At 40.8% G+C, this 285167-nt stretch overlaps 20 protein-coding genes across 39 annotated transcripts in view; 9 read left to right on the forward strand and 11 right to left on the reverse strand.

Moving 5' to 3' along the window:
• LOC148426946 (carbohydrate sulfotransferase 10-like) overlaps positions 1–1339 on the forward strand; it is a 5641-nt gene extending 4302 nt beyond the window's left edge. Inside the window, exon 6 of the mRNA XM_088404065.1 lies at positions 305–1339. Within this exon, the coding sequence (XP_088260191.1) occupies positions 305–851 (547 nt within the window). The 3' untranslated portion in view covers positions 852–1339. The remainder of the gene's footprint in view (positions 1–304) is intronic.
• A 1902-nt stretch (positions 1340–3241) lies between these two features.
• rpl31 (ribosomal protein L31) lies at positions 3242–4530 on the reverse strand. Its single transcript, XM_088404077.1, has 5 exons — positions 4455–4530; positions 3953–4056; positions 3712–3837; positions 3397–3509; positions 3242–3319 (listed from the first exon to the last, which is right to left on the reverse strand). Exons 2-5 carry the CDS (start codon positions 4054–4056, stop codon positions 3288–3290), a joined length of 375 nt encoding a protein of 124 aa, XP_088260203.1. The 5' UTR covers positions 4455–4530; the 3' UTR covers positions 3242–3287.
• A 1599-nt stretch (positions 4531–6129) lies between these two features.
• On the reverse strand, positions 6130–25031 carry zc3h13 (zinc finger CCCH-type containing 13). 6 transcript variants are annotated; one of them, XM_088404023.1, is made up of 20 exons: positions 24933–25031; positions 23025–23195; positions 22836–22939; positions 22228–22342; positions 20658–20769; positions 20382–20548; positions 19079–19221; positions 16983–17183; positions 16767–16919; positions 16350–16690; positions 14812–15255; positions 14526–14735; positions 12745–13213; positions 11485–11681; positions 10174–11373; positions 9490–10098; positions 9024–9167; positions 8734–8934; positions 6566–6729; positions 6130–6457 (listed from the first exon to the last, which is right to left on the reverse strand). In XM_088404023.1, the coding sequence occupies exons 2-20, from the start codon at positions 23184–23186 to the stop codon at positions 6254–6256; spliced, it is 5340 nt and encodes a 1779-aa protein (XP_088260149.1). In that variant the 5' UTR covers positions 23187–23195; positions 24933–25031; the 3' UTR covers positions 6130–6253. The 6 variants fall into 6 exon arrangements, with proteins under 6 accessions (XP_088260149.1, XP_088260157.1, XP_088260182.1 ...); XM_088404031.1 differs by having other exon boundaries at positions 20658–20766; positions 23025–23198; positions 24933–25024; XM_088404056.1 differs by having other exon boundaries at positions 11569–11678; positions 23025–23198; positions 24933–25024.
• A 1310-nt stretch (positions 25032–26341) lies between these two features.
• On the reverse strand, positions 26342–31793 carry cpb2 (carboxypeptidase B2 (plasma)). Its single transcript, XM_088407653.1, has 11 exons — positions 31623–31793; positions 31434–31509; positions 31234–31358; positions 28997–29105; positions 28816–28917; positions 28493–28594; positions 28307–28417; positions 28137–28227; positions 26847–27049; positions 26666–26750; positions 26342–26590 (listed from the first exon to the last, which is right to left on the reverse strand). Exons 1-11 carry the CDS (start codon positions 31691–31693, stop codon positions 26376–26378), a joined length of 1290 nt encoding a protein of 429 aa, XP_088263779.1. The 5' UTR covers positions 31694–31793; the 3' UTR covers positions 26342–26375.
• A 2234-nt stretch (positions 31794–34027) lies between these two features.
• On the forward strand, positions 34028–38539 carry alg11 (ALG11 alpha-1,2-mannosyltransferase). The gene is made up of 5 exons (XM_088409261.1): positions 34028–34087; positions 35599–35820; positions 35896–36267; positions 36336–36904; positions 36984–38539. The coding sequence occupies exons 1-5, from the start codon at positions 34053–34055 to the stop codon at positions 37265–37267; spliced, it is 1482 nt and encodes a 493-aa protein (XP_088265387.1). The 5' UTR covers positions 34028–34052; the 3' UTR covers positions 37268–38539.
• Positions 38540–39748: 1209 nt separating this feature from the next.
• On the reverse strand, positions 39749–87998 carry raph1b (Ras association (RalGDS/AF-6) and pleckstrin homology domains 1b). Of its 6 annotated transcripts, none has more exons than XM_088404676.1 (18): positions 87663–87998; positions 69258–69336; positions 56973–57092; positions 56625–56730; positions 56368–56547; positions 55145–55569; positions 54667–54753; positions 53204–53278; positions 50293–50370; positions 48023–48182; positions 47729–47850; positions 47386–47451; positions 47173–47316; positions 46228–46338; positions 46035–46133; positions 45837–45948; positions 45608–45744; positions 39749–43719 (listed from the first exon to the last, which is right to left on the reverse strand). In XM_088404676.1, exons 3-18 carry the CDS (start codon positions 57090–57092, stop codon positions 41161–41163), a joined length of 4581 nt encoding a protein of 1526 aa, XP_088260802.1. In that variant the 5' UTR covers positions 69258–69336; positions 87663–87998; the 3' UTR covers positions 39749–41160. The 6 variants fall into 6 exon arrangements, with proteins under 6 accessions (XP_088260802.1, XP_088260789.1, XP_088260811.1 ...); XM_088404663.1 differs by having other exon boundaries at positions 45828–45948; positions 87663–87948; XM_088404685.1 differs by lacking the exon at positions 54667–54753 and having other exon boundaries at positions 45828–45948; positions 87663–87946.
• On the forward strand, positions 68862–92624 carry LOC148426952 (uncharacterized). Of its 3 annotated transcripts, none has more exons than XM_088404725.1 (6): positions 87661–87815; positions 87909–87995; positions 89375–89533; positions 89647–89973; positions 90669–90790; positions 91029–92624. In XM_088404725.1, the coding sequence occupies exons 3-6, from the start codon at positions 89452–89454 to the stop codon at positions 91095–91097; spliced, it is 600 nt and encodes a 199-aa protein (XP_088260851.1). In that variant the 5' UTR covers positions 87661–87815; positions 87909–87995; positions 89375–89451; the 3' UTR covers positions 91098–92624. The 3 variants fall into 3 exon arrangements, with proteins under 3 accessions (XP_088260857.1, XP_088260851.1, XP_088260867.1); XM_088404741.1 differs by having other exon boundaries at positions 89501–89533; XM_088404731.1 differs by lacking the exons at positions 87661–87815; positions 87909–87995 and adding an exon at positions 68862–69296.
• On the reverse strand, positions 92331–100635 carry fastkd2 (FASTK mitochondrial RNA regulator 2). Its single transcript, XM_088404712.1, has 11 exons — positions 99732–100635; positions 99539–99642; positions 99326–99434; positions 98025–98148; positions 97773–97912; positions 94700–94872; positions 94406–94569; positions 94088–94321; positions 93324–93375; positions 93034–93148; positions 92331–92937 (listed from the first exon to the last, which is right to left on the reverse strand). Exons 1-11 carry the CDS (start codon positions 100323–100325, stop codon positions 92851–92853), a joined length of 1896 nt encoding a protein of 631 aa, XP_088260838.1. The 5' UTR covers positions 100326–100635; the 3' UTR covers positions 92331–92850.
• Positions 100636–100866: 231 nt separating this feature from the next.
• On the forward strand, positions 100867–107119 carry mdh1b (malate dehydrogenase 1B, NAD (soluble)). 2 transcript variants are annotated; one of them, XM_088408169.1, is made up of 10 exons: positions 100867–101008; positions 101997–102109; positions 102181–102315; positions 102400–102542; positions 102622–102790; positions 102883–103222; positions 103294–103435; positions 106286–106458; positions 106662–106797; positions 106890–107119. In XM_088408169.1, exons 1-10 carry the CDS (start codon positions 100987–100989, stop codon positions 107077–107079), a joined length of 1563 nt encoding a protein of 520 aa, XP_088264295.1. In that variant the 5' UTR covers positions 100867–100986; the 3' UTR covers positions 107080–107119. The 2 variants fall into 2 exon arrangements, with proteins under 2 accessions (XP_088264295.1, XP_088264296.1); XM_088408170.1 differs by having other exon boundaries at positions 102658–102790.
• Positions 107120–108503: 1384 nt separating this feature from the next.
• On the reverse strand, positions 108504–117231 carry retreg2 (reticulophagy regulator family member 2). Its single transcript, XM_088408168.1, has 9 exons — positions 116902–117231; positions 116388–116491; positions 114576–114606; positions 114322–114451; positions 114074–114158; positions 113817–113954; positions 113633–113721; positions 111487–111622; positions 108504–110240 (listed from the first exon to the last, which is right to left on the reverse strand). The coding sequence occupies exons 1-9, from the start codon at positions 117153–117155 to the stop codon at positions 109486–109488; spliced, it is 1722 nt and encodes a 573-aa protein (XP_088264294.1). The 5' UTR covers positions 117156–117231; the 3' UTR covers positions 108504–109485.
• A 2848-nt stretch (positions 117232–120079) lies between these two features.
• On the reverse strand, positions 120080–124830 carry prkag3a (protein kinase, AMP-activated, gamma 3a non-catalytic subunit). 4 transcript variants are annotated; one of them, XM_088408452.1, is made up of 12 exons: positions 124688–124830; positions 124562–124598; positions 124356–124456; positions 123140–123221; positions 123010–123068; positions 122833–122878; positions 122097–122151; positions 121875–122001; positions 121624–121789; positions 120814–120851; positions 120535–120711; positions 120080–120242 (listed from the first exon to the last, which is right to left on the reverse strand). In XM_088408452.1, the coding sequence occupies exons 1-12, from the start codon at positions 124703–124705 to the stop codon at positions 120225–120227; spliced, it is 924 nt and encodes a 307-aa protein (XP_088264578.1). In that variant the 5' UTR covers positions 124706–124830; the 3' UTR covers positions 120080–120224. The 4 variants fall into 4 exon arrangements, with proteins under 4 accessions (XP_088264578.1, XP_088264577.1, XP_088264579.1 ...); XM_088408451.1 differs by having other exon boundaries at positions 120128–120480; positions 120565–120711; XM_088408453.1 differs by lacking the exon at positions 124356–124456 and having other exon boundaries at positions 120128–120480; positions 120565–120711; positions 124688–124824.
• Positions 124831–125247: 417 nt separating this feature from the next.
• On the reverse strand, positions 125248–133127 carry cnppd1 (cyclin Pas1/PHO80 domain containing 1). The gene is made up of 8 exons (XM_088408993.1): positions 132951–133127; positions 132445–132547; positions 130426–130507; positions 130220–130340; positions 128930–129058; positions 128803–128864; positions 128620–128737; positions 125248–127802 (listed from the first exon to the last, which is right to left on the reverse strand). The coding sequence occupies exons 1-8, from the start codon at positions 133011–133013 to the stop codon at positions 127230–127232; spliced, it is 1251 nt and encodes a 416-aa protein (XP_088265119.1). The 5' UTR covers positions 133014–133127; the 3' UTR covers positions 125248–127229.
• A 1577-nt stretch (positions 133128–134704) lies between these two features.
• On the reverse strand, positions 134705–146580 carry abcb6a (ATP binding cassette subfamily B member 6 (LAN blood group) a). The gene is made up of 19 exons (XM_088408865.1): positions 146367–146580; positions 145737–146257; positions 144065–144205; positions 143421–143610; positions 143243–143335; positions 141878–142070; positions 140327–140448; positions 139343–139518; positions 138245–138370; positions 138089–138165; positions 137940–138003; positions 137784–137869; positions 137649–137706; positions 137455–137559; positions 137201–137375; positions 135973–136085; positions 135783–135877; positions 135635–135703; positions 134705–135559 (listed from the first exon to the last, which is right to left on the reverse strand). Exons 2-19 carry the CDS (start codon positions 146250–146252, stop codon positions 135400–135402), a joined length of 2559 nt encoding a protein of 852 aa, XP_088264991.1. The 5' UTR covers positions 146253–146257; positions 146367–146580; the 3' UTR covers positions 134705–135399.
• A 1712-nt stretch (positions 146581–148292) lies between these two features.
• LOC148426959 (coagulation factor VII-like) lies at positions 148293–159367 on the forward strand. Of its 2 annotated transcripts, XM_088409048.1 has the most exons (9): positions 148293–148421; positions 148542–148705; positions 148813–148837; positions 151619–151732; positions 151794–151832; positions 151896–151940; positions 154595–154713; positions 154864–154984; positions 158159–159367. In XM_088409048.1, exons 1-9 carry the CDS (start codon positions 148349–148351, stop codon positions 158749–158751), a joined length of 1293 nt encoding a protein of 430 aa, XP_088265174.1. In that variant the 5' UTR covers positions 148293–148348; the 3' UTR covers positions 158752–159367. The 2 variants fall into 2 exon arrangements, with proteins under 2 accessions (XP_088265174.1, XP_088265173.1); XM_088409047.1 differs by having other exon boundaries at positions 151794–151940; positions 158159–159366.
• A 4191-nt stretch (positions 159368–163558) lies between these two features.
• Positions 163559–171113, forward strand: LOC148426960 (coagulation factor VII-like). The gene is made up of 8 exons (XM_088408527.1): positions 163559–163718; positions 163897–164060; positions 166249–166273; positions 166361–166474; positions 166558–166695; positions 166848–166951; positions 167955–168075; positions 170422–171113. The coding sequence occupies exons 1-8, from the start codon at positions 163661–163663 to the stop codon at positions 171024–171026; spliced, it is 1329 nt and encodes a 442-aa protein (XP_088264653.1). The 5' UTR covers positions 163559–163660; the 3' UTR covers positions 171027–171113.
• A 3025-nt stretch (positions 171114–174138) lies between these two features.
• LOC148426961 (coagulation factor VII-like) lies at positions 174139–179537 on the forward strand. 2 transcript variants are annotated; one of them, XM_088408706.1, is made up of 8 exons: positions 174146–174271; positions 174368–174531; positions 175516–175540; positions 175619–175732; positions 175810–175947; positions 176169–176266; positions 178566–178686; positions 178936–179537. In XM_088408706.1, exons 1-8 carry the CDS (start codon positions 174217–174219, stop codon positions 179517–179519), a joined length of 1299 nt encoding a protein of 432 aa, XP_088264832.1. In that variant the 5' UTR covers positions 174146–174216; the 3' UTR covers positions 179520–179537. The 2 variants fall into 2 exon arrangements, with proteins under 2 accessions (XP_088264833.1, XP_088264832.1); XM_088408707.1 differs by lacking the exon at positions 175810–175947 and having other exon boundaries at positions 174139–174271.
• A 72209-nt stretch (positions 179538–251746) lies between these two features.
• Positions 251747–258393, forward strand: f10 (coagulation factor X). Its single transcript, XM_088402985.1, has 9 exons — positions 251747–251893; positions 253560–253720; positions 255242–255266; positions 255345–255458; positions 255550–255681; positions 255767–256050; positions 256191–256308; positions 256385–256572; positions 257836–258393. Exons 1-9 carry the CDS (start codon positions 251833–251835, stop codon positions 258256–258258), a joined length of 1506 nt encoding a protein of 501 aa, XP_088259111.1. The 5' UTR covers positions 251747–251832; the 3' UTR covers positions 258259–258393.
• A 201-nt stretch (positions 258394–258594) lies between these two features.
• Positions 258595–265363, forward strand: prozb (protein Z, vitamin K-dependent plasma glycoprotein b). Its single transcript, XM_088403000.1, has 8 exons — positions 258595–258762; positions 260915–261078; positions 261153–261177; positions 261806–261988; positions 262056–262187; positions 262258–262334; positions 264030–264162; positions 264662–265363. The coding sequence occupies exons 1-8, from the start codon at positions 258621–258623 to the stop codon at positions 265258–265260; spliced, it is 1455 nt and encodes a 484-aa protein (XP_088259126.1). The 5' UTR covers positions 258595–258620; the 3' UTR covers positions 265261–265363.
• Positions 265364–267476: 2113 nt separating this feature from the next.
• Positions 267477–276424, reverse strand: pcid2 (PCI domain containing 2). The gene is made up of 15 exons (XM_088403013.1): positions 276341–276424; positions 275701–275776; positions 275518–275607; positions 274231–274304; positions 274077–274144; positions 273942–273981; positions 273047–273101; positions 272813–272916; positions 271336–271411; positions 271070–271211; positions 270887–270987; positions 270719–270792; positions 268038–268163; positions 267832–267955; positions 267477–267764 (listed from the first exon to the last, which is right to left on the reverse strand). Exons 2-15 carry the CDS (start codon positions 275734–275736, stop codon positions 267675–267677), a joined length of 1200 nt encoding a protein of 399 aa, XP_088259139.1. The 5' UTR covers positions 275737–275776; positions 276341–276424; the 3' UTR covers positions 267477–267674.
• A 2147-nt stretch (positions 276425–278571) lies between these two features.
• Positions 278572–285167, reverse strand: part of LOC148426965 (T-box transcription factor TBX19-like) — a 13129-nt gene continuing 6533 nt past the window's right edge. Inside the window, exons 7-9 of one of the 2 annotated variants that reach the window (XM_088408184.1) lie at positions 281600–281752; positions 279433–279520; positions 278572–279346 (exon numbers count right to left, since the gene is read on the reverse strand). In XM_088408184.1, the coding sequence (XP_088264310.1) occupies positions 279328–279346; positions 279433–279520; positions 281600–281752 (260 nt within the window). In that variant the 3' untranslated portion in view covers positions 278572–279327. Of the gene's footprint in view, positions 279369–279432; positions 279521–281599; positions 281753–285167 lie in introns of both variants that reach the window. The other variant, XM_088408183.1, reaches the window with a different exon arrangement.

The following is a 285167-nucleotide window of genomic DNA, read 5'->3' on the forward strand; positions in this document are numbered from 1 at the left end:
CTTTCAACGACTTTATATATATATATATATATATATATATATATATATATATATATATATATATATATATATATATATATTATATATATATATATATATGCAATTGGACATTTTGAGGGGTTGAAAGTAAATATACATTTGACAATGTTGGGTGTTAATAAATCCAGGCTAGTGAAAAATCCCTAGACACACAGGGGTTAGAGAAGAGAACACAGACGCACATCCGTGCGGTGTGACGGTACGTACGAAGAGCCCTTGAGTCATTTTAAACATTGCATTCACAATTTTGTGTTGTGCTCAACAGACTGAAACACTACTTCAAGTTTTTAATTGTGAGAGATCCCTTTGAGCGTCTCGTTTCCACATTTGAGGACAAGTTCCTATTCAACAAACCGTCTGAGCCGTGGTACAAGTACACAATCGGACCTGCCATCATCCGCCAATACCGCATCACCTTTACGCAGCTCGCCGATACATCTTTACTATTTGATGAATTTGTTCGTTACCTGGGAGATGCGGCGGGACGGAAGGCCTTGGACTGGCAGTTTGGCCGGCACATCATGCACTGGGAAACCTATGTGGAATTGTGCGCGCCGTGTGACATCCACTACGATGTCATAGGTCATCTCGAGACATTGGAGCAAGATGCCGCGCATATTCTTGGGGCAGCGGGCGTACAGCAGCAGGAGTCCTACGCGGCCATCTCTGCTGGTATCGAACACTTCAACAAGACTAAGGTGGAGCACTACTTCTCGGACATCAGCAAAACGGACATCAGACGCCTGTATGCACGCTATCAAGGGGACTTTCACTTATTTGGATACCCCACACCTGACTTTCTACTCAATTGATATGCTAAGAAGTGGACAGATGATGTCAATTAATTTCGAAAGGCTCCTTTACAAATATTTTTTCTGAAAAGCCTGTGAAGTACCGTAATCGGTCAAATACAAGACACACTTAAAAAAGTTACTCACTAAAAAACACAGAGAACCATGTAAAAGTTAAGATGTCCCCATACCTTGCCACTCTTAATTGAAACAGTCAGAGAAAATGCATCGGAAAGTTATCCCGTTTGACTCGCTTATTGTGTTTGTTGTTGTGTTTTTTGCATATACATACAATCATAAACTTAATGGAACACGGACGGCTCGCAAAATATTTATGGCAAAATGAACTGCGTCGTGAGGAAAAGGACAGCAACTTGGACCCCGTTACATTGGCGCTGCGTTCACTGACCGCTCACAATGTGGGAAATCTGTAACACACCCAATTTCAGAAGCGAAAAATATATAATTTATGGATATGAACACAATAAAAGATGAAGGATTTACAAACATTAGATTTATTTAGTTTACTATAGTTTTTACATTGTTGCCAAACTGTTGGTCTTTTACACGGGTGTCTTATATTTGTGGAATTTGTTTTTTTTCTTAAATTCACAACAAATTCTTCTGCCCATGACATCAGCAGTGTTGCCTGTTATCTATAAAAAGTAACTTTTACTCGGTAGTCATTTGACTGATTTCAACTTGCCTTTCGAGTTTTATTCAGCAGCTGGCAACAGCACGAATAATGTAATAATAATAATAATGGCAGGCTTTCTTAATTTTATGCAAGAAAAAGACTTTTTGATACATATCTCAACTAGATACATAACTGGCCTTGTCCAGTTGGAAAGACCCAGCCGCTTTGGAACTGAATCTTACATGATACCACCAATGTTTACATACACTTAACACACAATATTCTGTCAGCCTTGAAACATGAGTGAAAATGCTAAATACACTAGGCACTCTGGAGGTGGCCTTTTCCGATAATGCTCAGCACCGAAAGAGGTAATATTTTAATCAGGTCTGTATTTCAATGGGGAACCGTTGGACGTGCAACTTTTTTAATTCAAATAGATAAATAACATATACAGCGGGCCCCCATGTTACGAGATTAATCCGTTCCACAATTGGGCTCGTAAAGCGAATTCACCGTATGGCAGGCAATCCAAACCTAAATAACTAATGCGTTTAGAATACCAGGTGAAAACATCCAAATTGTACATACATATTAAAAATTGGTACCAAAATAGTATAGTAAGTGCTACATATATATTAATATATGATATACAGTGGCTTACGTTTTTTTTCACGTTGCGATGTGGACGGAGTGTTTTCGCCCCCTCTTTATGGTCTTTTCCCGGTTTTGCGACAAAAACAACTGTCATGACCTTAGGGGCTTGGCTGTAATTGTGTTGTTTTGACTATCTGCAGGCGTTTTTAGGTAATTGCACTTATTTTGAGTTGCCATCCCTGCAACACATCACTACAGTTTTGCTATTGGTTGCCGTCTTCTCACAGAGATGGTGGTCTGCAACTGGTCGGCCTCACTCGTTTCAAAATGGAGGATCGGTAAAGCTTTGTTCTTTTGCGAGTGGTTACAAAAACGTATTTATGGTGCATTTCACTGCTTAATTCAAACTTGAATGGGTTAGCCATGGGTCCCAAGATTGCTAGTGATGTCAAAGAGAGAAGTAGGAAAATGATTTATATGGAAACGAAGCTGGTGATAATCAAGAAATACGAAGCTAGCCTAGCCTTGCCGGGGGTACCCTTAGTAGGGAATATGGGCATAAGTGCCACTCAAACGTTAAATCTTGTCTATATTTTTTATTTGTGTTTTCTGATTGTATAAATGTACAGCATCTCCGTCATGTGGCGGTAAACAGAAAATAAGTGGAATTACCTAAAAACGCCTGCAGATGGAGACAAAACACAAATACAGCCAAACCCCTAGGGTCATGACAGTTGTTTGAGTCGCAAAGCGAGGAAAATGTCGTACAGGGGGGACAAAAAAATAGCTCAATATTCCATATCACAACAGGGAAAAAAACGCAAGCCAGGGTCACTGTAACCCAGGGGTTATATCCCAATAACTATTAAAATGTTTAAAATATTTTATGAAGACTAACATTAACTTTGATGGTAGCAAGAAATGTTTTAATACATTTATTCACAGTTAAAAATTGTGTTTGTTCCGCACAACGTTGGCATTCAATGTGCCGCAGTACATAAGCAATAAACAGCAATCAACCAAAAGTGAAAATGAGCAATTTCCTGATCTCCGCAAACAGATAATAGATAAATAAATAAATTCTTACTTCACAGCTCTGGGTAGTAAGTTAAGGAATATCTTGCCTTTCAAAATGGTGATCAGCTTTAGGACTAAAGCGCAAAAGAAAACAATGGCCTTGAGGAACAACTCCTTTTATTGAGGTTTATTCCATTCGCAAATGTTTAGTTTTCGTCAACATTGACTGTCTGCAGACCTGCAGGACACAAAAAGCAGAGGTTAAACCAACCGTTGAGCCGAATTACGGGCGAACAAGAAAACTTGTGTGCTCACCTTTGCAAGTTGTGACTGGAACATATGTAACCAGAGTGTACAGTTTGTTGGGGGAGTCTTCATCTTCATTACGTTTCCTGGACAGTCGAACGCGTATTCTGTATGGAACGTTCCTGCACAAACAAATAACAGTTACCAATACGTTCTCCGCTGGAAACTATTTCTATAAAACATTAAACGCAAGGCAAAAACTATACCATATTGTGACAGGAAAGCAGACAATTACAATCATGCCATCCCTTGTCCATATTACTCTTTAATCATTCTTCTTAATGTAAACGACTGCTGTTGGCTAAACACTCAAATACGTCTTACCTGACCCCCTTGCTCCACACCGCCTTGTTAAGGCGAGTGTCGATCCGGACATCCGGGGTGCCCATCTCTTTCACCGCAAACTTGCGGATTTCCTTGATGGCACGGGGAGCCCTCTTCTTGAAACCCCTGTAAACCATGACTTCATCAGCTTCAACGGTTTGAAAATAGAAAGTCTTTAAAGCTTAAATACATATGTGGCATGCGTCTATGCAAACGTTGGAAATTTTCACGTTCCACTCACACTCCATGGATACGCTTGTGGATGTTGATGGTGTACTCTCTGGTCACCACCTCGTTGATGGCCGAGCGTCCTTTCTTCTTTTCACCTTTCTTAGTTGGTGCCATCTAGTAATAATTAAATGGGAACTCATTTAAGTTGACACGACATTTGCATTTACATTTAAAGGCGGAACGGAAACCGCGTTTAGAAAAGTCGAACATTGCGAGGTAAAACGACAAGCCGAAGTAACATTTTAAAAGGAATCACCAATGCTTAAGATCGGCAAAACGAAGAAATCCCACAGCTTAACGGTAAATAGCGCACAAGCCCTCGGGTTAATGCACAGCTACCGTTTATCATTTTAAATGTCCTTGTAGCGTCAAGTATATGCAACCAAAACCATCCCGAAAAGTACTGCGCGTACTTGTGTACACAGGTTTTAGCTGTGTATCCACATTCTAGTGTTTAATACCGCAGGATGGCAATAGATTATTAAAATCTTGTTCGAGAAATACACACTCACAGTAGCAGGCTGCTGAGCCGGAAGTCGGAAGGACTGAATGGAAGGCGTGCATTGTGGGTAAAGGAAACAAGTCCGTCTGTAAAAATGTTTGTAAGGAAACAAGCATAGAAGGTAAACATCCGCGTAAAAGGAGCAAAAATGAGCGTCCTTTATTTTCTCACATCCCGAAGCCATGTACAGTATACAGTATTACTTTGACAATGAACTCATATCCATTGGAGTAGAATAAATCATCGCTCTTCCTCTCAATTCGAAAGATTAAACTCAAGGTCGGAACAATCTGACGTCATCAGTATTAAGACTTAAATGTACTATTATTTAAAAAGTGACTATAGACTCATTTCCGGTCAACTTTTTAATATATAAATCAGCGAGGGGGTCGAATGGGGGTCGAGAGATTTTAGTTGTGACTTTTTGTTTTGTGGACTCCAGTACACATTTCTAAAATTATACAAATACTAATAGAAAATTGAATAGAAGTCATTTTGATAAATGAATATGTACATATGTAATATGAATTGTTAGCTTGCAAAAAGGCCAAAAGATGAAGTTTAAAGAAGTTTTAAGAAGTTTAAAGCAACAACCGTTCTACCAATGTTCCACATCATTGGAAGGGGTTTAGCCGGAAATTCGGGAGTGGGATGGCCAGTCACAACACCTTAAGCCACCGCATAGCTCTGCTTAAAGGTGAATTAGGTGAACAAAGTGTAATGCAGAGAGTAGTGCTTATGGCCACAGACAAACCATGCAATCATAATGTGACTTGTAGAGAGCCCCCCCACCCCCGTTCAGTCCTGTGACACTGGCAAATTGAGCCTTTACTATTTTTGACCGAAAGTAGCTGTCCTTTCTTTGAAGCTTTTAACTATATTGGTGCAAAAACCGAAAATGACCAAGGTCAGCCTAGGAGCACATAACCAACCCGAAACATTTCATGAGACAATGTACACCTAGCCTAAATAATTTCAGCCAACTTGTTTTTTCAGAGGTGTGTATTAAACTGTTAGCACCCCACATTACACAGTACCAAGAGAAAGCACTAAGTTGCTATTATGTTGGTGAGCCAGTCGAGATCAAGGGTGTCAAAGCCAATTTAATCGTGAGCCAAATAGTACCTCTAGTTTCTGATGGAGGGCCATTATGACTGTGAAGTCAAATCATTTTTAAATATGATCGTCACATACTTACCTAGTTTTGAGATCAGGGGCCAGTAAAAACTCTTCCAAAGAGGTATTGGTAACAAAGAATGCTTGTTTCCCCAAAAGTGTTCTCAAAAACTGTTTTGAAGGTAACGACAACTTGCAAATGTGATGTTTTAGTTAGAACCTTGAACCCGAATTTAGCATTTTGCGGGCCACATAAAATGATGTGGCAGGCCAGACATGGCCCCTGGGCCTTGAGTGTGGTCTAGATAGCTTTTAAACTGAGATATGTTGCAACTTGCAAGTTGTGACTAATGTTTCCACTAAGTGTGGCTTGGAGCGCTAGTCAGTGTAAATATTGTTTTGCACCAAGTAATGAACAATGTCTGACAATATGAAAAGTTAAAACAGACAAATCTCAGAACAGTTTTTTTTTTTGGTTTTGAACATTTCCAAAATCAGGACACAAGTATTCATTTGGACACGACATGCGCGTAATGCAACACAGTTTGGATGTAAATAACGAGTCCCAATTTTGCAACATAGTTTTATTTCCAACTAAAAGGTTACGTCTATGACCAAGTGGAATAGGTAAAAGTCAAGGCTTCCAAGCCATTAGGTTCACAAACTCGCTGACAAAAGGCCACCTTGTGCATCTCATGACACACAAACCTCTGGCTGTCCCACAGCGAGCTTGCTGATGCCGCTGGCCGGAGCATCTTCGGGAGTTGGATCCGAGCCACTGTCAGATCTTTCAGGGACAGAAGTCTGACCGGTCACTGTTCTCCTAAAAAGACGCACGCTCATTTGCAGCAGCTCGCTGTCCACCACGGGATTCATGGGATATTGTTTGGTGAGGCCCTGAAGGAAAGAAAGAAGGTCACAAGCCGACAGCCTTAAACACTTACATTACACGGACAATGAAACGTCTTGATTTAAAAGCCCTTCTAACGACAGCACGAAGCTTACCTTCTCATTTTTCAAGAGCTGCCTGCGGATGCTAAAGTCTCTGCGGGCACACAGAGCCTTGCAGCAGGGCCCCAGGTTGCTGAGTAAACCTGCTCGCTCCACTCGTCTGTTGAGGGCAGCCATGTTTAAGGCCCCAAGGTCATGTTCAAACAGCTTGTCAGCATCTGGAAAGGATGCACAACTACCGTTTGTATTCTAGTCCTGGTAAACTTAAGCCTTTCGGCCCCAAAGAAGCAAAAATCACACCAAGAAACTTTTACAGGTATCCCTTCATCACTAACCATTTTCAAAACACAACCTTTTGAAATAGTGATACGAAAACTAAATACTGTATGTTATTGAAAACGCTTAAGGTGTCAAGGAGATTTTCAATTAACTGTTTATCTAAGACACAATTAAAACAAAAGCTACCACTGAACATTTTTAAGTAGACTTTACATAGTGTGCTCAACTAATTTCAACGCAAGATTCCACACATAGATGACGATACACCAACGCAAATCTAGAATGGAGTCCACCCAAACTGCAGTCCACAGAGAACCATAAGAGGTGGTTTCTGGAAGTTGCGTTCAAATGTGATTTTTTTCTTTTTGTTTTTGCAGCTAAGGAAGGCTTGTGGCTTGGCCGTATGCAATGCATTTCCATATAAAATCAAGTCAGTTGCAGTCAGGCATGTGGCGCGTGCTTTGGTCAGTTGTCAGCGTAATGCAGTGCTCAATTATATTTTGCACCCCCCCCCTCCCCAGGAAAGAGAAAACTTTTTATGCTTTCATTCAACGCGCTGACTATAAATCTGATTATCATCTATAAAAATTGTATGAATTTACCTGAAAAGCAATCTAAATTAAATTTCAACAACTGTTATTTTTGTTACAGCGTTTATACGGGTTACAGCTTAGTCTAAAACAGAAAGTGCATCAAAGTGCCTGAAACTAGAAAAAAAAAAAAAAAATCGTATTTTATTGCAATTAAACTTCACATGACAAAAACCAAAGCCTTTTGCCACTATTTGAGAAGCACTGGCGTTACGGGAGTCCGCCAGGGATGGACAAAAACACCAAACCATCAAACTCTGGTCCTGGAGGGCCATCATCCTGCATGTTTCAGATGTTTCCCTCTTCCATCACATCTGACTAAAATGAGCAATCAAAGTTTACAGTTGCCTGATGAGTGGCATGATCAGCGATGATTACCGTTAGTGTAACATTTGGAAAAGCGTCAACAAGGCCTAAGATGAAACCATCCCTACTGTGTAGCATGAGGGTTGATTGCTGATGATTTGGGAGCGAGTGAGCTACAAAGACACGGGCAAATACTGGAAGACAATTTGCACTCATCAGCCCAGAAGCTGCACATGGGACGTAATTGGATACTCCCCACATGATAACGGTACAAAACACAAAGCCGAGCCCACCCGGCATTGGCTGGAGCGAAATAAAGTGACGCTTGAAGGTTCTGTTGTGGCCATCTCAGCCTTCTTATCTCAATTATCATTGAGGCACTCGGGAGACCTCAAGCATGCAGTCCATACCAGACAGTCCAAGTATTTACTTGAGCCATGGTCAAGAAGAATGGACAGCTTAACCATCAGGGATAATAAAGAGCCACAATCAACTACTATCACAAATGACAAATGAGAGTATGTTAATTTTTGTTTAAAAATGTTTAAAAAATTTTATTTAAAATTTTTATTCAATTTTGATCAAAGTCATTTTCGTCATTTTGATTTAAAAATAAAGGTTTTTGTTATTAAAAACTGCTTGATACAAACCCAAACAATGGATGAAAGGAAAAAAAAAATGTATGTAAATGTATGGTATGTAAATTTGTGAGTACAACTTGTACATGTGTGTAAAATACATGCTTCTTTGATCATGTTTTCTGAAACTGCAATTTCACTCATAAAATTTGCACCAAGGTTGAACCATACTTTTTTTTTTTTTTTTAACACCCTGCCCGGGGCGTCCCGGTGTTTTATACAAATAAGTGAAAATATACGGTTTTCGTCACTGGACCGATTAGTGTGTTTTGAAAATGATTGATCCTTAGAACCCTATGGCACTGAACTGCTTGTGATTCGCCCGCTTTGTCAGCCTTAACGTTTGTACCCTTAATTCATATTCACTGATAGCACATTTGAAAAAGAATGCTCAGATGCAAACTCTCACCTTTGGGGTCATCCAGCTCTGACTCGCACACCTCTCTGACCTTCTCCAGAAGCGCGGTCCCAGCAAGGCGCTTTGAGACACCAGCCCTGAGGAGAACAGCCCCTGGGGTGAACCGTAGGAGAGCTGCGCCGGCCGCCCGGGGCTCTGGCTTTTGTTTGGGCATCAGACTGGACCAGTCCACATCAATGACATCCAGAGGGCCTGGCGACACATGGATGGGCAAGGTCAACAGTCGCGAGAGCTCTGGCGTGAGCCGTAACAAACAGTAAGAAAAAGGGATGAGCCGAGACCTGTAATTTTCTCCTCATCGTGCTGGTCCTCTTTTTTCTGGCTGTCGGCCAAAATTTCATCAAGCTCATCATCACTGATTGGTTCATAATCCTCTCCGGCGGATGCCACTGACTGGCTGTCATCTTCCTTCCTCTCATCCTCTCCTGACAACACAGCAGCCCATATCATCCGCATCAACGCTCAATCACACACCTCAACGTTCCAGCAATATCGTGGAATCCAACCCCAAAGACATCTTATGTCTTTTAGGAGTCTGGACATCCTATCCCAGGTATTTAACGGAATTGATGAAACCAATCCAAAACAAATCGTACTAATAAATGTAACAAAAGCTACAGCCGTACCACGTCAAATTCAATCACTGAATCGTCCCTGAGTCATTTTGTTTCACTTGTACTGTCGTTCAGTCGACCTTTTAGACCTATTAGCGAGTTGCACACCGCCCAAACGCCTTTATATTTTTACCGTCATTGCTGTCCACCCTCTCCGTCTCGGCCTGCTCATCGGCAGTATGGTGGCTGTTGCTTGGTTTGTCAGCTTCCGGCGGGCTAAAGGCTTCTCTTGGCAGGAGGGGCTCATAGTCTTGCCGCATGAGGTCACCTCGTCCCGCGGCTCTCGAGTCAGAGTGGGGCGGCAGGTCCAGCATCATCACTCTCTCCTTCTCTCTATCGCTGCCTCTTTCACCCCTGCTGTCCCTGTCCCGTTCTCTCTCGCGCTCGCGTTCCCGCTCATGCTGCTGGATGAGCCCCTCGGGCAGTAAGCGTTCCCTGTCCCGGATGTCCCTCTCCCTAAGGAGAGGTTCACGGCCAGAACGCATGGGGGGAGGCTCCCGTCCCCTGCCAGGCCAATCCCTGGATTCAGGATCCCAGTCCCTCTGCTGTTGAAGAGGCTGTTGGAGAAGCAGGCCCGGCTGCTGTTGCCGGAGCTCCTTTCGGTCCCTCTCCCGATCAAACTGTTCCCTGTCACGCTCCCGTTCTCTGCTGTCGTAGGAGCCGGCACGGGACTGGGACTTGGCCTGCCTCTCCGAATCAGGGGAGCTACGCCTGGAGCTATGGCTGCGGGAATCCTGGCGGTCTACAAGACAAGCACAATCGGTGTTAGTGGGACATGGGACTTTCTGTGTCATGTTCAGTCCATCTGATTGCAAACCTGAAGACGTGCTGCGGCTCGGCTCGCCTCTCCTTAACTGGTCTATTCGCGACTTCCTCTCTGTTCCGGGTGGGTCACTCACGCCAAGTCTCTCTCTTTCTCTCTCCCTGTCCCGGTCATGTGTGCCAGTGCCCTGTAGGCGCCCCCTATGGGCGCGCGATCCCGGCAGGTCATCTCGGTGGGCCGACTCGTTGGAGGGTGAGCGCGGGCGCCTAGATGATGTGCGGCTTTGGTTACTTCCCATACTGCTACTGCGCGTCGGCTCTGCGGGAGGCTTGCGGAGAAGGGGCTGGGACATCAGGGGCTGTGGAGTCAAAGTCTGCAGCAGCATCGGAGGATCCTGCAGAAGCAGAGGGGCAATGGGAGGGGGATTGCACCGGTCTCTGTCCCGACCCACCCTTGGGGCACCGCCTCTTCGAAGAGGCTCAGGTGGAGCGGAAGCGAAATCCAGTTGTCCGGCTCGATCGGAGACCTCCTCATCCGACCAGTCACTGAAGTTGTCCATTTTTGACAGTTGGGTGGGCTCGGCGCTGCCTCCAACGCCACGATGCCCTGGCCTCACGGCGGGAGGTGGTGTCCGGGGACCTCTCTTCCTCTTATTAAGGGGTTGATGCACAGAAGAATCCTCCTCGGATGCTTCGGAATCTCTTCCGCGTTTTCTCTTGCGCTCAAGCATTTTCCTCTTAGTTCCTTTCCTTGGTGAAAGGAGAGATGGAGGACCATCTGTCACAGCAGAAGTTGGCGGGAGATCAGGGATGAGTCGGTCTCCAGTTAGACTTTTGCCACCAGCCGTGTCTTCATCCTTGCGCCCTTTCTTTATGCCTTTCCTCAGTGATTTGGTTTTCTTTTTGCTTTCCTCTTGAGGCAGCGACACAGTGACATCTCTGTCTTCGCGATCAGCACCGGGAACGACAGAAACAGGAGGCGGTGTGGAATCTCGGGGGTCCCTGCCGCGGCTACGGGACTCAGAGTGCGTATCTGACAGCTGATCGGCCCGCCGGTCACTTCCTCTGCTGCGGTCATTTCGGGGTTCTTGTTCCTCATGCCGGCTGCGTGCTTCCCTCTTTTCTCCAGCTCCTCTGCGCTCCTCGTCCTTCCAGTGGGTGGGTTTGTCATCGGATAGTGAAGCCTTAGATGGTGAACGCAACAGGGGCTCCAGGGGCCGCACCACCTGGCTGAGTACACGATGATTATCGGCGCCTGCACATGAACATGTCACAACACATCGGACTTAGTAAATAGCTATATATTTGCTGGCTGTTAAACCCTCATTCCCAAAAAGGATGTGTCCTCTCTAAAAGAATTTCCTACTGTCACTTGGAGGTGGACACACAGGGCTGGGGAGAAGGGGCTGTGGGTGGAGCTTGGCCAGCCCTCGGCCAATGGGACGCTCACTTTTCTCATCTGTACTGTTGTAGCCATCACTGTCCACAGGACTGCGGTCACGCGTGCCTCGTTTGGGTGAAGGTCTGGGGCTCGGGCTGGTCTCCAACCTGGGTCGCTTCCTGCTGGAGGGCATAAAGAAAGAGTATTTGAAAAATATATTTTAGCATAACAACATAGACCGTCGCACCAAACTTCAGAAATTTACAGAGTATTGAGTGCAAATACTACAGATACTACACCCACTTCATGTAAAAAAAAAAAAAAAAAAAGAAAACATATATTTGTACATACAGTACTTGTGCAGCACAGGTCAAAAGTTTCAAGAAAGATGTATAACAAATTTGCAATTACCCTAATATCTCACGCTAATAAAAACCAACCCTACACCCTTCCTTCCAAGTAAGGTATTCTATGGTCAAGGTGTGATTGTGAGTGTGAAGCGTCGTTTGTCTCATGTGGCCTGCAAATTGGCTGGCGACCAGTTCAGGGTGTCCCCCGCCTACTACCAAAAGACAGCTGGGATAGGCACCAGCAAGCCAACGACTCGAGTGAGGATAAGAAACGGCTATAGAAAACAGATGAATGAACCGATGGTATTTATTGAGGTCAGGGACCAAATTTAACGTAAAGAGAAGTTCTCTTACCTTACTGTTTCAGCTATCATAGTATTTTCTGCTCACCAAAAATCACGGTGGCCCACAGGTAGACTTGTCAAGAAACGGGTCGGGGAGACAATCTTTTTTCGTCTTCTCTTTTCAGCTTTTTCCTTCATGGATGATCACACAAATGCCTGTCTCCTGCAACGTCTTTTTGCATACCAACTAACTTCATGTTCTCTTTGACTACATCTATAAACCTCTTCTTTGGTTTTCCTCTATACTGTATTAAATATCTCACCATTGTCACTATGTTGCAGTTTAGACCTGAGAGCTTACTGATGTGAGAAGAAGCCCTATGAGGACAGTGATAAACCCTCATTCTCCTGAACAAACACAGTCGAGAGATATGGGATGAAACAAAGGGCTAGGGGGTACAATTAGGATAGGCCTCACACAAATTAATAACTCGAAGCCCGTAAAACTCCATAAATTAGCCACATCATTGTTTACTTTGCAGGGTTCAAGGTGCGTGAAAAAAGTAACAGCCACTAGTCCGGAAATTATTGTCACATAATGCAGTACATACCTTGTTTTGCGGTTGTCTCTTGTCTCTCGAATGGGACGGTCATCTCGGGCGTCCTCCCTCCTCTCCCGCCTTTCCCGGTCTCGCTCCTCCCATTCCCGCTGCCTCTCTCGCTCCCGCTGCTCTCGTTCCCGTTCGCGCTCCTTTCTCTCCCTCTCCCGCTCCCGCTCTTCACGCTCTCTTTCCCGCTCCCGTTCTTCACGCTCTCTCTCCCGTTCACGTTCTCGCTCTCTCTCTCGTTCACGTTCTCGCTCCCTGGTGCGTTCCCTCTCAGCCTCTCTTTCCTTCTCTCTTTCTCGTTCCCGCTCCCTGTCTTTCTCGCGTTCCCTCTCTCGCTCCCTCTCTCTGTCGCGGTCTCTGGTCCGGTCCTCCCGTCTTTCCTCTCGGTCTGACCTGCGCTCGTCCCTACGTTCCTCCCTCTCGGACTCCTCTGATCTTCTCTGATGTCGGTTCGGAGAGGTTGCCCTTTGATCTAGGAAAACAAAAGTTGCCATTACAGAGTTCAACAAATGTTTTTGTTGCTGATTTCAGAACAACTAGTTTTCATACAACTCTGTACAATACATTTTAAAAACTGATTTGTTAAATATACAGGTGATCAAGGGATTGCACAAGGCACTAATGAGGTCTCATTAAAAACAACATTTTTTTTCTTGGTTTTATTTGAAATTTTACTAGGCTATTTTTTTTCTGTACTTTGTTCTAAAATGTGTAGTGTTTTTTAATGCTCTTTGAATTATGAAATGCACATTGAGTTCCTCTGTGTATGAAATTCCTTATAGATATGCGCATTAGTAGAGTGCAGTGAAAATATGAACAATGCAACCGATTGTTTGTGCTTCAGGCCGTGTTAGATGGGCGTGTGCCACAGTTTGATACTTGTAGTTAAAGGAATGTAATGACAGACCCACTGATAATGTATGCGTTTACAAAAGATACTTACACCAAATATTGCAGATGATGAATATCAATGATTTTGGATATTGTGTGCACAATGAGGGCAGAGGACCCTTGCCACCAAGTCACACTAGCCAACATTTTTATCATTACAATTGAAAAAATTCAAAGTTGAAGGCTGTTTACTTGTGAGGCCATTTATTCCAATTAAGTCTTTAAATGTGCCACTACAGTTAATCAGTGCAGCCAATTTACTAACGTGAAAGACGCACAGGTCAACAGTATCTTAGTAGCAATACATGATATATGTATTGCTACTAATATACCGCTACTAATATATTTGCAGCTGTGCAAGACTTCAAAGGAAAGAGGTTCACTATGTTCTTCTTCGGGCAGCCGGCAATCCACAGTGCTAAAGCATCTTCCCTACGGACGATCGTTTTACTATGAGCCCTAACAACTGGCTTCGCTGAATTGCCAAAGGTGATGGCAGACGTCTTCCTAATGATTGCTTCATCCTTAATGGAGCAAACGGTGAATTTGTTCACTCCCAAATGGCGGACCACGGGCACAGCTACGGGTCACTGAAGCGATATAGTTCTCTTATTATACACATACGTAATGAAGTAAAAAATAAATAAAAAAAATCGGCGAAGTCGTGAATCCACATAATGGAAAAAAATCCGCAAAGTGGCGAATCCGCGACAGTGGAACCGCGAAGTAGGTAACTCTAGTTACCATTCTTGAGACAGATCATAAAAATTTGTGGTTATCTTTTCAAAATTTTTGTACCAAGGTTCATTAAAAGCTGTTTATAAAATGACAATGTGGTCAGCAAAACATTACTGGGTAGTAAATATGAAGTCACTTTTTTTTTCTTAACTCACCTCTCTCGCGATTATCTCTGCGGTCTCTTTCACTATGGCCACCTCTCCTATCGTAAGAAGAGTCTCGGATGTGCTCTGCTCTTCTGTCTCGGTCTGAAACCCTTTCAGCGGCAATGCGTTCTGTGCTGCGTTCACGTGCGCCACTGCTTCGAGACTCCCAGTTGTCATGACTACTGTCCAACTCGCTCCTTCTGGAGTTCCGGTTTGAACCTGATGGAAAAAGCCAGTTAACACTGTACAACATACACAGGCTCTTGTATTTCCCACTGAGATATTCATGTCTTGCCTTTGTCAGGGAAATCACGTCCCCTCCCACGACCGTTTCGCTCTGCTCTGGTCTCCGTCCTTCCTTCTCTTCCTCCTTCGTCACGCCCATGATTTCTTCCGTAACTCCTGTCTTCCTGAGTCAACTCCTCCTTTCTGAGGTTGTCTATCCTTTCCCTTTCTTTCTCTTTTTCACGCTCTCGCTCCCTTTCCCTCTCTTTTTCACGCTCTCTATCTCGTCGTTCCAGTGACTCTCGACCGGAGCGGGGTTCTGTCCTGCTTTCTCGAGTTTCTTTCACATCTCTACGGTCACGAGGCTCTCGTGTCATTTCGCGTCCTCTATCTCGACCATCCCGTCGCTCTCGGACATCCCTGGTCTCTCTGTCATCGCGGCTGTCTCTTGGCAAAACCTGCTCTGAGTCAAAATCCCAGTCATCACGGTTATTGTCTCCTTTCCTGCGGCTTTCTGTTTGGGGGAAAAAAAAAAAAAAAGGCTTACTTGCATATTTTCCTTGACACAGCAGTAGAATTCTAAAATGATGCACAGCACAGTAAGGTTCTACAACTGTTTGTCCAAAACTCGTGACTGTGGTGGAACAGAGGTGGACAACTTACATTATTTTGCTGGTCTGACATTCGTAATTTGTCAGTGAAGATATATCTTTAGAACATATAATCTTTTGTGAAGATACAAGGAGAAGAGATAAAGAAGGTGGAGGGTTTTAAGTATTTGGGGTCAACAGTCCAGAGCAGTGGAGAGTGTAGAAAAGAGGAAAGAAATGTTTGCAGGGAGGCTGGAAAGTGTCAGGTGTGATGTGTGACAGAAATTTTTCAGCTAAAATGAGATTAAAGATGTACGAGGCTATGGTGAGGCTAGCAATCTTGTTTGGCCTGAAGCCAGCGATGCTGAGGTTCTCTTTGCGAGTGACCAAGATAGATAGGGCCAGCAATTAATCAGAAAGACAGCACACACATTAAGAGTTTTGAGAGAAAAATCAACGAGGCCAAACTGAGATGGTTTTGACATGTCCAAAAACGAAGACAGTGACTATAAAGGTAGAAGGATGCTGAATAAAACCAAAGAGGAGGTTCATAAATGTAGTTAGAGAGGACATGAAGGCAGGTGGAGTGAGATAATAGGATGCGGCGGACAAGCTTAGATGGAGGCAATTGATTCAAAGTGGCGACCCCTAAAGCGAAAAGCCGAATTGAGAAGACTATATTTTACTGTATATGATAATTAACAATAGTGTCTGTATATGATGAGAGTAACAAGGGGTCGGACTCCATACGTTTTTGAACTTGCTCTTACTCCTTTTGAGCATGTAAACGCTGTTAAACTGTCATATCTATTAATGATGATTTACATCTTTAATTTTCCTTATTTTATTTATCAATTCCATTTTGTCATGTGTTTATATGTTCTATAAATCTAATCAAATCTTTGGCTGTGTTTGTCACATTCAAAAACAAGCACGCACGCACACACAAACCAACACACAAAATCTCTATTTCTATGTGACAACTGAAATAAGAAAAAAAGACTGGAAAGACTTGTACCATCTCTGCGCTCATGTCTGCGCTCCTGAGTGTGCGGACTCCTCTCGCGATCACCACGGCTTCTGTCACGGCCTCTGGAGTGGTGAAGAGCAGGGCTGGATTTGTCCAATCGACGGTGGGGCGAAGACGCATCTTGGGAGGTGGCAGGAGAACGAGAGCGTTGGGACCGCGGCGGAGAAGAGGCAGCGACTGTGGAGCTACGGTGGTAGGTGGGAGAAGATGAGCGACGGCGGCGGCGAGGAGAGGGCGAATGTCGATGAGGAGAGGAGTCGGAGCGAGAAGAAGGAGAGTGGCGATGGGGTGGTGTGGGAGTGCGCTGGTGCCGTGGAGGTGTTGGCGACCTACAAAGAGAAGCAAAGTTAACGCATCATAGCCTTAGTCCTGAGCGATCCAAATGCAGACAACACATGTGCTGACCTGCGCGGAGGAGACTGTGGTCGAGCGGCCTTATGTGAGGAAGCTTTAGGAGAGGTGGACTTTTTCCTCACTGAGGAGGAAGGTGACCTACTACCAGAATGGTCCTCTGAGGTCACTGAGCGCTTTGCCTTATGAGAACTGTCAGAACGGTCCCTATGAAAGAGCAAAAGTATGAATAGCCATTTACGGTGGCGAATTGATGAACGCATTTCTTACCTTCGTTTCTCCTTTTTCTCTTTGTGCTTTTCTGCATCGCGTCCTCTGTCTTTCCCTTCTTTCTGCTTCTCTTCGCACTTCTCTTTGTTTTTGTGCTTGCCCTTGTGCTTTTTCACAACCACAGGAATGTCCAAGGGCACTGGAGGTGGAGGACTGGGGGTACGAGGCCCTTTCTTCTTACCGTGGGATCCTTTCTGTGGTCTGGTAAAAAGGCATCAATGATGAGCGCGAAAAATGTCATCATGTACGCTTCTTAGCTAATGCTTTTCTTAGGACTGAAACTTAAAGGGACACTGTGTAGGATTTAGACCGTTTTTCATTTAAAAGGAAAAAACAAATGATTACAAAGTTCAAAAACTTGCAAATAGATGTGTTCTTAACGACCAACAGCATGTTGTAAATATAATCGTAGGTCTAGTTATCATTAAATTATATTACTACATGGTGGGTGGCACTCCTCCAGAGGCTGCCAAGTCCTTTATAGCTATGGAAAATGGTAAATACCGCACCTCCTGCTGTCCGTCGTGAAAAACAGTCTAAATCTTACACAATGTCCCTTTAAGAGGGCTTTCATTGCATTTGTTAAAGCTATGTCGTGTAAACATTAGCTCTGTTTCCAGTTTAGTTCATCCTAGTAAAGTTTAAAAATGAAGTTGAAACACTGATATTGTAATGTGTTGCTAATGTGGTTGCACAAATAGGTAAATGTTCCACCCATCTGAGCTACAATAAAGAACATATATACAGCCACAACCACATTGGGAATATAAGTCATAAATTTCGGAAGAAAAAAAAAAAAAGCTAAACATCTAATAGTTAGCAAAACAAAAACAAGAAACAAAAGAATGTTGAGAGTTCAAGTAGAAACCCAGCATTTGGAAGTCCAGCTTTTTTCTCTATTATTACAGACATGAATGATAAGAAAAGGATGTAAATGTTTTTTCTTATTGTGAAATGTTGAGCCATTTTTTTCAACTTACGACACCTCAAACATGCTGTTCAGTTCGCGCGTGTGTCGGCAGATGGGGTCACAAAGATGTCTGCCTAAGGATTTGAGAGTGATTTCAATATGGTATGTATTGTGTATTTTAGTGCATAATTCAAACTTTAATTGGTTAGCCATTGGTCCCAAGATTGCTTGTGATGTTAAAGAGAGAAGTAGGAAGATGATTTAAAAGGAAACAAAGCTGGAGATAAATACGAAATACAAAGAAGGCTAAGATAGCCTAGCCTAGGCTATCCTCACTTGGGAATATGGCCATAACATGCTCGTCACTTCATTTAAAGGTAAATAAATCCATCATATATTTTTTTTTATTTATGAAGTTATTTCATTGTATACATGTATATTATAAGTAGCACTTACTATGCAGTTTTGATGCAAATTTTAATTATGTATGTACAATTTTTTGTGGGGTTTTACAAGCATTAGCTAATTACCATATATTTGGATTGCCCGGCCTCCGGCAAATTTGCGTTACGATCCCAGCTGAGGAACGGATTAATCTCGTAAACCGGGGGTCCACTGTATTTTTATAATACTGAAAGGCTAAATTGGTAGCATACTCTATTTTACATGCATAATCACAGTAACCAAATCAAGTGCTAAATTTTGAAGTTTGCAACAATTTCCTCTTGATTTTTTTTTTTATCAGTTATCCACTTCTGTTTTGAACAACACGAAAACATAATAATGCAATAATAAAAACAAGAATACTGGGGCAGGCTGACAAAGCCTGCCATATTGTATCTATGGCATGTCTAACCAACCGCTGGAGGCAAGTGTTTTGTTTCAAGGACACAGCGACCCAGATTACATGATTTTATCAGATTTCAGAATCTTCCTTTCCCTTTTGAGCTGTCCATTTTCAAAACCTTTTCCAATCTAGATAAACAGAATGCTGTCAAGGTTCCCTTTGAACAAATGACCTGTGGCTGTTTAGGATTAGCTAAACACATTTAAAGTTAAGCATGTGCACACAAATACCATTCACTATTTAAACAAGCTCCTGCTTTGTGGGGAAAAAACAAAGACCATTTACAGTTTGATAACAATATTTAAACTGAATAGTACTACTTGGTTTAAAGAAACCTACTTTGTAGGCTCTGCGACAGGAGAGGATCCAGAAATCTTCTTCTCTTTCTTTCCCGACCCTTTGAGTCCGCTTTTTTGTTTTGGGGAGCTACCGGTCTTCTTGGGTGGTGGAGTGTCTTGTGAGCGTATCGGCTCAGGGGAGGCCTGAGGATCAGATTCACCTTTATTGTCAAAGTACATTGATAAGAACTGATACTGATCAACAATTAGGGCAATCTATCGGATTGCCTGACAGTCTGTTGGTTCGTCACTGGTGGACGGCTGTTTTGCCGAAGAACGGCACGAAGCTTTCCTTCTAAAGAAGTGACAGATTGCCGATGATGACCAGGTACACAGGGTGATGACAAAAACAAAACAACTCAACATCTACACCAAATCTAGTAAGTGTTACATATCAGTGTGTATATTTTGGGGCACTTCACACTCGATCCCTGTGAGATCTTAAGTGTTGTACATCAGACTGTTGATTTGGGATTTAACCGAGTCACTCCCATTAGGCCAAAGCAACTTTTCAAAAAATGGCAGGGGCTATAGGAATGGTCGCAATAACATGAAATGGCATCCCTGACTGAAAGGTTATTCAAATAGTACTTCCAAATGAAATTTAAAAAAATAGCTCAACACATAAATGTACACTGTGTGCACTTAGGAAATATAAGGGAAAGCAAATAGTCATGTGATACACACTTTTGAAAGGATTGGAAGAATGACTGACTCAGATGTGTCACACTGAACAAAAAAAATGATGCATATTGAATGGGAGATGAATGGCAGCCAGACTGGCTCTCAATGTGGCCATGTCATGTCTCCGTCCCCTGCTGGCAAGTATGGGAGCATGCATGTTGTCTCGACAAACAGCTTTCCACTGTTTTTACAACCTTGCTTTAATATAACTAGTGAGATCAAAATTGCATATGGAGGTAGTTTTTCTTGATAAACCACATATATTTTTCGTTCTCAGTATACAGGTGCACTTTAATTAAAGAAACACTTGACTTGAGACGTGGCTGTTGTGATTTTGGTGCGACAGTGCCACAGATCTGGGCAATAAATTATTACAGGTTACAAAAACAACCCTGCAAGGTACCCCGAGAGGTATGCATAACTCTGCTTTAGCCAGGCAGAATAGATGTTGGAAAATGAATGTGGGGATGTCAGTATGAGTCAATTACAGCCACGTATTGTAAACAACGCTTAGAATGACAAAAAGAAGCAAATCTGTATCGGCCGATCTTTGAGGCTGCAGCAACTGTATCAGATGGACAGTAAAGCTGTGAAAAGACTACGAAACTCTTGCTTCTTACTTTTTGCATGCCCGCGGCTCGCGTTTTGGTGGGCGTCTCGTCTTTCTTGATGACAATTTCCTCTCTTTTCTCTAAATTTTCTTGCTCCAGTTTCATCAGCTCACGTTGAATCTTCTGCCGTTTCATCTCGAGGGATAACTCGTAATCGTAATCCCCAATATCAGAATCTAAAAATCCAACAAAAATAAACTTAAAAAAAAAAACAAAACCTGAGAACCTTCAAGAAATAATATACACGTTACAGGCTAGGAAGGTAAATGTAAAAATCTGGCAAACCTTCACGGTTTGTTTCCCACTCTATGGGCTCTTCTTCGCTGGCAGGTGTGCGCTCCTTAGTAATTTTAATATCCTCTTTCTCTCTCTGTCGGACCCTAGAGGAGTCTTTCTGCTTTGATTCGAGACAGGCACACAGATACACAACACATTTCTATTATGATTATTTCCATTTTGATAACACTCTTTAGTCATCATCTGATCATGGTGGAGGGGTTAGTTTTTCTCCCTTAGAACAGTGGTCCCCAACCACCGGTCCACAGCCCGGTACCAATCCATGGATCAACTGATACTGGGCCGCATGGGCCGCACCTGATATGATGATGTTTTGGAATTGTTTTCGTTTATCCTTTAACAGTTCATTCATTTGTGGGTTTTTTTGGCGCCACCTTTGGCCATTGTTGATATTACAGTTTGTAGTGAGAAGGATGGCGCTGCTTCAATTGAGAGTAGTCAGTCAGTCAGTGACCCACACGTTGTTCTTTGGAAAAGAAAACTACTTTTGGTTTGTGTTGTGGGGTCTATTTTAAAAAAAAAATGTGGTGCAACCCCTCTGAAGGCATGGCTGCGTTATCCTAGAGCATTACATCGATACCCTAAACCTCTGCCTAGACACTTCAGAAGCCTGCGCTATTAGTGGGTGCCATTAACAGTTTGCGTTTACATTGACAGGTCAAATGTAGTGGTCAAATTTCGTGTTCTTGTGTGTATGCAAAAAAAAAACAAAAAAACAAAAAAAACAAAAAACAACTTTATCTTTAAGGCATGATCTCCAACTCTCACTGGAGCCTTACAGAAAAGCTTGAAGTGGTCGAAATCAGCATTTCAAACTAGTCCTCACAGTCAAAAAAAAAAAAAAAAAAAAAAAAAAGTGTGATGACCGCTACTGGTCGGGTTATTGTGGGGAATCTACGTTATCTTGGAATCTTGCGAATGAGCGAGTGAGTGTGATACAGACTGTAACTGTCAAGCCAAAGAGTAAAGTTCACAGTTTAATGTAAACCCTATGTTTTTAGCTTCACATTTTGTCTTCAGCATCAGCTCATGACCAAAAGAACGTGATAGTTGATCAAATTTGACAAAATGAGTTTTCTTTTCAGGGTGTCCAAGAGTCCAGTGTTCTCCCTTAAGAGATAGGGTGTGATGCTGTGTCCTCTGGGAGGGGATGCACTGCATTGCGAGCAGGCAGTTGAGGTGGCAATGGCATCTACTTGGGAGGTCTTCTCTACGCCACTCTGGTGAGGTGTTACAAGCAAGTCCCACAAGGGATAAGCATCAAGACATGCTTGCGAGACAATGGGGATTTCAATCTCATAATTGCAAAGTCCATAGCTCCTAACTCCATAAAACATTTAATGTAATCCAGAAGTTGTTCTCTCATCATAAAGGAGCATTTCAATTCTCCTAATTTGCGCAAATAGGAGTGGGCTCAAGGGGCTTCCATAGACGATCTTAAATTGAGTGATACCTCAAGTATTCTGGATCCTCAATGGTAATGTATAAAATGAGCCAACATTTTTGAACAACTGGTTATCTGTGTAAAATCAAAAATAGACTGTGGATGTGCACTTACTCTTCCTGAAGGAGATACTGACTCATCCAAATCACGCTTCACACTGTCTGGTTCATTATCCTGTCTCTTATTTTTCATCCTCTCCCGCAAGTCACCAGTGGGTCTCTCTGCTGACCTGCTCCAAAATCAAAGGGAGACGGACACAAACACTGAGGTCATGTATTCCGCCGTAATCCCACAGTGAGGTGAACATTGGTGACTGTCTCCAACAGTTGAGGCTCTTTTGATCTTCTCAGGGTTCGTTTAAAGTTGCAAATGTTCGGCAAACAGCCACCAGATGTTCGCGTGTACTGTTCGTCGCAAGGCAATTTTGAACATGTTTGCGAATTTGAACGAACCCTGACACGGTCAAAAGAGTCCCTGGTTTCAATGACACGCCAACTATTGTTTCATTGTATGATTGACCTTCCTGTGCCAATACATTTGAAGGGGACTTTTGTTCTCGTAGTGAACATGTACTCGTAATTCTAACAGATAAACTGACTTTCATTATCACAAATGGTTAATCGTCCATCTTAGTATCTATCATAATATCGAGGAAAAAAAAAACAACACAATTATATTACTTTTGAAATTCATTTAACCTACTTAGAAACAAGCCAACATACCGGCTGAAATTAAATCCTTTGCCTCGTGGTTGACTTCCATGTGTGTAGCGACAAGTGTTCCCGTAACTGCAGTTTCCTGTCTTCAGCCAATTTCTACAGTGACTCTGAAAGACACAAATGAGTTTTAAAATGCCTCATGATAGGGAAGAGCACTGAATGCTAACACACTAAAATCCATACTGTACATACATCAGCAGCATTACTCGCAGTGCTCGGACCGAGCCTTTCAAACACACTGGGCCGTCGCGATGGGGCGGCAGGGTTGCTGGTGCTGCTGGAAGTAGCGGTGCTGCTGCTATCGGATATTGTTTTAGTATTCTCAACTGTAACCTTCCGCCTGATCTTGGACATTCTGCAGGACTGCTGGAAATCACACAAAAATTACATGCAAATAATAATGATAAATAAAAGGTAAAAGCAACAATTGCATCTCAATGTAACCACTTAACTTCCTTAGAGAACACTGTTGACCAGAGCAGCACTAAGTAGGGAAGTAACAAATTAGTCCAATAAAACGACTTTGTTTGGTGACCAATAAGGTAATGCGTTACGATTTTCAGTCCAGTAGCAAGATTAAAACTTACTTATCCAAGCCACTGTCATTTTCCAAGTAAAAGAATATATAGACACTTTTTCTGTCTCGTGTGTGTGTGTGTGTGTGTGTGTGTGTGTGTGTGTGTGTGAGAGAGAGAGCATTTTGCAACGTTTATAAAGTATTTTACAGGTATGAGAGCTTTAAAAACTGTCATAAATATTAATATAAAACACTGTATATATTTATGTGAATTTTATTAAATAATTATGGATTTCTTCTTGTTAGTCAACTCTTTCCCAAAGTATAATATTTGATACTTGCATTTCCCCATCTCGTTATTCATTACCAATCATTGAGTGTCAACTTTAATTTGCCTCATGCATTCAAATCAGGGGTGGACAGTCCAGTCCTCAAGAGTCACAATCCAGCTTGTTTTCAATGTTTCCCTTCAACCAACACACTTAATTCAAATGATAAGGGTCGGTATCAGGATTCCGTGTAGCATGCTGATGAGCATAGTGTTTGAAGGGAAACATTACAAAAAAGCTGGCTTGAATGTAAAATGACTGTAATGATTCACTCCCGTGTTTTGTAGAGTCTGCTTTGAGCTGTGTAGCATACGTATAAGTGAAAGCCACACGCTAGGGAAAGTAACAAACAACCACAGACGATAGGAAAAAAGTGATTCATATAGATTGCAACCTATCTATCGCCTAGTTCATTTCATTAATAGTAGGTATTAATTTTAAAACGTTTAGTGCCCATTAATATTGACAATTATAGAAGCCAGAGTTACAAACAGTAATAACGACGCATGTTCTCATCTTCTGAGCCCGGCAACTGTTGACCGATAATTAAATTTACTATTCACTTCCAGTGAAGTATTGTCAGTGGTTTAATGTAACTAATAAATCAATCATAGAGTAATCAGGCTTTGTTTATAACCAATTAATTAGTAATTAATTACCATCGTTATAAAGTAATACAGTCACCTTGAAAGACTGTGGCAAACAATAGTGGCATGTGTCAAAAGAAAAACATATTACAAAACAATTAAACCGAGGTGAGAAGTTTGACTTTGACCGTTAGATGAAAAGCTCAAGATTGCACACATTATCGTAGGGCAGATACACCATTACTGATATTTTAAACAACATACACAAATGAATTGGGAGTTAAAAAGTGCTGTACTTGTCCAAACACAAAAAAAACATGCAAGTGGGGCTACCTCCATTGCATGCACTCCAGCGTGTGAGCATTTGGAAGCAAAATGCCTACAACATGACTTAAATTGCGACGCGAAAAGGCTGAGGCTGGCCCTGAAAGTAAACTGTCATCTACGACAGAAAAGTGTAGTGGGTCATTAGCAAAGCACATTCACCTCAGCCTGCTTAACGTCAAACAAAAACAGCTAAGCTAACATGATGCGCTTCGTGTTTCCATTGAGAGCAAGGCCTTCGTGGTTCTTGAGTCCGACCGCGTGTAATGCACGACGAATAGACCACTCACCCAGGATGTTGAAGCGGTCTTGCATCTAGTTACGTACAAAAAAAAGTACTTACTGAATATGTTGCCTTTATTCTTTCGAGGCAAATTCTAACACTTCAAGGATAGCCCACATATTGGCGGAAGTTGTGCGTCAATGACTGCAGACTTCCTTGGTGGTGGTGAATGTGGGGAGAGTTTTTGTAGCGCCACCCAACGGCCAAGATATATGTGTTTTGACTTTGATTGGCACAAATCACTACAAATTACATGCATCAAATCATGTCGTACTACTGTAGAAATAAAAAAGTGGTGGTTCAAAATATTGGCTGCACGGTAGCAGACTGGTCAGCAAGTTAATCAGTACGGAAGTCGTTGGGGTCCAGTCCCGGATTTATAATGTTAATTTGTTTCATCTTTTGTTAAAATGTTTTGTCAAATGTTCAGTGTTTCATTGTTTTGTTGGTTTGTTTTGCACTCCATGGCGACCGCAGTAAAATGACTACTTGGAAATTAAACGAAACTAAAAAATAAATAATTTAAATATAAAGATTTGTGTACTGTACATAAAAATATTTAGCAACTTAGCACATTCAATATTGGTTTTTTTTTCAGACAAAAATATACTTATGACATATATTACTTGTTTATAAATCTAGGATGCTCATAATATTAGTTAAAAAAATTCCCGCTATTTCATTCCCATTCCGTTTCGACCAACAAATACCACTGGGATTGTATGGTCCCAGACCACGATACTTGTACAAAAAACATGGCATAGAAGTGAAAATGATCACCGCAAGCCTACAATACATAGTAATCAGTGTAATCTATATTAACACACATATATATAGCACATATTATCAATATAATTCTGGAGCACTAGATGGTGAATTGACAACGTAAGCTACCTTGTTGACAGTGGGCCCAGAGCTGGCTTGTTCTGTGTGAAGTTGCTAAATGCCACTAGAATCTGTAGGTAGGTGTGCAATAAACCGCTGGGATGCCATTTCATGTTATTGCTACGATTCGTATACTCATTAACATTTTTTTTTTTCAAAAGCTGTGGGACGCATTGTCCCAATGGGAGTGAAAGGGTTAAAGTGTTGGAGCAAGCGAAAGAAACACTCATTGCTTTTCAAATAGACATCTCCCTCCTTCGCAGCTGATGATACATTGGCACCCCAAGCTCAGTGCCACTTAAGTAGAACTTTCTGTTTCAAGCCTCGCATTTAAAGGTACTGCTAGTGAATTGCTAGGTGTGGTCTTTTCTCATGACATTAAAATATGAACAGAAAGATAAAAAGGGCTATTAAAAAATCTTAACGTTTAGTTTTGTTCCTATGCAAAAACTTTGCATTCAAACATCTGTCTTTATTGTGAAAAGAAATGGTTTGATGATTTTCACATGAGCACTTCTCAACCTCTGAAAAAGTTTGAGACCTTTTAAGGAGGAGAAAACATAAATTGAGCACAACAACAGTCGTTTCCAGATTTTTCCCTATTTTTTTTTAATACTGCTACTTAGTGGAAAAAGGACTTCTTGACGATTGCGTTTTATCTATGACCTTTTGAGCAATGGTCTTAACGGCAAGAAGGGCTTCATTGCATGCCTTGGAAATGTGAGAGGGAGGCAGAAGAAAGCCATAGCGTCCACGGTCTTGGAGCTCAAACGTGAATGAGTACTTTATGCCAAGGTTGTACGCCCAATCATCAGATCCCCCAGGAGCGAGGTCTGCAGAACAGTTACAGCTATGCATCAGCACTTTGAAGCAGTCAAATGAGCTTGAATGTAAAAGAGCACACTCACATATTGTCCGTGCTCCTGCACCAAATTTGTAAGTGTTCCTATAGTATCGTCTGATATTCTGTGAAGCTTCTTGGGCCATCTCAAGCTTGAATAAGATATTGAAGTTTGACATCCACGAGAAAAATAAATATTTCCATGTGTGTTTTGTCTAACTGAGCCACTGTCAGGCAGAAATTCTCACCAGCTCATTGTGGTTCTGCGCCTCTTCCAAAGTGCAAGAGTATGGGAACAGTAGCATCTGAGAGTAGGCATGGATGCTGAGGTAAAGCTGGATTAAGTCCTTTTTACTGCGCAGGAAGGTGGCGACTGCTTCGGATTCAGGTTCTGATTCAGGGAAGGCACCGCAGTAGATCTCACTGCAGGGATCATTGGAGGCTCCTTCCGCTAGTGCGCAACACAGACTTCAAGTTGCAGCAAATCCAAATACACATATACTCACACAGGCAACATTTTCAGAACCCTTACATTCAGCAAAGATAAAACCCACAATGGAAGAGCTGTTTTAAAAATCAAACAAAACTGATCTGGGCAGAAAGATATGGTACCGTTAACATTTGTCACATTCCTTTTTGAGGGTCAAACTTTCCCTCTAATTCTCAAAGTGAGTTGTTTGCCCCAGAAGCTCGGTGGCTAAAGTTGTCAATCTTGATATAAGCCCTATTAAACATTTGTAGAAAAAGCCTGAACGTGCAGTTTTGAGCAGCGGTCTTCAAACACTGGTCCGCGGCCCGGTACCAGTCCGCGGATCAACTGGTACTGGGCCTCATGGGCCACACCCGAAATAATGATGTTTTGGAAGATTTTTGGCGCCACCTCTGGCCACCGTTGATATTACAGTTTGTAGTGAGGAAGGAAGGCGTGGGTTGAGTTGAGAGCTGTCACTGTCAATGACACACCGATTTAGTCAATGTAATTGGTGTAGATGTGAACATTGTGTACATTGCACATTTCCGCGATAAAGATTTCAAGCGTTGACTGGTCCGTAGTGATAAAGACGTTGGGGGCAACTGGTCTGGAGAACGCACACATCAAATCTGAAAGAGTGGGAGTTGCTCAGTCTTGTAAAACGAAACATTAGTTAAGAAGAGGAATATTTTGTTTCTCCAGGCCCGTTGTGTTAGTATGTTTTTCAAATAATAGAATTAAACTCCTCAGAAGGTATAACTCCAGTCAGTTTCATGTTATTTCAGATTTTCTTTCTTGACTTGCAAGGCTGACCAAACCCGGTCCTTGAGGCTCGGTATCATGCCGATTTTTGATATTCCTGCCCTCTTAAGACCCCTAATTCAAATCATCAAGATCACTATCAGGCTTCTGCTGAGCTTGCCGATGAGCTGAACATTTGAATCAGGTGTGTTGAGAAGGAAACCTGGAAAACATGTAGCCTACTGTCCCTCGAGGACTGGGTTTGGACATCTGTTTGGGCGGTTACCAACAATTTTGTTCACATGAATGTTAGTGCCAGACTTACTGCACCAGTTTGCATCAAAGTTCCTGTTCAGGTCAACACCAACACAGTGGCTACTCGAGCCGACTGAGCGGTTCTTCCTCCACATTCGGTTCTGAGTCACAAAATAAATCCGCAAAGGTAAATCTATCATCCTCTATCAATGACTTCACATCAGTCAGATGCACTTTTACCGTAGTCCACGTGTATAGGTACCCATCAGGATTCATCACAGGCAGGACGTAAACATCCATGTTGTCTAAAATGTCAGTTATGTCTTGGTTTTGCTTGTAAAAAGCTAAGGACTGCAGAGAGGAAACAAGTCTTACCTAAGTGATTTGCGCACCCACCCACAAAACATGCAAACCAGATCTACTCACATATTGTACAAACCACATGCAGAAAGCAGGAGAGATCCACTCTCTGGCGTGAATCCCACAGTCAATCCACAAGGCTTTCTTATTCTCACTGTTAAACGACAACTGAGAGCAGAAAAAAAACCATCCTAATCATATTCAGGGAATGAAAAACGATGTCCTTTAATGTTGGGGAAAATCCACACATTAATCATGTCAAAAATTAGCAATGCATTTCCAGACGGATCGAGTTTCAATTTGATCCGATCCAGCAACATGTTCAGCTGCCTATCGCTGTCTTATCAGATCAGAATAATTGTATTTGATAAAAGGATAAACCTGTGCACCTTCAAGGCATAGAGAGGTCGCTTCTCAAATGAGGAACCCAGAAGAATGATTTTTATGGTGTTTGGGTTGTCCTGAGCGGTCCGATTGATCCAGTAATAGATCTGAAAAGGGGGCAACAAAAAAGAAGTAGCTCAATATTGTCTAATGAAGGAACCGCAAAGTATAACGAACGTCATATACATCTTCCAGGCTGTGATATCGCTCATAGAAACTCGTGGTGCTTCTCGGGTCGGTGGAGTCGTTCCTCGTCTGCATTTCAATCAGTTGATTTGTGTTGTCCAGTAAAACTCTAATAAAAGAAACAATGACAAGACAATTTTGCTCTTCTGAAAAATGCAAATCAAATACATATACAGTATACTGTAAATACATGACTGTACAGACACTTGACAGATTGCCTGGAAAGTAAGTTGAGAGTGGTACTATTTTTTTTTTTGCGGAGGAAGCCTTTGAGTCAATCACACACGAGTGGCTGAAAGAAATCGCAAGAAGGAAAGAAAGCTTCGGTATCCTCTTACCTTTTGTAATAAGTTGGAATTTCAAGCGTAAACTACTTTTTAATCATGTTCAGTCTGAATGCCTACTCGTAGGGCAACTGCGGCTCACCGTGATCCCGACTACGTACAGCCAAGACATGGATATAACATTACGGTTACTGTATAAAGTTTAATAATTTAAGATTGAGGTAAATATGTGTACTGCAGTAACATCTGTCTTAAATATGTACAGTTGAAATTCTTTTCACATTTAAAAAAATTCAGGTACCCACATACACATGCATAAAAACTGGGGTGCAGGGGGTTCAGTCCCAATTAACCGCAAAAAATGTGTCTTTTTCTTTCATTACTGGCAAATTGGCAATTTAACCAAGGTACTGTAAATTTAGATCAGTGTAGGATATAAATTTTGTGTGTACACTGAAAAAAAAACATGGTAAGTATTAGTCTTGTTAAGTATTTTATATGTTTGGAGCCATGTTACTTGAAATGTTTTCGAGTTGACAATCATGCGTTCATAGTTTGGGTTAAATTTCATATTATTATAATCATATGTACTTATGTGGAATACTTCCAACCATTACCTCCCCATACGTTCATAACAATATTGGCGGGCTCATGATTGGTTCACTAATTGATTACGTGTACATCAATTAGTGTACCAAAGCCAAATATCTATCTGAACGAGACAGATGGGCGATCAAACAGTTTTTCAACTGCTTACACAAGTACGAAGCTATCCTTTCTTAGCCACGCACAGCACTCAAGCTCGTATTATAGACTATTACTTTGTCGTTTGGAATTGTGAATCCATTTGAAAGTTGTTTGGATCACAGTTAACAGAAGTTGGGCTTTTTTTCCTACCATCAATTTAATTTATTGATCTGCTGGAAAGTGCGTTTGAAAGCTTAGGCCTCAATTTTACCAGCATGTGGAATGGACATCAAAATGTTATATATTACATTTTATCATTTAATCATGCAATTTTCATGAATATTTTTAATTAGATTACTTACATTATAAGGAATTTTGAAATTCACTTATTATAAATCCTATAATCTGTTCATTTCAAAACTGCAGGACTGTAGTTTCATTTCCTTGCATTTCATGGAATTCCTAACTGCATTAGTGAACGGTCTCACAGCCTTCTAAAAATGTTTGTCATAGCTAATTACAGTATATACTCTGTTGTTAATGTTTGTGCTCACTCAGCTGTTGTGTAATAGTAGTTGCGCGTGTTTTAATTCTTGTGCATTGTTTTTTTGGCACTCTAAGTTAATTTGGTCTTCATGAATCCCCTGATTATTAACGTATTTACATACATACTTGAAGGGGATGCTTTGGATACTGTTGGCTCAAATAATGAGCCCTATTTTTAACCCTGCACATGTCCCATGGGTGCTGGGACACCTCCATTTTTTTAAAATGCTGTATTACGATTTTTGTCTCTCTACCTTTTCAGGTACTTTCCTGATTCAAATAACCAGTTGTATATTCAACCCTATAAAGTTGTTTTATACGGGGTGTGCAAACACCCCACATGACCAACCATGTTTGATAACCTCATTTGACCAATGCTGGGTTATTAAATATGTCAAAATGTTTCTGGCAACTTCAGATATGGCAAATCTTTGCAGTACAGGTCCAAGATAAAAACTATAAATGTTTTAATTAGGTTATATAAATACTTTAATTAGGTTGAAGTGCACGAATCTTAAGTACGTCAAATACATTGGCAATTTAAAAAAAAATATGCATACACTTAAGTATTCATCGAAGCACATTGGCTGTATTAGATCTTATGCATAACTGTTTTGATAGTTTTATTTACACCTGACTGGCAAAAATACAACATTGGAAATTTTACACATGTAATTGAAACACATAAATCGTGTGCGTGTGTTTAGACAGACAACCTACTCATGTGCAATATCATATCGCTGCAACAACTCCTTGACTGTGGCTGAGCTGTTTGCAGGGACAAAGATGTGAACTTGAGTTTCTTCTTGGATGTACTGGGAGTGGACAGGCTGCCACAATGCAGTCTGTGGACATGTTGTATAGACACAATATTGGAGCGGAAGATAACCAAAGCAAAAACAGTTGCTAGTGTATTCTACCTCATCTTGGCTGGAGATGTTCTTTACAATGCCCACTTGTTCTGACGTTGTTGGTGTTATTGACAGAATTTGGTCACTGTCAGAAAAAATAATGCAATAGAAATATGTCTACTTAGGTGGGTTGATATTATTGTTTAAATGCTCGCTCTTACTTTCATCCGTAATCATACATACAAAACTCTGACTTACTGTGTTTCAGAGCAGTGCCCCATCTTGAGAAGTTGGCCTAATAAAACTAACCAAATCACAAGTGTCCTCATGATGGAAAACGGTGAAAATGACGGATGTTCGTTCAAACTGGTGTTTGGAAGTTGGTATTGATTTAAGTGTTTATCTAGAAGTTAAACTTTGGCTTTGTCAGAGAGTGGGGGCATAGATCAATCCGTATGGCAATGAGGGAGCAGATTGGTAACATGGTGCTCTTAAAGCACATATGGTATTCCACCCTGTATACTAGTCAAAGATTAATTAGACATGACTTTACCTTCAAACTGTTAGGTATGCAAGGATAGGAATGACAACACTCATTCATCAATTCATCCATTTACTTCCATTTGGTTATGCAAGGTCAGCTAGCTTTAGCAGTAAATCCCAGAATGTCCTCGCCCTCAGACACTTCATCCTGCTCTACTGAAGTAATCTCAAGCCATTCCCAGATGAGTCAGATGATATAGCGTCATCAGTATATCCTGGGCAATCCCCAGGGACTCCTCTCTGCCTGGAACACAGGCAACCAGAGGGCATGCTGATAAGATTCTCTAGCCACACCATCTGAATCCTCTCAATGCTGAGGAGCAGTGGCTCTGTGGTGAGGCTCTCTCGGTTCTGACCTTCTCATCCTATCGCTAAGGTAGAGCCTGCACACCCTGCAGAAGAAACTCACGTCACCTACTTGCATCCGAGGTCTTGTCCTTTCAGTTTATGGTCATAAGAGAAGGTCAGGACATACTGTAGATCAGTCAGTGAATTGAGAGCTTCTCCTTTCAACTCAGATCCTTCTTCGCCACAACAGGCACAAACGTCTATAGACGCTGCACCAACTGGTTTGTCAATCCTCGACTCATTTGTGAAGAAGACTCAGAGATACTTGAACACCTATACTATACTTGATGATCTCATCTCTGGAGATCTGTAGCGGGAACACTACCATTTTCCCTTTCAGGACCATCATCACAGGTTTGGAGGTGCCGATTTTCATCCTGCTTTCAAGCTGTGAATCGCTCCAATTAGACCTGGAGATAATAATTTGATGGAGCTAGCGGTACCACATTATCTTCAAAAAGCAAAGCTGCAATGCTGAGCCCACCAAACCAGACCAACGACTTGGTGGTGCCTGGAAATTCTCTCCACAAGGCTTATGAATAGAATCTGTGACAAACAACAGCCCTCACTGGAAATGAGTCTGACTTATTGCCTTCAATTAGGCACTGAGAGACGCTGACATGGGTCATACAAGGATCCAACAGCCCATATCAAAGGGTTTGTTACCCTATACTCACAAAGCATCCCCTACAGAATCCCCCAAAGTACTCTGTAAATTGCCTTCTCCAAGTCCACAAAACACATCAACTTGGCAGCACCTCAAAGGGCCATGAGCCTTATGATTGAGGAGCTCTTTAACCACTTCAGGGACTTCAACCATAAATGGTAAACAGAGTGGAATTACAGTAAACACTAATTGGTGATCAAAGCACTTTACAAAGGTTCATATTCACCCACGCATTTCATATGCTACGATGCGGCACTGCCAGGTCCACTGTGAGGAAATTAGCTCTCAGTGTCTTGCTCAGTCACTTCGACCTGGTCAGGTGGAGAGGCGAATGCTAGGACATGGGCCTAGGGATAGAACATACCATTTCAGAGTCCTCTCACTCTGATTCCTTGAAGGGACACTGTGTAAGATTTAGATCGTTTTTCTGTAAAAAGGAATAAATTAATTGATTATACATTTAAAAAAATTGCCAATAAATGTGTGCTTAATGACCAACAGTATGTTTTACATATAATCATAGGTCTAATTATCATTAAATTATATGACATGGGGGGGTTACTTCTCCGGAGGATGCCATGTTTGTTAACAACAGACAATGGTAAATGCAGCACTTCCTGCTGTCAGTAATAAAAAACTGTCAAAAAGTGAATAATGAAAAGCCGTGAATGAATAATGAATAATGAAAAAGCCAGTGGAATTAAGGAGCTCTACAAAAAATTCCCCACTGACTCACAGCATCACACCTTGAGGTGCCCCAATCTATCTACCTATCCATCCATATATATATATATATATATATATATATATATATATATATATATATATATATATATATATATATATATATATATATATATATATATATATATATATATATATATATATATATATATATATATATATATATATATATATATATCATTAGCCACAAAAACTAACTAACCGAAATTGATTGATACTCTTAAAAGAATACGTCTTTTGAATTCTAACGCCAAACAATCATCGTAATTATGCACCAGTTGTGGTGTAATAATACATCCTCACCTTTAGATGGCACTAACTGAATGAAGCAACAACAAAAAGTGACAAGTTGAACGGTGACGCGTGCTGTATCGTCTGCTGGCAAAATGTCGGCACACGACGAACTCGTTCTATGTTTGAGGTAGGTACCATTCACACTCTATAAACAGTACTTAATTTTTTTCCCATCTAAGATTCTTAGTCGAGTTTCAAGTTCCTTGCCTTTTCCTTTCATGTAATTTTCTCGCCGCATTTCTATTATTTTTTGAGTTCGTCTACTTTAGATTTAGAAGCTAATCGGCGTACAGGGGTCCTCGATTTACGACGAAGGTGCGTTCGTAACGCAGATGTGGTCATCATTTTGATTGGTTGATTCGATTTATTGAACGCTACTAAATGTTTGAATTAAAATACATGTTTAGGTTACGTTTAGCGTTTCTCCATATTTTCATTTTGTTTGTTGCCCCTTTCCAGTGTTTTTGCGCTTATTCAAATACTTCCTTCCTTTACAGTACATAATTTAGAACTTAAATGATAGATAAGTAGATATATAGTTATCTAAATTTTAGATGTTTATGGTGCTGTACAAAAGCTCTGCTTCATACTGAGAGATGTTTCCAATATATTTGACACTTTGTTTTGTGAGGATCATCTCATTTAATACTGTAACTAATAGCGGTGAGTGTGATGCACTGTGTTCCAACACCACTGTATCGTACTACCACAATGACATAATTGTCATATGACATAATTGTTTAAAGGGTCTATAACATATTTTATTCTTTTCACAGTGTAATATGTGACTATAAATTACATTTGCCACATTGGCGATTTAATTTCTGATTAAATATGAGTTTATTGGTGTCGCTATTTCTAACCAGGAAGTAAAATGCCTTGTGAAGACCACGCCTCTTACCGTGTGACTGCCTTGTACCCTTTGAGATGTAGCTCAATGGCGGAGGGCCACGCAATATGCATCCATCCATCATCTTGGGCGCTCGCCCTCACGAGGCTCGTGGCTGATGGAGGCCATTCCACCAGCTTGTTGGCGTTAATACGGGGCCAAAAAGCATTTTACTGACATTGAAATGCAAAACAGCGCCACAATACACCGCTCTCACTAACATGTGTTGCTCTTATCAAATCATCCCCGTGGGAACCCCATATTCATAACAATAGTTCCACTCACAGGTCAATGTCAATTATTTACTGCTGATGCTAGTTGTCCAGCTGTGTACTCCCAAACACACATTTTGGCCACTTCAGCATTTCTACAGTAAAACGTTGTTGCTGATAAATGAAACGTTGCTGTTTACTTGGCCGACTCGGTACAATATCTGTTCTCCTCAGCCAGAACCAAAACAAAAGTAAAAGACGGCGTGTATTTTCTCTTACGCGAGCGGTACGAGGAGGGGTAGGGGAGTTGCAAATTCCTCTTGTCTTGTTCCTGTCGTCATATGCACACTGTAAGCCCTTTTCATCTGCACGGTGAGGCTGATGCCAACGCGCAGAATAAGAAATGCTTTGAAATGCATCAGTGAAGGAAAATTACACTTTGAGAGTGTTTGGAATGAAAGATCAACATTGGAACATGTTACGACAACTTTAAGCAATCCATTACGTGTGTGGTTACGTTGGGCTGTTGTGTTGTAGCTTCCTGTGGAAGGTGCTGTTCCACCTGCTGTTTGTATGTCTGTTACTGCTTGCCATGCTGGTTCTGCTAATGCTGGCAGTGCGTCTGTGGCTGAAAGGCAAAAGGAACACTCGATTTGCAAGGAGCGGACGTCCGGCACTGGCCTTCTTCCACCCTTACTGCAATGCTGGCGGGGGGGGAGAAAGGGTGTTGTGGTGTGCCATCAGGGCTCTACAGCGAAGGTACGATTGATGGATCGTGCTGAATTCATTTCGAGTTAAATGTTCATGAGAGTTCATGTTCCACTTTCTACGCAGGTACCCAGACATCGACATAGTGGTCTACACGGGCGACCTGGGCGTTTCCACCCATGAGATTGTGGATGGAGCGCGGCGCCGATTTAACATCGTGCTTCCTCGGCCAATTCGCTTTGTGTTCCTGAGGATGAGATTTCTTGTGGAGCCCGGTTTATTCCCTCACTTCACCCTACTAGGACAAAGCATGGGCTCCATCTTCTTGGGATGGGAGGCGCTCACAGAATTTGTCCCTGACATTTACTTGGACTCAATGGGATACACTTTCACACTGCCTCTTTTCCGCTATCTGGGAGGATGCAGCGTGTGCGCTTACGTCCACTACCCCACCATCAGCACTGACATGCTGTCGGTGGTGAGGGAAAGGAACCCCAGGTATTCTTTTACTCGCATAATACGGATGAAGCCGCCGTGACCCTAATTCTGAACTATTTTCGTCTCAGGTTCAACAACCAAGATTACATTTCTGACAGTCTGTTCCTGAGCGCCTTCAAGGTGCTCTACTACTGTCTGTTTGCGGTGCTCTATGGCTTGGCTGGCTCTTGCAGCGACCTAGTCCTGGTTAACTCCTCCTGGACACTTGAGCACATCCTGTCACTGTGGCATGCCTCCAATCGCACCAGTGTGGTCTACCCACCCTGTGACGTAAGCGCGTTCCTGGACATCCCGCTAGAGGAGGAGGACGACGACAAAGCGTGCCGGTCGATCGTCTCCATCGGCCAATTCCGGCCTGAGAAGGACCACCAGTTGCAGATCAAAGCTTTCAAGAAAGTGTTGGATCGGTGGAAGGAGGCTGCCGGGGGAAGGGAGAGTCTGAAGCTAATCATGATTGGCGGATGCAGGAATCAGGAGGACGAGGATCGGGTACTGATGCTGCGGGGGCTGTGCCAGGAGCTGGGCGTGGCTGACAGGGTGGAGTTTAAACTGAATATACCCTTTGAAGAGCTAAAAAGAGAGTTGGCTGGTGCCACAATTGGTCTGCACACCATGTGGAATGAACACTTTGGCATTGGTAACTGAGCATCACACCGACCCGTTTGTTTGGTAAATGTGTTAATTGTTCTAACGCCCCCACCCTCCTTCCCCATCAGGTGTTGTGGAGTGCATGGCGGCAGGCAAAGTGATCCTTGCCCACAAATCCGGAGGGCCCAAGCTGGACATCGTGGTGCCTTTCGAGGGAAGCCAGACGGGCTTCCTTGCCGATGACGAGGACAGCTATGCCGAGGCCATCGTGGAGATCCTAAAGTTGGCACCTGCTTGCCGCCTGCAGATAAAACGCAACGCCCGCCAGTCAGTGGCTCGCTTCTCCGATCAGGAATTTGAAACGTCTCTCCTGGCCGCTTTGGAACCTTTGATGAGTACACTTGAACGATGAAATGGACCGCGTGTGCAATATATACACGCTTTGCCGTTTATGACTGGAACCTAGGACATTTTGCACTTGAGGGACATTTACAGTACATTCCAAAAGTCTTGTTTTGCTCCAACTATCATGGGTTCTCTGTTTAAAACTTTTTTTATTCCCGCAGTTGCGACAACCCAAATGAGTAGCTGGAATGCGCTATGGTCTAGCAGTAAATGCCAATGGATGTGTGAATTCATGATTAAAGTATCTATTTAGAAAAGACTATTGGACATAAACGTCCATCCGTTATCTTCATCGCTTATCCTCAAAAGGGTCATGTGCGTGCCGGAGCCTATCCCAGCTGTCTTCGGGCAGTAGACGAGGTACACGCTGAACTGGTTGCCAGCCAATTGCGGGGCACATGAAAACGGACAACCATTCACACACCAAAACACACCTAAGAACAATTCATAGTGTCCAATTTACGGGGAGAATATGCAAGCGCCTCACGCAAAATCCAGAGGCGGTAGCGAGTCTGCGATGCCTACATGTGAGGTGGACGTGCTAACCAGTGAGCCACGGTGCTACCCGGAGATAAACATAATAAAGAAAATAAAGGTTTAAAAAAACAGCTGACCTTCAGAACCTCAAAACCATATATTGGACCATCTTAAACAGAGGACTGTAGAATTACGCTTCAATGCATGTTTACAACTTGACACATAAGGAATAAATCAAAGGAAGTCTACATAAATACTGTACTCTCCGAATGCACTCTATACTATTGCACTAAATCCTTTGCCTGGCATACATTTCTTGAAACAAAACAATTTGGGAGCTGTCGTGCAAAGTGAATTTAGGTCAACCAATGATAACAGTTTTGAAAATACTTTGCATGCATAGGTGAATTGGCGCAATCAGAAATGCAGGACTTGTGAAAGTTCAGCGGGCACATATTGAAGTCACACACATGGCTCTGCGACAGGCGGCGTTGGGCAAGCGACTTCAAAACTAATGCATTATTATTACTGTCGTACCAAACTAATTAGTTACATTACTGTATTTGAAATGTAAGGCATTACACTATAACTGCATGTCTTTTACATTACTCTCAGCAACATAGCTGGAAATATGGATTTGGCATTCTATATGGAGCTCATTATACATCCAGTGGAAATGACCTTAATCTAAAGTGAACTTTGATGCTCAGAAATATCACAGAAAACATATTATTGCCCCTTTGGACTTGTAATTGATGACCAGATCTCTGGAGATGTAAAATAAAAACGTTTAAATAAGCGACCTAAACAGAGTCGTGTGTATAGCAATAACACACCAGCGCCCTCTCAAGGCAAACAAATGAACTGCATTTACGTGAACTAGGAGCGTTTATTATAATGCATTGCAACGCGCGTTGCTGTCATTTGTACCTAGTAAAATATCAATAGTTTTAGGTGTGTTTTAGAATGCATTACACTACCGCATTATAGCAAAAAAATAATGCATTACAGTAATTACATTACTTTTGTTATGTATTACTCCCAACATTGGCTACAGGTGCTCAGGGGCCTCCTCTGCACAGCACTTGAATGGTCGTGTGTGTCGTTACCTCAGATTTTTTCATGGGGGTGCCACTGTTCGACTGCATGCTGCTGTTGGCGGCAGACCACGTGGCTTGGTGCACTGAACTCTGTATGGTATCTGCTATCTTATCAGTGTGACCTCAGCTTCTACAGTTGGCCACATGCCGGCCAACTATAAGAACAAATGTAATGAGACGGACCTTTTTCATAGGCTTGCATTGGCTTGAGTGCCGCACTCCATTGTGGAAGGAAACGGCAAATATATGAACAATTGAAGAGAACTTTCATTTGGTCTATTCAAGGTCAGAGCTTGGTGAGTCACGTAGCTGATTTTGTTTTCACTTTCTCTACACCGAGAGGTTTTAGGAACGGGGTTGGGTGTACGTTGAGAGCGCAGAAAATGGTCTCCAATTCTGGAATGACATTTGAGAATAAAAGGTTGAGACCAATGAAGTGATTGAGCTCATCACACACTAATGCATCAGTATAATGTGACTTTACTGAAGATACTTTGAAGGACGTCTTTTTCCATATGTGTTCTTGCTCTGGCTTTATGATGCACATCCAGCAAAAAACAAGAACACACCAGAAGTTGCCAGCAGTACAAAAACATCAGAAATTAATTTGATTAATCTTCAAGCCAGCCATCTTTTTACCTACATTGGTAAGTATTTGTAATAATTCCTGACTAAAACTTCAATGTGCATAGAATATTCAACAGTACGTCGCAGGAACAAAGTTCCCACAGGGTACATTAGAAATGATTTGGTGTGAAATTAGAAGAGTGGGTGGGCTTGTCCAGGGAGAAAGGATCGACTGAAACATGGATACCCAGTAGGCGGCGATGAAACACTTCTATAAGAAATGGGAAATCACTTGACTACTGAGCCACCTTGCATTACTGGCTGAACAAATAACTCAGGAGAAATTCTGGTTTGAACATTTATATTGTGAATTTCTGTTTATACGGAAGGAAGGATACAGTCAATTTTAAATCATTTCGGCCCCACATGAGTACATCAATAACTTACACACAGAACTGTAGCAAACATCCTGGTAAGGACTGAGATTTAAAAAAAAAAAAAAAACAAGTTTGTAGCATGTTGAACTGTACGGAATCGATACTTTTTTTGTTTGTTTTTTTTTTTTTAGAATAAGGCCATGTGAATTTTCACAGTCTCCACTGGCCCCTATCATCCCTTAAACAAATTCCAATCTGCTGCATCCTTACTAGTAATGGAAACAAATGTCATCCGGACACATGTTGAAATGAAGGCATTGCTGCAAGCAGTTAGGCTGAAGAATTTCATGGCACCACAAAGAATACAGATAGAACAGACCCACTGATCTGAGAACAACATTCAAGCCTTAAGTCCACCTCACATGAATTTAGGCATAATATGATGTGATGTACTGTACAGTATCCTTCATGTGGATAAATCCAGCCTACTTTCTGGATTATTGGGATGAGACATGGTGTGTGGTTTGGGGAGGAGGGAGAGAAGGGGCAGCAAGGAAGCTAATTTACAAATGGCCTTAAAAAATTCATGAAAAAAAAAAAATCCCCTCCAATTGGCTTAACACGTCCAAGAAAAGTTTTGAATGAATCATTTTTCCCCATCGGAGCCCCCACCCCCCAAACTGTGCAAGACTTAAAGATTAAGGCCTCCTTCTTTGCTTTTGTCATGGGATACCATTTTGAAAGACACTCCATTGGAACCTTTTAGCAGATTTTAAGCTCTGTCACACTACGTCGATGTAATCCATTCATTTTTGACTTCTGATACATTCCATAACATCTGACCCGACGTTTATTCATCCTCAAAAAAAACACTTCAATTGATCATTTAAATAATTTCACACAAAAGCAAACAAGCCCTATTCCACTTTGGCCTCTTAACTCACATACTGTACATGCATGGGCTCATTGCATGTTTGTAGGAGTCCCACGCAGAAATCACACATGCGCTTGCATTGACAACCTGAACAAGGTCCTTTTTGTCTTTGCAATAGGCAGCAACGGAAGATGGTTGTTAGTTTGGGTTGAGCCTGAACTTGACCGTTACTTCCCAAATTTATTTCAAATTTAGTCCAATTGTCGCACAAGACTTCTCCTTATGACTTTGAGGAACGCTAATACTCAATGTTTTACTTGGCGGTTGGATCAAAATGACATGCGAAGAGTCCAAATGTTAAGAGGTCAAATCCTGAGCACTGATAAAAATGTGAACCATTGCTGACCAAATTCAAATTGAGCTTTTGGTATATACAACAGCAACTTTTTACCGTGAACTCAAGCAGATAGAGGAATATCCTCGCATTCCAAACCCTATTTCACGACTACCCAGTAAGTTTGGTGGCATCCCCCCGTTTCGGCGGTGCAGGTGGCGGTCCTCGTCGCAGCGTCGCATAGCCTGAGATGTAGCCATCATTTGCTCCGTTGCTCTGCTTCGCCTGTTCAAGAAGCAGCTCGGGGGGAGGTGGCGGCAGCGCCATGTCATCCATTGTCCCGGCTGGGTCCGTGTTGCCTTGCCTACCTACTGACTTTCGCTTGAGGGTCCGGTTCAGATCTGCAAGGAAGTTGGGCTGACCGGAGCTGCCTTTAGGTGAAGTGGGCGGAGGTAGCTGCGATGGTGGCGAAAGTGGCGGCGGCTCGGGCGTCGTGTTGCTGCGGCGCACAAGTGTCGGCGGAGGAGTCTTTTTCAGGGAGCTCTTACCCCAAGTAGAGTTGTTAAGAACAGAGACTGGTGGAGGGGGAGGAGGAGGAGGAGCTTGAGGCTGGGGGTTCACCACAGCTACTTTTGGAGGTCCACTACACTGAGAATCGTTCCCAGGAGGAGGCGGGAATAGCTCGGACGGCGGCGGCGGAGGAGGGAAGTAGGCACACTCGGCTGGCGGGGAGGGGAATTCTCCGCCACATTGCTTTGCCTGGCTCACTTTGGCCTGAAGACCCAAAGGCAGGTTGGCCAGATTCAACTTTCCTGGTTTGGGGGGCGCACGGGGTCCTCCTGAGGAGTCCTTTGACGGAGACTCAGTTGGGGCAGAGGCGAGGGATTGGGAGGATGACGGGGTGTTGTTCTGCGGGGCAAACTTACTGAGAAGGTTCCTCCTGGATTCTTCATATGATGCAGAAGAGTTGGACTTGATGCTGGAGTTCCTCTGGGGGGTTGGAGGAGGTTTTTTACCCCCTAGGCTGGAGGGTGACGTTCTCATAGGGGATCCCGTATTTCCAAGAGGAAGGGGAGGCGGCGGTGGTGTCGGACAAGATGCGGGGGTCTTTGGAGCCGGCGGCGGTAACGGCGGAGCAGGAAAACCAGCGCTGTTGACTTGAACACTGTCCGGAGGGGGCGGGAACTCTGAAGACTGTAACTGCTGGCTGCCAACTGGCTGCCATTTGGGTTTGGACTTGACTGCAGGTGGGGAGAGAGGAACTTTAGTGCTCTCGGCCTGACTTGATGTCCCTGGAAACTGACTTGCTAGCTGTTTCACCAAAGATGAGACGGGGGGCGTTCCTGTGGAAACCAGCGGGGGCTTAGAAAGACTGTGCTGCTTGGGAAGAGTCGGCGGAGGCTGGCTGAAGGTGTAGCCTGTCTGGAGACTGAACTGCTTCTTGAGGGGTGCAGATGGAGGAAGGGGCGGCGGGGGTGGCAGCCCACCCATAGTAGCTGGTGGTGGGGCAGGTGGGAAAGGGGAGACAGGTGACATGGGTTTGGGAGCAGTATGAGGAGCAAATCCTGGGGTAAAGGATTTGGGCGGCGCTGGTGGAGGAGGTGGGAGCTGGGATGGCCCTGGGTGCTGCTGAGGAGCTGGTGGGGGCGGCGGTGGAGGAGGGGGCGGCGGCGGAGGCGGAGGTGGCGGCGACGGAGTAGGAACGGGAAGCGGGGAATCTTCAACGTCCCCGTTTGCAGACAGAATTTCCCGCGGTGGACTGGGAAACCTTTCTTTTAGGGCATGCTTCAGCCCAACTGGATAAGTTGACTGAGTGAAGGGACACGTCGCCGCTGGGGGCGGAGGAGGCGGGGGTGGAAATACTACTCCGTTGGCTTGCGGAGCCAGAGGCGGCGGGATGAAGCCGGCGAGGGCGTTTGGACTCGGAGGGCCGAACTTCAGTGCAGCCATGGCAGACCCGGGGGTTGGCATAGATGGTGGCGGTGGAGGAGGAGGTGGAGGCGGGACATTAGTCCTTGCTGCAATGTGATTGACATTTGGTCTGATGGGCACCTTTGCGGTGGGCGCTGTCTGGGATGGGGGAGGTTGCTGGGCATGCACCCTGTGCTGACTGCCAGCCTGGTTCTGCAGCCTGGTTATCGTACTGAATTTGTACATGTTGAGAGCTGGAGAGTAGTGTGACACGGTTTGGGCTGGGGGTGGTAGAGGCGGCGGCGGCGGTGGAGGAGGAGGTGGTGGTGGTGGTGGTGGTGGAGGAGCTGGCTGTTGCGGCGGGGACACATGGCTCTCGCTGTGTGGCGGCTGTTGGAACGGCGCAACGTTGTAGTTGCTTGCTTTGTGGGGCGGCTGATGGTAGTTTGCGTGCGTCTGCTGCAGTTGCGATGGCGCAGGAGGCATTTGGCTGTAGCTGTTCACAGCGTGTGGCAGCTGTTGGGGGGGCATGTGGCTGTAGTTGCTTCTCATGTGTGACTCCTGTTCCTGAAGCGGTTGCTGCGGAGGCTGCTGCAAACGCTGAGGTGACTGTCGCTGGGGCTGCGGGAACTGTTGGGGTGACTGAGGCTTTGGGGGCAGGTGCTGCTCAGTTGTGTGCGGTTGAGGCTGTTGCTGGGGTTGAGCCTGAGGCTGAGAAGGGATCATCAGGCCTGGGTGGTCAACTGAATGCTGGCTGTGATGGCGGTGACTGTGGGAAGCATGTGGCAACGTGGCTCCTCTGGAAGCCTCCATTCGCATCTGTTTTAAGCAGAATGTGTGTAAGTGTGGAGAACAGACAAGTCACACAAGCGGTCTTACAGATTTTAGACCCCTACACAATAGCCATCTATTTTGCTTTCCTATATTAGAGGTGGGAGAGGGTCAGGTGCGGGTGTCAGGTGTCGGGTGTGAGTATTAAATTCACAGGTTAACCCCCCCCCCATGTGATGAAAGCAATTCCTGTCACATTGACCCTGCAATCCATCTACTGTAATCCTGTAATTGAGAATAACATGTACTGGCCTGTCCAGTTGCCAAAGGGTTGTGAAAAAAGTATACTTCATTCCAATAGCTTACATAATGTCTAGAGTTAAAATTTATATTGTACATCGCAGGCATTGGGCCAAAACCTCATTCACCACTTTTTGGTTTATCACACACACAAACACACACATAGACTACACACATAAACACATATAATACATACTGTATTTTTATCAAATAGTCGGGTGGGCCCCCTGGGGGGGGCACGAGGCGATGCCAGGTAGGGTGCAGATGACCCAAAGGAAAAGTCTTTGTTTTTGCCAAGTGAAGTGTAATTGCAATAAAATAAGGATTACTGTATTTTTGGGACTATAAGCCGCGACTTTTTCATCATGATTTGAGCCCTGTGGCTTATAGTCCAGTATGGCTTATCTGCTGGTTTTTCCCACCGGTCAAGCAAATGTGTGTTCAAGTAGTCAGTTTATGGAACAACTATGAAATAGAATTGAAAAGATGTGAATCAATGGCTTTGCTCCAAAAGAGTTTTAAAATATATTATATTATTATTATTATTATATTATATACGGTATCAAAAAAAAAAAAGGTCTAAATTGAATAAGAGCTTGTATAAAAGTACGGTACGGTATACAGATTATATGTTTGAACTGCTATTTAACTGCAGTATTCTGTTGGTAATATCGATCCATCCATCCATTTTCTATAAATATAATGTTGGGGCTAAATATGCAGGCATGTTCAGTCTGTTAAAGAGAGGATGTTGCAGTTGGTAGACAATAAAAAAAAAAAAAAAAAATCTATATAAAGAAAAGTTTTTTAAGTTATATAGTTTAATATATAGTTTTTTAAGGCATATACCTGTGTCTTATAGTCCAGTGCGGCTTATCCGTGGCAAAGGAGTTTTTTTCTGCTCAATTTTTGCTGCTGCGGCTTATATACAGGTGCGCCTTACAGTCAGGAAAATACGGTACATTTTTATGATCATCGTTCTTTAAAGCACTTTGATGCCCTTGGTTATTTTTTTCAGTTTTAGACTAACCTGTATAAACACTGTAAAAAGTATTTAACAGCTTTTGCTTTTTTTTCTTTTTGTTAATGTCAAAAAGGATACAATTTTATACTATACAATTGTTGTAGATAATAATCTTATTTTTGTTCGGCGCGGAGAATGGAGGGGGGCGCGCTGTACTTTTTCATTAGTTTTTGTGACGTAAATGGTTTTGGTCTCGCATCATGAAGCGGCAACAGCTCTCCGATATGGCCCCCAAACTAGAGAGATGCAGCACAAGCATCAAGGTGCAGAGCGACTGCACACACAACCGACTCACTCGAGCGTTGACAGCCGAAACTGTTAGCAAGATAGGATCCATGCCAATAATTCCTTACTTTTTGAATGTGGATATTATCAAATTGTAACACATGAGTTTGATGTGTAATATAAATTGGTTCATGTTTATCTTGCAAATTGACAGTGATATTCCAAATGAGGAAACAGCTGATTGAAAATGCACGTCAGACACATCATCAAAGCGTTCTATTCTTAAGGGACAGGGACAGGAGAATGAATCCCGTCTTTCGTCATATACACTAGTGAGGCCTAATTAAAGAGCAACGCTGTGTAAAAGAAGCTTGGGAGCAGTCACACCTTGGTGTTTTCCTCTAATTGAGTGCCTCGCTTCCATGCCTCTGAGAAAATGGAGCTCACAACGCTCTGGGATCGACCATGAGAGGACCCCGTATCCACGCCACTGTCTGAATGGCCCGAATGATTCGATTGTGATTCTGGAGGCACAGATAAGGTTGGGAAAAAGTTTCAGAACTTGAAGTGGATAGCATATAATTTAGTCATACTGAAAATCAACTACCGGGTATACTTGCAGAACTGGATGCCGATCGAATGCTGGAGGTAGATAGAGAGGACCAATCGTAGGCTGCTTCGGTTCTTTTCATGGCCTCCTGGTAATTCATATAGAGCTGCTTCCCATACTGGACACAGAGGACAACACCCCCTCCACATTATCATTTTGACACCGACATGTTTTGTGTTGAAAAGGTTGATCTTAGGGGCTTACCTTAGCAATCCTAATACCATTCACCCATTGGTGCAAAGTCCTAACATCGTCACAGCACAGGTACTTAATATATTGGGATTTCTTCTGGATCTGTGGGTGCTGTAAGATAGTAGTGTTTATTGGGGCATGAAGAACAAAAAACACACAAAATCCCTGTCCCCTGCATAGCGAGAGGTACAATTATTCGGTTTACCTTCAAAGCCAGGCAGTAATCAGTTGGAGCTTTGTATTTGCTGCGATAGTCTTGACCATAATAGACGTGAACATGGTCCAGTTGCAAGAAGCACACAAGATCTCTGGATGCCTGCAGATAAAGGAGATGTGATGTACAGGACTTGATTTGAGAAAGATAAGACAGGATGGTTATGACACCCCTATATGAACAGGCCTTGAAAATATTGGACAGAAAACCAAGACAGTACAACCACTGCGAGATTCTCTCGAATACAATCCATTCAGTTTTGATCGTTTAATTACCTTTTTATATGTCTAATTTGCAAATTCTTAATAATGCCGCCCCCTCCCTTCATGGAAAACATATTTGACGATCTGTTCTGAGCAGAGAACTGGAGCCTTAAGATCTGCAGCTAGAGGGAACTGTAAAAATGGACATGAAAACCAATGTACGACACAAAACCTTTGCTTCATTGCAAAAATTTTTTTTAAAAAAAAATGGCTCGAGCAACCAATGTTCATTGCTGATTTCACTTTGTTGATCAGAATATATGAGGAACATTTTGAAGTTATGTCTACAAAATAAAACTAAATAGCACTTTCTTAATAGCACTTTATTTCAGGAACATGTTTTTAGACTATTTATATACAGTGATCTCTTGTTTTTCACTGTTTTCCCCTGCATTTTATATTTATGATGTGTATGTGATGGATGTTTCGTGGGACTACAGATGGAAATTAGCGACTTGCTGAATCTGGTGAAGCCAAAATTTCCCCTGTGATCAATGTCACCGCATGCTGTCTATTAAAAATAAATAAAAACTGCTGGTTGTAAAAATGACGCAAATTCGTACAAATAAATCGCAATGAGTTCCCAAACAGGAAATACTAAAGAACGGCCTTCATGAACGTGGTTATTCTAAACTAAATTTACAAGAGAGTCATTTGTTTAAAATTCACTGACCTTGGGTTTGCCTTTGGGGACATAGTAAATTCCAGAAGCCCTGAGAAGGAAATAACGCTTTTTCCATGACTTCTTCCCATCATCCTTTAGCCACAGCACACCTTCTATCTCCGGCACTGACACGGAACCACCGCAGAAGCACTCCTAAAAATGGATGATTTGAACACTCTTTTTTTCCCCTTTAAAGAAAAACGCGGTGGTTCATCATGTTACCTCTAATAAAGCCTCCTTATTCCTGTCAGCCATTTCTGAAGTCTCCTTACGACCCAACAAGTAGTTCTGGATGGAGAAGATTAGTCGAGGGGGCGGAAGGAGGAGACAGCGTTAAGTCAGTGGCTCCCTACTTCTTACATGAAATAAATTATTCACATTTACTTGCTTTGGAGGCTCGACCTACTTCTAACGCTCCGACACAAACACGCTCTCTTGTTTGCTCTCGAAGCAATGCGCGCGCCACAGAGTATGCATATACTATGTGTTTGTGTCTTTCGCATGACAAGAGCATTCAGCACATAACGGATCTCCTCCCAGCTTGCGCGCATGTGTGGCAAAGCACCTGCGGGTTCTTGAAGAGAGCATATTTCTCAATGCGCTCAATGAACATGAGCTTGTTGTGACTGTCCCGCGTCCAGTTCAACAGATTCTCCACCAAGTTTTCGTGATCCTCGAAAATACGTTCTGATGAAGAGGGGGAAAAAAAAGGAGATACAAATCAAACAGTTTTCTTTTTAGGAGGTTTGGTTTTAGCAGTCGAGATCACGCACAAACGATAACCACTGGCCATTGACCAATGAAGCAGCGAATACATTACATTAGAGATTAACACTGCGAGGGAAGAGGCACCTCTTACCCATTTGCAGCTCAGTAATGGTTTCCACCAGCGACCAGTCTGGGCTGTAGCCACAGTGTGATTTGTCCAGCAGGCTATCCAGCACTTGCCTGACCGTCTGCCTCTCATCCACCATCATGGTCTTGGAACTCTCGTCTGACATGTGCACCCTGATCACCAGCTGGGAAGATTGCAAAAGTGATGGTTCATTGCCATCGGTTCAATTTTATGCGACCTAGTTATTCTCCGCGATCCGGTGGGGTGAAGTGGATCAACGGGTTATGAGGTTTGTTGCAAATACTGTATACAGAGGTATTAACGGGAGGGTCGCAGTGTGACCGTTAAAGACCAACTTCCAGTAATCTGGTTTTGCATCTAAATCGCGCCACACGTCGAGGAAGATTAAACTCAAGTGAATGTGACGAGCACGTGCGTGTGCCAAATCCAGCCTTGCGCAGACTGTCCTGGTGTGAAACTGGGTAAACCCCCTCAATTGCTTGACCTCTCCATCTCCTCTCACTGACCCCGGCATCCAATCAGTGTGAGGGTGCAAGAGAAGGTTGGATGAATGGCAGTGCTAAGAAAACTGCAGACATGGTGTCCCACACATACGGCCCGGATCTCTGTCCAGCTGCTAATCCAGAAATAACGGGAATTCTCACCACTTCTCTGAAAGGTTTCATGTTAAAAGGATGCATCCAATTGTGAGATGCAGTAGCACCTCTACCTACGAAATGACTTTGTTCCGGAAGTCATTTCGTATGTGAATCTTTTATAAGTAGAGCAGTTTTTTCATGTATATTGCCTATGCCAGGCATGTCCAGACCCGGTCCTCGAGGGCCACCTATCCTGCATGTTTTTGATGTTTCCGTCATCCAATGCAGCTGATTCAAATGATCAGGTTTCCGCTGAGCTTGCTGATGAGCTGATCATGTGAATCGGGTGTGGTAGGAGGACAGAAACCTCCAAAACATGCCGGATAGGCGGCCCTCGAGGACTGGGTTTGGACAGCCTAAGCTGTTCTAAGCACCCCTAAATGCTCCTCAACCTTTTAAATCAATATTAATACATCTTTAAAATGCATCAAATTCAGCAACAAATGCATGTTAGAATGACATTAATGCATTATCAAAATACATCATTTAAAGAAGGATAAAAAACGCTCCTAAACCCTTTAAATTAATCATATGAATTGTGGCAGTCGACAATAAGAATGCAGTTCACTGGAGATGGTGCCGGTGTGTTGGCGATGAGTGCAGAAAGAGAGGCTTTTTTAGGTCGTTTAATTGATATGTTTTTATTTTACATTTCCAGTGACAAGTCCACAGAAGCCGTTGATACTTGTTTTTGGATTATTGTGAGCATGTAAGTTTACTTAAGTTTAGTTTGGGGTCATGCGAACTACTTTCTGTGTGACGTCATTCTAAAGTGCTAAAGTGCTAAGGACGGGCTGACAACGCTAATGTCATTTGCAACAGCTCAAAATGGTATGTTACATATTTGTTTTTACGTGAATATGTACAATATCAATTTTATGTTTTTTAGTTCTACGATGTAAACTGCGGGTGGGAAGTGTGGATGAAATGAGTAAAGATAAAGTGCAAAACTGCGACAAAAATCAACTTTGTCTCGTTTGTGGGCAAGCTGGCTGTAGACAAAAAAATGAATCACAAACTGTAACAAATATGGTGGACATCACAGTTGGTGTTAACGTATTACGTTACAGTGCTGTTGGAGCAAGCGCTGGTGTCTTGTGTCTAATCATATGCCAACAACGTCGCCTTTCGTATCCGGAATTTTTTCTCATAGCCAGAGAGAATATTTTTCCACGGAGGTGTTTTTTAACCAGAGTTTTCCTAATAAGAGGCATTTGTAAGTAGAGGTACCACTGTATATGGTAAAATGCAAACGGCGCAGAACTAGTAATTACGTTTCCAGGCTTTTTACTTCTGCACTGCATACAAGGACGCTTTTGTAATAATATTACGGCCTTACGTCGAAGCAGCTTGTTCACTGAAGAAACAAGGGAAGAAAATCCGATTCAAGAATCCGATTCAAATAGATGGCGTCTCTATACGGAGGCGCGCAGCTTATATCTCTTTGCAACCTCCTGCAGATGCACGCTCACAATCAAATGCTGCAATGACCTACTTTCAAGGCTGTGAATGAAGTTCACAAAGGAATGCAGCACACGGGGAATCTGACAAGACAGCCATATCGGCACGAGTCACAGAAGCTTCTGATGATGGGACTTGGCCAGGACATGGCACACAAAGAAAGGAGGCCCTTACCTTTTTGACCTGAGCCTCTTTGATTTTCTCCAGGGCCACTCGGATCTTCTCTGCCTTCAGCTTGGCGGCGTGCTCCTCCTGAAAGGTTCAAACAGGAGCGTGGTTATGACACACAATGGACCGTTTGTGTCCTCGTCACCTTGCACCTTCCCCATTGCGATTATTCATTTGTATAAAGAGGAAGACAGTAGAACCTTAACTTTGTCAAAAAGTTCACCGTCTCCCACTTAAATGCAACAAGCCTTGAAGCGTCACGGCGCAAAGAAAATGTGCGGATGCAATTATTGTTTGATACGTTCCTTTGTTTCACTCACCTGCCCTCTCCAACAAGATGCCATCACCTGCATTCTGTAGGTTGCAAATAAAATGCCCCCTCGTGTTTCGAGTGAACACATAGACTTATCGATCGCAACGTCGTTCCATTGCTCCCTCAAATCAGCCGCTTCGATTGCTGCCTATGGTTCCTCTAGACTCTGATGGAGCAGCTCCCTTTGATCCCTTTCATGAAGAATACGAGACAATGCGAGAAAATCCCTGGAGAGAGCTGCGAGCTTCTGACGAGCGTGGGATCAATTCGGAAAGCCTCCGTGCCCCCCAATCGGGGATGATACAGGGACAGAAATATCAACCTTCCAAATCAGCTACAAAGCGAGATCATCCATGATGTGACATGAGCAAACATGCTTCATGACAAGCGCTCAGGAAATGAACCCAACTTGACTGCTAACATAAGTAAAGAAGGAGGCCCCTCCCCCTTCTACCCTTCAGCTCTGTCTCACTCCCTGGGTTAAGACTGTGCCCAATTGAGGGACACCCACAAAAGACAGTAGCAGAACGGCTAGTCTGCCAACCCATTTTCATGACCCTCTCTCTTTGAGCCAATCAGACCGTGGGGGTGGGGGACCGTGACCAGGATTGACCCCGGCACGAACACACAAAGACAAGGGTAGAGAATTTGGGTGAAGTGTTGAATATTTGAAGTAGTGTATGTGTGGGGCCAGACCGCGCCTCAAGCCTCTTACCTCCTTGATCCAGACTGCCATTTACACGTGACTGGCTCCAGGACTGTCGCACTGACAGGTACTAGTGCGGCAGCAGGCTTTTAGTCAGCCTTCAGCGTGTGAAACAAGGTCACACTGCGGCTATCGTTGTTCCTTCGGTCCATCACACGACCCATAAAAAACCAATCACTCTCGGCACACTTGTCAATTCTGGTGCGAACGCCTCAGCGACGATAATGATGGACAATATCCCTGTCTGTATTGACTTAACTCATATACCCAATACAAGGTTTGCAGACCAAGCCGATAAAGAGGTTACTTACTTCCCAAGAAAGAACCTTTGAAACAAGGCAATGACCGTATCAAATTCAAGGCTGGTCCAGTCAACCGTGTCATACATCTGTCTGTGGAAACTCACAAATGTACCATACAAATATATATTCAAAAAATGTTCCAAAATTCAACTTTGCTCAGTACCCTCTTCCAATAGTTTGTTGCAAAACCATGGCTTCTGATAATTGCTTTGCGTCTGTGATGCATGGAGTTGGCCAACTTCGGGCAACGGTCAACAGTTGTCTCTGAGATTAAGGTCCAGGGATTGTGCTGGCCACTCCATTAAATGGATATCGTTTGTCTTGAACCATCATTTTGCTCTCTTGATGAGTGTGCATGGGTCATTGTCTTGTTGAAACATCGACATTAAAGGAATTTCCTCTTCAGCGTTGGCAACATGACTTCTTCCAGTCTCCGAAACGGATCCACGATCCCCGGTATCTGGTAAATAGGACCAACGCCATAGTCCAAAAAACATCCCCATATCATGATGCTTCCACCACCATTCTTAGCGGCCTTCACTGTGTACTTGTATTCTGTATTTATTTGCAGGACGTCTGACAAACTGTCTGCGACTCTTACATCTATAACAATCTTACTTTCATCAGTCCACACAATATTACACCATTTCTTTTCAGGCCAGTCAGTCTGTTCTTAGGCAAATTTGTAAAGGCTATATAGCACGTCTTTTTTAACAATGGGACTTTGTGGGGGCTTCTCGCTGGTAGATTGGTTTCACATTGATGTCGTCTAGTTGTAGCAGTACTCGCAGGCAAGTTTAGATCTTCTTTGATCCTCTTGGAGCCCATTGGGTGGGCCATTGCCAGTTTGATTCATCTCCGATCCATTCGAGAAGGTGTTTTTCTTTCTTCTTTGTCGTTTTGGTTTTGCTGCCATCTTAAAGCATTTGACATCAGTTTCGCTGAACAGCCTGTGATTTTCTGCACTTTGTAGGTATCTTTTAACCATTTTTTTTTTTAATTAAAAATGCTCTTCATCAAAACAGTGTCTTGAACAACCTAACCTTCAATTGATTTTTCAGGGCAAATGTACAGCCAGCATATGCAATGTCAGTTACCTTCATCCTTCAATAAGAACCATTTGTTTTCACACTTTCCCAATTAATTTCATTGAGCACACCCCTTTCAGTTAATCATTCAATTTCACAGAATCAAAAGAATGCATAGCAGGCCTGTTGGGAATGTTGGCTTTCTATACCTTCATAAAACCCTCCAGAAACTTACTTGCAGGGTAGAAGTTGAAATTTGAACAAAAACAGCGATTCATCTTATCTTTGACGGATGCTATTATTTTGAACATGGCACACAAGTGTGGCATTTGCAACGCAAGTGACTAAAGGTTATAGCTTAAATCCCCTTCATAATGTATCACAAAACTCTGTGAATCAATGAGTGATTGTTGCATCCCTACTGCATATTAGTACAGTAATTGTGATGTAGGTCTCATTGTGGAAACCACAGGCCACATCTGTGACATGCAGAGGAGCAGAGAGGGTGAGCGTCAACTTATTAAGCCTAGACAAAAAAAAAAAAAGGCATGTACTTGAGGAAATTCACCTTAGTCAGGAGGTGAGAAGGCTTTCCAGCTATGCTTTTCAGAATAAGCGAGGTTTCTTGGTCCAGATAGGAGTGCTTGGGGTAAGAAGAACAAAACAGCAGGGAATGGAAAAAGTAAAGAAGTCAGTGTCTTGCTTTTCTTGGAGGGATATTCAGCTTTGGATGAAAATTCTATATGAACCTCAGAGGCACTGAAACTTTTCCAGTGAACCTAATTTGTCTTCTAAACTTTTGAATGCACTTGTCCATCTATTCCGTGTGTCAGTAGTTTTTGCGCAACTTGTGGATCTCTGACAAGTGGTTAACTAGTGGACATGAAACAGCTGTTGGAAATGTGCGTGGCAAAATACAGTGTAGAGACGGTTCAAACTGGGTGAATTCAACTACAAAGTTTAATCACTGTTAGGTTCATGCTGAAATTTGACCCTAAAGCAGATTATCCTTCACTTTCCGTGAGCAGCGTAAAGTACTGCTGTAAAGCGTGGAAGTGAGCGCAGAGATCAATAAATGAAAAAGATGGAGCTTCTTCTAGATATTAGATGCAGAAAAGAAGCACAGAATGTGAAGAGATACAACAGAAGTGCTGTACTGCCCTTAACAAATTTATTAGACCATCCGGATATACGGATGACTCCCACTACATTTGTAGCAGATCAATTACAGTAAAAAAAATTTTCGAACCCCTCAAAACTTATTAAATAGGCAGGACATATATTGCCAATTAAAAAAGAAAAAAAACCCAATTGGCTCCGCCCAATTTTGAAACTTTAGAAAAAGAAACTCCAAGGTGAACACGAAACCAAATTGTCTTTTTCAGAAATGCAAGTACAGTATATAACCATACTTAAGGAATTTTACATCTTAAAAAATTGTTAAATTAATTACATTTTACGAGTGGTTCTTCCACCTTTTAGCCTTAAATTTCCACTTTGGTTAATAGGATGCAACATAATACTTTTTTTTTGCATATTCCAAGTCTATTTATTTAACCATCAGCCCAATTACTAATTACTAACGCTGTTCATTTAGCATAACCCTGACATTTGGTGATGGTATAGTGAATTTGAGAAGCAAGGTATTTGTAGAAAAGCCTTACAATACATGCAACATTAGGTGCTGAAAAAAACATAACACACAACTGCTGCAGAAAATGTCCGAAAGTGTCACTGCCAGAGACATTCATTTAGAAATACAGTATTGTTATGGTTATTGTAGTTTGTAGTGACGCTATGACGCTATCGGCGTTTCTCATACTTTGTTCACTTTGAAATGCCTCTCGGTATGATGTAAATGCAGGTTTACAACACAACCATATTAAAAATAATATAATATTGTGGCCTGTGCACGTGTCTTCCGGCTCAAGGAAAAATATTAGGCAGTTATATAGAACAAAGTTGACATGCAAGCTCACACACACAAATGCACGTTCACACATATGTATACAAACACACACGTGCACTTACAGTGGCCCGATCCACTTCACCCTCTTGCGAGGTGAAGTCAAGGTGCCGTCTAGCAGTTTTACCATTGGCCCAGCGCAGTGTCACATGCTGGAAACGTGCATGTGTGTAGATGAAGATAGAGGAAAAGGCGCAAACATAAAATGTAAACACATGCAAGGTCGGCTGGGAGATCACAGTACATGCCAAACATGACAAAATGAACAGAAAGACGTATTGTTTTTCACGTTCTTATACCCTCAACGATTGTTAAGAAACGTACAAGAGAGTGAAAGGAGTCATTCAGGAGCAATCACGCTTACAAGATTACAATGTCCTTATTAGCAATAACAATAGTGCTGTATTGCAAACGCATGCAGTGTTTCACATGCTTTGTAAAACATACACAATAACAACCCGATTGAGGCCAATGAGTCAACTTTTTTCTCTGATTGTTATTGTAAATGCACACAGAAGCTGACGCTAAAATTTCATGCTGTACCTCTGTGCTGGTTTGGTTTTGTCTCTGTAAGGTCGGACTGTTCCTTCCGTCCACCTCCCCAGCCACCGTCCCTCTATCAATGTCCAGGGAGTCCATACTGGACGCCGATGCGCACGCTGAGTTCACGCTGGACCGCTGGGACGGAGCCTCCTGCTCGCTGATGGCGCCCACGGAGCCCGTCCGCCGATGGTGCTGCCCGCCGCCGGAGGAACCAGACGACGGACGTCTCAAGGTGGTGGAGGAAAAGGAGGACGAAGACGATGACGAGGATGTCTGACGGGCGGCTTCGTCCATGCTGAGAGAGGCCTTCTCCAGTTGAGAGGTGATGTCATCCAGGGAGATGTTGGAGGCCACGGGGCGTGCACTGACACCGCCGCCTCGCACCGTGTTGGCCGGCGATGCCCGAGTGCTGCTATTAGCACTTCCTGTTTGAGGAATTGTGCATTTAAACAATGCAAAGATTGGCAAACAGTCTTTCAGCATTGCTACTGTGCCTTATGTCCTCTTGAGATCAAGCCTATTCATGTGTCCACTGTTGTGTCCATTTTGTCCCAGCAAGATAGCAACGGTGGTAAAATGCACAATAAATACGATATTGTAAGCACTCGTGCGAGATCAACTTGTTATCACGTCGGCATCTTAGTGACACCGTGCTGCCGACCAATAGCAGACCAGCTCTTAGTGAAGCCCACCAATAGCCGACCAGCATCGTAGGGAGCTGCGATGCCGACCAATTGCAGACCAGCGTTGTAGTGCTGTACGCAGTGACGTATGAGTACAGTGTGACTCGCAGCATCATACGCACGCATACTGACTGCCAAGTTTGAATTTTGTAATTGTTGTTAAAGCCGTAAAGCGGGAAAAATGCGGTAAAGAGGAAATGCAAAAACTTAGCGTTCCACTTTGTAACATGCGAAAAACGTAAGCCAGGGACGCCGTAACCCCGGGGTCTACTGTACATCATTAATTTAATCATCATCTTCGGTCCACAATAAAAAAAACTCAAGCGTGGTGATAAAAAGGTTAGGGACTCTTAATGTAGTGAGGTTGCTGGAACGAGTCAAACGAATTCGACACGAATGAATAGGCCCAGTCTCGGTTTTAGAAGGATATCGTATACATCCATGTTACAAGGTTATTTGACTGTGAATTTGGCATTGTGAGGAACTGACCAAAATGTTTCTAAATTCTGACTCCCAACACTTGAACGTCAACAAGACTACCTCCACTGCTTCCCCCTCCACTGGTGCCCGGGGGCTTGGAGCTGGCACCCCGCCCTCCTGGGGCACGCTTGCTCTGACTCCGAGAGTTTGGTTTGGAAATGGTACTAAGCTCCTGTTCAATGGTACACAAGTCAGCCATCAGAGCATCCAAGTCTACTGTGTCGCCCTGGTTCAGAGCCTCTGCATGAAGAAGCGATAAAAGGCATTAGTGGTTATTTCTTTCACTACCTATGAGATGATGCAGTATGAAGGCCCACCGTTTATGTTATACATTGAGAACCGGTAGGAGAAGTTGGCAATGTTTGTCTCTTGCCTGAGAGGGGGCTTCTGCAGCACCTTCTGGGGCTTGCCGTCATCTATATTCTATACAGAGGACAAACACATGTGGTGTTTGGTAAAAACACAAAACAAACTATAAATGTCAATACTCAGGACAGACATTGAGTGGCGTCCGTCCGCTTTGTAAACGCAGGCAAGATTGCTGCTACTACATAACACAATGGAGGTGGCAATAGTCGAGTTGCTAGGATACAGTGTGGCAACAGGAATAGCAAGTTGCTATGGTGACAGCCTCATTTTTTAAGCATGCTGGTGTAACTGTTGACCTGTGTGATTTTATCCAACTCCCCCAGCCAGGCTCCAAACATTTTGTCCAGGTCTTGGTCCTCCTTATCGCTGTCCTCCTCCGCGCCATGATCCAGCTCGTCGTCTGATACTTGATCCATCTAGCGGACGCACATACAAAAGGCACATCAATCACAAGTACCGAATGCCCATTCTAATGTTCTGGATAAAAACACTCGCGTGAGCTCGGCTCAACTTCAAGGACAACCGCTTGTGTATGTTCGAACGAGCAGGAATATTGCTTTAGAGAAACTTTCTGTGGGCAGCGTTCAAATGATTGTTGGCGGTTGAACCCGCAAGAATCAGATATTGCTGCATCACCATGGAAACAAAGCCATGCAAAGCAGCAATCTGGCACAGTGTTGCAGCTGTAGATGGGAGCAAAGCCAACGGCAGGGTGCTCTTTCAAAAGGTGATGAACGAGCTCCCCCTTATGGACTCAGAGGGAAATGGTGAAACTGCAGCTAAGTGCCACTTCATCCGATTCGGTATGTCCATTTATTTAAAAAGTTTGTTTCATCCGTCCCATCCACTCATCCATAAAATTAGCTCATTTGGCTTTGACGCCTCTGGATTAAAGGATTTATTGAACATGATGAAATAGTTATGCGACAAACATGAATTCACCCATTATCCTGTCACAATGAATATCATGGTTACAACGGTAACAACAATACACGGCCAGGGTTCGTCACCTACTGATTCATGCAAACAGATACTAATTTAATACACACTTCTCAAATAAATATGTGTAGAAGACACGTGGTATGTGATTTCATATATATACAACTACAAATTCAGTATTCTTCTAAAATACTATCCAAAATAGTACAAGCACAACATCACAATTAATTCATTCAATGCCAGGGACGTATTTTCACATTTTTTTGTTAAGAGTCCGGACATGAAATCCCAGAAACTTAAGTATTAAATTGATGCTTAAGTACATTAAACACATTCATTTGCAGATACTTAAATATTAAATTGATACTTAAAGGTAAATATCTGGGATTGAATGCCTGGAGTCTTTAAAACAAAGAAACAAACAAAAAATGGCAAATTACATCCGTGGCATTGAATGAGTTAATCATAAAATATTAACATTACTATTAATCATACAACATTCCAAGTTACAGAGTTGTGCCTTGTTTGGCTTAGTCTTTGTATTTTGGGGCTGCCTCTGTCCGCTGTTGTGTGCATTTTGTGACGAGGAAGAACAGTGTGGCTTCAGTTGGGAGCAGTTGCTGTGAATGCACACGCGCTATTTCTTTTCTTTGTGGGATCTGGACCACGAGTGGATGGGAGTTGTGTTTTCTTCATTGGAATGTTGTCATATCTGCTGAAATGCCCCAAATGAATCATTTGTTGGTCCAAATTGTGACTGTAACGGACCCGTAAGAAGGTTCGTGACAGCATCTAACCATTTTCTCCTCTACTTTGCAAGTTAAAGTAAAGAGAAAGCAATAAAGAGTGCTCAACCAACATGCCAAAAATGTAGAGTAAAACAAGCCAAGCAATCATGAAAGTGTGTGGAAGTGGGTGTGTGTTGGACCACTTTACACACGAGCCCTGGTTGTGGGAGGACCAGGAGAGCAGGATGGCTAGAATCCAAATGTTTGCCGATATTCTCTGTGGTGCCTATCTATGTGCAAATACTCACTTTTAACAGCTGTATTTAAACAGCAATCAGCCTGCAGTTAATCAAGAGACTTTTGCTGGAAGACATACACTAGGACCCATGAATATGCAATTTTTTTTCAACTGAAAGAAACGTGGAAAGATGTCAAACTAAACTCTGACACACACACCCGCACACGCACGCACACACACACACACGCGCACACAAAGTAAAACCAAAAGCAAAAGCATTTTAAAAGAATTGTACTCTCAATGGTGTGCACCAGTGCAGTTTTAAGTGAATTACCACCTGAGCCAGTGCTTTTAAGATTATGGAGTATGACCCAAGGGAGGTGCAGGGATGAGTGGAGAGCGCTTGCGTGCGTGTGCGTGTGTGTGTGTGTGTGTGTGTGTGAGACCTAAGGCATCATTTTGAGCCAGCCGGCTTTGGCCTTTCATCTGCTGATACTGCAGGGGTCCTGCTCTCCAGTCTGAGCATGACCGGCACTCATCTGTCTCCTGTGACTCAGGGTGGCTCAGAGGTCAGAGGGTGGGGAAAGGTTCACAGCGCAAGTGTATTTGCTGCTGAAGTTTTGCTGCTTTGGATGAGGGGAGATGACAAAAAAGTGTAACACTCAAACAGCCATATAGAACGCACAGGCACAAGAACATGATGAAAAAGAGGGAGCAGAAAGGACGATTGCTATCTTTAGACACTCATCAGAGCGTTGGGACGTTTGAAAAGCAGAGCGGTGTGCGTAGCTTTTCACTCGGTCTTTTTAAGAACACCGACTCTTTTAAGTATTCCGTTTTCAACATTCAGAGCACTGGGAGAAGCTTAACTACTTTAAATGTTCCAAATCCATCTCATACCATTTTTCTACCTAGAAAAAAAAAAACAAAACAAAAACGAACTTGCTGACTCGGCTCATTTCAGTCACATGTCATGGAATAACTGATACTGGCTTAAGCTGACTTTGGCACCAAACAGAATGTGGACGCTTCCAACAGCAAGTAGGCTTTGCGTTATTTTCCATTCAGTAGTGCTGAAAGTATTCATTCTTGCCTGGATCACAGATGGAGACGAGTATTTCGACATGCTGTAGTAACCTGCCAATCAGACCTGCTGACATGGCACCCGTGTCAGAAGAAACAACCAGAGGTGGGCAACTTCTATTTTTTTGCTGGTTCGACCTTGGCCAGTGCCCCGTCCCCCTTACGTCATCGTCAGTCCGCCGGTTTTTTCACACTGAAAATAGTCAGTGTCGGTCCCCCACCAACTTCCGCCCCCCCTCCAAGATTCCTTCGCCCCCTCATGGCCGTCACCTTCCGTCGTCAACGCCAACTTCAGCCAACCATGTAAGTCGCATGCACTCAAACTAATTTTTATTTCTATTTTTGAACTTAACACTTCAAGTACGATGATATACTTTTATTGACTCTCTTGGGGAAATTTGTCTTGGACTCAGCAGCTGCAGCAAACTTGAAAAAACAAACACAATAAGACAGCAAGCGATATAAACAAACAACAATTTGCACCTCAGTGTTGCACATATCCCATGGACATAAATATTGCACAAGCAGGCTACCCTGACACATAATAAAGACAAATGCTACAAACATGCTAAAAGCAAGTAAAATGATTGCATGTATGCTAAAAGCATGTAAAAAAAACACATGCTAAAAGCCACCGGAATAAATAGAAACGATTGCACACTGTCTATGGCCTGAACCAGCATTATTCAGTAGCTTCACAGAGACGGGGACGAAAGAGTTTTTAAAACGGTTGAGTTTGCAGTTGGGGACTCTATATCGTCTACCAGACGGCAACAGTTGGTACTCTGTGAAGAGGATATGGGATGGCTCGCTTACTATTCTTCGGGCTTGCCTGAGGAGAGTCTGCTCACAGACGGACCGAGGATTCTGATGGCCATTCAGTCCTATCACCTTCATGGCAGTGTGCACCAGACGAGTGAGTTTATTTTTTTGGTTAACGTCGAGGTTGCCGTACCAAGCCGATATCCGACCAGGCAGGCTCTCCAGCACCACAGCAGTCTACGCAGAAAATACAGTCTTTGCTGTAGTCAACATGGGTGTTCAAGCGGAATGTATTATCAAATGGACTCCGAAATATATTTGTATGAGCTGACCCGCTGTATTCTATAGTTATGGATGATCACAGGATTAATTTCATGATTTATCTTTGTGAACAAATCTCTACTGTAATCCAAAAGAGGACACTTTATGTTGAAAATGTGTCTGTGGACAAATATTTATTTACTGTATAACCATTTAGTTTGAGAGCAGGTCTGGCACTTTACAATGAACATTTTTCTGTGGGCAAATATTGTTTATAATTATTTCTTCAGGTCTGACACTTTTGTTGGTTATTTTTTGCAGACAAAGATTTATTAATAATTAAGTTCATTAATATTATTTTTTTTAACAGATCTCTACTGGAATCCCAAAAGAGGCCACTTGATGTTGGATATGTTTCTGTGGACAAATATTTATTTATAACGATTTATTTTGAGAGCAGGTCTGGCACTTTACAATGAATATTTTTCTGTAGGCAAATATTGTTTATAATTATTTCTTCAGGTCTGACACTTTTGTTGGTTATTTTTTGCAGACAAAGATTTATCAATAATTAAGTTCATTAATATTATTTTTTTAACAGATCTCTACTGGAATCCCAAAAGAGGCCACTTGATGTTGAATATGTTTCTGTGGACAAATATTTATTTATAACGATTTATTTTGAGAGCAGGTCTGGCACTTTACAATGAATATTTTTCTGTGGGCAAATATTTATAATAATTTCTTCAGGTCTGACACTTTTGTTGGTTATTTTTTGCAGACAAACTTGATTATTAATAAATGTTTATTAATATTTTTTTTTAACAGATCTCTACTAGAATTCCAAAAGAGGACGCTTTATGTTTAATATTTTTCTGTGCAGCGATATTTATTCAATAATACCAGAAATTTCTTTTTGAGAACGAGTCCGGCACATTTTTAAAAAATATTTTTTGTGGACAATTATTGATTAATAATTGTGGGTTTTTTTCCTTTTTGATAAATCTCTTCAAGGATCCACAAGAAGACACTTTATATTGATAATTTTTTAGTGGACCAATACAAATGAAGTGTTAAAGGTTCTTAAGTTAAATAAATCAGACAGCGATTGCTTGGCAGGAGAATGAGCATCAGTATAGCTACTGTAAGTACAGACTATTGTGAAATCCCCCTGTGACGATGACGATTTTTGGACAACCCTTCAACAGAACAGAGCAAGACTGAGGTACTTTTTCTCAGCTCAATAACTGCAAACAAGGCTAATGCCAGACTAATACGCCCAATAATTCCTTTGATGCCCAACAAAGCACGAGAAGAATGCAGCTGTGCCTGACAGGCTATGACTCATCCCCTGGTGGTCAACATGTGCTGAGTAGGAGACAATATGTCCGCAAAACACATTTTCCTTGGTGGTCAAGACGAGGCACTTTTTCTTGCATGCCAATTAATGCTACCTTATGGATGAAGAAGGAAAGCATTTTAAAGCAAGAAGAAAGAGAATTTATAGATATTAAAAAATAAATAAATAAAAAAGTGGGTGTACAATGTAAATAGGGCATTGTGTTGCAGTGCTCTACAAAAAAGAAAAACAAAAAACCTCACGTGCCGAATTGGGATTTTTATTTTTTTAATATATTACTGCCGAATGCGTTGTCAAGATTTGGTATAACGCTTGAATGGGGCTCTCGTTATGGGTTAGGGTTAGGGTTAGTTTTCGGGTAGAGTAGGGTAGGGTTAATATTTTCAATTCTATTATTCTATCAATCATTCCGTCGATTAAGAGGTAAATTCAATTTAAAATAGAAAAAAAAAGTGGATGGAGGTTTGAGGTGCTCGTGGAGTGATTCGGAGCACGCACACACAAAAAAACAAACACGTCTTAACGGGGCCTTTTATTTTCTATTAAAATGTATTAACCCTTTCCCACATTACAGCTTACTGACAAGTTATTGTTATTTAGTTGGTATTTTTCAGCAATAAAATAAATCAATTAGACAATATTTCACAATTGACTTTGATGTACCAATTTTTTGAAAGGGATTCAGTAACAGGTTTAGTCATTGTTTTAAGGAGTAAAAGTAGATGGTATCAAAGTTTTAGTCTGATTAAATGCAAACTAAAAATCAATCATTCATAACAGACAAGAGAAATTTGAGAATGACTCCTGTTAAGAGGCTGACATTTGGAACTTAAACACCGATTATTAAAATAGTGGTCGTTAATTTGACAAAAGAATAGTTGCCAATTCATTGATATAACAGGGAAGGTAAATATCCAAGCAGTGCTGGTTATATCTGACTTCAGCCCTCAAGTAGCCACTTATATTTTTCGTCACCGATTTTTCAGATTATTCAGGAATTATTTAATAGATGTTTTATTTTATTCTATTTGATTTGAAATGGAACCCCAGATGCCAAACCAAAAATTAACACGAATGAAGAGATCTTCTCTGGCTATTAAACAAAAACAAATTGGTTCTATTAAAAATGACTCACACCAAATGTGACAGCTGCCATAAATAAAGAGCGACTACAACGGAAGAGTGCAACCGATGGCAGATGAGATAGATATCAGAGGGAATGATGGATTTGCTCAATGAGTGCGCCGCCTCGGATGTGAATAGAGTGAGAGTTCAATGAGGCCAACAGCTCCAGTGTCATCAGTCAACTGTGACTGACAGTGTGCAAGCGGAGGAGCCGACACACGTTTACAGAGCCACGCGCTCTTCAACAAGTGCACTGAAGGGGAGCGTGACACGGTCAACTGCTCGGGCTTAAACACCCAATTATGGAAGAGGGGCACAGAAAGAATGGGGGTTGGAATGAGCACAGAGAGGGGAAGGTGGAGATAAGGCCAGGAGATGGACAGTGAGAGAGCGAGACAGTGACAGAGAGGAGAAAGAGTAAAAAGGAAATTAGGCAGCACAAACAATATACAAGAGCTCCCCAGTATCAGACAGAATGAGCAGGATAACATTCTTGTCCATATATGTACGGTATATATATATATCATAGGTGTCAAACTCCAGGCCTCGAAGGCCGATATCCTGCATGTTTTACGTTTTTTCTCCCCAACACACCTGATTCAAATGATTAGCTTATTAGCAAGTTCTGCAGGAGCTTGAAAAGGATCCTTATCATTTTAACCCTTAGATGCATAAGTCATCACATTGGAAGACAATTCACATACGTTTTTTTTTTCTTTTTTGTGGCTGTAGATAACATGCTAGCTAATGTTAGTTTTTATCTTGGCACGTAATATAGTGTTGCCACATCATCAGAAGGAGGTGTCAGATCTGCCCAAGTAACAACAATCGTAAAGTCAGCAATAGGTGTGGGAAATGCTGTGTGCAATGATCTGAGCCAGAAACAGGTCATTTGTCTGAATTGCATACAGTGATGAGACAAGAAGACAAAAATGGGAAAAGAGAGAGGAACTGTCAATGACTGGACAGTTACACACACACACACACACACACAAAAGGGATGTTCACATTTTTCTATTGCTATTCTGGGTCATTTTCTTTTTCAAAAATGTTAAAAAGTTAGAAATAAAGATACTTCAAACATGAAATTATTCTTGCGTGGTATAATATAATACTAAATATTATACAAGTGATTATTCTTAACCAAAATGACAACAATGGCATAAAATTGCACTGATTCTAATATGGGTCATTTTTGACCCACTTAGAAGATCTAAGAATATCTAAGGGTTAATCAGGTGTGTTTGAGTGAGAGAGGGATCGAAAACATGCAGGATACCGGCCCTCCAGGACACCTGCGTTTTATATAATGAAACCTGGCAGTACTAATCTCACTGACATCAAAGCATGGCAATTGAAGAAATGAATATCGATGCTTCAAAGAATAAATCAATCACAAAGGTTACTGTGACAGTAGAACATTGCACACTGCACACACGTACACATTTTGATCCTACCGGCAATATTCCTGTGAAGATATAATTTCGGGGACCAAAACAAAAAACGAATGATTGTAATTATCTGTCACCATCAGCTACACCTTACGCTAGAGATAGCTACACAAACCGTGGCTGTTTGCATTCCCAAAAGTGTTTGTAATGTTGCCTGATAATATCCATGATCAGATTTGTCCTTCTGATTACTCTACTACATCGAGATGATGGAATAGTTAGTAGCATAATTGTTTCAAAAAGCTTTGAGTGAGAGCCATGTCCATATATGTTGAAGTCCTGTTTGAAGCTCGGGGTAATAATGTCACATGCAGTGACGGGTTGATAATGATCGCGTGGCACTCTTGACCACTTTGGTAAAAATCGAACCAAAGCGAATGAAATCATCGAGTACAATCTCTGTAAATTCAAGTCCATCTGCTCCATACTGACCACATTTAGAGAAGCACTAAGCTAATTCCCTGCTATTATTCGTGCTTGCTAGAAAGCAAAAAATGGCCTCGGTACCAAATAGTACTGTATCAGGTTTCCTATTTTAGTGCATTGTCAACTTGAGAAGGAGCTGTATGTCTGCTACTTGTTTGACAATGACAATGTGACGGACACGACAAATGTGCGACGCAGTCCTCCTTGAGCTCTGCAATACACACTAACGGATGCAGAGCCCATGTATCCAAGCTCTCCACCTGCTGTAGATGCAGGATAAAGAATGCGGATCGAAAAATATCCAGTTGCCTCGATCCATGTTGAAAACACACACTGCATCAAACGCGACACGCGAGCAGTCCCGCAGACGAGCAACATCACGTCTTGAATTAAACGAAGGCTTTGTCTCAGGGTTAGGTGTATTGAGATACATATTGCCATATATATTGGGCAATTTTTGTTTAAAAAAAAAAATCCATGGCATATATATTACCAATGACTGAAAAACAAAACAGGAGGAAATGATTAAAATAGTCAGATTCTATTTATTCTTTTTCAGAAACCACACATCATGAACATCTTTGAGCTAGGGCTGCACGATTATGGCCAATATAATAATCCCGATCATTTTGGTCAATATTGAAATCATGGTTATTACTCACGATTATTCATCATGTTAATCATCATCATGCCTATTTATTGTCCTTTTTTAAACAAGCAGTATATCAACAAGGCTTCAAGGCTTGATACTTACAAGTAATAAGAATAAACTAAAATAAGCAAAGTAAATAAATAAAACAAATTCTCAAAACATGGAAAAAAATTGTCATACAGGCCAAACACAGCTAACTTACTTGCTGAGTGCAAATCAATGAAAAAAAAACAAGCCTACATATAACCAAGCACATTATTTACTTTTAAGCTCATTTTAATCAATTAGCAGTCAAAATATCATTTCCCATCATTTCAAACCAAATGTATTCCAATTGACAGTCGGATGTTTCAAAATGGGTCTCAATTGAAAGTTGGGAAAAAATGCCCCCTGGTGGTAGGATGGAAAAGCCCTTGATTTGACTTGTAATTAAAAAAAAAAAAAAAAAGTGCTTGACTTTTTAAAAGTTGATATCGCCGAGGATCAGCTTAATTAATTGTGGCAGCCAATATCGTGTTCGCAATTAAAATTGGATTAATTGTGCAGTCCTATTATGAGCACACATTAAACATTCTTTTTGTCCATATTTTTTTATTTCAAGCATGTCCTTGACTGTATTGATGTGTCCCCAGCAATTGAGATGTGATGTGGCAGGAATACAGAGGTAGCACTTTGCCAAACGCGCCTCTTATTCCGTGCCACTTAGTACTCCTCTTTTTCCGCCATTTTTGCTCTTCAACCATCAACTTAACAGAAATGTGACGTCACTCGAGTTGGTGAAAAGAAATACGGGAAAAACCAAGGAGAAATCTAATGCTATAATTTATCAAATACATCGGTGGTTGGCGTAGTAAGTCGAATTTGTCGTATGACGGGCAATCCAAACCTATGTTAAATAGCTAATGCGTTTAGAACCCCAGGTAAAAACATCAAAATTGTACATACATATTAAAAATTGGTACCAAAATAGTATAGTAAGTGTCACGTAAATATAATACAGTCGGCCCCCGGTTTACGAACACCCTCTTTTACGAACATTTCGACTTACGAGCGTGGACCGCGGAATTTTTTGTCCCCCACTTATGCACAAACCTTTCGTCTTACGAACAATCCGACATGCCGGCCATTGTATTCGTTCATATATTCTCGCTTTGCTACGTCATCAAAATCAATAGTTGATGCTTGTCACAGCCCCGTTGAACGCCATTGCTCTTACAATGTCACAGTCACTGTCTCAGTCACGGTGTCAGTCACGGAGTCAGTCACAGAGATGCCGATATGCTATTGGTCGATTAAGGTCACAGTCTCGGTCTCACTCACGGAGATGCTATTGGCCGGCGACACGTCAATCACAGAAATGCCGATATGCTATTGGCCGAACGCTAGCTTGATGGCACAGCTGGTCGGGACTGAAGGAAGGAGAGAAAATCAGTCAAAAACGGAAGGAAGGAATGTTGTGAAGACTTTGCAAACTTTATCTGTTAGACATGGCTTCTAAAATTGCAAGTGGCGGTAAAGGAAGAAGTAAAAGGATGATGACAATAGAAACCAAGCAGGAGACAAAAAAAAATAAAAAATACGAAGGAGGCGCAAGCATGGCTCGTGAGTATGGACGGAACCGCTCGGCAATCTTCTAAGGGCAAGACTTTTCTTGCCGGCGGACGGACCTCGATCGACAACAAAATGGAGAGGCTTCTTCTATTATGGATTAAAGAGAAGGAAATCGCTGGTGATAAGTTCTAGTTTGAGAAAAGTTCCCGTTTAAGAAAATAAATCAATAAATTCTGCGGGTTGGTCTCTGCTCCCCTCTGCCTCCACCCAGCTCAAGTCACGTCGCCCCAAAGGTAAATGTCATTTTTCCTTTGTATATTTATGTTATTTAATTTAACTGTACAGTAGGTTATGTTACTCATTTTTAATATGTGTATAAAGTCGTGATGTTTTTACCTAAGGTTTTTGCACGCATTCGCGAATTAACATAGGTTTGGATTGCCCGTCATACGAGCAGTTCGAGTTACGAGCGTAGCCGCTGAACGGATTAAGTTCGTAACACAGGGGCCCACTGTATACATGTATACAATCAGAAAACATAAATACATTATTTACCTTTGAGTGGCGCTTGTTATGCCCATATTCCCTAGTAAGGGTAGCCAAGGCAAGGCTAGGCTAGCTTCGTATTTCTTGATTATCTCTCTCTTGGGACCCATGGCTAACCCTTTCAACGTTGAATCAAGCAGTAAAATGCGCTATAAATACGGTTTTGTAACCACTCACAATCGAACAAAGCTTTACCGTTCCGCTATTTTGAAAGAAGTGAGGCCGACCAATACCAGACCAGCATCTCCGTGAGGAGACGCCGACAAATAGCAGCCCAGAATTGTAGTGACGCGTTGCAGGGACGGCAACTGAAAATAAGTGTAATTACCTAAAAACGCCTGCAGATGGAGACGAAACAACACAAATACAGCCTAGCCCCTAATTAATTACCTAAAAACGCCTGCAGATGGAGACGAAACAACACAAATACAGCCAAGCCCCTAGGGAGAGGGGATGACAAAACTCAATGTTCCATGTCGCAACATGAAAATAACGTAAGTCAGGGACGTTGTAACACGGGGTCCACTACATATAGATAACATCAGCCAGCACTACCATGCAACGCACGTTCATCTTCCCTGTTGTCAGCAAAGAGTAAAAGCTTGCAAACCAGTGCTGCCTCTTGCGTCAAATTCTGTCAAAGTTGATGCTCACATGTTTTCACTTAAAATGGGAATTATCTCCTGAGGCTTGGCTCCTTTTTCATTTGGCTTTTTGTTTTACAGGACTTATTGAGTGCAAACGACAAGCAAATGCGCCCGTGCTCAAATATGCAATAAGTTCAGCTACAGTCACATAACTGAATTACAAACGGTATTCCTTTCAATACAAGAGGTTATTTAGATGCAAACGAGTAAGATTATCAATGCAAAATATTTGCATATGCTAACATTTACCAAAAGGAAATACCTAGCACAAACGAAAATGCTAAGCTAAACGAGCTAAGCGCATACATGGCAACACTATGTAACATGCCAAAGATAAAAACTAACATTAGCTAGCATGTTCTCTACAGCCACAGGTTGGACCAACAAATTTTAGGCATATTAACATAAATGACAACATTCCTACAAAGAAAGCACAAGTTGGACCATAAAAATGTGGGCATATTAGCATAAATGACAACATTCCAACAAAGAAAACACAACTCACAGACACTCGTGCACCAGACCTCACAAAGAGAAGGAACAACACGTGAGATTGTCTTTTTCGTCAAGGGGGCTTTGCAAAAAATGACTGAAAAACTGGTTTAAAACAACCCTACATTGTGTTTTGCTTTCTTTGAGTTGTTCATTTATTATAGTTTATTTTTGGCTTGGATAAATAACCATGAAAGTTGCATTGGTCCCTTTTTGACCCATGTCATGTTAGTTTTGATCCAACAGTTTTTAGAACGTAGCTTCACTGCTGACAGCACATAGCCAATAGCCAGCCCAGCGTACAGTACAGGAACCCTTACCTCTGAAGTTGCTTGGCTCGTTTCCTACTGAGGTTACAGGTCAGTCGAAACCACCGCTTCACTCTGACGGGCCTTTAATCTATTGAGAAAGAGACAAAAGGACAAGCGAAGACGTCGTTCAGAATTGATGTTCGACTGTAGCAGAGGAACAAGGCAAGATAGAGCAGGATGACCATTTTCTTACAAGAATGTAGCAGTTTAACTGCTGATGGAACTGACACGCACTGGGGCAAAAAAATGTTATACATTAGATTTGGAAGCCTACAGTTCATCACCGAACACAACCTGACCATTCTAATTTTTAAACACGTAACTTCCCAACTATAAGATGCACCTTTGTATAAGGCACACCGTTAAATTTAGGATCAAATTTTGGTATTTTCTATGTTACCGTGTATAAGACACACCGACACTTGGGCCACAATATAAAAACTATAGCTAAACAGAACAAATCTCATCTTTGTATATAGCTCATATGTTCTTCTGTTCGTATCCTTATTTTGTTATATATTTAATTTAGCATATTTGTTACGCGTTAAGTTGAACCTGTTTCAGATTTTCCACATTGTGAGCAGTCAGTGAACGCCTCACCAGTGTACCGTTGAATTCGCTCAAAGCAGGTGTTTTTAAAAGTAAAAGCGTTATCTTTCGCCTTCTTCAGATGAAGATTTTAAACTTTTAATTTTTAAATTTTTAAAATTGTAAGTCTTTAAAGAGGAAAACAACAGTTGATGACAAAAAGCAACTAAAAATACAAATAAAATGTAGTATCCGTACAGTGCCTCAAAATAAAATCCATTTTTCTTTCTTTTTTTTCCTAAAGAAGACTTCAGTGGCTCTGTTGAGCAATTTTTCTCTGCATTTAAGGTCCATCAGCAAGTCTTTTGCTCCAGACATGGAGGCAACTGCTGAAAGTTGCATTGGTCCTCTCATGTTTCTGACATAAGCTTTAAGACGGTTCAATGTCGAGCCTGAGCGTTCAACAGGTGTCCCCTAACGTTTTTCAAAATACCGTAGTGTTGAAGAGCCCAGCCGATATTTGATGGCACATTGCTGCAATTAAAGCTGACAATGCCAGCATGGCTCAATCAGATGCAAACAACAGGCATTACCGCCAATATAATTTGCAGTGTTTTCCAGAAGCCCCCTCAGATCGTATTACTCCGATACTAGCTGACCTGTATGTGCTTCCAATACACCTGAGATGTGATTTTAAGGTGTTGTTAATTACTTAAAAATTTTACGCGGTTTAGCTCCTTTCTATCTCGTCGACCTAGCATCACTTTGGTGATGCCGGTTTGTTATCGATCCCACAGGCCACAAAACAAGTCCATGGGATCAAGAGCTTTTTCCATTTGCGTGCCAGTACTCTTGAATGCCCTACCTATGGAATTTTGCGAAGCCACCTCAGTAGAAATCTTTCAATCCCGCCGAAAAACACATTTTTACACACAAGCATTTAGTTAAAGGGCCTGTCTGCAGCTTTCTTCTTCTTTTTCCTGCCCCCTTCCCCCGGCTTGGACAGGGGGCTAGCTAGATGGTGAAGGATGATTTGAAGGCCCTCATTTGGCCCTGTGCTGATCAACCGTCACGGGTTATGAAATTGACCACCTGCGGTCCACTTGGCTGGACTGTGGGACTGTGTGCCCAATGGCTTTGTCTGCGGTCAAGACATCATTGCACTATATGGCACAATATGTTTTCTGTAATCTGTATTATGTATCTGCATTTGTCTGTATTGTGTGTATCTGTATTTGCCTGTATTTGGTACATGCAGCATCCACTTAAAGCTGTGAGCCTGGAAGGGGGATCCTCCCACCTGTGGTCACTTCTGAAGGTTTCGGATTTTCCCCAAATTGCGGTTTTTGAGTTTTTCCTTCCCCTTCCGGGAGCTTTGACTGGGAATGCTGTTGTGTACCTACACCGAAAAGATGTCTCTGTAAAGTCCCGACATGACTTCTTTTCACCCGTGAAGCCCTTTGAGACTTCGGTGATTAAGGGACTATACAAATAAAATTTGATTGATTGATTGATTTAGAAGCTGTTGGCCACTTGATAAACTTCCTAGTTGCCTTTATGAAAATGACAGACAAAACCTCATATCCATCATGAAAATGGTGTGTCAAGTATATCTGTGACCAGAGCCACCTTTTCTCCTCCTCCTGCCATCGTGGATTTAAAAAAAAAAAAAAACAAGAACAAAACAAAACTATGTGTTGGTGGCTAATGACTCTCTTAGTTCAAATGTTTTATATGATTTGATTTATACGTAGGCTTTGTCCTGATTCGCCAGACAATTGGTCTGAGCGCTGTAAACTAAATGAGCTGAAGTTCTGGCGGATTTCAGGGAACCAGACAAAAAAAAAAGCTAGCTAAAATATGATTGGATAAAAAGTTAGTAGTATGTTTTTTATGTGAATATGTACAATGGTAGGTGTAGCTAAGGTCAATTTTATGTTTGTTAGTTCTACGGTGTAAATTGTTGGTGGATGAAATGAGTAAAGAGGAAAAGTGGAAGACCAGAATAAACACTGGTACAAAAAACTAGTGTCTCATTTGTGGGCAAGCTGGCATATTATTCAAATGTAAAAATGCATTACAAACTGTCACAAATATGGTAGACATCATGGATTATGGTAACGTATTACATTCTAGTCTGGTTGGCACGAGCGTTTGTATCTCAGTACTCATATTATATGCCAACAATGTTGCCTTTCGTATCTTGAATATTCGCTTGTTACTAGAAACAATATTTTTCCGCCGAGGCGTTTCATAGGGCTGAATTTTTCGTAAGAAGCGGTGCCACTGTAAGGTTAGAGAAAGCCTTGCTGGCCATTAGGGACCACCGCTGGAATCCACAAACAGTTTTGGATGATTGAAAAGCTGCAGGAAACAAATCAGCGGCTGAGAAGTATAAGGAAGCAGTTCCCATTGGCCTCAGCTGTTGGGTTTTTCTGTGCACCAACTGTTATTCGCGCCACAGCATGCGGCCTGTCTCCTAGCACAATAAGAAACACTGTGACTGCATATTTCCATAGAACACAAGCAGCAGGCACACTTTGCATGTTTGTTAGCACACACGTCATCAACACTCTAGTCCACGCCCCACCTCCCGTCCAGCTGCTTGCTGCAAACTGTGCCCAGTCCAATGTGTAATAACACTCCATCAGAATGGGGGAGGCAAGCAGGTGTGGCAATGACACATGGACCAGTGCAGCTGCAGGGGAAAACAGTTGCTCAAGTCACAACACGGCCGGGGTCAATGGGCAGCTGCTCACAGGCAGAACACAAAGAGACCATGACATGAAAAGAAAACCAGAACAAGATTAAAAAAAAAAAAAAAAGTCATTTTCCATGCCTAGATTCAAAACATGTCATTATTTCAGATGATACCATTTACTGGTTTGGTTTGTAAGGTCAGAAATCAGCCATAAATGTTGATCACTGTTTCAATATTTTTAATTAAATCACTCTATCACTAAAAACTACAGAAATCGTATGACATTCACTTTTGAGAAGCTGAAATTCTGAGCATTTTAATTGCATCTAAACGACTCATCGATGATCAAAAATATTTCTAAATTAATTTTATAATCAAGTAGTTAGCAGTCATTGCATCTCTTTGCTCTGAAAACATTCAAGTATAGCCCCATAGACAAAAAAACATCTGGAGTTTGCAAGCCAAAAACAACAAAGTGCAGACAGGCAAGGCTTTTTAGAGCTGGGGGAGCCCTTGAGTGGAGGGTAAATAGAAACAATAATATACTGCCACCTTAACCCTTTCACTACCAATTCTTTTATTTTTTGACAAAAAAATCCCAAAACAACAACAAAAACACATAATGGCATATATTACTTGTTTATAAGTCGAGCATACTTGGAAAATAGGTTGAATAAAATTCCCACTTCCATTTCCACCAATACAATTGAGATTGTGTATCCCATAGACCAGTGGTTTTCAAAGTGTGGGCCACAGACCCCCAGGGGTCTGTGAAATAATTTGGGTGTTTTGGAACTGATGTAGTTTATCTTTTAAGAGTTACATATTTGTGCATTGTTTGACTTGGTCTTTGTTTTTTGGCGCCACCTCTGGCTGTTGTTGGTAGTGCATTGAGAGTGCACTGTCTGTCTACCTAGCTCAGGGTTCTGCAACCTGTGGCTCTGGAGCCGCATGAGGCCCTTTCATCCTTATTGTTGCGACTCACCATGATTTGGGAAAACAAATAATGTTTGGTTCAGGACGACTAGCGTAACAAGCGACGCAGTTGAAATGCAGTCAATGAAATTTGTGACATAGGGCGATATCTATAGGACGTGTTTGGTGTTACGGGACACGAAACGTGACACGAGACAGCCAATCGGTGTCAGAAAGGTAAAAACAGGAAAGAGAAATAGAGCAAGGCCTTCCAGATTAAAAGCATACATTGTCAAAGTAAGATGTAAATGATCATTAAAGCGTCAAGCACATGAAGAATTCTTAACACAAAATAAATGTCATCTTAATGGCCTTCCATGTGAACAAGGATGGATTAAAACGTTGGGTCAGTCTGCTAGTTCTTTTCTTGAAACCAAGAAGGTAACTATGGCGTTATATTTGTGCCACAATTGCGAGCGCGCAAAAAAACATTTTGAGCACAGGAAAAAAAAACTATTGAGCACGTAATGATAAGAGTTTGAGCGAGCGCTGATGGATTTTGAACACTGAAAAAGAAGTTGCTCGCTCAAAATTCCTTTTTGCTTGCTCGCGATAGCCCTCTCTCGCTCAACATCTCGCTCTCGATACTCCTCACTCCCTCGCTCAACAACATGTTTGCGTGCGCTCAGTTCTGCACACACGTTATGTTTGTGCCACAAAACCAGCCAATCAGAGCTTGTAAAAGCACATTGATTGACAGCTTGATATCCAATGAGATGCTTGTACGTGAATTTGTTGACGCACTCTCGTTTGCCCTGTGTTCACCCGGAAAGGGCAAACGAGAGTGCGTCAACACGGACTTGGGTGGGAGAATTACTTTTAAGATCATGATTATTCCTGTATCGTATGATTTGACTGAACTACCTTGGTAGTTTTTGTACTTTAATAATAAGCCCACCTCCTCCCGCCCAGGTCGATGTGACGCACTCTCGTTTGCTCTTTCCGGGTGAACACAACAAGCAATCTCACTTGATCCCAATCTGTCAATCAATGTGTGTGTGTATATATATATATATATATATATATATATATATATATACATACATACACACACACACACACACACACACACACACATATATGAGTTCATTTCATTTTTTCTTACATTAAATTGTGAAAGTATTCTTGACTATTTAAAAAAAAAATGTCAAAATGTGTTTTGTGTCTACGATTGCTTGCTAACGATACGATGAAGCCAGCCAAGCTAATGCTGTTGTTCACTAAATAATTGGCAGCAACCTTTCTGGGCGAGAATTACCCGGTTTGTTATGAGACATGCAATTTGCCATTTTTATTTTTTAAACTTGAGTATAGCTTAAGAGTAACAAATATACTGTACTTGTTGTCAAATTGAATATGTTGCTGAAATAAAAAGGGCGCTAATGTTTGGCTTAAATATTTTTTTTCAATGGGGATCCTTGGACAATGCACTTTCTAAAAAGGGGTCCCTGACTCCAAAAAGTTTCAGAACCCCTGCCATAGACCACGACACTTGTACAAAAAATGCGGCAGAGAAGTGAAAACGATCAGCAAACACCTACGATACATAGTAATCAGTGTAATGTGTAGTAACACACATATATAGCACAAATTGTCAATATATTTCTGCAATACTAGAAGGTTAATTAAGGTTAATTGTTGACAGTGGGCCCAGCACTGGCCTGTTGTGTATGGAAAAATCTCTAAATTCCACTGTGTGTGAACGTTTAGATGTGTGTGTAATGAAGCGCTGGGATGCCATGTCATCTTATTCCTACCATTCCTATACCCACGGCCATTTTTTCAAAAGCACAGGGACACATTGTCCCAACGGGAGTGGAAGGCTTACAGAGTAGCCCTGCATCCAGCCATTAGGGCCCCACTTCAACAACAAAACAAGGGGAAACACAGTAGTCGCAAGTACAGGTGCGTCCTTGTTCGCCCACGTTTCACAACCATCAGCCATCCCCTTCAGAGGTAGCTCATTTCCTGTTGGAGCAGGAAGTTAGAAAAAAAAAGGGAAGGACATCGGCCCAGCAAAGGTGATGATGTCATAGGAAAAGAGAAAGAAGGAAAGCAGAGTGAATGACCACACCGTCTTCAATGCACTGAGTAACACTCAGAAGGACTTCCTGTGAGAAGAAATGAGCGTCGGCATAAACCAATGCTGTACCGCGGTTTCCCTGACCATGACCACTCTTTTCAGTCAACTGAGCCGGGTTGAGAGGGTGCATTAGTATTGATCAGTGCATTGCTTTTAGTACGCATAACATGTCAGACAAGTCTAGGCTCTTTCTCAGCCTACACATTAAAACTGGTTTGAAAGCAGTTGTGGAGAACAAATAATATTGAGTTAGCGTACACCTGTTCAACAGTACAGTTTTATTGCTATGCCAATTTTTCTATACAAACAAAGCTGAGACTAACTGCCTCTAGCACACATCACAAGGCTAGCTTGTATTGTAAAGGAGGTCAGGTCTGGTTGCGATTACAAGGGACTGATCCCCCTTCCTCAGCGGGACGCTCCACGCTCCGTGCAGAGAGTGCTCTGCGAGGGAGGGAACAACACACATGGGGAGAATTATGGAATAATGCAGCGTCAGGAATGTTCCCACGGTGGCCCAAGGGGTCTGGAGGAGCGTCCCATTGGCTGGCTTGCTGCCAGCGTGGGCTTTATGGACATATAAAGTTAAGTGATGAATTGGCTCTTGATTTGGTCTGCATCGTGGCCTGCCAGTGGCTTTGAAACATAGATCTCACGCTAATTTGAATAATCTTTGCATCATCACCAGAAAGGAGTGTCGGTACTCGACATAATGTGATTCAAGCATAAAAGGAAAATACAATGTTCTCATAAAGGTTGTGTCGAAAGGTTAAACGTTAAATCAATAATTAACCAGTAATCAAATTTAATCAATAATTATCTTCTAGGAACAGTCATTTGGAAACCTAAAATTGCCCAAATCCTCATAATTTTAACATCGACAATTTATAATCTTTCAATACTGTTGTATTGAATCAAAATAAAACATCTAACAACATCTGCATGTATTTTGGAAAACTACGGTTAATAGTTTTGCCTATTTTGGACATGTTACAGACCAAACAAGTCACGGAATCATAAAAAAACACATGTTAGAACATTTTCTCGAATCTTCAATTGAAAAAAGTACTATCGATTACAGCAATCGACAAACTAATTAACAGATTAATAGATTATTAAAATCATAGTTTGCAGCCTGAAATGATGAATGTGGAATACTTCACCCATTCATTTTCTCTAGCCGCTTATCTTCACAAGGGACGCAGGCTTGCCGGTGCCTATCCAAGCTGCCTTGGGGCAGTAGGCCGGGGACACCCTGAACTGGTTGCCAGCGAATCGCATCACACAGACACAAACAACCATTCATAGTCACACCTAAGGACGATTTACCATGCCCGCATGCAATACTCTTATTTGAATTTGGGGCTGAACTGTCACAGTGGGTGCTGGTAGATTTTCCTGTGTGAACCAGGAATCATGACAGAGAGATCAGCCGAGCAGCCAGATTAACAAGCTACTCAGTGAAAGAGTATAAATCTTACTCTCAGAGTATTAGTCAATGACATCCACCTACTGAAATTTGCTTGAATTACTATACACCTAAACAGAGCTGGGACACTTACATTTTTTTGCTGGTACGACATTCGTCATTTGTCAGAGCCTCGCCCCCTTTCCATCAACGTCGGTCTGTCGTTTTTTTCAAGACATGCGAAATTGTAATCGTCAGTCCGTCGGTGTATTTTTGCACAACCTTCCGTCACCACAATTTTTTTTCTGGTCCATCATTGGTCAGACGCTGCTCCACCTCTGTCCGCACCCATACTAATTATTTTTTCTGTTTTTGTCCTTACACTTAAAGTTGACACCATGTCTGCGTTTCTACAATTACACTGCAATTGAAGCACAACACAGTAGTGTAAGTGTAACACGTAAACAAAGCAAACTCAGCGGTTTAAACCTAGGCTATAATACACCATCATGTTTATTACCAACCATGTCCGCTCGACGGCATATCACGCGTTGCATGATACTCAAATGATGGCTGTCAATTCTCGTTTATAACTGCCTGCCTTATGTACAACTATCGAAGACGGTTTCATTAACATTTGTCTAAATTTAATCGGTCACACGACAAGTAAAACAAAGTATTGCTGAAGTAGAATTTCCTAAAAAACGTCTTTAATTAGGGAATAAAAAAAAAAACTTTATCTTGCATTTCCTGGCCAATCAGAGAAAGAATGCAATTGTGAGTGCAGATCCCATTGGTTGCTTGAAAGAGTGACTGCCTGCAGTGGAAAACCCATTCTAGAATGCTCTTATTAGCAATTTCTTTATGTAAAAGATATTTAAAAAGCAGAATAACACAAAAAATCTCTTAACACTTAATCCTAAACATTATTTTTAACTTTTGGTCAGCGAAATTGTGCACAATATAAGTTTTGGTTTGGGAGCAACTACAATTAAATCTCCAGTAAAGTTAGCTATGGTATAGCTGTGAATGAAAAGCCACTTTATTCACAACACTGAACATGTTTCTCCATCGCTTGATGATGCTGTAATTTCACTCTCGTCACATTGACTGCAGATCGATTGCAGGTTGTACTATTAAGATGCTGTAACATAGCAGAAAATCATGCAATATAGTTGAATTATATTTGTGTGTGGTGTACTAACAGACGTCTGATGTAACGTCTAGGTCTATGTCAAGAATCTTTTCTTTTGCACCAAAATGTGTCGGTCTGATGCTGCTCTTTGTTCTTTAGTTTGTAGGTCAGTCAGTGCTATTACAAGGCAGAGTCCTACACCGTCCTAAATGAACTGTGACATAAAAAAAAGTGAAAAGCGGCATGCCCGCTTGCATCCATAAAGTCAATTATGTGAATGACTTCTGCAAGATGGCAGGCAAAACCACACATGACTTAAGTGTCCTAAATCGCTTTAGACCCACTAGCTTGCAGATGTGTTGAGGGCAATGTTGTATGGCAGTGATCACTTTCAAACATTAGCTCGGCTGATTGCAGGCAAGAGACCCGGTTGGGGAAAGGTAGGCTTAAGTGAAAATTTAATGGAAAAACAAATCACAGTTAATCAGATTTCTAAGTCATGAATCTTAATGTCCAAGAGCTATTATGTCCGATGTATTTTCTATGAAGTAGGACCAATTTAAATAACCGTGACTTTCAGAATCGCAATATATTGCCCATTACGCTTATCGACCCATGCCTAATTCCAATATACCCTAACCATTGAAAGCGCAGATTCATGACCTCTTAGGAGGTTACTTATCTTATTTAGCTATTTTCAGCAGTTAACTCTTTCACTCCCAATACCGTATAAACACGGGATATATTTTCTGTATACTTAAAAGTTTTTTTGCATTACAGTCATCTCTGGGTGATATCTCCTTCAAAGCACAAGGCTCAAAAGCATTTTTAAAGCAATAAAACCAGCCACTGGGTGGCAGAAGTACATTTGGTATGAGACCAGCAGAGCTCCAAGCAAATACAAAGAAGAGAATTAACAAGAAGAACAGATCAAATTGAGAAAACTTGACAAATAACACTAAAAGCAAGAATGTAACCATAACCTTAAAGAAAACGTCCAAGAAGGAATCAAACGAGTCAAGGATGATGAGATGCGGCCAAACTAGCGTAAACCAGGCATGTCCAAACCCGGTCCTCGAGGGCCACCTATCCTGCATGTTTTTGATTTTTCCGTCATCCAATGCAGCTGATTCAAATGATCAGGTTTGTTGTCAGGCTTCCGCCGAGCTTGCTGATGAGCTGATCATTTGAATCGGGTGCGGTAGGAGGACAGAAACCTCCAAAACGTGCCGGATAGGCGGCCCTCGGGGACTGGGTTTGGACATGTGTGGCGTAAACCAATAGCCGCCACTGCAGCGAAAGCTTCCCAGGACTGATTATGAAAAACAGATCAAATGGAGGAAAACGTCCAAATAACACCAAAGGAATGTAACCATAACCCAAAGGAAAATGTCCAAGAAGGAATCGGAAGAGCCTAGGATGACGAGATGCAGTGAAAAAAGCGTAAATCAACAGTTTTCTCAGATATGACAGTGTCATCCCAGTTAGCTATGCATTGTGCGGATTGCTGAGAGTTCCGCGGATCTCACGTCATCTCTGTCAAGAGATAGATGCTGATGACAACGATAAGGACAACAAAGTTAAGATAAATCCTTATCCGGACACATCTAATTATTGGGAACAATCTAGCAGGGCTACAACAGCAGCCTAGAGATGTCTCTAGCCTCCCCCACAAAGAAGAAGAAGCAAGCTCTGCAGGATCTTGAAAAAGATTCTAATCATCTGATTCAGGTGTGTTTGAGAGAGAGGGTTAGAAAACATGCAGGACACCAGCCCTCGAGGTCTGGCGTTCGACCTGTGAATTTAAGGCTCATCTGGAGGAAGAAAACTTTTACCAATCACATTTTTATCATTATATATATATATATATATATATATATATATATATATATATATATATATATATATATATATATTAGTGTTTTTTGATGCTTTTCCTTTGAAATCACACATCAAAAACATCAAAAAGCCCGAGTTGGGTCAAAATTTCCCCCAGGGGTTTAAGGAGGGAGAATCAGCATCCTCCCACCTTTTGCAGTTAGTTCATTTATTTTCTGTACGATGAAAAGTCAAATAATTTGAAAGTGAAAACAGCATAATAATGGCAGTATTTGGCAAAACAACAACTTTGTAAACGATACCCAAAACCCCAACGGTCTGCTTGTTTTTCATCTACGAGGGAAAGTCACTAAGCAAACACTGCTGGCCAACACAACGGAGCAGGTTGAACTCTGATCACACACAGAATGTTTATTCCTCTGGCATAGAGCAACTGCGCAGCACGGGCCATTTAATTAAGGCAATCGGATGATGAAGAAATAAATCCCGATCCCATATCTGCTTATGTGACACATCACCCGCAGTGTGCTTGCAGTGTGCCTTTGCTGTCCTCTGAAGTAGCCCAATAAGCCTCAAGCACTCCTTACGCTCTCCACGTCACAGAACCGCGATCCAATAGCACTTACACACCGGCATATACAGTACATACATACAGTAAACCCGTTTTGTTTGATGTGGTAGCCATAGCACGACCATGTCAGGAAGATGAAGAAACCACCCAAATGAATCAGTCGCCTCATGGTTGAAATCTGATGCGGTGGATGGAATGTCCCCCCTTTACAGGACTTTATGGCAGTCACAAACATTTCTCAGCTGTGTGACAGTACAATGACCAGAGCAGCACTTCCTGTCACATGCATCATTGGGTTGAATGACTGACTGTAGATATTATTGCAGAAGGGGAGGATGAAGGGGGGTTGTTTGAAAGAGCAGCAGCCCCGCAGTAAGAAAAAAGCCACCTGCTGTTACCACATTTAAAGAGATAAACACAGTTACGAAATTCATTTGTTCTGGGCGTCATTTCGTAATGTGAATTTTTTGTAAGTGGAGAGGCTTTCATATGTAAATAGCCTAATCCATTCCAAGCCCCAAAAATGCTCTTGAACCCTTCAAATAAATATTACGTTATCAAAATACATCAACAACTAACAAACACATACTAGAATTACTTTCCCGCACAATAATCATGGAATTCAAAATGCATAAAGTAAAGAAATGACAAAAACGTTCCTAACCCCTTTAAATTTAAATCATAAATAATATTAATTCAAAGGTGAACTCAAGGCCCACGGGCCAGATCTGGCCCGCCACATAATTTATGTGGCCCATCAAATGCTAAATATGACTTCAAGTTATACTAAAATAAACACTAAATTTGCAAGTTGTCTTCAATTTCTACACATTACTTTGTTACCAAACCCCTTTTGAACAGTTTTTAGGAGCATCTGATTTCAAAATGTGTAAAATGCGTGACAATCATATTTAAAATGTATTTGACTTCGCAGTCACAACGGCCCTTCGACAAAAATTAGAACTACAATGTGGCCCATGAAAATAATTAGTTTGACACCCCTGTATGAAATGAAGCAGTTGACAATATGAACGCAGTTCTTTTGTTTGCCTTGAGATGGTACTGGTGAAGAGTGCAGCAGACAGACACCTTTTCAGGATGTTTAATTTGTTGATGTTTTTATTTTACACTTCTAGGTATCATCTACAAGTCCACAGGTGCAATAAAATCTTTTTTTTTTTTTAGTCATTTTTAGCCTGTAAATTTACTTAAGTTTAGTTTGCCGTCATGCGAAGTGCTTCCTGTGTGGCGTCATTTACCCCACTAGCTAAAGTGCTAATGACGCTAACGTCAGACGTGAAAGCCCAAAGTGGTAAAAGTATGTGTTTTTAGGTGAATATGTAGAATGTTAGCCATAGCTAATGTTTTATTTTATGTTTGCTAGTTCTACGGTGTGAACTGTTGGTGGCAAAGTGTGGATGAAGTGTGTAAAGATGAAAAATTCAAGACAGTAAAAATCGGTGCACAAAACTAGTGTCTTGTTAGTGGACAAGCTCAGCTAGCATATTAATAAATGACAAAAAAATGCATCAAAAATGTAACAAATAGACATTGCAGGTTGTCATCACATATTACATGACAGTCTTGTTCGAGCAAGCGCTGGTGTCTCGTCTGTCATTATTATATGCCAACAATGTCGCCTTTCACATGCTGAATTTTCTCTTGTAAGGGAGAATATTTTTGTTTTGTAACTTGAATTTTTTGTAACATTAGGCGTTTGTAGGCAGCGGTACCACTGTAACTGATTAAGCTGCTTAAATGAAGTGGTGAAAGAAGACACTTTCACAAGTGTCACTTTACACCATACTCGAAGTATTGTCGCAACAAAAAGAAAAAAAATAGGTCACAGAAGGTTTGGAGGTTTGGAGGTTTGGAGGCTTGGAGGCTTTTATCGTACTCTGTTGCAGGTAAAGGTTTACTGCTGAGGTAATTTCAAAAGTGTTTGATTTAGTAAGGGAGCGTATCCAATTTGCCATCAGGAAATCTGAGTTACCTTCAAAAATCCAAGAAACACTTTCGAGGACTGGATTTTAAATGTTCTTACCATGTTTGTGAATTTCCGCCAAATGTCTTCACCCCAACATGTCAAAAGCCTGATTTTTTGCGTGATATGAGTTGTGAATATGAATGTGAATGGTTATTGTGTATGTGCTCTTTGATTGACTGACAACCAGTCTGGGTGTACCATTCAGTATCACGGAAAATAAATTGTTTTGTGGCCCGTTGTCAAAATTTAACTTATGATTGGGTCCCTGGAAAAAAAAATATAAAAAAAAATAATTCATTGCTTGCGTGTAGACGGGTTATTTTTTTCCCTCTGGTAAAATAGCAGGAGACAATTGTGGGTCAATGCCAACCCTTGGCCCGAGTGTGCCTGCTTCAAAGGGACATGAATGAGTGGAGACGCGAGTTGCGTTGTCCTCCTTTTGTCTGCTCCTATCACCAGTGTAGCTGGTGATGGGAGTACAGTGATCCCTTTTTTTTTCACGGTTCATGGGGACCAGAATCCTCCTGCGATAAGTAGCACACCCACTTTTCACATTTAAAATAATTATTTTTCTCATTTTTTGAGGGGATTTTTTTTTTATGTGTAGACTATGCTTGCTATACATATTATTTAAGACAAATATTACTGCAGTACACATATTTACTTAATTCTTAAATGATTAAACCTTATACACTGTACAATAAGTGAACAGTTCCCCGTTTCCTTTGAAGTCTGCTGCAGTTGTATTAGCAGTGTCCCGGGCGTTGAATTAATGTCAAATCTGTACATGATCAAACATGATTACAATGGAGAGTTTACACTTGAAATACCATTTTATTATAAAAGAAACCTAGAGGAGAGAATTCCAACGGTCTGGTGAACGTCTGCTCCTCACTCTGCTTCTTCCCCAACTATGTGTGTGCCTTTGCTGTGGGTGCATTTCATAAATGACATACCTACCTACCAACCTATATATATATATATATATATATATATATATATATATATATATATATATATGTTGATGTTCGAGCAAGCGCTGGTGTGTATGTGTATATATATATATATATATATATATATATATATATATATATATATATATACACACACATATATACATATATACATATACATATATATACATATATATATATATATATATATATATATATATATATATATATATATATATATATATATATATACACACACACACACATATACATATATATATATATATATATATATATATATATATATATATATATACATATATATATATATATATATATATATATATGTATATATATATGTGTGTATATATATATACACACCAGCGCTTGCTCAAACAAGACTGGTATAGATCGGCGTCACAGCATCACTAGGATGCTGGTTTCCTGTTGGTCAGCATCACGACGGAAAATATTGTCTCTAGTACCGAGAGAAAATTCAAGATACGAATAGCGACATTGTTGGCATATGAAGCACGAGACAGCAGCGCTCGCTCCTAAGCCGAGGGACCACTGTTGTACCAAAACTTAGTGCTTCTCTGCCATCTTTCTCCACCATTCTCACTCGCTGGAAGCTAAATCGATCAGCACAAGCTTCGAAGGGAGGGATTTCATGCCATTTTGGACTGTGCATGAAAAGGCCAACAGGAAGAGCAACAATTTCTGAACAAGGAGAGATTTTAGGCCACAGTCAAGCCAACTAAACATTGCCTTTGTTTCCAAAAGCTACGGACGGCTGTTGGCAAAGGTCAGCAAAATGTTAACAGAACAAGGGCCTATACAGGCTGGTGAAAGTGTACGTGTCAAGAGAAGGGACACACCTAGCCAACACACGTCAGTTCCTTTGCCGAAACACGTCGATAACAAGGAGCTGAATTTTGCCGCAGCTGATAATACTCTCCATCCTAAATGTCCTTCTATCTGGGGGGCTGGATCAGGTTTCACTTTAGCCAGCGGTGCGCCATCAGAGTGTGTGCTGAAGCTGACGTGGGAAGCCGCATCCTTCGGTGGAAACACAACCTGGGGACATGTACGATGCTATCAACCACTGCCCTGTCTTTTGTGTAGGGGAATTTTCTGCCCAAGGACACGGGTGGGTTGCGGTTTGCTTGGATGGGTGGGAGGAAGTCACGCACGGCCCTCACGCGACAGAGCTCAAGCGGTGACCGGCAGACAAGCAAGCGCACGAAAAACACTAGCAAGAACACGCGATCAACTATGCCACCCCCCCAGCCCCAAATTAAAAAAAAAAAAAACACATCATGAGAAAAACATTGGCGATGTCTAATTTCTCTTCTCGATGACGTGGGGAGGAAAAAGGGATGACAAAGCATTCATTTGCTTATAAACACAAGCCGTGAAATGACTAACTCCCTTCCAACATATTTTACCTCTGTGCCTGGAAATCTAATCCGTGTCTGCGCTTTTTATGGCTGAGCTGTACAGCAACAGCCCCAACGTTGCGCCTTGGGGTGTTTAAGTCTGCTGACAAAATGTTTTGCACAATCCTGTTACATATCACGCATGTGTAGAGCTCCCTTTTAAATTTACCGTATGTGTGTTTATTAATGCTGCAACTGGGGTTACAAATCCAAACATAAGGCATATAAACAAATAAAAAAATTTAGCAACACGATCAAGCTGTACACATATGTCAGCACATAAGGCAACGCCACATGACCAGAGGAACAAAAAATAAAATAAAACATTTTCATTTAGTGCCAATGAAAAATTGGGAAAACTTTTCAAATTTAATGTTTTTTTTTTCCCCTCTACATTCAAGTCATGATTTTCCGTACACAGCTGTGCATTCTGAAGCGTTAATAACTGGAATTTCTCAATGTGTTTTAGACAATTTATATTTGAAGGCATCATCAATGTAAAGAGCAACATAAATCCTGCGAAAGGATAAGTACAGTGGTACCTCGACTTACAAACGCTCGTGTTATGAAAAATTCAGGTTACAAAACACCTCTGCTGGAAGAATACTGTCTCGAAAGAAAATTCAGGATACGAAAAGGCGACATTGTTGGTGTATAACAATGAAGCACTAGCTCAGACAAAACTGTAATGTAATATGTCATCACAACTCTCATTGTCTTTTTGTTACAGTTTTGATATATTTTTATATTTTATCAATATGCCAACTCGTCTGCTAATGAGACACTAGTTTTTTACACTGACTTTTACTGTGGTCTTGCACTTTTTGCACACTTCCCACCAAACAGTTCACACTGTAGAACTAACTAAAAACATTAGCTATGGCTAACATTGTACATATTCACATAAAATCACATTACGTAACATACCATTTTGGGCTTCGCGTCTGACGTTAGCGTCGTTAGCACTGGGCTGAATGACGTCACACAGGAAACACTTCACATCACCGCAAACTAAACTTGAATAAACTAGCATGCTCAAAATTATCCAAAAATACATATGATTGCTCCCATGGATTTGTAAATGACGCCTGGATCCCTGGAAATGTAGAATAAAATCATACAAATAAAATGACCTGTTAAGGTCTCTGTTTGCACTCTTCACCAGTATACCAGCACCATCAAGGCAAACAAAAGAACTGCATTCCTTCTTGTCGACAGCTACAATTAATGTGATACTTGTGAAGGGTTTAGGGGTGCTTTTTTGGTTTGTTTTTTGTTTAGTTATTATTTAACCGATTGTATATTGAATTCCATGATTATTATGCAATAATGTAACTCTTATACGTATTTGTTACCATTTTTAATGCTTTTTTTATTATTTATTAAGATTATAAAAAGGGTTTAGAAGCATTTTGGGGGGCTTGGAACAGATTAGCCTATTTACATGTAAAAAGCTTCCCTAATAACAAAAAAATTCACTTAGGAAATGATTTCCGAACGAAAAAAATTCATAAGTAGAGATAGTAGTGTAGATAAAAAGTGAATTGAATCACACTTGTACAGGGGCCCAACCAGACCTCAAAGCTGCATAAATGCACAATGTTGCCAGTGCAACCACATTGCAAATACAAATCATAAAGGCTTTAGGACACAAAATGGGAACAGGGTACAAGCCTGGGCCAAGAGCGTTGTCCGAGCGTCATACGGTTTTGGTGGACACGAGAAGGGTGTTAGGGGAGACCATCTAACAGTGCATCACTATTGGGGCATCACCACTGGGGTAGAAACGACACGTTTACAGTCTTGGGGGCCGGCCAGACGTTGCCACGAAATTCCGCTAACCGTTGATGTGGGTTCACTGGTACTGGACTTTGCAGCATGGCATGTGTGCGTGCGTGTGTTCATTAATGGGGGTGTCATTGCAACCCGTCCATCCATCCGTCATCTTGGCCGCTTGTGCATTCAAAGCTTTTACCTCTAGCTCGGCTGATACTTGACACTTCAGACAGCAGTTCGTAAGCTCGTTAGCTTTGAATGGATGCTAACTAATGTGCACATAACCGCCGGTCAAGACACCCAATCCCGGGGGTGACGTCACCAAACCAAAAGGATTAAACCGGCGTTATTACTTCATTGTGATGGACGGCAAAAAGGAGACATCCTACATGTTTCGTTTGATCGCTAAAAATCACGAAACTGTCATTTTCGTGAGGCCAAACACGCGACAACACTATCGGCCGGCAGCTTCTGGCCTCCCCTCGCTCGCCAGGGTGGAGACTGTCTGCTGCTACGCTTCCACCGCGACAAGTCCTACGAAACACCGTAAAAAAAAACAAAAAAAAAACAAAAGAACAACAACAACAAAAAAACAGTTTTATTCATTTGTCACCCCCCTCAAAAAAAAAAAAGAAACAACAACAAAAAAACCGCTAGTGCCTTTTCCCAGGCGTCCCAACACCACGCACGCCCTTGCTCCCCCAAGGAAAGACTCATTCAATGGCCGCATTTGGGGGCTCCCACAATTCGGCTTGACATCCCTTTCTTCGGGCCAGATGATTTACGGGTGACTTCTTTTGGAATCAGAATGGCGTTTGAGAATGAACTGAAGAAAATGCGGCAGGCTGCTGCTTCTCTTTACACTGTCAACGGCGTGCGGCATAGCGATTAAAACACGGACAAATTAAATAGCGGGGTTTTTACCTATAAAGGGCGTTCCCGAACACCAAAGAAAGTTAAAGAGGAGATGAGGAAAAAAACACATATGTCCCGGGCAGTAAAAAAATAAAACTACTTACAGTGTAATGGGACTCACAAAGGGGGTCTTCTCCTCCTGTTCTTTCCTTCCCCTGGGGGGGAATGTAGCAGTCGTATAAGGAAAGATGTGTCGGACTTCTTGGTTCTCTGCGGTGAGCCGTTTTGAAAATACTATTAAGAAAGAAAAACTACTTGTAAGTATCCACCATCCTTATGTTTTCACGTGCGGCGTCGTGTGCGTGTATCCTGACTTAACCGCTACCCATTCTTCTCCCTGACCGCGCAAGGGGAACACGCTGCGCGTCTCCGTGGTTTCCTGTCCAACCCAGAACATGCGTTGCCTTCATGACCAACTCATATAATCGGACATTAAGGTGTCGTTTTTAATTGTGATTTCGTTCTACGGATACCGGTTTGATAAATATTTGGTCAATTTTATAATCTTGCAACAATCCTATTAATCCATCACCCCCATTGAACGTGCAATGTAAATACTGTAATCTAACCAGTCAACATTTTCTACCGCGTTAAGGCCTGTTTTCTTCGCCCGCCAGATTAATGCTCATGTGATGACAATCGGTGTAGATTGAGGCCACTTAAATTATGATTTTATGTCAAATTGGCCTTTTTCCGGTCTGCGGCAATATGAACGTCAACAGGTTTGTCAGAACGGAACTGCGTTGCCATCTAGTGGCTAAACCAAGCACAACTAGTTGCGGAAGTTTGTGTGTGTTTTTTTTTAAATTTTTAAATGATATTACGTCAATGTCCATCTAACCATCCATCCAGGTTCTAGAACCGCTTATCCTCAGAAGCTTGCTGGTGCCTATCCCAGTAGGTGGGGGACACCCTGAACTGGTTGCCAGCCAATTGCAGGGCACACAAGAGATGAGCACCCAATCACACCTAAGGACAATTTAGTATGTCCTACTTCTCTGTCAAAAGTTCAAATATAGAGATAAACATCAAACAAGACACACAAACAACAAATGAAATACATGAGCAAGAAACAAAGCAACAATCAAATGCAAAATAGACTGGGGGTCAAAAGTAGGTATTAAACTATAAAACTTCTAATGAAATGGAAGCACATTTTCAATTTGAGAACATTCATATTTAATACAGTAGCTATTGAAAATACAGCTTCGGTTCTTTCAGAGAGACACAAAGAACACGTTTTCATCTTTACAAAATATGACTATTGCTTTGGGAACATGCGCTAATTAGACCACGTGTCAAACTCGAGGCCCAGGTGCCAGATACGGCCGCCACATAATTTAATGTACCCGCAGGTGACAGCATTCAAAATTGTTTTGAAAATATTGTATATCACAGCGTTGAGCGCAGGTGTCAAACTCAAGGTCTGGGGCCAGATCCAGCCCGTGAAATGCTAATTAGGACTTCAAATGTCTTGCTAATACCAAATTTGCACGACTTCTTCAACTTTTACACAATCAGCCTCTGATTTCAAAATGTGTCAATACGTGACGATCACTTACTGTAGAATTTATTTGACCACAATCTCAATGGCCTTCTGACAGAAACTATAACTGGGATGCGGCCCATGATTAAAAATAGGTTTGACACCCCTGAATTAGACAGTACGATTTCCAGTAAGGCGCCAGACTTTCATAAAAACAAAAACATTGTATGCCCGCGAAGTCCTCTACCTTACATGCTTGCGCGTGCTCATGACGTCGGTCACAGGTCACAGACGTAGAGAGGAAACTTAAGGAGGTGTTTGCGCTCACAGGATGTCTTGAAGTCAAACTGTCATTGCTAGTTGAGGGAACGATACAAGGCAAACTATCCCCACTGCTTGAGTTGAAAATGAGGGCCTGCGTGATTCTGATCCTCTTGGCGTACCGGTTTTCTCTAGCCTGCCCAACGCAGAACAAGGGTGCCTGCAAATGTAAGTATTGCGCTGGCTCTCATGTTAACAAAGAAATATACATAATGGAAATACTCTTTCCAATCATGCAATGTACGAGGTTGCAAATCTCAGAATGGCATTTTCCTCATCAGATGAACTAGAGGCCGTGTGCATGCACGGCCCGGCCGCAGTCTCTATCCCGTGTCCGACGATGGATGGTGAGGACCTGACATTTACGCTTCTAAAAGATAATCGAGAGATTCACAACCTAGAGTGCAACTACACCAAAGGCAAGTTGGACTGTGAATCAAATCCCAGCACTGACTTGGTGCTGCATGAGCTCAACAAATCTGTCAGCTTTGTTCTCACTGGAGAGATGGCCAAAAATGGGGGCTTCTACAGGTGTGAGGGCATGGTCACCTTCCCGCCCCCCTTCAAGACAGAAACCAGTCCTGTGGGGATACTCGTGCATGTCGAGGGTAAGCTAAGCGGCATCAAGAAGACATCTGCAGTGGTTCTCAAAGTAGGGTCCGTGAAAGAATTTTTGCTAAATTTCATATTAGATTGTGAAAGTATTCATGACGCTTCAATAAAGCAATCAATTCGACCAGGTTTAATATATTGTTAAAAAGGCAATCATTTGTCAAAATGCGTTATGTGTCTACAATTGCTCGCTAACAAGGAGGCAAACCCAGAAAAGCTAAAGCAGCATTTTATTTTCTATGCCTTTCTTGACAAAATAATTGACGGCCACCTGTTAGGGGGAAATTCAACGGGTTTGCTGCAAGGAGAGTCCACATTCAAGAGTTTTATTGTTATATGCATAGTAACACTAACACAATGAAATTCTTATTCTGTTCACTTCCCAAAGCAGATTCACATTCCACACAAGACATAATAATAAAGTAGGCAAAAAAACAACTAATAGGGCAATAAGGGCAGTGATAATGAAGCACTAATAAATAACTTCTAAACTTCAATTTCGCTGACAAGTAAGAAATCTGCATGTTGTCAAATTGAATCTGTTGGTGAATAAAAAGGCCACTTGAGGGTTTAGATGATTTGTTTTTCTGCAAACATTTGCAATGGCGGTCCTTGGAAAATTTGCTTTCTAAAAGGTATCCCTGACTCTGAGAACCCTTGCCCCTTACTCATATTCAAAATGTTTTCTTAGGTGACAAATGCAGCAGGGGGAAAACCAAAGAAGGCAATGGTCACCTGTGGATTTGGATCCCTGTGCTTAGCATTCTCTGCATCTACAGCATCACCGTCACCATTATTGCGGTGATCAACAGGGTAAGACACATGTAAACGAGAATATGTACAATTTTAAGACAAGCTACAACACTTTAGAGATAGAAAGAGCGACTGAGAGACAGCGTCTGGATCCGAATGAAAAACAAAAGCAAAAAAGCAGAACGGAATCTATTTTCTTGTCTAATGGCCACATCCCATTATTGTTTTGTCCCCAACAGTATCTAGCATGTGAGCCTTGGATGCAGTTGAATGCATTTCTCTTTTGACGTGATTGCAGGTCAATGCAAGGCAGGCAAATTTCCAGAATGACTACATTAACACAAAACCCAGTCGCCAGCCAGCGTGAGAGAGCTCGACAGCAGTACTTGCTCTGAAGTCGACTCAAGTTTTATCGTTTCACTCATTCATTTCTTTTGAGTTGCAGAAGCTCCAACTGATTGTGCGAAACCTTAAAAAAAAACAAAAACAAAAAACTTACTGCTTACACCCATTCATACATCTGTAGTAGAAAGACCCCTGTGGTTGAAACAGGTGGTATTAAAAACACACACACACACACACACACATTTTGGAGATGTCTTTAGGGTTTGTGACCGCAATTTCACAGGCCCACCATTCCTCTCACCACAAAATGTTTTTACAAACCTTTAAAAATGAATTGATCTCAAGTCCTACTTTAAATTACACGTGACCATATTTTGAGCATTTTTGTTTCTTTTGAAACCAAATGAGCAATTAGGCTTTCTGAGTACAGAGTAAGAAGGAATATGTTTTATGTACCAAAATCAGTTCAAGAGAACACAGCATGCAAAGTTTCCTCTTTGAACCACAAGTTTCCTGGATTTATGCAAAGGTGGCTGCCTCAAAACTGTTGCCTCGCACGCCATTTGTTGAAACGTACTGCGGGACCATGTTTTACTGGCTCTAGTGCAAACAATAACCGTCAGCATATATCACATACGTATTTGGTTTATTAACTCACTAAAACGTACTCCATAAACTGGTACACAAATCAGCAAAATGTTCGTTGACAGCTTATTATTTTTGATCGACAGTAAAACTCCTCTACAACGGAATCGTTTGCAGCCAGAAATTTTTCACAATAGGGGACTTTTCAACGTAGCAAATTCAAGTCTCGAACGTAAACATAGAAAACGTGTTGTGGAATCTACAATCTGACTGAAGTTAAAAACAAAACCATCCAACATTGAAAAAAAGGAAGAAATTGCCAGATCTACAATAAGCATTCATTTTCATACTTAAATCAATTTCTTGCATAATGTCTTTCACTTTGCTTCATCCATCTTTCATTTTTATGATTTTTTACCATTATTATCACTATTTACCATTTACTGCCACTTATAGTATGGGAGAATATCATCTGGGGAAAGACGACGTAAGTATAAAGTGCTGCAAAACGCATGCCGGCGTGTCAACTATAAACCAAGCTAGACTTTTGCCACAGACTTCTTTTCGCTGTAGTGAAATTCAGTGTGACGCAAACGCGGAAAAAAACATTTCGTATTATGCAACAAAGCGGATTTTTCCTTGTATGAGGAAGTAAGAAACAGGGAGAGTCTTTAATGCATGGATTTTATTTCACACTGGTGGGTATTTTTTGCGCATGCAGGTTTTGCTGTAGAGGAGTTTTTCTGCATTTCATGGATTCATTACCAAACACAAATCTAAGGAATTATTTGCTAATCCCTTTCAACCAATGTTCAATTCAATCAAGTTAACAAACAAGGACATGTTCAAAGTGATTATTGTTGACAATATTTACTCATTTTGATTTTGATTTCCGCACCACATTCAAAAAACCTGTTTGTTATATCACATTTTTTCCTAAAACAACAACCAATAAACATTTAGTAACTGAGTACATCAATTGTTGATGCTTTGTTGGTGGAATTCTTTCCAATTCTTGTTCGATGCACAACTTCAGTTGCTCCGTAGCGTAGACCAAGGTCTGCATTGTATTTTGTTAGCATTCCAACTTGGAATTGGTCTTCGTACAAATGCTGTACAACACTCGGGAGCATATTGGGAGCCAATCATCCGCTTTGACGTTTCAAACCTTCATTTTTTGCGAGATGGCACTAATCCTCATATGCTGATTCCGGAAAGATTTGGGCTGTAAGGAGTTGTGCTGCCTTCTCTTTGGACTTCAGCTCTTGTTCTGTTATCTGGGGAGTGAAGAGGATGGTGAAGGTGTTTCTAAGCAAAAAAAAAAAAAAAAACTCTCTTCTCATTATGACTACAGAAGAAGAAAAGAATCTTACCAAAATTGGAATATACCCCAACAGTTTTAGATGGCGAAGCTTGAGAGCCAGCGGACCTCGGGGGTGAGATGTACCAAAGCAGAAAGAAGAAGAAGGTGCACAAAGAACTGCCATTCTAGAAAACAGACAAACGCTTTTAATTGATAATCAATAATCAATTCTAAAAAGATTTGTTGGAACAGCAAGTGGCAAATAGGGGGACATCTGGGCCTCGCTATTGAATCTCCTGCCCCAGCCACCCAAGCCAGAATAAGCAAAAGATAAATGGATGATTGCTCACAGTGTCTTACCTTTGTGTTTCTTTAGTGGTTTGGTTTGCCACGGGTTTGCTTATCACGCCATCTAACAGTTAAATGAAAGAAAAAAAAGTCATTGTTTTTCAAGACGGAATGATGTTTCTAAGTACTGTATTTCTCAGAGTACAAGTCGACCGCCCCTTTTTACTGCAATTTGGGTGAATTTTACAAAAATTTGAATATGCAGTAAAAGTCTGCACCTGACTTTGGTGGTTACATAGACCATGGCTGTCCAACTAAAACATGCGGCGTGTGTTATTAAAATGACTAAATTACAGTACTTTTAGAGGGATCTTTAAATTGTATATTGAGTAACATACTGTTGTGGCTATGGAGGGGTGGGGGCGGAAACACGACAAGATTGTGAGGCAGTGTACGCATGCGCGTAGACGCAAATGCTGAAACTAATGTTGCAACAACAAAATGATTTGACGTTTCAATGCTTTATTTCTGACGCTGCTGAAGATGAATTTGTCTAACGGCCCTAAAAGTCATCATCACTACCTGACACCCACGCAGCCTCGTTGTTGACAACAAAGAGGCAATTACGCGGCTATGATTGATGAGTGCATTTTTGCTGTGTTCGTACGCACATCCTAACGGATGCATACTATATCGAATGAGGGTAATATTTAATCACTTTAAGCCTTGTAAATGACATATTACTTAGTTCGCATTGAATTAATGTTAGTCAAAAACACATATACGTGGAGAAAATTGGACTGTTTCGAGATCTGCGGTGATAACTCTTTTCTTGCCTATGAAGTAGAAGTTTGCCACCACCACCCTTTCCTGTAGCGCTACATCTTCATGGGCAGACAACACCCTTTCCAGGAGTTGCGAGAGGAGCTGATTGACCGGCGGACCACTGGATGGCATTTCTCCCAACATATATGCAGGAACACTTAGTGGCTGAGGGAGGACAGGCTGGTCTAGCTGGAGGCACAGGTGCACCGTTTGAAACATTTGCTCCTGTCTCCTGAGATGCTTCACTGCAGTCAAAGAAAGTCGGATGTTTTATTTACTTATTTTTATGATTATATTTATTATTTCTTCTTAACAACTGTATCCCAAACCTCTCCCGCTCCCATTCTCCAGGGTTGTACAATGTAGGAGTTTCTCCAGTGGCAGGGATTGAAAGTGGCCAAGAAGGCACAGGCAATAACAGGCCTTCAACAGTTCATAACTACACATCCTGGGCAGGTAGAAGTCCAGAGTCTTGCTGAGACTCTGCAGAAACCTGGGGCAACATATGGGCAGAAACCAGAACACCAACTTTGTTAAACCAGTAAACAGATTTTTTTTTCACATGTTGTCGTGTAATGTCATGTTAATCTAGGTGAAAAATCAAAATGCATTGAAGAACATACTGCTCTCTGTCCTGCTGCAAACAATGGTTGAGCGACGAGTACACATTGAGGACACAGAGGAGGTCTTGAAGCGTCAGAGTGTCCGGGTTGATGATGACTCTTTTGGCAAATGCCGCCAACAATGCAGTAGGACAAAACGCAAGGCTTTCAAACGCAGACAGGAACAGGAGAACCTGGAGCAAAGTGAAACAAGTGAAGGAAAATGAGACTGTTTTGAAAACGACCTTGAAAATTGTTACTATTATTATTTTTTACGGAGTAATCAAATGAGCCAAACCTAACTGACAATTTAGGTTTATGTTCAAAACAATGGCAATCCCTCAACAGTCGCAAGATAAATCACTCTTCTGTGTTTTTTACAATGATGCCTGCCTGCATCACAATCACTTTTCACCTGCATGGGTGTACTATAGGGTACTAATATTCTGCAGCGATACAATTGATTCGCTGGAGGATTTTTGTGATACGTTATGAATTTAAGCTTTAACCTTTGCTCGCTTGCACTTCAACTGTCACACTTGTGGTGTTGTGTTCAAAAGTAAAAGCAGTCACAAGATAAATCAGTGTTTTTGTTCAAATTTCAACCTCTATACGGAAAGTACTTTCTGGAGGGTTTAGCGAAGGTAGAGAAAACCAACAGACCTGCCGTGCATGCTTTTGATTCTGTGAACTTCAATGATTAACTAAAAGGAGTGAGTTCAATAAAGTAGCAGTGGTGAGTTCAATTAGGAAAGGCGTTGACACTGTGAATTAAAAAGGTGTTACATCAAGTGCTTCTTATTTGAGGACGAAGGCAACTGACGTTGCATATGCCGGCTGTGCATTTGTCTTGAAAAAACAAGGAAAATGGGTCATTCCGGGGACTGTTTTGATAAAGAGCATTTTTCTTAAGAAATGGATAGGAGGGGACAATCTACAAAGAAGTGCCGAAAATCTTAGGCCGTTAAGCTAAAATGATATCAAATGCTTTAAGATGGCAGCAAAACCAGAACGACAAAGAAGAAGAAAAATACCTTCTCAAATGGATCGGACACTAACCAAACTGGCAATGGCTCAGTCAATGAGCTCCAAGAGGATCAAAGAAGATCTAAACTTGCCTGTGAGCACAGTTACAACGAGAAGACGTCTATGTGAAGCCAATCTATCAGCAAAGTCCCTTTGTTAAAAAAAGACATGTGCTTTAGCCTTGACAAATTTGCCAAAGAACACACTGACTGGCCTGAAAAGAAACGGTGTAATATTTTGGGGACTGATCTGTTTGGGCCCAAGAGTCACAAACAGGTAGTCAGGCGTCCAGCAAACACAGAATTCAAGCCCCAGGACCCAGTGAAAACCATTGAGAATGGTGGTGGAAGCATCATGATTTGGGGATGTTTTCGGACTACAATGTTGGTCCTATTTACCGTGGACTAAGAGATCTTGGATCAGTTTGAGCACATCGGGACATTGGAAGACGTCTTGTTGCCAATGCTGTAGAAGGAAATGCCGTTGATGTGGATGTTTCAACAAGACAATGACGACGAACACACCCCAGCAAGTGAGCAAAATCGTGGTTCAAGACAAATAGAATCCATCTAATGGTGTGGCCAGCACAATGCCCAGAACATGATTTCATAGACCCAAAGACAAATCAATAAACTTTTCATCTGGCAAAACCAAGAAACGCCGAGTAATTGTGGGACGTAGTATAATTGACCAGCAATTGGCAGCAATACCTGTTGAGTGTTGACCATTACCAGAAGTTGGTCAACTCTCAGCACCACAGATGGATGCAAAGCAATTATAAGAAACCATGGTTAGACAGGGTAGTCAGCAAAGTTGAATTTTTTTAGAATTTCTTAGTATGGTATACTTTTGAGTTTGCAAAAACATACTGCATGTCAACGCTGCTATTTTTTTGACATTACATCTCTTGATTTTCTGTGAAATATTAAATGCCATTACTGATTGCAATGTTCTTGTTTTGAAATAAAATGTGCAGAGTCCCTGAGTTGTTTGTGTTCAAGTGGCAAGAGGATCCAAAAGCTTGCTTTCGTCTCTCCTGTGTCTCTCCTGGAGCCGCCCGTGCGCGTTCAGCTCAGCACACACGCACACGATACGAACGTGCCAGTAAGCACATTGATTGACAGCTTGGTCTCTAGGAGCCGATCACGTGACTAGTAGGCATGCCGATAGCAAACGCACACACCCGTCTGTGTGCCTACATGGACAGCATGGAAGAAATGCACAGCTTTGGAAATCTGACTTTTACCCAGATTTCTTTTGTAATAAATTGAAATTTCAAGTGTATTGTTATGATATAAGAGGCTTCACTTTAATTCCATGTCTGGGCAGCAGTTTGCGAGAGTTCAAAAGATGGAAAGTGGTAGCTACTGTTCAGTTAGTGTATAAGGTTTAATCATTTAAGATTTAAGTAAATATATGTACAGTACTGCAGTAATATTTGTCTTAAATAATATGCATGGAATAAAGATTTTTACAAAATAAAAAAAATACATATATATTCTGTGTGTGTGTGTGTGTGTGTGTGTGTGTGTGTGCGTGGTTTCTAAAAAGTTACATTATATACTTTGTGTCAAATTGAATATGTTGGTGAATGAAAAGGCTACTTATGTTTGACTTGAATGAGATTTTGTTTTGTTCTGTTTCTGCAAACATTTGCAATGAGGGTCCTTAGAAAATTTGGGGCACCCCTTTTTGGAAAGCAAATTCCCACTCCAAAAAGTTTGAGAACCCCTGCATTAAAGTATCACTTATTTGAGAACTGTTGACATTTATTCACATTTGTAAAGACTATTATCTTGAACACAACTGTATTTAACTTTGTGAGTTTCACTACAAGCTGAATGAGAATTACAAACGGTGGGTGACCTCACAGTTCATAAAGATTTTTTTTTTTTTTTTTTTAGCAAGTCCTTCTTAACAGACTTTCCCCACAAAGTCTACTCAAGCGGTCGAAAAACACTGAAACGAGTCGGTGTACGACACCTAACTCAAAAGACAAAAATAAATGAACCTCGTGCAGTAACAGTACAAACTTGATAATGTCACAAATCATCCAAAGTGGCATTACCTCCTTTTGGCTCCATATGTCTAATGTGGAAGCAATGTAGTCGGAGATGCCAGTGAGCAGAGTCAAGTCTCTGTAGTGCAGCTCCCGACATGAATGGAGCACCGTTAACAGTCGGTTGAACGGGATCTCATGAAGGTGTTCTGCGTAGATCGTGTGTGAGGACAGCAGGTCGGTCAAAAGTGACAAGTTCAATGTTGTCTTAATAACATGTGTTCCTTTGAATTCTAAAGTCATGTTCACACTTCATCGTACCTGTGATTCTCTGACTGCAGATATCCAGCAGTGGTTTGGAATAGAAGCCCATCTTGACCATGGTGGAGATCATGGACTGTGTGCTGGGAAGGGTCAATTTTTCTGTCATTGACAAGACCTTTCGCTGAAAGTTCAATTGAATACAGTTAATGTTTGCTGCTAAAAATAGAAGGGAGACAAAGGTACAGTACCGTGAAAGAGTCAACCCCACCTTTTTCACTCCAATTCGAGCGAATTATACAAACGGCGAGTATAAGTCTACCTCTGGCTTTAGTGCTTACAGGGCTGTCCAATTATAATACATGGTGTGTGTTATTAAAACGATGAAATTATGATACTTTTAGACTCATTTCTTCATTGTATATCGAATAACATCGTGTTGGGGGGTGGAAACCAGACGAGCAAATGCTGAAACGAATGGTGCAACAGTAAAATGGTTTGAAAGTTCAATGCTTTGTTTTTTGACACATGAAAGTTAATTTCACACATTTGCCTTTTGCCGTTGAATGAAAATAATATTATTAGTAATAATAGAATATAATAATGTTAGTAATTATGATTTTAATAATTATATTAATAGTTGTATGAATGAATGTGATGAAAGAAGTTACTGGCACACTTACTGCACTAAAAAATAAATAAATAAATAAATCTGATCAAACTCACAATCCCTGTTTGTTTGGAGTATGGCAAAGATTGCTAAATCTAACCAAAATGCTTCAGAATACTTTTGTTGATTCAGTACAACCCTGCTATTAGCAGAGGATAGGGACTGAGCTGGATTACGAATTGCGAAAGCCTTCATATAAGTAGCACCAATTCAAATGCATGAGGAACACAAAAAAAAAAAAAAAACTCAAAATAATATATATCATTTTTTTTAACTGATAAAATTCCATATGCATGTTCCATAAAAAAAAAAAAAAAAAAAAAAAAAACAGTGAATATGAGAAAGTGTGGGTGTCAAACTGGGAGTATATGGGGAGTCAATGTATTACATAAACAGGCCATAAATAATACACTATGCAATACTACACAAGTTAAGCAAATACTGTAGATATTTGCGCCATCTTATGATTAGATTGTGATCGTTTTTTTAAACTCCATTGGTACTCAGGCGCAAAAAATTCATTTGTATACGGTCCTATTTCGCCTCATCGTAAAGACAAACAAATCACAATGAAAACCTCTTTTGGAGGTAATTGATTAAAAACTGAAAGAAACCAATGTATTTCATAAGTCAATGACAAAAAAATGTACGTTTGGTTTTTGATCTCAAGGTAGCAGCAGAGTGACTGTACCTCAAGTTTCCGTTTGAGATCAAGTGACATTTCTTTTCCCAAGAAACGCATCATGATCTGGAGTGCAACGACATTCTTTATCCTTGGAATATGCGCCTCTAGAACCAGTCTGGAGCAGGAAAAAAAAGAACATACAAAAATGAGACATGACCTTGAAAAGAAGAGCTGAAACTGCAAAATAATGTTTAAACTCAAACCACACTCACACCCTACCTCAAGCCGTGTTTTAGTGCATCAACATTAGGGGTGCTCTCCATACGTTCTAGACAGGAGGCCAAAACGGACAGACTCTTCTCATCAAAGTCATTCAACTTCTCCTGTCGGTAAGCAACAACAAGTCAATTATGAAAGGGAATAAAGGAGAATTTGAAAAAAAGTGAGCATGTTTGTGAGCAGGTTTGTCTACCTGGCAGGCACGGAGATACAGCTGGACAACACGGCTCCTTTGGGACACACCTAGATTCACCATAGCCAGCAGAGTGGATGCCAAGTTTTCATTTTGCATGGACCCTACATTGGTCATGACCTTTGCCAGTAGCTTATCAAATACAGGATGCTCGGACATAAGCTTCAGTTCATAAAGCCTCTGCTCATCCGACATCTTCTTAATGCTGGCCCACATGTGTGTGAGGGAGTTGGTCATTTGTCGAGGGGTGGGCGGATACTGTCGGTTCAGGTCAAGCACATCTGATGGAGAGGTGCAGTGTTGCAGGTGCTCATCAAAAAGGGACCTCTTCTGTCTCTGGCCCGAATGGTGCTGGATCCCATCCTGAATTAAGGACCCCGCCACAGGGGTAGAAACTATCCTGATTTCCTCTGGTCCCAAACTAGAAAACTGCGAATGGGACCTCATAGAACTCGTTCCTCTTGTAACTCGCCATGGATTGATTTGCCAACAAATGCCTGACAATTTTTGTTTGGAGGAACGTGAGTTCTTCCCTGAAAGCGCCGCTATGGACGTGCAGTGTTTGACTAAGGAAGAGCACATAGACCGCCTCATCACGATCTCTTATGTAACCAAGTGACAATCTCCACTAAGAAGGTGAGTGCGTTCAAATAAATAAGACACTGTGTAATTGCCGATCAAACATATTTTGCCTGGCTATGTGATTCAGAGTTCGTGTCGGATGGTTCTAAAAAGTGAGGCAACGAACAAAAACCTTGCAACTAATCACACGTTTGCGATAAATAATCCAACCGCGACACTGCCTTTATCTTTCAGTTACGTCGTTCAGTGATTTTTTTTTAATATATAAATACTATGGTTTATTAACTCACGTTATAATATTCTGCACCGAGGTAATGTGTGCGCCGTTTTATTAGTCCCTCTGGAAACACGACCACGTCCTCGTCTTGACGTAATAAAAAATAAAAAGATAGAACCTTGTCGAAAAAGCCATTCTTTTATCAAAAAATAAAATATTAAGCTTATTGGATAATTCTAATTCATTTTATAGCTACTCTCACGATCCAAGCGTAAACGTATTTTTTATCACCCGCTGTATGGTGTTTCTTCCAGACTCAAACACTGTTGAACATTCCGTCACATAGCAACTGACAACAAAAGGACGGGATTAAAATTCTACAGATGTTATTGACCATGGGAGAACGCCATTTCGTTGTACGTTGTGTTGCGGTGCAGTCTTTGCAGCTCTGACAAAATGGCCAAGTTTGTGCTGGCTGGTAAATTGATTAATGTTGTTTACCACACACGTTCATTTATTCTAGTGGTTTTTTATCTAATTGACTATGGGTCATCAAATGCATTTGTTAAAATAGAAGCCTATCGTTAAGGGACACTAACATTATTTCTGCAGTTAAAAGTCAATATATTAGAAATGTTCTAACTACATTATGTTCATGTGCTATTATCAGTGTTGGAAGTAATGCATTACAAAAGTAATGTGATTAATGGAATTCATTACAAAAGTAATGTATTTACTGTAATGCATTACCTTTTGCTTTAACGCGGTAGTGTAAGGCATTACACAAAAAATAGTAGTGTTTTACTCGGTACAAATGACAGTAACACAGGTTACAATACATTATATATAGTGTACCCCCCCCCAAAAAAAAAAAAAAAAAAAAAAAAAACAACTGCTAACCCCTTTAAATGTATCATATTAATTGAAGCAGTTAATAACATAACTAAGTTGGCGCTGATGTATTGTTGGCATGGAGAGAACTTTGTTTAGGTCGTTTATTTGGACCTTTCAAATTTTCAAGCAATCTGGGCATCATTTACAAGTTCAAGGGATCAATAATATTTATTTTGGGGTCATTTTGAGCATGTACATTTACTTAAGTTTAGTTTATGGTCATTCAACTGGATGCGTAATGAGCATGAGCTACATTTAGAATGTCAAATCCACATTTCCAGGTATGTTGGTGAGAGTAATGTATAAGTAAAGCAATAGTAGCATAATACCTTACATTTCAAATACAGTAATATTATAATGTAATTAATTACTTTGCAATGACAATAATAAGTAATAAATAATGCATTACAGTTCTGAAGTAACTTGCTCGACACTTTTCACTCGTTGTCGACAGAAAATAACATCATGAAAATGTGGTCTCTGAAAGTATACTCACTTCTTCTTTGATACCACTAGATATAATCCCGTGCAATCTAACGTACGTATAATCACACTCTTACGTATTTTCACAGGCAGAACAGACTGTCCGTATTACGCCAAAGCAGAACTTTTGGCCGACAGACTACAGTGTTCTTTGCCAAATTTTTACATTCACAAGATCTCAATCCTCCCAGATGAATGGAAGGTAAACTTGACTGCTTTTCGATGTTGAATATTACGTCGTTGGCATCTCGTTGACAACATGCTGGGCACTAGGATTGGCTACAAAACACATGCACGAGAAATGGCTGGAATCATGAAGATTCTCCTCTGGTGTGGAGAGAATTGGTGCATCAAGGAGGCAAAGGGGTGTACTTAGGGGGCGTTGATGACTTTTTAGAGCACTGTCAGGTTGGTCATTTAATCCATTCATTAACTATGTTGTGTAGCACATTGTTTGCAATATACGTGTCATGTTCTGTACCTAAATACCAGAACTACTACAACATCACCTCAGACATGTCTGAAGAACTGATGCAGAGTGTTGCAGAAGAAAACCTAGAGACCAAGATCACCCTTATCAAAGAGGCACAGCATCGTGCCAGTCTCATCCAACCCCTTCATATATGGATCAGCAGGTAAAAATAGACTGGAAAAGAACTTACAAAACTTGGTGAACTTGGGTACAAGTAAGTAGCTTGATTTGTTCTTGCCCAGCGCTCTAAACCCAACTTGCAACATGCTGATCCCCAGTCTGCTTTGTGCTGAGGGGTTGTCCCAAGCCTCTCCCATCAGCCTCCATCTCCTGGATCTGGAAGGCAATGAGGAGGAACTGCAGTCGCTGAAGATGGAGACAGAAGATCTCGCTCTGCCTCTTCTTCATCAGGTAGATTCTGCTTTCCTTGCCTTTCCTATTACTTTGCATATATACGGTGTAATAAAGTATATATCATTATAACCGACTTCATGTTCGGACAGGTGACCATTCACACAGATCTGGAAGAAGCTTTCCAGAAAGCTGAGATCATCCTTCTGCTGGAGGACAGCATGCCCGAAGGCAGTGATACGAAGGATGTGCAGCAACAGCCGCAGATAAAAGCAGTGGCAGACCTGTATACTGAATATGGACGCTTGATTGAGACGAGGGCCAATAGGGATGTGAAGGTGATAGTGGCCGGCGGCTCACTCGTGAACCTCAGATGCTCCTTTCTATTGAAAGCGTGCTCAATCGACAGCCGTCACATTGTTGCTGTTGCAACTCAGCTGGAGAATGAAGCAAAGGCTGCCATTGCCAATAGGCTTAAAGTGAGGACTTCTGGTAGGTATCCATGTCATTTTTTCGCGTGCTCTCGCCAACATTCCAAACAGCTGTGTTATGCTTTGCTTCAGAGGTGACAGATGTCATAGTGTGGGGAGATGTTGGAGACAGCTTCTATGTAGATCTGCAGAGGGCACATGTTTTTAATTATGACGGACCAATCAAAGGACCGCCCTTCTTTTCCCTGCCAGTGCTTGAGATTATATATGACAGGTCAGTAAGCAAATGAGCAATAAACTCCCTGCCGCAGATATTTATGCAAGAAGACGTTTAGGCCGTCACGAATAACCGCGGGACACGAGTGGAATAAAGGCCTCAATCAGACACTCGACCAGAGTTCAGGAGCAAAAGGTTTATTAAACAAAAGGCGCACGACAAGTGTGGACCAAAGAAAATCCAAAGTGCTAATCAAAGTGGGGCCAAAAGTGTCTACTTCAGTCCAATAAAATGCGAGACGATGAGGGAGCGGACTCAGCAGGAGAACGACTAGAACACAAAGTAACAACAAAAATGGTCAAACGTGGAGAAAAGGTTAAAAGACAAAAGTACAAACAAGAATTGAATCTAAAGAGATCAACTCAGGATTTGACCGCTGGGAGGGAACTTCACAGAGGCTTCTTAGAGAGTGGCGAAGGAATAACCTGACGTCGTTCTCCTGCTCCGACCGCGCTTAAAAAGCCCTTGATGACAAAATGCTGTCAGGTATGCGGCCGGTGACTCCGCCCCCTCGTGGCAGTAGAAGAACCCCGCCCGAAAGGCGAAGCACAGTGAGCGGGAATGTGGGAATGTGACAAAATTGTGGATTTTCATTAATGGCTGGTGTATTTCCAGGCCAACATCATCTAAAAGGATTATAATATTCAACATCTTACTTATAAATGAACTGGGTTATAGGTCAGATGGTGGAAAGAAAGTTTTGCAATGATATTGGTCTTATATTTTTTTTTAACATCACAAAACCTGCACGCGATTCTGATATGAGTAACGTTGAATTGGTGTGAATAACACACTTGATTACAACAAAAAACACAGAAAAAAGGACTTACCTCAGGTCTAAACATATTTAATGTTACCATTTCTGCTTAGTATTTTTTATTTACTTATTTTTTTAATCTTTCTCAAGCTCTGTCTTCAACTTAATGGGTGGCAAAGTCCAGATGTGTCTGGAGCATCATGTATTCCCTAAAAAATCACGACAAATACAAACTTCTTAATTCATATTAACAATATTTCAGAACGTAGACGCTTTTCAGAATGTTGACAAGATAGGTGAGCCAGCCCATTGTCTCCACAGTACTTTGCATACTCTTCAGCTTGTCCTCTTGAGGAATGACATCAGATTTTTTGAGGACCTCAACTTTCTCTGCAAATTCAAGACATGTTACGGAGTCCCTGTGCTTGACAGAAAAACCTGTGCCAATTACTTTTTCCGGATTTTCTCGCAGTAGTATTTTTTCTTCCTTCTAATTGGTGTTATACTTCAGAATACTTTTTGCCAAAAGCTGGCTTGAGCCCCAGTTATCAATAGCAGTGCTTCTCAAAGTGGGCCGAGTGCAGGGACTGATTATGGAACTGATTTAGTTTATCTTTGAACGCTTACACATTCGTGCCTTGTTTGGCTTAGTCTTTGTTTTTTTGGCGCTGCCTCTGGCCAATGTTGATCGTGCATTGATAGCGCGCTGTCTGTCAAACTCATTTTTATCGTGGGCCGCATTGTAGTTCTAGTTTCTGTCAGAGGACAGGAATGACTGTGAAGTCAAATAAATTTTAAGTGTGTTGGTCACACACTTACCTAGTTTGGAGATCGGAGACCGGTTAAAACTGTTCAAAAGAGAGTGTTTTTTTTTTCTTTTTCCCCTCCCAAATTTCTACAAGTTGAAGACAACTTGCAAGTTGGTATTTTAGCTGGAAACATGAAGTCAAACCACTATTTCACGGGCCGCATAAAATGATATGGTGGCCCGGATCTGGCCCCCGGGTCTTTAGTTTGACACCGCGACCTAGATGAAAGCCATTGTAACATCTCGGAAGAATAGAGCATTGGGTTAGTAATTAAAAAGTATAGATTTCTGTTTATTTCATTTTAGTTGATATTAAATTGTGAAAGAATTCATGACTTCAATAAAGCGTCAACCAGTTTAATATACAGTATTTTTAAAAATGTAATGATTTTGAAATTTGCCAAAAAGTGTTTTGTGTTTACAGTTGCTTGCTAACAAGGCCATGAAGCCAGCAAAACTAAGGCTGTTTTTCCCGAAATAATTGGCAGCAACCTTTTGGGGAGGAAATTGACGCAGTGTGTTATGTTTGCATTTATTTTCTAAATTTCAGCATAGCTGAAAAGTAACAAATATACTTCAGTTGTCAAATTGAATATTTTGCTGAATAAAAAAGGGCACTTATATTTGGATTAAATGAATTTTGCAAACGTTTGCAATCCTTGGAAAATGTGCTTTATAAAATGGATCCCTGACTCCAAAAATTTGAGAACCCCTGCGATATAGTGATTAAAAAACAAAACACCTTCAATACACAAAACAGCCAGGGCGACAACGCAAAAATGTGGTAGGAGCTGTACTGACATTAAATTTGGATATACAATATTGTCCATTATATCATTATGCAAATCAAACCCAGGCTGCATGTTTTGAGTGTTTTAGAAAGAGTGCTGTGTGGTATATGGACAACTTAAAAGATGATTATAATGGTGATTAAAAAACATGTAAAGCTTATAAATGTATGTATGCTTATAGTGTAAAGCAGAGAGACGTGAAGAAGTCAATTTCAGATGGTGCGCAAGAGCTAATTGCTTTGAGTTCGTCTTTGAACAACTACATTGTTTTCCTCAATCCATTTGACCCACTGAAGATTGATAGAGGGATACATTTTATTAAATCACCAAAAATTGAACATCTTACATCAGTTTTCTCAACTGCTAAATACCCTCATTTTTACTTCCTTCCCTTCCCCTCAATAAACAAACTGGCCCATAGGCCAGCCACACCCAAAACAGCCCACCTAAGAATATAACCCAATAAAAGCCACGTTTTTTGTTTTGTATAGAGAATGGGTTGACAGCGACTTCCAACAAATGGTGCGTTGTCAGCAGGCAGCCATTGTTTCAAAGACCTGTCGCGGAACAGATATGTCAACTGCCAATGGGATCCTCACTCTTCTCAAAGCATGGCATGGCACCTCTACTAGTCAGATGTTTTCAGTGGGGGTCTTGTGCTCAGGTGAAACGTGTAAACATACGATATATATATTAATATATATATATATATATATATATATATATATATATATATATATATATATATATATATATATATATATATATATATATATATATATATATATATATATATATATAAAACACACACACACACACACACTCACTCTGATGGCAATATGCGTTTGGCTTTGGGGCAATTTGCAGGTCCTTACGACCTGCCCGGTGACGTGGTCCTTTCCATGCCGGTCATCTTCACAAACGGCCAGTGGTGCGTAGTGTCAGACGTGACCGTTGGAGATGATCTGAAGCAGAGAATTAACCTTTCTGCAAGTAAACTCAGGCAAGCAAACAAGTCAAAGAACCTTTTTTTGTGCTTCTTGAAACACACACAAGCGTTACATCACCTTAATGTATGACGGATTTCCTTCACAGAGACAAGATGTCAAACGAGAACGCCGCAACGGATCAACAAAAGCCTGATGAAAGTTCCAATCAAATTGATGGCGATGACCCGCAAGGGAGAGGCGTTAATCCTGACGCGGTACCTTTAAAAGCGGAAGGGGATGAAAGACTGGAACATGATGAAAAACTTGAAAATGGTTCAGGGAATGTAGCTTTGTAAAGAATCTGTTTTGTGTGGAGAATTAAAAAGTAGCATAACTCGCCTTTGCCCCTCATCTCATTTACAGCATCACCACATGGAAAAACAGAAGGATCAATTAAATACATTTTAGTTTATCATGCTTTTCAGTTTGTTTTTTTTTATTCCCCTACTTTGTTGAGTTGTACCGTAATTCAAATCAGTTAAACACAATAAACCTTCCTGCCTAGCCCAGCGTATCTTTTGCTTTTGATAGTCTCAAAATGTAAAAGATAAAGCTGAAAATTTGATCGAAAAAATTGGAAAACTTAGAAAATAGACCTAACAGCTCAACATGTAGTGTTAGTTGAAAAAGAATAATCTTGTAAGCAGAGGTGGGCAACTTACATTTTTCTGCTGGTCCGACATTCGTCAGTCATCTGTGCCCCATCCCCCTTACATCATCGTCAGTCCACCATTTATTTTCGCGCTGAAAATTGTTGTCATCAGTCCGTCGGCAACTTGATGTCAGTTTTCTTTTAACTGCTTGGCCAACTTTTGTAGATGGTTTTCAAAACTTCTCATTCAAATTTGTCTTAATTTCATCTGTCACATCCACTGCTAGTAAAACAAAGTATTGCTGAGATTGAATTTACTAAAAACAAAAAAACAACAAAAAAAAATCTAATTAAGGAATTAAAAAAACTTCTATCTTGCATTTCCTGGCCAAAAGCCAATCAGAGAAAGAATGGAAATTTGGGTGCAGACCCCATTGGTTGCTTGAGTGACAGCCTTGCAGTGGAAATGTATCCCAGCCCTTCTCAGCAAGCAATTTCTTTATGTAAAATATATTTAAAAAGCAAAATACCACAAAATAATATCTTTATTCTCAACACAACTTTTGGTTGGCGAGAGAAACCAGAACTACGAAAGGGAGCAACTGCAAATAAATCTCGGGTAAAGTCTGCTTTGTCATAACTGTCGATGACAAGTAGTGAATTGAAGCAACCCAGTTTGTTCACTCAACTGAAAATATTTCAGCAAAGTGACTATAGACACATTGACTATAGGCTGATTGCAGTTTGTACTGTCAAGTTAAAGCAATATAGCAGATAAAGATGCAAGTCAGTTGATTTATATTTCAGTAAGCAAAACGGGTCATGGCAGGCTGACAGATATCTGATTGTAAAGTCTATCCCGACGATTATGACAACGGATGAAAATTGCACTCCCAACAAATTTTAATTTTTTTTTTTTTTTTTTTAATCTACCACTCCCGTCATTCATCGGTCTGTCAGCAAAATGGGCGTTCATGGGCAACGGACTGAAGGACAGTCCGTCAGAGCTAACAAAGTGCCCACCTCTGCTTGTAAGCACACTACCATCAAACACAAATTAGTCTTTTTCATTTACAGTTGGCTTGTAATGAAAATAAGGACAAACCAAACATGATTCCACAAAAAATATTAAAGAAATGGGACCTGAAACATTCACATGTATTTTTCCCCACATAATGGTGCAGCAGTGTTGTTTTACATGCAGAATATTGTGGAATACGCAAATTCCTTTTTTTTTTTTTTTTTAATATTTCTACAATATACACAAGGAGGCTGGTAACTGGGAGGTTAGTACAAATACAGTTCACAAGGACAAATCGGAAAATGAACACAATGTCGCAAGCCAATTTGTACACCCTTCCCCCTGAGATTCAGATTGCGAGCGGGTTAAAGCAAAACCTCCCCTTTATCCCCAACCCAAAACCTGACAGTTGAACATGGTTAGCACATGTATAATGCATGGCATGCAATGTACTTGTCACGGTTAGTTGGTTAATATGGATGACTACAAGAACTCAGTCTCACTGGTAACAATGAGATGTGGCATAAAATTAGATCCTACTTGCAAATATTAGTCAAGACGAGGCATCAACCACAGAGGAAAGCTGTTTAAGTCACTTATGTGTGTGGGTCAAGATCTTTTCAACATCCAACATTGTCAAAGTTTCCGTTTTCAGGCAACAAGTGAAAGCGCAACAATGACTCAATGTGCCTATTAAACAAAGCAAACACTTTTGTTTAGGGCAATGCCACCAATCTCATTAAATGGGTGCAAAAAATGAAGGAATCCTCAGATAAATATCCCATCTAACAGTTAAATGAAATACATTAAAACGACATCCTCACTGCGCTGTAATCCTAATCTCTGTAACAACATCTGGACAAACATCTGCTTCTGACAGCAGGTTTACTCAACATGGGAATTTGCTTGCAATGCCATTTTCAACACTGAGAGGCCAGATCTACAATGCTGACAGCTCAAGTTGCTGCCAGGGACCGACAGCATCAAATGATCTTTGACAAATGTTTTGGATGTACTGGTGTGTGTGATTTAATGGACAAATTAAAAACAGGGGGGGTGGGGGGGTGGGGGGGGGGGGCAAAGGGGAAGCTATGACCGATGTTGATGCTGCGGAGCTATCGAAGTTTCCCCCACCAGCAGTCTTTCAGGGCTGGGATCCAGCCCGTCATCTGCCTGCTCGAGTTCACTTTGGTCCAGTAGCTCAAAATCCTCATCCTCTGTGGCAACCAGCGTATCTTCGTGCAGTTCGCCGACACTGACGCTCTCTGTGGTTATCGACTCCAGGTCCTCATTGGGCGACGTCGCCATGGCGGGGCTAGCGGCAGCGGGTGGGATCTCCGTAACGCCTGGGGGAGATTCGTGAGGGAGGAACTCGGCCAGGACGGGCTCCTCGCTGGCCTCGCTTGAGCGTAGCAGCGCTGACAAAGTGTTCTGCACCACAGTGGAGATGGCGGTGCTCACAATCTCCTCACTTAGGGCTTCAAGTGAGCGTTGCGCCCCCTGGGTCACAGCAGCCCGCTCTTCTCCTCCCCGAGCCGATGCTCCGTCCGCCGTGGCGGGCGACAAACCCGCCTCGCCGCCAGGGGCTCTCCCGTGGCCGTTGAAGTGAGTATTCACAAAGTGCAGCGGGGATGCAAGGTGCTGGATGAGGAGGCTGGCGGGGCTCAACGCTTCGGCTTCTGTCGCGGCGCCGGCTTGGGATCTGTCACCTTGGCCCGCGCCTTGCAACGGAAAGCGTAGGAGGTTGCGCTCCAAGGATGGAAACTCCTCAATAGAAGGGAACTCGGGCAGATCCCGCAGATAGGACTCTTCTGGCTCACTGTGTAAACTCTGATGATCCAGATCTAAACAGAGGTGAACGCATGACATTATTTGAAAGGAATTATTGTGTTCTCAAGCGAAGGTACCTTTTGAATCACCACAGACCGGACCACGGACCGGTCAATGCTAAGATTTTTACTGTGGACCGCAAGAATTATATATCTTACAAAAATGTACACAAATTACATTGATTGACCCCTGGGTGTCCGGGGATTTTTTTTACTAGCCTGGTTTTATTATCACCCAACTGGGGCGGACATTGAAAGGGTCATAACATTGTCAAATATAAATGTATGTTTACTTTCAACCCCTCAAATCGTTCAGTTGCATCAGCTCTATCTATAAATATATGTACAAAAATTGTAAAAATGCAATAAGAGCACAAGTAACGCTGTATATTTATAAATGTATGAAATTGAAATAGTCCTATTTATTATGTCAGAATTATAGGACAGTTTAGCCCACTAGTGTTTTTTTGTGTTTTTATATCACACCCAAAAAAATCAAAAAGCCAGAGTTGGGGCAAAATTTCCTCCAGGGATTAACTCAATCATTACAAATGCAATTTATTTCAATGCAAAACACCAATTAGCTTCAAATGAGTACTTATCAATGCAAAACCTTTGAATATGCTAACATATACCAAAGGGAAATACCAGGCACAAACAAAAATGCTAACAAGCTAAACATATACAAGGCAGCGCTATATAACTAACAATATCTAGCATGTGATCCATCTTCACAAGTTGTTGGATCAACAAATTAATATGGGGTCTATTATCATACATGACAATAATCTTCCAAAGAAAGTACAACTTACAGACACTCGTGAGCCTGATTTCACAGATAGAACTACGTATGCGTCACAGACAGCGACTGCTCTCAATTGACGCCACACAATCCCTCCTCACTACAAAACGTCATATCAACAGCGGCTAAAGACGGCGCAAAAAAACAGATCAAGCCAAATGAAAGAACTGTTAAACTCAATCAGATATAAAACATCATTATTTCGGGTGCGGCCCACTACCAGTTGATCCATGGACCAGTACCGGGCCACGGACCGGCGGTTGGGGACCCCTGTCCTTAAGTATCACATACAGCTAACCTATTTTTGTGTCACCGTGTCAAAAAATACACATCGAGAAATGTCTTATTTGAATTGTTGATGGCGTGAACCGGTCGGGTCTCTCAGCCTTCCCCCGAAGGGAACGGCTATTTCTATACGGGTCGAATTCCAAGTGTCACATTGACGCAGGCGACATATACCTTCCGAGACATCCGTCAGTTGTGGGGTGGTGGCTCTGGAAACAGAGAATCCGCCGCTCTCCAATATGGAAGCCTCCTCGTCAGACAACTCCGAGTCGGTGATGGCCATTGCCAGGGCCGTCGTCTTAACGTCCACCTGGGCAAGACAAGCACAATGACAAATTGGTACACGCAGTACACATGCCTAGACAGACACAGCGCTTTTCTAGCAACCTAGCTCGGTGCGAACTGCGAAACTACAAAGCCGAGCATGTGTTTGTCACTCTCAAAGCAAGGAAGAGCCGGTGATGCTTCACAGGTCAAATGGTTCCTCCGCTGTAGCTTTCTCCTCTTAACCCTTTACACAGCGGCCGCTTTCGGCCAATAGTCTAAACAGGCAAAATCGGCCTTCGTTTGGCACAAGTTTTTGTCTTTTTAAGGTCTAAACAGGCAAGAATTTTTAGGATTTTTGAGAAATGTATGGATACGTTCCAATTTAAGCAATGGCTGTTACGGATGCTTTCGGCCATTTTGTCTGTTTAGAGTCTAAACAGACAAAATGGTCTAAACTTTAGACTATCGGCCGAAAGCGGCCGCTGTGCCCGGCAAATGGTTACACATTATGCATATTGACTGCAGTGCAGTTCATTTCTCAAGAAGAACTCCTATGTGGACGCGTCTTCGGTTTTGAGACCGAAATTTTATAGATTGGCAACTCTTGCTTATTCTTGTGCAATCTTTCTTGCTGATCCTTTGGGCGTCTCAAGCAACACCACAAGATTCATTAGATTTGTTGCGAGATGTTTTTGGAAAAGGTAGTCCCTGAGTTGGTCACTAAGTATCCACTGTCGTGTCACATGGACAAACTCCACCCCTTGCTGTCATGGTAGCAAAAGCCACACTCGTAATTAGACCGAGACAGAACCACACCCTCAGGGAGAAGTAATATGACCCAGAGCGTAGGTGTGTTTGTCAGTGCCAATGGTTGTTCGTCTCAGTGTGCCCTGCAATTGACAGCCAGTACGGGGTATACCCGTCTCCTGCCCGAAGACAGCTGAGATAGGCTCTAGCATGACGGCGACCCTCATGAGGTTAAGGAGCTTGGATAATGTATGAATGATGTGAGTTGTGGATTTTAAGCATGCTCCGTGGGCTGTCTTGGAAGCCTTATTATATTTCTTTTCCTTTGCAGAATAAAGACTAGTTGCTGTGTATTGTCTTAAAAGCGTATTGCGATATATTGCGATACAGCAAAGGCATATTGCGATACGTATTGCGATATATTGGGCAATGTTTTAAAAAATAAAATAAAATAGACAAACTCTTCTTTTTCAGAAGCCACACATCATGAACATCTATGAGCACACATTCAATATTCATTTTTCAAAAAAAAGCTTTTTTGATTTCAAGCATGCCCTGGACGGCGTTAATATGTCCCCAGAAGTTGAGAATACACTTTCTTTCTGCCATTTTTGCTCTTCAACCGTAAACAAAACTGTGACATCACTCGCGTTGGTGGAAAAAAATAACAAAAACCAATGAGAAATCTATTGGTATAATTTATCCAATTCAGTGAAACCTCAAGATACAGTTGCTTCTGTGCACGTTTCTTCTTCATATTACAAAAATGTCATAGCACATAAAAGAAAGAAAATGAAATAAAACAAAACTTGAAATCTCAAAATTCCCATTTGGATTAATCTCAACATGTGATTCTACTGCTCTTTAATCTCGCTCCTCGGATATTATTGCGCTTCTCAGGAACACATACAGGAGCTTACTGCGGATCACTTGAACACTGTGCGGAAGCCAGAGATAAGACTACAACGGCAAAAACGAGGGAAAGGCCATCTGCATCATAAAGTTTTCTTTTTCTGCTGTGTGCTCTCCCCCTCTGCCGCCACTTTTGCTTCGGAACATGGCCTCACTCGAAACGTAATGTATTGTAACATTTAACGTGGTGTTTTTGAAGCGCTTGGAATGATTTACACGCAAAATAGGATTCATAATATCACAAAAACCATGATACAAAAGCTAATTGATTTTGAGCTGATTTAAAAAAAAAAGAAAAGGGACACGCGATGTATCGGAAAGTGAACGTCGTATTGTGTCACTTCGTATCGCAAAATATCGATATCATCGCCCAGCACTACAAAATGGCACGTACCGTCGGGGCAAAACAGGAGAGCTCCTCCTCACTTTCACTCTCAGTTTCAGCTCTTGGCTCGTCGCCCTCCACCACATCCTTCTTTACCTCTGTATAGACAAGCAAGCGTTTCAAATGGTCACTACTGGGACATACAATGGCCACAAAAATCAGATGTCGAGTGTTTGCATCGACCGATGCTCACTCCTCTTTTCATGCTTGCGACGCTCTGTCTCTCCCTTCATGCTGTACTCCAGCTTCATCAGGATGGGCTCCAGGCCGGTGTACATCCTTTGTATCAGCTCATGATACACCACCAGGGGCCACAGAATTACACTGAGACCTGAAAGAATCCAAAGCAAGCAATAAGAAAGGTGCATGTTGGTCCAAGTGATCAACCAAATGGAAAGTTGATGGACTCACACAGGCTAGTTGGGGCAGAGGTGACAACAAGTGACTCACCGATAATATAGGAGATCATGATTCCTGGAACGTAATGTCCAACGACCGCAAGTGCAAAACAGCCGCTGCACATCATTGCGCAGAACTGAGAAATACAATCACATAAAAGGTGACACAGTTACTGACGGTCTTCAAGCTGCAAAGAGTAAACAGGAAATGGAAGATCAACTGCCCTGCAGGTACAAAGCATTTCTGTCAGCTTGTTTATGAGAAATTCCAATGATAGCAGGACCGGAACTTTACCTTACCTTGCCATGATTCTGTCGCTTGTACTGCAATGTCTCATGCAGAAACAGACAGCACGTCAAGTAACTTTCCGCCAGGTGGTGACTGAGCTCAGGAACGCTGAGCAGACGCTGCTTTGTGCTCATCGAGTCACTGCACACATGCACACGCATAAACGACAACAACAGTGAGAAAGAGGAAACAGTACTATCGGCTGGGTGCTTCACACGAGGGTAATTAGCGGCAGAAAATCATTTTCACTTCACAATATGCGTACCTTTGAATGGGGGACACTTCAACACGTGGAACTAGAGTAGCCAGAAAAACACAAGTTTAGATTTGTGCATGTTGAATCTCCGATCAAATACAATACTGTAGGCAATGTGTATTGTTGCAATCAATACACCAAATTAGTAGAAAACTGCATTTACGATCAACTTCACGGCGGCATAATTCACAAAAATTTGTGCAGTTTAACTCATGAATTATAGAGTGAGTGTAAACATTAGATGCTTGACTCACAAACAGCAGTGGTGCGATGGTTAAACAGTTTAATCAATGTCTCGATTTATATTTGTATGATCCAATGACCTTGATGTGTGCTCATGCTATATGTCAAAACATTAAACGCCACAGCTAATTGAAAACTGAAAAAGATGTTCCTAAATGCAGTCTGTGTAATTAGGGCATAATTATGCTATCAGTGGGAATGCGGACAGAAAATGTTCATCAAACTGGAGCAGCAACAATGGATGAGGCAATGTTCAATTTTGGATAGGGATGTTTGATATAATATTTTTTCCCCAGACAAGTACCAGTGTGAGCGTTTGCAATCTCACCAATACCTCTAGAACCTATGATAAATTACCATATTTTCCACACTATAAGGCACACCTTCATATATATTTTCATATATAAGGCGCACAGCCTTATATGGTGCATAGAATAGAAGCTATAGTAGTGGCTGGGGTTGTGTTATCCATCCGCTAGAGCTGTGCTCAAGAGAATGTCAAAAAAACAACCAGATGAATCAAACTTTATTACTAGATAATCACAAATTAAGAATAAAGATGATTTGTGGAAAGTACTATCTGAAGAATGTGAAAAAATACCACTTGATTACATAACAACAAGACTGTTTAATCAATGCAAAGATGAATCAAGAGTCTAAAAGAATCTAATCACGATTCATTTAAATATTAAACTATTTTTTTTTCTATCAAATTGTAACCAAAAACCCTAGAATATATTGTTTTCTTGATTTCAACAAACAATTTCTGGATTTATGTGATACAATTATGCTTTCTTTTAGGAAAAAAAAAGACGTTTTTTGCACCTTGTCCCCATAGAAATTGCTTAGAAATTGGAGGATAGGAATAGTATAGGAAAACAAAATTTCAAATCGGGTGTTGTATATAATTCAACAATGAATTGAATCATTTGAATTGGAAAAAATACATTTATAAATGAAATGCGGGGGTAAAATAATGAAGAATTTTCATGGCGATTAAGTTATTTTATTTACACTGGATAATAAAGTGCACTGTCAGCTCTTGAGAAAACAATACTTTTACCCTTTCACTACCAATTATTTGTTTTTCCCCCGAAAAAAAAAAAAGATGGGTTATAGTTTATAAATCTAGGACACTTGGAAAATAGTGAAAACAAAATACCAATTCTATAGATTATGTCACAGGCCCTGGGATTTTTTCCACGATCTTTATTTTATAATAATAATATAAATGTGCCAGAGATGTGAAAATGATCACTAAACGCCTAATACATAGTAGTCAGTGTAGGCTATAATAACACACACACACACACACATATATTTCCATAGTACTAGATGATTAATTGACAACGCAAGCATGGAAAGTTGGTAAATGCCACTACAATGTGTAGATAGGCGTGTAATAATGAGCCGCGAGGATGCCATTTCATCTTATTGGTACCGTTCCTATACCTCCTGCAATTTTTTGGAAAAACCGTGGGAGGCTTTGTCCTAACGGAAGTGAAAGAGATAAACATGAACCTGAGATTGGCACTAGTTTTGAAGGCATAAAATTCAGACAAGGGTGCTTTTTCTTACTAGTTACGGTGAGCAACGTGGGCTTCCATCTCTCCAGCAGCATCAGCCCCAGGAGGGACACACTCAACAGGAATAGCGGTCGGAGTGAAGTGGACGACAAGAGCCTGTTGATGTTGCCACAATGAACACTTTAGCAACTTGCGTGTTTTATATCTGGCATAACGACAACACAGACAGCGCTTTGATTATTTACAAAGGTTCCTCAGCATCCCGCCTCGTTACACAACTTATCAACGAGAGCTGGTATTTATTAGGTTATTCATTAGGTTAACCCCCTTCGAAGATGATTCGATTTGTTGAGCGTATTCATACCGAGGCATTTCAACGACTGTCACACTTTTATCGCGTCTGAGTTGCCACTTACAACGAACCCGTGCTAGCATTCGGCTAAGGATGGGATTAGCCGTCTTATCCCGACATTCGTATCCTGACTGACGTTGAGCTCGTACCACGCACATCTCTGCAACATTAGCGAGCTACCAGCAAGGCGACCGTCGCCTCGATCGGGCCTTACCAGAACAACGTGTTTAGCGTGAGCGCAACCGAGATGCTGTACAGGGGCCTCTCCCACACCAGCAGTCGCTGAAGCCACAGTAGCGCAGGCTCGTACGGCGACAGCCAGTCTTGAAGACGCTTCCGCAGTAGCTCGAGCTCTGGGTTCCCTTCTCCGCAAGAGTGCTCCGACGTGCCGGCGGGGAACAGGGCCTCCAGGCCCACAGAAGAGGATGTAACAGAGGGGCGTCTTCGTGATTGCTCGCCGCTCGCCATGTTTCTTTGCGCCACTTTGTTGTGTTGTTTTGGAGATCACGGGGTGTATAGACTGATCAGAGTCAAGAAATACAACCGAACAAGTACAATCTCCGGGTTAATTTTCAAAATAAAATGAAATCTTAATCAGCACGGCGACTGTTTGTTAAAATAAACTTAAATATTACTTTATTATTATATGATTAAAAACAATAGGAAATTAAAACTCGTGTTGTTGTTTCCTTCATCAAAAACGCGTGAAAAAAATAAATCGACGCAAATCAAACACTTCCGGTATTTTTAAACAATTATTATTTTCGCGAATTGTAAACTACAGCCAGAAAACAGTAAAACAAAAATGCCAGCAGTCTTAAATAACAACAAAAAAAAAGAAACATTAAAAACGTTGAAATGGGAACGGGCTTCCGACTAGACGTTAGCATTGTGGGCGGCCAGGACAGGTCTTGCGTGATAAAGGTCACGTGTTTTCTTGTTTACTCTGTAGAGGTACTAGAGGAGTCTAAGCTTACCACCGCGCCGACCGTATTACTGCATGAATGAACGTCGGTTTCACATGGAGTAAACGTACAGGTCTTTGGGCAAAGCCAATACGGTAGCGATGACGAATTAATAAAGTCACAATTACAGTTCCTTCCGTTTTCTACAGCCGCTTAATTATCCCCACTCGGGTCAACATTGGTAAAACAGTTGGTCATACCTATGGCCAAAAGAAATTAAAAATCAGCGGTGCCACGCCCTGAAAGCCGTCTCTGCGGGTCTAAGGAATTACTGTACTGTCCAAAGCATTGGCCCTCCTTTTCTCAAACGATTACCGTAATAATATTTGTTCCTTGTTCCCCAGTAGAATGCTTGCTTCAATAACACGCATCTTCTCAATGCGTTCAGTACACCGGTATGTTCAAAAATGATTTTTGTCCCATCAGGTTTCAATCTATGTGTGTCACTCCAGAATTGAACGGCATTCGGGGTTCGGAACTTTTGAAAAGTAAACCTTCATTTTTGTGATTTTCTGCTGAATATTCAGGTAATCAACTATCATAGTGTTTATTATTTCTGCTAAGAGATCAATTGTACTATTTTTATTACACGATTTAATAAATAAACAAATTTACTCTAATCACAGTCACGGGGTTGCAGGTAACAGGGTTACAAAGCTGTGCTGAAGTTAGCTTTCTAAGTATAACCTTCTTTAACTAGTCGTTACTGTTGACCAAAAGGACACATTTAAATAGATAAGGAAGGAAAGCAAATATTCCCACAGTCGCAAGAGATAGCAAGGTAACAAATGGACTTAAAAGGACATTTCAATTCAATCGGAACTCTTTCATTTGGGATTTGATTTGGTCATTACAGGGTGTGGGACAAGCAAAACAAATGTCATTTTAGGGCATAGATGTAGGGCACAATTTTCCTTTGGTAACAGTTACGCTCGATTTAGAATTGATGACTCAGCATGGTAAACTCTTGTATTGTGTGGAGTTGTACCAACTATGACATACAAAGCGGGATTAAACAGTCATTTTAGGAAATTCCAAAAGTAAATCGTATCCCAAGGCAGTTAAACTGAAAAGCTGTCCACAGAAAGAAGAGCAGCGTGCTTGGCGTAGAACACAAGAAAGAATAACAACCCTGGTCCAAACTAGCGTCACCATGAAGTCTGTTCGCAAAGATCGCTTTGTAGCAGGTAATTTTTAACATTGACAGCAAATTTCATTCACTTATTTAAATAAGGGCAAGCAAATTATATCTCTTCTGGACTAGCTAGAATATCTTTGAAGCGTACACATATGTGATATGTAAATAGATATCAACTTCTTATTTTGTCTTTATTTATGAATGAAATTGCATTTTCTTTAAAAAGGCTTGAAACCCAAATGTAACTATAGAAACAGACCTACATTTCCTCTTGATGACACTCTCACTAGACTTTTAATTTGATCAAATTTAATGTATTGATTTCTGAGACAATGTATGTCAGTTTCAAAAGGCACTATGATAATATTAATACATCTATATAAACCTAATGCAATGACAATCCTGTTTCGTATTTACATTTTAATTGTTTTAATCCTTGCAGGAAAAAACAGCCTTTTGTGATAGCAACAATCCGGACTGGGCTCCACCATTAAAGGTGACAAATAAAAATGATAATGAGACGACAGCGAAGCAGGCAGCATCTTCATTGTCTCAGTATTGCCGTGTAAAGTAACGGTACATTTACGGTAACTGAAGTGATAGAATCATGATTCAAACAGTAATATACATTTGCTCACACGTTCTAGCGCCAATTGATAGGAGGAAAGCGTTTGCTCCTTTTGCCTCATTGACAATGGCACAGAGAAGGAGAAGCAGCCACTTTTGGGTTCATCCAATCGATTAGCAAAGGAGAAGACAATCTTGTCAGTGAGGAGTGTTTTTTTCTTTGTGAATTTGGATGTAGATCACATTCTTTTTTCTGGTGCTTGATGAACTGTGAAATTGACCCGACGGACCAGAAGTCCTGTGTAAAGGCGGTGGACCGCGGTGCAACGACGCAGCTGTGGAACTGCTCTCATTCATGAACATGAATGAGCGAAGCGGAGTGGACATGCAATGCAGTACAGTATGTGGAATCCCAGGTCAGGGCCGTTCAAAACCCAGTTTGAGCTCATATACGCAAACACAAGTGGAACACATTCGGTCCCCACGTAGAACTGCTCAGTCGAAACGTTGCTTAGGAAATGTTGCTTAGGCCCGTTTAAGCACACATTTAAAATACATGTAAAATGAAGGTTCATTCGCGTTTCTTTTAATCACCATCCTATTAACCTAAGAATGTTGATTGAAAATAATTTATTACAAACTGTACAATAATTGTAAGGATCACAGCAATGTGTTTATTAGAGAACATGAGCAACACATGGTGCAAATATGGATGGCATATAATCAAGCGAAGACTGCTGTGGAGACGTTGGAAAACATAAGACTGTGGTAAAGGCTGTCAGGTCCGCTTGCTCGCCCGTTCCATCCGCCTTAACACAGCATGGCCACTGGTACGCCAACAGCTGCACGGCAGCTGAATTTGTCACCTCACTCACACTGTGATTCCTGAAAATGATTAGAACTCTCAGAAATCCAGACATTGCTGTGAGAGGGTAGGGTTGTAGAGGAGTAGAGGTTTCGGGGCATGAGAAACGTAACAAAGGCATGAGTTAATGAACACTTGCTGCTAGGACAAAAGGGCCTCAATCCCTGCTGGTGTTAAGACCATAGCCTGAAGCAGGTCAGATAGTGAGATGATGCCCCTAACCATGTCGCCTCTGTCCACGAGCACCAGCCGGTGGACCTGTGATGTACAGAGAAAAAAAAAACATTACAAGATGTGCTCCAGTATTCTTACCCATCTCATGCTGCGGAAGGACAGGCTCGCCTCAGCTCTGACAATGCGGTCTATGATGGTCTCCAAGGTTTCATCTGGGTAGCACTTGATCACGCCCTCCACGTAACATGTGCGCCTATTGAGAACTTCGAGCATGGTCACGTCCAGATTGTTGTATGTCTGCTGGGCTGCCAGATTCTGCCACAAAGGCGTTCCAACATGCAGCACATGATGACAATGCCACAGAACGGAGCAGATGAAAATTGTTTTTCAGGGACGAGACACTACTGAAGAACTTACGATGACGTCAAATCGTGAGTAGAGTGCCACCACTTTGCCTGTTTAAAAAAATAAAATAAAATAAGAGGCAATTGGTGGAGTTGGGTGTTTTCCTGTGCCTCCAACCCTCCAACCACAGTTGCAGCATATTCATCAAATTAACTTAACCACTGGGATTTTTCACTAGCCTGGCCTTATTATCATCCAACTTGGACTGACTTTGAAAGGCTCATAACCAGTGTTCCCTCTAAGCTGTGCGCGTGCACAATTGCGCATTGCTCGCACATTCTCAGCGTACAAGAAAATCTCTGCTGCGCATAAAACAAAATGCAATACATACGTATTGAATGATGTATAATATTAGACCTCATCGGATTAATTAGACCAGTAATATTGTTTTCCATTTTGCATTGCGACAGCGAGTGACAAGTGTCCAGCCGATGATACACTATTCAGCCAATCATACGCAGCGAGTCACTGTGTGCATGTCTGAAGTTGTCCACCTTGGTCCAAAGCCTGCTCAGGGAGTTTGTGTGACTGTGCAGATGCATTGAAAATGAGAGGGAATAATGGTCATAACATCGTGAACTATGGGCTAAATTTGAAACCTATAGGTCGTACTTCTTGACCTCCAGTTTGCAAGCATTTAGAAGGGACGGCAGTGTGGCTTTGATAAAGTTGTCATGTTTTGACAATTCCATGCAATATTTTATCCTCCTAGTGTTTTTTTTTTATATGCTTTTCCTTTGATATCGCACATGAAAAACATCTAAAAAGCCCAAATTGTGTCAAAATTTCCCCCAGGGGTTAAATACAGACAAAAAAGCGTACCTTTTTCATCCACCACCGGAAGAGCTGATACCCTTCTGTCCACGAATATGCCAAGAGCATCGTAAAGCGTTGCTGTTTGCTGAACAGTGGCAATGTTCCTAAACGTTCCGATTCCCATCTCCTTGATCTGCCTCTGAACGAACGCAGGCTTTGGAACCTTTTTTCCCTAGCAGCATACTTCGGTTCAGTTAATCACACAATGACAAAGATACCATCATGATCAGTGAATGCTTTAATTAGCGATGGCTCACAAATATATGGAGGAATTTTAGAATCCTTTTGTGTGTCAGAATATGGAGGACATTCCCAGATGTCGGCTCTATGACGGGCAGTCTGTGGATCTTGTATTTGAGTAAGGAATAGATGGCATCAAAGAGACTTGGAAAAGAGAACACGTGATTGGGCACATTGCAAATGCAAAGCAAGTTGCCATCAAAACCAAAGTCAAAATGAGCTCAGATGCCTGTTCTCACCTGGCATCTGGCGCAATACTAATCAGAAATGGACAGGAACACTTTAAATAGACATCTAAACAAGAGGAGGCAAAAGCAGTAAATTGCACACACAAAATAAGGAGTCTGAACGGTCAGAATCATCTGTTATGCATTTGTAAGGAACTATACACAAAAAAGGAGAAAAGGTATTCTTTTGCTAGCTTATGCATTAGGAGAATGGAGAATGACAGCACAGGTACAATTCTGCTGCGCTCTGGCACAGTCTCTCCGAAATCCCTTTTCATTTGATTCAGAGGTCCCTAGTTACACGAAGGTTCCGGCCCTGAAATGCATCCGGGTAGAAATAAGCCGAGGTGGGCGCTTTGTCAGCACTGATGGACTGTCCATCATTTATTCATGATGTTATTTATTGGATACATCTACTGTATATTATATCTAAGTAGCACTAACTAGACTATTTTGATACAGGTTTTTAATTTGTATATTTAATGTTGATGTTTTTACCTGAGGTTTTACACGCATTTGCTATTTAACATAGGTTTTGATTGCCCGCCATACGGCGGTTTCGCGTTTACGATCCCAACCGCGGAACAGATTAATCTCGCAAACCGGGGGCCCACTGAAGTTACTGTATCTTGATTGTATCAAATATATAATCGCTATTTTTACAAGTATTCCCACATAAACTTTTGTGGTACATTTGATTCGGTTTTGTTCTCCGCTGGTAGTTTTGACTCCCACAGAAATGACTCACCTCTCCATGTCTCAATCTTATGGTTCTCCAGCTCATACATCTGCACCTGTAGCAGTAATGACAATGTTACGGAATCAGTCAGTGAAGTTCATCCATTGTTCACATTTGATCATAAAATCCCCTCAAAAAGTCCTCCGAAGCTGAGGCTAAATCGTATTGTTATGAATTCAATCTCACCAACGGGGATTTGTAGTAGCAATGAATGATGTTGATGAAATCTGTAATAGTCAGCATACCTGTAAGCGAAGAGAACACGTGTCCTTTTCTGCACTTCAATATCTCCGATTGTATGTTTTTTCCACCTTACCCACAAACCTCTTCAATTCGCTGTCCCACAAAGGCGCAGCCCTCAAGCTGTTTGCCACTAGTGCAAAAAAGGCCGTTTGCACCTTCGGTTTAGACAAATGCAATAAATTAGGGTGACAGTTGACATGCTGTCATTTTTCCTGGTACATGCCAGCGCTTTAAGTGGAGCGATGCGCAGTGATAAGAAGTACCGGCGCTTCTCAGTTTAAGCCTCTAGCGTGCAGGGAGCTCGTACTACCTCTCTTGATACTTTTCTCGCTTGCATGTTCTGATGCTCAGAGGAACCCTTTGGCAATTTAGGTACCCCGCACCCGGCCACAATCATGATGGCGTTGTGCATCGTGCACGTCTCCCCCCCCCCCCCCCCCCCCCCCCCCCCCCTGTTTAACATAAGCATCCTTTCCTCTATCACGTGTGCCCCCCCCCTTTTTTTCCTCTTCTTTTTTTATTTTTTATAAAACCCGTCATGCGGCCAGGAAAGGTTTAAGTCAATCAAGCCGCGCGCTCATTGATGTCACTCAGCAACATTTACAGATTTTGGAACTCGATACCCATATATCGCACAGCGCATCAGTAAAACGCTTTGTCGATTTTGGCTATAGTTTAAGACTTTCAAATGGTCGAGCAAATACAATAACATTATTGTACACATGTATTTTAAACTGTGGTGAACAGTGCTTGGTGGGCCACAAATAATTGATTCCATAACAGCAGCTGCAAGCCGGTGCAAATTTGAACATGGGCCGCAATTGGCCCGTGGAAGGGACTTTGGGCATACAGTACATGGTTTATGTCTCGCGGCGCTCACTAGAAATGAGGTGCATTGAAATGCGTTCAGAGTCAAATACATTAAGGATTCCCACCTACTGACCCCCGTCAAACGGAAATTCCCAAACCTGGAAAAAAAAAAAACAATGCAAAAAATGTTCTACGACTATGTTACATTGACGATCGATCCCTTTCAACGGAACTCCCGTTCTGTTGTAAGGAAAGATTGGACAATGCAAATATGATTCCTTAATAATACTTAGTTATACGCAGATTTATTGATTGATTACCTATGATATATGAATCGTTTTAAGATCTGCTGTTAGTTGTTACCCAGTGCCTAATTTGCTTGGTACCAGTCGTGTAAGGGGAGTACCGGGAACAGGTTTTCCCCACTTAAAGCACTGAAAGTCATCAAGTAAGTGAAGTCAGATGAGGAGAGGACTAACTTGAAGCTTGGTGTCAAATATGACCAGTTTACAGCTAGTTGGAATAGCATCGTAGCAGCAGTGAGTCTTCATAAAATCCATGTAGACAGTGGCATTAACTCCTAGAAGACATATTACCGCGTTCGCAAGAAACACATGCACATTGTTCTGCTTATTCCCGCTTGCATCGAATCTTCGCACAGACTAAACAAACACTGCAGTCTTACCATGTTTCTGTATCCACCCCTTTGTTTGGACCGAAACCTGTAATAATACAACACACACATATTATGCTCTGTCAAAACGGACAACGCACAAAACTCAAGACAGCAACGCGAGACATTGTTGTCTACCTGTGACGAAGCCTCCATAATTCCGTTGAGTCCATTAAAAAACGTTTTTCAAAACTGCAAAACTTAAAATGTTTCCAGGGAGAGCTTGGAACTATTTTGGGACTTGTGCGGTGGTGGGAAGTGTTAAGCCCAGGGTATTGGGGGGAGGGGGGGTTCCACTCAGGCATGTGAAATGTTCCCCTCGCAAAGAAAAAACAAACAAAACAAAAAAGAGTAACCTGTTATGCTTCTGGATTTTCGTGACTCTAATTTCCTAAGGTTTTATTTTCTGTGGTAACCTTGCTGGACTTTCATGTGCCATTTTATTACCAGTAAATACAGGTGGAAATTTGCTGAACTGTAAACCCACAATACTGATTCATCCATAATACTGATTATTGACTGGCTATCTAATACATATGTTTAGTGTATTCATGTGTGTTATGAATCATTTGTTGTATGCGCTAAAACTATGGTGAGGATAAGCGTTTGAATTCATGGATGAATTTTTGGAGCAGTAAATCCCTATAGAAAAATCTTAGAACAGTTTTTTTCCCCACAAGTTGATGCTGACAAAGTGATTAAACTCACCAAAGGAAGTCATTCTTTATTAGTTTATCTCACTTGTTTTACAATATTTGCATTTTCCACCCATGTACAAAATAAAGGACATTGTGCTTTCCATGTTTATCAAATTGTCAAAATAAAGTGTCCAATTATAAATGTCTGGATCGCATAGGCTTGGTCTTTACACACAATCATAAAAAGGGCATCTCAAACCTCTATTGTCTAAAAGATATATTGCAGTAAATAGTGGATCTGAAGTTCGAGATGCGGCTGCAAAACAACAAAGGCAAATGTGCAACTTCCAAACGTCTGCAAAGGTACACAGCAGCGAGTGTTGGCATGCTAAACTAGGTGGCGTTATGAACCAAAACACACGTGCACGCCCGCAGACCCCAGAAAACCGAATACCAAATATGAAATTTATCACACGACCCTGTAGTTCTAAGATGTTCATAGCTTCAACAGTTGAATTATGAGAATCTTCCCCATGTAAAAAGTTGCAGCATATTTGAATGAACATGACCTGTTTGACCTGCAGAAACATCTGAGAGAAAAAAAGGATGATCGGCATGATCGTAAAGCTGTTACATTTCTTCTTTCCACGAAGCACCATCATTACATACTTAAACCCATCCAAGCTTAGCCTGTATCACAAGAAACACATGGATCAAGACCTCCCGCCTTCCAACCAAAAACTGTCAGTAGCTCATACACAACAAAAGCAGGAAAAAAAACCTAAAAAACTCACGATAACAAATCCTTGAAATGTTCCTAACTCTTAATTCAATGCCGGGGTTGTATTTTCACATCGCACAGCACAAGGGTTCGGACATTCAACCCCAGATACGTATGTACCAATTTAATATATACGTTCAGTATGGGGAAATTAATGCCAGGGGGAAATTTTGACCCAACTCTGGCTTTTTGATGTGTGATATCAAAAGCATACAAAAAAAAAGACTAGGAGGCTAAAAAAAAAAAAAAAAAAAAAAAGAAATACGACGACTTTCAACATGCCACACTGCCGTCCCTTCTAGACGCTTGCAAACGGGAGGTCCTAACGGGACACCTAAAGGTGTCAAATTAAGCCCATGTCGGGCAGTTACTGCCATTCAAAATTGGAAATATTGTCGATTTTGGACATATTTAAAATTCAACGGGTTGCAATAGAAATTTGTGTGGCAACACCCCAAAACCACTGTTGTGGCGCTTGCAGCTAACATTTGCAAGCCCTTCAGTGACTTTGATGATTGGCTTAGCCTGGACTCCCATAATACTAAAGTCTTAATACTCTAATTTTGACATAAGTATCACTATTGCAATGAATACAATTAGTGTACAGCGAAGTTACTTTTGCTATTATTGCATTTTTACCATTAAGGGGACGTAGGTCCAACTTGCCACATTTTTTATTTTTTTTTTAATATGTATGAAAAGGGCTCGTGCCACTGAACATTTTTAGGAGGTTGAAAGTAAATATATATTCATATTTGATAGCGTTACGACCATTTCAAAGTCAGTCCAAGTTGGGTGATAAGGCCAGGCTTGTGAAAAATCCCCAGACCCTGGATATTCTGATGATTTATTTATTTTTTTTAATTACAGCTAATTCTATTCAAAACATGTGAACCAAAACCCAAACTCCATGCATAATCACAGGAGGAAAGTGAATGTTTTTTTGTTCCAGCAATCTTAAGGAGGTTATTTATGAAAAAATTTCAAACGCGTTCCGGACTAAGAGTTTTTGGGGAAGGAGTTAATGAACTTCAATATCGATTTAATACTTAAGTATCTGGGATTTAATGCATGGACACTTAAAAAAACATCCCTGGCATTGAATGAGTCAAAATAAGTTCGGCTTTATGTAGACAAATGAAGTAACTGTATTACGCATCTCATGTCTGAGATGTGCCTATGTTCTATTATAGCCCGTGAGTTGTACTATACAAACATGAGTTTGTGGTATGTGACAATCAGCGGCGGAGTCTGCAACGTGCTAGCCAGTCATGAGGAGAGATTGGCTCTTGTCTAAGTGTAACATCAATTTTGGATGACAAGGTCCCAGCTGCCGGAGTGGAAACACTTTTGAGTAAGAGGTTTGGCTTGCTTTAGCGTCTCCAATCAAAAGGGAGATCAACCACGACGCATGACTGGCAAATAAGGACGACGTGTTTCTCAGCGTGCACTCAGATAGCGAGAGTCTGCTACGACAACCCGAATAAAAGGTGGAAGTGCTTTGGGTTTCAAGAGGTTTTTCCCGCTCTATGGAGCCCACGGATGTAAGCAGTGAGCCCCACAGACGCAGTATTGACGTCTGAGGGTTGGCGCGATGTGACGCTGTTCCAAGCGTGTCGGCGTGACGGTTCAGACTCTGGTTGGACGCGGGGCTGCAGGGGAGCCACTGGGGATGAGCGCTGGCGTCAAGGTCCGGGAGTGCCTGGGTGTTTTCGGCTGGGGGTGTCAACAAAGTCTGACCACGTGGACAGCGACTGAGCTGGTGGAGCACAGTGCTCGTGCTGATTAGACCTGCCACACTAGTCAGATACAAGAACCCGAGTACGCAGGAAACCTAAGGAGGAGGGAAAAACCCAAAACACCATTAAAAAACATTGCAGCAAAATTGCAACTTTTTGAAACTATGATGCTACTTTGCAGTTTCTCTTCACTTATCGCGGAGGGGGAATTCCGGTCCACATGAACCGCAAAAAGAGAGGGATTACTGTCTTTACAACATCTGCAATGCTTGGAGCCATGTCTGGATATTTATTGCCGACATGCATGCGCACGCATGCACAAACGCAGTCATGGTTAGAAGTGTGTAACCACACAGCAACAGTAGCGCATTTACTTGTTAAACCAGCCTTGTTTAAGTACTCGTTTCCTTTCACAAAGTGTGATGGCCATTTGGTACCTTAGAAGTAAACTGGGACAGATGGTCTCACAGTAGCGGAACAACTTCCACTGAATCAATGTGCCTGTTGAACCTTGTTGGTGCAAGGTAAAACTTCTCCAGCTCACTTAGCTTATTTCATCGCCAAGCAGAGGCACAGGAGAGTAAAGTGATTGATTTTTGCGGGAAATGAGAATGAAAAGTACAAAGCAGGTGAGTGTGACAGTTGCTGCTTGATTGTTAAAAGAAAACAAAAACAATCTGTATGCTAATCTAATCAGTAATCAGTTAGCACCTAAGGCTACTTGTTGCTGAGTCTGTCTTATGCTCCAGTATTTACAAGCATAAGACAATTTGGTCATTAGCCAGCAAAAGCCCTTTCTCTTTTTAAAGTGATACTTTACGTCTCACGAGCATATCTTACGGTTCTTAAACATCTACCTCGCGAACAAAATCAGTCACGTCCTGTGAGTTTCTGATGAAACTCCCTGCTCACCTTAATAAAGTGCTGGTAGACAGCCGCAAGTGTTTGGCTCCATGCTGATTGCTCAAGTAGCACACAGAGGTCAGTGTAGGTGAACCATCCTCGCCTCATCCCCTGACGCTCAGCAATGCTGAAAACACAAACATCACTTGTATCTGCCAAGCGGGCATTTGAACTTACAGCGAGAACACAGACCTGCTCTCTAGTTGGCTCAGTGCGTTCAAGAAGTCATCTGACCCAATGAAGAGGCTCCAATCCTACAAGAAGGATTGGGATAAAGTACATGCGGGTACAGGATACTTAAACACACATTCAGACTTACAATAGCGTTCAGGAAATTCATTTCCAGCTTATTGACCGTTTCGACATCCATTTTTCCGGCTGCCCCCCACTCGTCGTTGAAGACCTCCTCTTCCTCTCCTTCGTCGTACAAGTACTTGCTGGCAACCATCTAAGGCAGAGTGGCGGAGAAATACATGCATTCGAGCAAGCAATCCTAACACTCATGGTAAATGGGAATGACACTATGTGTCATGTCCAGACGACAAGTTTCATCCATGTTTTAATAGAGAATATTTTATCTACAGTTTATACTGTATATTGTGAAAATGACATTTTAAAGCAGTTATTTTAATACTGTGATACATGACTAATTTTGTTCATGGTTATTATACCGTCCAAATCTAAAACGGTGGACCCCCGCCATACTAAATTAATGCGTTCCGGACTTGGGATCGTAAAGCGAAATTATCGTATGGCGGACAACAGAAACCGATAGTAAAGAGCTAACGCATATATAACCCCTGGTAAAAACATCAAAATTGTATATACATAGTAAAAATTGGTAACAAAAAAGTATAGTAAGTGCTACTTATATATAACATACATGTATACAACTAAATAACATCATAAATAAAAAAAAAAAAAAAAGGAAAAATGACATTTTGTTCACCTTTGAGTGAATAATTTTTTCAGCTATCTCCAGCTTCGTTTCCATAACTAATTACCTTTTTACTTCTCCCTTTAACATCACTTGCAATCTTAGGACTAATGGCTAACCAACTTAAGTTTGAATTAAGCACTAAAATGCAGAATAAAAACCATATTGCAAACAGTCACATGAGATCAAGTCTTTAGCATATCGGCATCTTAGCGACGGCTGCCAATAGCAGACTAGCATCTTAGAGACGCTGTGACGCCGACCAATAGCAGACCAGCATCTTAGTGACGCCGACCAATAGCAGACCAGCATCTTAGTGACGCCGACCAAGAGCAGACTAGCATCTGAGAGGCGCTGTGACGCCGACCAATAGCAAACCAGCATCTTAGTGACGCTGACCAATAGCAGAGGAGCTTTCAGTGACGTAAGCAGTGACGCATGTCGTGGCGTATGAATGTGGTGCGACTCGCAGAGTCCTAACGCCAAATTTGAATTTTCTAAGTGTTGTCGATACCGCAAAGCTAGAAAATGCCATAAAGAGGGGATGAAAAAAACTCAGTATTCAACTTTATAACGTGAAAGAAACGTAAGCCGGGGACGCCGTAACCCGGGGGTCCACTGCATTGAACATACACTTTATGTACGGATTGACCTTGCCGCACAAACACATACCATGGAGATCAAGAAGAGGTCAGAGGAGGAGATCTTTTGTAAATATTCGGGGTTTCTATTTCTGAGCCTTTCAATGTAAACGAGCGCCAACATCATAGCACAGGGTGAAATGCATGCCTCCCTGGAGCAGAAACATAAGAATTGCTGTTAAGATGGGTTATCTTGTTGTGTTTCTTTTCTGTGGAAATGTTTTACAATGGGCTCACCTGGAGACATGAACTGCATATTTCTTGTGGAGTTTTCTTATTGGGCTCGGTGCAGATTTATGGAAGATTTCAACAGCGATATCTGTGGGCATTGATACCACAGTGAAAATGCAATTTTTGCCATGGAATGGTTTCAGGCCAATACCAAACTTTTGTATATTAGACGGCTATCAAAAACTTAACGTTATTGAGCTTCCTTGTGAAATTTCAAAAAGACCCCACAACAGGGGTCACCAACCTATTTGAAACCGAGAGCTACTTCTTTGGTAATGAGTAATACAAAGGGATAGCAGTTTATGTGAAGACACAAATCACGTTATTGATTTGTCACAATTAAGAAACAGCTGTAGTAAATATGTGAATCATATTTACTGGGCTAACCAGTGCCCACGGGCACCGCGGTGGTGGATTCCTGTTCTATAACAATAACCTTTGTAGGTGAACCTAATTTGACATTCCTCAAAACTTGTGAAGGCATACACACAAAGGCCCAGATGACAGCCACGTTGCTGATGCCACGCCAACTTGGGGGATATGCCTAACTTTCGGTGAGTCGAACTTTGCCATCAAAAAGACGTATGCGTGTTTAACAATTTGTATGAGTACGACTCTGGATTGTGTTGAGTTTGAATTGTGTTTGTATGAGGACGACCCGAAATTGTGTTAAGTTTACGAAATGAAAACTTGCGAGCACAAAGTATTTTGAATACAACGTTTGTTTGTTTGCGCGACTATGACCACGTGAGACGCGACTTCACGCCTTTGCGTGAATCTTTCCTTTGACATCGATGACATCACGTCGAGGTACCGGGCAAAGTCGGTTGATCTGCGAGTGATCCGCACAGCAATTCGTCACGCACGCGTACGTCTTTTTGACAGCGATGTTACCCCCATACATCAACAGCTGATGGTTTACAATGTCCAATTTATTCATAAATGATTTCATGAAATTGGATTGAAAGGCTTATGACTGTAGCTGTGACTACAAATCCATATACACTATTATTTGAAAATCATTCATATAAATTATAAATTGGTCCATCGCGATGTTTTTTAAGCTATTAACTAACACATAACCACAACAATAAATAAGTATCTTTATTTGTAGTCATTTAATCTTAATTTCTTTATAGGATTCCCCTTCAGCGTTCATGTGTGCAATTTAAAGGAAAGAGTTTTTCCAAATCAATTACAGTGCTTTTTTTTCTGCTAGCAACTGTTACAGAAGCTGCCCAAAATGATGCCATTTTACCAAAAAATTGGCCCCAAAAGGCCACAAATGGCCCACAAATGTGCAAACATTATCCTTGGGATTGAGACTTGATGAGCTAAGATTCTGTTTGGCGTTCAGTTTGTGTTCAAATCGGCCATTTTTGCTGTGTAAATGAAAATAAGTATAACATTGTATTGTTCATTGATCAGCTGGCTTTGTTTTTAACAAAGACCCTTTCACCTAACATACATGGGAACTCTTTGCCAAGCTAGATTGACGACCTTGACGGATAAGAGTCCACATTGACATATTGTATTCCATGGTTTTTGTCTCCCTACGCATTTTAATTGCTTTTACTCTGGGCCTGGTTTTCATCTTGTGGGCTTTCATTTTTACTTATCCCTACACACCCTTTTGCAGACCATTTTGCAGTTCTGTTAAACTTGTGTATTTGAAGCTTCAAATAAAAGAGACCCAAAGGGACAATTTGTCTTTCCAGACTATTTTACTGATCTCCCCAGAAATCGTAAAAATTCCACAACATCTGCGTTACTTATGCGGGGTGCGAATGACTCGCAGATCTACTGGTAGCTTGGCGTGAAATCATCTTAGTTTGCATATCCAGATCCACTCATGCAAAGGTACGTGCAAAGATGTGAAGTCGTGTCTCGCTTTGTCGTAATCGTGCAAACGAGAGTTGTATTGAAAAGATCTTTACAATTTAAGAGTCGTACGCATACAAATTGTAAAACACGCACACGTCTTTACGACAACGACATTACCCCATATTTCTACAAGTCAGTCACCTGTCACAGGAGAGGAGAATACTTCAAGTGACACATCGCGATCCAATCCATAATACAGTCTCTTCCTCAGGCGTTCAGACAACCTCTGGTGTTCGGGAAGAAACTGAAAACACAACGCAGAACGCAAATCATTATGCAGTTGGCACTTTACCAGCTTCGCACTGTATCGTGGGCGCAGATTGATAAATGTTTTATTCCACAAATGGGGTAGCCCGCCAATAACTTCTGTCACGTAAAGCTCAGCGTCGGGCGAATGAGGAGAGTCCGCGAAAATCCACTCCAACTAAACAATACTTAGCAACTTAGCAGTACTAGGGTCTACATAAAACTATCGTGGCAGAACGCATTTAACTAACAAGTAACACTTTTGAGGGCGAGGTGATAGCTGTACACATTTGAAAAACACACCGTAGTGACATTAACATAAACCACAAATACCGAACCAACAAGCTAATAGTGCCTCGAGTTAGCTTAGCTTCTTTAGGTGGGGGTTTGGGTAAACCTACCGTGAACTCGCGAAAGTCCGAGAATTGGAGGGCCGTATCGTTTAGTAAAAAGTCGAAATCCATAGCTCTACTTAGTAAAGGGTCAACATTTATCCAGGGTGACGCCGGAAAGATAACTCCTTGGCCTTGGCGACCAGCTTCGCACCGTTAGCAGCACGCCCTGCCTCGAGCAGTGACGTCACGTTCTCCTCGCAAGCTGTTCTTTGTGACCGACCAACAGGCGACGCTGTTTTCGCTTAAAATTTCAAGCTTGCAAATGATTGATAAACGCGTCACATTCCACGAAAAACATTACGAAAAAGCATTAGACGAAATATCATATTGAAAAAAAAAAACAAATGTAAACGCGTCACATTCCACGAAAAACATTACGAAAAAGCATTAGACGAAATATCATATTGAAAAAATACAAAGGAAAATTATCTGCAAACCTGTGGGCGGCATGCCTCGGTGGTCGTCTCCCAGCTGAGGGGCTGTGGATTCGATTCCCCGACCATCAAAACTATGACGAAGGGTCCTTGAGCAAGACATTGAACCCCCAGTTGCTCCCGATGCTGCGTCATCAGTAGGTCAGTACCCAAGGTAGAAAAGCGCTAAAGAAGTGAAAGTCCATTTACCATTTGCAAAAACAAAAGCACGTAAGGAATCAAGCGAGCCTCTCTCTCCCAGACACACACACATTGCAAAACTATCAGACCGAAAAAAGCAATTTTCTACAAATTCTAGTGGCATCTCGCCACTTTTCCATACGCACCAAGCCAGTGGAAAGGCATCGCTGTATAGAAATGAAGCATGTGCATTGATGAATAACACATCAACACGGTACTAAGACTTTCACTTTAAGTCACACGTTGAGAGATGTGGCTTCAGTAAAACGAGTCGTTTTATTATTACCTCCATAAAAATGAAAAATTCCACATCACTTATTTACCTTGCTGTGCACACTCATGATTCAGCCCCATTATTCAACCCCTCCGCCCCAACTCCAATGCAATTGAAACAGACATCAATTTTATGCTGAATACTCAGTTTGGCCGGCCTGGTCATTACTCCCCATGAATATAGCAGGCATCCGTAGAATTTACTGTGTCACTTTAACCCCTGGGGGAAATTTTGACCAAACTAGGGCTTTTTGATCTGTGATAAAGTAAAAGCATACAAAAAAACACAAGGAGGCAAAAATATTGCATAGCTTGTCAAAACATGACTTTCAATATGCCACGCTGCCGTCCCTTTTAAATGCTTGCAAATGGGAGGTCGAGAAGTACGCCCTATACTGTAGGTGTCAAATCAAGCCAATGTCAGGCTCATTTACTGCTATTCAAAATATGAAACTGTCAATTTTGTATATATTGAAAACCTGATGTTTGATTTTGCATTAATTCTTTCAACGGCAACTTGCAAACGGGGCACAATAGACATTTTGTGTTGACACCACACAACCACTGGGCGTTGTTAGCGGTCCAATTTATGACATTTGCAAGCCTGCAAGCCGGCTTAGCCTGGAGTCCCATAATGAAAAAGTCTTCCAAAGTCATAATACTCTAATGATGACATAATAAATATTCCTATTTCAATTTTATATATATATATATATATATATATATATATATATATATATATATATATATATATATATATATATATATATATATATATATATATATATGGCATTGTTACTTTTATCACATTTTTACAATTTTTGTAAATAAAGGGCACATAAGTCTACCCACCCCCCCCCCCCCCCCAAAAAAAAATATATATATATGTACACACACACACACACACAGTGAACCCTTGCTACTTCGCCGTTCTACTGTCGCGGATTCGCCACATCGCAGATTTTTTTTGTTCCATTACGCGGATTCACCACATCGCAGATTTTTTTTCCATGTTGCACATTCACGACTTCAAGGATTTTTTTTTCATTACATATTGAACTTTTGCAATAGTGTCTCCCTTGAAGGCTTTACTGAGCCTTAACGCCAACAAAAAAATAATAACAATTGCTGAGGTGATATACACACACACACATTTTATATATATATATATATATATATATATATATATATATATATATATATATATATATAAATTGAAAATACTTATATTTATTTGACGATGTTATGACCCTTTTTAAGTCAGCCCAAGTTGGGTAGTAATAAGTCCAGGCTAGTGAAAAACGGACTCCCGGGGGTCAAATAAGTATAAAACTCTGAATTAAATGTAAAACATAAAAAAACATGACATTTTGAGAACTGCACCCCAACATATATACCATAAGTAGTGTGATTGGTAGGGCTTGTTACATTACAACAGAAATACAAAAAAATATTTGATCACATTCAGAAATTTAAAAACAATAAAAAATAAAATAAATAAGTAAGATACATTCGACCAAGCTCAACTAATCTCTAAACTCCAGATCATCAAAACAGCAATGGAACATTCAATTGTCATTATGGCCTGAGGGAGCGGAAGGTGGTTGGAGCTTCTCCGACTTGCAGTCTTTGGCGTCAGTGTCTGTCGAGGAGTCGGAGTCCTGAGCCTGCTGTTGATTTGCCCACATGTCTGCATACAAGCCTTGCTTTTGTAATAGCTCTTCATGCCTTGAATAGACAAATTGCCACTATTACTATGCCATCAAATGAGAAAGTTTCCTATCATTGAAAAACAGCGCATACCGTCCTCGCTCAGCGATTCGACCCTCGTTGATGACGAGAATTTGGTCTGCTCCAATGATTGTGGACAACCTAAGAACACATCTTATTAGCTTCAAAAAAACAAAACAAAACCAAAAAAAACCCAAATACCTGTGAAGGTATCTTTTACCTGTGAGCAACAACCACTGTCGTACGATTAGCACAGACTTTGGCTAGCGAGGCCTGGATGTTGCGTTCCGTTTGGGTATCGAGTGCTGATGTGGCCTGTGCGGTCAAAAAAGAAATACTCAAGACTTAGGAGTTGTTTAAGTTGAGTGACAAAACAGAAACTGTTAGCCACGTTTCCTTCGCCTCGTCACCTCATCCAACAGGATAATTTGCGGTGCCTTGAGGATGGTACGAGCAATTGCTACCCTCTGTTTTTCTCCTCCACTCAACTTTAGGCCTCTTTCTCCCACTTGAGTATCATAACCTGCGATAGACAAATATTACATTATATTGCACTTTCATCAACACAAATGAATACAATATTTTACACACGATAAGGCGCATCTAAAAGCCTTCAATTTCCACAAAAGCTGACAGTGTGCCTTAAAATCTGGTGCATAAACTGCGAGTTTTCATTTTTGGGGGACAAAAAAAAAAAATCGCCATGTAAATATTTTTACCTCTGCAATTCAGTTATAAATGTATTTTTTTACACACCCTGTTTGAAATTTTGATATGCTATATACGCGCCAATTTTGAAGCAATTTATATGTCGACAAGGTGAAAAAAACGTGAGTTTTTGTAAAAGAAAGTGTGATAAAAGAAAGCGAGATTTTATAAAATTAAGTCCAGAAACTGTTTTTAAATTGACAAAACAATATATTTTAAGTCTTTTGTTTGCAATTTGATAAAAAAAAAAAAAAAAAGTTTAACACTTCATTGAAATATAACTATTTGTTTTAACTTGATTCTTCTTGGCATTGATCTAAACCTACGGTGTCAAACATAGAGACCGTGAGCCCTTTCTGGCCTGCAAACACGTTTAATCTGGCCCGTGAGATGATTTTGTAATGTCAAGTATAAAAATGAGCTGAATTTTTTTCATATATGAAGAACTTGAAATGTTTTTTGATTTACAGTATAGTAATGTTAATGTTTTGTGATTTATAGTGATTATGTGCTTGTACTATTTTGGAGCGTATTAAAAAAAGAATACATTTGAAGTTGTTTTAAAGTTATATACGGTAAATATAAACTATGATTTTATTGGTCCGGCGCACTTGGAAACAGATTTTCATCCATGCTGCCCAGAAGCTAAAATGAGTTTGACACCCCGGATTTAAACCTTATCAAGAGGTATTGTTTTCCCCATTCTTCAGATAGAGCGTTCTGCAAATCATCTTTATTCTTCATTTCTGACTTGAAAAGTCAGCGCAGCTCCATATAGCGGATGCATTATGCAACCCCAGTCGCCACTGTGGTTTCTATTATGCAGGTCTTATAATGCGGTGCGCCTTATATATGAATACAGTTTTAAAATAGGCCATTCATTGAAAGAGCGCCTTAATCAAAACTGACAATACTCAATCCATAAATCACCTTCAGGGAATGCCACAATCCTGTCATGGATATCACCAGCAATGGCAGCCTCCTCCACCTCCTGGTCGCTTGCCGAGATGCGCCCATAGCGAATGTTCTCCAGGATGGTGGCGTTGAAGAGCACCGTGTCCTGGGGGACCACCCCGATGTGCGCTCGCAGAGATGTTTGCGTCACCTGAACACAGTGAGAAAGTGTCGTTTGCTTTCCTTGATTTTGAACCTGCCAAAAAACACACACTTAACCAAGTGCTTACTTTGGATATGTCTTGATCATCAATGGTAATGCAACCCCCCTGGATATCATAGAAGCGAAAGAGGAGTCGGATGATTGTGCTCTTCCCTGATCCTGACTGCCCTACCTGTGGAAGTTTGGTGATTTTTGTACAAATAAATAAATAAATAAATCCCAATTTTCACGGAGATCACTTTGGCAAGGGTTTTGACATACCAGGGCCACGGTCTGTCCAGGTAGTACTGTAAAGGAGACATCTTTGAGAACCTCCTTACTGAAAAATGGAAACAAACACTGAGTGGAACTGCTCACCATCGTAAATTCCGACGAAAAAGCAAAAGGGGGACTCACCCGTTCGTGTAACTGAAGTAAACATTCTCAAACTCGATTTTTCCCAGCTTGTAGCGAAACGTCACAGCATTTACAGCATCTTTCACCTGTATGTAATGAAGAATTGTTGACGTGGGCATGGCAGGAGTTGGGAGAACCTGTGAGATTCAAATGTACCTCCTCTTCCTCCTCAAACAGCTTTATCATGCTTTCCATGTCAATGAATGAATTTTGGATCATTCTGAAACAAAGATAAAAACTTCACTGAAGAGAAAAAAAGCAAGTCATTCTCGAACTACAGCGCATAAAGAGTTGCCTGTTCTCACCTATAATAGGTACCAAACCAGTTGAGAGGGGTATACAGCTGGATGATATAGGTCCCAAAGAGAACAAAATCACCAACCTAGGAAAAACACATGGATCAAGTCAAAAATGATTTGCTGTGACAAATTTTCAATGAAAAAAAGAATTCATATCAGCACCAATAATCTTCTTTCTGTCACAAAATAGGCACAGAGCAGGGAGCCGGCCAACAGACCCGCACCGATGATCAGGTTCTGGGTTTGGTTGAGGAGGGCCAAGGAGGCCTGTGTCTTCCACTCTGATGACTGCAGAGGGAAGATACCATCATTAGATACATTGACTCCATTGTTTACATTAGCGTGTACACTGAAAAAGCTCTTTCTCTCCAACTTTAAGTTTACAACTGACGTGAACTGAGTGTAATTCAATTTTAAGCCAAACTACAGTGAATATATAAATACATACATACATACATACACATATATATCTATATATATCTATATATATATATATATATATATATATATATATATATATATATTATATATATATATATATATATATATATATATATATATATATATATACAGACACACACCTCTGCTACATTAGGCTATGAAGGAACAAGAGTGCCAAAATGAAATACATAAATTTGAATAACCAACTACCATTGAAATGATTTAAAACATATTAAAATTATTAGAGTATATTATCTTGCTTTTTTGACACCTGTATGAGCTGAGCCTCATAACAGATAACTTGATAGCTCCATACAACTCAGACACACGGGAGCATTTTGCGTTTTGTATAAAGGATATCTGCCTTGGTTCTTATGGATAGGGTGGCACTCTAAGACAGCAGGTGAACAAATCTGCCAGCAGTGCCAACTTTCAACACAATCACAAAGGACTCATAATGAATGAGCACCGATCGAAAGTTAAGATTAGTTTGGTAAGAACGGACTGGAAACATCCTGATGCATTGATGGTACAGTATTTGGAAGCAAAGTCTTCACTGTGTGTCTTTACATTAAAATTGTGTAAGCATATTACTCGGTTGAATAAAGTTTGAATAAACTTAACTGATACCATCAAAATTATATTCAGTAATTTCTCAATAAAACCACCTTGTTTTGAATTTTTTTTTCATTGACTGATTTGATTATTTTGTTTTTGTTTTTCCACCACAAACATGATTACAGGAAGAATTGAATTACAGTATTTAATGAATGAAAATTAGACAGGATTTAATTAATCAAATTTGAGCTCATCACAGACCTGGTATTTCAAGATGGCGTCCTCAAAGCGGCTGACTTCATAGCTCTCTGCATTGTAGTATTTCACTGTCTCAAAGTTCAGTAAAGAGTCAACAGCCTTAGTCTTAGCAATATTGTCCTGCTGATTCATGTCCCGTCTGTACTTGGTCCTCCACTCTGTAATAATGATGGTCAAAGCTGGTGGACAAATAAGAACCTTTTTTAATGGGAGCGACAGCTGACAAAAAAAAAAAAAAAAAAAGACAATCTTTGAAGTAGAGGTAAGATTTTAAGCCCAAGCCCGACCTGACCCGTCCCAAAATGTCATTCATTACGTTCGGATCGGATCGGATCGGGCCGGGTTTCTATCTCGCTGACTTTTTAAAAAAATAAATATATGTTTATAAAAATGTATACTAAAACGATGTGTGGAATGTGGATACTAAACTAAGGAATACTTGTTATAAAATAAATAATCTGGATAAAACAGAGAAGGCTCTGTAAGGTAATTGCTGTTTAACTACTATACGAGCCGCAGAGCCAGCGCGTGCTCTGCGCCCGTGACCGCCGCCCTCTTAATAATCTTAATATATCTTTTCCCATTTACTTAATTTGCATTATTCTACTTCAAGCCTAGCGGGCTGCAGTATTTCTCCGCGTAATTAAAATTTTCCCCGTCAGCCCTTAAAAAGATCCATCAATGATGGAAAATTGTCGGTTAATGTGACCTCTGCAGACAGAAATATAAAAGATGTAAATGTTTATACAGTCTTGTTAAACTTAGATTTCGTTACAACAGGCTTTAATTTGTTATCATAAATCACCTCCTCCTCCCGAGTCCACGCAAATAAAATAAGAAATTTCGGGTTTGCTTTGGGCTTGGGCCTGCAGATCAAGTTACCCGGTAATTGGTCGGGCTTTACTACCGCGGGCCTGGGTCGAGTCGGGCTGGATTTTTTAGGCCCGATCTTACCTCTGCTTTGAAGTACCAGCTGACGTTACTTACTGAGGTACAGGGTCATGCACACAAAGACAATCAGGCCGAACCACGCGTTGAAATTGGTGATGAAGAAAATAATGGCTATGACTATGTCGGCAATTGTTGGGATGATGCTGAACACGATATAGCTGTGGAGAAAAAACAATACTTGTAATCAATTTTCCCTTCTCTAGCATAAAAAAAACAAGCACCTAAACTCTATGCCTTATGTAGAATGTACTTAGGTACAATCAGAATCTTTTGATTTACAATAAAACGATAAATTCAATTCATACATTTAAATTAAACAATATTGGGCAAAATGAAGCGCGAAGCCATTAAAAAGCCACTCAGAAGTTTGAAAATCATTATTTTTGCAGCATGGCACTGAAAACAGAAAGCATTTGTGTGGAATATTATAATTCACCAATTATAAGCTGCATCTGTGTATAATACGCACCCTTCATTTTGGGGTCAACTTCTGGTATTTACACTTTGGCAACAATTACAATTCATAGCAAACCAGAATAAATCTCATCATCTTAATCGCTTCATATTTTCTTGCGTTCATATCCGTTAGTCGTTAAGTGTGTTTCAGATTTCCCACATTGTGACCTTTCAGTCAGTGACCACCGCAGTAGTGTAACGTTGAATGCGTTCGGAGCAGTTGTTTTTCCTTTTCCTCGCGACGCAGCTTGAGTTCATTTTGCCATTATTGCCCAAAGTTGTGCAGCAGTGTTTCGGCAAGTTTGTGATTGTGTGTATACGCCAAAAGAACGCAATCAACTCTGCCAGCGACAAGAATGATCATCATGTAAGGTACTTGTCTGCCAGTGACTACGTTTTTTTCTTTTATGAAGAGTGATGACACTCGTGGCCAGCGCTCCTCTTAATTTTACGCTTATTGAGCACTGTAGTAATTAAGTGTGACCATTTCATGGGAGCGTTGCTCTCGATTGCGACAAAAGGTGTGATCAGCCGGTTGCCTTTTTCGATAACGCTCGGCACTGAAACCGATAATAAACGAGCCAAAAGGCATACCTTTCCGCGTCCTCTCACCGGAGCACTCGGCGGCTAATCTTTCCACGCTTAACTGAATCAGCTGGAGACATGATAACTTTTACACGATACTTTCCATTCCAGTGTGTGAACAAGATGGACTCCTAACTCTTCCTATTGTAGGGAAGAATAGCTATGAAAATAGCGATAAAATTGTGTGCCATATCTCCCCTTATGTGGCTGACGGATTAATCTTTCTCGAATGGTGTCGAAGAAAAAGAGTAATTTAAAAATCTGAGCTGTTTGTTTTCTTTTTTAGAAACACACATCCTTTTGGCCTTCTTTTTGGCAAAAAAAAGAACATCTTATATTTGGGGAATCATTGTAATAGTTTTGTGATTCCTATATATTGACAACAGATTCCCCCGCTGGATCAGTTCCTGTAAGTCACTTGTGAAATTGACATAGAGCTGTAACTGTGAAAAGTGAACTACAGTATATTAACAAGTACAAGACATAAGTGGGTGAAACTAACCAAGATATACATTTTGGTTGATTAGATTGGTGCAGCCAACCCACCTGAGCAAACTATTGATGGATGAGGTGCCACGGTCGATGCTTCTCAACACGTCACCAGTTTTGCGGCCCAGGTGCCAGCGTAGTGACAGGGCGTGCAGATGGGCAAACAGGCGTACCTGAACAACCCTGTTAGTGAACTGTTGCACTCGGATCCACAGGAAGGAGCGCAGGTTGCTGACAAAACCTGAGGCGCCTGCATCAGAGAGCATGGTGTCAAATCAACCACTTGTTGGGAGGGGGTGGCTATAAATTAAGCAGCAATCGGTTTGCAGTGACTGGTAAACTCTGATATCAGTCATTTTTTGTTGACAGTGGATGTCAACATTGGCAGGTGTTTTTTTGTTGTTGTTGCTTAATTCATATTCCACAAATGCAGTGTGGAACCTATGCTTAGGAAAGCCTCGTTATAAAAAATTCAAGTTACGAAACATCTCTGCGGGAAAACATTTTCTCCAGTTACGAAAGAAATTCAGGATACAAAATTACATTGTTGACCTATAATAATGAGACACAAGACACCAGCGCTCCCTCAACCAAGACTGTAATGTAATTCGTCATGACAAACCTGCGATACATTTTTATAATTTATTAATATCCCAGCTGAGCTTGTCCACTAATGAGACACTAGTTTTTTGCACCGATTTTTACTGTGATTCTGCACTTTTCATCTTTACACGCTTCATCCACACTTCCCACCAACAGCTCACACCGTAGAACTAACAAACATAAATTAAAACATTGGCTACGGCTAACAATGTACATATTCACATAAAAACACAAATAAAACATCATTTTGGGCTGTCGTGTCTGACGTTAGCATCGGTAGCACGTCGTTAGCACTTTAGCTAGTGGTCTTAATGACATTACACAGAATGCACTTCGCATGACCGAAAAAAAAAAAAAAAGTAAACTTGCATGCTCAAAATGATCTAAAAATAAATATCATTGCTCCCGTGATCTTGTAAATGATGTCTAGATCACTGGTTGTGTAAAATAAAAAACACCAGCACCATCTCAATGCAAACAAAAGAACTGAATTTATATTGTCAACTGCTACAATTGTTATGATCCATTTCTTTTTTAAATTATTCTTTACGGGAATGTATTTTGAATTCCATTATTATCATGCTCTACTGTAATTTTAATATGTATTTGTTGCGATTTTTGATGCATTTATATAATTTATTAGCAATATTTAAATGGTTATGTGAGCGTCAATGCAGGGCTTGTTGGAATATTGCTTTGTGCATTTAAATAGGAGTTGTGTGATTTATACAAGAAAAATTGCGCACAGGTGCGTGAGGAATTTTTAAACGAGACCCTGAAGATAACTGATTATCCAGTGTGTGAAAAGGTCTGTCATACCTGCCCCCCCGCCCTGCGTGAACTTTAGCAGGACATAAATACACACAGTTCTGGTCAGAGCGTTCCAGCTGCTGCCATCAGTTAGTTCAGTGACTAAAAGGGCAAAAAAGAGGGAAACAATGTGATTAAAAACATGACACGCAAGTCAAAGATAAGATACCCCTGTTGGTATACTTACCTATATTTTTGTAGTAAAGGGGAACAAAGACATTTATTACCCTCTCAACTCCAAGCAACCCCAAACAGAAGAGGACAAGTAGCTGGAGCCAGACACTGCCCCGAGGCCACATGTAAGGTAACAGCAGCCTGGCCTTCTTAGTGAAGCCCTTCCAAGTTGATTGATTTTCATCTGCTTGGCCTAAGAGGCTCTGAGATGGTGATAAGAAGCTGGTCAAAATTACAAAAATGGACTGATATACAGTACAAGAGAATGTTTTTCTCTTCTTGGCTCCTTCTGTTTTATCCTATTGTATTCTAAATCGGTTTTATATTGACTTTGTTGCTGCTTTTTAACAGCTATATTTGTGCTTTATAATTTATATTTTGATAAATGTACAGCACTTTGGTCAATCCTTTGAGGTTGTTGTTAAATGTGCTTTATAAATAAACTTGGACTTGACTTTTGCTGTCCATCCATTTTCTTGACCACTTATCCTCACAATGACCACAGGCTTGCTGGTGCCTATCCCAGCTGTATTTTGGCAGTGAGCAGGTTACACCCTGAACTGGTTGTTAGCCAATCGCAGGGCACACAAAAGACAAACAAGCATCCACAATCAAAAACACGTACCAATTAATATTTTTTATCTCCGAAATTCTTACCTGTCCGCTCTGCTCTACATCTCGCTCGTCTTCATTTATGAGAAGCCTGTAGGGTCTCTTAGGCAACCCTGGGGCCTTAAGACCAACAAAAAATAGCAGTCCGATACCTGCATAGCGCATCAGCCACAAGCCAAACTGCACCTAAGAGAATTCGAGGACAGTTACAATAAAAAACAGTAAAGTAAAACTGCAGGACCCATTCCTGGCCGCATGACGCATGTTGCTTTAAGTGTTAAGAGTGGGAGGGGCAAGATGTGGCCTCTTAGTGACAGTTTTTGGCAGACACAGTGACTCAGCGAAAAAAAAAAAAGGGGGGAGCAGAGCCTGATTCTCAAAGCCCTTGAGTTTATGTACTTAGTATATTGCCACAGGTCAGGGCGGCAAACTAGTTAGATCAGAAACAAGACTAACAACATTTCCATGGGAATGACACGTCGATTGTAAACAACAACGTTGTATAATTTGACTCACACCGATCTAAAATAACTTGATTACACATCAATTGGGAGGCTGAAAGTAGAGCCTTGCATTGTAAAAACTTAATATGAGACGGACGTATCAGCCACAATTGAATATGCGATTCAAGAGAACTGTACCAAAGCAGCCACCTTAGCAAAGATTATGTTCAGTTTTAACTGACAAGCATATTAATTATTGTGGTTGTATACAGTGTGGTCAAGCATGCGGCATTATAATACTGACAGTTGTTTCTAATCATTCTCTTACCTTCAGTTTACTAACCACTAACAACTAAGGGCCAAAAAAAAAAAAAAACCACAAAAAAAAAACTGCTACGTATGGTAAAAGTGGAATTTTACAGCGCTGCAAACTAGAACTGCAATAGTAAACATTGTTCAATGTAACCCCTGGAGGAATTTTTTTTGTTTGTTTTATTGCCTACTTTATTATTTGCTCAATTAGGGAACGTAGTCTGCTCGGGGAAGTGAACAGAATAAGAATTTCATTGTGTAGTATTACTATGCATATGACAATAAAACTCTTGAATTTAAATATCAAAGGAATAGCATAAAAAAAACACTCAGAGGCCAAACTATTGCATAGATTGTCAAAACATGACGACTTTCAATATGCCACGCATGCTTGCAAATGGGAGGTCAAGATGCACACTCTACAGGTGTCAAGTTTAGCCCGCATAGGGCTAGTTTACTGCCAATCAAAATTGGAAATATTGTAAATTTAGGAAATTCTGTATTGAAAACCCAATTTTTATCATGCATTTTGCTCGATTTTTGCATTAATCCTTTTGACAACGAATCCTTTCTGCAACAGCAACTCGTGAACAGGGGTGCAATCGAAATTTTTGTATTGACACCCCAAAATTGCGGGGTAGCACTAGTGGCCAACTTCAATTTCATAAATAAATAAATATACAGCGTAGTTTGCCATGATCAAATTTTTACAATTTTTGGACATAAAGGCAGCATAGGTCCACCATACAGGTGTGTGTGTGTGTGTGTGTGTGTGTGTGTGTGTGTGTGTGTGTGTATAAAAAAAAGTAAAAGTAAATATATGTTTACGTTTGACGATGTCACGACCCTTTCAAAGTCAGCCCAAATTGGGTGATAATAAGGGTAGGCTCGTGTAAAATCCTCAGACATCCTGGGGTTAAGCATCCGGTTGTTTTAGTGTATGCAATATTTGTGTTTCTCACCAGTTGCTGATTGCCTTCTAGGCCCCACCACCAGTGAGGGCTGAACCAGGAGACGAATGCCAGGTTCTCAATTGCAAACGCCGTTGCCCAGAAGAGCAGCAGCGCTGAGCTGTGGCCCCGTGTTCGATCCATGACCAGGGCCCTTCGCCTCTCTACACGGAGCAGGGCGATCGCCCAAACCCAGGCCAGGGCAGAGAAGCAGCCGTAAAGCAACACATAGCCTGGGACCTGGTCCCCTTGGGTGGCTCGCCACAGCATCCCACCCAGAAACTGAACCAAAACGAGGCTGGAAACGATCTGCTGAAGTGTGTAGAGACGGGAGCGGGGGATGAACTTGGGCTCCATTGGCGTGCCATACTTTTGGTAGAAGATGAAGTGTATGGTGCCGAGGAAGAAAGAAATGGTGAGCAGTACAGCGGGGGCCAAAGTGAAGTAAAAGCAGGGAGCGATTCCTTCATCTACCCACGTGTGGGAGATTGGAAATTGGGCTTCACAATAGCTCTGCACGAACACCATGACTCCTATGGAGGGAAGCCAGAAAACAACGATCTCATAACGTCACATAATTGTTCGACAAAGATTCATACAAATAATCATTGAAGGGGCCTGTCTGTCAAGTGTATCGATTACCTTCTTTGAGCTCCTTTACCGATGCACACGCTCCAAGGGAAAAGTGACGAACATGCGAGCTTGTCGCGTACAAATTGACTTGGGTGTCATCTACTCGGTCTGTAGAGGCGGTATTCGGGTTGGTCCGTGACGTCGCGCGTTATAGATTGTACTCTTAACACCCTTGGCAATGGACGTCAGTTACACAAACGCTGACGTAAAGCATGGCCGACGACCTAAGGATCCTTAGCCTTGGGCGCCCCCCAGAGGAGACAAACGAACCACTGCAATGGTGACGTCACAGTTTTGGGGGCGCGACTAACCGGGAGGGGGCGTGCAGTTCCACGCCTTTCCGGCCGGCGTGTGAGTGCGGTCCAGGCTTGTTGTATAAAAATTATGGCGGATTGCTGTGGAGAAAGATGCTTGTCTAAAAGACGTATGCGTGTATAACAATTCGCAAGACTCTAAATTGTGTTGAGTTTGAATTGTTTTCGTATGAGTACGACTGTCAATTGGGTTTACAAATTGAAAACTTGCGGGTGCAAGATTTGTATACAACTCATATTTGCACGATATGACCATTATCTTTGCTTCAATCTCTTCTTTGGATTCGCGGATCTGGATGACGTCACGCCAAACTATCAAGCAAAGTCAGCCGGTCTGCGAGTCATCTGTTTTTGCATCACGACAGTTTGGTAGAGGGATTTTAGACCTTGCTGAAAATGTGGAGGCAGGGCCTGTAGAAAACGATTTTATTCAACGCAAATTGAAGGAATTGTTTTGGCTTGAAGAGCAGGGTAACCAATCAAGGTGTTAGGGCCCACCCATCAAACTTTGACGAGCGAGCTTAGCAGATAAGCAAAGCATGAAACGTCGCAACAGCTAGTCATTAATGTTTGTCTGTTCTTCAGAGTAGTTGTTTTATACATTTTGTACTTTACATTGAAATTACTGCAGTAAAAAAAAAGTTGGTGTGCAAGTCATCTGTAGCGCCATTAGTCACGCACGCAAACATCTTTTTGACAGCGATCTTACCCCATATATCAACAGCTGATTGTTTGCAACGTGAATTTCGAATTTATTCATAAATTACTTAATGAAAGTGGACAAACAGGCTTATGACCAGAGCTTGCAAGCCAATGACCTGTGACTCTAAATCCATATACAGTATTGTTTGAAAATCATTAATGTAAATGATAAATTGGTCCCTCACAACGTTTTTAAGACATTAACTGCCACGTAACCACAAGGGATAAGTAAACTATAAATTATTTTAACATCTTTATTTATTTATTTTTTGTATTAGAATTCTTCTTCGGCGTTTGTGTGTACGAGTCAAGAAAGGGTTTTTCCAAATCAACTGCAATTCTTGTTTCTCCCAGCAGAGGTCACTAGCTGTTACTGAAGCTTCCCAAAATGACACAATTTTTCAATAAATTGGCCCTAACTGGGCACAAAAGGCCCACAAAAGCATGATTTAAGCATTGCTAAAAATGCACATACATTATTCTTAAGAATGAGTCTGATAACCTATTGAAAGCTTCTGTTTGGTGTTCATTTCGCGTTCTTTTTGGCCATTTGTTCTGCTTTATACATGTGCCATGCGAATGACTCGCAAATCAACTGACTTTGCCTGGTAGCTTGATGTTACATCTTAAATTGTGTATCCAGATCCACGAACGCAAAGAATCAGGTGCGCGAATCAAACAGAGGGATTCGCAAATCCACAGGAAAGATTCATGCAAAGAACAGAAGTCATGTACCCTGAGAGTCCTACTCCTACGAATGGCGAAACACGCATACAGCTGGTCAAAATCAACATTTCCTTTCCTAGAATTTTGATCAAATGTATCAAAGTGGTGTTAAATGCTCACTTGTAGAGGGCATGCAGAAGGTACTCCAAACGGCTACACGGAGGCGGAGTCTTTTCGTCAGGTTCATCAGCATTTAACCTGCGTTGGGGTGAATGGACTTCAACCTCATCGAGAAAAAACAGAATTCCCATGGCGGCAACAGCGCTTTTCAGCGTCTTTGTAAGCTTGCTCATCGTCTTAAGCTCGCCATCACTGGCATCAGGTGAGAGAAGGAAAAGTGCAGGAGCAGTGTAATCTTGTCATGTCATGAGATGCAGGATGCAGCTCCCAAAGAGGCGCACATTTCAAGTTTTGAAGCCTGTAGTGTGTGTTTGCGTTTCAGTTTTCCTGGATCCAGATGAGGCCCGCAGTGTCTTGGTGCGCACAAGGAGGTTCAACTCGGGTTGGCTGGAGGAGTTGCAGAAGGGTGATCTGAAGAGGGAATGTCTGGAGGAGAAGTGCTCATATGAGGAAGCACGTGAGGTGTTTGAACATCAAGAGGCCACGGTTCGCATGTCCTGTTTTTTTTTTTTTTGGTTTTGTTTTTTAACCAAATTAGACATCGTCTCCAACATATTGTTGATTCAAATATCCACCTCTTTGTGTTTCCTTAGGACGAGTTCTGGAGGACATACAGCAGTAAGCGAGATAAACATTTAATGTTAGAAAAAGTGAAGAAACTACAGTATGTGAACATTTCTGTCTGAATTTGGAATACCAAAAACCAGTGTTGGGCAAGTTACTTCAAAACTGTACTGTAATGCATTATTTGTTACTTATTACTGTCATTTCAAAGGAATTAGTTACATTACAATATTACTGTGTTTAAATTGTAAGGCATCACACCAGAGTTCATTTTGACATGCAGTACGTTACTCTCTCCAACACAACTGCAAATATGGATTTGCCATTCTAAATGTAGCTCGTTACACATTCAGTGGAAGTTTGCCTAAAGTCTAAAAACAGAACAAATCATTTCATCTGTAATGTGTTGTAAACCTTTCAAGACAAGACACAAAAACTTTTTTTGTATTTTCATTCCTTTATTACTTAGCTTCACAGCATAGTGATGCATTGTTTATGATTTGGGCAGAAACAGTTAGTGCATTCCACAATTTCAATGTTATTCAAATTCAAGTTCAGTCGGCTAAAGTTAGAGACCGACGTTACAAAAATAGATGGTTTTGGCAAAGCAAACGTTAGAAGCTATCCTACATCATCGCTATCGTGTCTCACGTACATACGTTTAACATGAGTTTTTGAATTCGTCATCTTGATACTTATTGACCAGAACTACTATTCATAGCGATTGTACAGTGAATATTCGCGTTAGCTTACCTTGTCATTATTGCCAGTTGCGACAGTGATCTAGCTGACAAGGTTACGAAATGCTGGCAAATCCATTGTAGAAAGCGGGAGCATAGCTTCTACATATGGCATACTCCACCACGAGACTCCTTTCCTCTTGAGATCTAAGTGGCGTCCCTCATTTTGCCTGCTTTGTTTCATTCCCACTCTCAGTCCTCCATGTTACTATGGCACCGTTTAAAATGCTTTGTCAAATTACCGGTGCTATTTGGCAAAGTGGACAGCTCTTTAGATGTTGGGCACATAGTGCACCTAACTATTCTATTCTTGTCTTTATCTCTGAGGAACTGAAAGTAATGGGCATAGGTCCATCTCGGGTACGTATTGTCCATATTCAACCCACTGATTGCTGCTGCCGCACTCATCTCTGCTGTAGTAGCCTCTAACAACAGCAAGTAAACATTTTGCCCCGGGCTTTCTTCCTCCGACCCTGCTGTGTTTTGGGTGAATTTGGGGAAGAAAAAAATCCACCACTTAATGTTTATTTGATGATGTGAAACAAGTGTACACTTACTACCATGCCGCTGTGCCCAGAGCAGTCAAATAACTCATTGTACGTCAAATTCTAATCACACATTTATGCCGACAGTAAACTATATACAGTACAGTATTTGTTCAATAGTTGGTATTTATGAGTGTAGTGACATGGCCAACTTTTACTATGACATGCAGATGACTGCATTTTAACGTGAAACCCCTTGAAAACTTAATCATCTGTAAGGTAAACTTTTCAAAACCAAAAAATGCTCAGTTGGATGAGATTGTTACAACAGAGCCCCTCTCGTGCCAGGGTATGAAAAAGGAAATATCTTCCCCAATCTGTGCGCACGGTTTACTAATCCATTTGCTCAATTTAGTAATCCATGCACACGGTTTAGTAATCTGTTTGCTCAGTTTAGTTAAACCGTTTGATCAGTTTAATAAACGGTGCGCACCGAGCTGGGCGACGAGTGTAGGCCTTTGCAGTATGTGGAATAAAACGGTTGTTGGCTGTTCCGCTCCCTAAGAAGTACAAATTCAGCGAACCTGTCAAGAATAACATCGAAACCAGGACGAGTAAAGGACCTCAACCGGACACACGAGTCGAGGGCAAGAGTAAAGTTTACTAACAAAAGGTGCACCCCAAGCGTGAAAACAAAGGGAAGCCAAAAAGGCAAAGTACAACAAAGAATACAGCGTACCAACAAAAGGAGAGGCAGAAGTGGCTGGCCAATTGAGTTCAACCGGAACAGGGAAGCGACGAGGGAGCCGTCAGGAGAGCGACCAGAACAAAGTAACAAATAAATTAAACAACTAGAAGATCCAAAAATGAGCAAAGTACAAAGCAAGAGAGTCGCTGGGGAGGTGAACGCGAATCAGGAAGGCAGGAGATATTTCTAGGCAGCATGAAGCGTGGGAAAGGAATTAACCCGACAGTCGCTCTCCTGCACCGGCATGCCTTAAAAAGCCCCAGATGACACTGAGGCACAGGTGCGCGTGGCCGGTGACTCCGCCTCCTCGTCGCGGCAGGAGTACACTGCCTAAGCACAAGGACAACAAAATAAGACAGGAAACAGACCGGTTTCCCTCCCGGTTAATGAAAAGTGTTTGGAACACCTCACGCTGAACACAGTACGTTAACTAATACTTAAGTAAAGATGGAAGGACAGTAGCAGATTGTGTAGCAGATTGTACATCACGATTGTGTAGCATGGTGGTGAGCGGTGCTGGAAGGTGGACCCAAAAATGCAGGGAAGCCGGGAGTTGATGAGTTGCTTAGAAAAGGAGGATTTATTTCCACTCAGGGATGGCAAAACGGTATCCAAAGTAACACAATTCTAAACAGAAACCAACCTCACAGGGGCGACAACGGCAAAAGGGCAGTGGAACATGTTGACGGAGCATGCGTAAATTATACGACCGTGCACACGGAATTGAGCAACGTAGTAAATATATATTTAATTCATACCCTGGCACTCCGTATGTTACTTTTAAGATGTGTGTGAAAGCCTTCACAAACCTGCCTATGAAAATGAACTGGCATGTGTGACTTTAAAAAGTGACATCCTGCAGTTCCAGACAGCTGTGAATCGAGTCCCTGCTTGAATGGGGGAAGCTGCTCGGTCCTGCCGGAGTCTTACAACTGCTTGTGTCCCCCTCCGTTCAGTGGCCTCAACTGTGAGCTCGGTAAGGCTACCTCACACGTGTCTTTGATCCAGGTAACTCAGAATCTTGTTGTTTTCTGCAGATGACAATGCTGGCCCAGACTCATGTCTGCTAGAAAACGGTGGGTGCGAGCACTTCTGTAATGCAGACGAGATGGGAGAAAGACTCAACTGCTCCTGCGCAGATGGATACTTGCTGAATACTGATGGCCGAAGCTGCACGGCCAAAGGTGAGTTTAAAAGTATTTGTTAAAGTTGAGTTCCATGTGGGGCGGCTCGGTGGCGCAGCACGTCTGCCTCGCTGTTCAAGGGTCCCGGTTCGAATCCACCTGGCTCTGGCCTTCCTGTGTGGAGTTTGCATGTTCTCCCCGCACCCGCGTGGGTTCTCTCCGGGCACTCCGGCTTCCTCCCACACTCCAAAAAACATGCTAGGCAGGTGAATTGGACATACTGAATTGTCCTTAAATGACCATGTCCATGAATGGTTGTTCGTATCTGTGTGCCCTGCCTGCGATTGGCTGGCAACCAATTCAGGGTGTCCCCCGCCTGTTGCCCAAAGTCAGCTGAGATAGGCGGCAGCAAGCCTGTGACCCCTGTGGGGATAAGCGGCTCTTGCAAATGGATGGATGGATGGAGTTCCATGTGAAGGCATTAAAAACGCCCACAAAAAAAATCAGACAAGATCACACATGCAGGATCTTCACAAAATACTTGCTCATTTGGGCCCATGCTGCAAGATATTCATCAAATGTTTTTCCCCCTACTTTGATAGTAGTAATAATAATATTATTATCATTAATAATATTAATAATAATAACAACAACAAGTCTAAATTAATTCATTGTGTAGCGGGAGGGGAAAAGTTTCCCACTTCCCTCCTGGCGTAGCAATGGTACCACAACTGGTGGCAATCCAGTAATTAGGGCCTCCTAATAATAATAATAATAATAATAATAATAATAATAATAATCATAATCATAATCATAATCATAATCATAATAATAATCATAATCATAATCTTAATCTTAATCTTAATCATAATCATAATAATAATACTTACAACAAGTCTAAATTAATTCATTGTAAATGGTTGGCCTAAACTTACTGTAATTCCCCAAATATAAGAGGCCCCCTTAGGCCTTGTCTACATGTAACCGACTTATTTAAATCCACATAGTGTCCCCCTCATCATTGTTATTTATTCAAAAAAGTCACGTCTATATGAAACCACATAGTGCAGTTTCTTAACCGTGTACAAGGATGCAGGTAGGCGGCGGTAATGTCGCAAATCCTGTCCAATCAGAAAGAACTTCGGACTCTGACGTATCCAATCAGAAAGAACCTCCGCCTCTGACGTCACCCGGTATCTGAGTCCTTGACAGGAAAATACGAGTAAAGCGATGACGCAGTTCTCCGTTTAAACTGGTTACACACAACCACAAAAGCGGAGGCTTGGGCAAATTTCTACTTTGGCTGCAGGTTTTGAAACATTCGGCATTGATTTAAAAAAAAAAAAAAAAAAGCCGGCCATGGATAGCAAATAGGGCAAAACGGAGACATTTACTGGCCGTTTGCAAGAACCCCGAATATGTGTAGAGAAAGCCATAATTCTGGGGTCAAATTCTGGAATTTTCTATGTTATCATGTATAAGACGTACCAACTCTTTGGTAACAATGTAAAAACTATAGCAAAACAGGATAAGTCTCATCTTTTGTAAACTCTTCATATTTTCTTGAGTTCATAAACGTAGGTTATGTACTGTATTTGTTGCACGTTAAATTGATCGTGTGAGCGATCAGTAAACGCTTCGCCTCAAGTGTGCTCAAAGCAGTTGTTTTTCCTTTTCCTCGCGACCCAGTTCGAGTTCATTTTACCACTAATAAGTCGAGCAACATCCGTGTTTCACATATTTTATGATTGTGTGTAGCTACAGTATATCCCAAAAGACCGCAATTATTAAACGAATCAAATGGAATACCTTTCGGTGTTCTCGAACCGGTGCACTCTTCATTGAATCAACTGTAGACATCATAACCTTTACATCAATTGTTCTCAAATGGGGGTAGGCTACGGATGCCCCTGGGCTACTTGAAAGAACTCCAGGGGGTATTTGAGATTTTAAATCAAACAAACATGCAAAAGTTAATTAAATGTATTAGGAAAATATAAGTTCATGAAACAAATCTTACGTTCAGTAGGCCTTCCAATTTCATTATTTATAAAAGCCAGATTCTGATAATACAAAAACACTTAACCACCTAAATTAAATTGCGTGCGACCTCTCAATCAACACAGAAACCTTTTCTGTGACCCCCACCCACAGACACACGCAAGCAGTACATGCACACACTCATACATGCACACGTATGAAAACACTTTTCTCTCACCTTCCCATCAACGTGATTCCTGCAAACCACAAACTTAATTTTACTCATCCTGCCAGAGTGATCAATCGGTGCTGAAAGAAAGATTTTTTTTAAAGTGAATATGCAGGCGTCGACGTCACAATTTTGCAACTAGCTGGGTGTTCGCCTGCATGCAAGTTCACCACTCACTGTTTACAAGTGCAGGTTGGACTAGAAGGCGAGTGGGATTCAAGACTAGGCAACGCAGCTTTATTCGTATAGCGCATTCATTCCATAAGGTTATTCAATGCACTTTTAAACGGTTAAACGTTCGTGAGAGTCTCTTCACTTTAAACTTCCCTTCCAACTTCTGTTATCTCTCCATAGGGTTTGTGCTCTTGCTGCTTGGGCGCGCATCATGCCCTATATTGCTTTCACTACTAATTGTCTGATTAGAGAATGTGTTTTTCTTCTTCATCTGAACGTGGGATCCAAAGGGAAACTTTCTATAAATTACAAATGATTTTCCCTGCTTCAGATGCAATAACATGCGGCATGACCCCAGTTCTTCAGGATCCAAATAAAGCCAATCAGCTTGACCCTCGTGCTCGGATTGTGGGTGGAATTGAGTGTCCCAAAGGCGAATGCCCTTGGCAGGTACTGTATGCTGCTTGGAAAAGACATCTCAGCCTCAGAGTCCCCTGCACAGAAGCATGTCCTTTTTGCAGCTGTCATGCACTTGAATGTGTCAGTTTATTTATTTATTTTTGATTTTATTTTTTTTGGGGGGGGGGGTGCTTCTTACAGGTGTTGCTGCTTTATAAAGGCAAAGGTTTCTGCGGCGGAGTAATCATTAAACCCATGTGGATCCTCACAGCATCTCACTGCCTGGAAGATACTGATGTCCAGTTTCTAAAGGTGGTTGCAGGTAAAAGACACTGAATATGTCTTGGGTTTATTTCAGGGCAGGGCTATTAAGTGGTTAAAATGTTGACCTTTCAGTCAGATGACCACTAAAGCAATCTGATAAAAGTTTAAGTACTGATTCAACTGTTACTGATTTTGACATTAGTTATGCACAATACTCAGTTTTATAAACTGTCACAAATGCCTAGATAAATCCATACAATTCAATAGCTTTACTCTTTAACTTTATTGTCCTGGCAATGAGACTAAATTGCAGCCAAATTAACTACTAATGATAGCAACAGAAAGGTGCGGCTGTCCAAATGTGTTTTTTTTGGTCAGATTTGACAGAGAATTTTTGAATGCCAGAAGGTGGTTGGTCTTAGGTTGGAAAAAGACAACACATTCATCACCAATCCTGCTTGAATGGAACAAAAGCTCCCTAAAGTAAGGCAAGGGAAATTTCAAAATAGCTTAGATCCTAATTTATGCTTTCTTGTTTACACTCATCCATATGTATCCTCCCGTTTTTTTTGGTTTTTGTTTTGGTTTTTAGGTCCCCACAATCTCAGTCAGTCAAGCTCTCAATTGTCGTTGACGTTTTCTCGCCATTACCTTGTTTGGAGCCACAGGGCATTAGCCTGTACAGCTACTACAGATGAGCTATAGAATTATCCAATGATGTTACAACCTTTTGTAACAACTTTGGATCACTCCTCAGGTTTAGCATCATCAACTGCTGATAGTTTGCAACATAAATGTCCAACGTATTCATAAATTATTTTATGAAATTGGACTGACAGTAGCTCGCAAGCCAATGACCAGTGACTCCAAATCCATATATTGTTTGAAAATCATTAATATAAATTATAAATTGGTCAGTCATGATATTTTTTAAGATATAACCTGTCACGTAACAGCAACAATAAGTAAACAATAATTGATATCAACATTATTATTTTTAATGAATAAATCTTTATTTCGTGAAAGGATTCCACTTCTGCGTTCGTATGTGCAATTCAAAGGAAAGGCTGTTTCCAGATCAAGTGCAGTGCTTGTTTCTGCTAGCAGTCAGTTGCTGTTATAGAAGCATCCCAAAATGGCGCCATTTTCCAAGAAAGTGGCCCCAAATGTCCCATAAAGCTTAATTTGTACGTCACTACACATGCGCATACATTCGCATTAACATTGAAGCCTGATAAGCCTGAAAAGCGCCATTCTCTGCTTGACTAATGGCGACTGCAAATGCAAAGGGTAAGATCCACGAATTTGAATGATCAGCTCTACTAATCCAAGGGAGGGATTCAATTAAAGTCGTACTCAACACAGAGTCGTACTCATACAATAACAATTCAACTCAACACAATTTAAAGTCGTATCAATACAAATTGTTAAATGCGCATTCGTCTCTTTGACAGCAGTCTTACTCCATATCTATCAAGGTACCATACCCGTGTACTCAAGTTATAACCCTGGGGTAAATTTTAACACAACTTGGGATTTTTTATATTTTTGATGCGTGACATCAAAAGGAAAAGCATACAAAAAAACACTAAGAGGCTAAAATATTGCATAAATTGTCAATACATGACGACTTTCAATTTGCCACGCTGCCATTTTTCTAAATGCTTGCAAACGAGAGGTCGAGAGGTACAACCTATAAGTGTCAATGTTGGGCTTATTTACCGCCATTCAAAATGGGAAATATTGTCAATTTTGGACACATTGAAAACCCAATGTTTTTTGTTTTTTTTTTCACGCATTTTCCCAGATTTTTGTATTAAGTCTTTCAATGGCAACTCGCGAATGGGCCGCAATTAAAATTTTTGTGTTGACACCACAAAACCACCGGCTGGTATTAGCGGCCAACTTATGACATTTGCAAGCCTTTCCATGACTTTAATGATTGGCTTAGCCTGGACTCCCACAATGCAAAAGTCTTCCAAAGTCATAATGCTCTAATTATGACATAATAAATATTCCTATTTCAATTTCATAAATATATAAATATACATACAGTGTTGTTACTTTTGCTATTATCGTATTTTTACAATTTTTGTACATAAAGGAACGTAGAACAACTTCTTGCGCCAAACTAGTTCCTATTGTCATGGTCGTGAGGCATATTGCGTGAGGAGTGTGGGAAAGGCGGAACCAATAACTGCTGGGGTTGATAGGGTTGAGGCTCAAAAGGATGATTTAATCAAGAATTGAACAGAATGGGAAGGGACAAAAAATAATATAAAGTACAACAGAAACATCCAGAACAGAAATACACTATCTATCTATCTATCTATCTATCTATCTATCTATCTATCTATCTATATATATATATATATATATATATATATATATATATATATATATATATATATATATATATATATATATATATATATATATATATATATATATATATATATAACTGTACTTATTCTGCCCTCCAGAAGTGGATAGTTGATCTTTTTTGTTTTGCCTTTGACGAGAATTGTCTGTAAGTACACGATATGTCAAAATTATGACACATTGGAAATAGAGTACCCTCAATTAATGACATATATTAAAACTGTTTCCATATATAAGGCGCACCCTCAATTAAAGACATATTTTAAAACTTTTTTCAATCCCAATATAGTAATACTCAAAGTAATAACAATAATAACTCAAATAATAACTCTAAACTCTCAATAGCAGAATAACTCAATGTCAATACCTACCTTGTTCAACTGTAAACACACAAAAGAAACAGGTAAAGCTTACTTTATCAGTCCAATCTCAATATTGATCCATATATAAGGCGCACCATCAGCCTTTTAAAAAAATTAAGGCTTTTAGGTTCACCTTATAGTGCGGAAAATACGGTATTTATTTCGTTGTGCAACTTGTTTGCTCCAGAGGTACTATGTACCGTTAGCTGATTACGTGTTTTATTTTTTTAGTTTTACAGCGACCTCAAGAGGGTAATGGTCGACCATTGTTCAAATAAAGCAGACCAAAAGGAAAGAAAGTCTGGTTGTTTCAAACGTGGTTATCCAGCCGACTAGCCGGCGAAAAATCAGACGCTTCGGAGTGTGGACGGCATAGTACTCAAATAGGTCTTGAGTACAATTTGTACTTGGTTTCTTCCCACCACTGGTGAGATTTCATTGTGTCACGTGTTGTTTATGAAGCTCTCTATTTGCTTTGTATTTGTCAGGTGAGCACAACACCGAGGTGGAGGAGGGCACAGAGCAGGTCATCCGAGTAGCACAAATCCTCATGCATGAGCGTTATGAAAAGCAGACGGCTGACAATGACATCGCCTTGCTGCGACTGGCTTCGCCTGTGGTTTACACGGCATACGCCGTGCCGGTCTGCCTGCCCACAAAGTCCTTGGCTGAGCGCGATCTGTGGGCCATCAGCATTCACACGGTGAGCGGCTGGGGCCGGAGAGCTGAGAATGGCCCCACTTCACATCTGCTGCGCCGCCTCAGGGTGCCTCGCATCCGTACGCAACAGTGCATCCAGGAGAGTGGCGTGCAACTCACCGATAACATGTTTTGCGCCGGGTACCTGACGGGCCGGGAGGACTCGTGTAAAGGTGACAGCGGCGGGCCTCTGGTGACGCAATACAAGACGACTACATTCTTGTTGGGCGTAGTCAGCTGGGGGAAAGGCTGTGCCCGCCCAGGCCACTATGGCATCTACACGCGCGTCTCCAACTACCTACAATGGATCCATAACCACACAGCCACACCGGTTCAGCTCACAAACAACACACAACTTCCACTGCACAACCTGACAACTTGAGCGCTCGCTCATCACTTATCATTCACCCTCTTTCAGATCTCAGCTTGACGATATGATACATTTATCGAGCACAAAAACATTTTCCCTGTCTCATGTTTTTTTTTTTTTTTCGTCACTCAAGGACGGAATGGGACATCTTTTCAATCAGCATTTGAATTCTTTCAGTGCCATGGCTGAGAATTTTCATCATGTAAATTACTTGAGTTGCGTGCCAGTGACAAGAATTCTTACGAACTAACTACGCTTTTTTTTTTTCTTTTAAATAATTGGATAGATGACACTCATGACCTCCCCTTAATAGTATGCCAATCGAGTACTGCTGTAATGTAGTTATATACGTACACAAACTGTCATTTTGCCATCGAATACACATTTTCACTGTTGTTCATGTTTTATCACAGGAAAGGACTGTTGAGGTGTTTAAGATGTTCCCAAAGAAATATTCACTGTTGTGCAGAAAACACATTTTCATTGAGGACCACTACAAGTATGCATACATGCAAAACAACTGTTAAATTAACGTGTTAAAAGGATACATTTACGTAGCCTACGCCAAGCGATATTGCACTCAGCTCCCTTCTCAATGCTACATCAAAAAAAAAAAACAACACATTTCTTCTTTTGTCCGTTCAATGGCATTAGCATTTTCATTCTTCCACCACTACAAATATACGAGCTGTTAGTAAGTGTAAACAATCTTATGAATGCTGTCGAGTGGTGTGCTTGCATTGCACTAATTGTTCAATATGTTATTTTTGTATTTGACCATTTTATCAGAAATGCATCATTGTCATAAATCTATTCAGTGTTAAGTGCGGACACTTAACACAAGCAGCATTTTTGTTTACCACCCTATTATGGTAGCACAGCTGAAGAGCGCGGGAAGCAGGCATGGAGAGTGTTGCATTTCTGATAAAATGGTCAAATACAAAAATAACATATTGAACAATTAGTGCAATGCAAGCACACCACTCGACAGCATTCATAAGATTATTTACACTTACTAACAGCTCGTATCTTTGTAGTGGTGGATGAATGAAAATGCTAATGCGATCAAACGGACAAAAGAAGAAATGTGTTCTTATTTTGGATATAGGATTGAGAAGGGAGCTGAGTGCAATATCGCTTGGCGTACGTAAATGTATCCTTTTAACACGAGTTGTTTTTTATGTGTGCATAATTGTAGTGGCCATCATTGAATTCTGCGCATAAGAGCATGGGGTAATGTAGGAGGCGGCAACCTGCGGCTCCTGAGCTGCATGTGGCTCCTTCATCCTTATGTTGCGCGGCATGACTCGGTGGTAGTGGGGTCGTCTCCCAGCTGAGAGGTTGCGGATTCGATCCCCCGACCATCAAGACCATGTCGAAGTGTCCTTGAGCAAGGCACTGAACCCCCAATCGCTCCTGATGCTGCGTCATCTGTAGGTAAATGACGCTTTGAGTAACCAAGGTAGAAAAGCCCTATACTAAGTGAAAGTCCATTTATTATTAAAATATATATTCAGTATATCAAACTTTTTTTTATCTTGTATATCTGTATCTTTTTTTTTTATCTAGGTTTACAATACAATGCAGATGAAATGATTTGTAGTGTTTTTAGGCGTAAGCCAACCTTGGACTGGATGTGAAACGGGTGTAAAGAGCTACAGTTAGAATGGCAAATCCATGTTTCCATTTATCGTGGCAAGAGTAATAAAAAAGTGATGCAATAGTACTGTGGTGCTGGGGTCCCCAACCTTTTTATCACCACAGACCGGTCAACGCTTTAGATTTACCATATTTTCCGGACTATAACCCGCACCGGTATATAAGCTGCAGCAGCAAAATATGAGCAAAAAAATTATTTTTGTCACGGATAAGCCGCACTGGAGTATAAGCTGCAGGTAATAACCGATATTTTTCCAAAAAGATGGTATATGAAGTTTACACATGTTTTTTAGTCATTTACCAACCCTTTACCAACCCTGCGACCGGGCCAAAATGTGTGGTTGCCACATTTTGGCAGAGAAGGAAAGTTGTGGAACAGGCATCCACGCCGAGATCTTATGCCATTACACAGATGAGTGACATATCAGGCGAAATCGCAAACATTTGAGACCATTAGCCAATACACCTGCTAATGCTGACCCGAGAATGTGTTCTGAAAAACAGACCAGCACATCTGTCACACCTAGTAAAAGTGTACAGGTCAATTCTGATGTTTCAGGCACACCTTATGTGACAGCCTCAGGTTGTGTGTCTCGCCCGCCTAAGCGTTTAGACTTATTCAATGTATTCAATGTTAGTAGAGGTTCATTATTACTGTGTTGTGGCAATGTTCTTGAAGAAAAAAAAGTATATGTCAGTCATAAAGAAATAAGACAAAAAGAGTTATGTTGGTGTTGATGCAAAAGAAACAATCTGAGTTATTGTCATGGAAATGTTGCATGTTGAATATGCATGTGTGCAGAAAAAATAAGAAGAAAATATTTTACAACAAAGCAAACAATGACGATGGGGAAGTTTGGACTTAAGAGGGGAGGCGCTAGATAAAGCAAAGCTGTATGTGTGTTACCTAATGTTCCTACATGGACATCGAAAAAGGATGGACAATTTGGACTAAAGAGAAACTTGTGGTTGTGCTCAACGCAAGGTGTCGTCACTGTTCTCCGTACAAATCAACGAGATAAACAGATAACGTAACAGCACACCACTGTATAAATGTATATACACATATACAGTATACAAATAAAGCATATGTGTGTTTGTTGGAGGGGTCTACTCGAAACAGAAGTACTTTAATAGACTTTACAGTTTTCTCCACATTTTAAAGGTCCTTACTTAATCTCCTTGTTCTAAGGAGAACCCCGCCTAGAACAAGCACAAGATCAGCAGAGAACATAACAAGCTAGTACAAGGTGAAAAGGGTAGGGCCAGGAACAGATCCCTGGATGACACCACAGGTGACAGATTGGGTGCGAGATTTAAAACCATCGGGGGACACATATTCAGAAGGGCCAGTGTTGTGTGATTTAATCCAGTTGAAAGCAGTGTTAGATTGAGAGCAATGGATTGAAGGTGGGTGAGCAGAATGTTGTGGTTGACAGTGTCAAAAGCAGTTGTGAGAACCAGGAGAAAAAGCAAGGAAGGGAAGCCGCCATCAGCAGGTCGTCAGTGACTATGACAAGAGCGGTTTCCGTGCTTCGGGCAGCGCCGAAACCTGATTCAATTTTTTCCCTTAGGTTATTGCGGTTAAGGTGATTGTGAAGCTGAATGGACACAACTTTCTCAATATTTTTGAAAGGAAGGTTTGAGATCGGCCTGGAGTTTGAGACTACTTTAGGGTCGAGGGAGGGTTTCTTGAGGAGTGGTATGAGGATGGCGGTTTTCAGGGCTGAAGGGATGCTGCCAGTCTGTAGGGAAAGATTTACGAGTTTATTGATAGGTGGCTCATTGAGAAAAAGTTGTTTTTGACAAAGGCAGTGGAGAAGGGATCCAGAGTACAGGTGGGGGTTTCACCCCACGAGCGATGTCCTCAATCCCTTGCTCTTTCTTTCAGAGCCAGATAGCATGGGCGTATTCAAACTAAATGCCAGATTAACTTTTGTCCCCGCCAGACACTTGTTTAGGTCTACCGATATTACTTTTGGCAAACAAAACTGCGGCACGGAGTAGTGTAGTGGATGACGCAGCTGCAAGTGCTTCATTTAGTTGTTCCTCCACGTGGGTTCATGTCCCGCTCATTTTCACTATTTTTATATTTTCTTGCAGACAATCAGGAGTTGAAAAGGAGTGGCTTTGTTCCGCACGTTTATTGATGTACAGGACAGTTAGTCAGCGAGACCATTTCCACGTTGCTTGTGATGAATTTGCAGTCAGAAAACAGAACACGTGTCAACAATCGACCCACATCTGGAATCGTGAGCCAGTTGAACTGTCACAACGATAATTATCGTAAGATATAAAAATTGTATGATATAAAAGTACACATCGAAGCGTCAACACTCAGCTTGTGTGGCTGACGTATCAATCTTCCTGGAATGGTGTCGAATCTATATACAAATCGAATCTAATAAAAATCTAACTTTTAAGTTACCGTTTATAGGACGCACCCACACTTAGGCCTTCACTATTGGGAAAAAAGTCCGTCGTGTATTTGGGGAATTACGGTACTAGCTGTGCGAACATGCGCTATTTGGTCATGCACAGCACAACGTTGGCGTGTGCTTGCCATGCCCTGATTACTGATGCAAATCAGGGATAACACCACGATTGGCCGACATGTCGTACAGTAGTGGAAATGCCCCTTGGTCCCCGATTCTCCCCATGCTCAACGTCTGGCAAGTTACTAAAAGAGAGAAAATGCCACCCAAGCACACATTTTGACCGCACACTGTGCCAGACTAGTGCCTGAGCAACAAAACCGAGCCTTTAATGTTGCACGGGAGCAACCTCAAGCCTGCATTGTAAGAGGAAGTTATGGAGCCGCATTACTGCATGTGCAAGTAGCACACACACCTCTGGTGCATTTTTTTTCAATCTCAAATAAGAAAATAGAAGAATGTCTTTCTTGTCATTTTACAGTGGATACAACAAAATAATATGTAAACTATTTATTTGGAATGATAATTGAATCCTTCTGTGTTATGATAAAATAACACACGAGACCATGGTATGATGGGAGCATGTATTACGTTTTTATGAAATTTTTAAATCATGAAGTGATACCTTTAACTCCTAGGTTCAAACGAGCAAAAGTTCAAAGCCAGTTGCCCTCTGGTTTGTTTACAGACCTGATGGCAAAAAATGGGTCGTGTTTGTTTTGCAGAGTCCGAGGGTCGCGAGGGTCTTTGGAGGTCTATTTTAAAGGCTCTGCCTCTCCAATGAGCAGACCTGGAACTTGATTTTTGGGAGATAAATACTGAACATCATGTTGGAGAGAACCTGCATTGTGTTGATTCTGTTGTTTGACTTTGTTGCGGCTGCAGGTTTGTTTCTTGAAAGCAAAAAGGTTATCTTCATAACCCGTCATTTCCTACTTGTTCTTGTCCATCTAACATACTTAGAATGCTAGACGCTGAGATTTTTCAGGATTTAGCACAAGCCCAAACATGATTTCACCAAGTTTATAATGCATCGTTTCATCGTTTCGCTGCTTGGTATCAGTGTTTGTGGAAAAGCAGGAGGCGGATGCAGTGCTGAGCCGATGGCGACGAGCAAACTCCGGATTCTTGGAGGAACTCAAGCAGGGCAACCTGGAAAGGGAATGCCGCGAGGAGATCTGTGACTATGAGGAGGCCAGAGAAGTGTTTGAGGACGACACGCTGACGGTCAGCAGCTTGACTTTCAACTTGTTTACACCAGTGTTTCTATCTTTATTGAGACAAGGCTCAAACAGTGGTAACATTTTTTTCCAACGTGGTTTTTCAAGACACAGACCATGGCTTTGAGTTGCGATAACGAGATTTGTTTACGAGTGGGCATCACATTCATGGCTGCTTGAGTGAAATGGAAAAAAACAGAGCGACAAACGCACAAGTACTTTCTACCATTTACTGAACAAGACAGACCTTCAAACATGTTAATACTAAATACAAATACCGAAATTCCCCAAATGTAAGACGCGCTCGTGTATAAGACGGGGGGTATTTTTGATGTTACCATGCATAAGATGCACCAATACGTTTGAAACACTGTAAAAACAAAGCAAAACAGCAATAAAGAATAAATAACGCAATAAAGCAAAACAGAATAAATCTCATCTTTTGTAAACTTCATATTTTCTGGTGTTCATATCCCTAAATTATATTTTGTATTTGTTGCGCATTAGGATTAGCTTTTTTCAGATTTCCCACATTGTGAGTGAGCAGTGAACACCACGCCAGTGTTGAATGCGCTCAAGTAGTTGTTTTTTCATTTTCCTCGCGACGCGGTTCCAGTTCATTTGACCATAAATAACCCGAAGTTGACCAGCATCCGTGTTTTTGCCGTGTTTATGATAGCGTGTGTATGCCAAAAGACTGCAGTTAATAAACAAGTCAAATGGAATACCTTTCCGTGTTCTCTAACCAGTGGACTAATTGAATCAGCTGGAAACCTCAGAATTTTTACAGGATGCTCTCCGTTTTAGTAAAATTCCTGTGTGTGAACAAGAATGACCTCAGGCATTGGTTCAGTCCACTCATATCCTTTATTGAAAATAATGTTCTAACAACCTCAGCTAACACGAGCTGCTGTTAGCTGCACTTGCTGCTAACCGCCAACTGACGTCCGCCCTCTCGCTTGTACAGTTGCACTAATTATTGTAAGTAAGGCTTTGGCCAATTTATAAATAAACAATAGGAGGCTAAAATATTGCATAGAATGTCAAAACACGACAACTTTAAATATGCCACGCTGCCATGCAAACAGGAGGTCGAGAGATACATCCCATAGGTGTCAGATTAAGCCCGTGTCAGGCTCATTTACTGCCATCCAAAATTGGAAAATATTGTCAATTTTGGACATTTTGAAAACCCAATGTTTAATATGCATTTCCCCAGATTTTTGCATGAATCCTTAATCAACGGCAACTTGTGCACGGGGCGCGTTAGAAAATTTTGTGTTGACACCCCAAAACCACCGGCTGGCACTAGCGGCCAACTTATGACATTTTTCCAAGCCTTTCAATGACTTCCATAATTGGCTAAGCCTGGACCACTATGATGCAAACATCTTCAAAAGTCATAATCCTCTAATAAATTGATCATGTCATCATAATCAATAATCCTATTTCAATTTCATAAATATACAACAAGGTTACTTTTGCGATTATCAGATTTTTACCATTTTTGTACATAAAGAAAAAAAATCCATGCATGGATAGGGCTGATGCCACTGAAAATAAATATCTATTTATATATTACGATGTTATGACCCTTTCAAAGTCAGCCCAAGTTGGGTGATGATAACTACGGGTTAGTGTTCCATCGTTCTGTCTGCAGTTTTCAAAAAGTTATCTTAACACTTTCCAGATGTCAATAAAAACAGAGAGATTGAGAACAAAATATTGTTTTTTTTTCCTCCCACATTTTTAAGTTTGGAAGGAAGGGAAGGGAAGGAAGGAATGAAGGAAGAAAGTGAGGGAGCGAGGGAGGGAAAAGGAGACAACTTGCTTGTATGGTATTTAAGCCAGAAACTTGTAAGTCAAATGAGTATTTCGTATGCCACATAAAATGATGTTGCAGGCCTGATTTCGCACCCGGGCCTTGCGTTTGACACTTGTGGCTTAGTAGTTTTGAAGTCAGAAGTAAAGCATCAACAGTCTGTTGATTCATTGTTGAGGTTACCGTAACATAACGAATCAAAACAGATTGCAAAATCTCAACTTTATTATACATGACAAGTTAAAAGTTTGGAACTCAGTTTAGCGTGGTTCTTGGGAATTTACGTGATATACCATAAAATGACCTGGCCCCCGGGCCTTGAGTATGGCACCTGTGCACAAAGCTGTAATTTTTTTTGCTCTTGCTTCCACAGAGACAATTCTGGGATACGTATGAACGTAAGTCCCATTTCGAGCTAATGACCACTTTCGGTTGTTGTTCTTTTGTCTAACTTTTGCTGTTGTTCTGGATGGTCGCGGCGCCAGGTCGGGACCCGTGCCGAATCAACCCGTGTCTTAACAATGGTGTGTGTGTCACCATTGGGAGCGGCTTTCAGTGTCAATGTGCCGAAGGCTTTGAAGGACGCTTTTGTCAAATGGGTACTGCAGGAAATAATAAGCAGATGTACTGTAAGTGTGGTGATGCCAATTGTTCATTGTGCTACCCCTTTGCCGTTTTTCAGTGTTTGAAGACTCGCTCAAGTGTATTTACCACAATGGGCAGTGTCAGCACTTTTGCGACGGCTCGGGGAAACGCCGCAAATGTTCCTGCGCTGATGGCTACATGCTGGGTGAAGATGGACGACAGTGCATCGCTCAGGGTGGGCGTTTTTTGCAATAAGCTCATCGTAACTTACCTGGCGCCTCCAAATGTATCTGATGATTGTGGGCAAGCGACAAATGCTTCTCAAATGGCACTTACCGTATACCACCCGCCCCCCTTTTTCCCCCGAATGCCCGTTCTGTTTTTCAGTGGAGTTTCCGTGCGGTCAACTGGCTCCAACCAATCAGAGCGTGATGGGTCAGACCAGGCTTGTTGGAGCCAACCATTGTTCCAAAGGAGAGTGTCCCTGGCAGGTAGTTACTCTCATCATGAAGCATGATTGTCAGACCTTTAACACTGTGTCATCATAAACTGCTTAAAAATGGTCATTTGTCAGTCGCATTCACAGTCCCATTCATACTTGCGGACATTTATAACCTCTGGGGGAAATTTTAAAGCAAAGCTGGCTTTTAGATGTTTTTGATGTGTGATATTAAAGGAAAAGCATACAAAAAAACCCCACTAGGAGGCTAAAATATTACATTGTCAAAACATGTCGACTTTAGATATGCCGGCCTGCCATCGCTTCTAAATGCTTGCAAACGGGAGGTCAAGAGGTAAACCCTGCAGAAGTAAGATTTTGCCATGTCGGGCTCATATATATGAATTATGTGCTTGTATATATATGTGCAATGTCTTTTTATGTTCACTAAAATAATCTATCAAACAGAAGGAAATGAAAAAAAATGCTATGGAAGTATTGATTTCCATTTTGAACTGCTATTTAACTAACAGTATTCTGTTAGTGTTGAAAATATCCATCCCTTTTCTATAAATATGTTGGGACTAAATATGAGAGGATGTTGGTGTTGGCAGACAATTACCCAAAAATGTAATAACAAATATATATATATATATATATATATATATATATATATATATATATATATATATATATATATATATATATATATATATATATATATATATATATGTATGTATGTATGTATGATGCCACTGAACATTTTGAGGGGTTGAAAGTACGTATATATTTGTATTTGACGATGCTATGACCCTTTGAAATTTAGCTCAAGTTGGGTGACAATAAGGACAGGTAAGTGAAAAATCCCCTGACACGCAGGGGTTAAAGTTGAAACTATAACATGCGTGTTTTTAAAAGAAGCCGTGAGGAAATAACACACAACAACAACACAGGGAGGTCGCACAAAATCCAATCAGGAAGAGCAGAACCGAACACTGAATCCAAAATTTTGGAATAGCTTTACGTTATATCTCAACAGTGACTTTTTTCATTAGGTTCTGATTGAATTGAATGGAGCCAGTCACTGTGGAGGTGCCTTGATCCGTCCTGACCGGGTGCTCACCGCAGCTCACTGTGTCCACAGAATCAGACCCGACAAACTTATTGTGGTGGCAGGTAGGCAAATAAATGATTCATCCTAATCTGCTTGCTGCAAATAATTGATTTTATTTAATTAAGTATATGTTCCTATTGCCTTCCATCTTTGTACATTGCATGTATGCATCTCAACTTGATTTTAATCGGATCATGTCTCTGGCTGCCAGTCACGTTTGTCTGTCCGTCTGTCCATCCGTCCATCCGTCCATCCATCCATCCATCCATCCATCCATCCATCCATCCATCCATCCATCCATCCATTTTCTATAGTCGCTTATCCCCACTAGGGCTTGCTGGTGCCTATTCTAGCGGTCTTTGGGTCATAGGGGGCGACCAACCATTCAAACACCCAGTCACACCTAAGGACAATTTACAGTGTCCAATACACCTGCCATGCATGTTTTCGGAGTGTTGGAGGAAGCCGGAGTCCCCTGAGAACCCATGTGGGCTCAGGAAGAACATGCAAACTTCACACAGAAAAGCCAGAGCGAGCTGGAATTGAACTTGGGACTCTAAACTGTGATGCGGACGCGACAACCACTCTTCCACCGGGCCGTCCCTCATCACTATCCATGTTATAAATGACTAACCTGCTTCTCTTTGCTTTTCTTTAACTGCGTCAGCACCATTGCACCTTCACATTTACCTTCCACTAATTGTGGATATTGAGGCCATGGATGCTGGTGCTAGGAGCAGACCAGTATGTGACATCACGGCCTTATTACTGTTGATGATGAAGTCTCTTTTTTTGCCCATCGATCCAACTCCCTCTGCTCACTTTCATTTTCAATGTTTGTTTATCTCAAACCAACTAGATGCATCCTCATGTGCTTCAGGTGATTTTTTTAATGTATGAAAAGGGTTGTTGTGGCACGAGTATATTTTGAGTTAGTTTGTGTTTTTATTTGGCGCTATACAGCGGTACCTCAATTTGTTAATTTGTGCATAACGTGAATTTTTCTTAAGTAGAGGCACTTTTTACATCTGTTCCAAGCACCTAAAAAAGCTCCTAAGCCCTTCAAATTAATAATATAAAAAATATAAAAATGCAAAAATAAATGGAACAAACACATATTAGAATCACATTAGTACATAATCATCATCAAATTTGAAAAACATCACGTAAAGAATAATAATAATTAAAAAAAAAAACTTTAAATGAATCACGTTAATTTTAGCAATTGACAAAATAAATGCAGTTCCTGCAGGTCATGAGTGTAGAGCGCGACCTTTGTAGGTCGTTATTTTTTATTTCCAGTGATCCAGGCATCCTTTACAAATCCACGGGAGCGATAATATTTATTATTGGATTATTTTGAGCATGGAAGTTTACTGATGTTTAGTTTAAGATCATGTGAAGTGCTTCTTGTTTGACGTCATTCAGCAACTGCTAAAGTACTAACGACATGCTAACAACGCTAACATCACATGCTGTCGTCCGCAGTGGTATGTTGCGTATGTGTTTTTGTGTGAATATGTACGTTAGCCATACCTAATAGCAATTTTATATTTGTTGGTTTAACGGTGTGAACTGGTGGTGGAAAAGTGTGGATTAAAGGAGTAAAGTTGAAAAGTGAAAGAACACAGTAAACATCCGTGCCAAGAACTCGTGTCTCTCATTCCAAAGCTTTGGGCTTGACATCATAAGGTGAATAGCATTGGCAAGTAGTTTCATCGTGCTACTGCTTAACGCAGGTACAATCCTTCTATTGCCCTGAAGAGATTGACAAGGGTGAGGGTCGCCATCTGGGCCATTACCAGACATTTTGACTTTGGGCCCTGTTGTATTATAAACAATCCGTCTTGTATTTCTTTTTCAATTTAAAGCTAAACTGTTAACTCACTGCGCCAATGTAGTTGACATGATAACCTGACTTCTTCCTGAGCTTTTAGACATATTCCGTCAAGTATATCATTATGTGGGTGCCACCCTGTGTCCAAAACGAGACAGTACAGCACCATGTTATTCTGTTCAGTTCTTTGCGCTTCACTGCACTCCTTGCAAAGAAGTTGCACAACAACAGATTTTAATTGCGACATCTTCCTTCCTATGGATATTAGTGTTTCGTTGTACAGTATTTATTATTTATGTTTAGCTAAGTATAAGCCGGCATATTAATAAATGATAAAAATGCATCAAAAACTCGAGTAGACATTGCGGGTTGTGATGCCATATTACATTACAGTATTGTTCGAGCATGCTGGTGTCTCAATTATTCGCCAACAACGTCGCCTTACGTATCCTGAATTTTCTTTCCTAACTGGACAAAATATTTTTCCGCAGAGAAAAATTTTTCGTAACAAAGGGCAATTGTCAGTAGACCAGTATACCAGTGTATAAAAAAACTTTTATTGTTTTTCCAGGGGAACATAACTTGGACGCTGACGATGGCACGGAGCAAAAAATCTCTGTGTCGGTGGTGATTGTTCATGAGGATTACGAGCCAGCGACGGGCGACAACGACATTGCTCTTCTGCATCTGAGTGGAGGTGTTTCTTTGAGTAGCCACGCAATACCCATCTGCCTACCCACCAAAGACTTGGCAGAGCGTGAACTGCTGCTGCTCCGCTACCACACCGTGTCGGGCTGGAGCAAGAGGACCAGTGGTGGGAATGATGTGTCAGGGGGCATCCCCGCTTCCCCCATCCTCCGCAAGCTGTCTGTGCCCATCATCCAGAATTCCCTATGCTCTGAAAGAGCTTCGTTCAACTTCACCGACAACATGCTATGTGCCGGCTTTCTGGAGGGTCAACAGGAGAGTTGCCGCGGAGATGACGGGAGCCCGTTGAGCACACTATACGGTTCCACCCACTTCCTTTCAGGCGTGGTGGGTTGGGGGCGCGGCTGCTCAGTCCAAGGGTACTTTGGCGTTTACACCAATGTGGCCAAATTTCTTGATTGGGTCCATTCCAGGAGCATGCTCACAACCACTAAGTCACCTGACTTGCTTCAACAAAAAGTAGTTTAACACTAATAAACGTGAATTGTGATTGTAAGTTGCCAAAAAGAAAAATTCAGGTCTCAAATAAAGGAAAAGAACCATTTATTTTCAAAAGTCTTTGTTCTTATTGTTTATTGGATGTCCTGAGTTCATAGGCATGTATTATTCAAAGCATCTGTGAGTGTCTATGAGGCAGTGAACCGACCCGGATGCACACTCTTCATGATAATTGGATCATCTGTCTGAGGTGGGTGGAGGCCCTCTTTGATTGACAGCGAAACAAGCAAATCAGTGATCTTCACGTAACCATCCTCTGGAGCAGTGGTTCTCAAAGTCACATTTTCCACATTATAAGGCGCACCCTCAATTGATGACATTTTAAAACGTTTCCCATATCTAAGGTGCACCGGATTATAAGGCGCACCCTCAATTAATGACATGATTGAAACTTTTTCAATCACAATATAGTGATACTCAAAGTAATAACAATAACTCAAATAATAACTCAATGTCAATATGGCCAAACTTGTTCAACTGTAAACACACAAAAGAAACAGGTAAAGCTTACCTCATTCCCCATCTACGGATCCCAATCTCAATATTGATCCATACATAGGGCACACCTGATATATATATATACAGTCAGCCCCCTGCTTACGAGCATCCTGATTTGCGAACATTCCGCCATACGAGCGTGGATCAGGGAGAATTTTGTCCTCCGCTTACGAGCAAACCTCTCGTCTTGCGAGTATTCCGTCAAACCAGCCATTGAGTATGTGGAAATGTTCTCGCCTAACTGGGTCAATATATTCAGCAGTTGCGTCATCTACAATCATTAATAGATACTTACGGCGGTAACGTGAACGCTATTGGTCTTACAATCTCACACTGACTGTCTCACTCACGGTGTCTAAATATATTACCATTTAAGTGTAGTGTTTGTACAGCTAAAGGGAAAAACAGCTGACATGAAATTAAATGTGCCGATTGCAGGACAAAGAATTGTCATTGGTTTAAATGTGTGTTTTTTTTTTTAATTAATTGTCAATACATTCCAACCGTTTAAAAAAAAGTGCGAATAATTATCAGTCAGTCAAGGAGACGCCAATATGCTATTGGTCGATTAAGGTCACCTGGTCTCATTCACGGAGATGCTATTGGCCGGCGTCACACGTCAATCACAGAAATGCCGATATGCTATTGGCCGAACGCCTTTATCTAGCTTGATGGGACAGGATGGAAGGAAGTAGACAAAATGAGTGAAAAACGGAATGTTTTGAAGACTTTGCAAACTTTATCTGTTAGACATAGCTTCTAAAATTACTAGCAGCGGTAAAGGAAGAAATAAGAGGATGATGTTTCAGTATCTCCGTGATTTGCACCATGACTGAAAGAGTTACTGTAACACTGTAAGACCAATAGCCTATATGCGTTGCCATATTAATTCTAGAGGTCAATCTTTGCACCTTATTACGGGTGATGATACAGCGCCATATAATGGTTGCTAGACAAGATTGCATGTCAGGTTAGTCGGCAATCTCCCGATATGCATTGGGACAGCGTCATTGTTGCAATTTTGTGAGTTGTTACCAAAGGTGAACTGACGCTCGAACAAGCCATAAGTGTGCTGCCTAGTAAATGCAACACACACAACCACCTCTCCGCTTCCACCGTGCTCAATTCACGTCGGGAAAAACAGCTGGCATGAAATTAAGTGTGCCGATTGCAGGACAAAAAATCGTCACAGATTTAAATGTGTTTTAATCAATAAGATGTCAATACATTCCAACCGTTTAAAAAAAAAGTGCAAATAATTATCAGTCAGTCAAGGAGACGCCAATATGCTATTGGTCGATTAAGGTCACCCGGTCTCACTCACGGAGATGCTATTGGCCGGCGTCACACGTCAATCACAGAAGTGCCGATATGCTATTGGCCGAACGCCTTTATCTAGCTTGATGGCACAGCTGGTTGGGATGGAAGGAAGTAGAGAAAACCCTGACTGAAAAAGTTACTTTGACACTGTAAGACCAATAGCATATCTGATTTACCGTATTGACTTAGAGCATTCATCTCTGCTCATCTCTGCTTATCTCAGCACAAGTCACGTCTTTCCAAAGGTAAAAGTCATTTATCCTTTGTATTTGTTATTTAATGCAGCTGTACAGTAGATTATGTCACTTAATATTAATTTTTGTATACAGCGTGATGATTTTACCTAAGGCTTCTGCGCGCGTTGCACGCACTCACGAATTAACATGGGTTTGGATTGCCCGCTATACGAGCGTAGCCGCTGAACGGATTAAGTTCGTAATTCGGCGTGATAACTCAACACTCTCTTTTCGGACACATATTATTAACATGACAGGAACAGCATTTTTTCACCTTCGCAATATAGCTAAAATTCGCCCTATTCTTTCTCCTAGCGATGCTGAAACATTAATTCATGCATTTGTTACGTTGCGCCAAGACTATTGTAACGTTTAGTTTTCTGGACTTCTCATGTCCTGCATCAAAAGCCTGCAGTCTGTACAGAATGCAGCAGCGAGACTATTGACAAGGACAAGAAAGTTCGATCGTATTACTCCGATTCTAGCTGACCTGCGTTGGCTTCCAATACACGAGATGTGATTTTAAGGTGTGGTTAATTACTTATAAAATTTTACACAGTTTAGCTCCTTCCTATCTCGTCCACTTAGCATCATCATATGTTCCGTCCCGACAACTTTGATCACAAAATGCCGGTTTGCTTTGTGTGCTCTGTGATTGGCTGGCAATCAGCTCAGGCTGTACCCCGCCTACTTTCCCAAGACAGGTTCCAGTGCACCCGTGACCATTGTGAGGACAAGCAGGTATGATATTGGATGGATGGATATATAATACACGTACACATTTATGATGTAGCTTGAAAAAAAAAATAAAAAAAAAAAGCTTTCCCGCCTTGAAGGACAAGCACTGTTTTCCGGTATGGCAAAGCGCAACGGCTGAAAGTCAATACGACCCATTTTATCATTGATATTTCTGAGTTCCAGGATTTAGAAGAACAAACATCCGGTTGACTTCTGGTAAAACGTGGTGTAAAAAAAGAAAACATATTTGTTTTGCTGAGTCTGAGGGTCACAAAAGTCATCTGGAATGTAGTTTAAAAGCTCTGTCTCTCGCAGAGGTCTACAAGCAGATCCGAAACTTGATTTTGGGAGGTTGAGCACCGGACATCATGATGTTAAGAAGCTGCATTTTATCGATTCTGATTAGCATGACTGCAGCTGTTGGTACAGCATTCTTTTTTGTACTCGGCGCTAGCTGTAACACGCTTAACTAAGTTGGGGATATACAATTTGACTATACATGTATGTGTTTGGTATCAGTGTTTGTGGAGAAGCAGGAGGCTGATATGGTGTTGAGCCGAATGCGGAGAGCAAACTCTGGATTCTTTGAAGAACTTATGCAGGGCAACCTGGAGAGGGAATGCCGTGAGGAGATCTGCAACTATGAGGAGGCCAGAGAAGTGTTTGAGGACGACACCTTGACGGTCAGTCGGTGGCCTTTTGACCTGATTTACATATGATGGGGGGGTTTACATTAGGATTTCCGGTCCTTAATTGAGAAAAGGCACATACCGTGGAGACTTCTATGCCCCCAGTGGTGTTTATTGTTTTTTTTCCTTTTGGCAACATTAAAGTATAGTGACGGGCCCCATAAATTGAATGGGGCAAACTGTCAAACACATGAATACAAAATTAACATCCTCTGAAGAAGCCATAGTAAGGCAAAATCTCAAATATGTGCCTGTATTTACTGGTATTTGCCTAGCTTGCCATCGCGTCTTTTTTCAAAGATATATTTTTCTAGTGAAAAGGTTCTTATTAGAGGTTCTTACACCTGTGTATTAGACGCACTCTTAATTTGGGGGTCAAATTCTGGTATTTTCCATGTTATCGTGTATAAGACGCACCAACAATGTAAAAACTATAGCAAAACAGAATAAATTCAGATTTCTCACGTTGTGAGCAGTCAGTGAACGCCTCACTACTTTAACCATGAACGCGCTAGAGGATGTTTTTGCTTTTCCTCGTGATATGGTTCAAGTTCATTTTTATCATAACTATAACATGATCCTCTCGGTTTTAGTAATATTCCTGTGTGTGAATAAGGATGGACTTGGACGATGTTTCAGTCTGCTCACTTCTTTTATTGAAAATAATGCCGTACCAACCTCAGCAAACACAAGCTGGAGTTAGCTGTAACAGGCACTTGATGCCAACAGCCAACTGACACCCCCCCACGGCCAATATAAAAACGCACATCTAAGTGTCAACACTCAGTCTATGTGGCTGACATATCAACCTTCCTCGAAAGGTGTTGCATAAAACAAACTAAAAATGTTTTAAGTTACCATTTGTTGGACGCACCCATATTTTGGCCTTCTTTTCTGGAAGAAAAAAGTGTGTAGATATTTGTAGATATAAAGATATAACTGTTAACAACACGTTTGTGTTGTTGTTTGATTCCACAGAGACAATTCTGGGATACGTATGAACGTGAGTCAGACTTAAATCCAGCAACTAATTCACGTTCCTGTTCATCTGCTCATCTTTTCTCAATCACTGTGGTGCCAGGACGAGACCCCTGTCGAGTCAACCCTTGTCATAATAACGGCCTGTGTGTCACCATTGCGACCGGCTTCCAGTGTCAATGTGCCGAAGGCTTTGAAGGACGCTTCTGTCAGATGGGTACTGCACAAAACACCAAGCGAATGAGCGTGTGGTGACGTCATCACCTATTGCGCGGCCCCTTTTCCATTGGCCAGTGTTGGAAGAATCACTCAAGTGTATTCACCACAACGGCCAGTGTCGACACTTTTGCGATGACTCTGGGAAACACCGCAAATGTTCCTGCGCTGATGGTTACATGCTGGGCGAAGACGGACGACAGTGCATCGCTCAGGGTGGGCGTCTTTCGACATGGACCCATTTATACCTTGAAATATCAGTGTACATGAAGGGAACTTTTCATCCGGAGTATATATTTTTACTCACAAGTCACAGATATTGAAAAGTCACACAAATGAAAAAAAAAACAATTGAGGAACACTGAACTATGAAACGATAGGCCAGTATATTTAGCATCATTCTTAAATGACAATTAAAATGCCTTTTTGTCTTTTAGTGGAATTTCCATGTGGACAACTGGCCCCTTCCAAAAAGAACATGATGGACGGGACAAGTCTTGCCAACCATCCTCCCAAAGGAGAGTCTCCCTGGCAGGTAGATGTTCTCATCAGGAAGTCAACTGACTTTGAAGCTATCCAAGTGTCTCCAATACTGCTTTTTGTTGTCATTTGGTACAAAAGAAATTGATGAGAAGCGGTGAATTTTACTGACACACTCAAGAGTGAGCTATGGTGTGCTTAAATATCATTACGCAATCATTTAAGATATAGCACATTCATTTGGGACAAATCATTCACACGGATACTCATAGTGTAAATTGAGCCAATGCTGCCTGAGGCCAGAGCCGAGATTGGCCACAACTTAACCACAAACAAAAAAAGCTATCATTTAGGTTACCTAAACACATTTTCATTACCGTATTTCACAGAGGACAAGTCGAGTTTTTTCCCCTCATTTTTAACCCTCATATTAGGGGGGTCGACTTAAAACCACATAACTCAAAACAGACCTTTTTTTTCACATGTTTGTGTTTGAATAACATGAATTTGAATATGCTTGAGTTTTTTTTTTTTTTTTTTTTTACTTTGCTCACCATTAATGACAAACTAGTGCTTAGCTTGGTTGAGTTCCAAAAATACTTTTTTTCTCAAAATGTACAATGTGGAGGCGGCTCAGTGGCGCAGTGAATAGCACATCCGCCGTGCAGTTGAAGGGACCCCAGTTCAGATCCACCTCGCTCCAGCCTTTCTGTGTGGGGTTTGCATGTTCCCCCCTAGCCTGTGTGGGTTCTCGCTGGGCATTCCGGGTTAAATGCAAATGAGTACTTTTCAATGCAAAACCTTTGCATATGCTAACATATTGCAAAGGGGAATCGCTGGCACAAACGAAAATGCTAACAAGCTAAACGTATACAAGGCAGCACTAGATAACAGATAAGAACAAGATAAGAACTGACATTTGCTAGCATGTTATCCACAGCCACAAATTGTTGGACAAACAAACTAATTTGGGGCATATTATCATGAAATCTTGTAAAGCAGGGGTGTCCAAATTCGGTCCTCAAGCACCAGTGTCCTGCATGTTTTTCAGCTTTCTTTCCCCTGACACACCCGATTCAAATGATCAGCTCATCAGCAACCTCAGCAGAAGTCTGATAACGATCACCGGCCCTTGAGGACAGGATTTAGACACCCCTGGTGTACAACATTCTTACAAAGCAAGTACCACTTACCGTCACTCGTGGGCCAGATGTCACACAGAGACAGAACAGTGTGTGCGTCACCGACAGTGACTGCTCTCGATTGAAGCCGCGCCACCCTTCCTCATTCCAAAATGTAATATCAACAGCGGCCAGAGACGGGGCCAAAACAAAGATCAAGCCAAACAAAGCACAAACTCATGTACTGTTAAAGGATAAACTAAATCAGTCCCAAAACATGAATATTTCACATGCGGCCCGGTGCTAGTTGATTCACGGACTGGTAACGGGCCGCGGACCGTTAGTTGGGGACCTCTGATTTACACATTCGTTTTAAAGTGTTTGCACAGATTGTTGAAAAATGAACTTTCGTCAAGCGTCGCCTTATTCCCTCTTTGCTGTCAACAATGAGGCTACGAGGATAATTTTTCCGGCAGACTTTGACGCATTAGGAAAAGGGAAAGACAGCTTGACTTGTTTCCTTCAGCCCTTGGATGCCGGCAAGTGGGGGAAGAAATAGCGAGGAGTAACGCTCAGTCGTCGTTTGGGTAAAGAACGTCCAAAGTAAGATGATCAACAAATAATCTCAGAAGACCTCAATTTCAAACAAATTGCGCGGGTCTGAAGATAACTACCGTGGAAGAGTAACAAGGGTAATTGCGCAAATGACGAGCAGGAAGGAGAGGACATGCACGAATGAAAGGGGAAGTGCTATTTGGTGTGTCAAATAGTGATGATAACTTTTAGGGATTTTTGACAAATGAATTTTCGGCTGTGTCAAAGAATAAAGCATTGAAACTTCAAATCATTTTATTGTTGCAACATTATCTTCAGCGTTTGCATCTACGTGCATGTGCACATCGCCTCGCACTTGTGTCGTTTCCGCCCATAACCGCAACAGTATGTGTTATTCGATATACATGACGAAATGCGTCGAAAAGTACCGTAACTTTGTCATTTCAATGACGTACACCATGTGTTATAATTGGAATGCCATGATCTATGTAACTAGTAAAGTCAGGAGTAGACTTTTACTCGCGGTTTTGCAAAATTCAAGCACTGAAGCAAAAAAAGGGGGGGGGGGGGTCGACTTATAAATAAGGTCGACTTATACTTGGACAAACACTTGCTTTCATTAGAAAAGGATTAAAAGAGTGTGAAGATTGCTTTATAAATGTTTTTTTTTTAAATTAGGTTCTGATTCAGTTGAATGGAGCCAGTCACTGTGGAGGCACTCTAATCAATCTTGACTGGGTTCTTACCGCAGCTCACTGTGTCCACGCAATCAACCCTGACAAGCTTACTGTGGTGGCAGGTTGGTAAATAATGCTAGTAGCTTAGTGTCAAACAAATTTGGTCATCCCCAGTCACTATATATGAAATGATTCTTAATGTGTGATTGAGCCTCCCTTTCTTTTGACCTTGGTAAAACTCTTCATCCTAACTTGCTCATAGCATTGCGACTATTGCAATGAATACAGTACAGCTATCGGTAAGTGTAAAAAAAGAAGCGCTTCGAGATGGTGTTTGTGGTCAATTGGCACCACATTTATTATTTTTCCAGGGGAACATAACCTGGACGCTGACGACGGCACGGAACAAAGAATCCCCGTTTCCACGGTGATTGGTCATGCGGACTATGAGTCAGCGACGGGCGACAGCGACATTGCGCTTCTGCATTTGAGCGGAAGCGTGTCGCTCAGTGGTCACGTCATTCCCATCTGTCTGCCCACCAAAGACATGGCAGAACGCGAGCTGCTGCTTCAGCCCAGTCACACTGTCTCTGGCTGGGGCAGGAGAACCAGTGGAGGAAACGAGGATATCACGACTGCATTTGGGGAGGTCTCCTCTTTCAGCATTCTTCGCAGGAAGTTTGTGCCCATCGTCCAGAACTCCCAATGCACCCAGTCATCCCGGTTTAACTTTACCGACAAAATGCTGTGTGCCGGCTACCTGGCGGGTCTACGTGATAGTTGCCGTGGAGATGACGGGAGTCCAATGACCACTCTCTATGGTTCTACCCACTTCCTGTCAGGTGTGGTGGGTTGGGGGCGAGGGTGCGCCATTCCAGGCTTCTTTGACGTCTACACCAATGTGGCCAAATTTGTTGACTGGATTCAATTTTCTGTATTAAGGCGATATGAATGAAATAGTCTGGAAAACAAATTGTCTTTTGTGTTTCTTTGTACTTGAAACTTCAAATAGACAACGGGGCAATCTGGTGGTCTGTGAGAGAGTGTGCGAAATATACTGTAATCTAAGGAAGATTCTTAAGCAGAGGAGGCACTGCAACAAGAAGGGAGGGGAAGGTAAAACAAAGATTTACTTCTATGTTAACCCCTGGGAGTCAGAGGATTTTTCACTAACCTGGTTTTATCACCCAACTTGGGCTTGAAAGGGTCACAGCAAATATAAATAGTATACAGGGTCAAATATACATAGATTTTACTTTTAAGCCCTCAAAATGTTAAGTGGCATCAGCCTGTATTGTTTTAGTTTTACAGTACAAAGAAAAAATTTGTAACCTTAACCTCAACCAACTTGTAACTTGTAACCTGGCCAACAGAAGAATCTTACCAAAACTTGTCTGTGTATGTTCTTGGCGTGTTTGAACTTGCTGCAGTAACACTGTTGAGGTGAAAGATTTGGACAGCGTGAGCAGTCAGAGCTGGTAACAGTCCGGTGAGTTCTTACTAACTGCAATCAGGGAACAGGTGTGCCCTGATTCAATTAGGTTATGGTTGCCACTTCCTCCGTGGGGTGGGGTGGGGGAGGTGGTGGTGGTGGGGGGGCACTTGCTCGAACCAGACTATAATGTAAAATGTGATGACAACCCGCGATGTCTATTTGTTACATTTTTTGGTGCATTTTTATAATCTATTTTCATCTTTACACGCCTCATCCACACTTTCCCCCCAACAGTTCACACCATAGAACTAACAAACAAACTAAAAACAACAAACATTAGTTATGGCTAACATTGTACATATTCACATAAAAACACATAAGTAACAAACCACTTCGGGCTGTCAGGTCTGACGTTAGCGTCGTCAACACTTTAGCCAATGGGCCGAATGACCTCAAACATACAAATATAACAATCTAAAAAGATCTCTCTCTGCACTCTTTATCAGGAAACCAGCACCATTTCAAGGCAAACAAAAGAACTGCATTCATATCATCAACTGCTACAATGAACTCTTTCAGTGCCATGGACAAGAATTCTCTTTTTTTTTTTAAACAATAATGAAAATAATACTAAAATTCTTGTCAAATTCAATTTTTTTATGGAGAGTAGTTGACATCCTTGTCTAGTGCTTGTTTTATATTAAGACAATTGACCACTGTAGTGATAACTGTGACAATTGGATGGCAGTGTTGCCAATTATTCAACACAGATATGACATACTTGTAATCTTGCAATTTTTCATATGACACCACCCGTGTTTACAAAAACATAGCACTCAATTTTCCGTGGGCCTTGAAAGATGAGTGAAAATGCTATATACACTGGCACTCAAGGGGTTTCCTTTTTCCGATAATGCTTGGTTAGGTGTGATTTTTTTTTTTTTTAATTATTCTTTACAGAATTTATTTGGAATTCATAATTATAATGAACTAATCTAATTAGGGCCCGAGCAGCTACCGCTGCGAGAGCCCTCTTGTTTTTCTCCAGATTATTAGGGCCCGAGCAGCTACCGCTGCGAGAGCCCTCTTGTTTTTCTCCAGATTATTATTATTAGGGCCCGAGCAGCTACCGCTGCGAGAGCCCTCTTGTTTTTCTCCAGATTATTATTATTAGGGCCCGAGCAGCTACCGCTGCGAGAGCCCTCTTGTTTTTCTCCAGATTATTATTCTTATTATTATTAGGGCCCGAGCAGCTACCGCTGCGAGAGCCCTCTTGTTTTTCTCCAGATTATTAGGGCCCGAGCAGCTACCGCTGCGAGAGCCCTCTTGTTTTTCTCCAGATTATTATTAGGGCCCGAGCAGCTACCGCTGCGAGAGCCCTCTTGTTTTTCTCCAGATTATTATTATTATTAGGGCCCGAGCAGCTACCGCTGCGAGAGCCCTCTTGTTTTTCTCCAGATTATTATTATTAGGGCCCGAGCAGCTACCGCTGCGAGAGCCCTCTTGTTTTTCTCCAGATTATTATTATTATTATTATTATTATTATTATTATTTACTGTGCAGCGCTTTTCCATTTTTGAGGGCCTAAACATGCACGAAAAGTCACCAAAATTTGCACATTTGTCGGGCCCGGTGAAAAATTGGATATTTTTGTGTTTCCCAAAACAATGCAAAACAAATGGCTCTGCAGCGCCACCTAAGGTTGAAAAAGTGCACCTGGTCCCGGCCCGTTTGACCTAGAGCTACGAAAATTTTTAGGCATATGTAGGACCTAGAGACCTACAAAAAAGTCAGCGCGAGCCATGTGCTCAGATGTACAGAAAAAGAGTTATGAATTTTTGAATGTGCATTTTTGGCCCTTTTTTGCACGTTTGTAGGTCCCAAACTGCTCCTTGTTTCTCCTAAACGCTTTACTCAATCACCTTCAAATTTGCTGTGGTGCATATTCACACATAGGGGCACAAGTGGGCAAAATTTGGTGCAGATCCGCTGGCATATATGATAGGGGCGTGGCTTCAAATTATGTGTTCAATTTTTCCTTCGCCAAGAGGGACATAAACCTTAATAACTTTGATGTTTTAGCTTAAAAAAATCTAAAACTTCATAGACACATGGAAACTTATGTCTTTAACACCTTTGAAAAAAATTTTTTTTAATACCTACTAGCGCCGCCTAGTGGTTGATTAAAATGTCATTTTTTACACTTTCATGTATTGTGCTCAGTCTGTTTGAGTAAAACAAATGAAAATCGGTCAGAATATCATTAACACATGGAATATTAAGGTTTTAAAATTTTACGACTTTTCGATAATGGGCGTAGTCTGCACGCCACCTCAAAGTCAGATGACTCGCCAAAACGAAAAAAGTGTCTGTAATTGGCCCCAAAATGGCCTTATGAGTGGAAAATAGCCTCTCACTCCCGGCCCGTTTGACCTAGAGCTCCAAAAATTTGTAGCCTTATGTAGGACCTCGAGCCCTACAAAAAAGTCAGCGCGTGCCATGTGCTCAGATGTACAGAAAGAGAGTTATGAATTTTTGAATGTGCACTTTTGGCCCGTTTTTGCTCATTTGCAGGTCCCGAACTGCTCCTTTTTTCTCCCAAACCCTTGACCTGATCGACTTCAAATTTGCTGTGATGTTTTATCTGACTGTGAGGCACAATTGTTCAAATTTTTGTGATGATCCGCCATCAAATATGTTGGGGGCGGGGCTTTATATTATGCCTTTGATGATTACTTTGCCACATGTGAAACAAACCTTTATAACTCAGCTTTACAAGCTTGGAAAAATCTGAAAATTCACAGACACATGAAGACTCAAGCCCTTAACACAAGTGTTTAAAAAAATCTTCAATTGCTTATAAAGCCATCTAGTGGCAAACAAAAATGTCAGTCTGATGTCTCGCCAAAACGAACAAAGTTGCTGTGTTTGGTCCCAGATGGGCTTATCTTTTCTAAACTTCATATATTTGATGGGTTTCCAATGCGGAATACACCTATTAACGTATTTTTTGTTATAGTGCGAGCGCCACCTAGTGGCAGCCAAAAATATAGCATTTTTTAAACATTTTTATGTGTTTATTTGAGCCCTTTGAAGTAATATCGCTGAAATTAAGTCTGAAAAGCCTCTAGACAGCCCTGCTGACCTCCACCAAATTTTACGAAGTTTCGATAATGGGTGTGGCCTCTACGGCCATTTTCATTCCGAAGCTTTATCTGTCCAGTAAAAGTTGCTGTAATTTGACCCAGATGATCTGATCTTCTCACAATTTCACACATTGGATGAAAATATTCTCCTGAACATATCGACAAAAATATATTCCAGTTTAAAGCTAGCGCCACCTAGTGGCTGCAAAAAATGTCATTAGTCGAACGCTTACAGTCAATCCTGTTTGGTTTGACCTACAGCTATGAAACTTTGTAGGCAAATGAAGGACTGCATGTCCTACAAAAAAGTCAATACAAGTGATGTGCTAGGATGTACAGAAAAATTGTTATGAATTTTTTTAATGTGCAGTTTTGTCCCATTCTTAGACATTAGCTGGTCTCAAACTAGTGCCTTTTTCTCTTAAATGATTCACCCCATTACCTTCAACTTTGGCATGAATCATTATCCAACTGAGGGGCACACATAGTCCAAATATCGTGAAGATCTCTTGACAGAAAAGATGGGGGCGGAGCTTCAAATTATGTTTAATAATTCCTTCGCCAAGAGTGACAAAAATGTTAATAACTCAGCTATGACAGCTTCAAACCATCTGAAACTTTCCTGGGACTTTAAAAGTCATGGAATAATACAGCTATGTGATAAACTTTCTAATCATTTACAGCGCCACCCAGTGGCGGACAAAAATCTCATTTTTTATACTTTTATGTACTGTGAAATGCCTGTTTGACTAAATGAACTAAAAAATGGTCAGAAAAGCTATGACACATTGGAAGATTAAGGGTCTCAACTTTTATGACTTTTCATTAAAGGGCGTGGCCTCTATGCAAACTCAAAGTCTGATGTCTCCCCAAAACGGTAAAAGTTGCTGTAATTGGACCTAGATGATCTGATGTTTGCAAAACTTCATATATGGGATGGGAGTCCAATGTGAAACACACCTACAAGCCTATTTTTTTATCATAGTACGAGCGCCACCTAGTGGCAGCAAAAAATATAGCAAATCCTTAATGTTTTTATGTACTCTGCTGAGCCCCTTGAAGTGATATCCCTTAAATGTTTTCTGAAAAGCCAGTGGCCATGCCTTATGCCCTCCACAAATCAGTACGATGTTTCGACAGTGGGTGTGGCCTATATGGCATTGAAAGTCACAAAATTGGAACAATAAAAGCTGCAGTAACTCCACCCACATTGTCCCACCTTGTCTAAATTTTACATATTTGGTAAGAGTCCTGCACTGAAGTCATCTACAACTACTATTTCATTGTTCATAGTCCTTGTTCATACCCCGACCTGTTCATACCCCAACGTGCACAGGTCTGCGAGGGCCCTTTATAGCTGCTTGCAGCTCTAGTTATTATTAGGGCCCGAGCAGCTACCGCTGCGAGAGCCCTCTTGTTTTTCTCCAGATTATTATTATTATTATTATTATTATTATTATTATTTACTGTGCAGCGCTTTTCCATTTTTGAGGGCCTAAACATGCACGAAAAGTCACCAAAATTTGCACATTTGTCGGGCCCGGTGAAAAATTTGATATTTTTGTGTTTCCCAAAATAATGCAAAAAAAATGGCTCTGCAGCGCCACCTAAGGTCGAAAAAGTGCACCTGGTCCCGGCCCGTTTGACCTAGAGCTACAAAAATTTTTAGGCATATGTAGGACCTAGAGACCTACAAAAAAGTCAGCGCGAGCCATGTGCTCAGATGTACAGAAAAAGAGTTATAAATTTTTGAATGTGCATTTTTGGCCCATTTTTGCACGTTTGCAGGTCCCAAACTGCTCCTTGTTTCTCCTAAACGCTTTACTCAATCGCCTTCAAATTTGCTGTGGTCCATATTCACACATAGGGGCACAACTGGGCAAAATTTAGTGCAGATCCGCTGACATATATGATAGGGGCGTGGCTTCAAATTATGTGTTCAATTTTTCCTTCGCCAGGAGGGACAAAAACCTTAATAACTCTGATGTACTAGCTTAAAAAAATCTAAAACTTCATAGACACATGGAAACTTATGTCTTTAACACCTTTAAAAAAAGTTTTTTTAAAAACCTACTAGCGCCGCCTAGTGGTTGATTAAAATGTCATTTTTTACACTTTCATGTATTGTGCTCAGTCTGTTTGAGTAAAACAAATAAAAATTGGTCAGAATATCAATAAGACATGGAATATTAAGGTTTTAAAATTTTACGACTTTTCGATAATGGGCGTAGTCTGCACGCCACCTCAAAGTCAGATGACTCGCCAAATCGAAAAAAGTGGCTGTAATTGGCCCCAAAATGGCCTTATGAGTGGAAAATGGCCTCTCACTCCCGGCCCGTTTGACCTAGAGCTCCAAAAATTTGTAGCCTTATGTAGGACCTCGAGCCCTACAAAAAAGTCAGCGCGAGCCATATGCTCAGATGTACAGAAAGAGAGTTATGAATTTTTGAATGTGCACTTTTGGCCCGTTTTTGCTCATTTGCAGGTCCCGAACTGCTCCTTTTTTCTCCCAAACGCTTGACCCGATCGACTTCAAATTTGCTGTGATGTTTTATCTGACTGTGAGGCACAATTGTTCAAATTTTTGTGACGATCCGCCAACAAATATGTTGGGGGCGGGGCTTTATATTATGCCTTTGATGATTACTTTGCCACATGTGCAACAAACCTTTATAACTCAGCTATACAAGCTTAGAAAAATCTGAAACTTCACAGACACATGGAGACTAAAGCCCTTAACACAAGTGTTTAAAAAAATCTTCAATTGCTTATAAGGCCACCTAGTGGCAAACAAAAATGTCAGTCTGATTTCTCGCGAAAACGAACAAAGTTGCTGTATTTGGACCCAGATGGTCTTATCTTTTCTAAACATTACATATTTGATGGATTTCCAATGCGGAATACACCTATCAACTTATTTTTTGCTATAGTGTGAGCGCCACCTAGTGGCAGGCAAAAATATAGCATTTTTTAAACGTTTTTATGTGTTTAGCTGAGCCCTTTGAAGTAATATCGCTGAAATTAAGTCTGAAAAGCCTCTAGACAGCCTTGCTGTCCTCCACCAAATTTTACGAAGTTTCGATAATGGGCGTGGCCTCTATGACCATTTCCATTCCGAAGCTTTATCTGTCCAGTAAAAGTTGCTGTAATTTGACCCAGATGATCTGATCTTCTCACAATTTCACACATTGGCTAAAAATATTCTCCTGAATATAGCGACAAAAATTTATTCCAGTTTAAAGCTAGCGCCACCTAGTGGCTGCAAAAAAAGTCATTAGTCGAAAGATTACAGTCAATCCTGTTTGGTTTGACCGACAGCTATGAAACTTTGTAGGCTAATGGAGGACTGTAAGACCTACAAAAATGTCAATAGAAGTGATTTGCTAGGATGTACAGAAACATTGTTATGAATTTTTTTAATGTGCAGTTTTGTCCCATTCTTAGACATTAGCTGGTCTCAAACTAGTGCCTTTTTCTCTTGAACGATTCACCCCATTACCTTCAACTTTGGCATGAATCATTATCCAACTGAGGGGCACACATAGTCTAAATATCGTGAAGATCTCTCGACATAAAAGATGGGGGCGGAGCTTCAAATTATGTTTAATACTTCCTTTGCCAAGAGTGACAAAAAACTTAATAACTCCGCTATGACAGCTTTAAACCACCTGAAACTTTCCTGGGACTTTAAAAGTCATGCAATAATACAGCTATGTGATAAACTTTCAAATCATTTACAGCGCCACCCAGTGGCGGACAAAAATCTATTTTTTTTTACTTTTATGTACTGTGAAATGCCTGTTTGACTAAATGAACTCAAAAATGGTCAGAAAAGCTATGACACATTGGAACATTAAGGTTCTCAACTTTTATGACTTTTCATTAAAGGGCGTGGCCTCTATGCCAACTCAAAATCTGATGTCTCGCGCGAAAACAGTAAAAGTTGCTGTAATTGGACCTAGACGATCTGATATTTTTAAAACTTCATATATGGGATGGGAGTCCAATGTGAAACACACCTACAGGCCTATTTTTTTATCATAGTACGAGCGCCACCTAGTGGCAGCAAAAACTATAGCAAATCCTTAACGTTTTATGTGCTGAGCCCCTTGAAGTGATATCCCTTAAATGTTTTCTGAAAAGCCAGTGGCCATGCCTTATGCCCTCCACAAATCAGTACGATGTTTCCACAGTGGGTGTGGCCTATATGGCATTGAAAGTAACAAAATTGGAACAGTAAAAGCTGCAGTAACTCCACCCACATTGTCCCACCTTGTCTAAATTTTACATATTTGGTAAAAGTCCTGCACTGAAGTGATCTACAACTAATTTTTCATCATTCATAGTCCTTGTTCATACCCCGACCTGTTCATACCCCAACGTGCACAGGTCTGCGAGGGCCCTTTATAGCTGCTTGCAGCTCTAGTTATTATTATTATTATTATTATTTACTGTGCAGCGCTTTTCCATTTTTGAGGGCCTAAACATGCACGAAAAGTCACCAAAATTTGCACATTTGTCGGGCCCGGTGAAAAATTGGATGTTTTTGTGTTTCCCAAAACAACGCAAAAAAAATGGCTCTGCAGCGCCACCTAAGGTCGAAAAAGTGCACCTGGTCCCGGCCCGTTTGACCTAGAGCTACGAAAATTTTTAGGCATATGTAGGACCTAGAGACCTACAAAAAAGTCAGCGCGAGCCATGTGCTCAGATGTACAGAAAAAGAGTTATGAATTTTTGAATGTGCATTTTTGGCCCATTTTTGCACGTTTGCAGGTCCCAAACTGCTCCTTGTTTCTCCTAAACGCTTTACTCAATCACCTTCAAATTTGCTGTGGTCCATATTCACACATAGGGGCACAAGTGGGCGAAATTTGGTGCAGATCCGCTGACATATATGATAGGGGCGTGGCTTCAAATAATGTGTTCAATTTTTCCTTCGCCAAGAGGGACAAAAACCTTAATAACTTTGATGTACTAGCTTAAAAAAATCTAAAACTTCATAGACACATGAACACTTATGTCTTTAACACCTTTAAAAAAAGTTTTTTTAAATACCTACTAGCGCCGCCTAGTGGTTGATTAAAATGTCATTTTTTACACTCTCATGTATTGTGCTCAGTCTGTTTGAGTAAAACAAGTGAAAATTGGTCAGAATATCATTAAGACATGGAATATTAAGATTTTAAAATTTTATGACTTTTCGATAAAGGGCGTGGTCTGCACGCCACTTCAAAGTCAGATGACTCGCCAAAACGAAAAAAGTGGCTGTAATTGGCCCCAAAATGGCCTTATGAGTGGAAAATAGCCTCTTACTCCCGGCCCATTTGACCTAGAGCTACAAAAATTTGTAGCCTTATGTAGGACCTCGCGCCCTACAAAAAAGTCAGCGTGAGCCATATGCTCAGATGTACAGAAAGAGAGTTATGAATTTTTGAATGTGCACTTTTGGCCCGTTTCTGCTCATTTGCAGGTCCCGAACTGCTCCTTTTTTCTCCCAAACGCTTGACCCGATCGACTTCAAATTTGCTGTGATGTTTTATCTGACTGTGAGCCACAATTGTTCAAATTTTCGTGACGATCCGCAATCAAATATGTTGGGGGCGGGGCTTTATATTAAGCCTTTGATGATTACTTTGCCACATGTGAAACAAACCTTTATAACTCAGCTTTCCAAGCTTTGAAAAATCTGAAACTTCACAGACACATGAAGACTCAAGCCCTAAACACATGTGTTTAAAAAAAATCTTAAATTGCTTATAAGGCCACCTAGTGGCAAACAAAAATGTCAGTCTGATTTCTCGCGAAAACGAACAAAGTTGCTGTATTTGGACCCAGATGGTCTTATCTTTTCTAAACATTACATATTTGATGGATTTCCAATGCGGAATACACCTATCAACGTATTTTTTGTTATAGTGTGAGCGCCACCTACTGGCAGCCAAAAAAATAGCATTTTTTTTTAAACGTTTTTATGTGTTTAGCTGAGCCCTTTGAAGTAATATTGCTGAAATTAAGTCTGACAAGCCTCTAGACAGCCTTGCTGACCTCCATTAAATTTTACGAAGTTTCGCTAATGGGCGTGGCCTCTGTGACCATTTTCATTCCGAAGCTTTATCTGTCCAGTATAAGTTGCTGTAATTTGGCCCAGATGATCTGATCTTCTCACAATTTCACACATTGGATGAAAATATTCTCCTGAACATAGCGACGAAAATATATTCCAGTTTAAAGCTAGCGCCACCTAGTGGCTGCAAAAAAAGTCATTCGTCGAAAGATTACAGTCAATCCTGTTTGGTTTGACCTACAGCTATGAAACTTTGTAGGCAAATGAAGGACTGCAAGACCTACAAAAAAGTCAATAGAAGTGATGTGCTAGGATGTAGAGAAAAATTGTTATGAATTTTTTCAATGTGCAGTTTTGTCCCATTGTTAGACGTTAGCTGGTCTCAAACTAGTGTCTTTTTCTCTTAAACGATTCACCCCATTACCTTCAACTTTGGCATGAATCATTATCCAACTGATGGGCACACATAGGCCAAATATCGTGAAGATCTCTTGACATAAAAGATGCGGGCCGAGCTTCAAATTATGTTTAATACTTCCTTTGCCGAGAGTGACAAAAAGTCTTAATAACTCAGCTATGACAGCTTCAAACCATCTGAAACTTTCCTGGCCCTTTAAAAGTAATGCAATAATTTAGCTATGTGATAAACTTTCAAATCATTTACAGCGCCACCCAGTGGCGGACAAAAATCTCATTTTTTATACTTTTATGTACTGTGAAATGCCTGTTTGACTAAAAGAACTCAAAAATGGTCAGAAAAGCTATGACACATTGGAACATTAAGGTTCTCAACTTTTATGACTTTTCTATAAAGGGCGTGGCCTCTATGCCAACTCAAAATCCGATGTCTCGCGAAAACGGTAAAAGTTGCTGTAATTGGACCTAGACGATCTGGTATTTTTAAAACTTCGTATATGGGATGGGAGTCCAATGTGAAACACACCTACAAGCCTATTTTTTATCATAGTACGAGCGCCACCTAGTGGCAGCAAAAAATATAGCAAATCCTTAATGTTTTTATGTACTCTGCTGAGCCCCTTGAAGTGATATCCCTTAAATGTTTTCTGAAAAGCCAGTGGTCATGCCTTATGCCCTCCACAAATCAGTACGATGTTTCGACAGTGAATGTGGCCTATATCGCATTGAAAGTCAGAAAATTGGAACAATAAAAGCTGCAGTAACTCCACCCACATTGTCCCACCTTGTCTAAATTTTACATATTTGGTAAGAGTCCTGCACTGAAGTCATCTACAACTACTTTTTCATCCTTCATAGTCCTTGTTCATACCCCGACCTGTTAATACCCCAACGTGCACAGGTCTGCGAGGGCCCTTTATAGCTGCTTGCAGCTCTAGTTATTATTAGGGCCCGAGCAGCTACCGCTGCGAGAGCCCTCTTGTTTTTCTCCAGATTATTATTATTATTATTATTATTATTATTATTATTTACTGTGCAGCGCTTTTCCATTTTTGAGGGCCTAAACATGCACGAAAAGTCACCAAAATTTGCACATTTGTCGGGCTCGGTGAAAAATTGGATATTTTTGTGTTTCCCAAAACAATGCAAAAAAAATGGCTCTGCAGCGCCACCTAAGGTCGAAAAAGTGCACCTGGTCCCGGCCCGTTTGACCTAGAGCTACGAAAATTTTTAGGCATATGTAGGACCTAGAGACCTACAAAAAAGTCAGCGCGAGCCATGTGCTCAGATGTACAGAAAAAGAGTTATGAATTTTTGAATGTGCATTTTTGGCCCATTTTTGCACGTTTGCAGGTCCCAAACTGCTCCTTGTTTCTCCCAAACGCTTTACTCAATCGCCTTCAAATTTGCTGTGGTCCATATTCACACATAGGGGCACAAGTGGGCAAAATTTGGTGCAGATCCGCTGACATATATGATAGGGGCGTGGCTTCAAATTATGTGTTCAATTTTTCCTTCGCCAAGAGTGACATAAACCTTAATAACTTTGTTGTACTAGCTTAAAAAAATCTAAAACTTCATTGACACATGGAAACTTATGTCTTTAACACCTTTGAAAAAAGTTTTTTTAAATACCTACTAGCGCCGCCTAGTGGTTGATTAAAATGTTATTTTTTACACTTTCATGTATTGTGCTCAGTCTGTTTGAGTAAAACAAATGAAAATTGGTTAGAATATCATTAAGACATGGAATATTAAGGTTTTAAAATTTTACGACATTTCGATAATGGGCGTAGTCTGCACGCCACCTCAAAGTCAGATGACTCGCCAAAAAGAAAAAAGTGGCTGTAATTGGCCCCAAAATGGCCTTATGAGTGGAAAATAGCCTCTCACTCCCGGCCCGTTTGACATAGAGCTCTAAAAATTTGTAGCCTTATGTAGGACCTCGAGCCCTACAAAAAAGTCAGCGCGAGCCCTATGCTCAAATGTACAGAAAGAGAGTTATGAATTTTTGAATGTGCACCTTTAGCCCGTTTTTGCTCATTTGCAGGTCCCGAACTGCTCCTTTTTTCTCCCAAACGCTTGACCCGATCGACTTCAAATTTGCTGTGATGTTTTATCTGACTGTGAGGCACAATTGTTCAAATTTTTGTGACGATCCGCCAACAAATATGTTGGGGGCGGGGCTTTATATTATGCCTTTGATGATTACTTTGCCACATGTGAAACAAACCTTTATAACTCAGCTTTACAAGCTTGGAAAAATCTGAAACTTCACAGACACATGGAAACTTAAGCCCTTAACACAAGTGTTTAAAAAAATCTTCAATTGCTTATAAGGCCATCTAGTGGCAAACTAAAATGTCAGTCTGATGTCTCGCAAAAACGAACAAAGTTGCTGTGTTTGGTCCCAGATAGTCTTATCTTTTCTAAACTTCATATATTTAATGAGTTTCCAATGCGGAATACACCTATCAACGTATTTTTTGTTATAGTGCGAGTGCCACCTAGTGGCAGCCAAAAATATAGCATTTTTTAAACGTTTTTATGTGTTTAGCTGAGCCCTTTGAAGTAATATCGCTGAAATTACGTCTGAAAAGCCTCTAGACAGCCTTGCTGACCTCCACCAAATTTTACGAAGTTTCGATAATGGGCGTGGCCTCTACGACCATTTTCATTCCGAAGCTTTATCTGTCCAGTAAAAGTTGCTCTAATTTGACCCAGATGATCTGATCTTCTCACAATTTCACACATTGGATGAAAATATTCTCCTGAACATATCGACAAAAATATATTCCAGTTTAAAGCTAGCGCCACCTAGTGGCTGCAAAAAATGTCATTAGTCGAAAGATTACAGTCAATCCTGTTTGGTTTAACCTACAGCTATGAAACTTTATAGGCAAATGAAGGACTGCAAGACCTACAAAAAAGTCAATAGAAGTGATGTACTAGGATGTACAGAAAAATTGTTAAGAATTTTTTAAATGTGCAGTTTTGTCCCATTCTTAGACATTAGCTGGTCTCAAACTAGTGCCTTTTTCTCTTAAACGATTCACCCCATTACCTTCAACTTTGGCATGAATCATTATCCAACTGAGGGGCACACATAGTCCAAATATTGTGAAGATCTCTTGACAGAAAAGATGGGGGCGGAGCTTCACATTATGTTTAATACTTCCTTCGCCAAGAGTGACAAAAATGTTAATAACTCAGCTATGACAGCTTCAAACCATCTGAAACTTTCCTGGGACTTTAAAAGTCATGCAATAATACAGCTATGTGATAAACTTTCAAATCATTTACAGCGCCACCCAGTGGCGGACAAAAATCTCATTTTTTATACTTTTATGTACTGTGAAATGCCTGTTTGACTAAATGAACTAAAAAATGGTCAGAAAAGCTATGACACATTGGAACATTAAGGTTCTCAACTTTTATGACTTTTTATTAAAGGGCGTGGCCTCTACTACAACTCAAAATCTGATGTCTCGCGAAAACGGTAAAAGTTGCTGTATTTGGACCTAGACGATCTGATATTTTTAAAACTTCATATATGGGATGGGTGTCCACTGTGAAACACACCTACAAGCCTATTTTTTATCATAGTACGCGCGCCACCTAGTGGCAGCAAAAACTATAGCAAATCCTTAACGTTTTTATGTACTCTGCTGAGCCCCTTGAAGTGATATCCCTTAAATGTTTTCTGAAAAGCCAGTGGCCATGCCTTATGCCCTCCACAAATCAGTATGATGTTTCCACAGTGGGTGTGGCCTATACGGCATTGAAAGCTACAAAACTGTAACAATCAAAGCTGCAGTAACTCCACCCACATTGTCCCACCTTGTCTAAATTTTACATATTTGGTAAGAGTCCTGCACTGAAGTCATCTACAACTACTATTTCATCGTTCATAGTCCTTGTTCATACCCCGACCTGTTCATACCCCAACGTGCACAGGTCTGCGAGGGCCCTTTATAGCTGCTTGCAGCTCTAGTTATTATTATTATTATTATTTACTGTGCAGCGCTTTTCCATTTTTGAGGGCCTAAACATGCACGAAAAGTCACCAAAATTTGCACATTTGTCGGGCTCGGTGAAAAATTGGATATTTTTGTGTTTCCCAAAACAATGCAAAAAAAATGGCTCTGCAGCGCCACCTAAGGTCGAAAAAGTGCACCTGGTCCCGGCCCGTTTGACCTAGAGCTACGAAAATTTTTAGGCATATGTAGGACCTAGAGACCTACAAAAAAGTCAGCGCGAGCCATGTGCTCAGATGTACAGAAAAAGAGTTATGAATTTTTGAATGTGCATTTTTGGCCCATTTTTGCACGTTTGCAGGTCCCAAACTGCTCCTTGTTTCTCCCAAACGCTTTACTCAATCGCCTTCAAATTTGCTGTGGTCCATATTCACACATAGGGGCACAAGTGGGCAAAATTTGGTGCAGATCCGCTGACATATATGATAGGGGCGTGGCTTCAAATTATGTGTTCAATTTTTCCTTCGCCAAGAGTGACATAAACCTTAATAACTTTGTTGTACTAGCTTAAAAAAATCTAAAACTTCATTGACACATGGAAACTTATGTCTTTAACACCTTTGAAAAAAGTTTTTTTAAATACCTACTAGCGCCGCCTAGTGGTTGATTAAAATGTTATTTTTTACAGTTTCATGTATTGTGCTCAGTCTGTTTGAGTAAAACAAGTGAAAATTGGTCAGAATATCATTAAGACATGGAATATTAAGATTTTAAAATTTTATTACTTTTCGATAATGGGCGTGGTCTGCACGCCACTTCAAAGTCAGATGACTCGCCAAAACGAAAAAAGTGGCTGTAATTGGCCCCAAAATGGCCTTATGAGTGGAAAATAGCCTCTTACTCCCGGCCCATTTGACTTAGAGCTCCAAAAGTTTGTAGCCTTATGTAGGACCTCGAGCCCTACAAAAAAGTCAGCGCGAGCCATATGCTCAGATGTACAGAAAGAGAGTTATGAATTTTTGAATGTGCACTTTTGGCCCGTTTTTGCTCATTTGCAGGTCCCGAACTGCTCCTTTTTTCTCCCAAACGCTTGACCCGATCGACTTCAAATTTGCTGTGATGTTTTATCTGACTGTGAGGCACAAATGTTTAAATTTTCGTGATGATCCGCAATCAAATATGTTGGGGGCGGGGCTTCATATTATGCCTTTGATGATTACTTTGCCACATGTGAAACAAACCTTTATAACTCAGCTTTACAAGCTTAGAAAAATCTGAAACTTCACAGACACATGGAGACTCAAGCCCTTAACACAAGTGTTTAAAAAAATCTTCAATTTCTTATAAGGCCATCTAGTGGCAAACAAAAATGTCAGTCTGATGTCTGGCCAAAACGAACAAAGTTGCTGTGTTTGGTCCCAGATGGTCTTATCTTTTCTAAACTTCATATATTTGATGGGTTTCCAATGCGGAATACACCTATCAACGTATTTTTTGTTATAGTGCGCGCGCCACCTAGTGGCAGCCAAAAATATAACATTTTTTAAACGTTTTTAAGTGTTTAGCTGAGCCTTTTGAAGTAATATCGCTGAAATTAAGTCTGAAAAGCCTCTAAACAGCCTTGATGACCTCCACCAAATTTTACGAAGTTTCGATAATGGGCGTGGCCTCTACGACCATTTTCATTCCGAAGCTTTATCTGTCCAGTAAAAGTTGCTGTAATTTGACACAGATGATCTGATCTTCTCACAATTTCACACATTGGATAAAAATATTCTCCTGAACATATCGACAAAAATATATTCCAGTTTAAAGCTAGCGCCACCTAGTGGCTGCAAAAAATGTCATTGGTCGAAAGATTACAGTCAATCCTGTTTGGTTTGACCTACAGCTATGAAACTTTGTAGGCAAATGAAGGACTGCAAGACCTACAAAAAAGTCAATAGAAGTGATGTGCTAGGATGTACAGAAAAATTGTTATGAATTTTTTTAATTAAAGTTTTGTCCCATTCTTAGACATAGCTGGTCTCAAACTAGTGCCTTTTTCTCTTAAATGATTCACCCCATTACCTTCAACTTTGGCATGAATCATTATCCAACTGAGGGGCACACATAGTCCAAATATCGTGAAGATCTCTTGACATAAAAGATGGGGGTGGAGCTTCCAATTATGTTTAATACTTCCTTTGCCAAGAGTGACAAAAATCTTAATAACTCAGCTATGACAGCTTCAAACCATCTGAAACTCTCCTGGGACTTTAAAAGTCATGCAATAATTTAGCTATGTGATAAACTTTCACATCATTTACAGCGCCACCCAGTGACGGACAAAAATCTCATTTTTTATACTTTTATGTACTGTGAAATGCCTGTTTGACTAAATGAACTCAAAAATGGTCAGAAAAGCTATGACACATTGGAACATTAAGGTTCTCAACTTTTATGACTTTTCATTAAAGGGCGTGGCCTCTATGCAAACTCAAAGTCTGATGTCTCCCCAAAACGGTAAAAGTTGCTGTAATGGACCAAGATGATCTGATGTTTGCAAAACTTCATATATGGGATGGGAGTCCAATGTGAAACACACCTACAAGCCTATTTTTTTATCATAGTACGAGCGCCACCTAGTGGCAGCAAAAAATATTGCAAATCCTTAATGTTTTTATGTACTCTGCTGAGCCCCTTGAAGTGATATCCCTTAAATGTTTTCTGAAAAGCCAGTGGCCATGCCTTATGCCCCCCACAAATCAGTACAATTTTTCGACAGTGGGTGTGGCCTATATGGCATTGAAAGTCACAAAATTGGAACAATAATAGCTGCAATAACTCCACACACATTGTCCCACCTTGTCTAAATTTTACATATTTGGTAAGAGTCCTGCACTAAAGTCATCTACAACTACTTCTTCATCATTTATAGTCCTTGTTCATACCCCGACCTGTTCATACCCCAACGTGCACAGGTCTGCGAGGGCCCTTTATAGCTGCTTGCAGCTCTAGTTATTATTATTATTTACTGTGCAGCGCTTTTCCATTTTTGAGGGCCTAAACATGCACGAAAAGTCACCAAAATTTGCACATTTGTCGGGCCTGGTGAAAAATTGGATATTTTTGTGTTTCCCAAAACAATGCAAAAAAAATGGCTCTGCAGCGCCACCTAAGGTCGAAAAAGTGCACCTGGTCCCGGCCCGTTTGACCTAGAGCTACGAAAATTTTTAGGCATATGTAGGACCTAGAGAGCTACAAAAAAGTCAACGTGAGCCATGTGCTCAGATGTACAGAAAAAGAGTTATGAATTTTTGAATGTGCATTTTTGGCCTATTTTTGCACGTTTTCAGGTCCCAAACTGCTCCTTGTTTCTCCTAAACGCTTTACTCAATCACCTTCAAATTTGCTGTGGTCCATATTCACACGTAGGGGCATAAGTGGGCAAAATTTGGTGCAAATCCGCTGGCATATATGATAGGGGCGTGGCTTCAAATTATGTGTTCAATTTTTCCTTCGCCAAGAGGGACAAAAACCTTAATAACTTTGATGTGCTAGCTTAAAAAAATCTAAAACTTCATAGACACATGGAAACTTATGTCTTTAACACCTTTAAAACAAGTTTTTTAAAATACCTACTAGCGCCGCCTAGTGGTTGATTAAAATGTCATTTTTTACACTTTCATGTATTGTGCTCAGTCTGTTTGAGTACAACAAATGAAAATTGGTCAGAATATCAATAAGACATGGAATATTAAGGTTTCAAAATTTTATGACTTTTCGATAATGGGCGTAGTCTGCACGCCACCTCAAAGTCAGATGACTCGCCAAAACGAAAAAAGTGGCTGTAATTGGCCCCAAAATGGCCTTATGAGTGGAAAATAGCCTCTCATCCCGGCCCGTTTGACCTAGAGCTCCAAAAATTTGTAGCCTTATGTAGGACCTCGAGCCCTACAAAAAAGTCAGCGCGAGCCATGTGCTCAGATGTACAGAAAGAGAGTTATGAATTTTTGAATGTGCACTTTTGGCCCGTTTTTGCTCATTTGCAGGTCCCGAACTGCTCCTTTTTTCTCCCAAACGCTTGACCCGATCGACTTCAAATTTGCTGTGATGTTTTATCTGACTGTGAGCCACAATTGTTCAAATTTTTGTGATGATCCGCCATCAAATATGTTGGGGGCGGGGCTTCATATTATGCCTTTGATGTTTTCTTTGCCACATGTGAAACAAACCTTTATAACTCAGCTTTACAAGCTTGGAAAAATCTGAAACTTCACACACACATGAAGACTTAAGCCCTTAACATAAGTGTTTAAAAAAATCTTCAATTGCTTATAACGCCATCTAGTGGCAAACAAAAATGTCAGTCTGATGTCTCGCCAAAACGAACAAAGTTGCTGTGTTTGGTATCAGATGGTCTTATCTTTTCTAAACTTCATATATTTGATGGGTGTCCAATAGGAAATACACCTATCGACGTATTTTTTGTTATAGTGCGAGCGCCACCTAGTGGCAGCCAAAAATATAGCATTTTTTAAACGTTTTTAAGTGTTTAGCTGAGCCCTTTGAAGTAATATCGCTGAAATTAAGTCTGAAAAGCCTCTAGACAGCCTTGCTGACCTCCACCAAATTTTACGAAGTTTCCATAATGGGCGTGGCCTCTACGACCATTTTCATTCCGAAGCTTTATCTGACCAGTAAAAATTGCTGTAATTTGACCCAGATGATCTGATCTTCTCACAATTTCACACATTGGATGAAAAAAAATCTCCTGAACATATCGACAAAAATATATTCCAGTTTAAAGCTAGTGCCACCTAGTGGCTGCAAAAAATGTCATTAGTCGAAAGATTACAGTCAATCCTGTTTGGTTTGACCGACAGCTATGAAACTTTGTAGGCAAATGATGGACTGCAAAACCTACAAAAAAGTCAATAAAAGTGATGTGCTAGGATGTACAGAAAAATTGTTATGAATTTTTTCAATGTGCAGTTTTGTCCCATTCTTAGACGTTAGCTGGTCTCAAACTAGTGTCTTTTTCTCTTAAACGATTCACCCCATTACCTTCAACTTTGGCATGAATCATTATCCAACTGAGGGGCACACATAGGCCAAATATCGTGAAGATCTCTTGACATAAAAGATGCGGGCGGAGCTTCAAATTATGTTTAATACTTCCTTTGCCAAGAGTGACAAAAATCTTAATAACTCAGCTATGACATTTTCAAACCATCTGAAACTTTCCTGGGCCTTTAAAAGTAATGCAATAATACAGCTATGTGATAAACTTTCAAATCATTTACAGCGCCACCCAGTGGGGGACAAAAATCTCATTTTTTATACTTTTATGTACTGTGAAATGCCTGTTTGACTAAATGAACTAAAAAATGGTCAGAAAATCTATGACACATTGGAACATTAAGGTTCTCAACTTTTATGACTTTTCAATAAAGGGCGTGGCCTCTATGCCAACTCAAAATCCCATGTCTCGCGAAAACGGTAAAAGTTGCTGTAATTGGACCTAGACGATCTGGTATTTTTAAAACTTCGTATATGGGATGGGAGTCCAATGTGAAACACACCTACAAGTCTGATTTTTATCATAGTACGAGCGCCACCTAGTGGCAGCAAAAAATATAGCAAATCCCTAATGTTTTTATGTACTCTGCTGAGCCCCTTGAAGTGATATCCCTTAAATGTTTTCTGAAAAGCCAGTGGCCATGCCTTATGCCCTCCACAAATCACTACGATGTTTCGACAGTGGGTGTGGCCTATATGGCATTGAAAGTAACAAAATTGGAACAATAAAAGCTGCAGTAACTCCACCCACATTGTCCCACCTTGTCTACATTTTACTTAATATTTGATAAGAGTCCTGCACTGAAGTCATCTACAACAAATTTTTCATCGTTCATAGTCCTTGTTCATACCCCGACCTGTTCATACCCCGACGTGCACAGGTCTGCGAGGGCCCTTTATAGCTGCTTGCAGCTCTAGTTATTATTATTATTATTTACTGTGCAGCGCTTTTCCATTTTTGAGGGCCTAAACATGCACGAAAAGTCACCAAAATTTGCACATTTGTCGGGCCCGGTGAAAAATTTGATATTTTTGTGTTTCCCATAACAATGCAAAAAAAATGGCTCTGCAGCGCCACCTAAGGTTGAAAAAGTGCACCTGGTCCCGGCCCGTTTGACCTAGAGCTACGAAAATTTTTAGGCATATGTAGGACCTAGAGACCTACAAAAAAGTCAGCGCGAGCCATGTGCTCAGATGTACAGAAAAAGAGTTATGAATTTTTGAATGTGCATTTTTGGCCCATTTTTGCACGTTTGTAGGTCCCAAACTGCTCCTTGTTTCTCCTAAACGCTTTACTCAATCACCTTCAAATTTGCTGTGGTCCATATTCACACATAGGGGCACAAGTGGGCAAAATTTGGTGCAGATCCGCTGGCATATATGATAGGGGCGTGGCTTCAAATTATGTGTTGTATTTTTCCTTCGCCAAGAGGGACATAAACCTTAATAACTTTGATGTACTAGCTTAAAAAAATCTAAAACTTCATAGACACATGAAAACTTATGTCTTTAACACCTTTGAAAAAAGTTTTTTCAAATACCTACTAGCGCCGCCTAGTGGTTGATTAAAATGTCATTTTTTACACTTTCATGTATTGTGCTCAGTCTGTTTGAGTAAAACAAATGAAAATTGGTCAGAATATCATTAAGACATGGAATATTAAGGTTTTAAAATTTTACGACATTTCGATAATGGGCGTAGTCTGCACGCCACCTCAAAGTCAGATGACTCGCCAAAATGAAAAAAGTGGCTGTAATTGGCCCCAAAATGGCCTTATGAGTGGAAAATAGCCTCTCACTCCCGGCCCGTTTGACCTAGAGCTCCAAAAATTTGTAGCCTTATGTAGGACCTCGACCTCTACAAAAAAGTCAGCGCGAGCCATGTGCTCAGATGTACAGAAAGAGAGTTATGAATTTTTGAAGGTGCACCTTTAGCCCGTTTTTGCTCATTTGCAGGTCCCGAACTGCTCCTTTTTTCTCCCAAACGCTTGACCCGATCGACTTCAAATTTGCTGTGATGTTTTATCTGACTCTGAGGCACAATTGTTCAAATTTTCGTGACGATCCGCAATCAAATATGGTGGGGGCGGGCCTTCATATTATGCCTTTGATGATTACTTTTCCACATGTGAAACAAATCTTTATAACTCAGCTTTACAAGCTTGGAAAAATCTGAAACTTAACAGACACAGGGAGACTCAAGCCCTTAACACAAGTGTTTAAAAAAATCTTCAATTGCTTATAAGGCCATCTAGTGGCAAACAAAAATGTCAGTCTGATGTCTCGCCAAAACGAACAAAGTTGCTGTGTTTGGTCCCAGATGGTCTTATCTTTTCTAAACTTCATATATTTGATGGGTTTCCAATGCGGAATACACCTATCAATGTATTTTTTGTTATAGTGCGAGCGCCACCTAGTGGCAGCCAAAAATATAACATTTTTTAAACGTTTTTAAGTGTTTAGCTGAGCCTTTTGAAGTAATATCGCTGAAATTAAGTCTGAAAAGCCTCTAAACAGCCTTGATGACCTCCACCAAATTTTACGAAGTTTCGATAATGGGCGTGGCCTCTACGACCATTTTCATTCCAAAGCTTTATCTGTCCAGTAAAAGTTGCTGTAACTTGACCCAGATGATCTGATCTTCTCACAATTTCACACATTGGATAAAAATATTCTCCTGAACATATCGACAAAAATATATTCCAGTTTAAAGCTAGCGCCACCTAGTGGCTGCAAAAAATGTCATTGGTCGAAAGATTACAGTCAATCCTGTTTGGTTTGACCTACAGCTATGAAACTTTGTAGGCAAATGAAGGACTGCAAGACCTACAAAAAAGTCAATAGAAGTGATGTGCTAGGATGTACAGAAAAATTGTTATGAATTTTTTTAATTAAAGTTTTGTTCCATTCTTAGACATTAGCTGGTCTCAAACTAGTGCCTTTTTCTCTTAAATGATTCACCCCATTACCTTCAACTTTGGCATGAATCATTATCCAACTGAGGGGCACACATAGTCCAAATATCGTGAAGATCTCTTGACATAAAAGATGGGGGCGGAGCTTCCAATTATGTTTAATACTTCCTTTGCCAAGAGTGACAAAAATCTTAATAACTCAGCTATGACAGCTTCAAACCATCTGAAACTTTCCTGGGCCTTTAAAAGTAATGCAATAATACAGCTATGTGATAAACTTTCAAATCATTTACAGCGCCACCCAGTGGCGGACAAAAATCTTATTTTTTATACTTTTATGTACTGTGAAATGCCTGTTTGACTAAATGAACTAAAAAATGGTCAGAAAAGCTATGACACATTGGAACATTAAGGTTCTCAACTTTTATGACTTTTCATTAAAGGGCGTGGCCTCTATGCCAACTCAAAATCCGATGTCTCGCGAAAACGGTAAAAGTTGCTGTAATTGGACCTAGACCATCATATATTTTTAAAACTTCATATATGGGATGGGAGTCCAATGTGAAACACACCTACAGGCCTATTTTTTAATCATAGTACGAGCGCCACCTAGTGGCAGCAAAAAATATTGCAAATCCTTAATGTTTTTATGTACTCTGCTGAGCCCCTTGAAGTGACATCCCTTAAATGTTTTTTGAAAAGCCAGTGGCCATGCCTTATGCCCTCTGCAAATCAGTACGATGTTTCGACAGTGAATGTGGCCTATATCGCATTGAAAGTCACAAAATTGGAACAATAAAAGCTGCAGTAACTCCACCCACATTGTCCCACCTTGTCTAAATTTTACATATTTGGTAAGAGTCCTGCACTGAAGTCATCTACAACTACTTTTTCATCGTTCATAGTCCTTGTTCATACCCCGACCTGTTAATACCCCAACGTGCACAGGTCTGCGAGGGCCCTTTATAGCTGCTTGCAGCTCTAGTTATTATTATTATTATTTACTGTGCAGCGCTTTTCCATTTTTGAGGGCCTAAACATGCACGAAAAGTCACCAAAATTTGCACATTTGTCGGGCCCGGTGAAAAATTGGATATTTTTCTGTTTCCCAAAACAATGCAAAAAAAATGGCTCTGCAGCGCCACCTAAGGTCGAAAAAGTGCACCTGGTCCCGGCCTGTTTGACCTAGAGCTACGAAAATTTTTAGCCATATGTAGGACCTAGAGACCTACAAAAAAGTCAGCGCGAGCCATGTGCTCAGATGTACAGAAAAAGAGTTATGAATTTTTGAATGTGCATTTTTGGCCCATTTTTGCACGTTTGCAGGTCCCAAACTGCTCCTTGTTTCTCCTAAACGCTTTACTCAATCACCTTCAAATTTGCTGTGGTCCATATTCACACATAGGGGCACAAGTGGGCAAAATTTGGTGCAGATCCGCTGACATATATGATAGGGGCGTGGCTTCAAATTATGTGTTCAATTTTTCCTTCGCCAAGAGTGACATAAACCTTAATAACTTTGTTGTACTAGCTTAAAAAAATCTAAAACTTCATAGACACATGGAAACTTATGTCTTTAACACCTTTGAAAAAAGTTTTTTTAAATACCTACTAGCGCCGCCTAGTGGTTGATTAAAATGTCATTTTTTACACTTTCGTGCATTGTGCTCAGTCTGTTTGAGTAAAACAAATGAAAATTGGTCAGAATATCATTAAGACATGGAATATTAAGGTTTTAAAATTTTACGACTTTTTGATAATGGGCGTAGTCTGCACGCCACCTCAAAGTCAGATGACTCGCCAAAACGAAAAAAGTGGCTGTAATTGGCCCCAAAATGGCCTTATGAGTGGAAAATAGCCTCTCACTCCCGGCCCGTTTGACCTAGAGCTCCAAAAATTTGTAGCCTTATGTAGGACCTCGAGCCCTACAAAAAAGTCAGCGCGAGCCATATGCTCAGATGTACAGAAAGAGAGTTATGAATTTTTGAATGTGCACTTTTGGCCCGTTTTTGCTCATTTGCAGGTCCCGAACTGCTCCTTTTTTCTCCCAAACGCTTGACCCGATCGCCTTCAAATTTGCTGTGATGTTTTATCTGACTGTGAGGCACAATTGTTCAAATTTTTGTGATGATCCGCCATCAAATATGTTGGGGGCGGGGCTTCATATTATGCCTTTGATGTTTACTTTGCCACATGTGAAACAAACCTTTATAACTCAGCTTTACAAGCTTGGAAAAATCTGAAACTTCACACACACATGAAGACTTAAGCCCTTAACACAAGTGTTTAAAAAAATCTTCAATTGCTTATAAGGCCATCTAGTGGCAAACAAAAATGTCAGTCTGATGTCTCGCCAAAACGAACAAAGTTGCTGTGTTTGGTACCAGATGGTCTTATCTTTTCTAAACTTCATATATTTGATGGGTGTCCAATGGGGAATACACCTATTGACGTATTTTTTTTTATAGTGCGAGCGCCACCTAGTGGCAGCCAAAAATATAGCATTTTTTAAACGTTTTTAAGTGTTTAGCTGAGCCCTTTGAAGTAATATTGCTGAAATTAAGTCTGAAAAGCCTCTAGACAGCCTTGCTGACCTCCACCAAATTTTACGAAGTTTCCATAATGGGCGTGGCCTCTACGACCATTTTCATTCCGAAGCTTTATCTGTCCAGTAAAAATTGCTTTAATTTGACCCAGATGATCTGATCTTCTCACTATTTCACACATTGGATGAAAAAAAATCTCCTGAACATATCGACAAAAATATATTCCAGTTTAAAGCTAGTGCCACCTAGTGGCTGCAAAAAATGTCATTAGTCGAAAGATTACAGTCAATCCTGTTTGGTTTGACCGACAGCTATGAAACTTTGTAGGCAAATGATGGACTGCAAAACCTACAAAAAAGTCAATAAAAGTGATGTGCTAGGATGTACAGAAAAATTGTTATGAATTTTTTCAATGTGCAGTTTTGTCCCATTCTTAGACGTTAGCTGGTCTCAAACTAGTGTCTTTTTCTCTTAAACGATTCACCCCATTACCTTCAACTTTGGCATGAATCATTATCCAACTGAGGGGCACACATAGGCCAAATATCGTGAAGATCTCTTGACATAAAAGATGCGGGCGGAGCTTCCAATTATGTTTAATACTTCCTTTGCCAAGAGTGACAAAAATCTTAATAACTCAGCTATGACAGCTTCAAACCATCTGAAACTTTCCTGGGCCTTTAAAAGTAATGCAATAATACAGCTATGTGATAAACTTTCAAATCATTTACAGCGCCACCCAGTGGGGGACAAAAATCTCATTTTTTATACTTTTATGTACTGTGAAATGCCTGTTTGACTAAATGAACTAAAAAATGGTCAGAAAATCTATGACACATTGGAACATTAAGGTTCTCAACTTTTATGACTTTTCAATAAAGGGCGTGGCCTCTATGCCAACTCAAAATCCCATGTCTCGCGAAAACGGTAAAAGTTGCTGTAATTGGACCTAGACGATCTGGTATTTTTAAAACTTCGTATATGGGATGGGAGTCCAATGTGAAACACACCTACAAGTCTTATTTTTATCATAGTACGAGCGCCACCTAGTGGCAGCAAAAAATATAGCAAATCCCTAATGTTTTTATGTACTCTGCTGAGCCCCTTGAAGTGATATCCCTTAAATGTTTTCTGAAAAGCCAGTGGCCATGCCTTATGCCCTCCACAAATCACTACGATGTTTCGACAGTGGGTGTGGCCTATATGGCATTGAAAGTCACAAAATTGGAACAATAAAAGCTGCAGTAACTCCACACGCATTGTCCCACCTTGTCTAAATTTTACATATTTGGCAATAGTCCTGCACTGAAGTGATCTACAACTAATTTTTCATCATTCATAGTCCTTGTTCATACCCCGACCTGTTCATACCCCAATGTGCACAGCTCTGCGAGGGCCCTTTATAGCTGCTTGCAGCTCTAGTTATTATTATTATTATTATTATTATTTACTGTGCAGCGCTTTTCCATTTTTGAGGGCCTAAACATGCACGAAAAGTCACCAAAATTTGCACATTTGTCGGGCCCGGTGAAAAATTGGATATTTTTGTGTTTCCCAAAACAATGCAAAAAAAATGGCTCTGCAGCGCCACCTAAGGTTGAAAAAGTGCACCTGGTCCCGGCCCGTTTCACCTAGAGCTACGAAAATTTTTAGGCATATATAGGACCTAGAGACCTACAAAAAAGTCAGCGCGAGCCATGTGCTCAGATGTACAGAAAAAGAGTTATGAATTTTTGAATGTGCATTTTTGGCCCATTTTTGCACGTTTGCAGGTCCCAAACTGCTCCTTGTTTCTCCTAAACGCTTTACTCAATCACCTTCAAATTTGCTGTGGTCCATATTCACACATAGAGGCAGAAGTGGGCAAAATTTGGTGCAGATCCGCTGACATATATGATAGGGGCGTGGCTTCAAATTATGTGTTCAATTTTTCCTTCGCCAAGAGTGACATAAACCTTAATAACTTTGATGTACTAGCTTAAAAAAATCTAAAACTTCATAGACACATGAAAACTTATGTCTTTAACACATTTGAAAAAAGTTTTTTTCAATACCTACTAGCGCCGCCTAGTGGTTGATTAAAATGTCATTTTTTACAGTTTCATGTATTGTGCTCAGTCTGTTTGAGTAAAACACGTGAAAATTGGTCAGAATATCATTAACACATGGAATATTAAGATTTTAAAATTTTATGACTTTTCGATAATGGGCGTGGTCTGCACGCCACTTCAAAGTCAGATGACTCGCCAAAACGAAAAAAGTGGCTGTAATTGGCCCCAAAATGGCCTTATGAGTGGAAAATAGCCTCTCACTCCCGGCCCGTTTGACCTAGAGCTACAAAAGTTTGTAGCCTTATGTAGGACCTCGAGCCCTACAAAAAAGTCAGCGCGAGCCATATGCTCAGATGTACAGAAAGAGAGTTATGAATTTTTGAATGTGCACTTTTGGCCCGTTTTTGCTCATTTGCAGGTCCCGAACTGCTCCTTTTTTCTCCCAAACGCTTGACCCGATCAACTTCAAATTTGCTGTGATGTTTTATCTGACTGTGAGGCACAATTGTTCAAATTTTCGTGATGATCCGCCATCAAATATGTTGGGGGCGGGGCTTCATATTATGCCTTTGATGTTTACTTTGCCACATGTGAAACAAACCTTTATAACTCAGCTTTCTAAGCTTGGAAAAATCTGAAACTTCACAGACACATGAATACTCAAGCCCTTAACACATGTTTAAAAAAAAATCTTCAATTGCTTATAAAGCCACCTAGTGGCAAACAAAAATGTCAGTCTGATGTCTCGCGAAAACGAACAAAGTTGCTGTATTTGCACCCAGATGGTCTTATCTTTTTTAAACTTCATATATTTAATGGGTTTCTAATGCGGAATACACCTATCAACGTATTTTTTGTTATAGTGCGAGCGCCACCTAGTGGCAACCAAAAATATTGCATTTTTTAAACGTTTTTAAGTGTTTAGCTGAGCCCTTTGAAGTAATATCGCTGAAATTAAGTCTGAAAAGCCTCTAGACAGCCTTGCTGACCTCCACCAAATTTTACTAAGTTTCGATAATGGGCGTGGCCTCTATGACCATTTTCATTCCGAAGCTTTATCTGTCCAGTAAAAGTTGCTGTAATTTGACCCAGATGCTCTGATCTTCTCACAATTTCACACATTGGATGAAAATATTCTCCTGAACATATCGACGAAAATATATTCCAGTTTAAAGCTAGCGCCACCTAGTGGCTGCAAAAAATGTCATTAGTCGAAAGATTACAGTCAATCCTGTTTGGTTTGACCTACAGCTATGAAAATTTGTAGGCAAATGAAGGACTGCAAGGCCTACAAAAAAGTCAATAGAAGTGATGTGCTAGGATGTACAGAAAAATTGTTATGAATTTTTTTAATGTGCAGTTTTGTCCCATTCTTAGACGTTAGCTGGTCTCAAACTAGTGCCTTTTTCTCTTAAACGATTCACCCCATTACCTTCAACTTTGGCATGAATCATTATCCAACTGAGGGGCACACATAGTCCAAATATCGTGAAGATCTCTTGACATAAAAGATGGGGGCGGAGCTTCAAATTATGTTTAATACTTCCTTTGCCAAGAGTGACAAAAATCTTAATAACTCAGCTATGACAGCTTCAAACCATCTGAAACTTTCCTGGGCCTTTAAAAGTAATGCAATAATACAGCTATGTGATATACTTTCAAATCATTTACAGCGCCACCCAGTGGCGGACAAAAATCTCATTTTTTATACTTTTATGTACTGTGAAATGCCTGTTTGACTAAATGAACTAAAAAATGGTCAGAAAAGCTATGACACATTGGAACATTAAGGTTCTCAACTTTTATGACTTTTCATTAAAGGGCGTGGCCTCTATGCAAACTCAAAGTCTGATGTCTCCCCAAAACGGTAAAAGTTGCTGTAATTGGACCAAGATGATCTGATGTTTGCTAAACTTCATATATGGGATGGGAGTCCAATGTGAAACACACCTACAAGCCTATTTTTTATCACAGTACGAGCGCCACCTAGTGGCAGCAAAAAATATAGCAAATCCTTAATGTTTTTATGTCCTCTGCTGAGCCCCTTGAAGTGATATCCCTTAAATGTTTTCTGAAAAGCCAGTGGCCATGCCTTATGCCCCCCACAAAACAGTACAATGTTTCGACAGTGGGTGTGGCCTATATGGCATTGAAAGTCATACAATTGGAACAATAAAAGCTGCAGTAACTCCACACACATTGTCCCACCTTGTCTAAATTTTACATATTTGGTAATAGTCCTGCACTGAAGTGATCTACAACAAATTTTTCATCATTCATAGTCCTTGTTCATACCCCGACCTGTTCATACCCCAACGTGCACAGGTCTGCGAGGGCCCTTTATAGCTGCTTGCAGCTCTAGTTATTATTATTATTATTATTATTTACTGTGCAGCGCTTTTCCATTTTTGAGGGCCTAAACATGCACGAAAAGTCACCAAAATTTGCACATTTGTCGGGCCCGGTGAAAAATTGGATATTTTTGTGTTTCCTAAAACAATGCAAAAAAAATGGCTCTGCAGCGCCACCTAAGGTCGAAAAAGTGCACCTGGTCCCGGCCCGTTTGACCTAGAGCTACGAAAATTTTTAGCCATATGTAGGACCTAGAGACCTACAAAAAAGTCAGCGCGAGCCATGTGCTCAGATGTACAGAAAAAGAGTTATGAATTTTTGAATGTGCATTTTTGGCCCATTTTTGCACGTTTGCAGGTCCCAAACTGCTCCTTGTTTCTCCCAAACGCTTTACTCAATCGCCTTCAAATTTGCTGTGGTCCATATTCACACATAGGGGCACAAGTGGGCAAAATTTGGTGCAGATCCGCTGACATATATGATAGGGGCGTGGCTTCAAATTATGTGTTCAATTTTTCCTTCGCCAAGAGTGACAAAAACCTTAATAACTTTGATGTACTAGCTTAAAAAAATCTAAAACTTCATAGACACATGGAAACTTATGTCTTTAACACCTTTAAAAAAAGTTTTTTTAAATACCTACTAGCGCCGCCTAGTGGTTGATTAAAATGTCATTTTTTACACTTTCATGTATTGTGCTCAGTCTGTTTGAGTAAAACAAATGAAAATTGGTCAGAATATCATTAAGACATGGAATATTAAGGTTTTAAAATTTTACGACTTTTCGATAATGGGCGTAGTCTGCACGCCACCTCAAAGTCAGATGACTCGCCAAAACGAAAAAAGTGGCTGTAATTGGCCCCAAAATGGCCTTATGAGTGGAAAATAGCCTCTCACTCCCGGCCCGTTTGACCTAGAGCTCCAAAAATTTGTAGCCTTATGTAGGACCTCGAGCCCTACAAAAAAGTCAGCGCGAGCCATGTGCTCAGATGTACAGAAAGAGAGTTATGAATTTTTGAATGTGCACTTTTGGCCCGTTTTTGCTCATTTGCAGGTCCCGAACTGCTCCTTTTTTCTCCCAAACGCTTGACTTGATCCACTTCAAATTTGCTGTGATGTTTTATCTGACTGTGAGGCACAATTGTTCAAATTTTTGTGATGATCCGCCATCAAATATGTTGGGGGCGGGCCTTTATATTATGCCTTTGATGATTACTTTGCCACATGTGAAACAAACCTTTATAACTCAGCTTTACAAGCTTAGAAAAATCTGAAACTTCACAGACACATGGAGACTCAAGCCCTTAACACAAGTGTTTAAAAAAATCTTCAATTGCTTATAAGGCCATCTAGTGGCAAACAAAAATGTCAGTCTGATGTCTCGCCAAAACGAACAAAGTTGCTGTGTTTGGTCCCAGATGGTCTTATCTTTTCTAAACTTCATATATTTGATGGGTTTCCAATGCGGAATACACCTAACAACGTATTTTTTGTTATAGTGCGAGCGCCACCTAGTGGCAGCCAAAAATATAGCATTTTTTAAACGCTTTTATGTGTTTAGCTGAGCCCTTTGATGTAATATCGCTGAAATTAGGTCTGCTAAGTCTCTAGACAGCCCTGCTGACCTCCACCAATTTTTACGAAGTTTCGATAATGGGCGTGGCCTCTACGACCATTTTCATTCCGAAGCTTTATCTGTCCAGTAAAAGTTGCTGTAATTTGACCCAGATGATCTGATCTTCTCACAATTTCACACATTGGATGAAAATATTCTCCTGAACATATCGACAAAAATATATTCCAGTTTAAAGCTAGCGCCACCTAGTGGCTGCAAAAAATGTAATTAGTCGAAAGATTACAGTCAATCCTGTTTGGTTTGACCTACAGCTATGAAACTTTGTACGCAAATGAAGGACTGCAAGACCTACAAAAAAGTCAATAGAAGTGATGTGCTAGGATGTACAGAAAAATTGTTATGAATTTTTTTAATGTGCAGTTTTGTCCCATTCTTAGACATTAGCTGGTCTCAAACTAGTGCCTTTTTCTCTTAAACGATTCACCCCATTACCTTCAACTTTGGCATGAATCATTATCCAACTGAGGGGCACACATAGTCCAAATATCGTGAAGATCTCTAGACATATAAGATGGGGGCGGAGCTTCAACTTATGTTTAATACTTCCTTCGCCAAGAGTGACAAAAATCTTAATAACTCAGCTATGACAGCTTCAAACCATCTGAAACTTTCCTGGGACTTTAAAAGTAATGCAATAATACAGCTATGTGATAAACTTTCAAATCGTTTACAGCGCCACCCAGTGGCGGACAAAAACCTCATTTTTTATACTTTTATGTACTGTGAAATGCCTGTTTGACTAAATGAACTCAAAAATGGTCAGAAAAGCTATGACACATTGGAACATTAAGGTTCTCAACTTTTATGACTTTTCATTAAAGGGCGTGGCCTCTATGCAAACTCAAAGTCTGGTGTCTCCCCAAAACGGTAAAAGTTGCTGTAATTGGACCTAGATGATCTGATGTTTGCAAAACTTCATATATGGGATGAGAGTCCAATGTGAAACACACCTACAAGCCTATTTTTTATCATAGTACGAGCGCCACCTAGTGGCAGCAAAAAATACAGCAAATCCTTAATGTTTTTATGTACTCTGCTGAGCCCCTTGAAGTGAAACCCCTAAATGTTTTCTGAAAACCCAGTGGCCATGCCTTATGCCCCCCACAAATCAGTACAATGTTTCGACAGTGGGTGTGGCCTATATGGCATTGAAAGTCACAAAATTGGAACAATAAAAGCTGCAGTAACTCCACACACATTGTCCCACTTTGTCAAAATTTTACATATTTGGTAATAGTCCTGCACTGAAGTGATCTACAACAAATTTTTCATCATTCATATTACTTGTTCATACCCCGACCTGTTCATACCCCAACGTGCACAGGTCTGCGAGGGCCCTTTATAGCTGCTTGCAGCTCTAGTTAGGGCCCGAGCAGCTACCGCTGCGAGAGCCCTCTTGTTTTTCTCCAGATTATTATTATTATTATTAGGGCCCGAGCAGCTACCGCTGCGAGAGCCCTCTTGTTTTTCTCCAGATTATTATTCTTATTATTATTATTATTATTATTATTAGGGCCCGAGCAGCTACCGCTGCGAGAGCCCTCTTGTTTTTCTCCAGATTATTAGGGCCCGAGCAGCTACCGCTGCGAGAGCCCTCTTGTTTTTCTCCAGATTATTATTATTATTATTATTATTATTATTATTATTTACTGTGCAGCGCTTTTCCATTTTTGAGGGCCTAAACATGCACGAAAAGTCACCAAAATTTGCACATTTGTCGGGCCCGGTGAAAAATTGGATATTTTTGTGTTTCCCAAAACAATGCAAAAAAAATGGCTCTGCAGCGCCACCTAAGGTCGAAAAAGTGCACCTGGTCCCAGCCCGTTTGACCTAGAGCTACGAAAATTTTTAGGCATATGTAGGACCTAGAGACCTACAAAAAAGTCATCGCGAGCCATGTGCTCAGATGTACAGAAAAAGAGTTATGATTTTTTGAATGTGCATTTTTGGCCCATTTTTGCACGTTTGCAGGTCCCAAACTGCTCCTTGTTTCTCCTAAACGCTTTACTCAATCACCTTCAAATTTGCTGTGGTCCATATTCACACATAGGGGCACAAGTGGGCAAAATTTGGTGCAGATCCGCTGACATATATGATAGGGGCGTGGCTTCAAATTATGTGTTCAATTTTTACTTCGCCAAGAGTGACAAAAACCTTAATAACTTTGATGTACTAGCTTAAAAAAATCTAAAACTTCATAGACACATGGAAACGTATGTCTTTAACACCTTTAAAAAAAGTTTTTTTAAATACCTACTAGCGCCGCCTAGTGGTTGATTAAAATGTCATATTTTACACTTTCATGTATTGTGCTCAGTCTGTTTGAGTAAAACAAATGAAAATTGGTCAGAATATCATTAAGACATGGAATATTAAGGTTTTAAAATTTTACGACTTTTCGATAATGGGCATAGTCTGCACGCCACCTCAAAGTCAGATGACTCGCCAAAACGAAAAATGTGGCTGTAATTGGCCCCAAAATGGCCTTATGAGTGGAAAATAGCCTCTCACTCCCGGCCCGTTTGACCTAGAGCTCCAAAAATTTGTAGCCTTATGTAGGACCTCGAGCCCTACAAAAAAGTCAGCGCGAGCCCTATGCTCAGATGTACAGAAAGAGAGTTATGAATTTTTGAATGTGCACCTTTAGCCCGTTTTTGCTCATTTGCAGGTCCTGAACTGCTCCTTTTTTCTCCCAAACGCTTGACCCGATCGACTTCAAATTTGCTGTGATGTTTTATCTGACTGTCAGGCACAATTGTTCAAATTTTTGTGACGATCCGCCATCAAATATGTTGGGGGCGGGGCTTTATATTATGCCTTTGATGATTACTTTGCCACATGTGAAACAAACCTTTATAACTCAGCTTTACAAGCTTAGAAAAATCTGAAACTTCACAGACACATGGAGACTCAAGCCCTTAACACAAGTGTTTAAAAAAATATTCAATTGCTTATAAGGCCATCTAGTGGCAAACAAAAATGTCAGTCTGATGTCTCGCCAAAACGAACAAAGTTGCTGTGTTTGGTCCCAGATGGTCTTATCTTTTCTAAACTTCATATATTTGATGGGTTTCCAATGCGGAATACACCTAACAACGTATTTTTTGTTATAGTGCGAGCGCCACCTAGTGGCAGCCAAAAATAGAGCATTTTTTAAATGTTTTTATGTGTTTAGCTGAGCCCTTTGATGTAATATCGCTGAAATTAGGTCTGAAAAGCCTCTAGACAGCCCTGCTGACCTCCACCAAATTTTACGAAGTTTCGATAATGGGCGTGGCCTCTACGACCATTTTCATTCCGAAGCTTTATCTGTCCAGTAAAAGTTGCTCTAATTTGACCCAGATGATCTGATCTTCTCACAATTTCACACATTGGATGAAAATATTCTCCTGAACATATCGACAAAAATATATTCCAGTTTAAAGCTAGCGCCACCTAGTGGCTGCAAAAAATGTCATTAGTCGAAAGATTACAGTCAATCCTGTTTGGTTTGACCTACAGCTATGAAACTTTGTAGGCAAATGAAGAACTGCAAGACCTACAAAAAAGTCAATAGAAGTGATGTGCTAGGATGTACAGAAAAATTGTTAAGAATTTTTTTAATGTGCAGTTTTGTCCCATTCTTAGACATTAGCTGGTCTCAAACTAGTGCCTTTTTCTCTTAAACGATTCACCCCATTACCTTCAACTTTGGCATGAATCATTATCCAACTGAGGGGCACACATAGTCCAAATATCGTGAAGATCTCTTGACAGAAAAGATGGGGGCGGAGCTTCAAATTATGTTTAATACTTCCTTCGCCAAGAGTGACAAAAATGTTAATAACTCAGCTATGACAGCTTCAAACCATCTGAAACTTTCCTGGGACTTTAAAAGTCATGCAATAATACAGCTATGTGATAAACTTTCAAATCATTTACAGCGCCACCCAGTGGCGGACAAAAATCTCATTTTTTATACTTTTATGTACTGTGAAATGCCTGTTTGACTAAATGAACTAAAAAATGGTCAGAAAAGCTATGACACATTGGAACATTAAGGTTCTCAACTTTTATGACTTTTCATTAAAGCGCGTGGCCTCTATGCAAACTCAAAGTCTGATGTCTCCCCAAAACGGTGAAAGTTGCTGTAATTGGACCTAGATGATCTGATGTTTGCAAAACTTCATATATAGGATGGGAGTCCAATGTGAAACACACCTACAAGCCTATTTTTTATCATAGTACGAGCGCCACCTAGTGGCAGCAAAAATTATAGTAAATCCTTAATGTTTTTATGTACTCTGCTGAGCCCCTTGAAGTGATATCCCTTAAATGTTTTCTGAAAAGCCAGTGGCCATGCCTTATGCCCTCCACAAATCAGTACGATGTTTCGACAGTGGGTGTGGCCTATATGGCATTGAAAGTCACAAAATTGGAACAATAAAAGCTGCAGTAACTCCACCCACATTGTCCCACCTTGTCTAAATTTTACATATTTGGTAAGAGTCCTGCACTGAAGTCATCTACAACTACTATTTCATTGTTCATAGTCCTTGTTCATACCCCGACCTGTTCATACCCCAACGTGCACAGGTCTGCGAGGGCCCTTTATAGCTGCTTGCAGCTCTAGTTATTATTATTATTTACTGTGCAGCGCTTTTCCAATTTTGAGGGCCTAAACATGCACGAAAAGTCACCAAAATTTGCACATTTGTCGGGCCCGGTGAAAAATTGGATAATTTTGTGTTTCCCAAAACAATGCAAAAAAAATGGCTCTGCAGCGCCACCTAAGGTTGAAAAAGTGCACCTGGTCCCGGCCCGTTTGACCTAGAGCTACGAAAATTTTTAGGCATATGTAGGACCTAGAGACCTACAAAAAAGTCAGCGCGAGCCATGTGCTCAGATGTACAGAAAAAGAGTTATGAATTTTTGAATGTGCATTTTTGGCCCTTTTTTGCACGTTTGTAGGTCCCAAACTGCTCTTTGTTTCTCCTAAACGCTTTACTCAATCGCCTTCAAATTTGCTGTGGTCCATATTCACATATAGGGGCACAAGTGGGCAAAATTTGGTGCAGATCCGCTGACATATATGATAGGGGCGTGGCTTCAAATTATGTGTTCAATTTTTCCTTCGCCAAGAGTGACATAAACCTTAATAACTTTGATGTACTAGCTTAAAAAAATCTAAAACTTCATAGACACATGGAAACTTATGTTTTTAACACCTTTGAAAAAAGTTTTTTTAAATACCTACTAGCGCCGCCTAGTGGTTGATTAAAATGTCATTTTTTACACTTTCATGTATTGTGCTCAGTCTGTTTGAGTAAAACAAATGAAAATTGGTCAGAATATCAATAAGACATGGAATATTAAGGTTTTAAAATTTTACGACTTTTCGATAATGGGCGTAGTCTGCACGCCACCTCAAAGTCAGATGACTCGCCAAAACGAAAAAAGTGGCTGTAATTGGCCCCAAAATGGCCTTATGAGTGGAAAATAGCCTCTCACTCCCGGCCCGTTTGACCTAAAGCTACAAAAATTTGTAGCCTTATGTAGGACCTCGAGCCCTACAAAAAAGTCAGCGCGAGCCATATGCTCAGATGTACAGAAAGAGAGTTATGAATTTTTGAATGTGCACTTTTGGCCCGTTTTTGCTCATTTGCAGGTCCCGAACTGCTCCTTTTTTCTCCCAAACGCTTGACCCGATCGACTTCAATTTTCCTGTGATGTTTTATCTGACTGTGAGGCACAATTGTTCAAATTTTTGTGACGATCCGCCATCAAATATGTTGGGGGCGGGGCTTCATATTATGCCTTTGATGATTACTTTGCCACATGTGAAACAAACCTTTATAACTCAGCTTTACAAGCTTAGAAAAATCTGAAACTTCACATACACATGAAGACTTAAGCCCTTAACACAAGTGTTTAAAAAAATCTTCAATTGCTTATAAGGCCATCTAGTGGCTAACAAAAATGTCTGTCTGATGTCTCGCCAAAACGAACAAAGTTGCTGTGTTTGGTCCCAGATGGTCTTATCGTTTCTAAACATTACATATTTGATGGATTTCCAATGCGGAATACACCTATCAACGTATTTTTTGCTATAGTGCGAGCGCCACCTAGAGGCAGCCAAAAAAATAGCATTTTTGAAACATTTTTACGTGTTTAGCTGAGCCCTTTGAAGTAATATCGCTGCAATTAAGTCTGACAAGCCTCTAGACAGCCTTGCTGACCTCCACCAAATTTTCGAAGTTTCGATAATGGGCGTGGCCTTTACGTCCATTTTCATTCCTAAAATTTAACGGACCAGTAAAAGCTGCTGTAATTTGACCCAGATGATCTAATCTTCTCACAATTTCACACATTGGATGAAAATCTATTCCTGAAGACATCGACAAACATATATTCCAGTTTAAAACTTGTGCCACCTAGTGGCTGCAAAAAATGTCATTAGTCGAAAGATTGGAGTCATTCCTGTTTGGTTTGACCTAACACTATAAAACTTTTTAGGCATATGTAGGATTGTAAGACCTACAAAAAAAATCAATAGGAGTGATGTGCTAAGATGTACAGAATAATTTTTATGATTTTTTTTATGTGCAATTTTGCCCCATTCTTCGACATTAACCGGTCTAAATCTAGTGCCTTTTTCTCTTAAACGGTTCACCCGAATAACTTCTACGTTGGCATGGACTATTAGCAGATATAGCGGCACAAATCTCCCAAAAATTGTGAAGATCCCATGACTTGTAAGATGTGGGCGGAGCTTCAAATTGTTTTGAATATTTCCTTCGCCAAGAGTGACAAAAACCTTAATAACTCAGCTGTTTCAGCTTCAAATCAAGTGAAACACTTGCAGGGAGTTTAAAAGTCATGCCCTAATACAGCTATGTGATAAACATCTAAATCATTTACAGCGCCACCTAGTGGCGGACAAAAATCTAATTTTTTACACTCTCATGTACTGTGCAATGTCTGTTTGACTACATGAACTAAAAAATGGTCAGAAAAGCTATGACACATTGGAACATTAAGGTTCTCAACTTTTATGACTTTTCATTAAAGGCCTCTATGCAAACTCAAAGTCTGATGTCTCCCCAAAACGGTAAAAGTTGCTGTAATTGGACCTAGATGATCTGATGTTTGCAAAACTTCATATATGGGATGGGAGTCCAATGTGAAACACACCTACAAGCCTATTTTTTATCACAGTACGAGCGCCACCTAGTGGCAGCAAAAAATATAGCAAATCCTTAATGTTTTTATGTCCTCTGCTGAGCCCCTTGAAGTGATATCCCTTAAATGTTTTCTGAAAAGCCAGTGGCCATGCCTTATGCCCCCCACAAAACAGTACAATGTTTCGACAGTGGGTGTGGCCTATATGGCATTGAAAGTCACAAAATTGGAACAATAAAAGCTGCAGTAACTCCACACACATTGTCCCACCTTGTCTAAATTTTACATATTTGGTAATAGTCCTGCACTGAAGTGATCTACAACAAATTTTTCATCATTCATAGTCCTTGTTCATACCCCGACCTGTTCATACCCCAACGTGCACAGGTCTGCGAGGGCCCTTTATAGCTGCTTGCAGCTCTAGTTAGGGCCCGAGCAGCTACCGCTGCGAGAGCCCTCTTGTTTTTCTCCAGATTATTATTATTATTATTATTATTATTATTATTATTTACTGTGCAGCGCTTTTCCATTTTTGAGGGCCTAAACATGCACGAAAAGTCACCAAAATTTGCACATTTGTCGGGCCCGGTGAAAAATTGGATATTTTTGTGTTTCCCAAAACAATGCAAAAAAAATGGCTCTGCAGCGCCACCTAAGGTCCAAAAAGTGCACCTGGTCCCGGCCCGTTTGACCTAGAGCTACGAAAATTTTTAGGCATATGTAGGACCTAGAGACCTACAAAAAAGTCAGCGTGAGCCATGTGCTCAGATGTACAGAAAAAGAGTTATGAATTTTTGAATGTGCATTTTTGGCCCATTTTTGCACGTTTGCAGGTCCCAAACTGCTCCTTGTTTCTCCTAAATGCTTTACTCAATCGCCTTCAAATTTGCTGTGGTCCATATTCACACATAGGGGCACAAGTGGGCAAAATTTGGTGCAGATCCGCTGACATATATGATAGGGGCGTGGCTTCAAATTATGTGTTCAATTTTTCCTTCGCCAAGAGGGACAAAAACCTTAATAACTTTGATGTACTAGCTTAAAAAAATCTAAAACTTCATAGACACATGGAAACTTATGTCTTTAACACCTTTAAAAAAAGTTTTTTTAAATACCTACTAGCGCCGCCTAGTGGTTGATTAAAATGTCATTTTTTACAGTTTCATGTATTGTGCTCAGTCTGTTTGAGTAAAACAAGTGAAACTTGGTCAGAATATCATTAAGACATGGAATATTAAGATTTTAAAATTTTATGACTTTTCGACAATGGGCGTGGTCTGCACGCCACCTCAAAGTCAGATGACTCGCCAAAACGAAAAAAGTGGCTGTAATTGGCCCCAAAATGGCCTTATGAGTGGAAAATAGCTTCTTACTCCCGGCCCATTTGACCTAGAGCTACAAAAATTTGTAGCCTTATGTAGGACCTCGAGCCCTACAAAAAAGTCAGCGCGAGCCATGTGCTCAGATGTACAGAAAGAGAGTTATGAATTTTTGAATGTGCACTTTTGGCCCATTTCTGCTCATTTGCAGGTCCCGAACTGCTCCTTTTTTCTCCCAAACGCTTGACCCGATCGACTTCAAATTTGCTGTGATGTTTGATCTGACTGTGAGGCACAATTGTTCAAATTTTTGTGATGATCCGCAATCAAATCTGTTGGGGGCGGGGCTTCATATTATGCCTTTGATGATTACTTTGCCACATGTGAAACAAACCTTTATAACTCAGCTTTACAAGCTTAGAAAAATCTGAAACTTCACATACACATGAAGACTTAAGCCCTTAACACAAGTGTTTAAAAAAATCTTCAATTGCTTATAAGGCCATCTAGTGGCAAACAAAAATGTCAGTCTGATGTCTCGCCAAAACGAACAAAGTTGCTGTGTTTGGTCCCAGATGGTCTTATCTTTTCTAAACTTCATATATTTGATGGGTTTCCAATGCGGAATACACCTATCAACGTATTTTTTGTTATAGTGCGAGCGCCACCTAGTGGCAGCCAAAAATATAGCATTTTTTAAACGTTTTTATGTGTTTAGCTGAGCCCTTTGATGTAATATCACTGAAATTAAGTCTGCAAAGCCTCTAGACAGCCCTGCTGACCTCCACCAAATTTTACGAAGTTTCGATAATGGGCGTGGTCTCTACAACCATTTTCATTCCGAAGCTTTATCTGTCCAGTAAAAGTTGCTGTAATTTGACCCAGATGATCTGATCTTCTCACAATTTCACACATTGGATGAAAATATTCTCCTGAACATATCTACAAAAATATATTCCAGTTTAAAGCTAGCGCCACCTAGTGGCTGCAAAAAATGTCATTAGTCGAAAGATTACAGTCAATCCTGTTTGGTTTGACCTACAGCTATGAAACTTTGTAGGCAAATGAAGGACTGTAAGACCTACAAAAAAGTCAATAGAAGTGATGTGCTAGGATGTACAGAAAAATTGTTATGAATTTTTTTAATGTGCAGTTTTGTCCCATTCTTAGACATTAGCTGGTCTCAAACTAGTGCCTTTTTCTCTTAAACGATTCACCCCATTACCTTCAACTTTGGCATTAATCATTATGCAACTGAGGGGCACACATAGTTTAAATATCGTGAAGATCTCTTGACAGAAAAGATGGGGGCGGAGCTTCAAATTATGTTTCATACTTCCTTCGCCAAGAGTGACAAAAATATTAATAACTCAGCTATGACAGCTTCAAACCATCTGAAACTTTCCTGGGACTTTAAAAGTCATGCAATAATACAGCTATGTGATAAACTTTCAAATCATTTACAGCGCCACCCAGTGGCTGACAAAAATCTCATTATTTATACTTTTATGTACTGTGAAATGCCTGTTTGACTAAATGAACTCAAAAATGGTCAGAAAAGCTATGACACATTGGAACATTAAGGTTCTCAACTTTTATGACTTTTCAATAAAGGGCGTGGCCTCTATGCCAACTCAAAATCCGATGTCTCGCCAAAACGGTAAAAGTTGCTGTAATTGGAACTAGATGATCTGATATTTTTTAAAACTTCGTATATGGGATGGGAGTCCAATGTGAAACACACCTACAAGCCTATTTTTTATCATAGTACGAGCGCCACCTAGTGGCAGCAAAAAAAAATAGCAAATCCTTAATGTTTTTATGTACTCTGCTGAGCCCCTTAAAGTGATATCCTTAAAATGTTTTCTGCAAAGCCAGTGGCCATGCCTTATGCCCCCCACATATGAGTACAATGTCTCGACAGTGGGTGTGGCCTATATGGCATTGAAAGTCACAAAATTGGAACAATAAAAGCTGCAGTAACTCCACCCACATTGTCCCACCTTGTCTAAATTTTACATATTTGGTAATAGTCCTGCACTGAAGGGATCTACAACTAATTTTTCATCATTCATAGTCCTTGTTCATACCCCGACCTGTTCATACCCCAACGTGCACAGGTCTGCGAGGGCCCTTTATAGCTGCTTGCAGCTCTAGTTATTATTATTATTATTATTTACTGTGCAGCGCTTTTCCATTTTTGAGGGCCTAAACATGCACGAAAAGTCACCAAAATTTGCACATTTGTCGGGCCCGGTGAAAAATTGGATATTTTTGTGTTTCCCAAAACAATGCAAAAAAAATGGCTCTGCAGCGCCACCTAAGGTCGAAAAAGTGCACCTGGTCCCGGCCCGTTTGACCTAGAGCTACGAAAATTTTTAGCCATATGTAGGACCTAGAGACCTACAAAAAAGTCAGCGCGAGCCATGTGCTCAGATGTACAGAAAAAGAGTTATGAATTTTTGAATGTGCATTTTTGGCCCATTTTTGCACGTTTGCAGGTCCCAAACTGCTCCTTGTTTCTCCCAAACGCTTTACTCAATCGCCTTCAAATTTGCTGTGGTCCATATTCACACATAGGGGCACAAGTGGGCTAAATTTGGTGCAGATCCGCTGACATATATGATAGGGGCGTGGCTTCAAATTATGTGTTCAATTTTTCCTTCGCCAAGAGTGACAAAAACCTTAATAACTTTGATGTACTAGCTTAAAAAAATCTAAAACTTCATAGACACATGGAAACTTATGTCTTTAACACTTTTTAAAAAAGTTTTTTTAAATACCTACTAGCGCCGCCTAGTGGTTGATTAAAATGTCATTTTTTACACTTTCATGTATTGTGCTCAGTCTGTTTGAGTAAAACAAATGAAAATTGGTCAGAATATCATTAAGACATGGAATATTAAGGTTTTAAAATTTTACGACTTTTCGATAATGGGCGTAGTCTGCACGCCACCTCAAAGTCAGATGACTCGCCAAAACGAAAAATGTGGCTGTAATTGGCCCCAAAATGGCCTTATGAGTGGAAAATAGCCTCTCACTCCCGGCCCGTTTGACCTAGAGCTCCAAAAATTTGTAGCCTTATGTAGGACCTCGAGCCCTACAAAAAAGTCAGCGCGAGCCCTATGCTCAGATGTACAGAAAGAGAGTTATGAATTTTTGAATGTGCACCTTTAGCCCGTTTTTGCTCATTTGCAGGTCCCGAACTGCTCCTTTTTTCTCCCAAACGCTTGACCCGATCGACTTCAAATTTGCTGTGATGTTTTATCTGACTGTCAGGCACAATTGTTCAAATTTTTGTGACGATCCGCCATCAAATATGTTGGGGGCGGGGCTTTATATTATGCCTTTGATGATTACTTTGCCACATGTGAAACAAACCTTTATAACTCAGCTTTACAAGCTTAGAAAAATCTGAAACTTCACAGACACATGGAGACTTAAGCCCTTAACACAAGTGTTTAAAAAAATATTCAATTGCTTATAAGGCCATCTAGTGGCAAACAAAAATGTCAGTCTGATGTCTCGCCAAAACGAACAAAGTTGCTGTGTTTGGTCCCAGATGGTCTTATCTTTTCTAAACTTCATATATTTGATGGGTTTCCAATGCGGAATACACCTAACAACGTATTTTTTGTTATAGTGCGAGCGCCACCTAGTGGCAGCCAAAAATAGAGCATTTTTTAAACGTTTTTATGTGTTTAGCTGAGCCCTTTGATGTAATATCGCTGAAATTAGGTCTGAAAAGCCTCTAGACAGCCCTGCTGACCTCCACCAAATTTTACGAAGTTTCGATAATGGGCGTGGCCTCTACGACCATTTTCATTCCGAAGCTTTATCTGTCCAGTAAAAGTTGCTCTAATTTGACCCAGATGATCTGATCTTCTCACAATTTCACACATTGGATGAAAATATTCTCCTGAACATATCGACAAAAATATATTCCAGTTTAAAGCTAGCGCCACCTAGTGGCTGCAAAAAATGTCATTAGTCGAAAGATTACAGTCAATCCTGTTTGGTTTGACCTACAGCTATGAAACTTTGTAGGCAAATGAAGAACTGCAAGACCTACAAAAAAGTCAATAGAAGTGATGTGCTAGGATGTACAGAAAAATTGTTAAGAATTTTTTTAATGTGCAGTTTTGTCCCATTCTTAGACATTAGCTGGTCTCAAACTAGTGCCTTTTTCTCTTAAACGATTCACCCCATTACCTTCAACTTTGGCATGAATCATTATCCAACTGAGGGGCACACATAGTCCAAATATCGTGAAGATCTCTTGACAGAAAAGATGGGGGCGGAGCTTCAAATTATGTTTAATACTTCCTTCGCCAAGAGTGACAAAAATGTTAATAACTCAGCTATGACAGCTTCAAACCATCTGAAACTTTCCTGGGACTTTAAAAGTCATGCAATAATACAGCTATGTGATAAACTTTCAAATCATTTACAGCGCCACCCAGTGGCGGACAAAAATCTCATTTTTTATACTTTTATGTACTGTGAAATGCCTGTTTGACTAAATGAACTAAAAAATGGTCAGAAAAGCTATGACACATTGGAACATTAAGGTTCTCAACTTTTATGACTTTTCATTAAAGCGCGTGGCCTCTATGCAAACTCAAAGTCTGATGTCTCCCCAAAACGGTGAAAGTTGCTGTAATTGGACCTAGATGATCTGATGTTTGCAAAACTTCATATATAGGATGGGAGTCCAATGTGAAACACACCTACAAGCCTATTTTTTATCATAGTACGAGCGCCACCTAGTGGCAGCAAAAATTATAGTAAATCCTTAATGTTTTTATGTACTCTGCTGAGCCCCTTGAAGTGATATCCCTTAAATGTTTTCTGAAAAGCCAGTGGCCATGCCTTATGCCCTCCACAAATCAGTACGATGTTTCGACAGTGGGTGTGGCCTATATGGCATTGAAAGTCACAAAATTGGAACAATAAAAGCTGCAGTAACTCCACCCACATTGTCCCACCTTGTCTAAATTTTACATATTTGGTAAGAGTCCTGCACTGAAGTCATCTACAACTACTATTTCATTGTTCATAGTCCTTGTTCATACCCCGACCTGTTCATACCCCAACGTGCACAGGTCTGCGAGGGCCCTTTATAGCTGCTTGCAGCTCTAGTTAGGGCCCGAGCAGCTACCGCTGCGAGAGCCCTCTTGTTTTTCTCCAGATTATTATTATTATTATTATTATTATTATTATTATTATTATTATTATTATTATTTACTGTGCAGCGCTTTTCCATTTTTGAGGGCCTAAACATGCACGAAAAGTCACCAAAATTTGCACATTTGTCGGGCCCGGTGAAAAATTGGATATTTTTGTGTTTCTCAAAACAATGCAAAAAAAATGGCTCTGCAGCGCCACCTAAGGTTGAAAAAATGCACCTGGTCCCGGCCCGTTTGACCTAGAGCTACGAAAATTTTTAGGCATATGTAGGACCTAGAGACCTACAAAAAAGTCAGCGCGAGCCATGTGCTCAGATGTACAGAAAAAGAGTTATGAATTTTTGAATGTGCATTTTTGGCCCATTTTTGCACGTTTGTAGGTCCCAAACTGCTCCTTGTTTCTCCTAAACGCTTTACTCAATCACCTTCAAATTTGCTGTGGTCCATATTCACACATAGGGGCACAAGTGGGCAAAATTTGGTGCAGATCCGCTGGCATATATGATAGGGGCGTGGCTTCAAATTATGTGTTCAATTTTTCCTTCGCCAAGAGGGACATAAACCTTAATAACTTTGATGTACTAGCTTAAAAAAATCTAAAACTTCATAGACACATGGAAACTTATGTCTTTAACACCTTTGAAAAAAGTTTTTTCAAATACCTACTAGCGCCGCCTAGTGGTTGATTAAAATGTCATTTTTTACACTTTCATGTATTGTGCTCAGTCTGTTTGAGTAAAACAAATGAAAATTGGTCAGAATATCATTAAGACATGGAATATTAAGGTTTTAAAATTTTACGACTTTTCGATAATGGGCGTAGTCTGCACGCCACCTCAAAGTCAGATGACTCGCCAAAACGAAAAAAGTGGCTGTAATTGGCCCCAAAATGGCCTTATGAGTGGAAAATAGCCTCTCACTCCCGGCCCGTTTGACCTAGAGCTCCAAAAATTTGTAGCCTTATGTAGGACCTCGAGCCCTACAAAAAAGTCAGCGCGAGCCATGTGCTCAGATGTACAGAAAGAGAGTTATGAATTTTTGAATGTGCACTTTTGGCCCGTTTTTGCTCATTTGCACGTCCCGAACTGCTCCTTTTTTCTCCCAAACCCTTGACCTGATCGACTTCAAATTTGCTGTGATGTTTTATCTGACTGTGAGGCACAATTGTTCAAATTTTTGTGATGATCCGCCATCAAATATGTTGGGGGCGGGGCTTTATATTATGCCTTTGATGATTACTTTGCCACATGTGAAACAAACCTTTATAACTCAGCTTTACAAGCTTGGAAAAATCTGAAAATTCACAGACACATGAAGACTCAAGCCCTTAACACAAGTGTTTAAAAAAATCTTCAATTGCTTATAAAGCCATCCAGTGGCAAACAAAAATGTCAGTCTGATGTCTCGCCAAAACGAACAAAGTTGCTGTGTTTGGTCCCAGATGGGCTTATCTTTTCTAAACTTCATATATTTGATGGGTTTCCAATGCGGAATACACCTATTAACGTATTTTTTGTTATAGTGCGAGCGCCACCTAGTGGCAGCCAAAAATATAGCATTTTTTAAACATTTTTATGTGTTTAGCTGAGCCCTTTGAAGTAATATCGCTGAAATTAAGTCTGAAAAGCCTCTAGACAGCCCTGCTGACCTCCACCAAATTTTACGAAGTTTCGATAATGGGTGTGGCCTCTACGGCCATTTTCATTCCGAAGCTTTATCTGTCCAGTAAAAGTTGCTGTAATTTTACCCAGATGATCTGATCTTCTCACAATTTCACACATTGGATGAAAATATTCTCCTGAACATATCGACAAAAATACATTCCAGTTTAAAGCTAGCGCCACCTAGTGGCTGCAAAAAATGTCATTAGTCGAACGATTACAGTCAATCCTGTTTGGTTTGACCTACAGCTATGAAACTTTGTAGGCAAATGAAGGACTGCATGCCCTACAAAAAAGTCAATACAAGTGATGTGCTAGGATGTACAGAAAAATTGTTATGAATTTTTTTAATGTGCAGTTTTGTCCCATTCTTAGACATTAGCTGGTCTCAAACTAGTGCCTTTTTCTCTTAAATGATTCACCCCATTACCTTCAACTTTGGCATGAATCATTATCCAACTGAGGGGCACACATAGTCCAAATATCGTGAAGATCTCTTGACATAAAAGATGGGGGCGGAGCTTCAAATTATGTTTAATACTTCCTTTGCCAAGAGTAACAAAAATCTTAATAACTCAGCTATGACAGCTTCAAACCATCTGAAACTTTCCTGGGCCTTTAAAAGTCATGCAATAATACAGCTATGTGATAAACTTTCAAATCATTTACAGCGCCACCCAGTGGCGGACAAAAATATCATTTTTTATACTTTTATGTACTGTGAAATGCCTGTTTGACTAAATGAACTAAAAAATGGTCAGAAAAGCTATGACACATTGGAACATTAAGGTTCTCAACTTTTATGACTTTTCATTAAAGGGTGTGGCCTCTATGCAAACTCAAAGTCTGATGTCTCCCCAAAACGGTAAAAGTTGCTGTAATTGGACCTAGATGATCTGATGTTTGCAAAACTTCATATATGGGATGGGAGTCCAATGTGAAACACACCTACAAGCCTATTTTTTATCATAGTACGAGCGCCACCTAGTGGCAGCAAAAAATATAGCAAATCCTTAATGTTTTTATGTACTCTGCTGAGCCCCTTGAAGTGATATATCCCTTAAATGTTTTCTGAAAAGCCAGTGGCCATGCCTTATGCCCCCCACAAATCAGTACAATGTTTCGACAGTGGGTGTGGCCTATATGGAATTGAAAGTCACAAAATTTGAACAATAAAAGCTGCAGTAACTCCACACACATTGTCCCACCTTGTCTAAATTTTACATATTTGGTAATAGTCCTGCACTGAAGTGATCTACAACAAATTTTTCATCATTCATAGTCCTTGTTCATACCCCGACCTGTTCATACCCCAACGTGCACAGGTCTGCGAGGGCCCTTTATAGCTGCTTGCAGCTCTAGTTATTATTATTATTATTTACTGTGCAGCGCTTTTCCATTTTTGAGGGCCTAAACATGCACGAAAAGTCACCAAAATTTGCACATTTGTCGGGCCCGGTGAAAAATTGGATATTTTTGTGTTTCCCAAAATAATGCAAAAAAAATGGCTCTGCAGCGCCACCTAAGGTTGAAAAAGTGCACCTGGTCCCGGCCCGTTTGACCTAGAGCTACGAAAATTTTTAGGCATATGTAGGACCTAGAGACCTACAAAAAAGTCAGCGCGAGCCATGTGCTCAGATGTACAGAAAAAGAGTTATGAATTTTTGAATGTGCATTTTTGGCCCATTTTTGCACGTTTGCAGGTCCCAAACTGCTCCTTGTTTCTCCTAAACGCTTTACTCAATCACCTTCAAATTTGCTGTGGTCCATATTCACACATAGGGGCACAAGTGGGCAAAATTTGGTGCAGATCCGCTGACATATATGATAGGGGCGTGGCTTCAAATTATGTGTTCAATTTTTCCTTCGCCAAGAAGGACAAAAACCTTAATAACTTTGATGTACAAGCTTAAAAAAATCTAAAACTTCACAGACACATGAAAACTTATGTCTTTAACACGTTTAAAAAAAGTTTTTTTAAATACCTACTAGCGCCGCCTAGTGGTTGATTAAAATGTTATTTTTTACAATTTCATGTATTGTGCTCAGTCTGTTTGAGTAAAACAAATGAAAATTGGTCAGAATATCATTAAGACATGGAATATTAAGGTTTTAAAATTTTACGACATTTCGATAATGGGCGTAGTCTGCACGCCACCTCAAAGTCAGATGACTCGCCAAAACGAAAAAAGTGGCTGTAATTGGCCCCAAAATGGCCTTATGAGTGGAAAATAGCCTCTCACTCCCGGCCCGTTTGACCTAGAGCTCCAAAAATTTGTAGCCTTATGTAGGACCTCGAGCCCTACAAAAAAGTCAGCGCGAGCCATATGCTCAGATGTACAGAAAGAGAGTTATGAATTTTTGAATGTGCACTTTTGGCCCGTTTTTGCTCATTTGCAGGTCCCGAACTGCTCCTTTTTTCTCCCAAACGCTTGACCCGATCGCCTTCAAATTTGCTGTGATGTTTTATCTGACTGTCAGGCACAATTGTTCAAATTTTTGTGACGATCCGCCAACAAATATGTTGGGGGCGGGGCTTTATATTATGCCTTTGATGATTACTTTGCCACATGTGAAACAAACCTTTATAACTCAGCTTTACAAGCTTGGAAAAATCAGAAACTTCACAGACACATGGAAACTTAAGCCCTTAACACAAGTGTTTAAACAAATCTTCAATTGCTTATAAGGCCATCTAGTGGCAAACAAAAATGTCAGTCTGATGTCTCGCCAAAACGAACAAAGTTGCTGTGTTTGGTCCCAGATAGTCTTATCTTTTCTAAACTTCATATATTTAATGAGTTTCCAATGCGGAATACACCTATCAACGTATTTTTTGTTATAGTGCGAGTGCCACCTAGTGGCAGCCAAAAATACAGCATTTTTTAAACGTTTTTATGTGTTTACCTGAGCCCTTTGAAGTCATATCGCTGACATTAAGTCTGAAAAGACTCTAGACAGCCCTGCTGACCTCCACCAAATTTTACGAAGTTTCGATAATGGGCGTGGCCTCTACGACCATTTACATTCCAAAGCTTTATCTGTCCAGTAAAATTTGCTGTAATTTGACCCAGATGATCTGATCTTCTCACAATTTCACACATTGCATGAAAATATTCTCCTGAACATATCGACAAAAATATATTCCAGTTTAAAGCTAGCGCCACCTAGTGGCTGCAAAAAATGTCATTAGTCGAAAGATTACAAACAATCCTGTTTGGTTTGACCTACAGCTATGAAACTTTGTAGGCAAATGAAGGACTGTAAGACCTACAAAAAAGTCAATAGAAAACATGTGCTAGGATGTACAGAAAAATTGTTATGAATTTTTTTAATGTGCAGTTTTGTCCCATTCTTAGACATTAGCTGGTCTCAAACTAGTGCCTTTTTCTCTTGAACGATTCACCCCATTACCTTCAACTTTGGCATGAATCATTATCCAACTGAGGGGCACACATAGTCCAAATATCGTGAAGATGTCTTGACATAAAAGATGCGGGCGGAGCTTCAAATTATGTTTAATACTTCCTTTGCCAAGAGTGACAACAATCTTAATAACTCAGCTATGACAGCTTCAAACCATCTGAAACTCTCCTGGGCCTTTAAAAGTAATGCAATAATACAGCTATGTGATAAACTTTCAAATCATTTACAGCGCCACCCAGTGGCGGACAAAAATCTCATTTTTTATACTTTTATGTACTGTGAAATGCCTGTTTGACTAAATGAACTAAAAAATGGTCAGAAAAGCTATGACACATTGGAACATTAAGGTTCTCAACTTTTATGACTTTTCATTAAAGGGCGTGGCCTCTATGCAAACTCAAAGTCTGATGTCTCCCCAAAACGGTAAAAGTTGCTGTAATTGGACCTAGATAATCTGATGTTTGAAAAACTTCATATATGGGACGGGAGTCAATGTGAAACACACCTAGGAGCCTATTTTTTATCATAGTACGAGCGCCACCTAATGGCAGCAAAAAATATAGCAAATCCTTAACATTTTTATGTACTCTGCTGAGCCCCTTGAAGTCATATCCCTTAAATGTTTTCTGAAAAGCCAGTGGCCATGCCTTATGCCCTCCACAAATCAGTACGATGTTTCGACAGTGGCTGTGGCGTATATGGCATTGAAAGTCACAAAATTGGAACAATAAAAGCTGCAGTAACTCCACCCACATTGTCCCACCTTGTCTAAATTTTACATATTTGGTAATAGTCCTGCACTGAAGGGATCTACAACTAATTTTTCATCGTTCGTAGTCCTTGTTCATACCCCGACCTGTTCATACCCCAACGTACACAGGTCTGCGAGGGCCCTTTATAGCTGCTTGCAGCTCTAGTTATTAGGGCCCGAGCAGCTACCGCTGCGAGAGCCCTCTTGTTTTTCTCCAGATTATTATTATTATTATTATTATTATTATTATTATTATTATTATTATTATTATTTACTGTGCAGCGCTTTTCCATTTTTGAGGGCCTAAACATGCACGAAAAGTCACCAAAATTTGCACATTTGTCGGGCCCGGTGAAAAATTGGATATTTTTGTGTTTCCCAAAAAAATGCAAAAAAAATGGCTCTGCAGCGCCACCTAAGGTCGAAAAAGTGCACCTGGTCCCGGCCCGTTTGACATAGAGCTACGAAAATTTTTAGGCATATGTAGGACCTAGAGACCTACAAAAAAGTCAGCGCGAGCCATGTGCTCAGATGTACAGAAAAAGAGTTATGAATTTTTGAATGTGCATTTTTGGCCCATTTTTGCACGTTTGCAGGTCCCAAACTGCTCCTTGTTTCTCCTAAACGCTTTACTCAATCGCCTTCAAATTTGCTGTGGTCCATATTCACACATAGGGGCACAAGTGGGCAAAATTTCGTGCAGATCCGCTGACATATATGATAGGGGCGTGGCTTCAACTTATGTGTTCAATTTTTCCTTCGCCAAGAGGGACAAAAACCTTAATAACTTTGATGTACTAGCTTAAAAAAATCTAAAACTTCATAGACACATGGAAACTTATGTCTTTAACACCTTTAAAAAAAGTTTTGTTAAATACCTACTAGCGCCGCCTAGTGGTTGATTAAAATGTCATTTTTTACACTTTCATGTATTGTGCTCAGTCTGTTTGAGTAAAACAAATGAAAATTGGTCAGAATATCATTAAGACATGGAATATTAAGGTTTTAAAATTTTACGACTTTTCGATAATGGGCGTAGTCTGCACGCCACCTCAAAGTCAGATGACTCGCCAAAACGAAAAAAGTGGCTGTAATTGGCCCCAAAATGGCCTTATGAGTGGAAAAAAGCCTCTCACTCCCGGCCCGTTTGACCTAGAGCTCCAAAAATTTGTAGCCTTATGTAGGACCTCGAGCCCTACAAAAAAGTCAGCGCGAGCCATGTGCTCAGATGTACAGAAAGAGAGTTATGAATTTTTGAATGTGCACTTTTGGCCCGTTTTTGCTCATTTGCAGGTCCCGAACTGCTCCTTTTTTCTCCCAAACGCTTGACCCGATCAACTTCAAATTTGCTGTGATGTTTTATCTGACTGTGAGGCACAATTGTTCAAATTTTTGTGATGATCCACCATCAAATATGTTGGGGGCGGGGCTTTATATTATGCCTTTGATGATTACTTTGCCACATGTGAAACAAACCTTTATAACTCAGCTTTACAAGCTTAGAAAAATCTGAAACTTCACAGACACATGGAGACTCAAGCCCTGAACACAAGTGTTTAAAAAAATATTCAATTGCTTATAAAGCCATCTAGTGGCAAACAAAAATGTCAGTCTGATGTCTCGCCAAAACGAAAAAAGTTGCTGTGTTTATTCCCAGATGGTCTTATCTTTTCTAAACTTCATATATTTGATGGATTTCCAATGCGGAATACACCTAACAACGTATTTTTTGTTATAGTGCCAGCGCCACCTAGTGGCAGCCAAAAATATAGCATTTTTTAAACGTTTTTATGTGTTTGGCTGAGCCCTTTGATGTAATATTGCTGAAATTAGGTCTGCTAAGCTTCTAGACAGCCCTGCTGACCTCCACCAAATTTTACGAAGTTTCGATAATGGGCGTGGCCTCTACGACCATTTTCATTCCGAAGCTTTATCTGTCCAGTAAAAGTTGCTGTAATTTGACCCAGATGATCTGATCTTCTCACAATTTCACACATTGGATGAAAATATTCTCCTGAACATATCGACAAAAATATATTCCAGTTTAAAGCTAGCGCCACCTAGTGGCTGCAAAAAATGTCATTAGTCGAAAGATTACAGTCAATCCTGTTTGGTTTGACCTACAGCTATGAAACTTTGTAGGCAAATGAAGGACTGCAAGACCTACAAAAAAGTCAATAAAAGTGATGTGCTAGAATGTACAGAAAAATTGTTAAGAATTTTTTTAATGTGCAGTTTTGTCCCATTCTTAGACATTAGCTGGTCTCAAACTACTGCCTTTTTCTCTTAAACGATTCACCCCATTACCTTCAACTTTGGCATGAATCATTATCCAACTGAGGGGCACACATAGTCCAAATATCGTGAAGATCTCTTGACAGAAAAGATGGGGGCGGAGCTTCAAATTATGTTTAATACTTCCTTCGCCAAGAGTGACAAAAATGTTCATAACTCAGCTATGACGGCTTCAAACCATCTGAAACTTTCCTGGGACTTTAAAAGTCATGCAATAATACAGCTATGTGATAAACTTTCAAATCATTTACAGCGCCACCCAGTGGCGGACAAAAATCTCATTTTTTATACTTTTATGTACTGTGAAATGCCTGTTTGACTAAATGAACTAAAAAATGGTCAGAAAAGCTAGGACACATTGGAACATTAAGGTTCTCAACTTTTATGACTTTTCATTAAAGGGCGTGGCCTCTATGCAAACTCAAAGTCTGATGTCTCCCCAAAACGGTGAAAGTTGCTGTAATTGGACCTAGATGATCTGATGTTTGCAAAACTTCATATATGGGATGGGAGTCCAATGTGAAACACACCTACAAGCCTATTTTTTATCATAGTACGAGCGCCACCTAGTGGCAGCAAAAAATAAGGCAAATCCTTAATGTTTTTATGTACTCTGCTGAGCCCCTTGAAGTGATATCCCTTAAATGTTTTCTGAAAAGCCAGTGGCCATGCCTTATGCCCTCCACAAATCAGTACGATGTTTCGACAGTGGGTGTGGCCTATATGGCATTGAAAGTCACTAAATTGGAACAATAAAAGCTGCAGTAACTCCACCCACATTGTCCCACCTTGTCTAAATTTTACATATTTGGTAAGAGTCCTGCACTGAAGTCATCTACAACTACTATTTCATTGTTCATAGTCCTTGTTCATACCCCGACCTGTTCATACCCCAACCTGCACAGGTCTGCGAGGGCCCTTTATAGCTGCTTGCAGCTCTAGTTATTATTATTATTATTTACTGTGCAGCGCTTTTCCATTTTTGAGGGCCTAAACATGCACGAAAAGTCACCAAAATTTGCACATTTGTTGGGCCCGGTGAAAAATTTGAAATTTTTGTGTTTCCCAAAACAATGCAAAAAAAATGGCTCTGCAGCGCCACCTAAGGTCGAAAAAGTGCACCTGTTCCCGGCCCGTTTGACCTAGAGCTACGAAAATTTTTAGGCATATGTAGGACCTTGAGACCTACAAAAAAGTCAGCGCAAGCCATGTGCTCAGATGTACAGAAAAAGAGTTATGAATTTTTGAATGTGCATTTTTGGCCCATTTTTGCACGTTTGCAGGTCCCAAACTGCTCCTTGTTTCTCCTAAACGCTTTACTCAATCGCCTTCAAATTTGCTGTGGTCCATATTCACACACAGGGGCACAAGTGGGCAAAATTTGGTGCAGATCCGCTGACATATATGATAGGGGCGTGGCTTCAAATTATGTGTTCAATTTTTCCTTCGCCAAGGAGACAAAAACCTTAATAACTTTGATGTACTAGCTTAAAAAAATCTAAAACTTCATAGACACATGACAACTTATGTCTTTAACACCTTTAAAAAAAGTTTTTTTAAATACCTACTAGCGCCGCCTAGTGGTTGATTAAAATGTCATTTTTTACACTTTCATGTATTGTGCTCAGTCTGTTTGAGTAAAACAAATGAAAATTGGTCAGAATATCATTAAGACATGGAATATTAAGGTTTTAAAATTTTACGACTTTTCGATAATGGGCGTAGTCTGCACGCCACCTCAAAGTCAGATGACTCGCCAAAACGAAAAAAGTGGCTGTAATTGGCCCCAAAATGGCCTTATGCGTGGAAAATAGCCTCTCACTCCCGGCCCGTTTGACCTAGAGCTCCAAAAATTTGTAGCCTTATGTAGGACCTCGAGCCCTACAAAAAAGTCAGCGCGAGCCATGTGCTCAGATGTACAGAAAGAGAGTTATGAATTTTTGAATGTGCACTTTTGGCCCGTTTTTGCTCATTTGCAGGTCCCGAACTGCTCCTTTTTTCTCCCAAACGCTTGACCCGATCGACTTCAAATTTGCTGTGATGTTTTATCTGACTGTGAGGCACAATTGTTCAAATTTTTGTGATGATCCGCCATCAAATATGTTGGGGGCGGGGCTTCATATTATGCCTTTGATGTTTACTTTGCCACATGTGAAACAAACCTTTATAACTCAGCTTTACAAGCTTGTAAAAATCTGAAACTTCACACACACATGAAGACTTAAGCCCTTAACACATGTGTTTCAAAAGATCTTCAATTGCTTATAAGGCCATCTAGTGGCAAAAAAAATGTCAGTCTGATGTCTCGCCAAAACGAACAAAGTTGCTGTGTTTGGTCCCAGATGGTCTTATCTTTTCTAAACATTACATATTTGATGGATTTCCAATGCGGAATACACCTATCAACATATTTTTTGCTATAGTGCGAGCGCCACCTAGTGGCAGCCAAAAATATAGCATTTTTGAAAATTTTTTACGTGTTTAGCTGAGCCCTTTGAAGTAATATCGCTGAAATTAAGTGTGACAAGCCTCTAGACAGCCCTGCTGACCTCCACCAAATTTTACGAAATTTCGATAATGGGCGTGGCCTTTACGTCCATTTTCTTTCCGAAAATTTAACGGACCAGTAAAAGCTGCTGTAATTTGACCCAGATGATCTGATCTTCTCACAATTTCACACATTGGATGAAAATCTATTCCTGAAGACATCGACAAACATATATTCCAGTTTAAAGCTAGCGCCACCTAGTGGCTGCAAAAAATGTCATTAGTCGAAAGATTGGAGTCATTCCTCTTTGGTTTGACCTAACACTATAAAAGTTTTTAGGCATATGTAGGATTGTAAGACCTACAAAAAAGTCAATAGGAGTGATGTGCTAAGATGTACAGAATAATTTTTATGATTTTTTTTATGTGCAATTTTGCCCCATTCTTAGACATTAGCCGGTCTAAATCTAGTGCCTTTTTCTCTTAAACGGTTCACCCGATTAACTTCTACGTTGGCATGGACTATTAGCAGATATAGCGGCACAAATCTCCCAAAAATTGTGCAGATCCCATGACTTGTAAGATGTGGGCGGAGCTTCAAATTGTTTTGAATATTTCCTTCGCCAAGAGTGACAAAAACCTTAATAATTCAGCTGTTTCAGCTTCAAATCATGTGAAACACTTGCAGGGAGTTTAAAAGTCATGCCCTAATACAGCTATGTGATAAACTTTCAAATCATTTACAGCACCACCCAGTGGCGGACAAAAATCTCATTTTTTATACTTTTATGTACTGTGAAATGCCTGTTTGACTAAATGACCTCAAAAATGGTCAGAAAAGCTATGACACATTGGAACATTAAGGTTCCCAACTTTTATGACTTTTCATTAAAGGGCGTGGCCTCTATGCAAACTCAAAGTCTGATGTCTCCCCAAAACGATAAAAGTTGCTGTAATTGGACCTTGATGATCTGATGTTTGCAAAACTTCATATTTGGGATGCGAGTCCAATGTGAAACACACCTACAAGCCTATTTTTTATCATAGTACGAGCGCCACCTAGTGGCAGCAAAAAATATAGCAAATCCTTAATGTTTTTATGTACTCTGCTGAGCCCCTTGAAGTGATATCCCTTAAATGTTTTCTGAAAAGCCAGTGGCCATGCCTTATGCCCTCCACAAATCAGTACAATGTTTCGACAGTGGGTGTGGCCTATATGGCATTGAAAGTCACAAAATTGGAACAATAAAAGCTGCAGTAACTCCACCCACATTGTCCCACCTTGTCTAACTTTGACATATTTGGTAAGAGTCCTGCACTGAAGTCATCTACAACTACTTTTTCATCGTTATTAGTCCTTGTTCATACCCCGACCTGTTCATACCCCAACGTGCACAGGTCTGCGAGGGCCCTTTATAGCTGCTTGCAGCTCTAGTTATTATTATTATTTACTGTGCAGCGCTTTTCCATTTTTGAGGGCCTAAACATGCACGAAAAGTCACCAAAATTTGCACATTTGTCGGGCCCGGTGAAAAATTGGATATTTTTGTGTTTCCCAAAACAATGCAAAAAAAATGGCTCTGCAGCGCCACCTAAGGTCGAAAAAGTGCACCTGGTCCCGGCCCGTTTGACCTAGAGCTACGAAAATTTTTAGCCATATGTAGGACCTAGAGACCTACAAAAAAGTCAGCGCGAGCCATGTGCTCAGATGTACAGAAAAAGAGTTATGAATTTTTGAATGTGCATTTTTGGCCCATTTTTGCACGTTTGCAGGTCCCAAACTGCTCCTTGTTTCTCCCAAACGCTTTACTCAATCGCCTTCAAATTTGCTGTGGTCCATATTCACACATAGGGGCACAAGTGGGCAAAATTTGGTGCAGATCCGCTGACATATATGATAGGGGCGTGGCTTCAAATTATGTGTTCAATTTTTCCTTCGCCAAGAGTGACAAAAACCTTAATAACTTTGATGTACTAGCTTAAAAAAATCTAAAACTTCATAGACACATGGAAACTTATGTCTTTAACACCTTTAAAAAAAGTTTTTTTAAATACCTACTAGCGCCGCCTAGTGGTTGATTAAAATGTCATTTTTTACACTTTCATGTATTGTGCTCAGTCTGTTTGAGTAAAACAAATGAAAATTGGTCAGAATATCATTAAGACATGGAATATTAAGGTTTTAAAATTTTACGACTTTTCGATAATGGGCGTAGTCTGCACGCCACCTCAAAGTCAGATGACTCGCCAAAACGAAAAAAGTGGCTGTAATTGGCCCCAAAATGGCCTTATGAGTGGAAAATAGCCTCTCACTCCCGGCCCGTTTGACCTAGAGCTCCAAAAATTTGTAGCCTTATGTAGGACCTCGAGCCCTACAAAAAAGTCAGCGCGAGCCATGTGCTCAGATGTACAGAAAGAGAGTTATGAATTTTTGAATGTGCACTTTTGGCCCGTTTTTGCTCATTTGCAGGTCCCGAACTGCTCCTTTTTTCTCCCAAACGCTTGACTTGATCCACTTCAAATTTGCTGTGATGTTTTATCTGACTGTGAGGCACAATTGTTCAAATTTTTGTGATGATCCGCCATCAAATATGTTGGGGGCGGGCCTTTATATTATGCCTTTGATGATTACTTTGCCACATGTGAAACAAACCTTTATAACTCAGCTTTACAAGCTTAGAAAAATCTGAAACTTCACAGACACATGGAGACTCAAGCCCTTAACACAAGTGTTTAAAAAAATCTTCAATTGCTTATAAGGCCATCTAGTGGCAAACAAAAATGTCAGTCTGATGTCTCGCCAAAACGAACAAAGTTGCTGTGTTTGGTCCCAGATGGTCTTATCTTTTCTAAACTTCATATATTTGATGGGTTTCCAATGCGGAATACACCTAACAACGTATTTTTTGTTATAGTGCGAGCGCCACCTAGTGGCAGCCAAAAATATAGCATTTTTTAAACGCTTTTATGTGTTTAGCTGAGCCCTTTGATGTAATATCGCTGAAATTAGGTCTGCTAAGTCTCTAGACAGCCCTGCTGACCTCCACCAATTTTTACGAAGTTTCGATAATGGGCGTGGCCTCTACGACCATTTTCATTCCGAAGCTTTATCTGTCCAGTAAAAGTTGCTGTAATTTGACCCAGATGATCTGATCTTCTCACAATTTCACACATTGGATGAAAATATTCTCCTGAACATATCGACAAAAATATATTCCAGTTTAAAGCTAGCGCCACCTAGTGGCTGCAAAAAATGTAATTAGTCGAAAGATTACAGTCAATCCTGTTTGGTTTGACCTACAGCTATGAAACTTTGTACGCAAATGAAGGACTGCAAGACCTACAAAAAAGTCAATAGAAGTGATGTGCTAGGATGTACAGAAAAATTGTTATGAATTTTTTTAATGTGCAGTTTTGTCCCATTCTTAGACATTAGCTGGTCTCAAACTAGTGCCTTTTTCTCTTAAACGATTCACCCCATTACCTTCAACTTTGGCATGAATCATTATCCAACTGAGGGGCACACATAGTCCAAATATCGTGAAGATCTCTAGACATATAAGATGGGGGCGGAGCTTCAACTTATGTTTAATACTTCCTTCGCCAAGAGTGACAAAAATCTTAATAACTCAGCTATGACAGCTTCAAACCATCTGAAACTTTCCTGGGACTTTAAAAGTAATGCAATAATACAGCTATGTGATAAACTTTCAAATCGTTTACAGCGCCACCCAGTGGCGGACAAAAACCTCATTTTTTATACTTTTATGTACTGTGAAATGCCTGTTTGACTAAATGAACTCAAAAATGGTCAGAAAAGCTATGACACATTGGAACATTAAGGTTCTCAACTTTTATGACTTTTCATTAAAGGGCGTGGCCTCTATGCAAACTCAAAGTCTGGTGTCTCCCCAAAACGGTAAAAGTTGCTGTAATTGGACCTAGATGATCTGATGTTTGCAAAACTTCATATATGGGATGAGAGTCCAATGTGAAACACACCTACAAGCCTATTTTTTATCATAGTACGAGCGCCACCTAGTGGCAGCAAAAAATACAGCAAATCCTTAATGTTTTTATGTACTCTGCTGAGCCCCTTGAAGTGAAACCCCTAAATGTTTTCTGAAAACCCAGTGGCCATGCCTTATGCCCCCCACAAATCAGTACAATGTTTCGACAGTGGGTGTGGCCTATATGGCATTGAAAGTCACAAAATTGGAACAATAAAAGCTGCAGTAACTCCACACACATTGTCCCACTTTGTCAAAATTTTACATATTTGGTAATAGTCCTGCACTGAAGTGATCTACAACAAATTTTTCATCATTCATATTACTTGTTCATACCCCGACCTGTTCATACCCCAACGTGCACAGGTCTGCGAGGGCCCTTTATAGCTGCTTGCAGCTCTAGTTATTAGGGCCCGAGCAGCTACCGCTGCGAGAGCCCTCTTGTTTTTCTCCAGATTATTATTATTAGGGCCCGAGCAGCTACCGCTGCGAGAGCCCTCTTGTTTTTCTCCGGATTATTATTAGGGCCCGAGCAGCTACCGCTGCGAGAGCCCTCTTGTTTTTCTCCGGATTATTATTATTAGGGCCCGAGCAGCTACCGCTGCGAGAGCCCTCTTGTTTTTCTCCAGATTATTATTATTATTATTATTATTATTATTATTATTTACTGTGCAGCGCTTTTCCATTTTTGAGGGCCTAAACATGCACGAAAAGTCACCAAAATTTGCACATTTGTCGGGCCCGGTGAAAAATTTGATATTTTTGTGTTTCCCAAAACAATGCAAAAAAAATGGCTCTGCAGCGCCACCTAAGGTTGAAAAAGTGCACCTGGTCCCGGCCCGTTTGACCTAGAGCTACGAAAATTTTTAGGCATATGTAGGACCTAGAGACCTACAAAAAAGTCAGCGCGAGCCATGTGCTCAGATGTACAGAAAAAGAGTTATGAATTTTTGAATGTGCATTTTTGGCCCATTTTTGCACGTTTGTAGGTCCCAAACTGCTCCTTGTTTCTCCTAAACGCTTTACTCAATCACCTTCAAATTTGCTGTGGTCCATATTCACACATAGGGGCACAAGTGGGCAAAATTTGGTGCAGATCCGCTGGCATATATGATAGGGGCGTGGCTTCAAATTATGTGTTGTATTTTTCCTTCGCCAAGAGGGACATAAACCTTAATAACTTTGATGTACTAGCTTAAAAAAATCTAAAACTTCATAGACACATGGAAACTTATGTCTTTAACACCTTTGAAAAAAGTTTTTTCAAATACCTACTAGCGCCGCCTAGTGGTTGATTAAAATGTCATTTTTTACACTTTCATGTATTGTGCTCAGTCTGTTTGAGTAAAACAAATGAAAATTGGTCAGAATATCATTAAGACATGGAATATTAAGGCTTTAAAATTTTACGACTTTTCGATAATGGGCGTAGTCTGCACGCCACCTCAAAGTCAGATGACTCGCCAAAACGAAAAAAGTGGCTGTAATTGGCCCCAAAATGGCCTTATGAGTGGAAAATAGCCTCTCACTCCCGGCCCGTTTGACCTAGAGCTCCAAAAATTTGTAGACTTATGTAGGACCTCGAGCCCTACAAAAAAGTCAGCGCGAGCCATATGCTCAGATGTACAGAAAGAGAGTTATGAATTTTTGAATGTGCACCTTTGGCCCGTTTTTGCTCATTTGCAGGTCCCGAACTGCTCCTTTTTTCTCCCAAACCCTTGACCTGATCGACTTCAAATTTGCTGTGATGTTTTATCTGACTGTGAGGCACAATTGTTCACATTTTTGTGATGATCCGCCATCAAATATGTTGGGGGCGGGGCTTTATATTATGCCTTTGATGATTACTTTGCCACATGTGAAACAAACCTTTATAACTCAGCTTTACAAGCTTGGAAAAATCTGAAAATTCACAGACACATGAAGACTCAAGCCCTTAACACAAGTGTTTAAAAAAATCTTCAATTGCTTATAAAGCCATCTAGTGGCAAACAAAAATGTCAGTCTGATGTCTCGCCAAAACGAACAAAGTTGCTGTGTTTGGTCCCAGATGGGCTTATCTTTTCTAAACTTCATATATTTGATGGGTTTCCAATGCGGAATACACCTATTAACGTATTTTTTGTTATAGTGCGAGCGCCATCTAGTGGCAGCCAAAAATATAGCATTTTTTAAACATTTTTATGTGTTTAGCTGAGCCCTTTGAAGTAATATCGCTGAAATTAAGTCTGAAAAGCCTCTAGACAGCCCTGCTGACCTCCACCAAATTTTACGAAGTTTCGATAATGGGTGTGGCCTCTACGGCCATTTTCATTCCGAATTTTTATCTGTCCAGTAAAAGTTGCTGTAATTTTACCCAGATGATCTGATCTTCTCACAATTTCACACATTGGATGAAAATATTCTCCTGAACATATCGACAAAAATATATTCCAGTTTAAAGCTAGCGCCACTTAGTGGCTGCAAAAAATGTCATTAGTCGAACGATTACAGTCAATCCTGTTTGGTTTGACCTACAGCTATGAAACTTTGTAGGCAAATGAAGGACTGCATGCCCTACAAAAAAGTCAATACAAGTGATGTGCTAGGATGTACAGAAAAATTGTTATGAATTTTTTTAATGTGCAGTTTTGTCCCATTCTTAGACATTAGCTGGTCTCAAACTAGTGCCTTTTTCTCTTAAATGATTCACCCCATTACCTTCAACTTTGGCATGAATCATTATCCAACTGAGGGGCACACATAGTCCAAATATCGTGAAGATCTCTTGACATAAAAGATGGGGGCGGAGCTTCAAATTATGTTTAATACTTCCTTTGCCAAGAGTAACAAAAATCTTAATAACTCAGCTATGACAGCTTCAAACCATCTGAAACTTTCCTGGGCCTTTAAAAGTAATGCAATAATACAGCTATGTGATAAACTTTCAAATCATTTACAGCGCCACCCAGTGGCGGACAAAAATATCATTTTTTATACTTTTATGTACTGTGAAATGCCTGTTTGACTAAATGAACTAAAAAATGGTCAGAAAAGCTATGACACATTGGAACATTAAGGTTCTCAACTTTTATGACTTTTCATTAAAGGGTGTGGCCTCTATGCAAACTCAAAGTCTGATGTCTCCCCAAAACGGTAAAAGTTGCTGTAATTGGACCTAGATGATCTGATGTTTGCAAAACTTCATATATGGGATGGGAGTCCAATGTGAAACACACCTACAAGCCTATTTTTTATCATAGTACGAGCGCCACCTAGTGGCAGCAAAAAATATAGCAAATCCTTAATGTTTTTATGTACTCTGCTGAGCCCCTTGAAGTGATATATCCCTTAAATGTTTTCTGAAAAGCCAGTGGCCATGCCTTATGCCCCCCACAAATCAGTACAATGTTTCGACAGTGGGTGTGGCCTATATGGCATTGAAAGTCACAAAATTTGAACAATAAAAGCTGCAGTAACTCCACACACATTGTCCCACCTTGTCTAAATTTTACATATTTGGTAATAGTCCTGCACTGAAGTGATCTACAACAAATTTTTCATCATTCATAGTCCTTGTTCATACCCCGACCTGTTCATACCCCAACGTGCACAGGTCTGCGAGGGCCCTTTATAGCTGCTTGCAGCTCTAGTTATTATTATTATTTACTGTGCAGCGCTTTTCCAATTTTGAGGGCCTAAACATGCACGAAAAGTCACCAAAATTTGCACATTTGTCGGGCCCGGTGAAAAATTTGATATTTTTGTGTTTCCCAAAACAATGCAAAAAAATTGGCTCTGCAGCGCCACCTAAGGTCGAAAAAGTGCACCTGGTCCCGGCCCGTTTCACCTAGAGCTACGAAAATTTTTAGGCATATGTAGGACCTAGAGACCTACAAAAAAGTCAGCGCGAGCCATGTGCTCAGATGTACAGAAAAAGAGTTATGATTTTTTGAATGTGCATTTTTGGCCCATTTTTGCACGTTTGCAGGTCCCAAACTGCTCTTTGTTTCTCCTAAACGCTTTACTCAATCGCCTTCAAATTTGCTGTGGTCAATATTCACACATAGGGGCACAACTGGGCAAAATTTGGTGCAGATCCGCTGACATATATGATAGGGGCGTGGCTTCAAATTATGTATTCAATTTTTCCTTCGCCAAGAGTGACATAAACCTTAATAACTTTGTTGTACTAGCTTAAAAAAATCTAAAACTTCATAGACACATGGAAACTTATGTCTTTAACACCTTTAAAAAAAATTTTTTTAAATACCTACTAGCGCCGCCTAGTGGTTGATTAAAATGTCATTTTTTACACTTTCATGTATTGTGCTCAGTCTGTTTGAGTAAAACAAATGAAAATTGGTCAGAATATCAATAAGACATGGAATATTAAGGTTTTAAAATTTTACGACTTTTCGATAATGGGCAGAGTCTGCACGCTACCTCAAAGTCAGATGACTCGCCAAAACTAAAAAAGTGGCTGTAATTGGCCCCAAAATGGCCTTATGAGTGGAAAATAGCCTCTCACTCCCGGCCCGTTTGACCTAGAGCTCCAAAAATTTGTAGCCTTATGTAGGACCTCGAGCCCTACAAAAAAGTCAGCGCCAGCCATGTGCTCAGATGTACAGAAAGAGATTTATGAATTTTTGAATGTGCACTTTTGGCCCGGTTTTGCTCATTTGCAGGTCCCGAACTGCTCCTTTTTTCTCCCAAACGCTTGACCCGATCGACTTCAAATTCGCTGTGATGTTTTATCTGACTGTGAGGCACAATTGTTCAAATTTTTGTGATGATCCGCCATCAAATATGTTGGGGGCGGGGCTTCATATTATGCCTTTGATGATTACTTTGCCACATGTGAAACAAATCTTTATAACTCAGCTTTACAAGCTTAGAAAAATCTGAAACTTCACAGACACATGGAGACTCAAGCCTTTAACACAAGTGTTTAAAAAAATCTTCAATTGCTTATAAGGCCATCTAGTGGCAAACAAAAATGTCAGTCTGATGTCTCGCCAAAACGAACAAAGTTGCTGTGTTTGGTCCCAGATGGTCTTATCTTTTCTAAACTTCATATATTTGATGGGTTTCCAATGCGGAATACACCTATCAACGTATTTTTTGTTATAGTGCGAGCGCCACCTAGTGGCAGCCAAAAATATAGCATTTTTTAAACGTTTTTAAGTGTTTAGCTGAGCCCTTTGAAGTAATATCGCTGAAATTAAGTCTGAAAAGCCTCTAGACAGCCTTGCTGACCTCCACCAAATTTTACGAAGTTTCGATAATGGGCGTGGCCTCTACGACCATTTTCATTCCGAAGCTTTATCTGTCCAGTAAAAGTTGCTGTAATTTGACCCAGATAATCTGATCTTCTCACAATTTCACACATTGGATGAAAATATTCTCCTGAACATATCGACAAAAATATATTCCAGTTTAAAGCTAGCGCCACCTAGTGGCTGCAAAAAATGTCATTAGTCGAAAGATTACAGTCAATCCTGTTTGGTTTGACCTAGAGCTATGAAACTTTGTAGGCAAATGAAGGAATGCAAGACCTACAAAAAAGTCATAAGAAGTGATGTGCTAGGATGTACAGAAAAATTGTTATGATTTTTTTTAATGTGCAGTTTTGTCCCATTCTTAGACATTAGCTGGTCTCAAACTAGTGCCTTTTTCTCTTAAACAATTCACCCCATTACCTTCAACTTTGGCAAGAATCATTATCCAACTGAGGGGCACACATAGTCCAAATATCGTGAAGATCTCTTGACATACAAAATTGGGGCGGAGCTTCAAATTATGTTTAATATTTCCTTCGCCAAGAGTGACAAAAATCTTAATAACTCAGCTATGACTGCTTCAAACCATCTGAAACTTTCCTGGGCCTTTAAAAGTCATGCAATAATACAGCTATGTGATAAACTTACAAATCATTTACAGCGCCACCCAGTGGCGGACAAAAATCTCATTTTTTATACTTTTATGTACTCTGAAATGCCTGTTTGACTAAATGAACTCAAAAATGGTCAGAAAAGCTATGACACATTGGAACATTAAGGTTCTCAATTTATATGACTTTTCATTAAAGGGCGTGGCCTCTATGCAAACTCAAAGTCTGATGTCTCGCCAACACGGTAAAAGTTGCTGTAATTGGACCTAGATGATCTGATGTTTGCAAAACTTCATATATGGGATGGGAGTCCAATGTGAAACACACCTACAAGCCTATTTTTATCATAGTACGAGCGCCACCTAATGGCAGCAAAAAATATAGCAAATCCTTAATGTTTTTATGTACTCTGCTGAGCCCCTTGAAGTGATATCCCTTAAATGGTTTCTGAAAAGCCAGTGGCCATGCCTTATGCCCTCCACAAATCAGTACGATGTTTCGACAGTGGCTGTGGCCTATATGGCATTGAAAGTCACAAAATTGGAACAATAAAAGCTGCAGTTACTCCACCCACATTGTCCCACCTTGTCTAAATTTTACATATTTGGTAAGAGTCCTGCACTGAAGTCATCTACAACTACTTTTTCATCGTTCATAGTCCTTGTTCATACCCCGACCTGTTCATACCCCAACGTGCACAGGTCTGCGAGGGCCCTTTATAGCTGCTTGCAGCTCTAGTTATTATTATTATTATTTACTGTGCAGCGCTTTTCCAATTTTGAGGGCCTAAACATGCACGAAAAGTCACCAAAATTTGCACATTTGTCGGGCCCGGTGAAAAATTGCATAATTTTGTGTTTCCCAAAACAATGCAAAAAAAATGGCTCTGCAGCGCCACCTAAGGTTGAAAAAGTGCACCTGGTCCCGGCCCGTTTGACCTAGAGCTACGAAAATTTTTAGGCATATGTAGGACCTAGAGACCTACAAAAAAGTCAGCGCGAGCCATGTGCTCAGATGTACAGAAAAAGAGTTATGATTTTTTGAATGTGCATTTTTGGCCCATTTTTGCACGTTTGCAGGTCCCAAACTGCTCTTTGTTTCTCCTAAACGCTTTACTCAATCGCCTTCAAATTTGCTGTGGTCAATATTCACACATAGGGGCATAACTGGGCAAAATTTGGTGCAGATCCGCTGACATATATGATAGGGGCGTGGCTTCAAATTATGTATTCAATTTTTCCTTCGCCAAGAGTGACATAAACCTTAATAACTTTGTTGTACTAGCTTAAAAAAATCTAAAACTTCATAGACACATGGAAACTTATGTCTTTAACACCTTTAAAAAAAAATTTTTTAAATACCTACTAGCGCCGCCTAGTGGTTGATTAAAATGTCATTTTTTACACTTTCATGCATTGTGCTCAGTCTGTTTGAGTAAAACAAATGAAAATTGGTCAGAATATCATTAAGACATGGAATATTAAGGTTTTAAAATTTTACGGCATTTCAATAATGGGCGTAGTCTGCACGCCACCTCAAAGTCAGATGACTCGCCAAAACGAAAAAAGTGGCTGTAATTGGCCCCAAAATGGCCTTATGCGTGGAAAATAGCCTCTCACTCCCGGCCCGTTTGACCTAGAGCTCCAAAAATTTGTAGCCTTATGCAACACCTCGAGCCCTACAAAAAAGTCAGCGCGAGCCATGTGCTCAGATGTACAGAAAGAGAGTTATGAATTTTTGAATGTGCACTTTTGGCCCGTTTTTGCTCATTTGCAGGTCCCGAACTGCTCCTTTTTTCTCCCAAACGCTTGACCCGATCGACTTCAAATTTGCTGTGATGTTTTATCTGACTGTGAGGCACAATTGTTCAAATTTTTGTGATGATCCGCCATCAAATATGTTGGGGGCGGGGCTTTATATTATGCCTTTGATGATTACTTTGCCACATGTGAAACAAACCTTTATAACTCAGCTTTACAAGCTTAGAAAAAACTGAAACTTCACAGACACATGGAGACTCAAGCCTTTAACACAAGTGTTTAAAAAAATATTCAATTGCTTATAAGGCCATCTAGTGGCAAACAAAAATGTCAGTCTGATGTCTCGCCAAAACGAAAAAAGTTGCTGTGTTTGGTCCCAGATGGTCTTATCTTTTCTAAACTTCATATATTTGATGGGTTTCCAATGTGGAATACACCTAACAACGTATTTTTTGTTATAGTGCGAGCGCCACCTAGTGGCAGCCAAAAATATAGCATTTTTTAAACGTTTTTATGTGTTTAGCTGAGCCCTTTGATCTAATATCGCTGAAATTAGGTCTGCTAAGCCTCTAGACAGCCCTGCTGACCTCCACCAAATTTTACGAAGTTTCGATAATGGGCGTGGCCTCTACGACCATTTTCATTCCGAAGCTTTATCTGTCCAGTAAAAGTTGCTGTAATTTGACCCAGATGATCTGATCTTCTCACAATTTCACACATTGGATGAAAATATTCTCCTGAACATATCGACAAAAATATATTCCAGTTTAAAGCTAGCGCCACCTAGTGGCTGCAAAAAATGTCATTAGTCGAAAGATTACAGTCAATCCTGTTTGGTTTGACCTACGGCTATGAAACTTTGTAGGCAAATGAAGGACTGCAAGACCTACAAAAAAGTCAAAAGAAGTGATGTGCTAGGATGTACAGAAAAATTGTTATGAATTTTTTTAATGTGCAGTTTTGTCCCATTCTTAGAAATTAGCTGGTCTCAAACTAGTGCCTTTTTCTCTTAAACGATTCACCCCATTACCTTCAACTTTGGCATGAATCATTATCCAACTGAGGGGCACACATAGTCCAAATATCGTGAAGATCTCTAGACATAAAAGATGGGGGCGGAGCTTCAAATTATGTTTAATACTTCCTTTGCCAAGAGTGACAAAAATCTTAATAACTCAGCTATGACAGCTTCAAACCATCTGAAACTTTCCTGGGCCTTTAAAAGTAATGCAATAATACAGCTATGTGATAAACTTTCAAATCATTTACAGCGCCACCCAGTGGCGGACAAAAATCTCATTTTTTATACTTTTATGTACTGTGAAATGCCTGTTTGACTAAATGAACTCAAAAATGGTCATAAAAGCTATGACACATTGGAATATTAAGGTTCTCAACTTTTATGACTTTTCATTAAAGGGCGTGGCCTCTATGCAAACTCAAAGTCTGATGTCTCCCCAAAACGGTAAAAGTTGCTGTAATTGGACCTAGATGATCTGATGTTTGCAGAACTTCATATATGGGATGGGAGTCCAATGTGAAACACACCTACAAGCCTATTTTTTATCATAGTACGAGCGCCACCTAGTGGCAGCAAAAAATATAGCAAATCCTTAATGTTTTTATGTACTCTGCTGAGCCCCTTGAAGTGAAACCCCTAAATGTTTTCTGAAAAGCCAGTGGCCATGCCTTATGCCCCCCACAAATCAGTACAATGTTTCGACAGTGGGTGTGGCCTATATGGCATTGAAAGTCACAAAATTGGAACAATAAAAGCTGCAGTAACTCCACACACATTGTCCCACCTTGTCTAAATTTTACATATTTGGTAAGAGTCCTGCACTGAAGGGATCTACAACTACTTTTTCATCATTCATAGTCCTTGTTCATACCCCGACCTGTTCATACCACAACGTGCACAGGTCTGCGAGGGCCCTTTATAGCTGCTTGCAGCTCTAGTTATTATTATTATTTACTGTGCAGCGCTTTTCCATTTTTGAGGGCCTAAACATGCACGAAAAGTCACCAAAATTTGCACATTTGTCGGGCCCGGTGAAAAATTGGATATTTTTGTGTTTCCCAAAACAATGCAAAAAAAATGGCTCTGCAGCGCCACCTAAGGTCGAAAAAGTGCACCTGGTCCCGGCCCGTTTGACCTAGAGCTACGAAAATTTTTAGGCATATGTAGGACCTAGAGACCTACAAAAAAGTCAGCGCGAGCCATGTGCTCAGATGTACAGAAAAAGAGTTATGAATTTTTGAATGTGCATTTTTGGCCCATTTTTGCACGTTTGCAGGTCCCAAACTGCTTCTTGTTTCTCCCAAACGCTTTACTCAATCGCCTTCAAATTTGCTGTGGTCCATATTCACACATAGGGGCACAAGTGGGCAAAATTTGGTGCAGATCCGCTGACATATATGATAGGGGCGTGGCTTCAAATTATGTGTTCAATTTTTCCTTCGCCAAGAGTGACAAAAACCTTAATAACTTTGATGTACTAGCTTAAAAAAATCTAAAACTTCATAGACACATGGAAACTTATGTCTTTAACACCTTTAAAAAAAGTTTTTTTAAATACCTACTAGCGCCGCCTAGTGGTTGATTAAAATGTCATTTTTTACACTTTCATGTATTGTGCTCAGTCTGTTTGAGTAAAACAAATGAAAATTGGTCAGAATATCATTAAGACATGGAATATTAAGGTTTTAAAATTTTACGACTTTTCGATAATGGGCGTAGTCTGCACGCCACCTCAAAGTCAGATGACTCGCCAAAACGAAAAAAGTGGCTGTAATTGGCCCCAAAATGGCCTTATGAGTGGAAAATAGCCTCTCACTCCCGGCCCGTTTGACCTAGAGCTCCAAAAATTTGTAGCCTTATGTAGGACCTCGAGCCCTACAAAAAAGTCAGCGCGAGCCATGTGCTCAGATGTACAGAAAGAGAGTTATGAATTTTTGAATGTGCACCTTTAGCCCGTTTTTGCTCATTTGCAGGTCCCGAACTGCTCCTTTTTTCTCCCAAACGCTTGACCCGATCGACTTCAAATTTGCTGTGATGTTTTATCTGACTGTCAGGCACAATTGTTCAAATTTTTGTGATGATCCGCCACCAAATATGTTGGGGGCGGGGCTTTATATTATGCCTTTGATGATTACTTTGCCACATGTGAAACAAACCTTTATAACTCAGCTTTACAAGCTTGGAAAAATCTGAAACTTCACAGACACATGGAGACTCAAGCCCTTAACACAAGTGATTAAAAAAATCTTCAATTGCTTATAAGGCCATCTAGTGGCAAACAAAAATGTCAGTCTGATGTCTCGCCAAAACGAACAAAGTTGCTGTGTTTGGTCCCAGATGGTCTTATCTTTTCTAAACTTCATATATTTGATGGGTTTCCAATGCGGAATACACCTAACAACGTATTTTTTGTTATAGTGCGAGCGCCACCTAGTGGCAGCCAAAAATAGAGCATTTTTTAAACGTTTTTATGTGTTTAGCTGAGCCCTTTGATGTAATATCGCTGAAATTAGGTCTGAAAAGCCTCTAGACAGCCCTGCTGACCTCCACCAAATTTTACGAAGTTTCAATAATGGGCGTGGCCTCTACGACCATTTTCATTCCGAAGCTTTATCTGTCCAGTAAAAGTTGCTCTAATTTGACCCAGATGATCTGATCTTCTCACAATTTCACACATTGGATGAAAATATTCTCCTGAACATATCGACAAAAATATATTCCAGTTTAAAGCTAGCGCCACCTAGTGGCTGCAAAAAATGTCATTAGTCGAAAGATTACCGTCAATCCTGTTTGGTTTGACCTACAGCTATGAAACTTTGTAGGCAAATGAAGAACTGCAAGACCTACAAAAAAGTCAATAGAAGTGATGTGCTAGGATGTACAGAAAAATTGTTAAGAATTTTTTTAATGTGCAGTTTTGTCCCATTCTTAGACATTAGCTGGTCTCAAACTAGTGCCTTTTTCTCTTAAACGATTCACCCCATTACCTTCAACTTTGGCATGAATCATTATCCAACTGAGGGGCACACATAGTCCAAATATCGTGAAGATCTCTTGACAGAAAAGATGGGGGCGGAGCTTCAAATTATGTTTAATACTTCCTTCGCCAAGAGTGACAAAAATGTTAATAACTCAGCTATGACAGCTTCAAACCATCTGAAACTTTCCTGGGACTTTAAAAGTCATGCAATAATACAGCTATGTGATAAACTTTCAAATCATTTACAGCGCCACCCAGTGGCGGACAAAAATCTCATTTTTTATACTTTTATGTACTGTGAAATGCCTGTTTGACTAAATGAACTAAAAAATGGTCAGAAAAGCTATGACACATTGGAACATTAAGGTTCTCAACTTTTATGACTTTTCATTAAAGGGCGTGGCCTCTATGCAAACTCAAAGTCTGATGTCTCCCCAAAACGGTGAAAGTTGCTGTAATTGGACCTAGATGATCTGATGTTTGCAAAACTTCATATATGGGATGGGAGTCCAATGTGAAACACACCTACAAGCCTATTTTTTATCATAGTACGAGCGCCACCTAGTGGCAGCAAAAAATATAACAAATCCTTAATGTTTTTATGTACTCTGCTGAGCCCCTTGAAGTGATATCCCTTAAATGTTTTCTGAAAAGCCAGTGGCCATGCCTTATGCCCTCCACAAATCAGTACGATGTTTCGACAGTGGGTGTGGCCTATATGGCATTGAAAGTCACAAAATTGGAACAATAAAAGCTGCAGTAACTCCACCCACATTGTCCCACCTTGTCTAAATTTTACATATTTGGTAAGAGTCCTGCACTGAAGTCATCTACAACTACTATTTCATTGTTCATAGTCCTTGTTCATACCCCGACCTGTTCATACCCCAACGTGCACAGGTCTGCGAGGGCCCTTTATAGCTGCTTGCAGCTCTAGTTCTAATCTGTATTTGCTACCATTTTTGATGCATTTTTATATGTAATTAATATTCTTTAAAGGCTTTAGGTGCATATTTGGGGGCTTGGAAGAGATTAGGCTAATTAAATGTAAAATGTGGCTCTACTCACGAAAAATTCACATTACAAAATGACTTCCAGAACAAATGAATTTTGTAAGTAGAGGGACCGCGGTATTAGGTGTGTTGACTTGATTTGGAATGTCCTGAGCATTCTGGGCACATTCTTTTAAGCCCACATCCAAATGGAGAGCAAGGGGAAAAAACTCTTCATCATCAAGAAGGAAAAGAACAAACTGACAAAAATCAAAATATAGCAAATCTCTTTGTAGAATATAATGACAAGAGGCTCTCTGAGAATAACCGGTGAGTTGAGTTTCTTGTTTTTAAGTTGTAAGAGTTATGTTTTTTGTTGACGTAACCCTGCAGCCATCAATAATACCTTTTGGTTTATGTATTCCACTTTCTCTTCCCGTATGTTTTGTCTTGCACGGCGGACGCAATGTTTAGTAAATGCCGAAAAATAAAACTAATATTCACAACTTTCTTTTATCTGGAATAAGTCTCAGATTCCAACATGTGCTAGTTGTACAGTATGTGAAATATTTTGACCAAGCAGTCCCCTCCCATCCAGATGGGTCCACTTGAACATGTTGACACCCCCTCCTCCCCCGTAGAGGTCATCGGCCTCCTTTCCTGCCCCTCGCTGTGTATTCAGACTTCATATCGTCCTCACACCACTGAGAGCTTTTTCTTGTCAACTCACCACAGGACGCCATGTTTTGTTTTGGTGGTCTGTGGCTTTGCGTGCTGTTTTTCCACTTGGCCACTGCTCACGGTATGTTTAAGGACAAGGGGTGAAGGATGGTGGGGGGCAGGGAGAGGTATGCGCCTTGTGTGTTAGTTTAGTATGTCTGATGAATGTTCTGTCACCTGATTGGACAAACTCATTCTCAAAGCTGTTTTGTGACCGCATATAAAGTGTGCATCGTTTATTTTTTCGTCAGTTGGCGGAGGGCGGAAAACAGAAAAGAGATATAGCTATCTGTTCATGAAAAGAAATAGCCAATTTTTCAGGTCTCGGATTTATTTTCTGATTTTGGTCCATTTTCAGCGGGACGGTGAGCAAATAGTTAGTGCAAGTGCCTCACAGTAGGAGTTCTGAGTTCTGAATTCAGAATCCGGACTTCCTGTGTGGAGTTAGAGTGTTCTCCCATGCTTAAGTGGGCTTCTAGGGGTACTCTGGCTTCCTGCATAGCAGCAGCAACAGCATTATCAGGTGTATTTCACAAAGCCAATTCCAATAATTAAGTACAGTGGGACCGCCACTTAGAAAATTAATTTGTTCCGGAAGTCATTTCGTAACGTGAATCGCTCATGAGTAGACATGTAAATAGCCTAATCTGTTCCAAGCCCCCCAAAAAGCTCCTAAACCCTTTCAACTAATAATAATACATTGTAAAAATGCATCAAAAACGGTAAAAAAAAATACATATCAGAGTTACATTAGTGAATAAGATTCAAAATAAATATGTAAAGAATGTTAAAAAATGCTACCAAACCGTTTAAATTCATTATATCAATTAGTATACCAAACAGTTGACATTATGAATCCAATTCACTTGTTGTTGAGATGGCGCTGGTTTTATATGGTGAATATTCATTTTTGGATAATTCCGAGAGTGCAAATTTACTAAAGTTTAGTTTGGGGTAATGCGAAGTGCTTCCTGTGGGGTGTCATTGCTATAGTGCTAACAGCCTGCTAACAACGCTCGCGTCAGACACAACAGCCCAAAGTGGTGTTTTGTTATATGCATGCGTTTTTATGTGTACAATGTTAGCTGTAGCTAATGTCAATTTTAAGTTTATTAGCTCCACAGTGTAAATTGTTGGTGGGAAGTGTGGATGAAACGAGTAAAGAAGAAAAATGGAAGACCACAGTAAACATCTGCAAGACTGTAGTCTATTGTTTGTAGCTAAGCCAGCATAAAGTCAAGTGTAAAAATACATCACAAACTGTAACAAATACGGTAGGGATCAGGAGTTGTAATAACGTATTACATTACAGTCTTGTGCAAGCGCTGGTGTCTCGTGTCTCATACGTAATATATGCCAATATTGTCACCTTTGGTATCTTGAAATCTCTCTCGTTATTATAGATGATAGTTTTCCGTCGAGCCGTTTCCCAACCTGAATTTATCGCAAAACGAGGCGATCGAAAGTTTCGGTACAACTGCATAATATGGCTGATGGCTCACTACGAATGGTGGTTGTGGTCTCTATCGAAAGTGTGAGCTAACGAGCTTCATGTAGCTTTACTATTGCTCTCAACCAAACTTTAACACCGTTTTTCAGTTTTGTGTTTTTGAATTCTGAGGAGTCAATTATTCACTTTCTTGTATTTTCAATTGCTTATGAAACAGGGAAAGAACAAAAGATGATGAACAGACGATGTACAATTCTGCTTGAATACCGTTAAGACGCCATTCTCTCGCCGCCTTCAGTGTTCCTAGCCACCAAGGAGGCCAATCAGGTGTTGATGCGGCCCAGACGAGCCAACAAATACTTTGAGGAGCTCAAGCAAGGCGACATGGAGCGCGAGTGCCGGGAGGAACGCTGCAGTTGGGAGGAGGCGCGAGAGATATTTGAAGATGCAGCTCAAACTGTATACACAATACCTGAAACACACACTACCAGTAATCCTACACATGAGTTAGTCTCGTTAGCTGCCTGTCATTATTTGGTGACCAGTCTTGGGTGTAGAACTAGGATAGACTCTAGATCAGCCACCAACCCAATGAAGATAGGCTCTATGGCAAGAAAAGTTTCCCAGGGGGGCCATGGATGACCCAGGGAAAAGGAATTGCTTTGTTCCATGTGAAGTGTAATTGTGATAAAATAAGGGTTGACATTTTTTTTTTTCAGTTTTAGACTAACCTGTAACCTGTATAAGTGGTTTAAAAAAAGAGTTGTTGAAAGTTTCTTTATATTGCTTTTTCCTTTTGCCAATGTTAAAAAGGATGCCGTTTTAGGTATACAATTTGCATTGATTGTAATCTTATTTATGATCCGCGTTGCAAGGGGGGTGTGGGGGTTGCGGAATGTTTTCTCTTTCCCGGGGGGGGGCTTTGCAAAATATAACTGAGAAGTACTGGTTTAAAGCAACAAGCCACTGAAATAGTACACTCAGTACGCCAACGGCCTCTGATTCCCCGATAAAGGATTGTAGCCAATTACTGTGAATATGAAACTAATGACAGACCTTGTGTATCTGTATCTTGACGGTTTTTGAGGAGTTCCCCTGGTTTATTTTACAATCAAAATGCCGTAGAGCATCCCCAAGTATTGCCACAACAACAATATGACAGCAGAGCCTGGACAATGCACCCAGCCCCATCCCCAATAACAGAGGTGCAACTTTACCATTATGTGCTCGTATATATGCATGTCTTAATTATGCGCTGAAAATATATGAACAATCAACATCTTATCGAGGCTTATAAACAGTTAACATGGGAGCCTGTACAACCCAATAGCACATACAAACAAATACTGTATGCACAGTATTTGCGGGGGGGTTGGCAGAATATAATTGAGAAGTACTGGATTAGTGTGATCAAGTGGAGAGACCAACCTATTGTGAAGAGACCAACCTATTGTCTTCATTTTTTTCTGCCAAATTAGCAAAGTACCAGGGCATTTGGCATCGCAATTGGTGACAAAGAGGTGTTGTATACTTGATTGAGAGATTAAAATGTCAGGGAGGAAATACAGTTAGCCTCGGTTGTTATGGTGAGTCTTTACCGCATGCGTATGCACATCAGAAATTCCAATGCTTCTAGTGTATGTAAGTCATTTTTCATAAGGGCAATGTTGTAAGACAGGGGTGTCAAACAAAGCTACAATTTAGATATTGTTTTCCTCGGAGAGCAGTTATGACCAACGAAATGTATGACGGCCTAATTGTCCCACGTATGACCAAATGACGGATTACTCGTCAAACGCAGAAGCAGGCAAATTGTCTAACTATTTTTTAATTCATTTCTAATCTTGCAGTTGTTCATATTTCGTTGTATGTATTGTACCTGTGTATTAAGATGAGTTTAAAATGACACTGAAGGTTTTTTGTTTGTTGTATTTTTGCTTCATTATGCATGCTTTTTAAACTACTTTGCTCATTTTTCAGGACAAATTCTGGGCCGTTTATTTTGGTAAGTTGGGATAAGCTTTGCGGCTCATTTGGGTACTTTATTTTTTTCTTTAATCCAAATGTTATGTGGTTAACGCAGATGGCGACGCTTGCATTTCGATGCCCTGCGCTCACAGGGGGCGTTGTGAAGACGGCATCGGCAGCTACACCTGCTACTGTTTTGACGGCTACCAGGGTTCCAATTGTGAAATCGGTGCAGACTCCGCCCGATGTGATCATCGATTATCCGAAAAGGTTTTCAACCTGCTCAAGAGCCATCTAATTGCTTTCCTGCGTTCTTCCAGCTATTCCTCAACTCTGCGAGAACCAAAACGGAGGTTGCGAGCACTTCTGCAAGGTGGAGCAAGGAAACATTGAGTGTTCATGCGCTGACGGCTATTTCCTGTCTTCTGATGACAAATCCTGTGAATCCAACGGTGAGCAGGGTTCCACGTGGACCGCATTGTGATACTCCAAGCCTCCTCCTCTCATGAAAAAAAAACCCCCAAAAACCTCTTGCAGAGCCCTTCAAATGTGGCGCCACAATCACTGGCAAAACCAGGACCATTTTCAGGTACCAGCGCCCCAACATCACAGAGGGGAACGTCACCGGGTTCAACCAGAGCCACGTTGAAGGCAATGACACCTTCACTGTCAGTCCGCCGGAGAGTTCACCTCCTGGCAACCTCACAATTGAACATATCGAGCATGAATATGTGGAGGAGGAAGAAATATCCTCGGACGTAGCGGGAATGACTCGCATCGTCAATGGGGAGAACTGTCCGCCGGGAGAATGTCCATGGCAGGTGCATGCAGCAGATGTAATCAGACCCAGCACAGAGAGCCTGATTTACTAAAATTTCCGCTCAATAAGAGTCCATGCAGAAAGTAGATCCTTGGTGACCCCCCCCCCCCCCCCCCTTTTTTTTTTTTTTTGTCAATGCAGGCACTTCTCCTCGATGAAAATGACATAGGCTTTTGTGGTGGTACCATCCTCAACGAATACATCATCCTAACGGCAGCGCACTGCATGAACCATACGTCTTATATCTCTGTGAGGCTGGGTGGGTGCGACTGACCAATCAGAGTCGGTCCCTGTGAAGTTTTAGTGATAAAATGACACGGTTTCTATCCATCCAGGTGAGTTTGACTTATTGGTAGATGAGGGGACTGAAGCCACGTACTACCTGGAGACTGCCCTAACCCACAAGTTGTACCGCCCAGACACTTTTCACAATGACATTGCGCTCCTTAAACTGGCCACGCCCATCAAGTTCTCCAGGTACATCTTGCCAGCCTGTCTTCCTGAACCGGATTTTGCCGAGAAGGTAAGTATAGGCCTACCTTTTTGTACAGAGACAGTATAGACAATTCCCAAGTTTGGGATATTTGGTTTTGGGCTCATATTGCTGAAAGAGCCTAAAAGGCACAACATTTAACCCTTTACAGTAGATTCTCTGTAAACCTTTGAAAGCACCTCCAACCGTTCGGTGTTTCACTACTGTACCACTTGCTGCCTGTAACAAGGAAGCTGAACAGCAAAATTCATATCAGGTGTTTGAAATGTGCAAGAACGTTCACAACAGTCTCTTGATGTAAAGATCTCACAGGTGTGGAACTCTAGTCCTCAAGGGCCGGTATGCTGCATGTTTTCGAACCCTCTCTCTCAAACACGCCTGAGTCACATGACTAGGATCATTTCCAAGCTCCTGCGGAGCTTGCTAATATGCTAATCATTTGAATCAGGTGTGTTGGAGGGAGAAGACCGGAAAACATGTAGGATACCGGCCCTTGAGGACTGGAGTTTGACACCTATGAGCAAATCACAGGTGTCGAACCCAAGGCCCGGGATCCAGATCATCTTATTTGGGTTTGAGTTTCTGGCTAAAATACCAAACTTGCAAGTTGTCTTAAAAAAACAAAACAAACAAAAAAAACAATCATTTTTTGTTCCCAGTATTTCTTTTGATTTCAAAACTAGGTATGTGGTAATTAGGTAAGTAACACACTTAAAATTGATTCTGGCCCTCTGACAGAAACTATAACTACAATGTGGCTCACGATAAAAATGAGTTTGACACCCCTGCTTTAGAATGTACAACACAGGTGTCAAACACAATGACTGGGGGCCAGATCCGGCCCCGCACATCATTTTATGTGGTCAGCGAAATGTTGATTTGACTTCTGGCTAAAATACCAAACTTGCAAGTTACCTTCAGAAAACCTTTTAAACAATTTTTTGTTCCTGATCTGTCGTTTGAACAGAAACTATAACTACAATGTGGGCCACAATAAAAATGAGTTTGACACCCCTGAATTCCAAATGCAAACTTTATGAAGACGACGCCTATCAAAATACCAGTCCCATTGATCCCAGAGAATTTCAACCCAATATCCGATCGCATTTCATGAGTCGTGAAAGTGCAGTAAATGCATATTTGTCACACACACACAAACACACACAGACACACACACACACATATATATATATATATATATATATATATATATATATATATATATGTGTGTGTGTGTGGTTGTGTGTATGTGTGTGTGTGTGTAAATAATTGGGCTTCAACTTGTCCTTGCAGGTTCTAATGAAGCAGCAAGACGGCATGGTTAGCGGTTTCGGTCGTCTTGGCCAAAATCTGCCAACATCCACCATCTTGCAGCGCCTCTCTGTACCTTATGTGCCCCAACAGACTTGTAAAGAGTCCAGCAGTTTCCGTATCTCTGCCCACATGTTCTGTGCGGGCTATGACAAAAAAGCTATGGATTCTTGCCGCGGAGACAGTGGCGGGCCTCACGTCACAGCGTACAAAAACACCAATTTCATCACTGGTATTGTGAGCTGGGGAGAAGGATGTGCAAAAGAAGGCAAATATGGCGTCTACACTCAGGTGTCCAAATTCATCAAATGGATCCGTTCGGCCGTCAAGCTGCTCTTGCGCAAAGAAAAGAGTGCGGGCAGGGCGAAGAGGCAAAACGGACCAATCAGAAGGCTGTATTTATAAGACGGCCGAAACCTTGACAGACCACGGAGGCGATTCGTAAAAATCACGCCGTTTGCCTGGAAGCCCCAACATTTTGAGTTTGTGTATTTTTTGAAGCCCATAAATAAACACTACAGCGGCGTGTGTGCGCATGAATAGCGTGTTTTCTTTTTGCGATATGAACTAAGGGCATCCTGATGAAGAAGATGATTTGATTGCCATGGGGAGCTGCCCCCTGCCCCTCGAATCAAACGAATAAACAAACAGAGCGGCTGCTTGTTTTAGGAGGTCGGAGTCCAAGAACACAGAGCTTTCCGCAAACTGCGCTCGATGTCAACACGTGAACACGTGATAGAGACAAACATTCAGGAGGCGACTCACCCATGTCATGGAGGACCACGTGCTGCTCGGCTTCACGGCCGGGATGTGACGACACTCGTCCACCACTCGGTGTCATGGCGCGACTTGGAGCGTGTCTTCTCTTGCTCACCTTGCACGTTCTTCAGGTCCTTGGCAAAACAGAAGGTAAGAGTTCAACTTCATGACAATCATCTTGTCCAAAGTTTTTTTTTTTTTCTTTTTCATTCTCGGAGAGTGCTTGTGTTTGTAGGTCGTCGAATGAAAAGATGGCGACGCACTACATTTATTTTTCAGCTCCTTCCAGTCAAAGCAAAAGACTGGCCTCTTGAAAGATTTGGTTATTTGGCCTTTTCCAGGCCTGTCCTGAATTGCGTGGCTCATGTGCACTGGATTTGATCATAGTTCAAGTACAATTCTGTTTGCAAACAATAGACAGTAGTTTTCAGTTGGCCAGTTCTTGGATTGGTGCAAGAATGTGTGAATATGTAGTGAAGAAGGAACGGTCACTCACGACCGCACTTGTACAGTATTTTCTGTTGTATCGTTTCATATTTATTGCATTGAACTGTTTTTCATACAAGGGTCTACCGTAATTCTGGTTTTAAAAGAACATTGACGTTGGTGATTGAGGGAACGCAGGGTGTCTTCAACTCCTAAATTCTAAACCAGAGACCCCTTGGTAAAGTGCAATCCAATCAACAAGACAATACCAAGCCTAGTACAGTACGTTTCGGTATGGACTGTTACAAATAAGACTTAAAAATAAATGTTTGAGCAGACAAACTCTTATCAGCCAATATTTTACCATGCTTTTCTTCGCCCGGAAACCAAAATGTTGTCACATAGGTGACATGAAAGTGATTGGTGTAGCCTCTAATTCTCCTGTGCGGCTGTAGCTTTTGCTGTTCGGATAAAAATAACAAACAATAATAAGTAAACATTGGAATTGCCCAAATATAAGACACAGTTTTTGTTTGCCCAAAAATGAAGGCTAAAAGTCTGGTTGCGTCCGATAAACGGTAACTTAAAAATGAGATTACCACACAGGTTGAGTGTTGAGGCTTAGATGTGCGTTTTTATATCGGCCGTATTTTTAATTACAATAATTACCGAAATGGGATGAGCTAGATGGAGAGGTCAGTTGGCTGTTAGCAGCAAGTGCAGCTGACAGCAGCTCGTGTTAGCTGAGGTTGTTACAGAATTGCTTTCAATAAAAGAAGTGAGCAGACTGAACCAATGTCCGAGTCAATCCTTGTTCACGCGCAAGAACATTACTAAAACGGAGAAAAGATTGTAAAAGTTATGATGTCTCCTGCTGATTCAATGAAGAGTGCACTGGTTAGAGAACACAGAAAGGTATTCCATTTGACTCGTTTACTAATTGCAGTCTTTTGGCAAATACACACAATCATAAACTTGGTGAAAGACAGATGCTGCTCAACTTCGGGTATTTAATGTAAAATGAACTCAAACCGCCGCGCCGCAATGAAAAGGAAAAACACATTCAACATTACACAGGCGAGGTGTTCACGGACTGCTCACAATGTGGGAAATCTAAAACACACTTAACGCAACAAATTATTAACGCATGGATATGAACCAAAAGAAAATAAGCAGAATTCAAGAAGCTGAGATTTATTCTGTTTTGCTGTCGTTTTTACATCAAAGTGTTATGCACGGTAACATAGAAAATGAAGGAATTTGACCTCAAAGTTTAGGGGTGTCTTATACACATGTGCGTCTTTCATTTGGGGATTACAGTAAACAAATATAAACACACAAGACCAAATAACAGATTTCCATTTAATTATAATGACCAACTTTAATAATTGTTTGGCAAGCAACATTTTTTGACATACTGTAATTATAAAACCAGGGATCACTCTCTCTCAGATCATTTTGGCTAGTGAGAGGTAACGAAGTCAAAACCAGACAACACGCATTTGAGTGAGCCTGGTTATGTTCAAAAATGATTAGCAGCGAACAGTATCTGTGTCAGGTTGTCAGCATCAAAATGTACAGTCATTTGCACCCATGCAGGTGCCTTTGAAAAGTCATCCGACCGCTCTCGCATGCTTGTTGTCAAATTGGTGCTCGACACTGCGCTGAACGCCGGGGTCAACGCTGGGGTCAACTTATACACGAGGTCGACTTGTACACAGAGAAATTACGATAGGTGTCAAGCTGCGCACGGATATCTCGTGGCCTTCTAACCTCATGAGATCTTGTCCCATCCTGTACGGTCTCATCACTGAACTTGTCACTGAAACGTTTGTAAATGCTGGGCCGCTAATCGTTTCGTCACATGGTGTTTCAGTGTTTTTGCGGGCGCCAGCTGCACAGAGTTTCTTCCTGCGCTCCAAACGAGCAAACCACTTCTTGATAGAGGAGATCCTGCAAGGCAACCTGGAGCGAGAATGTCACGAAGAGCGCTGCACTTATGAGGAAGCCAGGGAGTACTTTGAAGACCACGAAAAGACGGTCAGCCCAACCGGTCGTACATCCCCTGTCTTATTTTGCCGCTTCTAGTTTTCATCATGTTTGTTTCTCCACAGGTCCAGTTTTGGAACACTTACGACAGTAAGTTCACAACAAGTCTGGCTGACTGGTGGTAGTTATGAATTGGCTTAAGAAGACAGGTTCGAGGACATTTGACCTCGAGACCACGCTCGCCTCGAGAAGGCAAATGCTCAAGCTTCTCTGCTTCACTTACGATTCTGAGCTAGACATTGAATACACGAGCCCGGGGGTCAGCAACGTGCGGCTCTGGACCCGCAAAACTTTTTTTTTTTAACACATAACTGGGTTATTTTTTAACCCAACTTTTTTAGAGTGCATGTATAGCGATATTTATAAGCATTATTTCTTGCTTCGATAAATACTCCTGAATCCAGCATCACTCTCTTTTTATTTAGCACTAACAATGCATGTTGTGTAAAGTGGATAGCGAATGTGCACATCTTGTAAACTGAGCTGAAATGATGCAATCTCATGTGATTGCATTGACTACAGTCACATGACCTATTATTGGGCTAATGTTTGTGATGAAGCCCACTTGACTTGGTCTTGGTATTCATAAGACTCAACTTGCAGTTCTTGCATGTGGACAATCTGCATTTTCAAGAGTGTGCATTATTCATAGTCGCTTTTGTGGAAACAAAGTGTGACAGAAAGATGATATGATATGACCGGACTTTTTTTGTGACAGACAAAAACCATTGTAAGCCCAACCCCTGCCTTCATGGTGGGAACTGCACTGACAAGGCGGGTGGATTCCACTGCTCCTGCTCATTCCCCTACCATGGGCTTTTATGCCAATTAGAAGCTCAGGTAGAAGTGAGCAGCCAGGAAGATGAAGGGAGCCCACGAAAAGCATCACAAGTGGTAGCAGGTGAAGCTCAGTTACGGTTCTTCTCAGTTCATCTGACAATCCTGCTTCAACACCTGTTGTGTTGTAGGAAGGTTCCCATGTCCCACCGAAGGCCCAAATGTTTGTCACCAGCTGTGTACGGCGACCGCTCACACCTTCACGTGCTCCTGCGTGGCAGGATACAAACTGCACAGCGACGGACGAAGCTGCCTGCCCGAAGGTCCCGAACAACAACCGTTCACATCCGCAACTGACATCCCACTTCAATCTGCTATCTAATCTTTCCTCAGTGGAGTTTCCGTGCGGAACACTTCCAGGCTTCTCTCAGACGGGATCAATGTGTCACAATGGAAACTGTCCATGGCAGGTGACATGGACGCTACGATGTTTTTGTTACATTAGTACAGCATGCATGTTTTGCGGTGAACAACAAAACATAATATGCAGAGGTGGGCGCTTTGTCACGGACAGTCCGTCACTGACGGACTCCCGTTTTGCCGATGGACCCAACCAATGACGGAAATGCTAAAATAAACAAACACACCAAAAACCGGTGAATTAAAAATGTCGGGATTGCAATTTTCATCCGTTGTTGTCATCGTTAGGATAGACGTCACATCATATGTCCGTCAGCTCGCCATGCAACTTTTTGCTTGCTAAAATATAATTTAACTGAGTTGCATGTTTATATGCAATACTGTATTGCTACATGTTCAAAATGCAAACTTCAATCAGCCTGCAGTCAATGTGACAATAGTCACTTTACAGCACCACCAATTAATGAAGAAATATGTTCGTTCCAGACAATAAACTGGGTTATTTCAATTCACTACTTGTCACTCAGCTGTGACATAACTGACTTTACCACAGATTTCATTGTAGTTGCTCCCTTTCTAAGTCCTGGTTTCATGAACCAAAACTCATGTAGTACACAATCACGCCGACCAAAAGTTAAAAGTAACGTTTGGAATTAATGTATAGAAGTGTTGAGATTTTTCGTGTTATTTTGCTTTTAAAATATTTTTTTACATAAAGAAATTGATTGCTGATAAGAGAATTCCGGGATGTGTTACCACTGTAAGGCGCTCACACTTGCACTAACCAATGGGTGAAGAATAAATGTGCATTCTCTCTGATTGGATCTTGGCCAGGAAATACAAGATAGATTTTTTTTTCTAGTAAATTCAACCTCAGCAGTACTTTGTTTTACTTGTAGTGATGACAGATGAAATGTAGACAAATTTGAATGAAGCGTTATGAACCGTCTTCAACAATTGTTGGCCAAGCAGTTATAAATGAGAACTGACATCCACCATTTGAATATCATGTAAGGCATGATAATGCCATCCAATGGAGATGATTTTTAATTGCACTCTCATCCCACCTGCATTCTATCAGATGCGGGTTAGTAAACATAATGGTGCATTATAGACTAGGGTTAAACCTCTTAGCTGGCTTTGTTACACTTATATTACTGTGTTTGTATTGCAGTGTAACTGTAGAACTACAGACATGGTGTTAACTTTAAATGTAAGTACAAAAACAAAAACAAAAAATAATGATTATGAGTGCAGACAGAAGTAGACCAGCGCCTGATAAATGACAGACCAGAAATAAATGTCAAACATCTCCGTCTAGTAGTGGCGGAAAGTTGGGCAAAAATTCACAGGATTGATGATTACAATTTTGTCTGTCTTGAAAAAATGACGGACCGGCGATGACGGAAAAGGGGTTGTGGGGGGCGCTCTGACGAATGTTGGACCAGCAAAAAAAAAAAAAAAAAATATGTAAGTTGCCCACCTCTGATAATATGTGCACTGAATGCTATTTTGTGAATTTAATATCATCCCCATGAACTTGAAAAACACCTTTGCAAGAAACCTCCACCTCAATGCTTCCATTTTTGAGAAGGTGCGCTCAATTTGCATCCCCAACTGTCCAATGTCAAGACAAAACCCGGTTGTGGCCACAAATGGATGCTTCTGTGCACACAATACAGTATATCTATATTGACAATTTTTCCAGCAAAATTCGTCTCAATGAAGGTGTGTTTTTTCTGCAGGCATTACTGCTAGGAAGCGGAGGGACCGAGCTTTGTGCCGGTGTTTTGCTGGGTTCAAGGGCCGTCCTGACAGCTGCCAGTTGCCTCCTACAGGAATCCGATCCGCAGGCCTCAAATTTTTTTGTCGTCGCCGGTAATAAAAAATTTCATCAAGTCAAGATTCATCAGATGAAAGGGATTAAGGGGATGCTAAAGTTATTTCACCATTTCCAGCAGTTAAGAGAATATTTTGTCTTTAAATAATTTGAACCCTCAATTATCCTTCAAGTAAAAATAAATATCTGTGGAATATGAATGTTACACTTATATATATATATATATATATATATATATATATATATATATATATATATATATATATATATGTCTTACAATGCACGATACTATCATTTGTACTGAGTAAAATATAATTACTCTTTTGTGTGTGATGCCTTACACTACCAGATTACAGCGCAAGTAATGCGTTACGGCATGACTTTTGTCATGCATTACAACCAACACTGTTATTAGTGCATGGAAAGGAATATAGTTATGAAACTACAGAGAGGATATTGACCTTTTACTGCTGTAAACTGCAAAATAACCTTGTTATTGTTGTAAACCGAACCCAAGTGGTGCCGCTTTTCTCTTAGGTACCACAGATACGACGATGTCTGTTAAGGCGGTCCACGTCCACAAACGTTACAATCGAAATCAGCACGACAGCGACCTGGCCCTCCTGGAGCTGACGTGCCCGTTGCCCCTTGGCCCCACGCTCCGCCACCTGTGTCTCCCCACCAGGGATTTCAGCGAAAACATCCTGATGAATTCTAGAAGGGCCGGCGTTGCGGCAAGCATGAACCAACACCTGGACCAGGATCTCAGCTACATGAGTTTGGACGAGTGTCGCGGCCAACTGAACGTCTCGCTCCCACTCAGCAACAAAATGTTCTGCGTGACCGGAAGGACTGGACAAATAGTCATGCCTGGTCAGAGGTCAACGCAGAAGGGTAGTTCCGTTGGATTAAGTTCAAAAGCTTGGCAGTGTGGTGGTCTCTTGCCCGCTATGCCGCTCGCCACAGTGGAAAGAGGGACTGCGTTTCTCACCGGGCAGCTCATCGTGCCACCCAAAGGCTGTCTGGGGAACGGGCTGGTCTTTACCAAAGTGTCCCGACACCTGGTCTGGATCAGGAAGCATCTAGAGGCCATTGAGTCGCATAATCACACAATCCAACAGTCAAAAAGAAACTAAACAGACAACTCACGCGTGAGCCATTTAGCTTCTAGTGTCACACATTTGCTCACCAAGGATGCTGTTCGCTTTTGTATATTACTATAAAGTCACTTACTCTCGAGTCATTTTGCCGTTCTGTTTTCCCTCAGAGGGCTGCTTTAACCATTGCAGAATTGCCTCCCGTACACAAGAAATGGATGGATGGCACTTTTTAACCCCTGGGTGTCTGGGGATTTTTCACTAGCCTGGCCGTATTATCACCCAACTTGGGTTGGCTTTGAAAGGGTCATAACATTGTTAAATATAAATTGACTTTCAATACCTCAAAATGTTCAGTGCCATCAACCCGATCTCTACATATATAAATCTTTTTGGGAAGGAACACACGCCCCGTTACATACATAAATTGTAAAAAGGCAATGTACGCTAAAATTGAAATGGGAATATTTATGATGTCAAAATTAAAGTACTATGACTTTTGCACTACGATAGTCCAGGCTAAGCCAATCACCAAAGTCATTGAAAGGCTTGCAAATGTCATAAGCCGGCCGCTTGCGCCGCCCGGTGGTTTTGGGGTGTCAACGCAAAAATTTCAAAAAAATTAATGCAAAAATGGGGGCAAATGCAAGATAAAACTTCAGGTTCTCAATATTTCCAAAATTGACAATATTTTCGATTTTGAAAGGCAGTCAAATTTTGAGCCTGACATGGGCTCAAAATAGGGTGTACCTCTCGACCTCCTGTTTGCAAGCATTTAGAAGGGACGGCAGCGTGGTATATTGAAAGTCGTCATGTTTCGACAATCTATGCAACATTTTAGCCTCCTTGTTTCTTTTGGTATGCTTTTCCTGTGATATCACACATCATAAACATCAAAAAGCTGAGCTGGGTCCAAATTTACCGCAGGGTTTATATCAATCATGCAAACTAAAATGTTTGGATCATTCAATGGATTTTTAAAAGCTAATTTGCAATATCTCAATGTTGTGAAATGTAAAACTTTGCAATTTGGTATAGATCTAAGGTTGAACATATGACATGAAGCAGAAAAGTGCTTTGCTTTAGTGGGCCCCAAAAAAAAAAAAAAAAAAGTGACACTATAGCAGGGGTCCCCAACCTACTCAGGTAAGTCTCATATGCAAGAATTACAGTATATCCATCCATTTTTTAGAGGCGCTTATCCTCACAAGGGTTGCAGGCGCCTATCCCATCTGTCTTTGGGCAGTAGGCAGGGGATACCCTAAACTGGTTGCCAGCCAACCGCAAGGCACACAGAGACGAACAACCTTTCACACACCCAATCACACCTAAGGACAACTTAGCATGTCCAATTCACCTGCCATGCATGTTTTTGGAGCGTGGGAGGAAGCCGGAGGGCCCGGCGAGAACCCACGCGGACTGGGCAAGTACATGCAAACGCCTCACAGGAAGGCCGAAGAGAGGTGGATTTGAACTCGGGTCCCTTTTACTGTGAGGCGGACGTGCCACTCACTGCACCAACTAGCCACCGGCAAGAATTGCATACATTATCTTACCAAAATGTATACAAATTACATTGATGAAATCACTACAATAAGTACAAATTAATTTCAATACAAAACGTCAACTATAGGCAAACCAGTATTTATCAATGCAAAACCTGTGTATACGCTAACATACAGCAAAGGGAAACAAACGCAAATGCTAATGAGCTAAACGCATACAAGGCAGCGAGATATAACATGCTGAAGAACTAACATTAGCTAGCATGTTATCCCCGATCACAAGGTGCCGGATCAACAAAACTAATTTTGGGGTGCGTTATCATAAACGACAACATTCTTACAAACAAAGTACAACTTACAGACACCCGTGGGCCACATTTCACAGAGAGACAGAACCACCTTTGGTCACCGACAGCGACCGCTTTCGATTGAAGCCACACTGTACTTCCTCAGAGGCGTCGCCAAAAATCATGTCAAACATAGCACGAATAAAGCACAGCTCTATTAACTGTTAAACTATACACTAAATCGGTCCCAAAACGTTATTGTTTTGGGTGCGGCGCAGTTCCAGTTGATCCAAGTTGAGCCGCGGCCCGGCGGTCGGGGACCTCTGGTCTACAGGTAGACGTCACGTCTCTGGAGGATGGGGACCTTTGGGAAGGTTTAGATTGGGGAAGAAGTCAAACTGTTAAAATGTGAAGTTTTTTGGGTTTTTTTTTTTTCCTCCTGAATGAAGAAAAAACAACTGCGAAACTTGTTCCTTCTTTGATTCCGACCAAAACCAGCATGTCGAGTCAATATTGAAATGAAATGCTCGTTTGCCATGAAGAAAACAATAAAAAGGTTCAAGAACGAAGGAGAGCGTACACAAAGCAGTCACTTTCATTTCATGATTTACAGCACGTTGCAAAAACAAACAAAAAAAAAAAACGTCAAGGCGAATGCAGTCTAGGGGATCGAAGACAGCGGAGGGAAGGGATTCTGTTTGCTGACCACAAGCTTCTGGTGCTGATGTGAGATGTAACCTTTGATATGACCCTGAGAGCAGAAAAAAAACCTGTCAGCGTTCCTTCCATTGTCCGTGAGTGCGTTCGCGTGCACCCACCATGTAGATGAGGTTGGCCAGGATACACTGCACCTCATCGATATCAACATCATCCACTTTCATCATCTTGAGGGCCACCAGGAATGTGTCCAGAGGCAACTGGTGGGTCTTCAATAGCAGGTACCTGAACACAGTTGACAAGAAGAGATCAGTCGGATCCTCGGCTCACATTCTTCTCAAGTCGTAGGAGTGAAGGCAAAGCTCACACTTTCTTGAAGAGGTTCCTGTATGTGATGATCTTGAGCTTCTCCAGGATAAGGAAGATGCCGCAACGGATGAAGAAGGTCTCGTGTTTGGACAAAGCCTCATTCAGCAACAGTAGATTCCCGTCACTGACACGCAAACAAGCAGTGAGGAAGGAAGGTGTGGTTTGAGTCGAGAGCTGTCGCTGACGCTGACACACACGTTGCTCTGTTTGGCTGCGAAATCTGACCCACGAGTGCCTGTAAGTTGTACTTTATTTGTAAGAATGTTGTCATTTATGATCGTTAATTTACTTGTTGAGCCAACAACTTGTGACTGGGGATAACACGCTAGCCGATGTTACTTCTTATCTTTATGTTAGCATGTTATTTATTGCAGCCTTGTATGCGATTAGCTTGTTAGCATTTTCGTCTGTGCCAGGTATTTCCCTCGCTATATGTTAGCATACGCAAAGGTTTGGCATTGAAAAGTGCTCATTTGCTTCTAATTAACAGAGGTAGGAACGTTTTTTTGCTGGTTCGACATTCGTCAGAGCCCCGCCCGCAAAACAGGAGTCTACGTGCTGACGAAGTGCCCGCCTCTGCTAATTGACACTTTTTATACAAATAGATTAGCATTTGTGATTCAGTTATATGATTGATTTATTCGATGTAATTTTTAAAATTTATTTACATGTCAAAACAATCAGTTACGTACTTAACAAGCATTGCTAATGACAAATATCTAGGTCAGGGGTCCACAACATTTTATACTCAAAGAGCTAATTTTCTGGTCAACAAAACAAAAAACAACACTGAGATATATATATATATATATATATATATATATATATATATATATATTAAAAAATATGTGAAATAGGTTTTGAACACGTCGTCCGTTTCCTGAGTAAATATATTTCTAGTGGTGCTATTGCTTTGGTTTTTTGACAAGTTGTAGGCTAACAACTTGTGCAATTGACATTTGCAACAAAATCAAAAACAAATGGCCAAACATTAAATTATGTGCAAACATATGAAATAACAAAGAAAAAAGTATTGGACACATTTGCTGAAATTTATTTCGTACTTTGTACAAAAGCCTTTGCTGGTAAGTACAGCTTCAAGATACCTCCTGTATTGAGAAACCAGTGTCATACAACGCTCAGGTGGGATTTTGGCCCATTCTTCCACAAAAAAAATAAATAAATAAATCGTTAGGTCCTGATGGTTCCTGGCACCTCTCCAGTGAACTCTGATTTTTATTTAACATACATTTTCAATAGGATTCAAGTCAAGTGACTGGCTGAGCCATTCCAGTAGCTTTATTTTCTTTCTTTGAAACCAAATAAATGTTTCCACGACTGTCCGTTTGCGATCATTATCTTGGTGAAATGTCCACCCTTGTTTCATCTTCATCATTCCGACAGATGGCAGCAGATTGCGATCAAAAATATCCCTGTACATTTACCCATTCATCTTCCCTTTATTCATACAGTTTGCCAGTACCATTTGCTGAAAAAACAGCCCCACACCATGAAGTTTCCACCCCCAAACTTTACAGTAGGTATGGTGTTTGGGTGGTGATGGGCTTTACCGTTTTTCCTCCACACATGGCGAGTATGATTGTGTCCAAACAGCTCAATTTTGGACTCATCTGACCGGATCATATTCTCCAAGTACTTTTCTGGCTTGTCCAAATTCTCAACAGCAAACTTTAAACAAGTTTTAACATGCATTTTGTTGAGCAATGGTGTGTTGCGTAGGCCATGGTGGTTGAGTGTATTACAACTAGTTATTTTAGAAACAATGTACCTACAATTTCCAATGTTTTCTTTTCTTCTTTTTTTTAGCTCCCCACAAGTGATTGTCGGCTCTTGAACAACTATTCTTGCAAGTCGTGTCACTTCTCTGTCAGAAATCTGGTGAGGATTCCCTGATCGTGGCTGGTTTATGATGAAATGAGCATCTTTCCATTTTCTGATAATGGCTCCAACAGTACAGAGGGATATTTAGGAATCCTTCTATTCCCATTCCCTCATTATATTTTGCAACAATAGTGTTGCGCATGTCTTGTCAAAGCTCCTAGGTCTTACCAATCATGGGGTGTTTCTTTTGTGAGACCTTGATAATGTGACTGCCTTTTATAAGCCTTCAAATGGCATTAAACCAACTGGGATGAATTTGCACTTGTTGCTTTCCATTTACTGGTTGATTTTAGCAGGAGTTTTGACACCCCACGCTTGATATAGAATTCTTTTCTTTCAGGTGTTCAACACTTTTTACCTGCTATACTTCATATTTTTGCACATAATTTATGGTCATTTGTGTTTTGACATCTTTGCATATGTCAACTGCTCGGATTGTTGCCTATATCTAGTGACAATATCATATTAATAGCAGCTTTAGAAATATACTTACTCAGGAAACGGGTGACGTGTTCAATCCTTATTTCGCCCACTGTGAGTGTATGTGTGTGTGTGTATAATATATATATATATATATATATATATATATATATATATATATATATATATTATATGAATGGTGTGGTGTTGGATGTTCTGAAAAAAATTAAGGTCCAAAAAAATGGACACAAGGGAGATTACCTTTATAATGAGATTGTAAATTTTATCGTATCGTATCGTATTGAATATGACGCACCCTATGTGAAAAAATGATAACTCACTCATTCACTCACTCACCTGACAGCTTGGGTGACTTGGGCAAACTGCAGAAGGTCATACTTCTTCAGAAGTTGATGCGTCGGCATGTGCCCCTAAAATATTAGCAAACGAAGATCACAGCAGGTTCAGTCGCAGATGAAAAAAAAAAAGTCATTTCTGCGTAGGTCAAGGGATGAGCCTTCTGACCAGCAACATCTTGACAGGCAGCAGATAGATGAGAATCATCCTTTTGTTCTTCTGACTGGCACGGTGGCAGTGCCTGAAGGAATAGGACAGAAACTCCTCGGCTGCGGGGAACAGGTATCAAAGATATGCTCATATCACATGTCAATCTTTAATGGAGTCTGAAGACATCAGAAATAAAGCTACCTGGTTTAAAATCACTATCAAACATGGCTTTGCGGCCCACGTAGTATTTATACGTGACTTTCTGAGCAGGACTGTAGTCATTCTTCAAGTTGGAGCTGTCGATAGCTCTGATGAGCGGCTTGCACAGATGCAGCTTATTGATCTGATTCCAAACACACATATGCATATGCGCAAGCCATCAACATTCAAATCCACAATCAAAAATTGACTGACAATTAAGTCTGTTTTAGTACATTTGTTGACCAACGACACAAAAGACTTGAGACCTTAAAGTAGATCTTGAAGAGCTGGTTGCTTAGAAACATCATGCCCCACTTCTTCGAGTCCTCGATCCCGGCTCGACTGCAAGGTAACAATGAGATTTAGGGGGGGGGGGGGGGTAGAGGGGTGTCGGCCCGGACTCCACCAGCTGTCGAAGACATGTTTACACCTGCGGTAGAGAGTCTAGAAGAGGGGCGTCAAACTCATTTTTACGGTGGGCCACATTACAGCTGTAGTTTTTTTGTCAGAGGGCCGGAATAACTGAAATACATTTTTAAGTTTGTCACACACTTAGCTAGATTTGGAATCAGAGGTCAGGAATAACCCGTTCAAAAAAAGGGATTGGGAACAAAAATGGTCTAGAGTCTAGGAAAGACTTGAAACACTTTCTCCACAATTAATGTCACACGGTATACGACGTGTACAACTTTATTTCCTTTTTAAAACGGGGAAAAATAAACAAATGATGATAATACATGCACAAGTATCCACTAGGACCAGGCTGTGTTCAGATTTATCCAATCGCGCACCAAGTAACGGTAAATCGACACGCCCACACATCTGCGACCAGCAACCATTCCTGCTAATCTATAGGCTGTCCCCGAGGAGTTTTTTCTTTGTTTGTTTTCTAGTAGAGGTCTGAAGGTTTCGGACTAAAATCGAAGATGAATCTGAATTGTTCATAATTCCTTTCAAGGTTAACGCACGCCCCGGTTCCAACCGATGCTGCCTCCACCATTTTTCATCGTACCGTAAGGTACGGTGAAAAGCAACGATGTGATTGCGTCATGTATTCCTTTCACAGTAACGGCGTGGCCAAAAAGTTCAAGCTTAAGTTTGTTGAACCACAACAAAATGCATAATGGTACTTAGTAATACGTGAACATGTTAATGACTACCGTATTTCTCTGAGTACGGGTAGAGTTTTCTTTTTTCCCCGCCAGACCAAATTTTTCCACATACTGTTTGTGTTTGAATAACAATAAGTGAATGTAAAGAAAGTACTATCAGATAACTTACAAGGCTTAAAATCATTCCAAATACCTCTAATTTGATATAGTATGCATCCGTTTTAGAGCATATGCAAAGAATTTCCAAAAATGCACTTCCATCACTTTGTTGTCAACAATGTGGCGGTGCGGATCATTTTTGCAAATCTTGCACCCCCCCACATAACCGCAACAGTTCATTATTCGATATACGATGAAGAAATGCATCTATCATCATGAAGATCTAAAGTCAGGGGTAGACTTATACGGGAAAATTCAACCATATTGAAATGAAAGATGGGGTTGACTCATAGGCGAGGTCGACTTGTACTTGGAGAAATACGGTCATTATTATTTTACTATCTGAACATAAACTGCATATCTCATGAGTCGCAGTGCGTTACGATGCACAACTTTGTGCAGACGTTTCTATGGAACACAATTGAGAATATACTGTACAAATAGGTTTATTTGATTCATTATTACTACTGACTTGTCACTGGCACAAACGCGAAAGCAGCTCATGAGTTGCTCAGCTGCTTTTTCCAGCATTTCACTTGGTTGACCTTTGCCCTTCTGTTGCAATTGCTGTTCTGCCTGTAAGAACATACAGTAGGTGTTCACCATCCATCGGTGTCAACTAAATCGATGCACTGACCAGAACATCTTCAGTAAGCTTTAAAAACAACAAATATGTCTCAGTACTTTGGCTAAAGTGTTCCCTTACATTGTTGGCAAATATCCTGAGGTCCAAGGTGACAGTGAACATTACAGGAAGTGCCCTATAGACATAAAGACACAAGAGAAAATCTTACTTTACAGATGACAACTTTCCTTCTGCTATCAGTGTATGTGCAATACAGCAATGTTTCTTAAAGTGCGGTCTGCAGACCCCAGGGAGCCCATGAAATAATTTGGGTTATTCATAATATATATCAATTTAATTTGATATTACATTGTGAAAGTATTCATGACATCAAAGCAATGAATTCAACCAGTTTCATATATTTATAAGTGTATTAAATGTGTCAAAAATCGTTTAGTGTCAACAAATGCTTGCTAACGAGGCGATGAGGCCAGCAAAGCTAAAGCGGCGTTTTATTTGATAATGCTTTTTATTATTTTTTTTTTACTTCATAATTGCCAGCAACCTATTTGGGGGGAAATCTGCTATAAGGAAGAGTGTAAATGTTATTTTCTAAACTTCAGTATAGCTGAAAAGGAACAAATATAATCTTTTGGTGAATAAAAAGTGCACTTATGTTTGGCTTGATTTTTGTTTGTTTGTTTTTGTTTCGTTTCCGCAAACATTTTGCAATGGCGGTCCTTGGAAAACTTGCTTTCTAAAAGGGGTCCCTGACTCCTAAAAGGGTGAGAACCCCTGCTACACAGTACATATATACTGAACACGTTGAGCTTTTAAAATTGCAGGCCCAACACTTGTCCGAGACCATTTTTGTAGAAAAAGGATGAATAAATAACACAACAGAATAATTGGTCGGGATCACTTTTTAGAAACATCTGTGACTGACTGTTAGGAAGGAGGCTGGTTAAGATGCTCAAACGGGCTTGATTCTTGGTACAGTATGGCACTGTGCATACAGCCGCCTAGGTTTACTCACCAGTTCTCCTCTTTGTGTGACTGAAATGCCCTCAAAAAGGATGTGAGAAGTCAAGGAGGCGGCAGTGTGAGTTGATGTGGAATGTGATCACTAACCATTGGTTACTTTGAATGCTAACAAGCCGCCATAAAGGATATTGGACGACAATGGTCTGGAATTTGTAGGCTTCGACAAAGTCGTGATTGGCAACTGCATACGTACACCTGTCAAACAAAGAAAATAGTGCCAGCAGATAGACGGCATTCATTTCTCAAAACATGCTGAAATCTATATCCAAGTCCCAACTCACCTGAGATGAGCAGCCACCATCTCGTCATACGGCGGCTCTAGAACCTGCTGACATTTGTCCTCTGGATTGGCCAGCTGAAATAAACACCAGTCTCTGAGCAACGTTCAATTAATGTTATTCAATACTGTCTATCTGAGTGGACAGCCATGAATTGATCCATCGAGTTGTTTTTTTTTTTTTTTTAACAGTGAAATCTGGCCTTTTATTATTTATGTAATTTGAAAGCAAAAGTGTAACACATGAAAATTAGGTGGCAACACACTCAACTTTCTTCCCAACAAGCAGCAGTTTGGAAATATTAAAAAAAAAATTGTCTTTAACCCTTTCACTATTGACTCATTTAAAAAAAAAAAAAAAAAAACTTTTGCATGTATTACTTGTTTATCTAGGACACTGTATTTGGAAAATTTGTTTTAAAATTTCCACTTCCATTGATTAAGTTACAAGCCCTGGGATTTCTTTTATCCCATCAGTATTTCACATATTTTATAATGCTAATAATATATAACGTGCCAGCAAAGTGAAAATGATCAGCAAATGCCTACAATACTAATACTAATTAGTGTCATCTATAGTAACACACACTCATTGAACCTATCAATATATTTCCGCAGTATTAGATGGTTAATCGACTATGTAGTCTAGCTTGTTGAGAGTGGGCCCAGCACTGGCTTGTTGTATGTGGAAAAGTTGCTAAATGTGACTAGAATGTGTAGATAGGTGTGGAATGAACCGCTGTGATGTCATTTCACATTATTGCTACACTGCCATATTTTCAAAAGCGCAGGGATGCATTGTCCCAAGGCGAGTAAAAGGGTTGAAAACAACAACAACATAAGTTTAAACACATAACTTTGCCTTAGTAAAGTCTGCTAGCTTAAAGGACGTATGTGTAATTTTTCGCATGTGCCTGTGGGAGTTTTAGGGGCATTATGCTAGTCAATTGCTGTCTACAGCTATAACAGAATGGGCGACCTCCAGAGAAGTGCCATCCTCCATGTCATATAATTTCATGATAACTAGACCTATGAATAAATTTAAAACATGCCAAGGTCATTAAGGACAAATTTATTAGCAAATTTTTGACATTTATAATAATTTATTTGATTCATTTGTAATGCAAAACTGTCTAAATCTTACACACGGTCACTTTAATACTATGACGCAGTGCAAAACAATTTGGAAAATGAGTAACAGTAGCACACATGCAGCTTCTTTGTTTCTTTCTGTACCACCTGTATTTATCTGTCAGGCTATCAATAGGTTTTTCAGTGAGTGGAGCAACACCTGGAGCCTGGGGTTGGCTACATGTGGGTGTTTAAAAGAAAGCAGCTCAGCACAAATTGTCCCGTTCTGGTTGTCAATGGCTTCATAGACCTGCAGAAAGACAGGAAGCCCGATGAGCTGATGAAAATATTATGATTGTCCTGTAGATTGTTTTCATATTGTTTTGTTGTTGTCAGACATCACCTGCTGCAGATACTGGTTGATGGTGATGTGAGCCATGTCTTTGTCAAGACGCAGCCTCTTCCTGAGGCCAATTGTGCTAAAAACACAGCAGTAATGGAATTCAGCGGGTCAGGAGTTATTACAAGTAAAAGTAACATTGAGAGGTCTGAATTGAATTGTGCTATGCCACACGATTGTTTCCTTTCCTCCAAATGGTCAACGTTGGGAAAATGGCAATATTTCTTGTTCGTCTTTGTAATTTTACAGAAGTGGTTTAAATTTCAAAGGACAAACATGTCTATCAATACGTTTTCGATGCATATTGGAAAGCGTGCCAGTGATGCTTGTCGATATGCAAAGAAAACAGCGGCATCGTTAAGTCTAAGTAAGTTAAAAATTCAATGTTAAAATGTTAAGATAGCTCCGTCTGTATTTCCTTAGGGTTGAGGCAGCGGAAGACTTATTTTGCATGTAAGCGAGTGGAATAAACTACGTGTGAATCCTGGGTCGAAAACGTTGCAATCACGTAATTTTGGACAAGAGTAGCGACGAGGAGGCTAAGCACTTCATCTTAATTTTTAGTGAAATATTTAAAAATACACCGAAGCTTGAACCTCCAAAGTCTATATAAATTAAGGTATTGACTTGTATAAGAACGTACCTTCACTCAAACATAATATGGAACAAAATAAGCATTTGAATGAGGGTTCAGAAGAATTCACTTCCGGATTGGTACACTTCATTTCCGGCGCTAAATTCTTCTTCGCTAACGGTGGGAACACAAAAAAAGACACACTGAGGTGCATTGCGCTCTCCTCCTCATCGAACCACGCGACACACAAGCATGGCTTGTTTGTCCTCTCATTTAAATATTCCTGGGACAAAGTTTAGCGAAAACAACCGAACTCCAACCAAGCTTATTGGGACTCGTCGCTTATTCTTGACTTAGTGACCAGTTTATCATACCATATTTTTTATATTGACGTTAGTCAATACACGTGATCCACATTGCTGAAATCCAAGTTTTGATTTATGGACGCGTGCTGTTTCTATGTCTGATATGGTAAACCATTGCCCTTGTAAGTGGATAATTTTCTGCGATTACTGTATTTTCAAATTCTTAATTAGGTGGGTGCGGCTGTTAGGTTACAAGGCATGCTGATACAAAAAAAGTAAACCTACAGGGCGATACCTATGGTGGGTATGTTCATTAAAAAACACGTGATGGAATAGTTAATCCATTTTGCGTTTTGTTTGAAAAAGCGATACTGTTGGAATTTTATTTCTAAATCAACATGAACTCAAGTTAGTAATCTGACTCCAATTTGTGACCTTACCCAACAGCCACTCATCCAACAATTTGCGCGCTCGTTCAGCAATAGAAAGGTATCAGGAAGCCGGCATTTTCACACACGAGTGGATTTATTCCTAACACGCAGATCTAATTCAAGCACCTGGGTCTCGGGTCCCTCTCAATACAGCCCTGTACGCCGCTGTTGCCACCAGCAGACGTACTCTCACCTGAGTTGCCCAACAATGAGTTATACTACACAATATGCAAATGGAACATCAACAAAGGCATCCTGGCATTATTTTATTGGCTATGTGTAGACTGCAGTTAACTTTAGCTTGCTCTCATTGGTCTTTCTTCCCCTGCAGAATCGCTTGCTTACTCCACCTGGTTGTAGTTTTCCTCAAAGTTGTTTTTCACCAGGTGCCAAGGTCATCTCGTCCCCGCGACTAGCACCGTTTGCTCTGAAACAATCCATTCTTACGCTCCCTTGCACCCCATATTGTTTTGTTCACTTTACAGTCTCACACTCTCATACACAGAATGAAGCAACATCTAATGAACTACTTTAAGCTCAAACTCTTATATTCCTTTAATACCTTGCCGATTTATGCCCCACGCCTTCTGATGGTACACATATACATATTAATACATACCTTTCTCGCTATCTCTCTACGTGTTTGTATTCGAACCCCAGTCCCTTCTGTGATTGGACGTGCTAATGTATGTGTGCTAACGTATATGTGTGTGTTCCTCCAACACTCCAATAACATGCATGCCAGATGTATCGGACATATTAATTTTCCTAAGGGCGATTGGGGGTGTGTGTCATGCTTCTGTTTGTGTTTTGGGCTGGGTTTTCTGTTTTTGGGGATGTAGGTGTTTTCAAGTTGTGAGATCTTTTAGTTCTTGTGTCTTGCACTCTTGATTTCCCTCGTGTTGATCCTCGTTACTCGTTAGTATGATTTGTTTCCAGGTGTGTACTCGCCCTCCATGTGCCACCCAATCATCTCCCTCTGCCTTTTGTTTCTCCCCAGCTGTTTCCCGTTTACTTGTCTAGTCCCTAGTCTGTTTAGGTCTGAGTTTGCTTTCGGTTCGTGTCGGGTCATTCATTGTCCTTGTCAGATTGTTGTTTTGCTCCTCATCAGAATTACCAAGTACCAAGTTACCCCGCGGCGCTTAGTAAAGTCTTTGCCTCGGTTCGCCTTAGTTTCGCGTTTCCCTCTTCGAGCCTGCCCCCGTCTGCTGTTTTTTTGTTCATGTCCTTCAGATTGCCACACTTCTGTTGATACTTTGATTTTGGTCCTACTTTTCATTAAATAAGTAAATGATAAGTAAATGAGTACAACTTGCTTCCCGATTACCTGCCTTTGGGTCCACCGCTACACACCACCATGCCGAACCATGACAGTGTGAACGGTTGTTTGTGTGTGTGTGCTCTTTGTTTGGCTGGCAACCAGTCCAGGGTGCCACCTACCCACTTGCCCGAAGTCAGCTGGGAAGTGTGTGTGTTTAAGATACAGGCACAAGTGCTTGAGCTCAAAGTTGTTTTATTTTGTTTAATATCATTAGACATTTCATTAAACAAGAACATGGGAAAGTGCTGTGCAGCAGCTAAACTAGTTTGAACAAAAGAACACAAATCACAATAAAAAAAAGAACACTTTGCAAACACTTTTTAAGTAGGGAAATGCAAACCTCTACACAAAAGCTTCATTTTTTTTATCAGATAGATGGGGTAGGCCAATTGTAGATGATGTAAAAAAAATGCTTATGTGAAATCCAATATGTTCAGGTTTGTTTTAATACATATTTCTCTTTTGTTGTCCCAGACACTGGCGACCATGTCCACATGACATTCCGCAAGGCACCAAACCCGAATTTGTTCCTTTGCATGGCAACAGCCCCTATCGGGGCATGGATGTGTTAAAAAGCACTTTATAGAAGTCCACTCCACTCAACCCAATTTTTTTTTGCTAACCAATAAATGCACACATAATTTAATGCATCCAATTTTAATGGCAAAAATCGGATGCAAAGTTACAGGACTCTTGAAAATGCAAATGCTCTGTGTGCCAAATTCTTGACAAGAAGATTGAAGAACACTTAACCCACTCCTGATTCCGAGCTACCAATCACAACACCAACACAACACGTTAAAGGAGAAATGTAGAACATTTCCTCAACAATGAATAGATACCCACTGGTTAAAGGTGACTCTTGGTCAATCTTTTAAGAGAGACTGAACGGGCCAGGAGCCCATCGTGCTCCACCATCTTGAGTAGTACTGTGAGGGTGCACGAGGCACTCGCTGTTGATTGGGCCTTGGAGAACTGCACATGGTGAAGGAGAGGAGCTCATCTCACTGCAGCCAAACTTCCACAGAGAAGAATACAGGCTGAACACACAGAAATGCTGATATGAAATAATGATATCAAATAGGGCCGGGGAGGGGGGCTCACCTAGAGCTGTGAGAGCCTGTTGTAGAGATGTTATTGGTTGCAAATTGGGAAGAGGTGGAGCTCCATCCATCTGAATATAACTGATCATCTTGAAACATAGATGGGAGAAAGCGCATACGTGTTAAGTCACAAGGAAGTCTCCAGTCTCAAATGTAAAGTGTCGAGCAAGTCCTCAGTTACTGTGACAAACATCAGGCAAGTCAAGTTGGACTCCCCACTAAATTTCAAGTCATTATTTGAAATAAGCAAATGCTAAATTAAACAGATAGTAGTTGAGATATGTAGTGGTGCTTTATGAATGAAACGACTTCTGAGTTGTCTTTTACTGGAGTACTATATAGTATCGTTGAAGGAAATGCCACATTTAGGTGACAAGTTGATTCATATTGTAAAATCCTCATATCCATTCCAACTCACCTGGACCACGTCTAACAGAATCGTAATCTCACTGAAACAAATTGTCACATTACAATAAACTGTTTCTGAATCGTATCACGCCCGTGTAATGAGGTCAGTGTTGGGCAAGTTACTTCAAAACTGTAATGCATTATTTATGACTTATTACTGTCATTTCAAAGTAATTAGTTACATTACAAAATTACTCGATTTGAAATGTAAGGCATTACACCACTGTTGTATTACTTTTATGTCACTCTCCCCGACATAACTTAAAATATGGATTTGCCATGCTAAATGTAGCTCATTACACATCCAGTGGAAGCTTAGCTTAAGCCTAAAAACAGTTCAAATGATTTCATCTGTATTCTATTGTAACCCTCTAAAGACAAGATACAACATCTTTTTTAAAATTTTAATCCCTTTATCACTTAGCTTGAAAGCACGGCAATGCATTGTTTTTGCTTCACGCAGAAACAAATTGTGCATTCCTCAATTTCAATGTTAATGTTCGAATTCCAGTTCGGTCGGCTAGGTTTGTGACGGACGTTTCAAAAAGAGATGGTTTTGGTGGGGTTAACGTTTGCCGCTAGCCTACATCATCGTTATTGTGTTTAACATATCGTTAAAGATGAGTTTTTGTATTCTTCATCTTGATCCAGAACTATAGAGTATTATTAAAAGCAATTGTACAGTGAAAATTCGGGTTAGCTTACCTTGTCATGGTTGCGAACACCACTTTTAGGTTAAAAATGCATTGTAATGCATTGCTTTACTCTCATTTGTCCCACGTATAATACTATTTTTTGTGTAAAACGCATCACGCTACCACGTTACAGCAAAAAGTCAAAGAAATTGATAGCTCACTAACACATTGGCATTGAAAAAAAAGGAAAACATGAAAATCACAGCAGGTTATTCAATTTCATTATTTATAAAAGATAGAATGGTTCAACCCAACTTGTCACGTGCCACCTCTCGTTACCTAAGTTAATGATGTGTTTATGTGAACAGACCTCCACGATCATCCCACAAGTTTCTTTTGTTTTGTGGACAAATATTTATCTACAATTATTTCTTTTAGAGGACAGGTCTGACAATTCATGGATCATTTTTTGGGGGGCAAATATTCATTAAAAATTAAGTTAATGATTAATTTTTGTCAACAGATATCTGCTGTCATTCCTAAAGATCACACTTTCTGTTGAATATTTTTCTGTGGACAGATATTTATCTAGAATTATTCCTTTTTGAGCATAGGCCTGACAATATATGTACTGTATATATTTTGTGAACAAATATTGATTCAAAATGAAGATAATGATTTATTTTTATGAACATATCTTTGCTGCAAAAAGATTATGCTTTATGTTTAATGTTCTTTTATGAAAACATTTAGAATTATTAATTTTTGAAAACAGCTCTGACACTTGCCACCTCTCGTTACCTAAGTTGATGTGTTTATGTGAACAGAGCTTTTTTTTGTGGACAAATATTTATGAATAATTAACTTAATTCTTTTCTATAATCCAAAAGAGGACACTTTATGTTGATTATTTTTTGCGGACCAATACAAATGAAGTTTGAAGGGTTCTAAAGTTTAATAAATCAAACACCGATGGCTTGTTTGAAGTCTTCTTAAAAAAAAAAAAAAAAAATGCTTGCTTTGCTTAAGGGGTACTTGGATGAAAACATATTTCACAGGGGGTACATCATTGAAAAAAAGATAGAGAACCACTGTGTTAAGGCATCACTGTATTGTTTTCCTTACCTGAGGGGGGGGAGCGGCGTGCCAGGTAGTGATAGGGTGAGTGTAGCCCGGCATAACCGCGGCGCCTGTAGGCACGTCGATGACGAGACGGAGGTGGAAGGCTGCTGCCATAAGGAAAAGTCCCATCTCCACCAGGCAAACACAGAGACCAACCTGATGGGATTGTGGCAGAAGTCACAATTCACCACCACACGGCACTTTCGGTCATTTTGCCTGTTCTGACTATCGGCACAAAAGCTGTCGCTTTGCCCAGTAAAGGTTTTAAGTGTTGGGTACTGTATTTTCTGCACTATAAGGCGCACCTTCAACGAACGGACTATTTTTTTTTATTTTATATATAAGGCGCACCGGATTATAAAGCGCATATAGAATAGAAACTACAGTAGAGGCTGGGGTTGCATTTTGCATGCACTTGATGGAGCTGCACTACAGAGAATGTATTAAAAACAATCAGCTAAGTCAGTCAAACTTTATTCATACTGTATAATATAAGCGTTCTCATAACTCCCAAAATGAATAAACAGCTGTTTTATCTAATCAAGAATTTCAAAGAATATAATTATTATCAAATATTAAACAAATATTTTAATCAAATTGCACCCAAAAACCTTCAAATATTTTGTTTTGGTGATTTAAAAACAGTGCTATTTTGCGCTCGGTATGGCGTTGTTGAGTTTACAAACACATGCATTAGTTTACTTATGCAGTCAGCATCCATCAGCTTTTTTTTGGAGGTGCGGTCAGGAAGTCGATGTGTGTTCAGGATAGAATGTAGGCCGTGCTCATTCAGATGACTCTCTCATTCAGGAATCCTTCGAAAGCAATCACTGTAGGTTTTTGTGTCTGGGACATCGTTGTTGCCACTTGCAAGCTTCAAACACCTTTTATATGCTCATACTCTTGCCAACGATCTAATTAGCATATGAAAAGATTGTGGCCATGCTTGTTTAGCATCGCAATAGCTAATGTTAGCATCGATGCACATCCCGTCGCACGGGTAATTTGTGGCGCGTTGTTTGTTTGGTAACGGCTAATGCTTATTTAGGTTTTACTTTGAGTTTGACTCTACATGTTCATGAAGCTCACTCCACTAAATTGAAAGAAAGTAGCAAGACGCTCAGCTCCATGGCTTGTGAGACATCACATTGGGCTTGCTGTTGACCAGCGCTCACGTACTTGTATCCAACATGTTGCGATAACAGTACAGTCATATAGATCGTTTGATTTGAAGTCCCCAACCAACGGCCCCGTCCGCAGATCGACGAGTACTGAGCTGCATGGGCCGCACCCGAAATAATGATGTTAAGGAACTGATTGCCCCTCTAACAGTTCATTCGTTTGTGCCTTGTTTGGCTTGATCTTTGTTTTTTGGTGCCACCTCTGGCCGCTATTGTTATCACATTTTGTAATGAGGAAGGACAGTGTGGCTTCAATTGAGAGCAGTCAGTCACCGTCACACACGTTGTTCTGTCTCAGTGAAATCTGGCTGACGAATGTCTGTTAATTGTACTTTCTTTTGTATGTTAAGCACATGTGAAGAAATTGACAATAAACTTGACTTTGACTTCTTTGTAAGGATGTTATCATTTATGATAATATGCCGAAAATTAGTTTGTTTGTTCAGCCAAGAATTACAAGCACTTCGCCAAATAGGACCAGTAATTTGACAAACCATTTAGAGCGATGCCATAGCAACATTATGTTAGCAAATTGAAAAAATGCGGAGGATTGCGCTCTCTCGCTGAGGGATGACACGTCGACATCAAGAGCTAAGAAGATTTGTTAGGGGATATGCTGGCGCTTACCACAGTGGATTCACCAGCATTTCGAAACCTTGTCAGCGAAATCCGTCGCAACTTGCAATAATGACAAGGTGATTTTCACTGTACAATTGCTATTAATACAGTAGTGTATCAATACTTCTGGACAATGTATATCAGATGATACAACAATGATTACAATGGAGAGTTTACACTTGAAATACCATTTTATGATAAAAGAAATCTCGGGAAGAGGTTTCCAACTGCCTGTGTGTTGACAACAACAGCGCCGGGGTGCGCTTCATGTGTTTTACGGCGCGTGCCTGTGGAGTTTGAATCTACTACCGCCCCACAGGCACGTTCGCGCGGTCATGAAGCGCACCCACAGTAAAAGGCACACACACACACACACACACACACACATTGTTGGGGCAGAGAGAGACACAGTACGGAGCAGATGTTCGCCAGACCGTTGGAAATGTCCCTAGTTTTCTCATTCATCCGTCCATCCATCCATCCGTTTTCTTACGCTTATCCGGGGTCGGGTCGCGGGGGCAGCAAACTCAGCATGGAAGCCCAGACTTCCCTTTCCTCAGCCACTTCATCCAGCTCTGCCGGGAGGATCCCAAGGCGTTCCAAGGCCAGTCGAGAGTCATAGTCCCTCCAGCATATCCTGGGTCGTCCCCGGGGCCTCCTCCCAGTGGGAGATGCCCGGAAGACCTCACCAGGGAGGGGTCCGGGAGGCATCCTAACCAGATGCCCGAACCACCTCAACTGGCTCCTCTCAACGTGGAGGAGCAGCGGCTTGACACCGAGTCCCTCCTGGATGACCGAGCTCCTCACACTATCTCTAATGCTGCGTGCGCAACGAACGCGAACAAGGTGAAAAAGCGGACAGTTTTGTATTCTAGTCAATGGAGTTCGTGCGACAGGGCGCTATGGCACGTCGGGCGAGGCGATGGACACGAATGGAGTGACGCAAATCGCCGCGTGACGTCACGCGAAGCTGCGTGGCGCGCAATTTTGCCTGTCGCGTGAAGTTAAAATTTTTAATTTTTTTTTTGCGTGTCGCGTCGCGACAGCCAATCAACTTTGGCATCGTTCACCATCTCACGCAGGGGGCAGGAATGAATCATGGCGACCGCTTTGCGGTCACCGGGAGCTATCCAATGGCCAGCTGAGCTTTCAATACAAAACGGAGCCAAGCAAGAGCAATCACCTGGCTTGTAGAATGGCGTAATTGAGAACTTGGGACAACTGGTATGTGCAGCTTTTGCTTCCTTTTTTAACAGCTGTTGGACCGTAGTTACTGTGCCAAGATAACAATAGTGCAGCATTGACCGCTCAGTATTAAGTACGGTATCGGCCAGTTGATTTGTGACATTGAAACTTTTTTTTTTTTTTGGGAGACGAGTATTGCCACAAGTTGAGGGACACACAGTCTAAAAAAGAATAATGTTGCTGTGGGAGAAAATATTGGCTCTGCTACATCTCAGCAATGCTCTTCTTTCCGAATCTACCATAAAGTGCACAGTAAGCTCGCTCCGCTCTACTCCCCTCTCTTCCCTTCCCCTCTCGCGACCGAAAAAACCACAAGACAAAAAGTACATCAGCGACTGAAAGCCCCGTGAATGAGCGTAGCGACGCGAATTTTCACGTTCGATGTGACCGCCGCATAAAGGAGAGCTCGGACAGCCTGCGGAGGAAACTCATTTCGGCCGCTTGTACTCTAGATTTCTTTTACAATAAAATTGTATTTCAAGTGGAAACTCTCCATTGTAATCATCTTTAATCATGTACAAATTAGA

Source organism: Hippichthys cyanospilos, chromosome 2, assembly GCF_059441005.1.
Source record: "Hippichthys cyanospilos isolate Australia breed blue-spotted pipefish chromosome 2, RoL_Hcya_1.0, whole genome shotgun sequence".
Classification (NCBI taxonomy): Eukaryota; Metazoa; Chordata; class Actinopteri; order Syngnathiformes; family Syngnathidae; genus Hippichthys; species Hippichthys cyanospilos.

Excerpts from the sequence above, each read along its gene's own strand:
- rpl31 (XM_088404077.1), bottom strand. The coding sequence starts at position 4,056 with ATGGCACCAACTAAGAAAGGTGAAAAGAAGAAAGGACGCTCGGCCATC. Across the intron at positions 3,838-3,952 it reads CACAAGCGTATCCATGGAGT|GGGTTTCAAGAAGAGGGCTC; the intron begins GTGAGTGGAACG and ends CATGGTTTACAG. Across the intron at positions 3,510-3,711 it reads GTGTGGAGCAAGGGGGTCAG|GAACGTTCCATACAGAATAC; the intron begins GTAAGACGTATT and ends TTGTTTGTGCAG.
- zc3h13 (XM_088404023.1), bottom strand. The coding sequence starts at position 23,186 with ATGTCCAAGATCAGGCGGAAGGTTACAGTTGAGAATACTAAAACAATA. Across the intron at positions 20,549-20,657 it reads GTGGGAAACAAACCGTGAAG|ATTCTGATATTGGGGATTAC; the intron begins GTTTGCCAGATT and ends TTGGATTTTTAG. Across the intron at positions 11,374-11,484 it reads GTGTCCACCTCCAAGTGACA|GCGCCGATAATCATCGTGTA; the intron begins GTAGGAAATTCT and ends GTTCATGTGCAG.
- cpb2 (XM_088407653.1), bottom strand. The coding sequence starts at position 31,693 with ATGAGGACACTTGTGATTTGGTTAGTTTTATTAGGCCAACTTCTCAAG. Across the intron at positions 31,359-31,433 it reads ACATCTCCAGCCAAGATGAG|ACTGCATTGTGGCAGCCTGT; the intron begins GTAGAATACACT and ends ACATGTCCACAG. Across the intron at positions 28,595-28,815 it reads GACCTCTCTATGCCTTGAAG|TTGTCGTTTAACAGTGAGAA; the intron begins GTGCACAGGTTT and ends TTCTGCTCTCAG.
- alg11 (XM_088409261.1), top strand. The coding sequence starts at position 34,053 with ATGTCGGCACACGACGAACTCGTTCTATGTTTGAG. Across the intron at positions 34,088-35,598 it reads GAACTCGTTCTATGTTTGAG|CTTCCTGTGGAAGGTGCTGT; the intron begins GTAGGTACCATT and ends GTTGTGTTGTAG. Across the intron at positions 36,905-36,983 it reads GAATGAACACTTTGGCATTG|GTGTTGTGGAGTGCATGGCG; the intron begins GTAACTGAGCAT and ends CTTCCCCATCAG.
- raph1b (XM_088404663.1), bottom strand. The coding sequence starts at position 57,092 with ATGGATCAAGTATCAGACGACGAGCTGGATCATGGCGCGGAGGAGGAC. Across the intron at positions 47,851-48,022 it reads CATTACTGAGCTGCAAATGG|AACGTATTTTCGAGGATCAC; the intron begins GTAAGAGGTGCC and ends CCTCTTCATCAG. Across the intron at positions 47,317-47,385 it reads ATAAGGAGGCTTTATTAGAG|GAGTGCTTCTGCGGTGGTTC; the intron begins GTAACATGATGA and ends ATCCATTTTTAG.
- LOC148426952 (XM_088404731.1), top strand. The coding sequence starts at position 89,452 with ATGAGGGCCTGCGTGATTCTGATCCTCTTGGCGTACCGGTTTTCTCTA. Across the intron at positions 89,534-89,646 it reads GAACAAGGGTGCCTGCAAAT|ATGAACTAGAGGCCGTGTGC; the intron begins GTAAGTATTGCG and ends TTTCCTCATCAG. Across the intron at positions 89,974-90,668 it reads GATACTCGTGCATGTCGAGG|GTGACAAATGCAGCAGGGGG; the intron begins GTAAGCTAAGCG and ends ATGTTTTCTTAG.
- fastkd2 (XM_088404712.1), bottom strand. The coding sequence starts at position 100,325 with ATGAGGCGGTCTATGTGCTCTTCCTTAGTCAAACACTGCACGTCCATA. Across the intron at positions 94,322-94,405 it reads GGAGAATGGGAGCGGGAGAG|TGAAGCATCTCAGGAGACAG; the intron begins GTTTGGGATACA and ends CTTTGACTGCAG. Across the intron at positions 93,376-94,087 it reads GGCAAACTTCTACTTCATAG|ATGGCGTGATAAGCAAACCC; the intron begins GCAAGAAAAGAG and ends TTTAACTGTTAG.
- mdh1b (XM_088408169.1), top strand. The coding sequence starts at position 100,987 with ATGGCCAAGTTTGTGCTGGCTG. Across the intron at positions 102,316-102,399 it reads ACTTTTTAGAGCACTGTCAG|AACTACTACAACATCACCTC; the intron begins GTTGGTCATTTA and ends CCTAAATACCAG. Across the intron at positions 103,436-106,285 it reads CTTGAGATTATATATGACAG|AGAATGGGTTGACAGCGACT; the intron begins GTCAGTAAGCAA and ends TGTTTTGTATAG.
- retreg2 (XM_088408168.1), bottom strand. The coding sequence starts at position 117,155 with ATGGCGAGCGGCGAGCAATCACGAAGACGCCCCTCTGTTACATCCTCT. Across the intron at positions 116,492-116,901 it reads ACGCTAAACACGTTGTTCTG|GCTCTTGTCGTCCACTTCAC; the intron begins GTAAGGCCCGAT and ends CAACATCAACAG. Across the intron at positions 114,607-116,387 it reads CACGTTGCTCACCGTAACTA|TTCCACGTGTTGAAGTGTCC; the intron begins GTAAGAAAAAGC and ends TGGCTACTCTAG.
- prkag3a (XM_088408451.1), bottom strand. Across the intron at positions 123,222-124,355 it reads TATTTGACACCAAGCTTCAA|GTGCAAACGGCCTTTTTTGC; the intron begins GTTAGTCCTCTC and ends TCTAAACCGAAG. Across the intron at positions 122,002-122,096 it reads AGTATTGCGCCAGATGCCAG|TCTCTTTGATGCCATCTATT; the intron begins GTGAGAACAGGC and ends CTCTTTTCCAAG.
- cnppd1 (XM_088408993.1), bottom strand. The coding sequence starts at position 133,013 with ATGGATTTCGACTTTTTACTAAACGATACGGCCCTCCAATTCTCGGAC. Across the intron at positions 130,508-132,444 it reads ATTCTCCTCTCCTGTGACAG|ATATCGCTGTTGAAATCTTC; the intron begins GTGACTGACTTG and ends CAATGCCCACAG. Across the intron at positions 130,341-130,425 it reads TATGCAGTTCATGTCTCCAG|GGAGGCATGCATTTCACCCT; the intron begins GTGAGCCCATTG and ends TTTCTGCTCCAG.
- abcb6a (XM_088408865.1), bottom strand. The coding sequence starts at position 146,252 with ATGGTGTTCGTGCAGAGCTATTGTGAAGCCCAATTTCCAATCTCCCAC. Across the intron at positions 144,206-145,736 it reads TAGAAGGCAATCAGCAACTG|GTGCAGTTTGGCTTGTGGCT; the intron begins GTGAGAAACACA and ends GAATTCTCTTAG. Across the intron at positions 137,870-137,939 it reads TGTTTGAGGAGGAAGAGGAG|GTGAAAGATGCTGTAAATGC; the intron begins GTACATTTGAAT and ends CATTACATACAG.
- LOC148426959 (XM_088409047.1), top strand. The coding sequence starts at position 148,349 with ATGGCGGCAACAGCGCTTTTCAGCGTCTTTGTAAGCTTGCTCATCGTC. Across the intron at positions 151,941-154,594 it reads CCGAAGCTGCACGGCCAAAG|ATGCAATAACATGCGGCATG; the intron begins GTGAGTTTAAAA and ends TCCCTGCTTCAG. Across the intron at positions 154,985-158,158 it reads GTTTCTAAAGGTGGTTGCAG|GTGAGCACAACACCGAGGTG; the intron begins GTAAAAGACACT and ends TGTATTTGTCAG.
- LOC148426960 (XM_088408527.1), top strand. The coding sequence starts at position 163,661 with ATGTTGGAGAGAACCTGCATTGTGTTGATTCTGTTGTTTGACTTTGTT. Across the intron at positions 166,696-166,847 it reads ACGACAGTGCATCGCTCAGG|TGGAGTTTCCGTGCGGTCAA; the intron begins GTGGGCGTTTTT and ends TCTGTTTTTCAG. Across the intron at positions 166,952-167,954 it reads AAGGAGAGTGTCCCTGGCAG|GTTCTGATTGAATTGAATGG; the intron begins GTAGTTACTCTC and ends TTTTTTCATTAG.
- LOC148426961 (XM_088408706.1), top strand. The coding sequence starts at position 174,217 with ATGATGTTAAGAAGCTGCATTTTATCGATTCTGATTAGCATGACTGCA. Across the intron at positions 174,532-175,515 it reads TTGAGGACGACACCTTGACG|AGACAATTCTGGGATACGTA; the intron begins GTCAGTCGGTGG and ends TTGATTCCACAG. Across the intron at positions 178,687-178,935 it reads CAAGCTTACTGTGGTGGCAG|GGGAACATAACCTGGACGCT; the intron begins GTTGGTAAATAA and ends TTATTTTTCCAG.
- f10 (XM_088402985.1), top strand. The coding sequence starts at position 251,833 with ATGTTTTGTTTTGGTGGTCTGTGGCTTTGCGTGCTGTTTTTCCACTTG. Across the intron at positions 251,894-253,559 it reads CCACTTGGCCACTGCTCACG|TGTTCCTAGCCACCAAGGAG; the intron begins GTATGTTTAAGG and ends CGCCGCCTTCAG. Across the intron at positions 255,267-255,344 it reads ATTCTGGGCCGTTTATTTTG|ATGGCGACGCTTGCATTTCG; the intron begins GTAAGTTGGGAT and ends TGGTTAACGCAG.
- prozb (XM_088403000.1), top strand. The coding sequence starts at position 258,621 with ATGTCATGGAGGACCACGTGCTGCTCGGCTTCACGGCCGGGATGTGAC. Across the intron at positions 258,763-260,914 it reads GGTCCTTGGCAAAACAGAAG|TGTTTTTGCGGGCGCCAGCT; the intron begins GTAAGAGTTCAA and ends ATGGTGTTTCAG. Across the intron at positions 262,335-264,029 it reads ATGGAAACTGTCCATGGCAG|GCATTACTGCTAGGAAGCGG; the intron begins GTGACATGGACG and ends TTTTTTCTGCAG.
- pcid2 (XM_088403013.1), bottom strand. The coding sequence starts at position 275,736 with ATGGCTCACATCACCATCAACCAGTATCTGCAGCAG. Across the intron at positions 275,608-275,700 it reads TCAACCAGTATCTGCAGCAG|GTCTATGAAGCCATTGACAA; the intron begins GTGATGTCTGAC and ends GTCTTTCTGCAG. Across the intron at positions 270,793-270,886 it reads TGCCTGTCAAGATGTTGCTG|GGGCACATGCCGACGCATCA; the intron begins GTCAGAAGGCTC and ends CTAATATTTTAG.